A 240,496-nucleotide genomic window follows, 5' to 3' on the forward strand; every position below is an offset into this window, starting at 1 on the left:
GAAATTTAGGTTTTGGGGATTTTTAGTATGTTGTGGATGGAAGCAAGAGGGCACAGGGTGTCGTCTTGGGTTTCTTCTTCATGCTTCTTCTTCCTTCTTCGAGTGTTTGGGTGGCATTTTGTAATTGGGCAGAAAAGTCTGCATTGCGGGCTCTGTGGGATCAGTTATTGGGTTAAAAGGGAAAATAATCTAGGTGCCAGTTCTTAATTGGATAGTTTAGTCTTAAAAGACCGTGTAACAAGAGATTGTTAGCCATTTTGTGCCTTGCTAATGAAGAGCTGCCCAACTCACAGTAGTGAGACTGTTTTACTGATCAGAAATAATAAACCTGAGTCCGAACCTGAACTACCGTCTCAAGTGCCTTCAATCCAGACCCAGAGAAACTGACAACTGGTACTGCCACAGTACTGCAGAGGGGTGATGACATACAGGGGCAAAAGTTGAAGGCCAGCATCCCAGCAAGGCTGCTGTGCCACCTAAAATATGTGTTGCCTCTGCAAACAGAAGTGTAGGCAGCTAATCATCATCCAGATTTCATGTGCCTGCCTTGAAGAGGCAATTTCATCTCCTGCAGCCTCTCCTGACATACAAACTGATGCACCTCAGTAGCAAACCATGTCCATTGCATGGGCTAAAGAGTGGGGATGAGATGGAAAACTGGTCTTGACTTCTCCACTCCAGGCACTTCTCTAGGATAATGTAGACACAGTCTGCCATCTTTTCCTCTCCCTGACAAAGTCCTCACCTAAAACTCACTTTCTCTTGAACTTTGGGATGAAGTAGAAATTGATCTTTATCCAGCCTTTTCTGCCCACCCAGATTTGATTTATAAAGACAGAAGGTTTGTTTCCACATTAATTTTCAATGTTACAACAGATTAATATCTAAAGGATGCCATTTATTAAAATAAACAAATTAATTCAGTTTTGTATTTTTTGGGTTTTCATATGTAGTAACAGAACTGTCTATGACTATGAAAGAAGAATTAAGCTATCTTTTTTCTGATTAAAATATCTCAAACATCAAAGTGATATAGTACATTCTTAAAAGCTATTAGATCTTTTCCAAACTGCTTTTTTTTTTCTTAATTTGTACATCCTGATGGCTCTGTCCTCCTCTGATAAGTTACAAAATATGCAAGACAGATTGTTAAAAAGCAATAAAGGAAAAATTATGCAAATAGAGATTACAGAATCACAGAACCAAAGAGAAATTGAGGTTGGAAGGCACCTCTGGAGATCTAATCCAAAATATGAACTCAAGTTGGATCAACTAGCAGGTCTTCCAGGATCATGTCCGTCTTGGTTTTGAGTATATTTCAAGAATAAAGATGTCACAACATCTCTGGGTTGCCTCTCCCAGTGTTTGACAACCATGCAGTAAAGAATTTTTATTTTGCTTACACTTAAACAGAATTTCCTGCATTTAAATTTGTGCTCCTGTCCTGGCATCGAGCATGACAAAGAAAAGTCTGTCTCTCTCTTCCTTGCTCCTCCCCAACAGGAATTGAAACACGTCGTTAAGATCCTCACTGAGCCTTCTCTTCTCCAGGATGAGCTGTCCCAGCTTTCTCATCCTCCTCCTGCGGGTCAGGTTCTTCTGGCCCTGAGGGATCTTCATGGAAATCTTCCTTAGTGACGCCTCAGCATGAACGTCTGTCCTCTGCTGGGGAGCCCTGATATGGATCCAGCACTCCAGATGTGCCTCTCCAGGGCTGAGCAGAGATGAACGATCACTTCTCATGACCTTGTGGAAACACTCTTCCTGCCTCAGCCTAGGAAGATTTGCTGGTTTTTACTGCAAAGGCACATTGCTGTCTATGAACCTATTAGCTCTCCACAAGGACTCTCACGTCCTTCAGAGCTGACTTCCAGCTGATGGGTCCCCAGTGTGTACTGGTACATGGCAGGACTCCTCCACACAGGGGAAGGGATTGGCTTTTGCCTTTACTGAACCGCGTGAAGTCCTTGTTGGCCCATCTCTCCAGCCTGTTAAAGTCCCCCTGAATGGCAACACAACCAACTGGTGCATCCTCCTCACTGTTTTGTGTCTTCTGCAAACTGTCCCATTGTTCAGGTCATTGTTGAAGACACTAGACAGTGCTGGATCCACTACCAACCCCTGAATTATTTCACTAATGACTGGCCTCCAAGCTGGCCTGTTTGCCTCTCAACCTCTAAGCAGCTCAGTTTTCAGTCCACCTTACTGTTCATTTATCTAGCTCATATTTCATCAGATTTTCTATGGGACCTTTTGGAAGACAGCATCAAAAGACTTTCTTAAGTTGAGATACACAGCATCCACTGCTCACCCTTCATCCACCAAGGCCATCGAGTCACTCAAGAAGGCTATCAAGTCAAAAACATGCTGACTGCTCCCAGTCATCTATTTGTCCTCTATATATGTTTGGAAATGGCTTACAGGATTGTTTGATCTGTCACCTTTCCAAGTTCCAAGGTGAAGCTGACTGATCTGAGGTTCCCCAGATCCTCTTTCTTGACCTTCCAATCACAGAAAGTGACATTTTCTTTTTTTCAGTCTCAGCAGTGTCCTCTTATTTGACACAGCAAAGTTTCTTAGCACATAAAATATTTGAGGAGTTGAAAAGATTTGTGGGGCTTTTCTGCCTCTAATGTCTGTAATTCTTTATAATTATTTCCATGGCTATTTGCTAAATTCTGAATTAAAATAAAAGAAAAGAAAATCAGAACAAACAGCTGTGCCTGGACAAATATTGTTCAGATAATTGCCCACCATGAAGAACTAAAAGGAGAATTGCTTTTGTGCTGTGCTAAACATTTTTACTCTGTTGTTACTGGGATCTGTTTAACAAGCAAATATAAAAACCCCTCAAGTTAGCTTTGCAACATAATTTTTTGACAGAACACAATGATGAATAAAATAATTTCTTGTCCCTCAGAGCTAGTATGTAATCAATGACAAATGAAACACAGGGGCAGGAGCTGAAGGTGAACACTGAAAATCCCAAGTGCAGTTCAATTGTCTGCAATGCAGGGAAGTTTTTTAAGGTCATTATCAGCCTGATAGCAGCAGAGAACATTCCCTTGTAACTTTTATCAGTGAACAACCGAGCAACAAACACTTCAGCCTTAGAAATCCTAACAGGAGATAATCTAACTCAGAGAGAGATCTTTCAAAGGTAATCTTCTTTTATGTTATCTTCCTACTTGAAATACAAGATAAAATGGATCACACAGGACTGGCTGCAATGATACAGAGGATGATGTATTTTAAAACAGGGACTTTCAAACTGTTGCAGAAATCCGTATTATTCAGCATTTTCAGTGTTTAGTGTTTTACAACAAGTATGTGCCCTTAGGATAGTTCTAAAATACTGTGCATTATTCATTGTTTGTCCAGGATAAAAACACTTGGTTTTTCTACTCTGAACAAAGGTTGTTCACTGTAATATCAACAAAGGCAATCTCAGGTCAGCACATGAATAATGGAACAGAAAGTAAAGTTAGACACCTTCCTATCTGCATAAATCTATAAAAAGTACTTCAGTATGATAGATGGTGGTGATGGTGGACTGAATGTAGAACTGTCTCTGCATTCAAACACATAGATGCCTTACATTATTTATCAAAAGAGAGACTCTTAATTCTAAAAAGAAAGCTGCACCAAAACATGACTTGGGCTGCTCTCTCTTATTATTCTACTCATTAGAAATCTATAATATGAACAAATTCTGAAAGGTCAGACAAGATGATTTCTTCAATGGTATGAGTAGTATCTCAGTGTTACTTGTTCTGCAGCCTAAAAATATACCAAAACCAAGGGCCAAAATATCCATCACATGTAAGATAAAATAAAATGCTGCAATGCTGAGTGTGCACACTAGTTGAAAATTAATTTTTTATTCAATGTCTTTGTTTATAATTAGAATAATTATAATTAATAAAAACAAATGTGAAAGTAGTACAAGTATTTCCCACAAGACACCCCTCCTTCCTTGAAAAAACGAGGAACCCTCAAAAATGTTCTGGGAATTTTCTCAGCACCTTAACCCAGAGTTTTAGGGATGGCAACCAGCCCTACACTTCCTGAAGCACAGTGTAATTGTAATGCTTGTAATGGCACTATTTTATAACCTTACTGCAAGTCAAGACAGAAAACTAAAAAGTTCAATGTGAAAAAGGAAGATGCTCTACTCTTTCAAGGTTAAACATTCTTTCAATGCTCCCTGCTATTTGCTGTCTTCTCTCCATCTGTGTTTTATTCCTGTATAATTTTTCAGCTCTGTTCCATGTGAACTGATAATAACATTGTGTAACTGAATGAAATGATGCCTTTCAGAAGCTGACATTTTAGTTATTTTTGCTTTGTTTCTTCTACCACACAGAGAAAGGGGCAAGGGAATAACAATGGAGGAATTGGAGAGTAAATAATCTCGTTTGTAAAGGTTCACCAAGCAGCACAGCACAAAGGAATTAACAAAATGTTCATGGCAGCTCTTTAGCTCTTTAATCACTTCTCTAACATGTGGGAGACTTTCACTGCAAGGGAAAAGGTATCTCAAGAGAGGAGTTCACTTTTACTAGAGATATTTTTGCCCTTATTGATAGCACTATTAAAGGTAACAGCTGTCCTTGGATTTTATTTCCACTTAACAATTAATGTCTCTTATACACTCCCAGGGCCCACACCTCTGTTACAAGAGCCTCCACACTGACTGCCTGGAGCAAATCTACCATATACTCCTTCAGAGACCCTTTGGCACTTAAAAAATGCCCCCAGGGTTTGTGGCATCAATTACAAGTCTCTGCTGACCTTGGTCCTAACTCGTATTTCCCCCGTCATGTCCTGTGATGCCCTCATAAAATTCCAGGTAACGAGCTGCTCCTGCTGCAGTCTCTCAGCACCCACAAGGACCCTGGTGGTCCCTGTGTGACAATACCCATGAAACTGAGAAAAGGAAGAGAGAAGATCTGGGTGCTTCAAACAGCTCCAGGCACTGGACAAAGCACCATCTGTCATTCTGCAGTGACAGATGCATAGAACAACCAAGGAATCGTGCCACCAAAATTGACACCAGTCACAATTTCAGGATCCGGCATTTCCCCATGCTTTGGGAGCATGGCCAAGGGTTATCCAAGCCCTACTAGGCAGGGAATTTATTTGCTAAGGAAGTGGCATAAGCAATAAAACAAGACTTCAGACACAGCCTGTAAAGCTTTAATGTTTTTACATCAATCAGCAGCAGTTGGCTGAACAAGAAGGAGAGTTCACACTGTACCTATTCAAAGGGAAGCAGAGCTGTGACCGCAGCGTGACATCCCTGTGGACCTCCAGGGTTCAAGGTAGCTTTGCTACGTCTGATCCCCCCCCACATGACTCTGCTGCCCAGAAAAGATCCAGCTACCCAGGAACTTCTTGCTGTCTTGCTTTTCAACACAAACAGTACTAAACTTAAATCACTGGAGGCATTTGAACTAAGCAAAAAACAAGAGATGTGAGGAAACTAAACTTTAATTTTTAAAAATGGCATATATAGATGAAACTATACACAATTTGAATGCAAAAGAGCTAATGAATGCTGCACTTATCAGTATTTATTGTGATGGGGAAAAGCATTAATGCCATAAATCTTAAAAATCACCCACATGTAGCCACTCAGAATCCAACTCTTTTTTCACTCTGACAGCCACTGAGAGGATTACATCAGAGTAAAGTGCTCTTTGCCACATCAGACAAATGTTCTCTGACACTTTTGTTACAAAACACTTATTAAAAGGGAAAGAGTCCCTCAGCTTCACTTTTCAATGCTAGGTGATCCTTGATGAGATAGTTTCCCAGATGTATAGGATGAAGTAGGAGCTGTGAGACTATGAAATCCAAAAGGGACACAGACCCAAAAATGTGGCTTGTGATGGCAAAAGTGTTTTAACGGAAACATTTCTCACATTTCTGCTACCATTTCCCCTGTATGAATCAGTTCTGCACCTTGGATGAGAAAGCAGACAAATAAAGAAACATCCTCCTATTGCTGACTAGTGTAAAAGTGGCCCTCAGCTCTCTAAAATCAGCTCCACTGAGCATGAGAGAAATGCTGTCCCAGAACAGAAATATCCAAAAAGGTCATACACTGAATGAGTGTTTCATACCTACAAAGAAGTCCGAAGTCTGTAGTCTTCTTTGAGGGGTGTAAAACTCCTCTGCTCTGATTTACTGGGATCTTTTAGTACCACTTGTTTAAATCAGTTTTGGGCACACAGACAAGACGGTAAACGACATGGTGCTAACAAATAGCTTAAAAAGCATGAAGAATATAAGGGATACATTTAATATGAAAATACTAAAACATAATTTCATCCTTCCTACACATTACTATTCATCTGTAGATCTGAAAGCCATTACTAATGACTTTTTTAACACAAAACTTTTTTTAAAATTCAAGCATTCATTTCTTATATCACAATTAAAATGAGTATTCAAACAATCTTGGAAAAAGGATCTGTTTGAAAGCAAATATGTATTATAGTATATATACTTTTATCAGTGTTCATAATTATATTTTCAAATGAAAGCACAGCTACCAGAACCTTCCAAGAGGCAATTTTTATCCATGCACGCTTATGAGCTTTTAGGTTTGTATTTTCTGTCAATAGCCCTAAAAACTATGACACCTGTAACAAAGACTGCATTGCATAAGAAAACAGAGTCTCTGATAATAGCCAGTTTTAATTTAGGATGTGACACACTAAGCACTTACATGAAATGAGCACAAGCAATAGAGAGCAGGAGACTATTATAGCTCTGTGAATGTATGGTAATTCAGGTATAGAACTAATGACATCAGAAGGACAGCCTAGAAATTTCTGCTGCACATCTGGGTCTGAAGAAGAAGTGGGAATTTCTGACAATTTCTAAAAAAACATATGCAGTCCCGCCCATCATTATGTGTTCATGAAAGTTAAAACAGTGCTTGTTGATTTTTGCTGCTTCACCCTTGCAGTTACAATCACCAGTTCACATTTAGTAAAGGTGAGATTCACTATTTTCTGTTTGATACTGAAAGGTGCTATGTAAGGAGGTAAATCCTTTATACCAGAGGGATGTAGAGGAACAGGAAGCAGGAGGACACAGCAGGTTGTAGAACTGATTTTCACCCAGCTGAATGAGAAACAAAAGCTACAACAGCTGCTTAAGCAGATTGTATTAGACCTTCACCACCCTTCCAGCCCAGAGGACTCCCAAGCACAAAGCAAAACCTGGTGATCTGGTGCTCTGTGCTACAGCTCACCATGAGCGAGGTGTGAGAAGAAGGCTGAAAAGACCAAGGCTGTGTAAGCACACATGCCCTTGATAAATGCAACCAATACATTTCAAAGCCACCAGAGACTAAGGCTGAAGCCTGTCCACTTCATGCTGCCTTTCCAACTTCCACCTGTTTGTCCATCTGATTTACTGGGATAAGTGTTTTGCCCTCAGGTGAATCGCCTCTCCTGCTTGTTGCTTCACTATTTAGCCTATGGGTAAAACAGGTTCATAATTCATAATAAATTTGAAAAAAAAAGTAAGCCAATGGACAGCTGTCTAAGCCACCTGAATTCTAAGCACAGACATGAAAGCAAGGTCTAATTATATCCTATTTCCTTTCTAGAGTTTCTGGAAATGTGATGATGTTTCAAGCAGCAAAGGGAACTAGTTTTACATAAGCAGCACACACATACATACTTTTCAATCACTCTTCCTCAAGCAGCTTCATAATGTCACCTCAGTCCTGTATTTTCTATTTGGATCTTTAATTCATTAAGAAGGTTTCACCTCCCATTTTGGAGAAGCTTTGTTTCCACTGATGTAACAGCTACGAAAAACAAGCACTATATGCTGTGAAATCTAAGAAAAGCCTCTTACTGGTTGTTTGATATTATACAATAATATCCATCCAGACCACACGCCACTGAGACAGCAGAAAATTTGATTTGGGATATAATAACAGTCAGAGAGAGTATTTGTTTCTAGAATTTCAAAGAGCCCATGTGTTAACACATGGCAGGCTTATTATCACTCTTGACAGTCTCCAGGTGAGCATGAGAAGTCTTGCTTCTAAAATTAGGGTCTCCAGAATCTCAACAAGTGAAAACACAGTGTATTTGTGGGCCATTATTTTGGTCATGCTGCTACACACAAATCCAGCCAAGCAGACTGAAGTTCAATTCCCGTGTGCCTTATTCAAGGCACAGCCATGTCATTCACCAGTGCAGATCAGGGAAGCAGCATGCAGATGAAGTGCATATTTAGGGAGCAACATCTCCTTCTGTGTGCTTTGTCAAATGTTCTAGCATGGGGGAAATAATTTCTGTGATTGGTCTAGTATTGCAACTCCTGTTGAGCAACTACAAATGCTTCATTAAGGTTTATTTCCCAATCACCTGTGACCCTATTCAAAATTGCTCTAAATTAAGTCATGCTATTAGAAAAGTCACTTGTGCAAAGTGTTACAAATCATCATCTTTTTGCATCCCTCTTTACACTGGTGAAAATGACAGAGAGGCAAGCAGCCACTGAAAACTGCACTGAATGCTTGAGTCCTTTAGTGGGGACAAGCAATTACAGTCTTATTTATTCAGACTTTGGCAACCAGTTTCTACCTTTTGGTTCTCCTGCCAGAAGAATCAATACAATTAGATTCAAGTGCACAGCAAACAGTTTGAGGAAGACATCTGAACAGCGCGTAAGCATCTGAAGGATGGTGAACATGAGCACATCAAGATGGTGCCTCACTCCATGAAGAGATGAAAGCTGTTTTCAAGATGCATTTCTTCCATTATTCCCCAAGGATGAATCTGCATCTGGCATGTTTTGAACTGGTGTTTTGCAGTCATCTAACTTAACTCCCCTCAACACTTCTGACAGATGCCAAAGCAGCTCCACCATCACCTCCCATTCAGTCCACCCATCTCAGCCCAACCAACAGAAAGTGGCAGAGGTCAGTTCACACATCTCACAAGTCAGAAGCCGCCAGAGTCCGGCCTGAAATCTCATTGCTGGAATAAGACGCTCTTGGACAAGAGACTCTGCTAAGAAATGCAAACTTTTAAAAGGTAAGATCCATTCCAGACACTGGAAACAACTGAGACTATTTAAGAATGTAATTTCTATGCATTCCCATGATCCTGGCCTTCAGTGAATGGAAACAGGATTTTCTTGGATCAAAATTAAAATAAATGGATGAGCTCTGATTAGTACAAAATGATGTAGTTGTGGATATTCACAATTTACTTAAAAATAATTTTCAATATCAGGAGAAAAAGGAAGTGTCATCTCTTAGCACTAACAACTTCCTCTTTTATCTCTGCTAATGTAGCATGTGGTATCTTAGGAAAAGGAATTTGAAAAATCACATGTTTAACAGAACTTGTCACAACTGAGAAAATAGTTGATCTTTGAGGGTTACCAAAGTGTAAGTAAAGGTAAGGCAGGAGCTGAAGAACACTCATTCTAGGTACATTTTGAAAAGGCAGGCAAGAGTCAAGCAGAAAGGTGCATAATGCCCTGTCTCGCCATCATACCAAATCATTTGAACATGTTAATTAGAAATTTTCTGAAAGTTTCCCTTGTCCTTCACTGTTGATAGGCCATTAATTGAAGAAATGAGGAGAAGTGGAAAAGCTGGGTAAATAAAGCTGTGTTAGCTGCTCTGAGACTTGCCTTCTCTTCCAAAATACAATGCGACAATATTCTGCTCTTGAGTGTGTCAAAATGCCCAAACTAGGAAAACTATTTTTTATTAATATAATCAAACAATAAATTTCCATTTTCAACTCAAATGATTTTTCCAGACATTCATTTCAAGCATGTTTCCTTGTTTCCTTGGAAACTGAGAAATGAAGAAACCAAATTAATCCAAACTGTTCTTTCGTATCATTCTCTGTCAGTGAGAGAAAATTCCTTCTCATTAAAAGTTGTGCTATAAAATTTCTGTTATGTATAGCTTCCAAATATTTGTTAAGACATCCAAATAGGCATCTTTAAGGCCAAATGATGCACAGGTCAAATTTTTAAAAATCCAGCTTCCTACTCTGAAATATACTGAGAGAGCTTCCACACAAATCACATGATCTTTACCAGTATGCAGGCCAGTTCATTAAATGACAGACCAGGTCTCAGCCCTGAAGCCAGCATGAATGCACACCTTGTGAGTAATCACTTCAGGCTGGAAATTCAGCTTTCAGCATCCTTGTAGGAACAGAGGTATTCTAATTTGCTTGCAAGGGACTTAAGTACTGTTATTATGAAGAACTGCCACTGTTATTAGACCAATCATAGAAAATAAGGCCAAAAGAGTTCAGATACACTCCATTTCCTTCCTCTTCCACGCAGTGCCTTTTCTTGCACAAATTCTAGCTCAATATTTCCTTCACATCAGCCTGTCTCCTCTATAATGTCCTTCAATTTTCCACTTCATACCCTGGTTCCCACTGTCAGCAACCCAATACTTTTTCCCAGTACACCCCTCATAATATCTTCACCACCATCTTCCTTCCTGGTTTTCATGGGGGTGGGGGGTACTCAAGTGACACAAAATTAATGCTGGCCCTTTCCATTCACTGTCAAACACATCACAACTTGACTACTTCCTATTTTTGTGTGCTTCTACTATTTGTCAAATACAGGACACAGAGATGGAGGATACCATGGGTTCTGCTTTTTAATAAAGTCAAGTATTTCAAAGGGTAACAGAAAAATACAGCATTATGCTGTCATAGCTCCCTCCTTCTACACCCAAAAGGACAGATGGGATAGAATTGTCTTCTATAGGATGTCACTGGTTCTCAAACTGTTTTTTACAAACATGAGAAAATCAGATTTTCTCTAACCCACGGCTTTAAGAGATATCCTAATTAAATGTAATTACGAAATCTAGCTGACCTGAAGACAAAGGGGCTCATCCAGTCATTCTAAATCACAATTATCACTCTGATCCTCTTTTTCCCTTGAATGTTAGAAATTTTGTCCCAGCATTCACAATCACCATCAATCCCATAGTGGCTCTGTTGTATTGTTAGTGTACTCTAGGGAATCAGCCAAGATTTAATTTATTGCACTCTAGGAGATGAATATTGTGTAACCTTTAAATTAGGTTACTATATAACCTTTAAATTCTTGTTTCCCAGTGGCTTTTGAAAGTTGTGTGCAGAGATTTAACTGGGCTTCTCATGAAACTTTATACCCCTATGAAGTTCCAAGATGTTTTCTGAGAGCTTAGTCTCAATCTATAAAATGGCACAGCCTGAAAAGACATTATAGGTGCTCAAGGTAATTACAGTGGTTTTGCTGTATCTCCTCAGATTGCCCTTCCTTTTCTAATGAATTGTTAGGAAAGTCAAAAATCCAAAATGAAGATTCTGATTTTTCTTATATTATAATCCTCCAGACAGAGGTCTGGGTAGATGAGATGCCTCCAGACAAAGACAAACAAGTGACATCATGTGCAGAGTAAAGGAATACAATGAGGAACATGGTAAAGCTGGTTAATTGGGAAAAGGGAATGGAAAACGTGAACCCACGGTAAGGGGGTTAGTACTGGTTCTCAGGTATAAGTATTTATATGCAGTTTTCCTACAGAACACCAAAGATGAGATTTTAGGAAAGGCTGAAGCAGTGAGGTGTAGAAAACACTGTCTGTTGCCTCCTCACTCTGAACGCTCTGACATCAACCCAGAACATTTAAGAGGCTGCTCTGAAGAATGCCGAGAGCACTAAAAGGCAGGCAGAGGTCTATTACCCCCCTCTCCCCTAATGGCTCTGTGCTGCCTGGCAGTAATGCACAGCACAGATGGTGTATGGATGATATAGAGACAACACCTAATCTTTCACCAGCCTGCGACACCCTGCTAGATACATCTTTGTTGCATAAAAAATTACCATTTGTAATCACTGAGATTCACAGTAATTTAGCTTCCACAGAGGTGTCTAACTGTAATATAAATATGCTTTACTATAGACAACAAACTAACATGAGTCATATGTGGTCCAGTTTTCACCTGGACTCAACCCTAAGTAATGTGAGGCTTATATGACTATTTCATTATTCTGTCCTTTTGTCTGTCACTGCATGCCCCTCACAGATTGTGAAGCCTTTGCCAGTTTGACAAGTAAAGTGGAGATTTGGATACAAATCTCAAAGACACTACATTTTCTGAAATTTCATGAGAATTCAAGGAGTAGAAGAGATACCCCAATTAGTCTCTTGACTAATGTCACCACTAATTTCACAGTTTTACTTGAGTGTCTTATGAATTTAGAGAGTAATGACACACCTCTTGACTGGTGGCTCAGCACATGGATGTCAGCCGGGCATACAGGCAGGAGGAAAAGAATTACAGGTGACTTTGCCAAGAGGGAGAGATCCAGAGGACTCAGGAAATAAACGGGGAGAATGAACATCCCTCCCTAGGCAACCAGGCCTCATCAGCTATGCTACTTAAGCAACAGTGTGTTTCTTGTAGGAAAAAGACACCAAATTGCTTTTACAAGCCCATCTGCCTAAAGCTGAGCAGAACTTTATATATATCTTAGTATTAACAGCTGACAAACTTTTTATTTCCCACGCAAACACATTCACCTTTATAAAAACCTTCTCACACATGTCTGTGTTCCTACCTCTGTTCCTCGGTATTAATACAAATTGTCTAAAGCAACATGAATGGGTTTAAGTCTTTCCTGGCTGACTCTTTTCACACATAGTTATCTTTTAAGTTAGCCGAGACCGCAGACTTTAAACCCCATCCTCCCCCAGTCCCTCGGCGAGCAGATAATGGAGCGCTGTTCTCCTCGGGATGCCTCTCAGCAGCGGCACCGCGCTCCTGCTTCTCCCGATCAGAGCGCAGAGCGCTCGCTGCAGCTTCTCTGTTATTTTAGACTTCACTCAACCCATTCCGCCTTATTTCAGACCCGCACCCCACCCAGGACTTCAGATTAAGACCTCCTTGCTGTCAGGCACTACCAGCACTGCTGTTCCCCTGGAAGTCCCCATTTTACACCCTCTTTTCTATTTCGCACATCGAGCATCTCTCCTCACTAGCGGGGTTATCCGACCCAGCACACTTGCTGCGGAGAGCGGCGCTGGGATCGTGTGACACAGAGGGAACGCGCCCGGCCTGCAACCGCTCCCAGCGCTGCCAGCCGGGTTCCATAGCCCCACCGCCGGGCTCCTGCCACCTCCTGCCGAGAGTGCGGCGTGATCCCGGCCGGCTCTCCCAGGAAAGCTGCCTAGCTTTCCTGCCGCGACGCCCAGGTCGCTCCGTGCCTCGCCGAAGGGCAGAAGGCTGCCGCGCCTGCCATGCCCGCCCGCTCCCGGCACGGCACAGCCCGGCACGGCACGGCACGGCCCACCGCCCCCCTCGCCTCTCGGGGCGTCCCGGCGGGGAGGAGCCCGGGGAGCTCCGGGCGGGGCGGCGCGATCTCGCCGCTGGCTGGGACTGCCCGGAGCCGCCTCCGCTGTCCCCATCTTCCCCCGCTCCCCCGCGGCGGCGGCGGCGGCAGGACCAGGTGAGGGCGGGGCGGTGCCCGGCTCCGCTGGGGGAGGGCCCAGGCGGTGGCGGCGACTCCCGGTGGCGAAGGAGGGGCCGGGCGGGGGGAGCTCGGGCGTAGGGAGGCCGGGCTCAACTTGACAGGAGGGAGGGAGCGAGGGCAGGAGGCGCTGCTGGCTGCGCTCGCCGGGCGCGGGTGAGTGAGCGGGCGGCGGCGCGGGGAGGGCAGCGGGCGGTGGAGCGCGGCGCGGCGCGGCGGGCGCGTCCCGGCGGATGGCGGGCGGCCGGAGCGGGGAGGCGGCGCTCGGCCGCGCCCGGCGGACGGGGAGAGAGGCGGGGACACCGGGCAGTCTCCGGCTCCGCTCCGGGGGCTAGCGGCGGCGGCGGCGGCTCTTCCCTCGCGGCGGCCCGGAGGAAAGTTTCGGCGATGCCGGTGAGGTGGGGGCTCTTCCTTCCCCTTCGCCGCCCGCGCCTCTCCTGCTCCTCGGAGCCCGGTTGCCAGCCGGCGGATGCCCGCCTTGATGCCGCCGTCGCTTAGCGCCCGATCGCAGACAAAGCCGCCTCCCCACCTGCAGCTCCGGCTCCCTCCCCGCCCGAGGCGGCCCCGGGGACCGCGGGCCGGGCAGGCTGCCCTGCCGGGGACGGGCGTGGGGAGCGACACTGGCCCGCTGAGCGCCAGCAAACTTATTTTTAGATGTGCTTCCCATCACAATGCGTCTTAAAAATAGCATGGTTCTTATTTAAGGAGTGGGAAATAAACTGGTTCTGGAGGCCTCGTGGTGGGATTGTTTTTTTTTCTTAAGCCTTTTCTTCTTTAGAGAAAAAAAAAAATGTTTCAGTGGTATGGACAACTGTGGGCCGGTTAATATCCACAGGTGCACCTAGGATGCTTTTGCTACGTCTTCATTAAGGTGACGCCTGAAGCATGTGAACAAAGGTACTCATGGCGTTGTCCTCTGCAGTGTGTCTTCGGTGTGAGACGCGAGGTCTGATGTACGTGCACACCTGATTCACGCAATACTTCCTGTAGGGTCACTCGAGCTTTTTTTTAACTGTCGTTTCCTTCGTTTTCTGTCCCGTCACTCTTCTCCAAACGCCTGCAGCTTGTGGGTGATGCAGGCTGATGGAGTGATAACAGCCTGCACGGATCAGGGCTGTTTATTACTTTGTAAATGAATTCCCTGCTTTTGTTTTAGCTACTGTATCTCAGCAGACTCTGGTGATGGAACTACCATCACCCAAATAAATGGGTCTTATTGCACCACATATGTAATATTACATCATTTCTGTCATGACCTCATCATGATTGCTCGCAAAATGTTTCTGATTTTTATTTTGAAGCCACTGCAAATAATTGGGAGACTTGTGTAAAATTAAGGATATATGAAAATGGAAAAGTACACCTCCAATAGGGAAAGGAACTTTAGGAAAAAAACCCCACTGATTTGTAGAGTATTTTAAATTGCAAAGGACCTCTGGATGTCACCTAGTTCTGTCTCCGCACTCAAAGCAAGACCAGCTGGATAAGGTTTCTCAGACTTTGTCCATGTGAGTTTTGAGTATTTCCAGGAATGGAGGTTATGCAGTCTCTGCGATTATGGTGGTGCCAGTGTTTGACCATCTTTGTGGTGATTTTCTTTTTCTTAATCTATTGGCAATTTCTTGTGTTGCAATTTGTTTTTCTTCTTATTCTGCCACTGTGCACCCCACATCCACCCATGTACATCTCATGTACATCTATAGTTTTAGACACTAGAAGAAGCCATGCTAGTGTTTCGAACCAAAGAACTGATTATTTAGTGACATCATTTTAAGTATAATAGCTAGATTTTATCCTTATACATTGGAAAATTATTAATCCCAAACATTTGCTTAACACTTCTTATTTATTTGAATGTGGTTAATAGCCGATTAACATATTAATTTGAAATGCATAAACTCGTGGTGAAGACTATTTGTTGGTGCTTTTCTTAAATAAATGTCTCAAGTTATGTACCCATCTCTGTCCCCTGGCCTTGTGTTCCATAACCTGAAATTGAGATTGCATGCTCCCAGCTTTTGCTAGAGTACTTTCACCATCAATAGTGTCATATTTAATCTCTTAGAATGACAGAGAGTCTACTCATTTTAATAGAAGCAAAGCTTTCTGGCTTTAGTCTTGAAATAGATTTTCCTTGGGAAGGGATGTGCCACGAACAATACAGTACAACCTGTTATTACTGAGAAGTTGCCTTTGTACTATATAGGCGTTTAATGCTCTGGAGTTGGTTGATATTTATGATGCTGTTGATGTGGTAAATTATGTGGGCACCTTTTTTTTTTTTTTTTTGATCCAGCAGGAAAATTAAAAAAAGCTTCTGTGCTGTGCAGAATAAAAATCTGCATGTTCTCCACCATGGCATAAGGCTGTCAAAATTACTTGTTTCTTAATTTGCGTAAATTCTTGGATGTTGCTAATAATACCTCAAAAGCAGGGGAATATATTTGTAATGTGATTTATATCATGTCACTTCTGGACATATCTGGGTAGAATTTCAAAACATTAGTATGGTGCTGTTAATAGCAAATGCTTCTGAGTAACTCATGCTTTCCATTAGAGCCATATCAAATAATTTATTAGAAGCTGTTTGAATGACTGGCTGCACTGGATTTGTTGATATTTAGAATCATTTGATAAATAATTTAACTTACGTTTCCAGATAGCAGCTGCCTTTTCATAATGATGGGAACACCTGACGGGTCCATTCATTGACTTGTATTAATTGTAGTGAGCTTCCACTCAGGAAGAAATCAAATCTATGGGTCAGTTTTTTTGTGGTGTTATTTTATATTATTTAGTCATGTAATGACGATGTGAGATTTAGATGCTCCTGACATTTATAAATCTCTTCTGCAAGCTTACTAAACTCTAGATTATGTATTCAAGATTTTAAATTTTACCATTTAAAATTTATTTTAGGTCTTTAATATGCTATTTTCTATTTCAAATGTGGACTGCATGGTCTGTTTATGCTTTCCCCAGTCTGTATTAATCTCCTCCTAGCATGTAATTATGGTAAAATAAATTAATAAATGACATATTACATTTCCACAAAATCAAACCTTTTCAGGGGTATAAAGGCTGTATTTTATTTGACAGTATTTGAGGGTGATTTGCATAGTTGGAAAAACAGCTTATCTTGGACTATTAAGTTCAAAGTCTTGGAAGAGGTGATCATCAGGATAGCAGTGATTCATGTAATAAATTTCAGTTTGAATTTGGTCAACAACATAGAACTGGGAATGCTCTTGTTAGACTCACAAATGGTTTGCTTATTCTAGTGCATACAGAAAGGCTGTCAGTGGCTTCAACTTTATTGTTATAGGACAGAATTTCATAATGCAGCTTGTGCACTTTGAGTTTTATGGCCTGCAGGACTGTATGTTGGAATGGCTGTGCTAAATTAAACCTGGGTCTGTGACAATGACTAATAAAACATGCTTCAGAGGGAATTGAGAGAACAAATGGGAGGTAATTTGCATCCCCTGCTCAAGGTGAATATGATGCTTTGTAGTTTGGAATTGGCTTAAATTCTGAATAATGTTTAATAGCCTCTTCAGATGTTATTATGCATAATTATGATAATTTTGGACATACTTGTTGCTGATATAAGTAACCAGTCTAGATTTATGGCTAATTTGGGGGGCAAGTATTTTATGCTGGTGTTCTATTTGCTTGCTTTTGCCAGACTGTTTGTAGACACAGGCCAAATTAATTTAATGTTTTCCACCAGATTGAGTGATTGGGGATAATGTGACATTTGGGAAAAAGAGGCTCTTCTGCCTACAAAGTTTATGGTTTGAACTGTAGTGGTGGCAACACTCATCTGGATGTGAAGCCTGCCCAGTTGCAGATTGCTTTTCTGTTTGTGTTAGAGCAAGGTCTGGAACAGAAGCTGTTTCTCAGTTTGTAGGAAGGTCTGCGGCGTGTATCTTTCAACTTCTCTTGTGGAACTGACGTAGAGACCGTGCCTGTACTTGCTAATTAGGTCTTTTATTCTGGACTTGGAAAACCTGGGAAGTTTGTGTTCCAACAGCTGTCCTAGTGAGTTTCCAGGTATTTAAAATATAAACAGCATCTACATAAAAGCTTGAAACTACACTGATACATGCTAACTTGAGTCTCCTCATCTCTGGGCTTGACTTAAAACTCGGGATAAAAAAGCATTGTTATAGTACAGTCTGTTCTTCCTGAATATTCCTCAATTGCAGGATCATATCATCTTGGATGAGGGATGCTTATCATCTCTCATTTATTCAAAGCAATTGCTTCTGAGTACTGAAGCAGTTGCTTCTGATTCTTGGTGTTTATGGTTTCTGGTAAGAATAGGTTATGTGCTGTATGAGTGTATATTTATGAACTTGCCATTGTGTAGTGGAATGGCACCAGTCAGTATTACTCAGTGAATACCTGTGAGTCTAAGTATAAATTTCATTTTGTTACTGATTAGGAATTTTTTATGACTTTTTTAAACTTTATAGATTTCTTATGAAGCTCCATGGAGGGTTTTGAAATGGTGAAATTCTGCAGTTCATACCACAAGCTCCTGACAGGCTCCATACTATGAGGACTTACATGTTAGAACTTTGATTGAAATTGCAGAAAATGCTGTTAGTGACCAATAACTTTAAGTTATTGGTCACTAATATTTGTACTCATGTATGATCTGAACCCATTTTTCACAAAATGCTTTGTGTTTGCAACACAACCACACATTCTGTTCTCATCAGAGCTGGCATCACTGCTGCAAGCACGAGACTGCTATAGATGGCAGTGTCAGGCTGGGGAAACGGTGGGAGAATTTCTGGTGACTACAGGCACAGGAGGTGAGAACTAAATTTAAAGCCTGGATTTCTGTCCCTGGTAATTAAAGTTCATTTCCCAAGGTAGCACTGATAAAAATCATAGCTTTCATTGACTTTTTGTTGTATTATCCATGTCAACCAAGAAGTGATCTTAAATGCTTTAGGCAAATATCTAAAAGGAGGGTTAAAAATGTAGTAGGTGTTTACTGACATACCTAAGACTTATTTCTTGGAAATTTGTACTTCAGAAAAAAAGATTCTTATAAACCTCTTAACATATTTTTAAATGAGCTGGAACACGACGTGATATTACAAATACCATTACTAAGGTCTATTAAATGTTAGCCCATGCTTCATGCTTCACTTAATTAAAGTGCTTTGAAAGGAGTTTAAATACAAGTGTCAGTCGTCATCATAAATGAGTGATTGTTAGGATGTGGATTTATTTTATTCTTTTGCATCATAATATGTGGTTTGTCTTGGAGCAGCAATTGCAGCCTTCATACCAGGCCATGACAGAGCATACAAATTTGGCACGGGATTCCAAACTGGAGCACCTTGCTGGAGTAAGATTGGAACTTCTCAGGCCACTCCACTTGTAAGGGAGTGGAAGACATTCAGAAGTGCTATAGGAGATTGCTGTCTTCCAAGTTAAATAATAGGTGTATTCTTGTTTAGACAGAAATTAGTTTTCAAAGAAAAGTTCTTTGGACAACAGATCCCCGAAAAAGAGTCTTTGTCTCACCTTGTGGAAGGTTTTATTTGGAAACAGAAAACCTCTATTAATTCACTGCAGGATAATTCACTGTGATCATTTTATGTGTACCTGACAAGCTGCATAAAAACAATGCAGTGACACTTAGGTTTGGTTTTCTTAACTTGATGAAATCATCTGCTACATCCTTAATATTTTGTTTCAGATGTCTTTACTAAAAATCTGATTCCATGCAAAAGCACAAATATTTTGAGTAGATGATATTGTTCTTCAGAAGAAGTACTCCATACTTGTGTATTTGGCATAAGGGAAATGCAAACTGGTGTTTCAGAGAGCAAGCTAAATTTCTACTATGGTAGAAACAGACTTACTTGTCAAGACTGACAAGTTTAGTGTTGCTGGGCAAGAGCATGACTTTAACCTCTGTGTGTGTGATGAAATACCCCAAATGATGCTGCAGTTAGTGTTGGCATTGAGGGTGAAATGACAGACAAAAGTAACATAATTGTTTAATTGTACTATGGCTGCCTGGGCTATTCTTAAGGCAGTAATAAAAGCAATTTTAACAGACTTCACAGAATTCATCAGTCTCACTTTTTTTTTTTCTTTTCCCCCACAGCATGATGAGATTTGAAGTGAGTTAGAAGGAAAGCTGTTTGCTTAGCATTTGTTCAGAAATTATTTAATGGTTGATCTGTAGATGTACTGTCAACTTGGTTATTACCGAGTGAACATTTTCAGTATCTGTAAATTCTTCATCTGTTATACCTTAAAAAGTGATATTAATTGCTTGTTAGGGATATTTGTAGCAATAGATGTTCTGAGAGAGGGATAGTTTTGGCTATTACTAGTTTCATTAGACAACCATTATTAGCAGATTGAAAAAAACATAATTCATCTTTCATTTTATATTTGCCTATTTCTTCTGTCTCCTGATTAAACATGATCACCATTAGGAGCAAGTTTGTCCTCCTGTGAAGTCTGGAGTTAGTAAATCTCATTTGTATGTTATGGTTCCTCTGATGGTTATGATCAGTGTTTTTATTATGTTGAAGGCATGGTAAGGTTTCTGTCCATGTGGACTCTGCTAATGCGTAATATGATGTGAATCCATACTCCAGCCTTCATCTCATTCGGGAAATCTATTTGAGCTGCTTGTCAAAGGCTGGTTCTTCACTTGGCCATCTGTTTCTGTAAAGCATGTAGCAATTTAACCACCTTAGAGGTTGCTATCCTGTCAAAAATCAGTAATATTTGTCAAATGGTTCAAAACTCTTGGGAGGGGAAGAGAGAGATGTTCGCAGACCTCGTGATCACATAAGCTTCTTAGCTTTAGCAAAGCAGACCTGAAATCTGTATTTTAATTATTCTGCAGCACTTGGGATTCTGATGCTCTCCTTAAAGAGATATATCCCCAAAAAGAAAACTATTTTTGTAGGAAAAGTGTAAAACAGGTGCTGAAAAGAGATAATATTTCTTATAATGCTTAGTGTCAATAGGACACCTCTAAAAATACTGACTTCTTTTTAATAACTGTCAGACCCCCATTTTTTCCCACTGTAAATTCCAAGATTTCATGGGTATTATGTAAGCAGTAATAGCTACAATTCAGTCAAGCAAGACATTTTGATGAATGTTTATTTTACTTAAAATCCTTTACTTGATACCCTTCAACTTAATATCCTGAATGTCTGTAAGAGTTTTACAAGGAGTGCAGAGTCACATGTAGGATTGAGTCACCTGTAAAAAAGAGTAGACTTAACATATACTGTAAATACAAGGCTCCTGCTAGAAGTACTTGTGGAGTAACATATTCCAACACAATGTTTATGTCAGTTTTTTGGGTGTTTTTAATGTGTTATTTCAGTTCTGGTCTGTTGCAATGTCATTTAGCAATCCTGTTCTGGAAGTCATATTGCAGAAGTCATCTTGAAATTAATCCATACCATGCTAATAGGAAGTTGTCCCATAACAAATTAAAATCAATATCTTGCTTCTTTAACTGCAGAAAGAAGAATAGAAAACTGTTTTCAGTCAATAATGATCAATCACAGTTAAACCCTGCAGGACTCTGAAGTGTGCTGTTGGTATTGACATGCTGTACATTCTCAGGAGTTGTCTTACTGTAAAAACAGGAGGTGAGAAGTAAAATCCAGAAGAGGGAGATTGCAAAAATAAATGTCATTTTTAATTTAAGGAAACTTGATAGATTAATAGGAAGGCATTGGAAGGGTGAGATTGGATGGAAATGGAATGAATGAAGAGCATAATAAAGAATCAAGGGGAAGAAATTACCATTTATGGGAAAAAAAAGAGGACCAGTAAAGCCTTTTGAAAATCATTGGTGTCCCAGTAAAAGTAGAGCATATACCTGTGAATATACTAATTAAAATACATTCTTCAAAAGTATCTGCAATATTCTTAGACTCATGTCAAGCTGAATTTTTGAATGTCTTCTTAGATTTCATTGCATGATTTAGCTGTGAAAATTAGTTAGCTGTGACTAATTTGCTAGCTGTAAATCATCTAGGCCTGAATCTTCACTTCTCAAAGTTTGTCTCATAAAACAAAAAAGTAAAATACTTTGTAAGTCTGGATAAGCAGTGTCAGAACCACATGAGAATTCTGTATTCCCTGTTTAGGAGCAATACTGAAGGCTTACACAACGAGGCCTTTCTGTCACCAAATAAGCTTAATAATTCTGCAATGGTATTTCTTCCCCAGTCTAAGCACGGCAAGTAAAACAACTATGGCCATTTACAGTTGTCTCATTAGGCAGGTGCAAGAACAAAATAAAATGAGTATTTTATTTTGCTCTTGCGGTTCCCAAAATGCTTACTAATGTCATCTTGGAAGGTAAAAATACACAATTTGTTTCCATGCTTTGTACACACAGTGTGTCTTGTTGGAAAACACTGCTGCCGTGCTATCATAAAAGAATGAGAGAACAGCTGCCTGTATACTTAGCCCTGAGTGCTGTCTTGGGTCAGACTGAATGTTTCTGAAAGGGGGACAGAAGGTCACTTACCAACAAGGAAGCTGTGATCCAACTGGAGCAGCTTCTGAGGTGTAACAAGGAGGAGGAAGGAGGGAGCAATCAGAAGGTGCAGTGCTGCTGGGCTTTGGGAGAGGGGGAGGAATGGGTCTGCCCCCAGCAGAAGTCAGACCTCAGCAGCTGTGTCTGTACCGCTGCGTCCGTGGGTCTGGACCTGGACACGCTGCTCAGCTGAGCTCAGCCTGGAGCAGTTTGTTGTACAGGGCATGAATGCAGATCCAAGGACAAGCTGAGTGGTGAACACTTTAAAGAGTTGGTTTGGTGCTCAGGATGGCTTCTTGTACTGCCTTTTGTTCTGGCAGAAGATTTTTAGGGTGCTAAAGCTGCATATAGGTTTATGGAAGTACCAATTTCTTAGTGATGTTGTTTAGAACAAGTTGTTCTAAATTATTTATGAGTCCTTGGAGGAAACTATGTGGATATTCTTCGCCCGAGGTAGTGGCTGAAGGTTGTCGAGCAGGAAATAAGGTCCAGAGGAAGGCATATTTCCCACAGGAGCATAGTAATGGGCTAGATTTGGTTCTGAGCTTTTTTTAATAGTGTCAACTGGAAACAAATCAGTTTGAGTTCTTGTTGTGCCCAGTTGTATTGCTTAATGTTCCTATTTTTTAATTTTAATTAAATACAACTTCGGAGCCCAAAACCTATGGTCTGGGGGGTTCTTTTCTTACTTTCTCTGTTTCAGGGTGGATGGGGAAGATGTTTTCATCTGAATTCTGCACTGGGTTTCAGCTGCAAATGCTAATTCAATTTACACAAATAAGAGGCCAAAAGGAACAGTCAAGAACATATTCTTACCTCTGACAGATTGCACAGTGTGCAAAATTCTTTGTAAATACAGGTATTTAATATGATGACCCGGTTAACTTTTGCCGGCTTTCCACTGAATTTTTTTAGTGAATTTACAACTTAAATTTAAAAGCATATTTAAAGAGTGAGAGTGGGATTTTTAATACATTTATTATAAAAAATGGAAAAGACTAAAATTTCCTTAGTTCATACATTCAAGTTGTCAGTAGAGAGGAACAGTGTGGAAAGTGAATGTTGCTGTGGCTGACTATTTTTCATTGTCTTTAGAGTGATTTCCATGCTATCCTTTTCCTATCGCTACTTTCTTTCTTCTGCCTTGTAAGTATTGCTGTGGAGTCTTTCTTCTGTTAATAATTCTGGTCTAGTAGTTCACATGCTAATGCCTAGCTTTGAGGTATGTAGTAACAGGATCTACAGTCCCACTATTCACAAATGAGTCTCCATTCTTAAAACAATCTGATCATGTTCCCCATCCCTTGGGAGGATCCACAGTGCTGCCTCTGGGACTCTAGAACAGTTTGTGACTGATCAAAGTCTGATGGTCCTCAGGCCAGTGAATCCACCTGAGAAGGAGCCCTGCTCAAATGTTGTTTGAGGCATTCTGTAATGTTATTACTCTTCTCCACATTTCTGCCAGTATTGAAAAGTGAGAGAAAGGAGGAAATGGCCAAATGGTTGTCTGTTGTTTTCATAGATTTGCATAAATCACATAGGTGGTTTGTTGTTTCTTTTCCCCTTTGGGAGATGTTGAAGAATAGCTGTATCCTTAATATGCCATGTAAGCCGTATTTGGGTATTGCTGTGGCAGGTAGTTCTTTGTATACAGTTTATGTTATTATTACAGTAGTAGTTAGAGTAGGTTAAAACTGTAAATTAGTATTTTGCTCTCTCAATGAAACCTGTCTTTGAAAGAGAGTGCAAAAGGCAAAAGTTAAACTGCTACCTATTGATTGAGTACTGTGATACTGTGCTGGGTGAAAAGGTAATATTGATATCCTTGAGGATGGCAGGTTACTTTGCTTAGCAGAAATTTCAGAAGATTCTGAATAAGTTTGTCAATGTTTTTTATGTGAAATTCAGTGTTGACATGGATTAGATTCTACTTTGTTGACAAAGGGAATAAAATAAAATACATATACACCATTGGGACATCAGAGTAAATATCCCTCTGTGTTGATGGATTGATAGATAAGCCAGGCCCTTCAATTATTTTTTCCTGACCCAACCAGTTATGAACAAAGACATGGAGATCTCTGTTTATGTGAAGCCATTTGCAGTCAAGAAAGAGAGTAGAAGCTGGAGATTGTCAGCAATAATAAACAAGCTTTGGAAAAATTCCCTATAAAGCAAGATTGAGAAGACTGGCACTTTTAAACTTTTCCTATTAGAACTATATGCAGAATACTAGCCTTGATGAGGAAAGGGAATTGTGTGTTCTCTCTATCCTTTTTGATGAAAGGCTAAAATCTGTGTAATAAATTTAAAAAAATGTCAAGTATGCAAGAACTTCTTTTTAGAGGCTGTGTCATTAGTTTATGTAATTAACTGACAAAAATATCTGAGCAGTGTGAGAAGATTCTGTTATGTCTATGACAAAAGATTACATGCTTAAATGCACTATATGCATTTAAGTATTCTTGAAGTCCTTTCTTATGTAAATCTTTGCACTCCAAAATACAAGCAAACTAGTTGGAGCAACTAAAGAGACACTTTCCCAATCCAGAACTGGCCGCTGACGAATTTCTTGCACCTTCTGTCAAACCATCTGCCGCAGGCTAATGAACAGACAGCATGCTGGATTAGATGTAGCACTTGTATGAGCTATTTTGATAGCTCCTGTGTTCCTTTCAGTGGGAACTCAGTGATTAAGGAAGCTTAGAGTTAAATTTTAGAGGGCAGGGGTGGGCAAAGTGTTCTTTCTTTGAGCTTCCGCACTGCAGGATTCTGTTGACAGAGAGGAGTGACAAACCCACATCTCTGTTTTTGAAGCATGTTTCAATGTTTTCTTATAAGCATTCATTTAGAAAAAGAACATCTCACTAACCTATGTCACATGGCCATGGGAAGTAATGACTGAATTGAGAGGAGTGCAGAGTTGTGCCCGTTTTGGGCTGGGGAATCTTCATAATTCCAGGCACCAAACATCACGCTGTAGTACAAAGCTGGAGCTGGAGCTACAGCCTAGCTGGTACAAATACCAGCTTCATTTCAGACCTCTGTCTCTGAGGAATAACCACCATGACCTCAGAGTTTCTTCCTGCTGTGTCTCTGGGCAAGATACCACCTGTGTGAGCTGACACTGGCAGGCAGTGCAACAATCACAATTTTGCAGCTAGAACACAAAGAATAAATTTATTTCTATTACCTCATTAACTGGGGGATGCCCCAGCAATACCCAGGCAGAGGCACACAGGTGGAGAGGCAGGCACTGTTAAGTTTTGGTCCAGTGCTAAAGAATCACTGGCCTGCAGTTCACCCAGGTTTATCAAGGGCTATTCCAGCTGCAAGGTCATTTGGGTGATTTACAGTCTTCCTCACCAGTCTTTGGCTTTTTAACACATTCCTCCCAGCCCACACAAGTATTTCTTCCAGTAGCAGACACAAATCTTGTGTTTGAAGCTCTCTCCACGTAGACTAGCAGAATAAGTATTCCTTTGTTTAATTAATTCCAGTATATGTGCTTTTGAAGTATTCTTAGATATGCTTCATAGATGCATTTGTGAGGGATCCGGTTTTACTTTAAGTCAATCATTCTTGCATTTGTCAGGATTAAAAGAAAGTTCATGATGCTGTTTGGTCACTCTTTAGTGATTCCTACAATTACTGTTGAAATGGGAGCTGCTCATAACATCAAAGATCCAGTACCAACAACAGTAGGTGGAAGTGACTGGCATTACCATCAAAGCTGTCAGCGCTGCTGGTGGGTTTCCAGTCTCTAGACCTGCTCATGATCAAAGCAGAAGCACGTCACTGAACACAGGTGGGCTGCTCTGAGGACAAAGGAGCAGTGAACCAAAGGATGCTCTTCCTGCAGTATGCTAGCTGCAGGAAGAACATCCTTTTTGCCTGCCGAACCCCTCTTACAAGCAGCTGGACTGAATCTGTGTTGACCTGTCAAGAGTTCTTGCTGGAGGCTTTTGCCATACTACATTTGCTCTCTATACAATAATATTTGGCTCATCATTATGGCATTTTGCGTGTAGATCGACAGTGCAATTTTTTTCTTTTGTTTGATTGGGGGTTTTTTTATAATATGCTGAAGAATGAGTGTGCCCAGGTGTTCCTCAGCAGCACAGGAGCTTCTTTGCTAAGGAGAAATTCTGATGGCTTAAAATTTTTGCTAAATCAGCTATAACCTAATGATGCCACTGCAAGAAAGTCCACAAAGTGAAAAACCATTATGGTCATATTGGAAGAGTCTGTGCATTGTGCCTGTGTGCACTGTGCTAATAACCAATCATTGGAACTAATTGATTTTTTTGCCCAATCTGATATACAGCCCGTTATCTTTGATGTATTTCATGAACTCTCCTCATGCAGTAAGTTGTATGTAGATAGTGCACAAACCAAAAATAAAAATGCTGTGGGTATGACTGGTGGACCAACCCATTTCAGTCCATGCTTTCTGTCCTAGCATAACTTGAGTGACTTCATGCTTTCAGTGTGCCCACTTTCAATAAACTGACCAGCTTAGCTTACGTAACTGTCAGAGGGCAAGAGTCATTGCAGTTCACTTGTCATTCCTCATCTCCCCCAGCTGTGCATAAATCCATGGAAGTTAAAAGGAGATTTGGGGACTTTCTGTAGTTAATGTTAACGGGTTGTGATCTCCATTTCATACCTCTGACATCTCTGTGTACTTATTTTTATTCTTTTATATGTAGGGATGACAAACTCAGAAGCTGAAGTTGCCAATCGTAGGCATTCTGGTGACCAACTATGATATTGTGTAATGCAATTCTGTAGTGAATCTCCTTAAATTTTACACAAGATAGAGCTAAATGAGCTAAGAGAGATCTGTTAGAATTCTTTTACTTTTTCTCTCTCTCTATCTGTTTATTTGCCAGCTTAAACGCTTTAAAATCATCATTGTTGTTTCTTGAACCATAATCAAATTTCTTCGGTATTTGGGGGGTGGGGAACAGATTCCAGGGTCTGTCTCTTAGTTTTGTTTGTCCCAAAAGGTACAAGGCCATGAAAGGGTGACTAATTTCACCCAGTGAGTTCTGCATCCTCCCCCAGCTGACACCTGCAGCATCTCAAGCAGCACTGGACGCTTGTGTGTGTGTGATACTAAATCAAGGCCTTAATGCCATATAAGAGACATAAATATGTTATAGTAACTCAGAGTTAAAATATCCTAATAATTGCTGACATGTGTCCTTTGAACTGTCTTGAGGAAAAGTTCTAAGGTCAGAAATTTTATGGCACTTGATGCTCTTAAGGAGGCAAGGAGCATAATTTAATTAACTTTTAAGATGTGGACTGCTGTACTGTATCTCTTTTAAATTTGTCTGTATCCTCACTGCTGCTGAAAGGATCAATCCCACTCAACATCACTGAGTGCATTAGGCTTTAATAGCAATTTGGGCTGGGTCCAGTTATCATGACAAGTAATCTTTTCAAATAAAAATCATCTTAAAATTTGGAGTGTAGTCATATCTGTCTTTGAATAGATAGTGTTGCTATTTTTAATTAAGTTGGAACTATTTTATTTTTATTTAATTTCCACTTAAAACTATCAGTCATAACCAGAATGTACTGCATCCATTAACTGTCTGGCCTTTTATTTTCTAAAAGATCTGAAAACTCAATTAAGTTTTAATTAGTGTGTATAGTGCAGATTGTGGTGGGTGTGTTGTTAATCTTTTTTTTTTAAGATTGAAAATAAATCCACTCCAGCTTGCCTTATATAACCTCACACTTTTGAATATGAGCTGTGGAATATTGCTCTACAATTAAAATTTAAAAATCTCCATACTAAGTCTCCATCCTTGGGCTACATATGATTCAGAAAGTCCTGTGGGTTTTGCTGCTGGTTAGATGGAAAACTTTTCACCATAGTCTTGTTTAATATTCATCATATAAATTTTACTATTTAAACAAAGTGATTATTGAGACTTAGTTGGTGGTCAGAGTGAAGGATAACAAACATAGCATTTTTTTACATAACAATGTTAAAATAAGCAAGTTTGTTCAAGGCAAGATTTTCAAATAGCAGTTTAGTTTATTTGCTGTTTCTTGAAATAAACATTTTCTTCTCTAAAGAAGTATTTTCCATATTTTTTTAATAAACACTTAAGTTTCATCCTAAGCTTAACAATAAGGTCTCATTTGAGGATACCGATAGCTTTCAGTACTTCTAGTAAAAATTCTTCAGTATTGTCAGTTCCTGTAGTTAGAATTTTATTTAAAAATCCAGCTTATTTGCATGAATTGTAACTTTACCATTATAATTCAACTAGGAAGTATAAGTTGTGTAGGTAGGGTGTACATTTCTCCTTTTGGATCGAAGTTAGAACGGTTAAACAATTTCAAGTTCAAGTGTGTATAAGCTGAGCTGAACTGTAAGTGTAATCCTAGGGCCCGTCTGTTGCTGGTGGAGCAGCTTCTGCTCTCTGAAAGATGTGCAATGTAGTGGTTTATATTCACATATGGAGCATTATGGTTAGCTGCCTTGGGAATGTGTGCATCACTGGCTGGCTCAAAATATGGAGGTGTGGTGACCTTGTCACTGATGCACAGGAAAAAGTATTTTAAAAATCCTAACTACATGCATTTTTCAGTGGTATTTTGAGTCTTCCCCGCACAACCAACTCCCCCAGTTTATACACTTGTCATGATGTTCTGTGGAATATCTCTTTAGCCAGTTTGAGTCAGCTGTCCCAGTCGTGCTCTGTCCTGGCTTTTTGTGCACCTGCTCACTGGCAAAGTATGGGAAACTGAAAAGTCCTTGACTTAGGGTGAGCACTACGTAGCAACAACAAAAACATCACAGCATTGTCAACATTATTCTCATACTGAATTCAAAATACACTGTACCAGCTACTAAGAAGATAATTAACTCCATCTCAGCTGAAACCAGAGGGAGGCTGCTGACACTCAAAGGTTACTCAGAGTGTAGTCCCACGCTTCCCAAACAAGAAGAGTGGAGCAGTCTTGACATTATCCAGCGCCAGCCAGTGAACAGCCCCCTTTGCCAGACAGTCTGGTGGTCGTGAAGCAACTTCCTTTTAACTGTGGTGAAGATAAGGAATGTGTAAGGGAAATATCACACAATTCATATTTTTAACCAAGAACAATGTTAAGGACTTTCTGGGAAGGGACATGAACTCTCTGTGTATATCACAGTTTCTGTGCTGTTAATACTGTAGTTAGATTTTTGCATATTAGAGACACATCACGATTTTTATACATTATAAAAGCCTTAGAAATTGCTGCCAGAATGATAATGAGATGCTCAAAAGCATAACTTTAATCAGTACTCCCTAGAGACCCCAGTAGAGGTATCACAAGTTGAACACCTTTGTGAAAAAGCAAGAGTTGGGAAACAAGAAATGTTGTCTGTTCTGCTTTCCAAGGTGAGGGGGAGAAACCTTGCAGCACTAAAGCATTAAGGATGTCTCTTCTGGATTAATGAGCTACATAAACAATTTTAACAGTCTGCAGGGGAAAGGAAGCATGATTGTGTGATGGAACAGCCAAAAGAGGCTGAGAATTAACAGTATCAAGAGTGTTGGAGAAATACAGAGGAAATGGGTGAAGAAAAAGCTAATTAGACAAAAAGAAGAGAGGAATTAGAAGAAAATCACTGAAAGGGATAAAATAGTTCGGCCCAAATGAGCTAGAAAAAGATGCATTTTTATGTATATACATATGTTTAATAATGCTGGAAAACATATAGAAAACATTGAAATTGTATCATACCAAGAAGACTATAACATATGACATATTTAAATTAAGGTACTTGCTGAAAACAAGTGAAATAGTTTAAAAAATGAAGAGTGAATTTAAAATCTATGGGTTTTGGAAGGTCAACCATTTCCCAGTTTGTGAAAAGACCACAGAAGAGGTATTGCATCCAGACATTAAAATCCATTCTGAATTTTGCTAGTGGTATTTCAAAGCTACATATTTATATTTAGCAGTAAGAGAGGAATTGGCTGGTTCTTAGCTACCATCTCTATATTGGAACAAATGAAAGTTTATTGATATCTTGGAAGCTGTGTAGGGTTCGTGATGTAATAAGAGAGACACGTCTATGTTCATGGTGTAATAAGTAGAATATTGAGTAATCCGGCAGCTCAGTCTAATATTAGTTTACAGATTCACTGATTAAGGCTGGGAAGGGAAGAACAATGTTGCCATGGTGATGTCTATATGATAAAGCACAAGCAGAACTAGCTAGTGAATAATTGATACATGTCTAAGATTAGAAACGATCATTTGCAGCTTGTGCTTTGATGTTCATGCATGCTTTTTACTTTAAAAAAGCTCAGAGAAACACATTAGCACAGACTGTGACAGATTTTTGCATGAACTTCTAGGTAAAGCACCAATGACTTATGTGTGGAAGAGCACACGAATATAAAGTTACTGCTGTGCTAAGATTGAAAATTCAGGCGTAAGCCAAAAAGTTCCAAAATGGAAAGCTGTTAGTGTGGGATATATTTGGCCAGCCTGCAAGTATTACTATATTTCTTTAACACAGAAGACAAATAAATAAGAATGTTTATCATAAAATTCAGGGAGATAAGTTGTAACCTTCTGCCTATGTCCTTATCTCCTTCTGGGTTTAGTCATATAATTTTTTAATCTTTAGTTCAGAAGTAATTAAGTAAGATATCCCAGACCATCTTGAATTAAGGAACAGTAGTTTTAAGTCCTGATAAAGCTTAAAAACAAACCTTTTCAAAACAGATAAAAATCTGACTGCTGTTGCAAAGGTATCTGAGTAAAGTAATGGAAAGCATTTTTGTGGGATAAACCTCTAGATCTGCTTGAGCAAAGAACTGCAGGCACCATGCCTTTATAAACAGTTTTGCTTAATGAATGTGTGATTAAGTTTTATAATTGTATGATGGAAAACAACAAACATACACAATAGTTCTAAATACAGTCTATCTGCCCTGTAGCAAACATTACTTCTCATAAATTCCTTTTTTTGAACTCTCAGTAGCAAGAGCAATTTTTCCTTATTATACAGACCCTTGAAATAAATAAAATACTTGAAGTTGGCTTGTTTAGAACAATCCTGAGGCTGAGGGTTTTGTTTTCTCTGCTTGCAAGCTGAATGCAATTACTTAGGGGAAAAAAGAATGACCAGTATGGATTAATCCCTGTATAAATACTGCATGATTCATTTTTATTATTTTGTTCACTTTTTTGATGCCTCAAGTTTGCAGGGCATTTTATAGTACTCATTAAAGGAAACATCTGCATGTTCACTAGTGTAAGTTATAAGTTGGGTTATTCTATGGCTAAGTTATAAGCAGGTTGTGGCCACATACAAAAATGAGTCCAGTAGTTACTGTGAAATAGTGATGGCAATTGTCAGAGGATAGAATTGAGCGATTCTCTAAAGAATTATGGCAAATGTCAGTATAAGGTTCAATTTTAGTTCATTTTCTGCCTAGAATAAGTAAGGAGTAGCATACAGCACATAGCAAAACGTTTGGATTTGTACCACATGATGAGGCACTTGACTTCTGTCATTAACTTATGAAGCTGCACAGGCTTCCTGTGCTTTTTTCTGTTGAAAAATAGACAAATTGGCACTAGTGATTACAAAGGAATAAAGACATAAAAGCTAAAAGAAAAGGGAGAGGGTTTGAATTTCCTAAACATAGTATGGATAGAGGATCATTGAGGTACTTGATAGATATAAAAGTGATAAGCATTTTTTTTGTCAGCTGGTTTGTAGTATGCCTAAATATTCTTATTTTCCTCAGACAAATGTATTTAAAGATTGGGCTTTCAGACTAGAGTTTTGTTGCCTGTCCCAGAACTGAATCAAGTACACTGATGTTTTATGTATTGAATATTTTATACAGACCAGCCATGGTCTGTGTAGAAGAAACTATTCCAAACTTGTCTGCTTTTTGTACTTGTGTGCATACTTGCCTGCACAATGTTTTAAAAATGGGTTTATATAGAAAAGGAAAGAGGCTTTGTATCTGAAGCAGCAATCCCTGTAGATGTAATAATAATACTTTGTGTGGTCCTCTTCAAAAATATTTTGGTGCAGAATGGTTGTGTTTCCCTCTGCATTCTTCAGTCAATGTTATATTTGATATTTGAAGACATCCTTATTAATTGCAAAAAAAAAGATAGGATTTTCAAGTATGTTGAAGGTCTCAGATAAACATGTCATTGGGGAATATGAACTTGATAAATACACCTTTGAGAACAGACTGGTGAAGGTTACTTTTTGCAAGAAGTGAGTTCTAGCTCAGCAATTAAAATGGAAGTGAAAATTATACAGATCAAAAGCTAATAACTGTAATTATCCTCAAAAATGAAAAGCACTTATCTTTTAGCATGGCCCCATCATTAATGGGAGACTCTTCAGTGAATGGCAGCTGTTGTCTGGTCCTTGCCTTCGTGTTCATCCCTTTGAAATGGAAGTCTGAGGGCTGCAAAGGTTCCCCTCTGGGTATTGCAGTCAGCAGTTCCTCATGTGCTGCACCGAGCCGGGATCACGGTGTTGGCAGCAGAGGTGCACCTTGTGTGCCAGTCCCACACTGCCCTGTGAGGCACTGCTGAATGCAGCTGATGTGGGCTGGGTTTTGAGATCTACTGGTCAGTTGAAACTACATTTCAAAAATTACATTTCAAAATTTCACAATGAAGGAAAGCTGTGTAATTCCATCAATGCCACAGACACAGTTATTTTCCTTAATTAGCTCTTCAGAAGTTTCAAAGTAACATCTTGAAAAAAGTGGCAGCATTGAAGTCTGTCTGGTTTTGTGTGCACACCTCCAACAAGGCAAAGGGGGTATCTTCTTTTTAATAGATGAGCAAAGGGTTAGGTCTGTATTTCTGCTACCTGGTACTTGCTGTTTTTCTATTAGATATTTCCATAAAATTTTTTCCTATACCTTATTTCCCATATAGGTTGCTAGGCATCAATAAATGAATTCTGTATATGTTACTGTCTGTGCATACAGGGGAACATTATCACAGAAGTTGCATGCATTTGTTAATATTTATTTCCATTATTTCTTTATAAGTGGTGGTTTTGCTTGGTTTGGGTTATTTTTCAGAAAAGCAGATAGTACTGAGTATTGCAAACCACAGATATTCTCAAGTTTCTCTCTCAAAACGTGGAACTGTATCATGTAGTTTTCCCACCTTTTTATGATAGAGTGGTAGACATTTATCAAAGACTTCACTGTCAGAGACAAACAGGTCTGGATCTTCTGAGCATGGTGGAGAGAAGCAACACAGTAAGGACTCACTATTAATTATTTTGAGGAAAGATTGTTTAGTCAAGATACATGTTCATCTCGTTCTGTTGGTGTAAATTTCAAATAAGGTATCGTCTGCTTTATTCTGAAGCATGATTAATAGTGCAAAATATTACAACAAAAAAAGCAATACTGATTGCAAATATAAAGGCATCCTTACAGATACTTTCTGAATTGTTTAATTTTTTCTGAATGAAGTAATTTAAAAAAATTACAACTGAATGTCTCTTTTAAATTTATCTAATTTTTTTTGAAATCTTTATGATCTGATTCTTAATTTAATTTTTGAGATTGCCATAGGCATGACATCTAGAAAGTGCTCACTAAAAGTATTATTTAGAGCACTCATATTATCAAGTCTAGGCCCCTGGAGTTTGGTTTTGTATTTCTTTTTTTGTCTTGTTTTTGGCTTTAAGTATTTTTATAAGTAAGTGGGCTGTAAACTGATTGGTATTACAACTAAAAGTGACTTACATGCTATTTTGGTTAGTCTTGCTTCTTAATTATTCACTCTGAAGGAGTGTACTTTAAGTGTAAAGACATAACAGATGTATACATCAATTCTAAGTCAAGGGGAGGCCTTGTTTGGTTGTTATTTATATTTATTATTCAATTTCTGCTCTTCTCTGTCAAAAATGCTAGAGTTACTTGAGATGGAAAAAGAAAAAAGTAATGCTGTACTAAAGAATTTGCCTATTAGTTAGACAAAGGAAATTTAAACTAAAGAGATGGCTAATTTTATGACATGAAGTGAAAGTACTGGCTGAAGTGGGTGTTTTGTTTCTTTTCTTAAACTACTTAAGCTGCTGACAAAATATTTGCAGATCATGAAAGGGTCTCTGTTAAATAGGTTTATGTTCTACACTTTTTGGTACCCATCTTCCAAGTTGTTCTTCATGCTTGTGCTTCCAAGTAAAGCTGAAAAAGTTCAGGTCTTAATCTTGTTCAGGATGTTGTACAGACTGTGAAAGAGTTTCATCCAGAGTTTATTTACTGAAAGTTGCATGACCCATTGTCTGGGTCACTTAAGTTTTTTCCATATCTGATTAATCAAAACAGCGCGGGGAGGAAGTTCAGAAAAAGGAAAGTAATTTAATGAAATGCCATTTTAGACATTGAATTTAATTAAAACTAGCAAAACAAAAGTAGTGGTTCCTATATGGATACTATTGCTGCCAGACACATCAAAGAAGACTAGTAAAATAAAGATCAGATTTTTTCTCCAATTAAATATCTGAATTTTTTAATAAGGGGATTAGTTTTCATTTTTTTTATTCAACTGGACCTTCACTCTTGCTGTAGTCACCAAAGCAGCACCTCATGACCATTAGAGATGCTTGCAGTTGGAGGCGTCTCTAATGTCACATGCAGAAAATTCCTTCCCTTTTGAGCAGTTAAGTGCTTTCTTTTTATTGCTCTGAGTCCCAAAGAGGCCATGGGTTATGTGACCACTTTCACCAGGAGGAAATGAGGCCTGATGCTGGAAAATCAGATTCTGTCATCCTGCATTCTTCTCTGTCCCACTAGCTCTCTTGTGTTGGCTGTGCTTAAGTTCTCCCAATGAAAGTTAATGTGAAATAGAAGGAGTGTTGGGTTGGTTTTGGTTTTGGTTTTGGTGGGGGTTTTTTGTGGTTTGTTTAATCCTCTACCATAGACATTAGGACCCTGTTGGAATACTATCTGATTTGTCTGAACTCTTTGACAAATGCAAGTTATTCAAGACTGACAGGCTTGTATCTAGAAGTGTATCTAGAACTGTTTGGTTTTGAAATGTTCTCTTATGAAATAGTCATGAGAGTTTAAAACTAGAATGGGATGGCATTTATTGATGCTAACTCTCAAAGTATTCATCAGTGTGGAGCTCTCCAGAGAGCTGGCTTGGAGCTGTCAGTGACCACAGTGAGGGACAATAATCCAGGTACTGCCACCCTGCTGGCAGTCAAGGTTGATCCTAGCCTTCCCTTAGCAATTTTTCATAGTTGAGGTGTTTATTTTTATTACTCTATCTTCTTTTCTATCAGTGAATTAGGTAAATGTTTTTAGGACCACAGAATGCTTTAGAGCAAACTGCCTTTGCTAATAGCAGTCAGGTCATACAGGTATACAGTCTATTAGTAAGGTTTCTCACTAATTAGGTCAATGTTAAAGAAGCACATTATCTTATGTATAATTGGTAAGAAACAGTCTGCCAAGTTGAGCTCTAGAGACTGGGTAATAACACATCAGAGAGTTGTGCCTTCCTGCTGGTGTGTTTATCAATCTGTTTCACAGCATGAATGATGCATCTCAGCTCTTCATTGAGTGTATTTACTAAATGAGTAGTTCTTCCTAAATAAGCATTTACTTACTGAGTGAAGCAACATGGTTACCTGAGAAGGCTCCTTTGTAAGAGACAGTGTGTTGGGGTGAGAGCTGGAGCATAAATGAAGAGCAGTACCAGTTGTCTGTGGGAGCATGAAGGGAAAGCACAACTGCTGGAGCTGCATGTGCAGTGTGAGCAGGACCAGCAGAAATGCTCACGCTGCCTTTCGGAGCTTTTTGCACCAATTCAGAGCTGCAGGCTGCCTGGGCCTGCCAGGCCAAACCAAACACTCAGAAGAGCAGCTGTTTGGGTGGATGTGGGCAAGTGATAGAGCTCTGCTCCTTCCAGCCTCCAGACCAAAGGCTTTGCCTTGTGTAGCTGAAGCAAGCACAGATGTTCCTGGTGTGGCATTGCACTCCATGGGCTGGCCAAGTGCATCCCTGCTGCTCAGAAGATGTGCTTCTGCCCTCTGTATCAAATACTTTAAAAAATGAAAAATACAGCTTCTATATGAATAAAAGTGGTCAACATCGCCAGCTAAGCTTATTGTCTCTGTGGTACATAATCAATTCCTGGCCAAATAGAGAAAGACTGAATTTGTGGAGGGTGGGAAAATCATTAACTGGAACAATTTTTTTATGAACACAAAAGTGATACTAGTTTGTGTACCCAAATAGTTTTGGGTAGTTTTGTGGGGGTTTTAATTTGGGGCTTTCTTCATACACTACTGTTTCAACTACTGGTTTCATTGATTCTTTCACAGAATGTTTATTTATAAATCTTCAAAATAATGTATTATATCCTGTAATTATGCCTATTGTTAACCAGCACAAGCTTAGTAAATTAAATTAATAGTTAATTTTATTCCTAAAATTGTCAACAGTATTTTTAATGTTTGCCTTCACTTTTAAGAAAATTTAACATCTTGACACAAAGATACTGGTACTGAAACTTTCTCTGTAAGTATTCAACATATTCAGCTATTTAACCAGGAACATTTTTTTAAATTTTATTGTAAGTGAAGCACTTTATTGTAAGTGAAGATTTTTTTCAGCATTCAGTGGAAAGAGAAGATTAGTACAAGAATAGCGAAGTATTTACACGATCTTTTGCAGGGATTAACGTGTTCTCTGCATGAATTATTTCACTTAAGAATCATTATCATATTATGATCTCAGAAGTAATTACCACTCTGAGTGAGAAATCGTTTGGCTGCTTTTGATTTCTTCTTCTATGTTGTTTGTTGCCTTCTTAGAAAGTTACATTTCTCATGAAGAAAAGTGATATTTCCCCTTGCACTTCCCATTCCTTTCTCTCTTTTTCTTTTTTCTCTTCCACGTTTAGTTGCAAAATGTGACTGGTGCAGTTGCTGTTTTGGACCCCACCCTTGGGGTTGCTAAGCTGAGGAACGTGGTTGCATAAGTAACCTGTTCCTGAACAGGCTACTGCAGCCCTAGTCAGCTACCTAATGACAGCCAAATCCTAAAGGAAGTAACTCCTACCATTTACTGTTTGGATCCAGACCTTTTAAACATGGAAAAAATGAAGCATTCAATTTGTTTTAAAATAACAGAACAGATAAAGAGAAAGGAATCTACCAGCAGAAACTAGTATAAAGCAAGAATATAAATTCCTGAAAATAACTGTGAGAATAGTAACTCCTGAAAATGGAAAATGCAAGTGCTCTGTTGTGGTTTTTCTTTCAGTTTTGAGGTTTGGGGATGTGGATTCAGTTTGGGTCCACTTCTGGCTTCTTGGACTGGTTAGTCAGTGACCTCAAATGAACCGCATGGATTTTGTGAGGTAGTTTCAAGTTTGTTCTGTGCAATAAATATTTGGCTCTAATAATCCAGATCTTGACATTCCAAATCAAACTGATTTCTCCATCCCAGTTAAGTGGTATAATATAAATTACCCAAATTAGAAGCATGTGTGCAAATATTTGAAATAGGGTAGTAATGCTTTCTGACAAATAGTACCACAGATTTGTTTGGTAAAACTTTTGTATGCATTTCTGCATGTTCTGGAGATTGTTATCAAGCACTGTTTATTAACACCATCTTAAAATCAATAAACATTGAAATATTAGGAGATAATAATGTGAAGCTGCACATGGGAAAGAAAAGAAGCAGAGAAGAGAGCCTGGAAGGGTGGTGAGACAGTGGGTATGAATTTCAGGTGAGCAGACAGGATGCTGTGAAAACAAAACTAAGGAGATACAGAACTGTAGAGAGGTTAAAGGTGTGAACTTAAGAGGCAGTGAAAGGAGCAGGTTTGCAATAGCTGATGTCATTTTTGAGAATAAATTTTCCCTGTCATTAAGATCAGTGAAGAAAAGCTCTTTTGTTGTTTGTTTGGGTTCTGGCCAGTGTTGGCTTAGCCGTAGGGAGATAAGGTAGGCAGTTACTCAACCGCTCGGCTGCTGGAAGCAGACAGACTGCTCCATGAGATCTGCTTGTGTCCTGCCTGCCCTTTGCTTGTGGCTCTTCTTCAGAGGTGGTTCAAGGACTGTGGGATGGCCGGGCAGCAGGTCTTTGCCTCTTGCTGCACAGCCAGGCATAGGCTGCTTTCCCCTGTTGTCACACACTGAGGGGCCAGAAAGCACCAGGCAGCCCCAGTCACCACCCTGGGTGGTTTTTCTCAGACACCCATACCGCCCCAGCTCCATGGGAGCACACCGCTTCTTCATCTCAGCCCTCCTGCTTCCTCCTTCCTCTTCCTCTCTGCTCCCCACCACAAGTTCACATCTGCCTCTGCAAAGCTTTGAGCCGGCTTTGCGAAGCAGCTGCCAGGCTCGCTGGGCTAAGGGCCTTTGCTTCTGGAAATTACACCATCTGGCTGTGCACAGTGCATGGAGCTTATATTTAGATCACCTTGTATCTGGCATCTGGACTTTATTCTGTGTGCTTGATGAGAACCTGATTGGAGCACTTTCTTTTGTGGATGATATTCTGCATAATATAAGCGCTGCTCGTTCTCAGTAGCCATGGTGAATAATGTTACATAAAAAGAGATGTTCTTCTGTTGTTTCTGTTGGTGAGAACTGCATGCAAGGTGCCATTTATTCTTGGTGTTTGTCAGAAATATCAGACACACACAGGGCTTGCAAAGAACATTTTGCCCTTGAAGTTAGATCAGTTATAAATATCTGCAAAGATGGGCTAATGCATGACAGATCCAGCAATACTGAGTAATCTGATATTAAACTATGTTGTGGTATATAGCTGAAGAATTTATGCATAGAACTTGGTTGCATAGTAGGTTTCTCTTTGCTTTTCATGTATCTTTTTCTGTGAAGGAATCTTTGTCATAGCTTCAGGATCCAACAACTGACTTTTATAGTAAGAGTGCAAAAGGTACTATGCTGCCTGAGGGCCAACAGAGGGTGCTGGAGTGATGCAGCTCTCGCCTTCACTCATTTTTGTTGCTTCTGGAGAACAAGGCACATTTTGACAAACTTCTTATTTGGCATGTCTTACTGTATAGCTATGAAGTTAGTGCATTTTTTGTACATTTAGTATCATAATTTTGATACTCCTAAAGATTATTACATGTTATGAAGGTTATTTCAGGAATACACATTTAGCACATTAATATTTACAAGAGCAATGTGTACCTACTTAGGGCGTTTCAAAATTTTCTTTACTAGTAACAAAGACACAAATAAAAATTCTCGTTTTTCAGAAGAAAAAGTTGAGCACAGTGGAACTATCAATTATTTCTGTGACTTATGCACATATATTATTGTATACAATATATACTATATATTATATACTAATATAATATATACTATAATGCATATTATATAATGAGGCTGATGTAGCAAAACACAGATCTATGAAGGTCATGGTTTGATGCAAACAATACCTGGGTAGAAATAGCATACTTACAATGGAATTGTTCAAGGGGGAATGAATAAAAAATTAGCATATGACAAATCATTGTGCAATACTTCACAGTTAAATGAATTATTTCCATACTGTACTTTAGTTCAGGTTCCTCATTTTTATCCTTGTTCTGGTTTTCCTCAGTTTGTAGAGGAGACTGTGCCCTCTGTATACTGACTGAAAAGGTGGTGTGTCTGCAAAGGGTTGTAATGTTTAGCTTGAGACTGCTTGTTTCAAGTTGTCCCTGTTCTTTGAAGTAATGTCCATGAAAGTCAGTAATTACACTGTATTACACAGTGTCTGGTATGGAAAGCTCTTCCTCCTTCTCCTCCTGACCATTCTCCTCCCCCAGAGCACAGGATAATGGCTTCAGGTTACCAGAGACTGAAAAGTGCATTTTGTCACAGGGATATACAAAAGTAGGTGATTGCTTTTAACCTGCAGTCTCTCCTTACTTCACAGATGTGATGTATGATGCCTAAATCTGCTCTCTTGTACTGACAATGACAACCTAAAGTATTCCATGCCACTGGGATTTCCTTTTATGATTTTAAAACTTGAGAACCCATTTTTGTCCAAAATTCTTGTATGTCTCTGACAGCATCTCACAGGAGATGAAAATAGGGTGGTTTCAGTAACCTGTCAGACCTACTGTCTGTCATTTCTTACATTACAACACCAAAAAGCATCTGGAAAATGGAGCCTTATCTTTAATATGCATCTGGAGTATAACTTAGAAAAAAATACTCAAAACTGCAGAAATTTTGAAGGAGCAGATCTGTGACTGCCCTGTCTCTCTCTGACTTTACTCAGATGCCACAGCTAGATACTCTTAACATTCAGGAAACCTGACAAACATGACAGAAGAGAATTATTCAGACTTACAGTAGTGCTACTTTAAGTGTGGACAGAGGTATTGTATTTTTATAGACATCATCTGCAAAGGGCTATCCAGAAGGATAAAGGCACCACACAGAGAAATCAGGATGTATAACTCCTTTAATAATTCATGCTGAAGTGCCAAGGGTGGTTCCTGTTGTCAGGGGAAGGGTGGGGAAAGGAGACAGGTTGTAAAACACCCCCTTATGAGATAGGTGACTACTCATTATCATTTGTTAATATCAGCTCAGTAGATCTTTTAATTACATGCTCTGTCAAACATTTCATGGAGCTGAACAAGTCAAGGGGGAGAGTCCTGTTTGCTGCCATGGATCTGGAGTATTCAGGTGGAGATACACTGTTCAACAGGCTGCTCTGACAGCACTGTGGCTGGCCAGACAAGTGTGTCTCTGTCCTTGGAGGTATTCAGTGCTTTGGCTGGACGAGGCCCTGTGTAACTGCACTTCATGTTCAAGTTAGCAAACGAGGTGATGTACATAGCATCATCGTTTCTTGAGCTCGCAGAGAATATTCAAACTGCCTTCACAGTAACAAGACTCTACTTGGACTTGGTAATTCAGCATGATGGGCCTCTGGGCATACCCGTCATGGGACAGCGCTCTCCCTCCAAAGTGTGGGATCTGCATCTGCTGCCAGTGCTTTTGCAGGTAGTAGTCTTCAGAGCCTTTTGGCAGCCAAATGCCTGTATTTGCACCAAACAGGAGTATAATGTTTCCTGTTGTAATAGGGACCTTGCAGCTGTACCCAAATAGATACCAAAGTACATTTCTACTTCCCACACTTTTTTTCCCCCATAGGCACCATTTTGTTTACTTCTGCATAAGGAATTACAGCATAACTCAATTTTTGCTGTTGCTTATAGCTTCTGACCAAAAATCTACAAAAAAAAAGTCAAGTGTCAAGTCTAGTTTATAGTTCATATTGTCAGTGTAAAGACAAGTTGTAATTTAAAAAATTTACAACATTTGTATATAAATTTTTCTCGCTTGTTTTATGTCTTTATCCAAGAACATAAATCCTGTTAAGAAAGCATGCAGTAGTTCTTTTAATGGCATCTGTTATGAAATGTTTGGTAGATAAATACAAATCTTAACATCACATTTTATGACATGGATTTGTTTTAAACCTTTTGTTTAATCTGGGAGCAGTAATATTTCACACTGTCCAGGTGACTGAGGGTTGGCTGTTATTTTCCCTAGGTTGTTGTGATGGCTCACAAAGCAAAACAGTGATCTCCAGGAAGCAAGCAAGATACATCCAGACTGCTTGCAGTTAACCCATCTCTGCCTGAACCAGAAAACTATTTATGAAAATTACATAGCAGAATTAAAGCATTAAGAAAGATCACTGCTGGAAACTGTTGCTTCAGGGAAAGGTAAGACTTTGCATTAATTATGTAGTCATAATGGATTTACATGAGATTTTTCTGGTAAGACTGATAATAAATTCTAGGTATTAATGCATTTCTTTATTGAATAAATTTGGCAACTATTCTAAAATTTTTAATAAATAGTTAAAAGTCTTTTGCATAGGTGTGAAGAATGTAAAACATGCAGATTGGTATTTGGAAGCTCATGTATATGTGGTTCTCAAAAAAAAAAGATTGTGAGCATAAATTTAAATATTTGGCAATGACAAGTTTTGGATTCTTATGGCCTGACTTTAAAAATGAATTTAAAGTAATATTAAGACTACCACGTGTGACATGAGACTGTGCATACTTTACTACAGATATTTGTAGAATCTTTGTCTTAATGTTGTTGAAAACTGGCAAGCCATCACCAGGAGCTGAAGAAACTTATGGCTTTTAACGAGTCTGATGCAGTGCAAGTGTTTAGTTAAAGCCTTCCTGGGGCTGAAATTCCTTATAGCAAAGAGTTGGCTATATTTGGTTTTGGAAATGCTGATACGTTGCTGGAAAAGAGATGAACAAGCATTTTGCACATGTACTAATTAAAGGATATAAAATAGCTGCAATTGCTGCCATGCATTTATATATCAAGGAGCCAGGGGAAAAATACACAGCAACATGAGTACATCAGTGTCCTCTTGAACAAAACAAAGCCTTTCTTTTCCTACTAGAAAGAAGGTTGTATTGGTTTTAAGCTACTGTTAGGCTGTATTTAGTCCTTCTGTCATAAATCTTGGAGACAATTAATTTTGCTGTGTAATCGGCTATCAGCCACATCAGATGACCTTGTTAGCAGAATTTCTCCTGGCGTGCTGGCTTCTACAGTGCTCCCAATTCTACTCCAGTGGGGGGTGAAATATTTTCTTTTGCTCTTAAAGAGCAGTACTGTAAAGACCCTTGACAGGGTCACAGCCTTTTCAATGGAATAGTTACGTTATTTTCTTTGTTGATTGCTTAAATACAGATATTTCTGTTTCAGCTTTCCTAGATTTTTGGATTATGGTTTTCAGCGCATTGGGACAATTATTATACAGCCATTTATTATTTGGTTCTTATTTTATTTTGATGTAGTGTGGTTTTTATCCAAGACAGTGCAAATCAAAGCAAGTAAAAGGATGCATTTATGCTGTAGAGCACTGAGATCTGTAAATGTGTGATATGTGTTCTGGGCCTTTATGATCACTGTGAAGATGGTTATTTTCATTGCCTAGAGATAAACTGTTCTGTACACCAGTGATGTGTATCTTACAGCTGACATGAAAAGAGCTCCCTTTGGCCCAGGCTGTAAGTTTGCTTTGGCTAGAGGTGGGGCTTGGGACACATCTTCACAGCAGCATGTCCAGTTTCAACCTGGTGCATTGTTGGAACAATAGGAAATTCCCATGACAATCTCAGAAGGGTGTAAGGGAGATGTATACCTCTTGTAGAGCAGTGCAGCCCCAGGAGTCCAGGGCACGATCCCCAGTGCTCCAGGCAGGAGATTGAGCACGTATCATTGCACCACGTGAGCCAGGAGGGAGTGACTGCCTGGTGACTCCAGTCTGGAAAAGTACAGCTGTTGGAATAACAGCCTGGTGAGCTGGGAAATGCAGGAGCTGTTTCCTAGACTACCTTGCGACTGTAATTCTAAAACCTCCAGGTTGAAGCAAGCTCAGAAAATACTAGATCTGGCCACTTCAGGATTGGCTTACCTGTTTTACTGTGCCTTCAGAGAACTGGTTATACTTATGTTTCTCCTTCATGAAGCAGTTTGAGAAGATATCCCCTCTCAGCAGTTAAGCTAATGGCTTCTGAGTGGAAATGGTATCTCATGGCAGCAGGCTTCCCACTCCAATGAATACAAATTTGGCATGTTAGCAGGTGTCTTGTAAGTGTCCTTGAACTCAGAGAAGGAACTATGTGAATATGCTAACGTATTTGTGGGCTTTTATTTTCTAAAGGGAGATGAGGCCAAATGGCATATAGAGCTATTGTGAAATTTAGAAAAACTCCCAGGGAACTGAGGAGCTGATCTAGTTCCATTTAAGTAGAGCAGTGTTGTTTTTTAATCACACTGGTTGCATGTCAGAAAAATTAGCAGTACTGAAGTCTGATGAATATGTGACCTATTATCTTCCCACAGATCTCTCAGGTTTTGGAGGGTGACAGTGCTGGCCTCAACAAGAGAGTGCTAGAGAGAAGGGAGATAATATCTGTTGCTACTCATAAATACAACTGCCTCTTTTTCCCTTATTTATTTTAATACTTCACTGTAAATTTATGCTATTTGTTTTATTTGATCTGATGATATTTTAATAGTATATCTGTCGAGCTGTAGATTGAACTTAATTAGTTCTGTGCCTTTGTCTTTTAGAAGTAACAAATGAAAACTGTGTATTTAGACCCAGAAAGGCATGTGACAAGCTATCTGGCAGTAATCTAGGAATGCAATTAATTGTGTTTAATTATGCACTTTGTTTGCTAGGCTAGAGTTTTTAAATTTTGCAAGGTAGAGACTTCACAGGACATAAAAGTTCAACCATTTTATTTTTTTTTTTTTACTACTTTGGCTTCATTTGTCAGAGTTTTAAAAACTCCTTAATTTCTTCACTCAATTATTTGTGAAGCCTGTGTTACCTAGGAAGGTCCTGATTTTTACTTAAGTTCTGAAAGCAAGCATCACTTTACTGAGTGAAAGAAAAGTGCAGATCCCAGCAGCTGTAGGTTCAGGAAGTTGTTCTCCATTTTGATTTCCCTTCTTGGAAGGCCTGGCTCTGTGGAAGATCCAATTCTCTAACTGCCTAAATAATGTACATATATACATGGGTTACAGTACTTCACAAACTGGAGAATGAGATATTTAAACAGGTCTGAATAATACAAGAAAATAAATTACAGCTAAGTGCCTAAGAATTGAGATGGAACACAAACATAGCAGTAGTTAAAAAAAAAAAAAAAAAAAAACAAGAGAAAAAGCCCCAGAGAATGAAGAACTAAAAATAGACTTGTTTTGTTATTTTTAGGCATTCCTGCTGGTTGCATAGAAATCACTGAACTTAAAAGGTCATGCTACCAATGCTCAGTACCTCTCAAGCATTCATTTTAATCTAGTGCAGAGATCCAAATGAAGACTGACGCTTGGAATTTGAGGGAGGCAATATAATTTTTTCCTAATTAGATATGTCAGTGTTCTAGCTTGAAATCTGTTCTGGGAAACGTATCAGCATCATGCATCATGTTGAAGCCAACAGTATTGATGATGACCTGAATCAGGTGACATTTTACAGCTGATAAGCATTATTAATATTGCCTAAGAGTGGATTTTGATTTTCCTTTCATGTTACATAACTGTAATAGTTCAGGAAAGGAGTTTATCAATATTAATTCCAGAAGAATACTTAAGAATCTCTATAGCTATAAAATGTGTGAGTGCTTAAGTAATTTCGGTTTTGCTTTAGCTTTCTGGTTTCTTAAAAATGGGGGTAGGTGGGGAATGAATAAAAGAAAATATTTTTCTTTAAGAGTGTGTCTAGCATCAAAGACAACACAAATAGGCAGCAATTCTTATTGCAACAGCAAATACTGAAAAAAAAAAAATCCTCACTAGATGAACTACAAAATCACAGACAGTATGCTGTTATTTCCAAAGTAAATATTTTACCAAATAGGTTTTTGATACAAGGAACAAGATGTGCAAGGAACAGGATGTGATACATATCCAGTACAACATTTTAAACACATTTTAAACATCCTGGCTTTTCCTTTGGTTCTATTTAAATAAAGCTTAAATGGTTCCACTCAATGTTGTTTTGCTTTGAATAAAACAGACATTTTACCCATGTAGGTGGCTTATTTGGGGGCTTTTTTAAGAGTAAGCAATTTTTTCTCATACATATAGCAGAATAAGAAAAAGGGTTTTATCCTCCATTTCCCCCTACAGAGAGATGAGCTAAAAAGTCCAAAGGTACAGATATACTCCTTCTTCTTTCAGTGCTGATGTGCTATTTTGGAATATGTGCTGACCTACTTTCTGTGCTTCCAGAAAGCAAGCTGAAAAATTTTCGCTTAGGCTGCAGACTTGGATTTATTTTTCAGTGTATTTTTGTACATACTTTCACACAGATATGCACACACACACATTGATAATGTGGGGGTTGATGTACAATAGCAAATCAAGATTGCCAATTTTGGTACAATTTCAAACTGCTAGCAGCAGAAATCTGCTGCTAGACACCTTCCTTAAAAGGATTTGACAGGAGAATATTTTCAACCTAGTGATGCCATTATTTAGAATTACATCATAAGACAGAAAGTTTTCAGTTCCCAACTTCAAATAAATTTGATACCTAAACAGAATAGTCCAAAATTGCAGTGAAAAATGCTGTAAGAATCTCACATTCTATTTTTTACTGTTTCTTCAACATTTTCTTGACATTGGAAGATAAAATCCCTTTGAATTGTTTACTTTCACTCCATTCATCTTTTTATACAGCACTCTGACCAACAAAGAAAGTTCTGCTCATTGGTTTGCCATTCCCAATTAAAATAATGATACATAAAGCTTTGGAATTGTATGAACAAATTAAGAGAAAGTAAGTCATGAGAGATGAAGCCCTGCTCCATCCTCTGCTTAGGGCTGAAAAAATTTATCTGTCTTGGCAACTCTGTGCTCACTCCTGAGCTTTCCCCACCAGAGTAGCTCTGCTGGTGGAAGAAAATTCTTTTTTAGTGTATTGTAATTCACTCGCAATTTCTGTAGTGCAGAAGGTCTTGGTGTGGCACTCCTCTCACCTAACCTGTGTGAGAATTCAAAGGGTAAGCATCTGTAAGTCTCAGTAAAGGGCTGCAGTTAAGGAGGAAAGACAATTTCCCCTCTCCTCAGGTAGAGGAGATGAATTCTGCCTTGCAGAGGTGCATCCCTGTGTCTCAGTCAGATGGGGTTTAGACTTTGGCAACTTCATCTCTGAATATGTGCAGCTAGGTGGGGGACATGCAGTCTCCTTTCTCTGTACACACCACAGTATCCTGATGTTCTGCAGGGAAAGGCAAGACAGTGTAAATGAGGCCTCAGAATATCATGAGTGGTAGGTCTGAATCTTCCTGTGACTGACAGGCATCTTACTTCTCTGGAAAGTAATATGGCCTCCTAAAGCTAGCTGTGGATATGTTGTATGTTTCTAAGACATTTGAATTGCTACTTCTCTTCTTTAAATTTATCTTGTATACCTTAAAGACTATATGCAGTAGTTTAAAAAAAAAAAAATCTTTCAAATCTTCTCTTATGGTTGATAATTGAGATGATTTTTGGCTCGGTGGGAGAGTGAAGAATTCTACAGTTTCATAGCTTTTTCATACTGCTGTTTCCAAGCATTTGGATGATTGTAAAATTTTCACTTGGTAAATATCCTCAGCAGCTCTACTATTTTTCAGGGGGTCTAAAATTGGTGAGATATTAGTTAATAATTAAGTTAGATCAGTATTACAGGCTGATAGTCATATGTGAATTGCCTAGTTTAGTGCTCATGGTAGAACAAAACATATTCTTAATGCTGTTACATGGAAGGTAACTGGGCAGTATTTGTATTTGTAATAGGTTTTTGTAAAAAACCTATTACAAATACAAATACAAAAAAATTTGTAATTTTGTATTTGTAATAGGTTACAAATACAAAACTGTTCAGGGTTGTAACTTGAAGGAAAGCCAAGGGGCAATTTAAGAAGCTTCTTCAGCTTAGCTGCTAGTGTGATGCTACAACAGGATGGTACCAAAATACTGCATCTAGTGCCTTAATATTCTGACCTAACAAAGAGGTATAAATAAGGGAGAGAGTTGAAAAAGGAGGCCTGTGGGATTTTTGGAGGTTTGGAGAAGAAAAAAAAACAAAGGAAAAACTTTTATGTTGTGAGGCTTCAAGAGGTCAGTTGTGTAAATTTTTAGAACAGAATTTTGCACAATGAGTTAATCATCATCTACAAATTCTTGTGTTTTAAAAACCTATCTCAAAGCAGGGAATTTCTAAGCCTAATAAATGAAGGCACCTGAATGTTGAACTAGCTTCATACAAGCCAAATTTTTCTCAAAAGAGGAAATATCAACATTGAAATAGATGAGTTGTAGCATCTTCTGCCATAGAAGGAGGGATAATGCTATGATTGTGGGACAGGCACTCCCAAAAGCTAACTTTACCTTTGCCACTTTTCAGTATATTTAGTGGTGAAGCAAAGTTTATTCCCAGCCCTAAATCAATGGCTCTATCCATGGACTGTAAAACAGGTATGGAAGAATAGGCTCTCAGGCTGAAATTAGGCTTAGTGATCTAGCTCATATGAGTCCCCAGAACCTTCCAAAAGCCCATCCTTAGCTAGCAGGAAAAGCTCTGCAGCCTTCTGTATGCAGTTGGTCAGACCCTTGTTTACACTGATCTCTTGGGTTTTGTGGGCCTGTGCTGTATTCTTCCCCACGAAAGATGTGTCCTGCTTCTTAGACTAGACAAACATTTCTGGAAACCTCATTTCTGCTGAACTGTGATCTGAGCTTCACCCACTTCTCCATGTGCTTCCAATCTGTGTAGGACCCAAGGGAATCTCAGGTTATTTAGGTCCCTTTGGACCCCTTATTATTTTTCACCCTCCCCAAAATTATTTGTTACATTTGCACACTATGTTAAAAGAGCTTTTCCCCTAATACTTGCTGTTTGGAGTCAAGACTTGGAAAGATAGCCCCCAAATAATTCTCTCCACCTAAGAAAGATAGAAATTGTATGACCAGCAGTGCAAAGTGCCATGTCTGACCCTTGCTCTGGTACTTTTTCACTTCCATACCTGTGATATGTTCTCAATGCAGAATCACTTAGCTAAATTCATAGTGCTAACATGACAGTGGTGTCTGAACTATAGAAAGGTAAGGGTAGTGATTCCTAACACAAACTGATTGAAGGATTTACTTTACTGATACATGTCTCCCTGAAAAGAATTAATTTCTACAGTATCAGGACTTTTTATTGGATGTTTGCATAATTGCAGAAGGCTTCAATAATGTGTTTGCCTATTCTAGAAACTGGTGACAACTTCCCAGAGATAAGCCAAACTGTGGTGTTCTGTGCTATCATAGACATTAGTTCTTCAATTTCCTCTTGAAACTAATCCAAAATGTCAGGAAATTTTGTTTATTCAAACTATACGTTTGAGTATCTTTGAATCTGGATTAATTTCAGGGTTTTCCTCCTGAGTCTGAAAGCCCTTAATTAATTAGCCAACAGTCCAGCTGAAAAATGTATTGCTCCTTGATATTTGGCCACCCATCTTTATTTCAGGGCTATAAAGCCTGGAGCTGAACTTGGAAGAAGCGTGAAGATGGTGGTGTTTCATGCACCTCCCTGGACTGTGGAATGAATTGCTGTAAAAGTTCAGTGGGAGTCTCACTAAGTTTTGGGAGTGTTTCAGGGTTCATCTCTCTTGGCAAGCTTTTTTGTCTCTAACTAAGCTCTTAATTAACTTTAGGTGAAATAAATTCACTGTGTCTGGAACCCTGCATAAAGATAACGGTAGAAGACATTAAGGAGTGAAGACTGTTTCCTTTTCTTGACAGACCTGATACTTGTGTGGATTAAATGTTCACAGTCAGTGGGCAAACTGAGTTTTGAGTTGTCTCAAAATTTGTGCTTGCTGCAGGGAGTGTCTGACCTGAACTAGGTTATTGCACGTTTCATTTTACACTAATTCTGTGTTTTTCTCTGTTGTTTTCATTCATGTTACTACTCAAAATAGGGTTGTGCTGTCTTAGTTTGAAATTTACCAGTTGCACAGCTGACATTCAGAAAAGTAACTCTCCTTTTCTGTTGTGTTGTTGCAAGTGTCTGATTTCCATGGTGTGCAATAGTTTGTGTGTATGTATATCTGTGTATTTGGTGTTTATCTGGCAAGCCCTGGGCCACCTTGAGCAGCACAACCCCTAAGGGAGCCTCTGCTCAGCACGTGATCTCTCTTTCATTTTGACTGTATTTAGGGGGCTTGCAAAGGGGACACAACTCCCCTCTTCTGCTAATACTGTTTTGAATGCAGTCACTGTTATTCTTGCAAATTAATTGTCAAATTAGTCTAAATTGTATTTATCTCAGGCCTGTACAGAGTCACAAATAATCCCATCCAAATTTTAAAATGTTTTTCTGTTTGTATTAATTGAAACTGTGTCCACTGGGTCTTAATATGAATGTTAATGGAGAAATTGAATAATCAACATACATATGTAAGGCTTTACTAGACGTGTTAAATATCTATATATTTATATTTAGAATGCACAGGCACACTGTCTTAAATCTATTTTAAGTATATTTATATAGCCTGTATTGTCATACAGGCTATATAAATTGAGTAATATTTATGGCAGGGTAATAGACTATAATATTTTCCAGTCCTGTCTAGGAATAATATTTCAGTCATTATTTGGAAGCCATTTTATCATGCAGCTGATTCTTCAAGAAGTCAGAGGAAAATAACCAGTAAAATTGGGAGGTTTCATGTCATTGTTAAAGATGGTGATGCTCTTTAACTAGTTAGGTTCTCAAACATCTGTAGTAAACAGGGATGGATGAAAGAGTACCTGAAAATATCTCTGACTTCAAGTAAATCTGTACAGCATTTCTTATGCTTCTTTTCATGTTCTGTGGATTTTTCTCTCTTTTTCAGTCTTTAAGCACTTGAAATTTTTCCCTCACCATGAGGCTTGCTTTAGGGGTCAGGCCCTGCTTGTGCTTGCCAAGCAGGGCTGGCTGTTGCTCTGTGTCAGTTACTTGCCCTTGGCCACTGCTTCCTGTGGTTTGCAGACCCTGAGTTTCACATCCTTTCCATTTTCCAGTCCTTCTCACATGCCTGTTGTCATTTTTTGTCTCTAAGTATGGTGGGTCTCTAAGTATGTGTGTGGAGGGGATTGTAAAATTTACATGTGCTATTCAGGTTGTTCCTTTCTTTCCTTTTTCTCTTTCTTTCTGTGACATTGTAGGAGAAGCTCCAGTTTGCTTCTAAATCCACATTTATGAACTGGTGTAGAGAAACTTTTCCTCAGCCATTCTCGTTTTGCCCAGGCAATGATTTGCTTACTACAGCTGGGAGAAGGAAAAGGGGAGAATAGAGGCAGGGAGAGAGAGGGAGTAAGCACAAAAAATTCTTATATTGACATATCCTACTCTATTGCAGTGTTAGGTGCAGTAAGAGGTCTATTAATACCATTTAAATGCAAAATAAGTATTTATAAGAAAAGTACTGAAGTTTAATATTGTACAATTGAAAAAGGACAAATGTTCAGCTGTGGGATTTTTTGTTTCTGTAACTGAAGGTTTTAAAGATCATTTACACATCCTGCTTTATGATGCTGTAGCAATGTCACAGAGATTTTTGTATACTGCTGACTCCTGTAGCAAAAGTTGAAACTCAGTTTGGAGTTGTGCATCAGTCAGACATTTAGAGTTGCTTGGGATGTGTTCTGGTGTTTCTAGAGCTCTGGCCTTAGGTGGAGTGCCTTCATTTTCATATTGACTGCTCTTGCACTTGAGATAGTAATCCTCTCTAAAAAGTACTTTCAAGTTCCATACATGGTGGGGTTTTTCCTCTATATCTGTGTAACACTTTTTTTTTTTTACAGAAGCTGAAATGCTGTTATAATCTCACACATATGTGCTAACAAAATTTATTTCATGTAGAAAACTGAACACTCAGAAGTGGTTTTAAATAGAAAATTGTCTCGGAAATCTGTAACCTTCATATGCATAGTTTGCTCATAGCATTCACTTGCAAGATAGAAGGCAAGAGGAAAACCATCTGCCATGTTTATTCAGGACTAATACTACCTCACACTGAGTAAAATTCCCTCAGAACCTCAGGTCTTTCTCTTGCCACTCTACCCAGAGCATAGGCTTAATGTCCCAGGTTGCAAGGGAATAATATCAAGCATGATTTTGTGATTGCAATGTTACCGTTGTGCAGATTCTGGCAAGTTCCACCCTCAGCCTTTGATCTTTGGAAGATGTCCAGCCACTGCCACTTGGGCAAAGCTTGGGCTTACAGCTCTGAAGCCATCTGCAAGGAGCTCTGTCAGCTAGCTGGGTGCTTGTGCTGTGCCTCTTCACTCTCCCCTGCCAGAAAATGCCTCTTTCCTGGCTTTGGAGAAGGATCGACTTTCGAGTCCTCCTGAGAATAAGGCTGCAACAGCCATTGTGTACTGGGAACATCAGTGTGAAGTGAAATTGTTACAAATGGACATTTGCCTATGAATTGTTCTGCCTATGAAATGCTGTGATTTAAATCAGGTTTCTGTTTTGTGCACATTATAGATCCAACAGTAAAAGACTAATGGTATCTTAAATCAGATTGCAGCTTTAACTATATATTTTGTGTGTTGTTAGCAGGCAAGAATATGACTTAAAATTAAAGGTGCTTATCATCTTTCAGCTGAAGGACAATGCATTTGAAATACTCAGCCAAATCTCTTATCAAGATTCATCTACTCAAACCAACATTCCAGCACAGAAAGCAACTCTGTAAAAGCTCTGTTCTTTTATTCATGTTTTATCTGTTAGTATTTGATAATTTGAAGAATCATCTGTGCTGAAAGCCTACTTCTCTTTTCTGTGACTGTAATTCAATGTTAAGTGATCTACCACAAGTTAAAACCATAAATGTAGTGTGTGATATGATGAACATCTAATACTCTTATTTAGCTTCTTGAAGGTGAGGTGTAGCCTGGCAACTGAGTCCTATTAGCACAATTCTGTGAGCCACTGTTTGCTACAGGGTAGAAATTCATGTGAACCTAAAGTGATCTCTTTGCTTTCTTTAAGACTGTGGCCACGATGAGCATTAATTTGCTGACCTTTTCCTCTTCTACTCACTTCTGAAAAATGATGCTTGACTGAAGAGAGAATTTTTGGATGCTAAGTCTGTAGCTAGTCCAGACTCTGCTTCTAACAGCATTAAACCAGAAGAAATAGGTTAATTCAAGCAGGGAACTTGTCAGATGTTCACATCCTATGGATTAAGACAGCCAGGATATTCCAGAAAATTAAACAGATACTTTTTTGAGCAACAGTTGGAGAATTTGAACAGCTGTATATTTTCCTTATTTTTGATACCCTGTTTTCTCTTCCTTTGTTGTTTAGCTTTCCTATTTGAAATGCAAAGCAAAAGAAGTTTGAGACTTCATGGCATAGATAACTTTTGAGGTCTGTGACTGTTCATATATGAACAGGGTGTGACAGCTGGGTAATAAGTGCTTATGGGGAATAAAAGAACAGGATTGGTTTGCTAAATTGGTGTGTGCTTTTTAACAGTCTCCTTAGCAAGCAGGTACCCAGGAATATTCAACTTGATTTGAAACAACTTCATTTCTTTAAATGTCTGACACCTGTAAAATGCACTCAAATTAATTACATAGCCTAGCATTGCCTTTATAACCTTATTTTTACAAATATTTTAAGGTGTAACACTTAAAATTTTTCTAACCTGGCTCAGTCGCTAAAAGAAACAATTCATAAATCCCTGTCCTGGGTGCTTACTCTTGTCTTTTTGTCCTTTGTGGCAGCATGACTACAAATAAATAAACAAATAAACAAGAGGCAGCCTAGGTTTGTGCCATAGTTTGCTGTGCAACATCACAAAATGGGTGCTAATGCAACAAGGGGAAAAGCTCCATGGGCCACAGGCAGGAAGGATGAGGTTTGGCTGATTAAACTAAGCTGGTTTAAAATGTTAGTAAAGCTCAGACCTTCCCTTCACGCCTTTGCAGTTCCTCCAACATATATGGCTTAGAGGCCTCGTCCTCCCTTGAGGAACCATTGTGTTCTGGTGTGTGTGGAGTGGTGGGAAGGACCACGGATCCATGTACACTGATACAGAAGTTACATTACCAAACCAGGCAGGAACTCATTGCAGAGCTGGTTTTCCTTTTCCATAATACAGATTTTCCTAGTCAGCCTGCATGAGGTGACACACTGAGAACACTTTTTAGAAAAACCTTTTCTTGCTTCTGCTGTTGATAAGCCAAATATTTCCTCAGCTGAAAAAGGGAATGGGAGCTCTAATGCAGTCATAATAACAACTGGCTTACTGCACATGAAATATAAGAGGATTTGCTGCTGTATTATTTTTAAAAAGCTAATGATAATTTCCCCAGTGAGAATTTTTAAAATTATTTTTTGCACCAGGCTAATTTTGTAGCTTCCAATCTGCATTACTGCAGTGCAGGGTACCATCCAAACTGAAATCAAATATCAGTACCTTCAGCACGCACTTACCAATCTTCAGTCAAAATAATTAGTAATAGAAACTGCAGACACTACAACTGGGTAATTTCCTGAAAGCAAGGGGTAAGATGTTCTGATTTAGCCTTTGACTGTAAAGGATAAACCAAATGGTTATTATACTCACATTTTAAAACCATAAGAAAGTACTGAAATACACCAAACCTACCAGAGAAATCTGAGGCTTTATAAACCTTTGCCAGCCTGAAAATGTAGCCAAATTATGATTCCTGGTATTTGTTTTTCATAACTTGAGCACTTTCATGGTTCAGTTCTGAATGTAACACAGTGATTACTTTCCTGTAGTAATCCCTTCTGAAGGATCTTGTGTATTATTTATCCTTTGGCAGGATATGTAATAGAGTTAAGCTACTAAAGAGACATTTAGGCATCTCATTCTCAACAACTTTCAGACACCACTAGAATTCTCAGTTTCTGTTTTACCACTGCGTATTCCTTTGCTTTGCCTGCTCAGGATTTTCAGTTTTTGGAACAAGTGTTTGCCTTTTTTGATTTTCAGTTCTGAATGCATTTTCAAGAATGTGTTCTAGAGTAGATCCTATCGAAGGCAATTTGAAAGCCACTCTGGATTAAACTTTTCATAGATTCTGGTGTACTCTGACTGGATCAGGGGTTTGTACCCTTGACAGTTTTTCCCCATCTGAAAGAGTATGGCCACTATACAAATTTGAGTGTCCCAGCAGCAATTTCTTCTGTTGGAAATGTTCCACTTGACATGAATATTCATTGGGCTGGAGAAGGTAAGATTGTATGGTGCAGCAATTGTATCACTCAGTGAGAATATGGGACACTCACTTTCAAGTCACTCTTCTAATGAATATTTAATTATTTATATGTGTTAGAGTTTTTTAAGAAGGAAAAGTTCAGAGCTGTTTTCATATCTTGTAGCCTAGAGCTTAGATCACTTGCTGAAGATGTTGAAATTTTATTTAAAGCTTACTTCAAATTTCCATTTATAGCTCCTCAAAAGTTAATTCCTGCCTTTTTTGTTTCTCAGTCTTCACACCTGTTTCATGTATATTTATTTGCTCACATTTAAGCATTTTCTGTTGTTTTGAAAAGCATTTGATGAATTTACTTTGGTTAAGTTGGGCTCTCAGGAATGGACTAAATGTTTTTATGCTGGTTCAGCCAAAGCTGAAAAAAGAAATTGAGTTGTAAGAGAAGGTGAAGCAAGGAAAACTTCTTGGACCTATTTTTTAATTAACTGGGAAAAACAGGATGAGATACACAGGTCTGAAGGACATAAATTAAGTATTTTGGTCTTTAATGATGAAAACCAGTGTGTAGATAAATTTTTTAATGTAACTGAGCAATTCAGACACACAATTCCCTTTGGTTATAACCTAATTCTCACTATCTAACTTCTTTTGGATTCCTGTGGAATTTTCAAAAGCTTATTTCCACATGTAAAAAGAGCTCTGGTGATCTCTAGAATACTCAGCAAGATCAGAAATAGTCCATTGGCTATCTACATTTAATGTTCATTTGGTTCAAATGATCAGTTTGTTCTGAATGCAGGGTATGATTTCTGAGTCCAATGTATTTAAGATTGGATCCTTCCATTCATAATTTCAGCTTTCAGCCCAATGCAATGTAATTCCCAGAGGAACAAGAGAGAATCTAGCAGATTATTTGCATCCTCAATAAAATATTTTTAAAAGTTACACACTATATATATGTATGTAAAATTTCCACTCTTCCCTTCCAAAAGCATGCAGATGAACCATTTACTTTTTTCATCCATAAAATTACAGAAGGTTGTCATGAACTTCACCTAAAAGTGGGTTTGGAACAGCCAACCTTGAGATCACTACACCAATCTTACAGTGTACCCTATCTTTAGGAAAGTAATTAAAGCATTTGTGGTTTCATTGTTTTTAAAAAATTGAAGAAATCAAGTTCTATCTTCAGGTGTTAAAATCACTTTTTCTTAGGTACCCACAGCTGAAACATTATTTACTCTCCCTTTGAATTACCACTCTGCTTATTAATTTCACCATATTAAGTACTGTTTTTTAACAGCAAAAGGCATGTTAAAATGCATCAGAAATTTGTTTGTTTTAATTTACTAATTCATTTTGCCTCATTTATGGTAAGAAAATTAGCAGGTTCATAGAAAATGTTTTAATTTGTCTTCTTTCTGAACATTTGAGGGAAGAAGATCACATCCTTGGGGGACTCAAAAGATTTCATTGGATTAACTGGAACAAAACAAGAAAAGTACCTGGAGTTTGATTTAAATGGAGAATTTACAGACCATCTCTGTGATACATGTATTCTATAATGTCTTATTTTAACTAGTCAGCAGTTGCATAGAGAGAGAAATTAGTCACACTATCACATCTTTGATTTCTTCAGTAGGAAATAGCATTATTGCTCATTGAGGAAAGAAGCCCCAAACTGACAGTGGTGGCCATAAAACCCTTTGTGATTTGGACTGTTTATCAGCCTTCAAAATGGAAGTTTGTGACATGACAGGACTAAAAGCCCAAACATACTGTTCGGGTAGTGCCTTTCACCTGACAGGTCCCTAGGCTGGCATCTAGTTTGACGGTTTGTTTGGGTGTTGTTTTGTCATTGTTTGGTTTGTGTGTGTTATTTTTGTTTGTTTGTGGGTTGAGGTTTTGTGTATGGGTTTGTTTGTTTGTTTGTTTTTCTCTCACACTGTTTTCTTTTCGTAAGGTTAAGCAGCACCTGTTTAACTTGCCAAGTTAATGAACTATTAATGAACTGACCTGAGAAATGCTGTGGGTATAATACAAACCATACTAGCCCTAGACATTGCCTCATATTAAATTGTATTTTCCACTTTGCAGAGATTGTTCTGCTGAGCTCAGGTTTGCTGAACTTCCTAATTACCTCAAAAGTTTCAAACGAATTATTTCAGCCTGCCTCCTCCCTGCGCTGTTTCACTGCTGCAAGGAGGGGCGATGCAGTAACACTACACCTGTCCCAGCACACGCCTCTCAACCTGCTCAACTTCCCCAACGGGTGAGTTGAGCATGAGAACATCCGAGATTGCTGGCTCTGTAACCACGGGTCCCGACACTTGTGGGTGTGCGGGCTGCCTTCGCGCTGGGGCGGCTTTGACGCTCCATCATGGCACTGGATGACAGCAGCTTGTGCTCCAGGACTAAGAGTAAACTTAATCCCCATCAGACTCGTTATAAATCAACAAGACGGAGGAGCCTGCCGCCAGACATCCTGCTAGAAAATGATTTTAAAGGAAAGTTTCAAAAAAATATTAGGAATATAGACCCTATACACCCGAGGCGCACTAAGAAAAGACCTTCTATATTTTCAGGTAGGAAATGCTATTTCAATAGTATGTTAGTGCAGTGTCTTTTCACCTTTTTGGTAACTGAAGGATTCAGCACTGGATTACAGTCAGAAGTTACTCTGCTTTAAAACCTAAGACAGTTTTCATGGATAGACTTAATCAAGTGCCATTTATGTTAAATTATGTCAGCCATTAGCGTTTAAATGATGGAACCAAAAAGACAGCCTTCATGGTTTTGATTTCATGTTGCTTGCTTGAGGGGTTTTTTTTTAATACTTAGCATTTAAAGAAAGCCAGTCGTTTCTCCAGAGCTTTAAACTGCATTTTGCTTAACCCCACTTACAAGTAATACAGACAACAGCTGCAGTGTAAGAATCTCTCTTGCTGCTCTAATGCTGTATGTCATTGCTTTTCCAGAGGAGAGTGGTTTGGAGAGTTCTTCAGTCTAGCAGATTTTTGTGTATGTGTAGCCAGAAATTAACATCACTAAATAATCAAATGCATGCTTTAAATTCCTGGTTTGAACTGGAGCCTGTAATGTCAGGAGTTAATAATTTAGTTTAACTCCCTAGTTGTTAAGAAGTAGGAACAAGGTGTGAGTGGATTTCAGTCAAGCTAATGGCAAGCTGGAATATTTTGTTGTGTTGTGCTTTTAAATAATTTTAAATGTGCCTAAAAATAGGCAACAGATTATTATGAGGACAAAGGATTTGTTGGAAAACAATCAGGTCATCTTTACAAGGAGCACTTAAAAGGTTCTAGGGGGAAAATCAATACCAGCTTATCCCTGATGAAACTAAAACTGTGTTTCCGTGAGGCGATCAAAGGAAATTAAATCCTTTATAGAAATAATACTTCTTTAAGTATCTCCCTTTCCAGATGGAAATCAGGGTTTTCACATTTCTGGGGGAATTAGTACAATCATACAGATCTTTGAAAAGTTGTGAAGCATATAAAATTATTTAAATAATTATATTATATTCCTTATGACAGCTAAGCTTACACAGGTACCTTTTCAACAGCTGAAACACCAGTGAAGGAGTGGGAGTACAATGTTAAAAGACAACACAGGGCAGCATTATTTGTGTGGGATTTAGATCCTCTGTTGAACCTTAGCTAAGGCAGTTTAAGTATTTCAACACCTCAGGAAATAAAGCTTTTTTTTCCTCCTTCCTATTCTACTTCTCAACTTAAAAAAATGCAAAAAAGCCTTAGCAGATCTCAAGTCAGATGACTCAGACATGCCCGAGGCTCCTGGGCTTCCCAGGAACTGGCTCTTCCTAAAGTGATGTGGTCTGTTGGTGACTCTCAAAACACATTATTTTGGATAGGATAGACCCTCTGTATCTTTCCTGACTTTGCATCTTATCTTTATCTCAGTTGCCACTTTTTATGTTTTAGTTACCTTTTCTGCTTCTTAATTACTCTGTGTTTGTGGGTTTTTTTCTCCTTCCGTTTTTTTCTGGTACATCGACATTTTTGTTAGGAAAAAAACATACTATATATGTTTTTTGCCTTGTGTTTGGTCTCCAAAACTCACACTCTGTTGTGCTTACCCAGATTTCACCTTTATTCTGTGATTTATTTTTTTTAAAATGCAGTTCTTTCTCTCAGCTCTTTTTCCACCCTCCCAAATGACCACATTAGCAGTAGTACTCCATTCTTTGTGCTGTGTCAGGCATGAGCACTTCAGTGCTGTTTGTGTGTCTGGAGCACTGCCATTATGCTTATGAAATCCACTGCAGATGTGTTACTGTACACTCAAGGGCACTTAACTCAAAGGTAATGCAAATTGATTCCTATAAGCAACTGAGGGAGCATGATGGAAAGATGGGTGTAGCCTTTCATTTGGTAGGTCAGCAGTACACATGGGAGAAGCTTCACTTGATTTGCTTTTGGGAACAGGTTAACAAAGTACACTTGAAGTCCTCTAGACCGTTGTATTTCACTCTGTAAATGTAGGTTAGAGTGGGAAAACAGCTGTATCATAGAATCAGGGAATGGTCTGGGTTGGGAGTGGCTTCTAAAATCCATGTAGTACAGCCACCCTACTGTGAGCAAGGAGATGCTCCACCATTATCAGGTTGCTCAAGGCCCTGTCCAACCTTGAATAGATAGATAGATTAAATGTAAATATAAATAAAGAGACAGGCTTGCTCTGCAGTCTTTTGGATGAATGAAGAATTTGAAGAATGTGGTAATTCCTACTTCCTTGTTTCAGCCTAATCACCTATTAAAATAAGTATTTTAAATCTATATCATATTGACTCTTCCACACCCTTCTAATCCCTGTATCTCTGCTAAGTAGCACTGTTAGCTGATCTTGCATTTAGGACATTGTTGCAATTGAGGCTGAAGTCATGGACTTGTTGTTTTCTTCTCTTTTATTCTGTCTTGCAGAGCTTTACTCATTCCATAGTGAATAGTCAGCTGCAAGGAAATACATCAGTCCATCCATTGGGACTCTTGTTGCAGTCTTGGTGCAAGCCCAGGGAGGGTTCTTTCATGCAATAGGCTTCTTTTACAATTTTTTCTTAACTATGATAGCTAGAAGCTGTCTCTTTAAACATGAAAGCTGAAACCTGAGAAAAGTGAGTTGTCTGTCTGTCCTGCCATCATGAAGTTAGTCATTCATGTATGACTAGGCAGGATTATCCAACCAATAGTATCACAACAACCAACAGCATCATTGTGTTGTTGTGTTCATCCCCATATGGCAAGGGAGAGACAGAAACCGTGTGCTGAGAAACCATGGCATTGCCCAAGGGATACACTGCACAGAGATACCTTTTTCTTCTTTTACAAAGCGCCTAATTTCTTCTTGTTCTTTAAATCTGAAATGTTTAGAGCTGCCATATACTTCAGGACTTGGTTAATATCAACTGCTATTTATATGTAAATTTTGAGTTTTACTATTACATGGTTATGCTTTAAAAAAAAAATTTAAAAAAAAGACATAGGCACAGAGAAGCATAGTCAGCATTGTAGGGCCATTTATTGCCAACAGAGAGGTTCATCACCCTAATTAGTGGACTTTGTACATATCTGCTGATATGCTCTCAGTTCAGCATACTTTCATGGCCATGACTAAATCTCATTCTGGCAGGACCATGCAAAAATGAACAGTCTTTTCTTAACTTGGAGATAAACCCCTCACTTGTTAAAGAGAGAGGAAAGAATTGTATAAAGACAGAGTGGGCAATGAAGGGATCGTAAGAGACCAGGTCTTGGCACAGCTACCTAGAAAAAGTAGATTGAACTAACTCAAGCAACATAAAATTAAAATGGATTAGCTAAACATCATTAAATGTGTATGCTGATTTATGTTTAAAAGCACAATAGCATAAAGAAAATTAGTCTGCATTTTTATTTTCATCCACAGAAGTGAAGGGTGAGTTTTCACTCCTATTTCTTTTTGACAGAAGGTTGCTGACGTTGTTTGAGTTTTCTCTTCTGCATAGAAAAGACATGAGATTTTGGCTGGGAATGTTAATTTTCTATAGAAAACAGAATAAGACAGAAATCACAAAGGTCAAAGTGCTAAAAAAAGTATAATGGTCAAGTTCTGCTTGGAAGCCAGGTGTATTGTGAGCTAGGGATATTTTTTTACCTAGGTACCATTAAAAATCTACTTATAGTACAGCTGTTGGGGTTTTTTTCCTTCTCCTTCATCCCTTGGTCATGTAGGTAGTCCGTATTATTGTTGAGTGATGTGTGCTCACTGATGTGTCAGTTTTGAAGAACGGAAGGTGAGAAAAATACCTGGGACTTTCTGCCTCCCCAGGACCAGGCATGCCTTCATTTCATGGTAGTTTGCCTGTACCTCAGGTGTTGTCTTCTCAGCCAAAATTAGATCTGTGTATTCTGTGGGACAACACATGATCACTGCTTTGGTACAAGCAGTGTGGTGTTGCTGTGAGTTCGTGTAATGAAGGTCACTGGTTAACAGTACTTTACAGAGCCACTCAAAGAAAGTATGTAGCTTGCTAGTCTGTGATTTTACAACTGAATAGCTAGTATTTTTTAACAAATTCACTGCCTTTTTTTTTTTTTCCAGTGAAAATATTGTCGCAGTTAGAAGTCTTGAGGTACTCTCTCAAAGCATTTCTGGAGTTCAAACCAGCATACAGTCTAGCAAAGTCACTTTCTAAAATAAGTAAGTTGATTTGACGCCATATTTGCATGTAAATTATAATAATAAAAAATAATGAAAGAAAGAAAGGGTTTTATACATAGGACAAATTCTTAAAAGTTGTTCAACAGTGACATGAATAAATTATTTCATTTCCCATGAGTCGTGCATCTAAGACAGCCGGTATGTATGACTTACTTTTTACTTTTGACTGGCTGTGTTAATTGGGAAAGACTTGCCAAAATCTAATTACTTTTAATAAGGATGCTTAAAGTCATGGGTACAGTATGTGTCTTGATTCAAATGAGTAATAATGATCTGTGTTCAGTATTTTAATTTGGTGAAGATTTGAATATCCTGCCTCCTCTGTGAATAAATTGTACTGCACGGCAATAATGTATGCTTGTGATCTGCATATGATAATTGCTGTTCACTTCTGGTGCCCCTATTGACATTTGGGAGATTGGCCTGTGTTGGTGCTGCATTTTACAAGTATCATCCAGCAGAAGGAAGGGAAGGCGAGTCTGACTTGTCCCAAAGTTTTTTTCCTTCCTGCCTGACTTGAAAACATTGGATTGGTTTTCCACTAATACTGTTACCAAGACCTTCTGCTGACTGAAAATGCAGTAGGAGGGAGGAGTAGTAATTTCTGTTATTTGCTGTTCATATTGTAAGCTGGCATTAGTTCTGCCTTACTGGTTTTTATTGAGCCTTATGCTCAGATATGCCATTGGTGCATTACTGGTTGTGGGTCCACCCACTGATGTGGGTGAGGGGCCACTACTTCATTACCAGAAATTATATTACTGATAATATCTTGCTTTGGTCTGGTCTTTTGCATTTTTGTCTCATACATATTGTTATATATATTACTAAATGTGCTCTTCAGCATTTTAGTTTGTGCATATTTCAATTAAAGTGACATTTTCTTTAGGAAGGATGGGTTGATGATTCAGAGAAAAGCTCTGGATTTCTCATGAAGTCTGATGTAACAGATGTATGTTGTCAGACTTGTTTTCTTCTTGGGTTCACTGGCATTTTATGGAGTGGGGAGAATGACTTCCAAATGTTCTTGCAAGCAAGTCATGAAAATGCTGCCTCATCTTTAAGTTATGTAGGACATAGCTGAGGTTCTCTATGTCCATTGGAGAGTAACTTGAACATGGAAATGAGAGAGAAGATAGGGAGGAAAGTGAGGTTAAGATAAAGAAGGCTTCTTCTGCTATTATGACTTGGATTTTTTTTTCTTTGTTGTTTGTTTGTTTTAAAAACTGTCTAGTTTTCTCCTAGATTTAAATTGCCACCATCAGTTGTTAGAGATGTTAAGACTTCTTGAAAGCAAAGACTCGAATGTTCAAGTGAATGAATCCCATTGTACTACATAGTAATTTACCTCAAATCTTAAATGTCTAAGGATTTGTAGAGTTCATTTGTGCTGAAAGACCTTGTGAAGCAGTTACAGCACTTGCATCCTGATTTCAGCACAGATTTCTGTGTGTGCTGCCTTAGAAATAGCACGTGAAAAAAGAACATGGTTTAGTAACATGGTTTGCCAGTTTTACCCTTGGGGTCTCTGCTATATCTTTTCTAGTGGGGGGGGGGGCAGTGATGAAAGCGTAGAGGAGAAATCTCAAAACTTGTGCAAAATGTTCTCCTTCTGGAAAATATAACAGTTTTGGGTATTTTGTATGTTTCCATGGTTTTCAAGAAGCATTGAACTGATATTCAACACTGGTTGTATCTCCAAAGAAATGTATCAATATAAAATATATCGTATTTTCAAACAGAAGGCAGAATCCTAAGAAATGCTAGCAAAATAGGAAACAGACAAAAATATTTTAAAATATTTGAGAATAAGTCAGTCACTCTTTATATCAAATGGTAGTGGCCTTAGCTACATTTCATGTGCAGTGAATCTATGAGTGTTTGTTGACATTATTTCCAAGTAAATCTTTCTTTGGCCATCAAGAGGCAATAGAACTGTTTATTCTCTTTATCTGATTTAAGATGTACTGTGAACGGTGCAAGCACCATAAGAATATGCCCATCTCTGGCCCACAGAGATAGATACATTTTTGTGCTAATTGGTTGGAGAGATTGACAATAATTTTTTTCACAGAGTTGTGAAACACATATTTTAATACATGGAAGGCAGACATTATTTTTAAAGTCTTACAGTAGTGCATCTGCAGTAATGAAAAACTTATCAACCAAGTAAAATGTTTTAAAATAATCAGGCTTAAAGGTTGTCATAATGGCTTTGATTTAGCCTTCTGGCTGATATTCTGTTCCCCTCCTGAAGAGCTATGTTCATATAAGCAAGTGTAGATAATGACACTGAAGCATGTTCTCCTGGTAATCTGATGGATCTGTGGACTGCATACAAATCACTCAAAATATACTTCTTCTAGTGCTTGTTTAATTTTAGATACTTCTGTGCGCTTGTTGGTGCATTTGGCAGGTGACTAACTTTCAGCTAACTTTACACATTTACTTGGTGCACACTGTACCCAAGTTAAATCACCTGATAATCTTGGAATCTCTGAAATAAAAAATTGCATTGTTTTCTTGATTTTAATTTTTTTTTTTTTTGCTGTCTTACTGTACCTGAAGTTGAACTACAACAACAAAAAGTTTAAGATTTTCTGAAAGTACTTGCGACATTTCCAGAAGTAATTTTAAAAAATCAGTATTTTATTAAGCTGGGTGCTAGACTGTTGTGCCTGAAGATTGGTGTAGAAAGGAGAATTTATCTTAATTACAAGAGACTACTTAATGAAAAATCTTAGAACACAACTAAAGTGAGTTGGAAGTTTTCTTTTTTTACTGCTTCTCATGAGAAAAAGATGCCCTTAAGGATGAAATCCCTATGGTACTTCTGGTACTTCAGTTCTTATACTTGGATTTTTGTAAAGAACGTAGCTCTCATATTTATTTTCTTTATTGTTATCAAATAAGAGTGGTTATTTTGGAATGTGGTTTTTTATGAATTTTGGGAGTTGGATCTCAAATTAGGAACCTGACATGGATAGCTCAGGACAGTCTTTATTATATTTGGGGTTTTTGGGAAATTGAAATTGCAGAGTTTTTCACTATATGATATCAATTTAAATCCCTTTGCTCTGGATATACAAATGTGTAGCTGCTAGACAAAACTAAAATGCAGTATTATATTTAGATACGATTTTAAAGACCCAAAAAATGTCTGTTCATGCTTTTTAATCATATTTTAAGCTGTACTTAAAATATATTATAATAAGAAATCTTTTCCATCTATTACTGGAAGATCTTTCTGTTTTCAAGGAAAAAAAGGTCTGTAGTTCTGCAATGTATATTGTGTGTGAGACAATCCTGTGGCTCCTCTTACAAGGACCTGTTGTGTAGTGGGCTTTTTATTTATTTAGTTGGTTTAGAACTGCCTGAGGGTATTGATGTGACTTTCTGTGGGGTTTTGCTCTGGGTCTTTGGAGTTACTGTTTCATGTTGGCTATAATGGGAAAATGCTTTATTTGCAGAATGTGTTAGAGATTATCTCTATGGTTATCTGTATGCTCAATTTATTGTGAATTATCTGCGAGCAGAGTAAACCTTTTGTGGGGTAATTTATGCTGCAAACAATATAAGGCTGGCACAATAATTTTTAAGCCTAATCTTAAGTCTGTGTTTTGGTAAGGAGAGGGACAGTTCACAAGTGGCATCTTTCTCACTGTAATCTCATTTATCCTGTATTTCCTACTAAATTTAGGATCTTTGAAGTAGGCAGTCTCTTGCTGGCCTGTCCTCTCCTGCTCTTCTGATGCAAGTCAGAGAAATCTCTCTCTAGCAAAGTTGCTCCATTTCTTCTGCATTTTGCCTGGGTAACTCTCCTAGCAATTCTCAGACCCAGTTCAGAAGTTGGCAAGAGCTGAGGAATCGAGAGAGAACTGGATTTCCCCCCAGAACTTAGGTAATGTTTTGCTGTACACTTGTAGGCTGCTCCATGGCACCTGGCCTCGTGGCAAGAGAGCAGCCCCAGGGGCTCAGCTGGGCATGGCATTCATGGGCCTGCAGAGCTGAACCACCAGTCTGTCCAGCAAGACATAACTTTAATTACCACAGAGGCCATTAAAACTCAGCACCAGTTTGTTCAGTGAGTCACAATAAAGTGCTGCTGATCACACTTGTTTAGCTTTATCATGGACAGTTACTGACTCCTCTATGGAGAATCATTCAAGTATTAAATTTCCACTAGCTGCTGAGGCTCTGTTCCCTAGCAAAAACTCTCATCTCCAGCAGAGGTTTTACTATTACACAAAGATGCCAGGGTGAAAGAAGGATGACAAGAAAAGCAGAATACCAGAGACTAAATTAAGCTCACAAGATGGAATTTCAGGGTCTGAAATGTAATTTTCTGCCCAGTGAATTGAGGATAAACAAAACATATGTGTACAAGTCCAATTTTAAATCTGTTCTGGAGCTAGAAAATCAGCAGTTCTCCCTTTAGAAGCTAGTAATAATGTAATTTAAGTGTAGATTTGTCATACTAAATGTCGTTGGACTCTTAAGTAAGAGCAGTATCACAGTTTGTTCTTTATCTGGTTTCAGGGTTAAGAATGCTTCTGCATAACCTGTTGTTATACATTTATTCCTCCCACTTGAAAGCCCATCCTAAAGTAGGTCTCAGTGACTGTGTAAACTTCACCCATCAGCAAGGACAGTGATGGTGATGGAGGTGGAAAAGGCCCAGGTAGGCAATGCTGCCTTTGCCTCAGTCTTTACCTTCAGGAGATCTTCGGGAATCCCAGGGCCCAGAGATCAGTGGGAAGGCCTGGACTCAGGCTTTACCCTTGGAACAGGGATAATGAGTTAGGGAACATTTGAAACAAGCTGGACATCCATGGGACAGGGTGTCCTGACAGGATGCAGCCCCAGTGCTGAGGAAGCCAGCTGGCATCATGGTCCGGCCAGTCCTGATAGTTTTTGAAAGCTCATGACTACTGGGAGAGGTTCCTGATGACTGAAAGAGACCAAATGTGACTCCTTTCTCCAGGAAGAGCAAGAAAGAGGATCTGGGAGCTGCTGGCCAGTAATCCTCACCATAATCCCTGGGAAAGTGATGGGGCAAATAATCCTATAATCCATTTCCAAACCTAAACTGGCAGCAGTCAGCATGTTTGTATGAAGGGGAAATGATGCTTTACAAGCTCAGTAGCCTTCTAAAACAATAGATAGCCAGCTTGGTGGATGATGGAAGATCAAAGGACACTGTTTGTTTCAACTTTAGAAGGGCTTTTGGCAGTATCTCCTTGAACATCATCATATCATATCACCACAATGATGAAGCACAAGCTCGGTGGGTGAACAGTGAGGTGAGGGGAAGGCTGAGCTGCCAGGCTGACTGGGTAGGGATGGGCAGCAGGAAGGCTCACAGGAGGTCAGTCACTAGCAGTGTAGCCCAGGGGCTGATACTGGAGCCAGTACTGTTCAACAGGAATCTCATGAAGCTCAATGAAAGGAGAAGTCAAGTTAATACAATTTTAACACAGTTTTGTTCAATATTTCCTCTACTACTTCTACCAGTACTTGGTTTCACTCTGTATTACTGAAAGTTCTCTTACTCTGCTTTCCAAGATTATTATACTTTGTCAGGCATTTCCTCATTATTCTGTTCATTGACAACCTTCCTCACTAAATATTTCCAGAAAACAGAATCTACTTTTCTTTTGTTGTTCCTTTATGTAGAAGATAAATGGAAAAACTGTCAAGCAATCCTATAGGCCTACTTCATGGTGTGTAGCCTAAAAGTGAGGCCCATTGGTGCAGGATTTTCGCTTTCTTTTCTTAGCTCCATTGCTTTCCACTCCTGATACTTGCAGAAGGAAAAGTGGAAGTAACTTCCATGAGCATTAGCATTGCTCCTTTCTCACAGCAGAGGTCTAGAAGGAACAGATGCAGTAACTTTAACAGAGTTATTGTCCTATAAAGACTGCTTATCACTGTTCATTCTGTTTTTTTAAATCTTCAGGCTCATTTTCTGACCATGCTTCTTGCAATTAGAGCTAAAATTTATCTGTTCCTGTCACAGCCAAAGTTTAATAAAGCCTCAGCCAGAAAAGTGGCTTGGAAGAATGTTCTTACTATAAAAAGCAGTACCTCTTGTAGGTAAAAGTGCCTCTTATAGGTGTTTGTAAATGCATATGAGCAGTTGGGAAAGCTATTTAACCACATAATACCTATGAAAAGCATGTCTCTGGGTTCTTTAAATAGGTTGGGGTTTGTTTGGGTGGGTTTTTTTTTTTTTTAGAAGTATTGTTTTTATTTGCTTCTTTTCCCCAGCTGTACACCCATCAGCCTCATTGCACTGACCTATGGGGATGCTCATAACCTCATTTGAACTGAAGGTAATTGAGGCAAAACTGTAGCCCCAAGACACACCTGCTACTCAAACCAAACTTCTGCTCCTTACTAGTGCCAGCACAAGGAAACCTGATGAAAATTAAGGGGGAAAGCGAGGGAATGGAAGGATTTCACAGCTCTTTCAGCAGTAGCACAATCTCAGGTTAGCTTAACCAAACAAGAAAACACACTCTGGGTGAAATCTGTCCTATTATCAGATGGGGGGGAAATATCCTTCTGTTCTTGGAGAAGTTTCCATTTTAGAAAGGTTCTGCCTGTGCTGATGCTAGGTTTTTAGTTCACTGAATTAGTCAGTAGCGGGCGATGACCTCCCTTGATCTGTGGAGGAGTTCAGGCGAGGTTGGTGCGCTGCAGCCCGGTGGGAGTGGGCAGGATACGGTGTCACTGAGCCCCAGGACCGACTGAGCACGGGCTCAGGTTCCACACCCAGCACTGCCTCCAGCTACACTGAAAGATTCCAAAGCAGGTGAATCCCAGTTGTTGTTTTTTTATGATCACCGTTGCCTTTTGAATTAGGCTGCTGTAAAAGTTAACTGGATTTTTTTCCAGATCTAAGTGCCATATTCAAATGAAAGAATTCTCTCAGTGAATTGTTTTCAGTTATATATTCTGTATTTTAGATCTCACTTCACAGCTGAGAAGCCAAACCAGAGATGAAAAAGAAAGAACTATTTTCCTCTTCTGATCTGGCAAAAAAAAAAAAGTAAAGAAAAGGGAGAGAATAAGATAGGCTAATTTTAATAAGTTTTTTAAAAATTAGTTTAAATTTTCAAAGCCTTTAATGATGCAGTGAACAAACAAGTACATGGGAGTTTGATACTTATCCAGATTAGACACTTCATAATATACAAAGCAACTGTTAGATGTTTCAGAAGCTAAATGCCTTTGAAAATCTAGGCTGTGGTGACTCAAAATCATTAATCATTTTAAGTGTATTTAAAGCAACTATAATTACAACTGCCTTTTCTAGGAAACTGTTGGATTTTAAATGTGGCATCTTTCTGGTGGTTTCTTCCTTGTGTACCGAGCCTAAAGTTCTTTCTTTTTCTTTTAGTTAATAAAAAGCAGATTTAATATTTTGTTTTGTACATTTTATTGCTAAATTCCAGTTTCCATTCAAATGTAGCATGCAAGAAACCTTGAGTAACATAACCCTCTTAAACAGTAAAAAGGTAATTTACCTTTTTCCAACATAAGCAGGAAGGTGAATTAGACCTCATGTCCCTGGGAGACCCAAGACATTTTTTGGCTTAGCAGGAAGGGATGGACTCTGAAGGATATAAAAGACCCAGTTACAAAGGCTGCACTTATATTTAACTTGGCCTCTCTGAGGACACTTGTGCTTCTGTAGAACAGCAGCAAGTTGGAGAATGCTGGAGCTCTTCAATTGCCTGGGCCCAGACTGAAGCGTTGCTATCACAAAACCTTCACCACAGCAAGGGGAGAGCCCTTGAACAAGTGCTCCTCAGTTAAAAAGTGCTATGTTCAGGGGGGGAAAAAAAGCAGGAAAGAAAGATTGTGCCTCTCAAGTTGACATCTCTCCTGGCACAGATTACTCCAAAAGGTGAAACAATACAGACTTACAGATAATGTTCTAATAAAAAAAAAGAAAAAAAAGTCTTGCTTCCCAGTACGTCAAAAAATATTACAGAAAAAATTTTGCAAGTCAGAACAAGCATTCTTATGTAAGATCAGTGAGGTTTTTTTTTAATCCAAATGGTTGTCTCCTATCTAGCCAGCATCTAAACAACACCGTTGTGCAAGTTAATAGTATTACATAGTAAATTCCAGACGCCGTGTCTCACCAGTGCTTGCCTAGGAGGGTTATGTGAAAAGTGAATTCAAAACTACATAAAACAAGACATATTCCCTTCAACAACTGTTTAGGATTGAGATGGTTTAATGACATCAATTCTTGAAAGAATGGAGAAAATAATTTTGAATAATAATGGGAGAGCCCTAAGACAGACATTGTAACTGAAAGGTTTGTGTAATGAGAAACTGAAATTTCACTGGAAAATCATATGGCCTGATTTTTCCTGACAGTACCTCGCAGCACTCTAGTTATTTATGTAAAGTTGTGTAAAGTAGCCAGTGGCTTGAGTCATGTAGATTTTTGCTGACAGCTATTTATGTTTACTTTGGATATTCAGAAATATTTTCATAGGGATGAAGGGCATGGTGACAGCCTAGCTATTAAAGGTATCAAGTGAGCTAAGAAGTGTATGTGCATGTCCTGTTTATAACCGACAGTCAGGGAAATAACAATTTTATTTTTTGGTCTATCACCTGGCATGTCTTCTGGGGTAATCCTGATTTTTGAAGTGTTAGTTCTTCCCATCTTGAAACAAAATTTTTAAAATTTGTTGATGTTATCTAGCTTAGTCATTAGGTCCCTGGTCTAACTAGAGGTAGCACTGATCTGAGCTCCCTGAGCTTTCTATTAGCACCTCTGAGTAAAATGAGGAAAAACCTCTTTACAGTGTAATGAGCCAGGCTCCAGCTATTCCAGGCACTTCACTCACAGTAGGGGCCTGAGTCCTGGAGGATGTACAGTCTTGTTTGTGGTGGTACATGTCAGGGAAGTACATGACCAGGAAGGAAAATTGATGGCAGTGATACTTCATCATTTGATAGGTAACCTGTGACCAGCTAAATCTGAAGGTGCTCAGTTTCCCTTTTGCAGCCACATAATTCTAATGCAGCTGTTGCAAGAGGTAGGATTTTTTGGAATCATTCAGAGTGGACACTGTGTGCATAAGGCCCACCTGAGGAGACTGGAGGTGTTTGTGTTACAGGGGCACGTGTGCCAGCTCAGACCCGAAGCCTGGCTGCTCTGACCCTCTCTCTGACAACGGGCAGAGCCTGATACCCGATAGGAAGGTGTGAGAGGCAGCAAATGTAGTACAATCTGATCCCATGTCCATCTCATCTTGATCTATAGTAGATGGAAGCTGGTTGAAATCCTTCCAACATTTTTGTTCTCATTTTTTGAGATAAATAAAAAAAGTTGACTTATCTTCTAAGGTTGATGTTTCTAGTGGAGCAAAGGGACACAAGCAGAAGGATACCTCTCTGCAGAATAATGTAAACATTGAGGTATGAGTATCAAATGGGTCAGCCAGAAAGGAAGAAGTGTTAATAATTGAAGACAGAATGAGAGAATGGAAAGGAAAGTTTAAAAAAAGAACAAGTAAGCAAGTAGCCTTACACCTTCTTATTTAGAGTCAGGGAAAACTTTAGGATCTGCTCTGGCAGAATTAAGAGAAAGAAAATATATCTGAAGAAAATCTATGAAATGTATTTGAGATTCAAGAAAACACTTGTGTTAAAAATCACACACAGGAAGTGCATTGAGATAAGATCTGTCTGAGAGATGGATTAGTATTTGAGATCAAATTGGAGCTACTGCATTGAAAATTCACCTTCTAATTAGATAATCAATGAAAACATTATACACATGCAACATGTTACAGGGAGGCGTCTTGTGGAAAATGAATATTTTGAACATGTTATTCTACAAGGGAGACAAAACTAAGGTGTGTGATATAGTTTGTTTGGGTCAGGGGTGCCTTAGTTTTGGCATGAGGTCACCATTCCAAGTGGGTACACACTCCCTCCTTGTGTGTCTTGCTGTGCTTTCTGTCACATCTTGGGCACCTCTCTGAAAAGGTGGGAGCTTTTCCTTTCCCAAGGCAGGTTCCATTCCTGGGGTGGAAAGGAAAAGGGGAGTTTTCCCCAGGTCCATGGTCCTGGCAGAACAGGGGGAAAGCTGTGCCTGAAATCCCAGGGTGTGTCTGAGAAGAAGAATGAGGAGAAACAAAGCTGAGAACTCTTATGATCTCAGCTGCAGTAATGTGCAGTAATTGTGAGCCATCCCTAGAGACCCTGTAGGAACAAACAGGTTGCCTAGAAAAATGCCATGTAATGGAAAGTGTCCCTGCCAATGGCAGGGGTTTGGAATAGTCAATCTTGAAAGGTCCCATCCAACCTAAACCATTCCATGACTCTGTGAATATCTAGCAATGGGCATGGTCCAGCCCTTCCCCTTCCTGGCTTCCACCCTTCTGCCCTCCCACAGAGTTTCCTGGAGGGTAGGAGATGTACAGCTGTGTGACAGAAGGGAAGTGGAACAGCGAGTTTATGACTTATTATGGCCCTAAATTCTGCATTATTTGAAGATTCGGTCTATGCGTTGTGTAATGAGGAAATATGTGTAATAACTTGAGAAAAACAGGGACAGCCACAAAGTCTGGATTCCCTCTGTCCTAGACCTGGTACCAATCTCCTACGAGTAAATTAGCAAATACAAATTATACTATGAGTGTGTGGGTGGGGTTCAGTTACTTCATCTCATCTCTGAAACGGAATGAGAGTTACCTTCAGTGGTGGCTTGGAAACTTCCTGCTGTAAGGAAGTTCTGACACCTCGTGCTAGGATGTTTGAAGACTATGATACCTGGTCTCTAAAATACAGGTAAGGGTTTGTTACAAAATTTGTAACAAACATCCCTTGTTTAGGGATGGTTCCTGGAAACTTCAGGTGAAAAGCAGGAAGCAGATACTGCTTAATACTCTTTTTGCCTGCTGATGCCTGTGGTCCGTGCTTGTGGGACACAGGCTGCATTTTAACATGCACAGCAGTATTTCTTGCATCACTGTTGCCTGAGTCTGTGCCCCAGTGGTAGTGGTGCAGATTTCCTAATGGCTTTCAGGATGGTATCTTTACAGCATACGTATGGTAAGTCTGGGCAAACAAAACTTGCTCCTGGCTGGCCGATGCTTCCAGACACACTGTTCATCTAGGGAGAAATTCAGAGGTGAATGACACAGTCCTAAGAGGACGTGTCAGTTTGACAGCTCCAAAGAAAATTCAAGGGAAGAATAATAGTACTTTGAATCTTGAAGGCATAATTCCAACATTAACCAGTTAATCCTCTGCAAAATGCCTCGCTATCATCTGTTATTTATAGATTAGGCACAAACTCCTTACAACCTATTTAATTACTCTAATGAATTCACTAAACAAGCTGAGGATGAGAGCTGGGTGATGTGTGAATCTATAATGTATCTATGAAAATATGTTATTTTATTCTATTAAATACCATTCAATCGGTTTCTATTTAAATATTGTATATAACTGTACCCAAGTTGCCCGATGCCCTTGCTTCGGAAATGCAAACATGTGCTTCATTTCAATGCTGCTGTCTTCCATTTTGACGCTGTTTAAGATGTAAACAAGCACACCTCGTGCATTATTTACCGTTCTCTTGTTTCTGCCTGTTTTGCTTCCCATCACTAGGTGGCAATAGCTGAACAGTCACTTACAAACAGGAGACAAAACAAAATGGTGCAGCAAAACTAATGAGACATAAACTAAGAAGGATTTCTATTACTTTATTTAGAGATTATCATATTAAATGAGATTTCCTTGATGAAATCTTATTTTGTGGAGTGCTTTCTGTCACTCTGTACTTTTAATTTGGATCATAGCAAGATGTTTGTTTTACCTTGTTAATACATGGGACATCATAGTACATGAAATTTGGTTGGTTTAGATACTATAATTTTGATCTTAGATTCAGAGAGGACATTAGTAAAGCTGTGGATCTAATGTATGTGTTATGTCATATCTGCCAGTCTCTGTGAATAGTTCCCATACCTTAGGTATCTATAATTGTGCTAGACACCTATATTTAGGCACTGGAATACCACTGAGCTATGAGCAGCATCCATCTGAAAGCTGGCCCAGTCTTTCAAGAGCAGGGCAGAAAGAGGTTCCCAGAGGAGGGAATGTGAAATCATGAATGCAATGCAGCCTATCCCAGGACATGACGATATCCTTCTTGTTTTCTTCTGTTAGGTGTGTTCTGCACTGGAATCAAATGACTCTGGGAATCACTCTTTGTAGGGTTGCTTTATTTTGTCCAAGAGGACTAGACTGTATCAAAACCATGAAGAGACTAATAAGCAGCCCTTACTTATTCCTGAAGTGAAGAACTCCAGACAGCCTAACTTTTATACAGACTGTACCTGTGTGAATCCAATCTGATTCCATGGAAATCAGAGACACAGACCTAATTCAATATATGGTATTATTTGGCTAGAAGGCTCAAAATAAGGAGGAAAAGCTATATGAAGCCATAGAAAATTATAATCATAATCATAATAAAGCACGTTAAAGCCTTCAGTAGCTCAGCAGAGCTACTTTAAGGCTTTGAGACGTGTCCACACCTCTGCTTGCAAGACAAAATTTGAATCTATATTTGCTTTGTTGCTGTTGTCATCCTTTAGAGGCTTTCGGCTACTCTTCACATTTAGCCTCAGGTTCTGAAGAGTTAAGATTGCAAAATCCACATAGGCTCCTTCATACCAAGCTAAAATGAGCCCTAGAAGATTGTGCAAGACTGTGCTATATTCAAATCTCCATGTGCTTTTTTAAGGATTCCTGCAAGCATTGCTGAAAACAGAGGACTAAACTGCCTGAATGACTGTAATAAACAGTAGTCACTAAAACTGTAAACAAAATTGGTACCTATGCTACTAAATATTAAGAATCTAAAAATCCAGTTTACAAAAGTAGTTACCCTAAGTATCATGTGTATACAGTGAGGAGAAACAGGCTGCTTTGAGCAAATAATTGTGTTCTTTACTGGAACTCTCTGGAACTATTGTGTCATGCTGAAAGCACTCACCTCCCAGTGTAGGCATCTGAGCTGGATGCCTCAAGATAGATATTGTGAATACCTCCAGCAGTATGTGGTTTTGTTATTCTTGTTCCTTTACTGAGTGAAAGCTTTGGAAGTCTATTTTTCAGATGTTTAGCAGTGACAATAGCTGTTCATGCAGCATTCTGCTCACAAGGACACTTCTGACCGTGTTGATGAGCAGTGTCTCCCAGCTTCTTTTTCCCCAAAGCTGGGGCATGGAAGTTCTAGACTTTGTTCAGACTGAGAAGGGTATTAGCCAGGTAACCAAGGTTCCTGGATATTTGTTTCCTCTGTCTCAGAAAACAGTGGGAGAACAGAAGGTGCTCAGTGTGTCACAAATGTGGAGTGGGTGTTACGTTAAGTTTAACAAATGTTTAGTTTAAACAATGTTTGTGGTAATCAGCAGGTAGTTCATCATGGCAGGCACATGAAAAGCCTTACATTTTGAATCTCTGGTTTCATATGGTGGAAAAAAAGCAACTGTTATTGTCAATTGCCATGTAGTAATGTCATAAAGAAGGAGCCCACTGTACCTGTAAATTTGTAAGTCTGTAACAGCCCTCATCAGACAACTTACTTTCATGGACAGATTTCATATGCTCATGCCTGCCTGTATTTCACAGCCTGGAATATGTAATTAAATTGTAAATCTTTTAAAGTCAACAAAAATGGAAGTGGAAGCTATGCAACTGCAAAATTTCTTAGTCTTGTGAGCCTACCAAAAATAAGTTCAGAACACTAAATTAGAGTGCTGATGTTTCTGCCATTTCAGTGTGTTATTCCTGTTTTAGGAGTGTTTTCAAAATATGAGTAAAATCATTATATATGGAAGATGTCTTACTTGCAAATTTACACTGGCAAATATTTAAACTTATTTTAGTATTTAAATTTAAAAAAAATATTTTATGTCTAATGATAGAAATTAGTAAGATTTTAATTGTTTATACTTTTAATTTTAAAGAAGCTTAAAAGTTAAATTCTGAGTCATTTATGTTATGGGTGATACTTTTGGAAGCAGAACCAATAATGGAGGAGTATCAAACCTGAAGTAAATCTTAACAACTACTATTCTTTATGAACTCATTCATATGATGCCAAAAATACAGACTCTAAGGGTGGTGGCATTTTTCCTTAATACGCTTTGTCTCAATATATCCATTAAGCTTTTCAGTATTTTAGTACAGCATCATACTGTCAGTGGAAACACACAATAGGTGGACATGTTTTTCAGAAAGACTACTAAATGGTGAGAGCAGTGAGATTCTGCAATTATGTGGTGATGCAATGCTTAAAAAAGATCTACTATACATGAAATTGGATCATTTTGACTTCATATCACTTGGAAGAAAGTCAGTAAAAAAGGTGCTGGGGATCTGCCACTCCTAGACAGCTGAAAGTAGCTGTAACCTTTTTAATATGTTACTCAAGGAAATGCAACTAGGCATTAGGTGATACTTTAACATGCCAGATGCAAACTTTTCCTTTGGTAGTTGAATCCTTTGGTAGGTCTCCTTGGATGCAGTAGCCCATCTATTTCTTCACCAAATGATCACAGAGTCAAGAAAAGATTGTTAGATTGGTTAGACCTGATAACTGGTGCAGATCAAGGGGCAGGAACGTTATTGGATCCCGTTCATACAAGTTGACTCAAAATTAGCAAGGGTAGATCTGCAGATCGGAAAATACAAACTTGAGAAATAAAAAGAAGCTGGATAGTGACAGTTAAGAAAAGTGCCCATGTGGGATATCTGAAATTTCTTTTACTTAAAAGCACCAAAACCTACCAACCAACAAAACCCTGAACTTCTCATTCTGCTTGTGAGGGACACATGGGACCCTCGGGAGCATCCCATGGAGCTAACAGGACACCCGTGGCAGCTGGAATTCTCCTGACAGCAGCAGCACAGAAGATGAGCTGGGTAAGACTAGGTGAAGGAATAAAAAGCAAATGGTTAAACATCCTTACTCCTTTACAACTTCAAAACAAGGACATTGATTTTAAAGAGTCCAGTATCCAGTGAGGATGAGAGATGGAGTAAGAACAAGATTTGACCACTAACTACGTGAATGCTTTTGCCTTTAGTTTTCGTTTTCTCTTGTAGAAGAACAGAGGTAGGAGGAGTAATACAAACAGAACAATAAATCATTTGTGAGTTGTTAAAAAACCACTCAAAGATCTTCAAATTCGCATTACAAAACCCAGTTAACTTCCCATTTATTCACTCAATGAAGAGAGGCATATGACGTTGCAGCTTGGGTAATAACATTTTTGTTGAGCATATCAAAACAGAGATTCTGCCCTGTAAATATAAACCACAGATTTGTTGGGGGAAAAACTATCTGCACCAACAGAGAGGCTGCTTGATACTCAAGACTGAAAAAAAATTGGTGAGAGATTTTATTTAAAGGTGTGGATTTAATTTAAAATTGGATAAAATCTAATATGGATTTAGGAAATACAGCTACTTGCAAATTAACCTCCTGTTTTTATTTTCAGCAAGAGAGTTGCAATGAAATTAATTTATCTGTCATCTCTAGAAAAGCATGTGATGTAGAACCACAGGGGAAATTATTACTTAAATCCTTGAACATAGGAATTAATGCAGTATTTGTGAGGGTGAATAAGAACTTCCAAAACTACTTGGCATTGTGTCTGATGAAAAATCAATTAGTGGGCTGGTGGAAAGTCATCAGTCCTAGATTTTGGAACTTCCCTTATTTGGTGTTAAATTTAACTTTAATTGTAAAAGGCTGGATTGTGCTGGCTAAAGCAGGATGGCACAAAGAGGAGGCTTTGGGGGTCAGTGATGGGGTAGGGAAGGAGGTACCAATGGGACAGCAGGGTCTCAATATAAACTGGGGCTGCAGAGTGACAGCAGTGGGATGATAATTAACAGCACAGAGAGAAAGAGCTGATCAGCTTTCATTGATGTGGCTGGTGAGGTCAAACCTGAGATACTCTGAACACTTCGGGTTGTTCATGTCCATGAAAGGGTGTAAACAGGTTTCGAGTGAAGCTCATTTAGGAACTGAAAGAACGTTTACAAAGTGAGTTTAAACAACAGCCTGTCATTAGTGAGGACGCAAAACCTTATCTCTAGATGCAAAACCTTATCTCTAGATGAGGTATGTTTGCAGGAGACATTTAGCATATTTTCAGTGAGAACCACAAGAGCTTGGTCTCAGTGACCCTTGTGTTCCTCAGTTTCCAATCCAAACATCAAATATTCCACATACTGAAACTAAAAGTAATGTGCGAATATAATCGCTGACAAAGTTTTTAGAAGAATCAGCAGCAGACAAGTTCTATTTTGCCTCAGATACTATAATTATGAAATGCTGCAGGAAATTTATTTCACTAAGTGAGAGAAAAAAAGTACTGTTATTCCCAGGAAATAATATCTGGAAGGATGATACCAAGAATATGTGAAACAAAAAGTATTTTGGAAACTGATTCTTATTTTTCTTCATTACCATTAAAATATGCATACTGATTAAGTGTGATTATATGAAATAAAACCTTAGGAATATGTAAATTGTACCTAGCAATTAAGTATTTTGTAGAAAATACAGAGAGATTAAAAAGCAGTGAATTGCTTCTGCCTCATTTTTCTTATGTGAATTCAGTTCCTTTTTAGAAACCATTATTCAAGATAAAAATGATATCAAACCGAGTTTTCTGTGGCTCTTTCAGAGGTGAATACAAAGCAGTGAGCTCTGTGGCTTATTTGGCGTTACGAATTCAGCTTGCTGTCTCTCGTCTTTGTAAGGGCGGGGGGGGGGGGAGGCGGAAAAAGTGTCAAGAAAAAAATAACAACACGTTTTTCTGTAGCAGTGAAAGAAAAGCGGGAGCAGCCGGTCTGCACGCCGTGGGTTTAGTGCTCTGGAAGTGCTTCTCTTGTGCAACTGGGCTGAGGGAGAGCCTTTTTTCCTTCCCACCGACACTGCAATCAGATACAGGGGCGCAGCTCTGCTTTGCTGCAGCATGATGCAGTTGTGTATAGTTCAGCGGGCTCTTCGTGGAAGCAGGCGGAAGGAGAGCAGCTGACCAGAGCAGGCAGAGGATGTTCATCAGAGGGTGCTTTCTTTCTCCCTAAAGCTAAGCAGTACGTGTGAGATTCCTGCAGCTGCAGAAGAGACGCTTTCACCGGGGCTTCAAGTTGACACTCGGTTCGCCAGAGGAGGTGCTCACGCTGGGGCTGACAGCTCCTGATGGGAAAACAGCTTCAGACAGGCGGGCTTCTCGTTGCCAAGAGCACGGCTCCGACACCCTTCGGGAAGGTGCTCTGACTGTGCCTGTGGAACAAGTGCTGTGCTGCTGCCTGTGCCTGCGCCGACCAGAAGAAATTTGCCCAGTCGCAAAATGGAATAAATGAAACTACTGAGTACTGAAGGGGCGAGGGAATAAAATACTCTTCAGCTAGAATTAAGAACAAGCCCCGAAGGAAGAGCAAAGGACAAAAATCTCATGGTGTGTTGTTGTTGTTGTTGTTGAGCTTTTTTTTATTTTTTTTTTAATGAGCTTACCTACCATGAACGGAAGAAGTGGATCTGCGGAGACTTCATTTCCTCCTCTGACCCCTCGTTTACATCACTGACTGGTGACAGTCACATCTACATACATAGTACCTGCCACTTCAGCTGCTCAGAATTATAGAAGCCTCTTTGTATGCAGCAGACATGGCTAGCCAGCAGGATTCAGGCTTCTTTGAAATCAGTATCAAATATTTACTGAAATCCTGGAGCAATAGTGAGTAGCAGAAGAGTAATCTTTTCATATTACGCATTGCTTGGTAAATAGCTAGGGCAACCTAAAGGATAGAATCGTACCTTTCTATATGTTTGTGTTGTGTAAACCAAGTAATTCTTGCTTTTTTTTCAGCTCTAAAAATCAAAATGTCAGGGATTTAAATAGGTTTCATTAACTGCAAGGGCTGTAATGAGGTTATGCTAGATTTTGCTTGATTGAATTCTGAAGTTAGGCTGCTTTCTGGGTCTAACAGTACATTGCAGGGAGTGCATTCCAAACAACATTTCCTGCCTACATGTTTGTTTGATTTGTTCAGACTTTATCTAAACATTTTTTTAAATGATGTTTAATCACAAGGGTGTGGCATTGCTCAGAAGTTGGTTTTTATTAATTGTGCACCGAGGACAAAATATAATTATTCTACTTCAGGTCTGAAAGTCATTTTGATGCAATGGGAAGCAAAACATCAATTGCTTATAGCTGCACTTCCCACCCTCTATGCCTAATTTCAGAATCTTATGCAATATTTCTAGCCAGAAAGAATCCGTCTGTTTATCTGAGCCAGGCTGGGTTTTGCAGAATGTAAACAAATAGCATTTTAGTCTGCCTTAGTCTTTTCAGTACTGCTGTTCCTGATTTCCATTGCTTTTTTCATCAATTACTGTATAGATGTTTTAGCAATATTATGTAATGAAGATGTCTGAATAAAATTTAGTGCTTGCAAATATATTTAGATTAGGTAAGGTGATGAGATAACACTGGCAGAAATTTGCTTTTTAAGTTAAAGTACATGAACAGCATGTATCTCCTCTATAGAAGCTTTTATTAACAGGGGGCTAAATCTCCATATTTAACTGTTTTTAAAAGATAGAACACGATGTCTCTGGAAAAATCCAGCTTGGCTACATGTGAAATAAGGTTCTGATCATCCTGCTATCTATAATTTAATAATGTCTGCATAAAAGTCTAGCATTTAAAAATTCTATGGTATAAAAGAATTGGAAGATCTGCTCAATACAAGGAGAGAACCTTATACCTGCAAAGAAGTAAACAAAACACTATGTTAGATGTGTGACATGCAAGTCTTGTATTCATTAAATGATATCCATAGAAACTGTATTTTTCCAGGTCATTTGTAACCTCAGTAACACTGTAGTGCTTGTTTGAATCTGTTTTTCTACCACAAGTGTGAAGCCACCAGGGAATAATAGTATTACCTAAACAGCATTGCTTATCTCTCCTCCTACAAAAATATGTAGTGCATATTCATTCAAACGAGTGATCCCACAAGGACTAGGAGAGAATTTTATGATTCAGTTACCTTCTTGGACTAACATTAATCTAATACTGAGAACATAAGTGTGTATTGTGACAGCACATATTTTATAACAAGCTAGGTACAGCTTATGACAGAAGAAAAACAAGTCAGTTTATGGTGCAGAAATCAAATCAGTTCTGGCATTAATTTTGTAATAGCCTGCTGTAACTTGAAGTAAAACCAGCACTTAGGAATATAAACCCAACTACATTATAGAATTAAATATAAAGTGTTGTTTTTTTCTTTTTCCTTTATCTTGAAGTACACCGAAAGTATTTCAATATAGGAAAGGTATTTCTAGTCTGAAATTAGAAGTCCTTAAGTTCTAGTTTAGGGAAATGGAAACAGTATATGAGTAATTGATATTTCTGACATTCTTTTAGTGAATAAACACCCCTTCTACTGTAGCTGAAGAAACAGTAAGAGGAAATAGAGTAAATGAACCCAGGTTGCCTTAAACTTGTTGTCAATTGGAGGGTTTTTTGCCTTTGTACTGGAAGGGTATGTTCTTAAATCTGGTATGTTCATAAATCTGAACGTATCCTTTCTAGCTGAAAAACAAACTATTTGATAAGAAGACAGTAGGGAGTTAAAAAAACCTAGGGCTTTCTTCAGCCCTGCTATGTGATGGGTGGAGCAGAGGAAAACACTTCCCTTGCCTGAGAAACTGCTGGGAAGCCTGCACATGCATGCATGGAGCATGTTTGTCTGAGAATGGGTGCTGTGTCTGCACACCCAAGAGCAGAAGTAAGCCATGAATTATGATGTGGCATTTACACAGCAGCAAGAGGTCCAACATACAGTTTTAAAAGAAAAATAACTTTGGTTCCTACAGTGTATATTTTACTGCAGTGTTAACAGTGTAGAGGTGCTGTCCATGTATGTTTCTGCAAACTGGCACTTCAGAACATCACTTTAAACAGCATTTATCCTTCCCAGGCCTTTTAGTCCCACCAAAACCAGGTCTTGCCATTGATTTGTGTTTTGGCTTACTCAGAACATTAGCATTTTCTAGGAGATTGCCATCCATGTCTGTTGCCCATACCATGAAATATACTCAGTTATTCTACTTGGAATGACGTTTTCCCCTGATTTTGCTGTCTAAGGAGTTTAACAAACTAGCCTTCTTGCCATGCCAGGCAGGATTTCAGTTCAGTGTCACACAGCACTGGCTGAGGTGTTCACCAGGCACGCTGCTCGCATTTGCATGTTCACCGTCCAGCTGAGGAGGCAGGTAATTTATGGGCCATGGGGAGAGTTCACTTTAACTGTTGCAGTCAGGATGATGCAGTGTGATACACTCCCTGGGGTGTTCTCAGAGAACCTGCACCCTTCTTCCTGGGGGATAAAAAAGCCACGTCACAGTCTGGCCTTTGAACCATCCTATCAAACTGAGAGATCTCAAAATACTCCTTTGTGCAGTTCCCAAGACAGACATTTGCTCTGCATGTGTCCATAAGGTAATGTGCACATCGTGCTGTCTGGAAAATATTCCTGTATTGTGTTGGAGAGGGAATCAGAATGGGGATTCTCTGGTCGGAAGATAAGAATAGTCTAAGGGGCCTTTTTACCCATCTCACGTGTTCTTATATTTTCTTAAATATTTGAGTGTTTTTCATCAGTGCTGCAGTAGTCAACAATGGCATGAATCATTTGCATTACTTCTTTTTGGAAGTACTGCTAAAATAGCTATGCCTGCACAAGATGAGTGGTGCTTCCTTGGCCCACTGAGGTCAGTAAGCTGACAAGAATAAAACAGGGCTTGCCAAAACTAGAACAGTCAAGAGTTTTCTCTCAGATTTATTGTGGAAATATTGCAAAATGCATTTTTATAAATAAACATTTGTAATTTATTCAAGGCATAATACATGAATACAAATGTTAATAATTTGAAGCCTGATCTTTCCTTAGATTTTTTAACTTTTTTGAATGAATAAGATAGATTTTTTCTGAATTTAATTTCCAAATGTCTGTTTCAAATTCATAGTTAAAAAAAAATTCTGAACAGAAATTTTGAAATCTAGCTACAAGAACCTAAAGTACCATCATTATAAACTGCAGAAAAGTCTGTAATAAATTCTGCCTTTTGCTGTTCCTACATCTGATCAGCAATTAAGTTTTTTGGAGGAAAGGATTCTGTAGAAGAATCTAAATGGCACAGGTAGATGGCTCACTCGTGCTCTCACAGATCAGCTGCTGTGGGCTTGTAGAAGCTGCATTTCTTTGTCTCACAGTTGCTAGAGCTAGGTTTTAAGGTTTCTTTCTGTGTAAAGAAATGAAATAGCATATTCTGCATAGGGAATATTATCTTTGGCACTTCTCATAGAACAGAGTTATCTGCAGGGCCTGATTTTGAGGATTGCAATGCTTGTTTATCTGCCTTTGAATAGAAAGGGGGTTTTCTGCAGACGTGTGTTTAAGGACTTTTCTAGTATCAGGACTTCAGCTCTCTCTTCCATGCCAGAATCTTTGCCTTCTTTCACAGTAGCCAACATCCACATCAAAATCCTCATGTCCTCATCCTCTTCCCCTTTGTGCTGTCCATAGCCTGCTGCTCAGCCCTCCTGCTGCCCTGTGTGCTCTTTCTCTGTGCCCCTGTGTGCCCAGTCCCTGTGGCAGCTGTCAGAAGCTACTTCTCCTTTACAAGTGGTGGCAACATCAGGGACAGCCCAGGCCTGGGACTACCCAGACACCCACATCAGCTCACATCCCACAGCTCTCCCTGTAGGATCTCTGGCTCCTCCACAGCTTGCTAGTCACTGAACACAGGGCTGGCATCAAAACAAGTTCTGGGGTCAAAAGAGCATCAGGCAGCAGAGACTTGCCGGTGGCCAATGTGAAGCCTGGGGGTTGCCAGCTTCCATGTGGTCAGCCATGTTCTGTCCTTCTCTTGAGGATGTATTTCTACCATGTCAGGAAAAGAAATTAGTGAAGAACATTTCATTAAATGAATATAATACACAAGGCAATAAAACTCAGCCTTTTTACAGAGAATGTTCATGAAGTCGCTGAGTGTTCATGTCAATGAGCAAGAGAAAAGGGAAGACCACAGACACTTTCTTAGCTGAAAGTCTCTGTTATGTCCAAGTCTGTGATACATTTGTTTGACCTTCCAGTAGGATTTTATTGTGCATAAATGTGATAACAGCTGTTCTGTAGGGTTCCCTTTTCTTCAGTCAAACACAGCCTGTTTAAGGCTGAATAGTCTGAGCACACTATGCTATCAGAATTAGAGATTTATATCAAGATACCAATCAAGGGAAGAGGCTCCTTCCTGTTTCCTACTTAGGCAAACACATTCATTGAATAAGGAGAACCTAGCCTTCCTTCCCCCCTCTCTTGCTCTGGCATCCGTACTCTTGCAGGCACAAATAACCTGATTCCAGAAGCTGATGTGCTGCAGGCTCACCCTGCATGGAGAGGAGCAGTTCTTGCCTGAAGCAGCTGGGGAAGGGACAGGGCCAGTGGCTGTGGTGAGCAGACCAAGAAACTGGGACCCTTGTGTCCTACTGGCTCCTGAGGTCTCACCCTGACACAGCCACTGCCTCTGGGCAGCCCTGGGCACAAAGGCTTAGCACCTGCTGTGTCTTGGCATCTGAGTCTGCCTGGGACAAGGGATGCCACTAATTCAAGCTGTTGTGCTACCTGAAGGGGATTGATTGCTCTGTCCATTGAGCCTGAAGGGAGGGTGCAGAGTGGATTCTTCAGCTCTAAGTAGTCTGTGACTGTCAGCAGTAAAGTGTCTAGCTTGATAATGGTGACTGTTATCTCCCAGGAACTTTCTTTGTATTTGGTCTGATCCAAAGGGAAGGGTAGTAAACCACAATGTTTAGGCTATTTGTGTTCTGGGGGTACCCATTTTAGAACTTGCATTTTGACATGGTTGTTCTCAGAAGTAAGGGAAAGTGGAAGTTTTATTACTTTGGAAACATGAGAGCTCTTTAAAAAATGATTTTTTATTTTGTTTATTTTGATGTTTGCTACTCTGTTGAGGACATTCCAGAAGCGTTTCTACCATACTTGGAGGGAAAAAAAGGATGAGAAAATCATAAACGCCTTATTGCAAGATTCAGTCGATTTGTAGAATGAGTTTCCTTGTCATTAAAAAGTTTGAATTACTGCAGTAAAAATCTACAAATGCTACAAATGTTTTGACTGCAATATAGTACATAAGTTTTTCTGGTAAAATCAAAATATAAGATGATCTGGAAACTAGGCTTTGTTAGTTACTGGTAGATATTCCATGAAGGTTCTAATTATTTTACTTGTGGTGAAAACAAAGCTATTCTGTTATACTGTATGTATTCACTAAGAGTGATTAATTTGTGATTTTGATGTTATCAAAATACCAGCAGCTTGTTTTTTTCTAGTATTGCTAATTATTCAAAAGGATCAGGGAAAGAACTAACAATTCTTATGTCTCCTCTATTCGTATAACATACCTTTGAATCAGCTGTTGTAGCTTTTATTTTTATATGTCTGTATAAATATTAAAACTATAATTATGAAAAAGGGAATATATATAGGTATAAGGAAAGCGATAAACAGGATACCTTAGGAGTATAAAATGTACAATAGTGTTTAAAACTTAATACTGGAGAATATAAGTTATTATATTAATATGTTATATTAAATTGCTACTTAACAATCCTTTTCTGTTTTCTCCACTTTTGATACACTCATTGCATTAATTGTTTAACTTTTTTCTGTGTGTTGACTTGGGGGCAGGAGGAAGCAGGCTGTACACCTACGGAATTACAGTGGCATGTGCTTGTCCAACTTTATTTTCTGTTTTCATTCCTAAGTTTCTAAACAGTCAGAAACTACAGACCCTTGCTGTGAGTTGGTAGCCCTAGAGACTGAATTCCTGAGGGTGTTGAAACCATGAATGGCACATATGGCATTGCAGTAGCTGTGACTGGGAGGAACAGTCTCATCCCAGCGTCTTACTCCTGTCACCATGCTCCTACCCCTTCTCTGCCACCCAAATTACCCACAGAGTTAATATCCTGAAAGCTAAACTTTCTAAAATGGTGTAGATGCTGGTATCAGCATGAGAAAGGGGATGAGGGTACACTACTAGGAGTAGGAGGCAGTTTTGGCTGATTCCTGCTATTAGGCTGGTGGAACTGTATGGTAAGTCATATTTACTTTAATGGTGACTCCTGTACCTATGCCTGCTTTTAAATAATAGTTCCTTCTCCAGGAAGGAGACAAGTCTAGCTTTTGCATCCCTCTTTTCAGAGCATCAGCAGTGAAGTTGTTGCCATTGTTTCCATGACAAATTTGGAGTGCAGAATAATTTCACAGAGATAAGTAGCTGAGTTATTTGTAAGTTGGTAATTTTTCAGTCACTGCAGTTACCTAAACTAGATGAGAATCAATTGTCCACGGAAAGAAAATCGCTTCTCCTCAAATTTTCTTTCTTCTGAATCCTTTGTCTATTGCACTAGCTAAAAGGAATACTAAAGATAATGTTCAAACTTGGCAATAGTTCTATCAGCGAGATATTTTAAGTTCTTGAATGGTTTATATTTTTAAGAATGCAAATAGAAAGATATTCAATAGTATGACAAAGCAGGAGAAAACATCTACTGACTGGCTCGTCATCCTGCTGACAGCTGGAAACTAGGGGTGCCAGTGGAGGGGGATTATGACCCGTAGTTCAGTTAGGTGGCAGTGAACAGGGGTGGAAAGCAAAGGATGTAGGGCAAAGAGAAGAAGAGAAATGTATTAAAATGTAGAACAGGATGGAGAGACAGCGTCTTGTATATTGTGTGCATACCTTAAATGTATGAATATAAATACATGCATTCTGGAAAACACTAAGGAAGAAGTCAAGTGCTACATGCAGTCACAAGTTACAGTGTCACAGCAGCAGCAAGCTGGGTGTTTACAGCTCACACTGTTGGAATGCTGTGATGGATGGATGCTTAGAAGTTTTTGAAGGAGGACCTGCACGGAAATAGGGAGTGGAAGTTGCTGCCTTTGTGAAGGAGCTCCTTACAGATCTGGAGCTCTTCTATGGGATGGATGTCTGACAGTGTGCTGGAGAGTTTGTGGGTCAGGGTTAGAACAGATGAAGTGTTACAGGGTGGTGGTGGAAGTGTGTTACAGGGCATTGATCAGGGTGAGGAAGTGTAGAAACAACTTTGAACAGCTTGAGGAAGTTCATGAATTGTTGATGTTGGTTCACATGAGAGACTTGAACTTCCTGATGTCTGCTGCAAATGTGAAATAGTAGGTTGCAAGCAGTCAAGATTTCTTGAAAGTGTTGGAAGTAACTTCTTGAATTGCAATAGACCACATGGGTGAAGTGCAACTGGGTCTGTTACCCATTAACATGGAATAGCTGACTGGAACTCCAAATCCTGAGAAGAGTGGGGAGAGAGTGTGCAGACTTTGGACTTAAGGAGAGTAGATTTCAGTTTTGAGATTTCAGAAACTATTAGTGGGGATCTCATGAAGGACAGCTCTAAAAGGCAAAGAAACTTAGGAAAGCTGACAGGTCTTTGAGGTCAGCATCTTCCAAGAACAAGAATGGATTTCCCATGCTTGAAGAAGCAAGCAGGAGTATGAGGTGAATGGCTTGGCTTATCAGGGACCTCTTGGCTGAGCTCCACTGTGAAAAGGTGATATATCTGAGGCAGAAGTGTGATTTGGCTGCAAAGAAGGAGGAATTTATAGACATTGCCTGGGCATGCAGGGACTGTGCTTGCAAATTCAAAACGTAACTGGAGGTGGGCTTTGCAAGGAATATCAAAGTCAAGAAGGAGAGTTGCTCTTGCTTCTTTAGTGGTAAAAGGCTGAACAAGGGAAATGTGGACCCATGGCTGAATGAGGCAGGGAATTTAGTGATAGCGGTTCAAAGTACTGAGCAACACTTCTGCCTCTTTCTTCAGCAAGACGGTCTCCCTGGTCTCTGTCTGCCAGGTTCTGGAGTTCCCCTTGACATGGCGCATCTCAAAGGTCAGAGTTCAGAAACTCAGACTCTCTTCTTTGCAGGAACTACAGAGAAGCCTGGCAATTCCTTACATATTTATGGTCTTCTATAGATTGCCAATTATAGTCACATTCAAAACCGAGGGATGGCAGAGTTTTTTTCTTTTCACAGCAGACGGCAGAGCTTGCTAAAACAAGCCACTGAATGAAACACATCTGAGAAACACTGACTTCCTAGTTTGCTCTCAGCCAAGTAGCAGTAGTTTCACTTAGTTGCTGAATCCATTCGCTTCCTTATCTGTGTGAAAGAGAGATCACAAATATAGAGGCACTCCCCAAAATATTGATGTTTGTGCATAATGTAAGATCACTGATACAACTGGTGTTAGAGGTGCTCAAGAGATTCTTCTTTGTCATGTCTCAGAAGAGAGATTTTGGGGCTTTTTTCAGGACACTAGTTTCAAGAGAAATCTGAGTGCTGTTTTGTAAATACTGTGGGATCACTATAGTGACAGTATCATGTTTCTCTAGGGGAATACGTTGCTGATAAAGAGCTTAATTAGGTGATTGGAGCCTTAGGAGAGAAGTTTCACATATTTAAAAAAAAAAAAGTAGGCCCTTTTGAGAGACATGCTATACAGTCTTTATCCTGGATACTTTCTGTTCTTTCAGAAATTTGCAGTCATCACATGTAGTGCTAATGCATAGTTGAGAGATTGCTGTGGTTTCTCACTAGTCAGGGGGTGAGAAATCACAGTTTGTGTATGGCCAAAATGTGAAGACATTAGATCGATTAGTATCAGACAAGAGATGATCAACAGAATGCATCAGATTTTCATTTTATTTATAATCATGAAGTTGCAGATGGTTTTAGTTTTATTTTGAAAAGCTTGACTTTGGGACACTAATTTATATTCCCTTGAATTCTTAACTAGTACATGGCTCAGCACAGAACTCTGACAGAGATACTGGTTTGAAGGAATTCTCCCGTAATTGGATGGTCATTATGCTAACATTTTTTTCCTAATCTCAGGCTATCTCCTCTCTCTCTATAACTTTGAAGAGTCTCAACTTGTATGTGGAGTAAATTAAAATTCAAAGGATGTCCATTTCTAAATTGGTTTGTTTTGATGCTGTTTTCCTTGAACAAGTTTTGTTGAATACAATATACAGAATTATCTTTTTTGCTGTATTTCTGATTATTATTTATGAATGCCTTTAAGTGTGTGGAATAATTTTGTTTTTTAGTCTGAACGTTACCTGGATAGAGTTCTTGTTGAAGTTCTACCTTGAGCAGTTTGCAGAATGGGTTTCTGCATATACTCACAGCAATGCATCGTTGTATGTTTTCATAATGAGGTTTATTCTTTGCACATTGCTGAGATACCAAGTGCTGAAAATAGTCATTCCCTTATAACTGGAATTGTTTTAGATAGCTTTCCTCTGCAAGCAAAACTTATTCAGTCTGCCTGCCTGCCTTTTTTTGGACAGGTTAACCAAATTCAGAGCAATTCAGAGCAGGGTATAATTCTTAAAAATACTTGAGTTGCTATGAATTTGCAAATTGAGGCTGTTTGACAGTGAAGAGGGGATCTCAGATGTTGAAAAATGGCTGCATGAGCCTCCTGCCTTCTTAGATGCAGGGAAATCCTTTCTCTGACAGCCTTCATAAATACCCCAGCTGTGAAACCAGCTTCAGTCACACCTCTGAGAGGATTGCACACAAAACTCCTTGTTGCCTATTTTAAACTACATTCACCAGATGCAAATTGACACTCATTAATTCAGGGAAAGTGCAGAGAAACCACTGCAAATAACTTGGCTGCAGTGGTCTCCATTATAATAATATTCATACAGTGCTTCTCATCTGGAAGCTTGACAGATTTAAATTCTTCCAGCATTATTACCTGAATATGAAGGATTGCTTTATTGCCATTCCTGGGCAAATCAAAACAGAGCAATTAACTGAGAAACACATGTCCTGTGTTAGATCTGGAAATGAAGCCCTGTCTTCTATTTCTGTACTGGAAGGACCTTTTTTCCTTCACATTCTTGGTAGCCAAGTCACACGTAAATTGTTACTCAGGCAGTTAATATATAGAATGAGATTTTTAATTGACAGTACGTAGTAATTTTCATATGGAAATGTCATTAGATTGTTTTAAAATTCCACAGCATGCATATTTGTTGCTACTGATGTCTTAAATGAGGAGAAAATTGCTTAGCTGTATTTCTTTTTCTATGAAGGCAGATGTTAGAAACAAATTACTTCACCCCACCCTTTATCTGTGTGCCATCTGAACCAAAGCTAGGTGGTTATTTTGATTTTTGTTCTGTTGTTCATAGGCAGGAAAATGGGACAGAACAGTGTATGTATTCTTTACTGGGATGAATGTTTGAGCAAGAGAATTTCTGATTCTCTGGGAACCAGAAGTTGAAATGTATCACTTTTTGAAATACAGAAGTCATCAAGGTTTGTAGTAAATCAAGCAAAGTCTCAGTGTGTCCTTGGTGAATCTTTAACAAATTTGTAATGGAAGATGAAAATATTTTCAAAGGGATTGTGAAGTTAAAAATTTTGATTGTCTTTACTCATTTGTCAGTCATGTATTCAAGCAGTAAGGGATAGGACAGGTAGAAGTGAGTGTTACAGGGACCTGCATACCTCCATAGCAACTGAAATGACTGAAAAAATTTGAATTACTGTTTTAATGAACTTTTAAAAGTTGTTAACATAAAGAGGCTGGAATATTATTTTAAAAAATTAAAATCAATGATTGTGTGTATATTGCTCAGCATACTTTTTTTATTGTAAATCCCCTCTTTTCCTGAGCTCTGCAGTTTGGGCTGAAGCACTTCTAAACTTGATGTCCCTGAAGGTGAATTTTAGAATTTTCTGCTGAAATGGTTCTGCCTTCTCTAATAATGAGAAAATGCAAAATAAACCTTGCTGTTGGTACATGTTAAAAATTATCTTGTTGGGAATGGGTGGGGACAGAGACCTTACAGCCAACTGCCTCTGTACAGTGACTGCAGAAAGAAAGTGAGGGCACAGGAGGGTGAATCTGCAATAAAAGGCCAGCAAAGAGCCTGTGGGAATGAAAGGAGAAGAGGCAGGGGAATCATGGGGAGGGAATCAGAAGTAGAGGAACTGATACTTCCTAGATGGTGGGAGTGGAAATTGAGAGTGCCTGGTATGAGATGGGGCCAAGGGGATGCTGGAGAAGGGTGGGTGAAGGGATAGGGATGGGAGGAGGAATGGGATGGGGTTAAGAGGGCTGGACAGGTGAGATGAGCCATGTTGAGATGGGAACAGTGCATGGGAGTCCAGAACTGGAATAGGGAGCCTGAAGCTGAGGAAGATACAGCCATGAGGAGACACCAGATTGTAGAGATGGAGTAAGAAGAGAGCAGTTGGGGAGATGGGGGAGGTGAGAGACAGAGAAATCCCCTCCCAGGAGCAGAATGCAGTGCAGGAGACCTGGTTTCCATCCTACATCCTTGCTTTGTAGGACATCCTTCCAGCACAGGGTATGCCTCAGTGCTTGGGTGGACATAAAGTGTTAAATGTTATCAGGTGAGGAGAACAGCAAGTGCCTTGTGCATGCTGTTAAGGTAACTGGGTCAACAGTTGGTTCATTTGGCATCAGATTAATCATACATCCTCTCAATTACCTCACTTCTGAAAGCCTGGGTCCAATGAGGTAATGCAGCACAGTGGAAAGCACACAGATGTACAAAGAAATGTCCTCTCAGCTTATTATTCTATTTATTATTACTCATAATACAGTAGCAGGTAACTTCCTAATGGACTTCTCCAATACAGCAGGTAATGTCTAACCTAATAATAAAAACTAGTCTGTAGTAGCATCTGTAGGGGAGGGATCAGACAGATCTGGGCACTTTGGACAGTTCTCAGCTGCATGAAGAAACAAACCATGTGTTTGGGCATTAGGGGCTATTTGAGTGTCACTCAGCATACATTCAAGCATAATAGTTTTATAAGCAATGTGTTAAAAACTGGCATGAGGCACTGTAGATATTAAAAGTATCCTTGTGGATGGTTTGTTGTCACATTAGATTGAGCTAAGCAGTTGTGTACTGCAGGGATGGACTCTCGGCTTTACTTTATCTCATCAGGGATCTGAAAGAAGATAAATAGCATGTTGTGACATTTAGGTATATGTATACACATTGATGTATATAAGTGTTAGTAATGAGAAAGAGAAAAAAAATTATCAAGTGAAATAAGGGATTTTTTTAGAGTAAAAGTCTGGAAACTTCTTTACCACGTGAATCTGCAAATGCCTTTTAAGATAAACTTTGCTTTTAAAACATGAAAAAACAAGACTGGCTACATGCTTAAACTGCAGTATAAGGGCCAGCACTTCCCTGGAAGGGGAGAAACAGGATTTCTCACTGCAGCTACAGTGACAGAAGGTCCATGTACATGCATAGCTGCTCCTGGGCTAATTCCCAGCTCTGTTTTGCCCGAAGTGGGAATTCCAGGTGACTTACTGCTACAGTGGAGCTCTGAGAATGGCATTTAAAAGTAAGGGTTTTTCATTTATTTGAGGACAAGCAGTAGTCCTTTAAGGAGTAACATAGAAGCATCACACTGCTGGCAAGTTAGATATTTATTTAAATTTATCATATGCTTTGATATTAATAGATACTTAGAAGGACTATCTGCCTAATATTAATACCATTGTTTCTAGATCACTATAAAGTCTGTTACTAATTTCAGCAGTAATTTCCTAGTTGCATAAAGGAATCTATCCCTGCAAGGTAATGGGCAAGTTTTTCAAACTTGTTACCACTGACTTTAATCAAGCATTTGTCTCAATTAAGTACAAAGAGGTGTATAATTTTCAGAACCTCTTGCACAGCTAGTACACTTACTTAACAAATTTCAACCTAATTGGTAAACTTCCCTAAAGCCTGACTGAGATATCCTGCATTTTAAAAATTCTGTTTGTATTATGACAATATCCTTGGGGTAAGACTTTTTGTTAAAAAAAATTCATTTTTATAATATTAAATCCAGAAAAGACATTTTAAGTTGGTATTGTTTGCATTTATTAGGTTGGATATGTTTGCCTGCTTTATAATGAGCAGAGTTCTAAACATGTGGCTAGAAGGTTCAAATCTCTACATTACTGTTATATGTGTGTGTGTGTGTGTAAATAACAAATCGTGTCTTTCTCATTAATACAGAAGATGATCTTCAGTCATTAAACTTCCTAAATGCAATTGACCAGTGAACATTAGATGTCATTAAACAGAAGTGATCAGTGTGATCAATGGCAATCTTTTTCAACTTCTATTTTCTGTTTTGAATCATGCAATCATATGCATTTTGGATTCAAATGATAGCTATGATTTTCTGTAAACTGCAGAAGAACTGACATGGTGTCCTGAAAATCTAATAAGTGTCTGCATTCATAATTTAAGTAAGATATACTGGATAGCATTTTCAGAAAGCTGAATATTGTCCTAAGGGTTTTCATGGAAAACTAGAGAGTACCTAATGTTTTACATCAGTGAAATTGGAACTAGATTGATTTTAATAAAACAAAACAAAACAAAATCACCCCAAACTTAATTTTAAAATTACTGTATTAGTTATTCCAGATGAAGTTTTTATATAGGTCAAAGATTGTATTTCAAAACCTTGAAGTTTAATTAAGCATTTAACCCCTAACTATCACATTCTGGGTTAATTTTTTAGCCATTAAGCTGTTACATGAAAAGCAATTACAGCCAAACTGAAAAGGAGAAGAGCTGCTTCTCTGTTCTACTTTGAACATTCAAAGTGGCCCAACAATGTGAGGTCGTTGTGGGGATGTATCTAAGGCAGTGTTGGCTGTTGGGGATCCTGTTCTGAGATGATGCTTTACCAAGTGAATTTACCAGCAAATTTTACCCAGATTTATTCAAGTGATTTATGATTTGGGTAATTTTTTATGGTTTCTGTTTCTCAGGCTGATTTTAAGCATTCAACTTCCTAATTGGTAAGCCCTTAGCAAAAGTGTCCTGGAAGTGCCACATCCCCACAAAGGTAATGAATGGCTGACAACATGGGGAAAATTCCTTTGTCTATACAGAAAGAAGTGTCAATGCTGGGGTTTAAATTCATAATATGTTACCAGCCTTCTGTACCATTTCAGGTGCCTGAGTTCATGCTTTGTATAGTTTGGTACATGCTTCCTTACTGACAAAGGCATTCATTATCATTGGGTTGCCATGGAGTACTGATCACATGGATCTGGGAATAATAACCCATTATGCTAATATAGCTTGTCATTGTTTTTGATGCAAAGCGATGTCCCTTGACAACATCTGATGCTTGTAACTAATGGAATTTATGGTTAGATCACAGGTCATGGAAGTGTTGGCAAAATTGCCTACACTCTTCACTTTGAGCTCTCTGATTGCATACCTATTAGAAAAACTATTTGGGTATCTTTAGGTCAGTATTCTTCTGGTTTTAATGTCTTTCTGCAGTGACAATCAGAGGTTTCTAACAGATCAGTTTTGGCCTGTTTGCTTAGTGCTAGAAATGTTTTTCTTTTGAGCTCTCCTGCCCCTTTAGGAGCCACAACTTTGATACTCTGATTGTACCATTTCTATTTGTACCTGGATGTACAAAGAGAAATCAAGTACTGATAGGAATGCAGACTTCTGCTTCTTGGCATTATCATGATTAGAGAAAGAAGAATCCCTCTTAGAACATCTGCATCCTAGCTTTACCAATGAGAGATTGTTCTCAGAACTATTTTTCTACTAATATATTCAACAAGTCATAAATTATACAACCAGAAAAAACATTGTGTCATCCAATCTGTGCTGCACATAGAACAGGCTTTATGGCTTCTCTGAATTAATTTCTCTTTGAGACAAAGCATCTTAAAAAAAAAAAAATCTTAATTTAAAATTCCCAGTAATGGAATAATCAGCACCAGACTTAATAGCATTCTGACAGTTAATTTTCTTTCCTTTGTATTTTACTTTTTTCATGCATTTGTCTACTCGAAAATTCTAGACATTGGATGTTTCTGAACAAAAATCTGTCTCTTAGCAAATTTCTATTCCTGATATTCATGCTTAATGGGCATGGAAATCATCTCACCCAACTTTCAGGCATCCTTAGCCAGGCCTATTTTACATCTTACGCGATCAAGTGTGGTTTTCCTGATAGCCAGTGAGGAGGTACAGGGGTGCAGCTAAGATGAGCTGCTTTAGACATGGTTATTGTAATGAATCACACTCTGAATGTGCTGAGTGCCTGTGCTGTCTAAAAAAGGCATTTGTGGGTAAGAGGTTCCATGGAATACCTTTTGCAAGTAGGTGCCATTGTAGGAGCAGTAAGTGCAAATTTCTGCCATTAGATATGATGGTATAACTTTTTCATGGTCAAATTAAACTAAACTTCAAGGCAACTTTTGCAGTTATGAGTTATTTTTCACCTTTCCCAAATTTTCTCTGGCTCACCAGTGTCTTTTCTCAAGCTGCAGACACCAGAACAGGACTGAGCATCCAGCAGTGGCTGCAGAGCCACTGACAATGAAGCAGTAGGGCTTTCCTGCTTTTGCTTTTTTTCATACTGCTTGAAAAGGCTCTCCATAGCTCTTCAGGTCACAAGAATAGCAGCCTGTTTCCAACACATTAGTCATCCTGGTCTCAGGCCTTTTTTCATCATCAGTGTTTCCCAGGAAGAGAAAGCTGCCTTCTGTCTGTGTGGCCTGGTTTCTGGCCATGCAATCTTCCATAGGTTAGAATTAGTATCTCATGTGTTATCTGCTTGTATTAAAGTTTCAAATGCTATTCAAACAGTGTAGAAGAGCCTTTTTTTTGCTATTTTTTCTGTCACCCTTAATTGGTGTTTTGCCCTTAAACTTTGTACAAAAGTTTTTCTTTCATGTCATTCCCAGTAATGATAAATAGTACACAGCCAAGAACCACTAGAAGTGCATTCATTACAGTATGATTCTTCCTGAATTCATAGATGTTACCTGTCTTTTAATCTATATTGGTTGTGAATGTCGATTTTACAGTTTGGTAAAATACCAATCCAATTGCCAAGCAAAAATGTAAGACTACACTTTCAGCCCTGCTAACCAAATTTATAATCTCATAAAAAGATGTGGCTAATTTAATAAAATTTACTTTCCATGAACCTATGATTATGGCATTGTATGATCATACTTTCCTTCTTTATTAACCAAATGCAGCCACTCCAGCACGAGTATCAGGCCAGCTCTGCTGTGGTTGCCTGGATTGCCCTTGCTGGCACTTGAGAAAATCTGATACAACTTTAGTTTTGTCCCAGCCCTCAGGAATACTGAATTTCCCTTTGAATATACTATAAAAAGCATATTTTTATTATTTTCAGAATTGATTGGGCTCTTTGGTTTTTCTAATGAATTGCTCTGTTTTTGTAGGGTTTAAACTGTTTATTTGAAAAATCCAGTGTGAACCCTAGGATTCTTTCTTTATTTTCATAATTAAATTACACAGAGTTCATCTCTATAGGTGCCTGTTCCTCTCCAAATTTAGTAACATATTTCTGGCATTCCAAAACATTTAGACATTTCAATGCATGGAAGGAGTTTTCTGTCATGGCCCACTGACCAGCATGAGAGCAATGTCCTGTCCATGTTGTATTAGGTATTTGCAACTGACTGGTCATGCAGAAGGTCCCTTGGACAGCAGCTAAATTCCATGCACTCCATTTACCTGTTCAAGTGAAAGTTTCTCAGTGGGCAGCTGGACTCAAGGCAAATTTTCAGAAACCTTCACTGAGCTCATGTGGATGGTAAAATTCATTATCTTGTATCTCAGTCACCACAAAAAGTATTTATATCTAGGAGCCACAGTCTACCAAAGCAGCAAACATTTGCATTTGCATTTAGGTTAGTGGCTGAGAAGCAATTGAACCCACTTTCAAAGAATTGTCAATGTAATGTAATAAAGGGGGTAGTAGATACAATAGCATCATAATGGTCTGTGGCTAATAAAATGTGGCTAGTGTCTGTAGGCAAAGAGGCCAGATAGCATTGACTATGGAAGACAGGCCATGTTATGGGTGTGCTGCTGCTGTCAGTATTAAGTAATGACATTAGTGATTCATTCAGACATAGTGTAGGGGGTTGATAATGAATATTAATCCAGATTTTGGCTGCAAAATTTTTTATTTCATTTTCTTTTGTGTAGATGTTACTTTGTGTGCTCCACTGTAGAGGGGAACATGAATTGATGTCTCTCTCTTTATTCAGAGAAATCCCTCCTGTGGTGTCATCACAGAAAGCTTCACAAAATTTTGTGAAAGTCTTCTTGGTTTGTGATAGTTTCACTTGCCAGTCCACAGATCCAGCTTGTGGCTTGGTTTACTGCTGATGTTGTGCCATTTTCCACCCACATGAGCGAGGGCAAGAATTTGAGCCAGCAGCAGCTAAAATGCACCACAGTGCAGTTTAATCCATGCAAGGTGCTCTTGAAGAGTCTACAGATTTAAGAGTGAGAGTCATCACTAATAAGTTTGGGTATCTTTGTTGTCAGCTCTCTTTCCATAATCACTGAATGAGTAATAGGCACCTCTAGAAAGTGATTTATTCTGTCGTAAGATAAGAATCTAAGGAGGATTTGATGGGTCACCTAGAAATGTCAGTCTCAATTTCCCCAGAGCCTGGATAGCTAGATTAAGTTTGATATTTGGTTGGTAGGTGGCTAAATTTATAACTTCCCCTAAAAGGCACCCATATAGTAGATCAAGTGCACCAGAAAATGCAAGAAAGCAAGTACAGTTCTGAAGATTTTCCTTTGTAGTACCACACTTTGAAACATAACTAGACATGACATCTATAACATGGCATGAAATAAACAAAGCTGTACGAAACCAACTCTTAGTTGGTTGAGCAGTGTTATGTCAGGAGAACTAGAAGCTGTTTCTTTTTATGCTTTGGTAATAAAGTACTGCTTGTTTGTGCAAGTGCATCACAGCACACTCAGGTTTTCATACACATGTGTACATTGCACAGAAGACACATCATCCACAAGCAATATGCTGTTTCCATTCCAGTGAAAGGAGTTTTTAACAGCATGATCCAACATGTCAATAGTTTGGAAGAGCAAGTGTGAACAGACAGCAAAAATTCAGGGACGGTTCCAGTTCTGACATCTGAGGTAGCTGTTGAAATTGGAATAGGACTGAGATGCAAGCATTTAATGTCTCTTCTCTGGTAAAAAATAAACTGTTTAAATATATGTTCAAAATTCCATCTTATCCAGACTTACAGTCGTATTGCAGAACCTTTAAGTAGAAAAGAAAAAGTATATTGTCCCAAAGAGACAGTGTATAGATGTCATGGTTTAAACCCAGCTGGCAACTAAGCACCACAAGGCCCCTTGCTCTCTCCTGTGTGCAGGCAGGTGTCCAGCCATCCCCAGGAAAGCTGGCTCTCCATTGCAGCTTACAGTAGCTGGGAAAGACAGACCCTGTAACTCTGAATGACCCCTCTTCCTCCTTCTTCCTCCAGCTTTATATCCTGAGCATGGCACCAGGTGGTCTGGGATATCCCGTTGGTCAGCTGGGGTCAGCTGTCCCCACCGTGTCCCCTGCCACGTGCACCCCCAGCCCGCTCACTGGTGGGGTGAGGAGCAGTGAAGTCCTTTGGCTCTGTGTAAGCCCTGCTCAGCAGTAACTGAAAAATCCCTGGGTTGTCAACGCTGTTTCCAGCACAAATCCATAACACAGCCCCACACCAGCTACCGTGGAGAAAATTAACTCTACCCCATCCAAAATCAGCACATTAGGGAAGGAAGATGTAGGTCACATCCTCCCTGCCTGCTAGTCAGTCGCTCTTCTGGAAGTAACAATTCCTTCTCTTTTGGACTCTTTTAGCCTTGTACTTCCTCGGCCCTTTTCCAAACTCCCTAAAAATAATTCTTCTGCTAACACCCATCAACCACAAAATTACAGGAATATGTTCATCTCCCTGTCTCTGAAAAGGAAAGCAAATGCAATAAAATGTCTGTCTAAAAATCTTATAGGAAGCTATTTTCTGATCCAACAAAGTAGAGCTTAGCCTTTTTGCCTAGTACCTGAAAAAAGTGTAAAAGAAGAGTATGAATGTCTTTATTCAAAATCAAATTATTTTTAAGCTCTATTTGAGCCCAAAGAAATCCTGGTATAGTTTCAGAAATAAACCTTGTTTCTGTTTTAATTTTTTTTAGGGAAAAAACCCAACAATTACTCATCTGAAAATGTCTTTTCACCCTTTTTTGGAGTTTTTCCTTTTGGAATAACTGGGAAGGTAAAAAAAAACCCTTGTGAAGTTATGTAGGAAAGATACTAAGATTTTGAAATCTTTTGGAAGTATACTGTTAATCTCAAGTCAGCCTTCAAAGAGGCGGCATGTCATTACCACATAAAACACAGAAACTGGGAAGTATTTTGGTTTGATTTGGATTGCATCAGAGGCAACAAAGATATTTCCTTTAGTGAGAAGTCACTCCTAAATAAAACACTCAAATGTGAAAACTGTAGATTTTCCACAAGATTTTCCATGTCATTTAGCACTTTCAGTCTTTAATCTCATAATAAACCAAGTAATTTCTAGAACTGGTGCAGATAATATCTTTATGTTATGTGCATATATTCCCACATATCTTCAGCACAGTGGTATATATAAACAAGAAAATAATGATTTAGAGAAAAAGGAGCAGAATAATAGGTAAGTGAGCAAAGAGAATGAGAGGGAAGGAGAATTGCTTTCCTGCCTCACTCACATGTCTTGCAAGGATCTGAGAGAAGAACCTAGGGAACACTGTTATGCTGCTCAACCCCTGACCTGACAGTTAGGAGAAAGAGAGAGGGAAAGTCTCTATCTTACAGGATGCTTAGCCAAGTCAGTGAAAAGGCCTTTAGAAAGTCAATGGACACATATGACAGGATTTCCTGTTTGTTTATTTGTTTTGGCAGTCATCATTCTCGAATCCTCTGCATATGCAAGGGGAGAAAATGTGTTCCTCTCACTGCTTTCCTCTATAGGCTCTCCCATCAGTTACCCCTCTCTTGCAGAGAATTGCAGTACTCCTCTGAGGATTACAAAGACATTTCTGCCATCAGCTGGGATGTGAGGGCCAGAAGATTGCTAGTTTGACTAATAAAGCCAAACAAACAGTTTTATTCTTTCCAGGGTTCTAGGTTAAACAAGAACCTTTGGCTTCAAAGTTAACAGGCATTTTACCACATCAATCTCAAATAAGACCTGTCTATATGTTGCAGTCATGTAAGGGCTGTTCTAATGTTTCCCTGAGTTAGAGCAAAGATATTTGTATTAAACTGATTATTTCCTGGTGGGGTCCATCACAGAAAATGGCTATTTCATAAGCATCTCTGAGTGGAATGAACATATGAACTCTTTGTAGATGTGCAGAGAAGAGCATTCCCCACAAGTGCTGTTTTAGCATCCATAAGGCCTACTGAGTGACCATGTATTTATTTCCAGATTTTGTTTCTATCCTGCAGAGGATTGGATCTGATTGTTAAAAAAATACCATATCTGGGACATGTTCTTAGGCTCTGTTCCATAAATCATTGTGCACCCTTGGGTTAAGGGGAGGCCTGAATGAGTTTGTAACAAGAAATTAATCTTATGTCCCCAAATCTTCAGTCTCACTGAGAATACCACATGGTCTGTTTTAGGCTTGTTTTTTTATAAGATACTGAAAATAAGTTCAAGAATGGAAAGTATGGGCACACAGACACACACACACAAAATGTTCAAGCCTCCTTTTCCTTGGGTTAAGTAGTTGGGTTGACCAAAGCTTACGCTTTATTGGCAATTCTGCCACTTTTTAGTGAATGTACTAGTTAATTTGTCTCCTGTTTTCTCTCCTTGCTGTTCCTTGAGTTCACATGAAATTTGTATTCTCCTATTATGGTAAAAGGAATAGGAAGTCTGGACAAGAATTGCCAAACCAAGTCTACAGGATTTGGAACTGTCTTTTGTAGCTCCACAAGTACTGTGAAAAGAGTGGAATAAGTATATCTAAACCTGGCAACAACATTTTTTCATCAAGTACTCAGACAGAAATAATTTAAAATATTGGTCTTGAGTAAATTGGTAACCAAGTCCTGGAGTGCCTTTATCAAGGAAGATATGTTCTTCCTTTCTCTTCCCCTTGCCAATTTACACAACTTAATCTCCCAAGGCATGTCTCTTCAAAGAAATTAAGGAATCTGAAATGTATAAATTAGCCTTTTCTCCCTTATAGTTTCAGAATAATCAAGTATTTGAAGTTACCCATTTTGAAGAGCTGAGGTCATCTCAACACTTTTTTGGCTATCCTCCCAAATCTGTTCCCTTGAGACTTGTTTCCTAAATGAACTGCTTTGCTCCAGAATCTTGAACTTCTGTTGTATTTTCCCCACTGACCCTACTGTCTCTTCTCTATTTTATCTTCTAGACTAGATAGAATTTCCTCTGGCATCAGGATTTCCAGACTTTTGTTTTGCATGTAATTGTTTAGGTTTTATCTTTGTTGCATTGCAGACCATCTATCTAATTGGTCAACCAAAGAAGCTCTTCCTGAAGAATCCTGTATTTGGATTAAATAGGCTTTTGAAAGTCAGGATGAGTTGGGATGGTTTTATGTCATGTTCTTGTGTCAGGACAGCTGCACAAAATGACTGATTGTCTTCTCCAGTAGTTGCCTGAAGAGTTTTAGACAATTCTTAGAGTCTGGAGTTTTAGAATACATGTTTACTGAGATTTCACAGGATCACAGAATGAACTAGGTTGGAAAAGACCTTTAAGATGATCTAATCCAACCTATGACCTAACACCTCCTCATCAACTAAACCATGGCACTAAATGCCATATCCAGTCCTTTTCTAAACACGTCTGGGGATGGTGACTCCAGCACCTCCCTGGGCTAACAATTCCATTGCCCAGTCACTCTTTCAGTGAAGAACTTCTTTATAACATCCAACCTATATTTCCCTTGGCACAGCTCCAGACTGTGTCCTCTTGTTCTGTCAGTTGTCTGGGAGAATAGACACAACCCCCACCTGACTACAGCCACCCTTCAGGTAGCTGTAGAGCGATAAGGCCACCTCTGAGTCTCCTATTTTCCAGGTAAACACCCCCAGCTCCCTCAGTTGTTCCAGGCCCCTCACCAGTCTTGTTGTCCTCCTCTGGACGTGTTCAAGAATCTCAACACCCTTCCTAAACTGAGGGGCCCATGAACACATGCAAATTAATTCTGAAAATAATGCTTACATTAAAATAGTGCTGTTCGTGCTATTAGTACATCTTACTAATACGCTGGAATAACATTTTCCTTGGGAATCTTACAATTTATTCCACTAAGTTAAAAATAGATCTGCTAGACCTTTAGTTTGTTTCTTTCAGCAAAAGTTTCCTTTTTTTATTCTCTGTCTATCAAGCTTGAATTAATTGGGAATGTTCTCCTTCAAAAGCTGAAAAAGCAACCTTTTGTGGCACATTGACCATATCATTTTAAATTAAATTCTTCGTGTTTTATTTAATAATGTGTTTTCTTTTTAATATTATGATAGCCATTCTAAAACAAAGCAAATTTTCTCAAGAGTTACTGCAGCAGATTTACAGTTATTCTTAAGGATATGTGATTTCTCACTGATTCTTGGCATGGGAAAGGAAGAGATACTGGGTTGGCTTTATCAGAAGGAATTTAGACTGTATGTACTTTTGGCCAAAAGACTTTAGTTATGAAACAAAACCCGTCCTGTGTTGTCACTGTGCTTTGCATTTCTATACTAATTGCTTTCAGCTTGGATTGTATGATAATACATGTGTTTGATATGTGTGGTTTGTTTTTCTCGAGCTCCATTATCCTGTCTCATGTTCTTGGAGTGCCTGAAGTAGTTTCACTAATCTGTCAGCATAGTATGTACTTGTGGATAAATATAGATGTGCAGCCACTCTGTGAGTGGTCATCATCATATGCTGAAGCTAAAAATTACCCCTTTGGTTATGGAAAGGCTGAGCTGATCTGCAGGCCTGCTCTAGCTCAGACACTGCAGGTCTCCAGCATTTGTCTACTGAGAAACAATACCAAGAAACTGAAGGAAATGTCTTCCTCACAAGCAGTGAGGAAGTGTGAAACAGGATTATGAAACAACTAATTTATTTTTCTATTTTAGTTAGAAAAGGATTCTAACTTTTCTAACTGAAGGAGTGGAACATTTCAGGTATTCACAGGCCCATGGATATTACAGTAGCATGTTGGAGAAAATCCAGCGTGATCGGCTTTATAAAGGGGCTCGGTAGGTATGAAAATACTGCAAGTTGATGTTTGCATTTGTCTTATTAGTTTGTTCATTGCTGCTAAAGTGTAAATTTGACACAGTTTACTAAAAAAAATGCAACCTCTGCTTTTCTGCTTAAAGATACTGAAAATTCAGTAACTGTGTGGCTGAAGTTATATCCAGTGTAGCACAGATTCTTGGCTTGTGCATTATGATTGTTCAGTTGTTTTGATTCCTCTTACAGCTCTAAGAAAAATAGTGCAGATCATAGCAGGGACTCTCTTATGATAATTTAATTTGGTACTTATCCCCAGTGTCAGCTTTTGACCGTTGCACTAAAACTACTGTGCTTTTTTACAGCTGTGTTTCCGATCAGGGAAATGATCAATACATGGAAAAATCTAGCAGTGATTTTATGTCAGGAGGCCTTTCTGTGGCAATAGTATATGGCTGTGATGACAACCATATGTGATATTTCACTAATATTTCCATATTTATTCCCTGTCTTTAATTTTTAAAAATACATAAAATTGAGAAAATTTTATATATATAGGTATAGCATGTGCGAAATGAAAATACTCTGTAGCATAAGAGTATAATTTGAAATACAGCTTATTGCACATTTAGTAGAAAAATAAGGGGCCATGTTGGAAAGAAAAGATGCTTCAGACAGAATTACACCTCCAAATGGTATAGACATTTTATAGTTGATCTAGCATGGCTAAGCTTTGTTACAGGTTTTCATAGGATAGGAGCTTTAAATATGTATACAACTTTCTAAACTTGATCTGTACATTCTCTGCTCTTGCAGAGTCCTTGGGCATCAGGGTTACCATGGTCTCCTCCATGTGCATCACCATTCATTCTCCTGGGGAATGAGCTACTTTCCTCTAAGTCAAGGGTTTAGTTTATTACAGTACTTGTGTGGTGACCAATACTCTGCAATATACAGACATTCAAACTAAATGCTTCTGTGGTTTGTTCTGGTGCTTCTCTTAGTATAAAATTTATTAATTTGAAATTAGGCAATAAAAGCTAAATTTGTTAAGGAAATCAGTACCTCAAATTGAGTATAACTCCTTCCTTCCACCCACCTCCTTCCATGTATCTTCAGCATGCACCCACACAAACTATACATGGTGATTTCTCTTGTTAAAATTATGCATTTTATTTAATGGGGCAGTGTTTCACTGGGGTAGATGGTGAAAGTGAGCCCATCCTTTTTACTGCTACTTCTAAGGCTCATATTATAATGCGTCAACATAAAGGAACCAACCAGTAATGCAGCTGCTTCTTAAATTTTGAGTCCTTGATTTCCACTTTTATGTCTCAAAGGCAACTTTTTTAAAGAGAGTTTTATAGGGCTCTAGATCTAGGCATAAAAGCTATATTCTGTTAAAGCTCATACATTATCGGTATAGATATCAGTGATAGTCTTGTCACCGGGCCAGATTTTTTCAGTGCAAATATCAAGCATATACAAATGCTGCAGGTAATGAAGCTGAAAAGATGCCTTAGAAAGCCAAACCTCTATATAATAGTTCATGACCACTCATGATCAACTCCAGACCCTCAGAGTCTTGGCAATGTTAGTTTTCACACTAAAGATGCTTAAATGGAGTTAACAGCTACAAAATGGTCTTTTAAAGACTTGAACTAAATCAATGTCATATGTCAGTCATTTCTCTAAACTGCTGTAATTGCTGTAGTAATGATAGATGTTAACCCCCAGGATGTGCTTTTTCTGTATTTGGGGAAAGGTTGTGAAGTTCTTTATTTCTGAGAAGAACTAGAATGAAAATTCTTGGTGCACTGGCAAATCTCACAAATAATTGCATTCCTCTGTTGCAGTGTGCAAATAAGTGATTTTTCAGTTAGATGTCTGGGAAAAAAAATTAAATCCGCCTGTGTCACACACCTAACTGAATCATTGTTAAAAGGCTTCCTACTAACAATGACTATGTGGATTTAAATTCCAGTCTCAGAATCCTGGCTGAATGCTGCGATGACGGAAGATTAGGGTGCCAGCTCGCAGGTAGCATGGCTAAGGTTTGGCCGGGATGTGCAGCGTGCCTGCTCTCGCACACTGCCTGCCTGCCTGCCTTGAATCCCCCCGATGTTCTGAGCTTAGCAGCCAGGTTTGAAGCAGAATTGCCGAGGAACAGAAGGCAAGTTTGTGTTCGATGAGATTCCTCCGAGAGGCAGCCTGGGCCGGCTGCCTGGCCCCAGCCCGCAGTGTTGTGCTTGGCAGGGGCCGCGCTGGCGAGCAGCCCGCCCGGCCGGCCCGGGCACCGCGCTCGGCACCGCGCTGGGGACGGCCCTGCCAAGGACGGGGCTTGTCCCGCACAAAGGACGCAGATCCTTGGGAAAATTGGTTTCGCTGCTCACCAGAGAATTCTCCCGACTGAGCGCTTGGAGATCGAGCTGATTTCATGGGTAGATATGAGCCGGTCAAAACCGCACGTTTGGCAAATATATTCCTAATTGTAAAAATGTTGTCTGACTCCATCCTGAAGCTATTAGTGAAGAAATTTCCATCGCCTAGTGTATTTGATAGTCCATAACAATTTGCATCTGATCCTTTGCGTCCCACTGTCTTCAGGTTTAACTTTTAAGAGTGCCTGGGTGATGACAGAGGAGCAGTAGCACTTACACTCTTCTCTGCTGGCACTTTATTCAGTACTTTGAAGTAGATTATTATTGAGAACAACAGTGTATTTTTAGAACAAGTCTTGTGTAGTATAAATGTAGGAGTTTTATGCACTTTGTTTTTTGCAAAGAGTCATAATGCCAGGAAGATTCTATGATAATGCTTTTGCCCTCAAAAAATCAAGTGAAACTTTGCAGGAAACAAATCTAGCAGGAAACATCTGTCACAGTGGGAGAAGTGCTGCTGCTGTGCTGAAGAGTGATGCTGTACCTCGTCAGTGAGGGATTATTTTCAAACAGAAGTATAGATGTGTTACGCTTGCAGAATAATAGCTACATGAAGAGAAGCATTTCTGTCTTCTATTATAGTCATATAGGAACTTCTAAACTGATTTTTCTAATGGAAAACATGTTCTCTTTTCTCTAGTGGATCCTTTTTTATTTTTCAGTGTGTAATTTTGGGTTCTTATTTAAAAACTCTGAAACCATAAAATTTCTTCCTTTAAATTTTTTTTCATTTTTGTTCAGCAGTGGAGTGTTAAAGTCCATAGGAAAGGTAAAAAAAATGTAATTTATTGTTAAAACAATCATATATCCCTAATAATTACAATTAATTTCAGTACACTTACAATTCTGTACCTCAAAGGAAAAGTGATACTAAAGGTATTAGATGCGAGGCAACCATCATTGTAGTTCATTCTTCTTTCTCTTTTTCTTTCTTTTCAACTTGGATGCAAATGTAACACTCTGGAGTGCAGTGCTATGGGGAAGTGCTGTAATGGTTTTAGTTCACAATATTTCCATGGTTTGGATTGCCTTAAAGAATCTCTGTCCTGCTCGTGAGCATTGTGACACTTTTATTATGTTCAGAGTGGATAATGGCTGGTCTTGCCAGTGTTATTTAATTTGCTACTTTGAAAGTCTCTGGCAAAACTAAGAGAGAGAGGGTGCTACCAGTTGAGCACCAAACATGATTTTATTGCCAACAAGAGCTGAGCTCTGAGGATTTTGGGTTCAAAATTTTATGTGTGAAATGGTAACATTTGCAGTGCTTCCATTTATTTTTCCTTCATTCACAGAAAAACAGCAAGGAGAGCTCAGTCTAGTATACAATATCTTGATACTCGTTATGCGGAATTCAATCACAGGATAATTTAGATTGAAAGGTATCCCTGGTGGATGATTAGTCCTACCCCAGCTTGCTCACCACCTAGGGAAGGTTTCTCAGGACCTTGTCTGGTCAACTTTCAAGTGTCTCCAAAAGTGGAGTTTCTGCTTTATCTCTGGACAACATGTGGAAATTATTTCCATACATGTAATAGAAAATTCTCACATTCAAACTAGTCTCTCTTGCCTCTTGTCCTGTCATTCTCAGCTCAAAGGAAAATCTTGGCATCTTTGCTATACTCCATTAGGTAGCTAAAGAGTGCACTAAGATTCTCTTCTCAAGGTTGAATTGGTCCAGCACTCTCAGCCTTTACTAACCTAGCAAGCCCCTGACCATCTATGTGGTCCTCTCTTGGCCTTGCTTCAGAATAGCAATGTCATTCTTCTATGGGAGAGCACAAATCTGAACAAGATACACCAGGTGTAATCTCAAAAGTGCCAGATGGACCATAGGGTTTGGTACTTTCAGGAAAGCTCATGCATAATTAATACTTTTTGGCCATGGAAAACATTCCGTGTCTGACTCTTCATGTAAGATTCATACTGGTGACATGTATGTTGTTTTTTGAGTCATTCTTGACTGATCTCGGTGTAGATTACTGGAGAATAAGATCCTTTACAACTCACCATAGTCAAAAGACCAGACTCCTGACTTCTGCAAGGCTGAGCCAGTTTGAGCAGAAATAAAGAATAAATTTTTGTTAGTTGAAAGCTGAGTTACAGGTCTGACTTGAATGCAAAAGATAAAAAAATGAGGATGTTTTCAGATAGGTATCAGCAAGTCTTTCCATTAAAAAAAAAAAAACAACCAAAAAGAGAGGACTGAGTATGAACTGCATAATAAACACCACTCAATTTTAATATAAAATATTACATCTTTGATTTCTTCTTCCAGTTAGATAATGTGTATTTTACTTATGGTACCATGGAAGTTGTTATACTGATGTGTTATGTATTTCTTTGATTAGCAGTGTAGTGAGCTGTTGAGGTGCTCTGTGACAGTTAAACCATGTTGAATTACCCAGAAGTAAATGTGTCTTTTCTACATTTCAGCTTCTCCAGTTGGTAACGGATATATCAAGCCACCTGTCCCTCCTGTTTCTGGTACACAGAGAGAAAGAGGACCCCCAGCCATGCTGCCCATCAGCATTGACCCAGACAGCAAACCTGGGGAATATGTCCTGAAGAGCTTGTTTGTTAACTTCACTACCCTGGCCGAACGCAAGATTCGCATCATCATGGCAGAACCTCTTGTGAGTAAAAGGAAACTCCATGTGGATTTATAAATATATATAGATTCTGTGCTTTGGATTTGTTTTGAAAGCAGGCTTGCTTGCTGTGCAGTGAAGAATATTTTGCTTGCAATCTGCGTTGGAGTTTGATAGTGTTTCCCAAACTGTAAGATCTGCTGCTATGGCAATTAGAATGTTGTGGGAGAGGGCAGAGGTATGCAAGATATGCCATAGGGGTGACATGAAAAGGAATTAATATTTAATTTCTGTTTGCAATGTGGGCATACACTAATGGGATTGAGAGGCAGAAGGGGTGTCAGCCAGCATAGATTTCACAGCTGGGAGAGCAGTCACTTGAATCAAAATAGATTAGAAAATGCTGAAATATGATAAAAGCAGTACTTTTGAACATTACAGGTTTTCAGCTAGAACATGAAAACGGCTACCACTTTTAGTTCTGACAGTAGTAGATTTCATAATCTAACAGAGGACTATAGCACCTATTTTCCAAGATATGAAAAAGCGTGCAGCACTTGAGAAAGGGGTTACATTAGAGGGTCTTGCACAGTGAGAGAGCCATTGTTATTTGTATTTTTAGGCAAATTTAACAAGCAAGTATGTCTGTTACAATTTTCTTATGTAACTGAACTAACAGGACTCTGCTCATTTAACTTGAGATTACATTTTATATACATTCTTGCTGTTTTGATTAAGGAAGAATATTTCTGTAACTTATTTTATTTTAGTTCTGATGAGGTAAAAAAACTCCAAGACCTAAAAATAACCAGAAATCTCTACTTCTGTACTAAAAGGGAATCTTAATAAAATCTTAGAATGTTTTTGTTATAAGGTCCAATGTAGAATACTTAGTTCAGCTCCCCATTTGCAGGATATTTGGAAGGGCAGAATTAAATTTTTCTTTATTCCGATGGCATCTGTGTAGCTTTGATTTAAATTCAGATGCATTTGATGCTTGGAAAGTTTTACCAGGCTTTCTTCTGAAACATTAGCTAGATGCAAGATGACAGAGCTATCTTATGTAATTTGGAAATAACACCAAAAAAAGCTTACAGTAAAGAATATTAAGGCAAAAATCCATTTTTTTTCTTCTTTGATGTGTTCCCTCCAAATCACGAGAAGTAGAATAAACTGACAGTCGTAATAGCTGCTGGTATTTTATTTTTAAAAAATAAAATACCAGCAGCTATTTATTACCATCCAGTCTTCATGTAATGCCCAGAGAACATTTTTAAAATTTTAAAACAAAATATGTATAAAATTCCTTGACAAGATCAGGAAAACAGCAACAAGACCAGTACTGAGGACATCATTTCCTTGCAGCACCTTTGTTACTCTTAAACATGAACCTCTGCATTTTCATGTAAGATTTCTGGCATGGATTTATTCCCATTTTGCCTTGTGTTAAGATGATTTTGAGTTGCTGTGTGGTAATATGGTTTTTTTTTTCACTTGGAGAAACTATTATTATCTGAATGTTGATCTTATTCTAGAGGTTATTCAAAGGAATTTTATTTGGTAAATTCAATGTAGAATGTAGAAATATTAAAAGAGACTGGAATGTCACCTTCCTGTCATGATTTTCAGAATGTATTTTTTACAGGGGTCTGACCATGAGACACTAACAATAATTCAATTACATACTCACATCTCATTAGTACTAATAAAACTTACAAACCATGGCATGCTGCTGTTTGAGGTTGGCTGTGACCAATGAGTAAGCAGGATTCTGCAGACATTCAGTCAAAATGATCTTGAAATAATTAGGTTGTAATGAAAGAAGTGACAAGGGAAAATGTCAAAAATTATTCTTGAATAACAACTAAGAATATAAGTCTACCCTTTGGTGAGGTAGCTGCTGGATGTTTAGCAGCTTTGTTCTCCCATTTTAATCTACTGATTAGAATTGTGACCAGGAGGTCCCAGGGGTTTGGGAGACGAAGTTTATAAGTTGATGGTGAAAAGCTACCTTTTGGCCTTTTTTCACAATAGGAAGTCAGATGGTGAACTCTTTGAAGTTTATGTTCTAATTAAACTCAAGTGTACTTCAAAGGAAGTCAAACATGCACTGTGCTCAACACTGAGCTATTTCTAGTTTGATTTCTCCAAGTCATTACAAGATATGACAGTTTAATTTTTATAATGAGTGATGAATACTTAGGATATCTTCTAGAGAAGATAAAATGATCTGTTTATAATATTGTTGCCTTTGCATATCTTTTATCACCAAGTCTAGCTCACATTGAAGCTCTGAAGTTACTATGGTTAAATTAAATATTTTCTGATACCTTTTTTACCTGGATCATTCTTTTGATACACATATTCTGCCTGTTTATACTTTCTGATTATCATTACTGTTGTTTTTTATGAATTTTTCTCTCAGTTTCTTTGGGTTCCATATGCCTATGTGATGTATCAATCTCTTTCTTTTGTTGTGCACACAGAGCTGAAGTGTAAATTGCAGTGCTCTGACAACTATGTTGGAAAACCATGTTTGTGTCACACCATGAGTTGCAGGTGCTAGAAAGGCACTAGAAAACTTTGCTATTCTCTAGGGTGTCAGTGAAGGGCACAGCAAATCCCACCCCTTCCTGCAGCCCCGTGAGGTCTCATCTGGGATAGCAATATTCCAGTGGGAGAGAAAGCAAAGGGCAATGTCACCCACTCATCCTGCTGCCCTTGCTGGCCCCCTAGTATCATTTGACATTTTGGTTACTGGATCTGGCAGTGATCATTTTAAAAAACACACTCCCCTGTTAATCTGTTTTCTAGACATGAATATAATGTCAGCTATCCACTGCTAAGTCTTTAATGAGTTAAAATGGAAAATTTTTGTTTCCAGATTTGACATTTTTTAACTTTGTCTGCAGAATATTTTATTTAGAATTTCAGGTCAATTTTTCCCCTTTTTGGGATCTTTAATATATAAAAAAACAATTCAGTAATTAAAAGTTCGTAATCATGTGGCTAATTTTTAATGATTAATTGCTCTACCCACATTGTCAAGTTATATTATTTCAAATTAAAAGTATTTGACATCAGACTTGATTAAAATGGTATGTCCAGTTTAAAAAAGAAAATTCCCATAAATGAAATGTAAATAATATTTTCCTGATAATCTTTAATAATTTCCTAGTTCTTTTCTGTAGGTAATTGTTCTTTTTTTTAACAAATAGTAAGATTTTATTCCGCAGACCTTTTTCACAGCTGATTTAATTAATATTGAATTTTTATCAATTTTTATTTTAAGTCTTCTCTACATTGCTTCACTTATAAACACAATCTGATATTATAACTGCTGATTTTTTTTCAAGCAGTGGTGTCCTTGAAATGAAGCTAGAAAGAGGAAGCCAGGGAAATATTCTTGCCAGTTCAAATGAAAGAATACGTATCATAGCTCTGTAAGGAGAAAACCCCAAAAAGTTTCCTTTTTTAGGACTGTTGATTATCACTTTGGGTAATAATTCATCCTGTGCATACAGAGCAGGCTAGTCTTTGAGTACGGCTTTCAGCAGTACTTACACACAGCTGCAGACATTGATAAAACATAGGGAGCTACAGGCATTGACAGTTGTTAATGGTTAATTTAGCTGTTGGTAAACTTTCATTATGCTTTTCTCCTGCAAGCATCTTCTTTTACTGAGCTTGTCTAAATTCAGGATCTCTCTGAATACGGAACTCAAGAACAGAATTTACTCATTATAGGATGGGGACTATAAGCATATTCATGTATTCTGCATGTAACTTAGGTAGGCTTCATCTCACCATTAGGAAAAAACCCTGAAAGGAGTGATGTGGTTGATACTAGTGTCTTTATTGCTTCCATTTCCTTAGAAGCTTGAAGACATTCAAATAGAGATCTATTTCAAGACAGGGCTGGTGATAATAACCTAGAAGATGGTTCAGAAGACTTTGAAAAAAGTGAAAGAATAATGCAAATTGCAGAGACTGACCAACCAATATGTATAATGGGATTTGTTTCTGATTAGCTTCAGTCTAGGCTTCACTTTCTCTAGGCAGGAGAAGAATATGCTAAGAAGAGACTTGGGAGAAAGGAAGTAGGGTTTTTTTGTTTTCTGAGTACTGGGCTGTGATAACTAGGAAGATTTATATAGGCTATGATAATACCAAGCAGTTTTATCCCACAGCTGTAATTCAGAATTTTCTGGCTTGCATGGACTAAAGCTCCATGCATCACACCATGTGACAACTCCTTGGTTGTCACCTGTAATGAGACATATTACTGCTACACATATTTTACATTTGAAGTCCTCATTATTGGTTTGGCATGTACAAGGACTTTGGCCCCCTGTTTGTTGACAGGGAATAGATAGTAGTTACTGTAAGGAACAAGTAATTTCCTGGAAAAGAGGAAAGGCAAGCTGCCTTGCTCTGTTCTAGCTATTCACTCAGGATATGTATGCCCAGACAAATTGACAATTGCACAATTTTATTTGAATACCTTTATGCAGATATATATTGAAAATTTTGTTATCTTTTCTCATACAAAACCTATCTAGGGTCTTTCCTCTATAAATGCTACAAGCATGATGCCTTCCCATTTTCATCTGTCCCTATCCACCTCTGTGTCACTGAGGGATTATGCCACTGATCATTAATCTAATTCTTTTATTCCACAAGTGTTTGTGCTAGTCAAAACATTGTAAAGCATGTGGCAGTCAATCCCAGCTCTAAGAACCTCATAATTTATAATACCATACCTCAGTATCTAATGTCTCACAATTCTTTATTTCTACTGTATTATTTATTTAGCATTTAAATTATAGAAATAAATATTATTATAGTACCTTCTTTAGACCTAGTTGCAACAAAAAATGTGTAGGTCATTAAGGATAATTATTCTTAATTATTCTTTCAAGAATTGTCTCTGAAGTACTTAAGATGCTTCCTTATGAAATTCTGCCTCACTTTATTATACTGTGCTGAGGACTGTTCTCTCACCTCCTCATAGGAAAGTGAAAGCATCTGCACAGCATATTACTTTAGGTACTCAATATGTAACCTGAACATGTATGATCTTTTCATTGCACGGAGCCCCACGGATCTGTTACAGTGGATGTGTTATCTGACTGTGCAAATCTCTGTCAGTCAGTCATAGGACAGTCTGGAGGACCGAGAACAGTCATTCCCCTCAGGAGAGGGTCTGTCTCCTAGTCCTCCCAGAAGGTGTCAGCTCAGCAGAGTTTCTTTCCTGCTAGTCATTGACTGGATCCTGGGTCAACTCTTTAGACTTGTAGTTGGTCTCAGGATTTTATTCAACTTCTAGCCATACCTAAGGACTTCTCATTGCCCAGAGAAGCTTTACGTGCCCAATTCCTGGATCAGAATAGAGCAATCTGATCTAGACCAGAATAGAGCAATCTGACCTAGTATCCCTGCCCATGCCAGGAGGGTTGGAGTTTGATGATCTTTAAGGTCCTTCCAACCCAAACCACTCCATGATTCTATGAATCTGAGTTTAATTTCTGTGTGGACTGTCTCTTCAGTTCTGTTTCCTTTTACTCAGACTTTCCAGCAGCTAACTGCTCAGTTTCAAGAAATCAATTAAGCCGAACAATGGTTCAGTCATCACTCTTCCCTCCTTCACTAATCAGTTTTCCTTGGGAGTTCACTGGCTTTCCAAATATAGTCCAGTCCACTGGTGATAAAAGAAGCCCAAGCTGGGCCAGATCAGCGTGCTCTTTTCTCTAGCGGAAGGAAAGGCAGCTAAGCCTGGGAAATCTCTTCATGAAATAAGCAGGCTCTACTCAGGAACTCAAAGGATGTGAAAGCAGAAAATCATGGGAAAGATTGGCCTTTTGTACGAAAGATGGAGAGCAATTAAATACAACAAAGACAAGTCCAATGGCATAAAGGTCCTTCACTTCCCTTTCCTCTTACCACCTCAGATACAATATCTCCCTCCAGTTATCTCAGTCTGTATCTCAGGCTGAGACCTGTAGCAGAGCTAGGGTGAGTAATCTTGAACCTCAGCACAATTATCTTCCAGAAAGACCTGGGAAGGTTTGCATTATTGAAGCAGTGATCATAGATCAGCTATCTTCTGTGTAGTTCAGGGAGATATACTGCAGTATTGAAACACAGAAGTTGAGGGAAAAGAGTATGAAGGATGCAGCTGGGGAAAAAAGAGCTAGAGGAAGAGACAAATGTAGGATTTCAGAAATAATCGTGGGGAGTGCAGGAGAACAGAGAGAGCATCCAGTATGGTCTGATTCCAACATGCACACGAGACTGAGGGGCAAACTTTATGCCATTTAGCAAGTCAAGAAGGAAACAGACATGTTTTTGCATAGACATTGGCATTGTCATTTGCACTTGGATACAGGTCCATAGAACACTCACGTTTCAGAGTCAGATGGTGTCAATGGGCACTTTCTCAGTGCTCTCAGGGTTTCCATGGCTGGATGTGTGTGCAGAATGCTGCTTGGGACATGAGCAGAGCTCATTCCAGTGGCAGGACTCTGCAGGATGCTCGCTGTCCCTCGGCCTCATTACTGCATGGATACAGTGTTGGAGGATGCATTACTGCATTGGAGGATAGGCAGTGGCGCATACGATGGTTCAAATCACTACAAGAATTTAACATTACAAGACAGACTCAATCCAAGGTCACTGAGGCTGTCACACTGCATCACTTGTTGGCCAATGCTTGCAAATACAGCAGAGAACCTACCACATGCCCTTAATCACATTTTTGTGTCATTTAAGGATATTGGCTATTACCACTCTCAGAAAATGGAAGTCCTACTGCAGTCATTTCAGGCCAATCTTATCACTGAAGTCTGCCATCATGAAGGATGGAAGGCAATCAAATGTACACTTCGGTGGCATTGTTGGCGGTTCAGTAAAGGGCTGTCTTCCCATAGCTCCACAACAGCTTCATCCTTTGCATGCTTTCAGAGTCACATTTGAAGTCAATGAGGTATTGCTTAATATATGTGCTCTTTTCTGGGCCTGAATCTGGCATGGCACAGTTTACACATCAGACAGCTTGAATTATGCCATATTTGACCCTGCATATCTGGTGACATGACAAATATGAGAAAACTTTGAATACTTCACGTAACTACCTCCCCAAATTGGAGATTCACCCAATAAGGTCTTGTTTCACTAGCTGAGCATGCAGCACGTGTGGAATCTACAGCTTTTAGGGCCAACATGCTTGTAGCAAAAGAACAGTGAAGGCTTACATTAGCCCTGCAAGGGCATCTGGCATCCTCCTTGGCATCCTCCTCTGTCAAATCCATACCAGTAACCAGTAGGGAAAGGCTTCAGATCAAATCATCTTGGGACACCTCTCATATGGTACAGTTACAGCCTTTGAAATAAACACATAGCCAAGAAAGGTTCAAGTAACAGAATTTCAGAGAAAACTACTGGCAGTAGTTCTCGAGTTCACTTTAGAAATACACTTTCCTCATGTCTCTTTCTGTTCTGTGAAAACAGGTGCACAGTTGGTGACAATAAGTATCTACCTGATGTTAAAGCAGGAGTGGAAATCAGACAGCAGACCATGGCCAGGGTCATTTGCTGCCCTTTATTACCCCTGCCTGTCTGGGTCTTGAGAGAATGTGGTTCCTGTTTGCAGAGATCCCTGCTGTGCTTGGAGCAGCCCTGCAATTACAAACCTAAATTTATTCAAATCAACTGATAAGGGCTTCCTATAGGCTTTATTAAATTAGGTCACATTATTCTGAGTGGGTGACCAGTGGTCAGGGCCCTAAGGGCACTGATAAGCTTTAATGGCCTCCTCTGAGTCTCTCCCACACCTGCCCACAGGCCAGGACCCATTCCCAGGTTTTGGAGCCATTAGTCCCTGTCACAACAGCCACAACAGTCTCCTGCTCCCACAGCCCTGCCCCCTCCCTCTCAGGGGCCAGGTCACATAGCTGAAAACTCTTAATAAACCTTATACAGCTGAAACAATATCTTGAGTAGCAGTTTCATGGAAAGGTCTTAACATAGACTTGGAAATTTCGATCTCCATCATCATTATAGTTCTTATTGTTACTTGGAAATCACTTATCAAACATTTTCTTAGAGCATCATGCTTATTCCAGTCCAACAGGCTCATAAAGATCTTGGACTCTCATACTGCATCCTATGACACCACTCTTGACTGAGGCCTTATGCATTCCCTACCCTAGTAAATTAGGCTCCAATCAACAAAATTTTATCTTCCTATATTGGAATTTTTTAGGTTAGAATCACACAAGGCTGTGATGGAATTATGGTGTCAACATGAAGTGCCCACACTTTGTCTCCAGATGGTCTTTTTAAGTTTATCATACTTACACATCGTAAAATCTTCCTCTTTCTGTACGCTGTAGTATTGCAATAACTAAAATCAGAGAAAACCAAGGGACAGTGTTATAATGCTAACCAGTAGGATCCTGATACGCAGAGGATTCTGATGTGTTCATTAAGTTACAATTTTGAAAAAGCTTTCCTATTAAAACAAGCTCTGCAAACAAAGCCACGAAAATTTCCTTTCTCACTTGTGCTAGAGTGTACCTCAAATCTCAGTAAAGTTATCATTAGTATAGGTTTCACAAAAGTATGTATTTGAAATATTTAAGGTTTCACAAAAGCATGTCTTTAAAATATTTCTTTCAGAGCTGGTCCACTAGTAGTTATCAGGTTTTTTGCGGCTTAAAATATTGTAGTAAAAGAAATGTTTCACTTCCTGCGTACGATAAAGCATCTTACTTTGCAATGAAAAATAGAAATGCTGGGAGTAGTGGGTTTGTTGTTTGGATTTGTTGGGGTTTTTTTTTTTTTTGTTTGGGTTGCTCTTTTTTAGGGCTGTTTTATTTTGTTTTGTTTGTTTGCGGTTCTTTTGGCTTGGTTTGGTTTGGTTTCAGTTCATTTTCCAGGGGGGTTTTTTGCTGTTACCTGTATATTTGTAACAGCATTTCACTTGTGTTTAAAGTTTGCAACTGTTTATTGTCCACACTGAGTTCAGGGAATATCTGGGAATTTTTGTACTGTTCAGAGTTCTTGAGTTGCTTGCTAAAGACTAGTGAAAGAAAATCAGTTTTGTTTGGTGGGAGTTGGTTTTTATTTTTTTTACGTTCTGTGTTATCTTGGGAAAGTAGCCGTGCTAATTTTCATACTTTGCATCAAATAGCAATCTCTAGTTCAGTGGGTTTGCTTCTTTCTTCAGGATGCTTGAAATTTACTTCTGTAGAGTACCACTTCAGAAAATCAATATGGTTTTTTTTGGCCTGTATGGCCATTTTTTTCTGACCTATCAGTTACTTCAGACTAAACATTCACATGACCAAAATTTATGTGTCCACGTTTTAGTTTTCTTGGTAGACACTCTAGGTAAAAGATGCCTTTTGCAGAGAATGTGGTAATCAGACAAAAATTAGCCTTCAATACCTGATGTGCTGACATAGTCTGTCATTGAATCAGAACAGTGCATGACCATGCCAAAGAGTCAAAGCCAGGGAGTGAGAACCTGTATTTGAAGCTGAACTGATGTTTTCCTGAATTTTTATATTCAGCAGTACAGGCACATCCTTTTCCTCGTGAACAAAACAGAAGAGCTGTTACAAAGCAATTACATGAATAAAGAATAGACTCAGTAATACTGAGCTTGTCTTTTAAAGATGCACCTTTCATTATTTTAATGCATTAACTGTAATGACAAATAGGTTTTTGACTTGAGCTTGTTAAATAATGGTGTGTTTTTGAGATGTAGCATATTTTTACATATATTTCATGGCCACTTAAAATATGCTTATTTCCACTTCCATATGAAGTATCATGCACAATTAGTATTGCTTTTTTACTCAATTTTCAACAGTTAAATGAAGTCCATCACAGTTTTTTGTTAACATTTTGTGTATCTGTAATTTTGTCTTATGCTGTTGTGATGTTTCCTTGAAGCTGTACTATTGTATCTTCTTTATTATGTTTGCCTTTAGAATTTCCAGTTGCTGTATGCTTAGAATTTCAAAGGTTAATGAGGGAAATCTCCTTTATTTTACTCTCTCTGTACCGTGGTCTCTGACTAAGTTTCTTAAAAGTGTCTAGCAGCTAATTGATGCTAAGAGAAGTCAAAGATTCTGTTGTCATCCACTGAACAGGCAGTTTATATGTTTATGCATGAGGACCTGCTGACTTGCAAAGAATGGTTAATGAAAACAGGACACTAATTTGCCTGTTTCATTGAACTTGCAGGTGGGAGACAGTTGGGAGGCTATCAGAGTAAACAGATTATCCTTTTCAGTCGAAAAGCTTGGCTCTCTTAATTGCTTAGGTATAAATTAACTAAACTCTTTGAGGTGGTGGTGGGAATTTAAAAAGGTATATAAGTGAAAAAAACACTTCCTGAGAAGTTCAGAACTATTTTGTGTCCAAGGGCTTTCTGTGTGTGACCACAGACTGTTCCATATCCAATTTTGAAAGGGCCAAGCAGAAGTAAATACTCCCAAGTTCAGCTTCATGGAGCTGCTCAGTGCAGGATCAGCACAGATCCATTCTGGGAAGGAGAAGGCCGGAGCACGCAACTTTTTCCTGTATTTACGAAATAATCAAGGCAAAAAAAAAAAATTGGCATGTTTGAGAGCAGACCTTTTCCTACAAACACCAATTCTCTTTCCTGCTGGAAGGTGTATAAGACAGAGATGTTCATCTGAGGGAGAGGGGGCCGATGGGGTGATTCATCATAAGAAGACAGAATCACTTTTGGGGATTTTTGGGCTCTTAAGATTGTGCTGACATGTATCTTACATATATTGTAGCTGTAGTAGTTGAATGTGTTCTATGTCTACTCCATTTTATGTGAAAAGGTCTGTTCTTCTTTCTGTTTGGTGTGTCTTCCACCCCAGCAGAGCTCTCAGTAGAGTATGTCTGGCTGCTTTTTAGTGTGCAATGCAAAAATTAAAATTTGTGTAAAAATATCCTTTCACCATGCTATTAGGAGGGAAAAAAGAGGGGTTTTATCTCAATCAGTAACACAGTAGCCTGTCACAGTTCAGTAGGAAAAACAGGCCTAATGGTTGCTGAGATTAGAAATAGCTTTAAGGGGCATTATATGTCATTATAACATGGTGACATAGTGAAGCTTAATAGGCACTACAACATCCTTTTGTTTTTATGTTTCCCTGAACACTCAGTTCTGTGACAGGTGGCTATTCCTGTGTAAATTTACCCAATTATATTTGTGTAGCAGCCCTAAAAAAGCCTTAATGTATTAACCATTAAAGTCACTGACAGTCTTTGGAGAAATGTTTTTGTGTGCCTGTGTGAACATAAGGTTTGAATGATATGTTGTTTTTTAGGCAATTTATAAATATTATATTTAGTTGATGCATGCAAATATGATAAAATATACATTTTCCATTGCATAGTTAAGATATTCTGTTTTATTATATTCTATTTATGTTTTCCCAAAAGCAATGAGAGAGAGGAAGGAAGTTAAGTTTTAGTTGAGCATTTTGTTTTGTAGGCACTGGTGACACAAAACATTTAGATGTTTTTATTAAGAAACAATGGTTTCAAATATTAAATTCCTTTATGATTTAGCTCTAGCATATTTATATCATGGGAGTTATCAGCATGAACAAATACAGAGTACAGAATTGAAGGCAGCACTTCAAACAAGAAATAAGGATGTTTAGTTTAGTGATTAAAAGTTGAAATGTTACTATTGAGAATCTATTCTTCTAAAATTTTCTAATGTTTTTTGACAGTTCAATAAGCTATGGGCCCTTTGATATTAATCAAAACTAATTTCTTTCTTTATTCATATATTCATATATTGTTGTTGTAGGCTTTGGCTCCAAATTCAGCCAAACTGTTCATCTAAGATTTGGAAGACATTTTTGTAGAATGTAGTACATCGACAGAGACTCAAATAAGTGAACTTATATTTTAAAAAGGCCTCTTTGCCATTCCTGAGTTGGGTGAGCAAGAAAATAAATTGAAGTAAAATTGTACCATGAGGCTAGAAAACAGTTTTAGGATTTTTTGAAAACTAATTAAGTGTATCTCCAGGTTAAATAGACTACTATGGAATCTATTGCCTAGAGACAGTTTCACATTATTACTCATTTTAACCTTTCTTTGCAAGTCCTGAATCTGTGGTTTGCAGTCAAGACACCTACCAAGAGTATAAATGTATTTTATGTAGTATCTGCCATGGCAACACTGCTGAAAATACTGCATGAAATGAAATTGTGAGATTTGTAAGGATATTGGAACTAAGCAAATAGAATAGGCAAGTTGTTTACAGTAGATGAAAATAAATTATCTATTGCATAAAGAAAAATTGCTGTTTTCAAAGGGCGCTTGAGGTACCTGCATATAAGTGATTGGCCTTTGAATTTACTCAGTAATGTCCCCCTGACACGGTCAGTTGTTACTCTTATCATGAATGTATTCATGCTTTTATATTTTAGGAGGGCTTAAACAACAAAACCCCAAGCACATTTCTCTCTGGCCCTTCATCTTTATTCAGTTCTTTATCGATTCAGCACTCAGCATTAGTAATAAGTAGTAATAACTTCTGTGCTGAATTGTCTCAAACCTCCAAACCCCTCATACAATTTTATATGGCTGTTGCCAGTCACTACAGGGATACAATGAGTGGCTCTGGTGTGGGCACCCCGCTCCCAGGAGTGGGAGGATATGTGCAAAGACTTTTGTCTCCATGGGGTCAGGTTGGGTCCTGCAGTGGCTGCAGGCAGCACCAGTGGCAGAACTGTCCTAGGAAGGAGTCAAGGGAGAAGCAGCAGCAGCAGCAGCAGCCCCAACGGGGGCGTGATGAAGAGGCAGAGACGGCTGCAGCAGCAGCTGCTGCCTGGCAAGAGTGTGAGCAGCAGGAGCAGCAGTAGGTGCAGGATGGGATGAAGGGAGGGAAAAGGCCTCAACAGAAGCCCTAAACCAGAGATACTGAGAAGTTATGGCAGCAGAAGCCTTCCTGGATTTTGGCAGTTCTCCATCCCAGCTGCCTTCTGCTGGGACCAAGGCTGCTGCATGGCCTGTGACTGGTTCCTTTAGGTCAGTGCACTGTGGCTGGGGAAGCCCTGGTGTAGCACCTGTAGGAGGGCACACGATGGCTTGTGTTGCTTTGTCAAATGGAGGCGTCTTCTTTAACTCAGGGCTGCATCCCCTGGGAATGTCATCATCAGAAGCTGAAGTATCTGGGAGGTGTATGTGCTTCCCCAGATAGGTTACAGGTGATGAGGACATTTTCAGGATTGCAATTCCTGTCTCAGGTTCCCGGAGCATGGTTTGTCTTGTTTAATTGTGCCTCCCTTAGAGACAGCACGTTATGAGGAATCCCACACCTCATTTCTGCCTGAAACTACTCTCTGAAAGCCAAGTACTGTAGTGTTGGTCATGGAAACACAAAGCTTCTGAATGCTGAAGCCCTTTTTGTTGAAACAGATGTTTATCTATGGTAACACAAGTCTTCTGAACAGGATCAGAAATGTCTTGATTAAAAAGACAAAAAAAGGGGGTATTGATTTTTTTTTCCTAAACAGCAGTAAATTCTTAGTATGTTGATTTGTCCATCACCCATGAAAACAAGAATCCATTTCCTTTCAAATAAGTTGAACACTACTTTTGAAAGTTAATCTGCTGTCCTTTTCAGTGAAAAGCAATAGACAAAAGAAGCATTGTCCTCCTGTGAGACAAAACTAGGCAGGGTAGAACCGACTTACTGATTGAGGAGGAGGAGGACTGTGGGTGGGGTGATTTTTCTCAGGGTAACAAAGTTTTTTTATGCAGATGTTCATCACTAATAATCTGTCATAAAGTTGTAATTAGTATCTGTTGTGCCTGTAATGTAACCTGGAGGATTTGCTTTAGATATTGGAGAAAACAATGAAAAATACTGATGGCTGTTCTGGGTAAATCAGTGACTCAGTAGAAAACATTTTGTTGATTTTTGTATTTGCTAGGTAGTCAGGGGATACTGCAGTCACCCCACAGTTGGCCTCCTTGCCAGCTGGCATTACAAGTGGATCAGCATAATTAATTTCAAAACCAGTCAGCAGATTATACCAGGCAACATTTGCTTCTGAAAGAAACATGAAATAATAGAAATCTTTGGTCCAGCTCAAGTCTCTCCATTTCCTTATCTCATCAGCTTTACAGATTTCTTTATTTTATATCTGTTATCCCCTGGCAGGGATGGTATTTTGCCTGCTACATTAACAGATGCTGATGAGTGTAATAGTTTGTTGAAAGCTGAACACAAAATCTCATTCTGAGCTGGTGGGAGAGTCCCAGTCTTGCAGCTGTAGAAGAAAGAGTCATGATTTATAGAAGAATAAGGCACTGGCACATTGCAGACACCAGAAACAGTAGTGTAATTCACAGCAGAATTGTGATGGTGACAAGTGATGTGTTTTTCAGAATGTCATCTGCTCTCATGTGTTGTTTATTTTCATTGTGGTGTAGGAGATTCATGCTTTGTGTGATGTTGCATGCATCTAGAATATTGGCCTGTGCACTTCTCCATGTCTCAGTAGTTCAGCCTGCTTGACAAAGAAGCCATGCAGGTGAATGTGTGTTCACGCATGGTTTCTCTGAGTTGGACAGTTCTCCTTGGCTTTCCCACTTACTCTGAGAATATGACCTGAAAATTTGCTTCATTCTGAAAATACCTTTTTAAATTCTTTTTGTGATAATTTTCCCCACAATTGTCTTCCTTAAAAACAAACTCTATGGTCTTTGATTCTTCTAAGACCACCTTTCTTTCAGTATGCCCTGCGTGATGCTTTATATCTATGGTCATGTTTGTATTGCCTGGTAGTTTTATAACGAGAAGGGACATCATGTAACAGAATCACAAGGTTGGAAGAGATCTTCAAGATCATCAAGTCCAACCCATGCCCTAACACCTCAACTGAGCCATGGCACCAAGTGCCACATCCAGTCTTTTTTTAAACGCATCCAGGGATGGTGACTCCACCACCTCCCCAGGCAGACCATTCCAGTACTTTATCATCTTTCCATAAAAAACTTTTTCCTAATACACAACCTATATTTCCCTTGGCACAGCTTGTGACTCTGTCCTCTGCTTCTGTTGCTGCCTGCTGAAAGAGACCAACCCCCACCTGACTACAACCACTTTTCAGGAAGTTGTGAAGAGGGATAAGGTCACCTCTGAGTCTCCTTTTCTCCTAAATAGAGCCCCTTGGTTATGTATTTGAGGAAACACTAGGTGCTTTTTAGGATGTTGTAAGAATTTATCGTTGGTGTGAGCACAAACTCAGATGTAATGAATAGCCAACCCTTCTCTTTCATGAAAAGACACTCAAATCACTCAAGACAGTCTGTCAGTATTGGCTGAGGCATGTGCAGAAGCCTCCTTTGCATAAGCAGTAATTGTCCTGGTATCTCCAGGATCAGATCGGGAGGCACATAATGTGAGTAAAAGATCTAACAGAAAAAATAATAGTAGAATATGATAGTATTGAGCTTAAGTAATGCATATTTAATATATTTTCTTTCAGGAGAAGCCGCTGACCAAATCTCTGCAACGAGGAGAAGACCCCCAGTTTGATCAAGTAAGACACTTGAAATTACATTATTTCCATTCCTCAGGCTAAAAGAAGAGTGCATTGGAAGGCATTCTAGAGTCCTTTTACTGTTGTTTCATACTGCAAAAGTAAAATTTCTTGATGTTCTTTGGGTAGATAAATGATAAACGCTTGCCTAACCATTCTTGGATATAAATTGGAAGAATTTTTCCTCTGTTTCCAAGCTCAATATTTTTCTGCCATAGAACTTGTTCCTTTTATAGTGTATTAGGCACATGCATTGTTTCTGGTCTGTTTCCCCTGGTGGGGATCTTGAAGCAGAATTTGTATCTTTTCAAATCATGTGGTTTTTGAAACAGGTGTGTGACTCCCAATCTCTCTTTTATAAGGTTCCTTTTATAGTTAATATGAGGGCTTATAGAATGATGGTTGTTGCCATCAGTCTCATCAGTCTAGTTTGCCTCTGTAGCTGTGACTCAGCATGACTTACGTATGTGTTGCCCTTCAAATAGGCTGAGCCAACTTGCTGTGTTGAAAATTAAGTATAAGTTCAATTGTCAGGATTAATTTTATATACATATAATTTTCCTTCCTGTGGGAAGAATGTTACACTCAAATGGGAAAGTAAAACAAATTAAGCCATCCAGATGCAAACCTTGTGATACTGTTCCTGCAGTGCATTAAACAAACTCATAATGGGTGGCCATGATTTGATTAAATATTTATGGTTTAGGAAATTTTGGCCCTTTAAAAGAAAGAATTGGAAGACTGATACTTCTTCTAGTAATTGGTAAATAGACAGAAAATTGAGTAATTAAGTCAAGATCATTTAATGAGAACAGCAAAAGCTTCCCAGAGTGAAACAACTGTGCATTTTCTGCTGTAGCAATTTACTCTGAATGCAGGGAGGAAAAAAAAAAAAAACAGATGCAGATCAAACAACAAGGTGAATTTTATTATATATGACATTTATATATCTTTCTATCCACATATCTGAAGTCCTATGTGCAGAGTTGGTAGAAAAGTACAGTGGTGAGATTGACTTAGATGTCTTGTCAGAAAACCTGCTTTCAGGTGCTTGAAATTTTTAAAACAAACTATTTAAGCTGAAATTTTCAGAATTTGTCAGACTCAGGCCAGGTTGCTGGCAATGTTTCCCTTTTCAGCTTTCGCATTGTTTTCTACTTAAATAGCATTTTCATTTTGAGATGTTCTGGTGCTCATGTGATTGATGCAGGCCTGTGACCAGCAGATGGGACCTGAACCTGGCTTGCAAGCCCATTTTCAAGAACATGCTTCATACTTACTAAAATGATTTTAGTTCAGCTAAATGCATACGATCACAGAATGGTTTTAATTGTATTCAGGGAGTTTGCATTCAAAATCTTGTAATGCACAGTACAAATTTGGTAGAACTGAGCTAGAGTAGAGACAGGAGGACAGAGCAAAAAGTCTTTTTTCACCTGGTATGTTTCACTCACTAGATTATGTGAGTACATTGCATTATAAGGTGGTTTTCAAATGATAATGTGTCAGTATTGTAAAGTTGTCATGAAAGTATGGATAATAAAATGAAGGTGTGGTCTGCCTGGGAAGCTCTGAAGATCTTGGTATGATGTGGTACCACAATCCAAGTAAGAAGGCATGTGCTTTTTAGTGAAACCACTCAAGTTTTATTTTTGAAGTTAACTCAAGTATTTAAAGCATTTATGGGATGAGGGAAGACCAGGTTGGTAATCCCTTTCTTCCCTTTTCCAGTTGGGGTGCAGAAAGCCTTGGTGTTTATTTCTGAAACCCAGTCATCTAGCAAAAACAAAAAATGCCAGCCATGACATTCCTGATATTTTTACTACAAAATGAAGAGGGAAAAGAGGGACAATCCCTATGAACAAACTTCTTCAAGGAGTGTCCAATAGTTTTTACTTTCATTTGTGGGGCATTTAAGTGACAGACAATCAAATCTAATTTTATTTCTTTTGACATGATCAAAATTATCTCTATTCAATTTAAGTGAAATTGATAAGTAGTGCTGAAGTGAGTGGGTCACTAGTTACTTTAAAATGTCTGAGCTCAGTCTTCTAAGGGTAAATTAAAAAAACAACAAAAATAAGGCATGTCTTGATTTAAAACTTGCTTTTTTGCAAGCCGGATTCAGAGGTGGGAAAAAAAAGCCCAAAAAGTAACTTAACAATGAGCAGAATGGCACTTTGGCTATCCAAAGTAAGCAGCATCAAGTTTAACACCGAAGCCCCCAAACCATTTGAGATGGCTATGAAAGCACTGCTTTCTACCCCTGAATAGTTCTGTCTCTGTCTCCCTGAGAACCAGCATTTTTTTCCTGCCCATTCTTAGACCCCATTTTAGGAACACTGGTTGTGATGGATCCAATGTCTGGAAACCTGTCTGGGCCAGGGCTGTGTCTCTCCACATAGGTGTAGTCAGTGTCTCCTGTCTGGCTGCCAATTGCACCACCCTCCTCAAAAAAATAATAGGATCTTGAGCAATGTATGAAGTGATGATACTTATCCCAACTTGCCGAGTGCCTCGCCATTGGCCAACAAACTGCATTCCTTATGCTGACTGTGTTTTCCTTTCTAGGTGTGCATGTGTATAAAGAAAATATATACAGATTTTGTAGGGCTTTTTTCATATGGTTTTAAATATTTTCATGGTATATTTAAAATCATGCTTTGAAAGTCCTTGATCAGACAGCTCTAGCTGCCTATTGGCAAAGAGCATTTACAGCTCCAGCATTAGCATGCTCTGTGCCCCAGTTACAGAGATGTTATTAAACATTGTACTAGTGAACTATGACTTAAACTTCCTATTACAGGAAACCATAAAGTTGCAGTACATGAAAAGATCAAAAGCTAGCAAAAACCCATAATTCTCTAAGAGGGTGATCCTCACCTAAGGAAACATTTTTATTACTCTTTTCTCAGCCTCTACTAATGTATCGTTTGTTCTTACTACGGTGTATAAATGTTCCATGAACTGACAACACTGGAGGCAGAAGAAGGGCACTGTGTAATCTTGGACTGAGCTACAGACTGCTTCCCATATAAAAACACATAATGAATGTCATGTTTTGGCCATGAAAGTGAAAATTTAACAGGAAGGCTTAGTTTTCATATGAAGCTATCTGTCAGAGGAGCCTGTTGAAGAAGTTTCAGGATAAAACTGCACAAAAGCTTATTCTTGTTACGGTTTTACTGCTCTCTTCTTTGAAGTGCACTACGTTGGAGACTACAGATTGGAAAGCAAACACATATAATCTTTGATATACTTTTAGGAGAGGAAACCAAAAAAAAAAAAAGTCAGCCATGGTAAAGAAAGGAAACTAAAATAAGTAATAACAATAATAAAAAAGTGGAAAATACAATAAATAAATAAGGCACTAAGCAGCATACTGTGATAAAGTGTCCTTTTTCATAACAGCCTAAACATGCTTAATGATGTGCTGATAATGATTCTAAACCAATATTATTTTTAGATGTAGTTAGTGAATACTGATATTGTTATTGCAGCAGCACTGCAGTTGGCCGCTTTTGTGTTTTCCCTTTCCCTGAGTTTTACACATTGTCCTTCATCACCAGAAAAAAGCACAGGGTAGAGAAAGTATAAGAAATGGTAGTCATGGGATCATAAAATAACCTTTGGCTCCTGGTCAGAGATTTGGGTTCAAGCAGTGTGCAGAGAAGTACATCTGAAGGCAAAATTGAAGGTAACACCTTCAGAACTGAACTTGCTGTCCACTAAAAGTAAATGGGTTTTCAAGTAAACTATTATGCTGGCAATAAAATAGCTGTAAACTTTGGTAGTGTATAAGCATGCTAGCTGAAATCACCCATCCATAAAATTATGATACTAAAAAGTCCTTCTTTCTTTTTTTTGCCTCACAATGCCAAGGCCATTAATGAAAATGTGTGAGTTCAGCTTGAATAGTTTTCAGTTTTTAACCATTTCAAGGTTAAAACTTCATAGTGTGGTTCAAAAAAAAAGCTGAGAACAAAGATATGAATGAAGGAAGATCTCCACAATCACAAATGCACTCAGCAGCATTGATAGAAAGTGTAAAACCTTACTTATGCTTGTCCATTATTTAGAATCTGCACAACAATTTGAAGATAAAATATGCAGACACTCTGCAAAAAATAGTCACAAGAAATAAACTGAGACTATGCAAAAATGAAGTACTGCAATTCTACTTTATTAATATGGCAATAAAATGCCCATTCAACATATATATTGATATATGTGGTATAGAAAAAGAATGTCAAAAAATTAATGATACTGTTGGAAATTGGGAGCAGTTTTGAATATATTTGGTGTTAAAGCACATATAAATTCATTAGTGAAATAAAAAAAGTAATCATATCAATTTGCTGTTAGTGGAAACCTTTCGTGTATTTGAATTTTGCTAATATATCAAGACTTTTATGAAAGTATATAAATCATAGTGAGCTGTCTGAGAAGAATTTCATTAAATTTACTCTTGCATTTTAATCCAAAATAAATATGAATCATTTACATAAAGTATATTTAATACTCTGTGAACACAGGTTTCAAACAGCTCCCTACTTGTGCAGCTTTCTTATCCTTAAGCTATACAGTAGGTAGTTCATTTATGATGGAAGAATATGATCATTTGTCCAACAAGGACATATTTGTACATCTGTGCACTCCCTTTCAGGAGCAGCACAGAGCTAGAATTCATCTCACTCCTGGATTTACTTCCAGTAAATGAAAGGGTTGAGCAACCGGCATGCTGGCTAGACTTCCCTCCCTTCCTGTTCCCTGAGAGCCAGGTCTTTTCCCAGTCCACCCTTCCTTCCTGTCTTAAAAGTGCAATGACAGAAAGATTAAAAAAAAAAAAAAAAAAAAAAAGAGAAGATAAAAACAAAAAGCTATATTGACCTTTTATCCCAAATGAAGACAGACACTGTAAATTCAGCAGAGAAAGTATGGCATGAGAAGATTTAACAGGAATCACTTTGACTTTTTCTGGTGAAATTGTTTAGGTGGCATTTGGAGATCAGCTGTGATAAGTATGTCAGCGAACATGCAGGAAGGTCTGATTGAAACAACTTTTCATTTATCGTTAGCTACTGCGATTTCTGAAAAGATATTTAGGCCTATTTGGGGACAGACTTTTTAGTAGGGCCGTGGACATAGGACAAAGGCTAAGGGTTTTAAGCTAAAAGAGGGTAATTTTTTACTAACTAGAAGGAGGATATTTTTTATTGTGAGGCTGGAGCAGGTTGTCCAGAGAAGCTGTAGATGCCCCATGCCTGGAAGTGTTCAAAGCCAGGCTGGTTAAGGCTTTGATCAGCCTGGTCTAGTGGAAGGTGTCCCAGCCAATGTTAGGGAGGTTGGAACTAGATGACCTTTGAGGTCCCTTCCAACCCAAACCATTCTGTGATTCTATGATTTTATGGTTCTTTTCTAGTCTTCCCCAGGAAACTAATTTTCATTGTATTTCATCATTAACAAACAGTGTTGTGCTAACTTCATAAAAAGTTTTGTAAGAACAGTAGAGAAGTGATTCAGTAGTGTGTAGTTTGTCCCAACACGAGGTGACTGATTTTTTCTGAGTATTTATTTGAAGGCTTAACACTAGAAGGCTTTGGTATAATTGAGCTAGAAGTCCTATAGTAATTCTTTATGAAGGGCCTCCTGTCACTGCTGCAAGCAGCTGGTTCGTAATGTCTTCCACAGCAACTTGTTTCATATTTCGGGTAATAAAATCTATTGCAGACTAGATTGAAAGTTTTCCAAAAATATTACTTTCATGGAAACTTTTAATTTAGCAGGGGCAGTTTTTATATCTTTCTAATGCAGCATGTTTAATTTTAGGCCATAATACCTGAATAATAATAATAATACTTAATCCTCAAAGTGTCTCACTGACTTTAATCCACAAAGTCACTGTGAATTAGTTAAATCCTGAGGCTGAAAAACTACAAAAGAGATTCAGAGTTACTCGTCTAGACTAAGTGTCATCCACAAAAGTTCTCAATTAAGGCTATAGTAATGTTTGGGAATGCTTGCTCTGCCAGTTTTGCTCTGGTCTCAGTCAGAGCAAAGTTTGGTGTTACATGAGGTATTCAACTCTATTGGTTTTCCACAAGCATTGAAACACGCTGGTTTAAGTTTAAGCAGGTGGATAAACCTGACAGTTAATTACATAACCAGTGTGTTTAGCATGTAGTGCTTAGTTCAGCTCTTCACTCGTGGATACTCAGCACTTTGCAGGATCAAGCCCTGCATGATCTTGAGGTAGTCAAAAATCTCCAGATCACTAATTTCTTCCCTATTTTAAATAGTTGGGGTTTTTTTAATTTTCTTAGGATGTGCACAAATGCTGTAGCTGTGAACATTCAGTTGCAATACATGTATTATCCTCTTGTATAATAATGGGGTTTTTTTTCACCCTACTTGTTGATCTTTTCATGTTTTGTAGCTTTATAGTTTCCTGTAATAGAATGTTTAAGTCACATTTCATTACAACATGCTCAGTAACATTTCTGTAATTGGTGACACAGTTAATATTGAGTGAGCAGTAATCTTCTTATCCAGTATGCCACTAGAGCTGTTTAATTGGCAACCTTTAAGGAATAATTCTAAACTATGTTTTGTTTATTTGTGCCCACAAAGACACAAGAAACTCTAAACATTTTCCTATATATAAAAGAGAAGTTTTCAGGTTTTTTCCTGCATTTTCAGGTGTGGGAGCCTATGAGTAAGATACATCCATCTGCATGGTCAGTTGATTAAAATTATTGCAGAACTTGTGGTGTTTCTCAATATATTTGGAGGTTCAAGGGGGGCATCCAGCCATCATATATAACCCCTGGAGACAGTACCTCTAATTCATTACTTTTTCTTTTGTTGCAATCAGTTTGAACTCAAATCAACATTGTATAACAAATCAAAATAACCTGCTTGAAGAACTAGATGGTTTTCTGGTATGTTGAAAGATGTTCAACACAATTTTAATGCATTTTAATATCATCAATATAAAGACTCTATCAACGTACACTCTGGTGATGCATTTCTGTTTATGTTTTACAGATAGATTCATTTATGTTAGAAAAGACTTTTGATATCATCAACTTCAACCACAAACCCAACACTCCCAGGTCTAAACACTAAACTATGTTCCTACATGCCATGTCCGCACATCTTTTAAAGACAGGAAATGCAGAATATAAGTCACTGCTTATACCATAGTTCTCAAAAAATGGATGAAAACAAGAAAGAACCATTGAATTAGTACTCTTTTTAAGGAGGAGAGAAAACCTGAACAGCTTTTCATTTGTTGACTCATTGTGTTTTCCCAATAGGTTATAAGCTCAATGAGCTCACTTTCAGAATATTGCCTACCCTCTATCCTGCGCACTTTGTTTGATTGGTATAAGAGGCAGAATGGCATAGAAGATGAATCTCATGAGTACAGACCAAGAACAAGCACTAAATCCAAAAGGTATGGTTTTGAATATGTGTAATTGATAAATTCTAAGGTAAAGTGTGTTACATTTCACCCATCAGTTTTGTGAGGAAGCAGTTGCTTGAAAGCTCTATCATTTTTCTGCTTGTTTCTGCAACTCTCTCCCAGCTTCTTGATGGATGGAATAATTGCGTCTTTCATGTTATGATCCTCATAGTTCAAACATAAAAGTGCTGTTGTAATTGCCTTACAGATGTTTTGGATGCTTTCATATTTAAATACCAGTTTGTATAAACTGTATTTACTCGAGTGATGGTGCAATAATTCTGTGCCACTTGGAAGAATTTTTCTTATATAGCCTTCTGCTTACACATAAAAAAAATACACATATACCTACCCTCAATCTGAAAACCTGAGAATCAGTCAGGGAGTTTTAGCAGCATACCTCTTATAAGTAACAAGGACACAAAAATAATTATGTCAGTAGTTCTTCAGTGATAGGGCAGCAAACTGGTCTTGGTTATATTGAGGTCTGGCAGTATGGTTCAGGTATATTCTTCAAACTTTGAGTTTTTCTAAATACTTCAGTACTACATTTACACACTTCAATGAAACAGCAGGAAAATTAACATTGCTGTTCAGAAATTCTAAGGAATTCTTCACATTGGGATTATATTATAACCCAGCAACTACAAAAGGCAGTAGTTGCTGGAACAGGGGGGTGGGGGCTAGGTTGAGATACCAAGGTAGAAATGAACCTGAATTTGACTCTTTATGTCAGTAGAAGTGGGCAGTATGAAGACACAGTTCATTAATTAGATGTCTGCTTTTGGGTGAGATGAATCCTTGCCTTAAATTGCTTCTTTCTCCCAACTTGTTCCACGACTACCTGCTCATAAATAGCTGTCTTCAGGAACTCCACCCAAAATTTCGTTGGAAGTCAGTTTAGCAGTGAAACAAGACCACACTGTCAATGAGTGGTGTTACAGAAGGAATGTATAACGAGTCCTTTCTCCACTTAATGTAAAACCAAAGGAAACCAAAATGCAAATAACTTGCTTCAACACTGATCAAGTTGCACTCTCAAATGCCTGTTTTATTAAAAACCCATAAGTACAATTGAAATCACTAAAACTCTCAATGTTTGTAAGAATTGTGCCAAATTTAACAAAAATCTCACTGGAATCATGTTAAATGCTTCAAATGGACTGCAGAACTGTTTCTTTAATGTTTAGTTTTGCAAAAAAGTACTGTGTATTTCATGTTATCTTTTCAGTACACTTTTAAACTTTAATCAGTTGATTCAAATGGGTATTTTTTTGGTATTTCTATTGGAAGCTATTCACCTCAGACTTTTATTCCTCTGTGTTGTTCTGTACAAGAAATGTGTTTGAAAAGTTTGACAAGTGTTGCCAAAGTTAAAAAATTAACACTGGGACTTTTTAAGAGATAATACAATTTGGTTGTGAATTCTCCACTGATACTTTTAAGGCATTTGTCAAAATTCATGACAAGTCTAACTATGAATTTGGTAGCACAAAGTTACGTTTGCTTCCAAAGTGTAATTAAGAATGGTCTACATGGTGTCATCAGCAATAAATTTAAATTAAAACGATTTGTTAGAATACAGAATCCACAAGCTTCCTTGTTTTTTTTTTTTTTTTTTATTGTTGTGGATCTTTAACTGGAAGAAAATGAAGGAGGAAATGGATAGGTGATTTATAAGCATTTGAAAGAATATCACAGTCACAAATTAGATTTGGTCTGCTTATCTCAGATTTTAAGAGCATAACATTACTTTCTGAAATGCTGGACTGCAGTTTAAAAGGTAGAACACAATTCCCTGTTATGTGTATTTATGTAATTGAAGAAGGCATATAATATGAATTATGACACTTCTCCAAAATATTGTGTTTCTTGGTTTGATTTTGCAGTGATGAACAGCAGAGGGACTATTTAATGGAGAGAAGAGATCTGGCTATTGATTTTATTTTTTCTTTAGTATTAATAGAAGTTTTGAAACAGGTAGGAGTTCTCAATTGTCCATTAACTAATAAATGATGGAAATTAGCAATGCTACCGAATTTTGGGATTCTTCTTTCTGTTCGCATCTTTAAGATTATAATAAAATCATGAAATACATCCTGCATGCTTCTTCATTGCTGTCTTTCTTGCACCTGTATGATACTTAGCATTCTGTGCTCATACTGACCTTACTTTGCCAAATTTTTGGAGCTAAATCTTCCAAACTAAATAAACATAGAATGGCTGGCCCATTTTAGCTACTTTGTTAGCTACATGCTGTTTTAACTGATATATTTCTGAATGGATGATATCCCTCAGTAATACTAGCACATGTGTACTTGTTATATTTTATTTTATGTTTCCAGATTCCACTTCATCCTGTAATAGACAGTTTGGTAAATGATGTTATTAACTTGGCTTTCAAGCACTTTAAGTACAAAGAAGGGTAAGGCTTTTTTCATGCAAAAATTCTATTAAAATGATACTTTCTAATTTTTGTAATAGTTGTGGTTTAAACAGTATGTTTTCTCAGCTGAGAATTCTTTCTTGTGTCTTGCTAGGTACCTTGGTCCTAACACTGGGAATATGCACATTGTTGCAGATTTGTATGCAGAAGTAATAGGTGTTCTAGCTCAAGCAAAGTAAGAAAAATTCAATATATTGTTTCCTTCATAAATATGACAAAGTCTGCTTGCTTAGCATGTGAACATTCTGATTGTCTCACTTTCTTTAAGTATTCTGTAGGAATAAGTCATTTCAGTTCATTGGCCTTCTATTTATCCAGATGTTCTAGAACATTGGTCTCTAGGGAATCGCAGGCTTTCTGCATCTAGTCCAGTGATACTGAATAAATTCAACTCAACTACAGTAGCATTATTTTTCCTATCTCAGCAATGACGTCTGTAGAAAGCCCAAAGGGCTGAAGAGAGCTATTTTAACTAGCTTTTTTGTAGATGCTATTTTTTCTTTAGCTGGGCAAACCTATAAATGTCTATCCTCCTGCATGGCAACAATGTTAAGGCTGTCTGCAGCTATTTCAGCTCAGAACTTAATGCATCTGCTTCTGAACCCTTCGTCCTTCTTAGAACAGATGACATTAAACATTTTGTGGGTCAGATCTTAAATTTTGAATTTGGAAACAATCAAACTCAGGATCTCATGTACCTCATATAGCATCTCATTGTACACTTAAAGCACAAACTAAGCAGAGGATGACTTTTACTGCCCTGATGTAATGCTGTCTGTCTCCTAGCACTTAGGTGCTGCTGAGGGCGAGTCTCAGCTCTACAAAACCAGTCAGTTTGGCTGATGTGGCTAAAACAGTTTGAGATTCTGGAAATCGTATAAATTTAGCTAAGGTCTTACCTGTGCCTCTAAATTGGTCAAATGCAAGAGGAGAAGTTGCAAAGCTGGATCCGAAGCTTCGTGTTGATTGTCAAAGTTTTGAAGGGCCTTGCTAAGATGTTGCTATCACTGAAGGGCTTCTTCCCGCTAACCTGTTTCTTTCAGTTCACTTGTGTTGTCTATCAGAGGGGATAACAAGAGGTTGCTATGTGCTACACCCACCATGACAATTACAATCTTTCCATTTTGTCTCAAAAAGGACAGGAGGTCCTGTTGGATGCTCTTTCTAGGTGTCATTTTTATGGACAATGTGTCTCCAAAGACACCTTCAATAGATTCGTGGGGAGAACAAAAATTATCACAGAGCCCGCTACCCCAAGTTATTGTAGTTATTAATGCTTAAGTGTTACTGTAATGGCTATTAGGGAAAAAAACCTGAAGGGACAAACTGCTGTATGACTATTTTCAGGGTTATAGTATAAATATTTCCTTTTGAAAATATTACACGTACTTGCAAGATAGCTATCTTCCATCATGGATTTTTGAAAAACATATGAAGGGGTTATTTAAATGACATTGTTTGTTCTTATGTAAAAGGGATGCATGGTAATAAAATAATTTGAAACATGTGGTTATCTAGAAGGACTAAGATCAGGCTGTATGCTTCCTTTTCTCAGTTTATTAGAAGTGAAAGAAAGCTAAACAAAAAAAAAAAATCTATTCAAATACTGAGCAAAATGGTACTTTTATACAACCTAAGTTTTATCTTCTTTAGGTTTTTCCCAATCCATATACCTTACAATACATTTCAAATGAAATGTATGTATTTTTTGAAACTAACCAATCTGAATTCGTAGATTTCCTGCTGTAAAGAAGAAATTTATGGCAGAGCTAAAAGAGTTGCGGCATAAAGAGCAGAGCCCGTATGTAGTTCAAAGCATTATCAGTCTTATAATGGGAATGAAATTCTTTCGCATTAAGATGTATCCTGTGGAGGACTTTGAGGCTTCTCTTCAGTTTATGCAGGTAAAATTCTTAAGTACACAGCTGTGGTTTCCCAGACCTTTCTGAATGGGCTAGCCTTTGTTTTCCATGTAATATTCTAGGAGATTTTCCATATGTCATTCCCACATAAACCTACAGGCAGCTACTTTCTGCTTGTTCTGAGCCCCATACCAGCTTTTCATTAGTCATTTTCATGCACCTCTAGTCCCTAGAGCTCACCCTCCAGCTAGAAGAGGTTTTGTTCTGTAGACCCCAGCCCTTCCACCCCACTATCCCACAGCTGTCCCTTGCCGTGTCTGTGCCTAGCTGTGTCTCCCTAGCTGCTCACTACCTCCAAAGTGGATCTTCCAATACTCACACAGTTGCCAGAAAAGAGAGGAACTTCTTACGGAGGAAACCACTGAGGAACAGACAGAGAATTGATGCAAAAGCTGGACTGAATTTCTTTTGGACATGTTGTCTCCTTCTACCACACCTTCCCCCTGCTTGCTGTAGAGTGCATTCTGTACTCTCCAGGTTTAAAAGTCACTAGTACAGAACATAGTTTGACTGCAATTAATGCTTTAAATTAATAGACTACATAATTTTGTAAAAGGCATGAAATTCATGCCTTTACAAAATTATGTAATCTATTAACAAAATTCAATTATGTAATCTATTTACAAAATTCATGTTTCAGAGTTCTTGCTGGTAATGTTCAATTGGTTTTGTTCCCACCAGCAGGTTTCTTTAGCTTAATCTTTCTATTTCCCTGTTTTTTCTTGGGATCACCCACATGGTTACATGCTTTGCACCCACTCATCCAATAAAATAAATATTTTATATGAACCTCCATGTAAAGTTTAGTGTATTGGTGCTGTAAATGGAGGGAAAAAATCAGTGTTAGATGCCCACAAGTAAGAATTTGACATTGGAATACAAATATTTAGGCATACAGGCACACTGAGCTTTTTCTTTCAAGTCCTGAACAGGATGCACATTCTGTTTCAGCTTTGCAATATATTCTAAACCATATTTAATTGTATACTTAAGGCATATTTAACAACACAGGAACAGGTAATTTTTTTCCTACTTTACTCTTAATTATGCAAACACATTCTAGTATCTGTCAACTTAGTTTAAGTTATCAAGAGCTGGCAAAATACCAAAGTAATGTATGTTGAGTGCACTTGACTTGATGAGTGAATGGGGTTGTGCCTCAGCTTTATCCAGTGTTCACTACTATTAAAATTTGTGGTAAAAATCCTGTACAGTAAAACTGAAATTTCGATCTCTACCTTCCCCCGCTACATGAATTCTTCTGTTTACTACTCTGCATCATAAGATGAACTTGTGCGTGTGGGAAAACCTCGATTGCTCAGTTTGGTGAAGTACATTTCAACTCTTTGGGCAGTTTGTCTGTTTGAGTATCTCCATGCAGTGTTTCACCTAAAACCTCTGTCACACAGTGCTGCTGGAGTAGAGAGAGGTGCTTTCAAACGGTCAGCTAATTTCAGGAGTGAGCTCCAGAAGAGCCTGTCTTCCCCCAAGGAGTGCAGAAGCACCTCAGGAAACCTGGCTGGACTGACTGAAGCCATGTGTTGTCTAATCCTGTTAGCCCACGGGAAAAAAATATGCATGATCTGAGGTTTAAACTGCTCTGCATGACTGTGAAGGAAAAATGGTCAGTGGGGACCTTCCTTGTGCAGTCAGGGGCTGTTTGGGCCTTGAACCCAGAGAAAAACTAACTGGGGCAATAGGATTTGTCATCCTCAGAGAAGCTGTACACACAAGTGGGTGGATGCTTATCTCCCCTCCCTCACTTCCTGAGCAACACAGCTGTCTGGAGAGTAGTTCGCTGCATGTTTAGGACGCAGTCTGTTTTTATTTTTTTCTTAATCCCCAGATGCAGGCTGGAAATTGTCCTCACATAGCACAATTCCATATTGACCCTCAATATGCAACGAATCCTAGCAATGAAATTCATCCAAAAATATTTACAATAACATTGTTCATTGCCCTGTGTGTCTTAACCAGAGAATTACATTTCTTTTCTGGCTATTGTGTGAAGCACTCCATGTTGACTATTAGTTTTGCTCCTGAAGATACACAGAGGGCATGAGGTCAGCCCCTGAGTCCAACTCAATTTCCAGTCCAAAACACCACCAGGCACAGCTGGAGTCAGTGGAGACTTTCTGGATTAGAGTAACAGCTCCTTGATCTTGACTTATGTCCTGCTTTCTGCTTGCTGCAAAATGCAGATTTAGAAGTTAAGAGGCAAATGTTTTCAGTGGGATTTGCAGGATAAAAATAGTCACTGACATGTGATTCACATTCAGCAAACATTCAGAGGTCTTTATTCCAACTGATATGCAATTTATGTTTCTTGTATTTTTTTTTTTTTTAATTTAGGAATGTGCACATTATTTCCTTGAAGTTAAAGACAAAGATATCAAGCATGCACTGGCAGGACTGTTTGTTGAAATTCTTGTCCCCGTAGCTGCTGTAAGTTTATTTTTGATGTTGTTTGCATAATACTTTAAAATTAGATAAAACAGCTTTTGAAATATTTTTTTTTTACTGACATCAAATTTTATTTCAGGCTGTTAAAAATGAAGTGAATGTCCCCTGTCTGAGGAACTTTGTTGAAAGCCTGTATGACACAACGCTTGAACTTTCATCACGAAAGAAGCACTCATTGGTTAGTAACTCTAAGAAGCAGAGGTTAAAATTTATTGTTACAAATAGTTCTGAGCAAGACCCTTGGGAAATTGCAAAATGTTTTATTTGGATTTGGCTATAACCAATACATTTCTGTTTGCAGGGAAGATTATTGTGTTTCCAGAAAATAACTGTACTTATTTTACTGATAATATAATCTGAATTAGTCTGAATCAAATATGTTGTCAGCTTCTGGTTCTGTTTATTAAATGGTTAGGTTTTCTCATAGTTGTTATGTGTAAACATTAGGAGAAGAGGAGAAAGAATAGAGTTCACTTCTTGTCAAGCGAGAACAAATGAGGCATGTGGGAACAACGCTTTCATGGGGCTTAAATAATACACTGTAGGAAGGAAAAAATTTATAACACATGCCCTTTTAAATCCATAACTTGGCTACTGTGTAGCTCCCTATTTCATTTTTTTTCATGTGAGATGAACTGTGGCACTGCAGTGTATTTTTGGAATCGTGAGTTGATCTGCATTAAATGAGGATCTGAGTCAGTTTGATGCTGGCTGCCTTAAGCAGTCTGTCTCTCCAACTGGGTCAGCGCCTGTCAGCAGTGTGGCATCAGCTAATCCATTTTGAAGTCTTGTTCCTTTTAAGTAAAAAAAGTTTGTCATTTGTCCTCCCTGATTCTAGGGGAAAGTCAAAAAGGCTTCCCTGTTTCCAGTACTTTCGGCAAACGGCGGTCGCTGGCACTAGCGAAACTGCTGGGAGGACTGCAGGAGTGTGCTGGAGCTCTCTGCCTCTTACAGCATTCCCAGGGGACAGTCAGAGCATCCCCTGGGGTGCACTCCTGATCCAGTTTGAATTAGTGGGAGGCTTGAGATGGATTTCTGATTTCACTCTGCTGGCGTTCGTGTGGCTCTGTTCCACTCTACTGAGTTAATAAAACATTGCTGGAACTGCACAGGGTAGAGCTTTTTTTGAACAGTTTTTACATTAAATAGAACTTCCCAAACTGTGACCATACTTGCCAAAATCAATACTACATTCTTGAGAAAGGATTGCACAGCTGGGCCTTTGCATTTGATTGCTTGTCTACACATACCACACTGGAGGCTACATAGTTAAAAGTGACAAAATTGAATAGATTCTTGTGAGGGTGTGATTAGAAATACAAACATTGCGAGGAGGAGGAGGAGGGGAAAGGCAAACAGTTGACAGAAATAGCTGCAGTGCATATTTCCAGACTTCCAGGAAGAAAGCACACTCCTTAAAGTCCAAACTGGACCAAGATCAGTGTTTGGTGAATCCATGCACTCACTGTTGAGACAGGATGGGGGAAGTCATCCTGCTTCATTTTCTATCTAAAACTACCTCGTATGAGCTAGTCATTAAGGCTCTCTTGGTAGTGCATGGAGAGAATTAGGAAATTCCAGGAGATGGTTTCTCTTCCCTCCTAAGGATCTTCCTTAGGATGGGCTGTAATGCCCTTGGAATGTTACTAAACTCTGTGATCCAATCAAGTACTCAACTGAATAGTAATAAAGTCTTCTGTGAGAAGACTTCTCCTGTCCCATATGTATTTTGGAGATGAAGATTATAAAACTTAAAATTAATGTACATTTGCCATTTGCTCAAGAAATTCACCTAGATATGGACGGTTTTGTTACATGTTACTGGAACAGAAACTGAGATTTAGAATGTGTTTATAATTTGAGCTGTAAGTGAAGTTAGAATTTAGACATAATTTTTTAAATAATTAATCCTAAAGTGAACGTTACCTTATTTTTTAATAACAGCTTTTATGTCCTGACTGGATTTATTAACATTACAACTGAAACCTTAGTCTTCTTGAAATAGCAGAGTCAGTTTCCAAATCATTAGGTGCATTTTAGCTTATTTTTTAGTGTATCATTTACAAGTGTTAAAGTAAGTGTTGACAAAGAGACTGGGTTCCGGTATATCAACTTCTGTGTTCTGCTTTGCTTCGGTTTTTTTTTTTTTCACTTCACAAGCTGTAACTCCCAGCAGATCCAGGCATTCCCTGTATTTTAACACAATCCTTTGACATGTCTCGTGGTAAATATTGTGACTGCAGATTTTGAGGAGTAATAGTCATCTGATTCACAAGTGCCAACAATCTCTGTGGGTCCTGTTGTTATAATAATAAAGTTTAGTTATTTCCATGCCTTTATTTCTCAGTAAACTGGCAGAACTTAGCCCTGAGAGTCTGTAAAATTGTGCCCTATCTTACACTGCTGTGAGCGCACGTGGTTGGTTTTAGTTCATCCTTGAAAGGTATCAGCTTTAGAGAAGGCTCCTTTTAGACAGTACTGCTTGCTAATGTGTTTGTGTTGGCTAACTTGTATTGCACAAAACGGAGGGGTTAGAACTTCAAGTTTACAGTAGCTCCATTAAGTTAGTTTTGTGTTGTGTAGACATGCAAATAACCCTTTATCGACATCCCTTTCCTTTTTAGGCTTTGTACCCCTTGGTGACGTGCCTGCTTTGTGTCAGTCAGAAGCAGTTCTTTTTAAACAGATGGCATATTTTCCTCAACAACTGCCTTTCCAATCTCAAGGTTAGTATCTCTTGGTCTTAATATTGTATTCAGAGTTCAGTATGCACTGTTGATCTGTTGCATAGCCTTTTTAGGTAAATGTGCTGAGTTATTGCTATTATCTGATTCCATACATTACTTTATTCCTGACACTACAAGTTCTTTAGCTGTGCAGGTTTTTTCAATAGCAAAAAAGTATTCTTGGGCCTAGTTTGAGTTTCTACTGTTCCTCTGACTCAAGCCAAGACTGAGTCAAACACCTGCAAAAAAACCCAGAAAAAATTGCTGATGGAAGTTAATAGGTTGAGTGACATACCAAAAATGAGCTAGTAGTAACTTGCTTTTTTCACCCAAGCATTGGAAACAAAGAACCTGTTATTGCTTTTTCAAAATGAAACTACTTGTAAAACACTGATTCCATTGCTTGTTTCACTTGTGTTAACTGTTTGCATTACAAAAACCCTAAACAGTTTCAAGCTTTTTCCTCCATGTAGCCCTTCTTATTCCCTTACCAGATGTTAGATCTTTGAGGTTTAAGGTTAGTTGTCCACTGCAATCTGCTGTGGTTCCCAGGCTGCATGTGGTGTTCAATGCACACGGGCTAGTTATCATTGCTGCTCCTCCACGTGCCTTTTACTTTTGCAATAACTCCTGTCCTGTGCCATGCTAAATCTGCAGCCCTGTGAAAGGATGGTCCTGTGCCCACCTGAAAAGGACAATATAAGAAACACAGTACAGTGATTAGAGCAAATGAAGGGCCTCCCTACTGTGTCTTGATGAACCAGTGGTTAGGAGGCTTCTGCTAACAGCAGACTTTAAACTTCATACAGACTTCACATTTCAGCCACTTTCTCAGCTCAGTGGCAAATATCTGTTCTCCAAAAGCTGAGTTCTCAAGCTTATCAAAAAGTTATATATTACATCCTTTTTTGCTGTTGCTTTCTGGTCATGCTTTCTCTCTGTCTTAGTGAAACAATTTGTCTTGACTCTCTTCATATGGATCCTGCTGTTAGAATAGCTCTTCAGAATGTTGTCTGCCTAAAAATTTCTTTCTGCCAGTCCTTGAATACCTAACCTGCAGTGAGGATTCATTAGAATTTTACTTGCAAAGAGATTCAGAAAATAACATTGTTGTTATTGAAACTAATTTTGTGGGGTTTTATGCAATTGTGCAAGCTTCACAAAAGGCAAAGACAGATGGGAATACATATTTTTCTGAAAATTGAGGAGATCCTGACAAATTATTTGAAACCATCAGAGAAAATATAAGAAAAGTTGGTCCTATCTTACTGATTGAAAATAAAATTGGAATTAATCCTGCAACCTGTAATTCATTGATATATGCTTCAATTTATAGGGCTCTCAGATTAATGTGGTGGAACTACTTTGGGGAGAAAGTAAGGTAGCTGAATATATGGCTAAAGTAAGAGAGTGGTTGGCCACTCTATCCCAGTACAGAGAAAGAGATGCCCCAACCATTGAAACAATCTTTTCACCAGACAGGCTGACACCTCAGAACCCAAGCCAAACTCACACAGCTGGAGGAAAAGCTGGAAATCCATCTGTTAGAGGGAGAGTTGTGCACACCAACACCATGAGCTTGGACAGATCTCCCTCATGAACGTGCCCTAAATGTCCCTGGATGTATCTTGGGCTTTTTATCACCTTCCTCTTAATCCTCTCTCTGCCATGCAGCTTACTGATCTGACAAAAAACTGGTCTACTATTTTTTGAAAACTCCAATGATACTGGTCTCAGCCCTTTTCTCCTCCCTCTTTCTCAATGGCCCTCTCAGCTAAATACCTCATCACGGGGCTGTTTGGACATTTGTTGACAGATAGCTTCCTCCTCTGCTATACAGTCTCTCAGCCACAGCCTGCTGTTTTCTTGAAAGCTTTGGAATAAGAGTAAATTTTGATAAACGTACTTCATCACCTATTGAAGAAATAAAATTCTTGGGTCTGAATTGTACAAGGACTGACGTGATTGTAACGGATTAAAAATGGAGTGGAAGTAAACAGGTTAATAAACAAATTAAAGGTTAATAAACAAATTGATTGTAACTGATTTTATTATTTTAAAGTCCTGCAGAGAATAATATGCCAAGTAAACTTTGGCATTCCTTTTTCTACTTATTCCAAACATGTGTTACAACCATTGTATGCTGCTATAATAAACAAAAAATTTTATTCAGTTTTCTGTCCATATAAAATTTTATTGCATAAAATGTATTGTCAAGGAGTTGAATGGAAATTGGGGCCCAAAACCAGTGTTTCTGTTCCTAAGCTTGTGGCAGATGCCACATTTAAAATTGAAGTTGTCTCCCATATCACTGGCAAATTGTCTTCCCATCATTTTGGAGGACCCAGACCCATACACATTCAGGAATTTCTGATGGCATCAGTTGCAGTTTCTTTGATCAAACCTCAGTCTTTGATCTGTGGCTCAACATTTGCCTGCCAAAAATATCTCAGATTTTTGCTGTGGAGATTTGCCCTGTGGGCCAGGCAAACCTTATCTCAGGTCAAAGTGTACAGGACTCCTGCAAAGTTTAACCCAGAAGATGGCTCAACATGTGGGAGACCATCTGATTGGACTGCACTTACTTGTTTCTTACAACTGCCACAGAAACAGAATACTGCATATGACTGAAGAGACTCAAAGACAATCCTGTACTAGTTTCTAAAAATAAACAGCAATCCAGACAGATAAACCAATTCAGTCCAGCTGATAGCAGATGCCATGTTAATTAGGCCTCCCTAAGCATCCACTGATTTTTGTCCTTCCACTCTTGAGTATGTGTGGCACATTCTTTTATCTGTTCTTTGTACCAAGCCTCCACCATAGGGCAACAGCTTTTGAATTTTCTAATCTACTGAATAGGAGCTTTTCTTTTCATAGTCAAATTGTGGGGTTTTCAAACAGAGATTTTAAATTGTAACATGTATCTAATGTAACTAACTTGATACTTGGGTTTTTCAACAACTTTAGTAATAACAGAAGCAGGTTGGATGCATGAGCATCCTACAGCTACAGGGATGGAGCTCTGAGCAGTTGTGAGGCTCTATTTTTTTGTAGTTTCATTATCAAAATGCTGAACATTGGCATCCATTAAGTGTAAAACTTCCTTGCTAATTTGTACCTGAAGTTTTTCTTATGTGAAAAACTTATGTATTTCTTATATATTTCTCTAGAATAAGGACCCAAAAATGGCTCGAGTTGCACTGGAATCTCTGTACAGACTACTGTGGGTTTACATGATCAGAATTAAATGTGAAAGCAACACAGCTACTCAAAGGTAAAGGGCTTTATTTGTAATGAAAATCCATTGTAGAGTGGATGTTGCAAGTGAAGAGGTTTTATATTCTCCTGAATTCCTTCAAACTGTACCTATTTCTGTTGTGAAATAAGCAACTCAACTGTACACAACAAAATATTACCTCTTGTGGCACTGTCAGTTATTCTGTCACCTATGAAAATTGCTGTATAAAGTGTTTCTGCTTTTAGAAAAATTAGAAGTAACTCCTTGTTCAGTGTAAATTAAAAATACTTTTGTAGTGGCCATTGACTGGTTAATTTACTTTTAATGTAGTAATGAAATAAAATAACTACACTCAATTTGTAGCAAAGGATCAGAACAAGATACCCCATTACATTTTCAATTCAAAGGAAGTTTTTTCTGCTCTTACTAGATGGGGTGTCATGCTAAATGAAGCTCTGCAAGGTCCAAAAATGTCTAATGTTCATTTTTCTTTTACAGTCGACTTATTACTATTGTCACAACCCTTTTCCCAAAAGGGTCCCGTGGTGTTGTGCCAAGAGATATGCCTCTAAACATCTTTGTGAAGATAATACAGTTCATTGCACAGGTATGGGAGAGCCATGAGTATATCTTTGCATATAATGAACAGTTTATTTTCCCAGTAGCGAATTAACAAATAAGTAAACTTCTAATGACTGAATTTTTTACCACCCTGTTGACATTATTTTTTCATCCAGGGAATGATGAAATTATTATACACTGAGCTGGGGCAAACTTCTTTGGAACAACAGGTTTTGATTAACCTCATTCCATTGAAAATAGATTAAAATGTGTTCACTTCACTCACAAGTAATTTTTGTCAGTTTTTTTTCATTTCCAGCAAGTCAAAAAATGCATTTGCTGACACATTCTGACTGTCAGTGAAGTTCAAAATAATAGGCCATGTTTCATCCTGAGTCTGAATCATCCCTGGTGTATAGGACAATAAGTTGCACTGCTTTCAAAGCAGTAAGTCAGATGTCAACCAAGTTCAGTATGGAGTTGACACATGTAGTTTTCATAATTTCAAATGGGAACTGCTAAAGTAGACTAACCTGCAGTACTGGAAGTTTCATCTCTTTTATGACTTAAATTCAGAAAATTTTCCCATTGAGCAAAGCACTTAAGCACGTACTTAAAATCTCTGAATAGGAATGAAGCAAACAGATGCTTGAAATCTTCCCTTAACTGTGCCATCTGTGAACAAGCTCATTTTATGTAAAATACTGTGTTAGTGCCATAATTACTTCAGTTTAAATGAAATAATTAAAAGCTTTATTTCCAAAATGGATCATTTTCTATTTAAATGCTCTACATTTTGGATTTTGTTAACATAGAGCATTGTTAAAAGCGTAAATCTGATAATATGTTCTACATACTTCTGAAAATCTGTTTTTCCATATATTTAAATAAACCCTGAATAAACTGGTTTTCAGCATTCTATAGCCTTAATGAAAATAACTAACAGAAGTGAGCAGCTTACTGATTTGCAGTGTTTTTGTTATTTTAGGAACGTTTAGATTTTGCAATGAAAGAAATTATCTTTGACTTCCTTTGTGTTGGAAAACCAGCAAAAGCTTTCAGTCTCAACCCTGAGGTATGTACATCTGTGCTTTTTTACTTCTTTTTGTTTTTTCTTTTTTTTGTTTGTTTTTTTTTTTTTAAAGTTAGTATGTATTGCATTGTGCTGCATTTACTTCCTGGTTACATTCTAAGCACGCTTTCACCTTTGTCCTGTTTTCAACCAAAATCTTGAATCTGATTGATTGGTAAAATACATCTGTGAATTTCTAACTGTAAAATGTCACATTGTTTATGCCTTTCTGATGTTTTCTCAGTGAAGAATATCAAATGTGAACTAATGCAAATGTATAAAACAAAAAAAAATATATAAATAAAACTATTGGTTGCAGTATGTCCGTATCAGCAGTATGTCTGCTGTTGTGACATGCAACGCCTTAAACTTTATTTTAATAAAACAATAATTTTTCTGTAACAATGTCAATGTTTTTCAAAACAGTTTTACTGAGTACATAATGCAAGAAAGCTTGAAAAAGAAAACACTCTAAAACAATTTTACCACTCTGACCAGCAAAACTGCACTGGTGTTGGTGTCATGAGTCAGCTTCCTAGTGCTTTACCTAGAGAAAAAAACCAGAAATTTGAAAAACTTTTCAAAAAAATCAAAATATAAATAAGTACTAAGAGAATAAAAAATTCTCTTAAGAATATACAATTCATTAAAATTTTGAAAATATTTTCCTTTGAAAATTAAGAAAAAATACAAAATAATTTGTGATCCTCTCATAAAACATGTCTGTATTAATCTTGCAGATTTAAACTGTTGTATCTATTCACTAAGATGTTAAAATAGAGGGATTGCCTTGCACAAATTATATTTGCTAGAAAGATGTGGAAAAGTAGATTAAACTTTCTACTGTGAAAAGCAGGAAAAATGAAAGGCAAACTTTACTTTGAACACAGCTTTCATCTTTCTGTAGCAGAGTAAAAAAGAATGAAACAGAATTTTTGAGCGGGCAGTCCTCACCATGCTCTGGGTCAGCCACCTGCAGCATTGACTGAGGAGGGTCCTACAAAGGACATTCTGTGTTAGCCCAGCTGAGAGGGGGTGGACATAGTCCTTAGCTTCTTGTTGAATCAACATCTGAAGTTTTACTGTTTCTCAACAGCATTGTAATTCTGAAAATAAAGTCATTATAGTGACCCTTTTTTATGCGTGCGGACTTTAGCATTCTGAAAAAAAATTCCCCATAATCTGTGTAAATGCATCTCTGGGAGACTGTCAGTAGGGCAGCCTCTTAGTTTTTGGAACACATTCCAGAGAAACTGAAAACATTCTAGTCTTTCAATCACTGCAATGCAAAGCTTGCAAGTTTTCCTCTGGTGCATTCCCAGAAGGCATTCAGATCACTTAGATTCAGCTTCCTGATATTTTCAGATTGTAGTTTTGGCATTGAGCATCATTCCAGACTTTTCTCTCAGTATGATTAACCCTGGGGCCTTTCAAGACAGTTATTGATCTTTTTTTTTTTCATAGCAGATGTAGGTCATTTATGTTTAACTGAAAGTCCATTTAAGATGCATTGCTACACTACAGATCATATCCAGGTGTTTTATCCTGAAGATAAAAAGATAATGTGCTAATGCAAATACTTAAAATTCTGAGAGGGGAGAGCGCTGCTCACAGTGGAGAGGAGAATTCACTGTTTATTTCATGGGCAGTTTTTGTGAAATATATCAGACTACTTAATGCAGTGAAGATACAGAAAAAAATGCCAGCAAGTGCATTCTCAACATTTCAAAGCGTATGAAGAATATGAGTAGAATATGATTATTTGATTATGGAACTCATCCATCTTCTAAACTTCACAGAGAATGAATATTGGCCTGAGAGCTTTCTTGGTAATTGCTGATAGCTTGCAGCAAAAAGATGGTGAACCACCAATGCCAGTGACTGGAGCTGTCCTTCCCTCGGGAAACACTCTCCGAGTGAAGAAAACGTATTTGAGCAAAACTCTTACAGAAGAGGAAGCTAAAATGATAGGTCAGTAAGAGAATGGACAGTACAGAAACTTGTGTGAGAATGGATGTGAACATGTTTTCAGCACTTGAGCAGAATATTTATTATTGTAAAGTATTTGATTTATTTTTGTATTGTAAGTATTTAATTTATTGTGTGTTCTAATGAAATGTGTGGTTCAGTTTGACAAATGCCACTTTTCATAGGTTATTCTGAAAAGTCCTCAGTTGTGGTTCACAAGAGCCATCAGCCCTGTATTCTGAGAGGGGTTAAAGACCCAGGTAGTCTTTAATCTTTCAGTGCTGATAGCTGTGTTTATTCATGGATATTCATCCTATTAGAAATAGTGCCTGTGCTCAAAGATGTACCAGCTTTGAAAACCATCGAAGATGCCATTGATAGCCTTGTTTTATTGTAATATCTTTAACTTTCAAAAACTCTTAAATGTAAAATAACGTTGTACTGAAGCACGTAAGTTAGCAGCACTGCATTCTTGGGCTTCAATGTAGAGCAAGAATCCTGTGCTGTAGAAGAGCCCCTCTATCATGCCCTGAAGGTGCCTGGTTTTGTTGGCAAAAAAAAAAATAAATTTAGTTGCTCCCCTTCACACTTCATTAAGCCCTAAAGTTGTGTGAATGAAATGAAGTCTGCACCAGTGGCAAAGACCTGTGCTGTACTTTGCTAGATCATTGTAGTAATATCAAGAAAATAAGAAGAGTAGGACCCACTGCTGTTGAAGTATTTAAAGTATTTGAAGTATTTGGAGATAGTATTTGATAACAAATGTTTGCACTATTAAATTCTTGGACTAGCCATTTCATTGTGATTTTATGACCCAGTATTCCAGTTTCCATGTATAATACATAAGTGTTCCTTTTGGAACAGGCAACATATTCTGGTTTTGGATCAGGATATCGTTAGTAGTGGAATATGCTATCTTACGAGGAAAGCATTTTTCTTACTTCATGCACCACAGCATGAGTAAGCAGCTTTCTTTTTCGGAATATATATACACATATGTATATATAAATATCCCCAATTATACAAAACCACATATTTTTGCAGGTATGTCATTATATTATTCTCAAGTAAGGAAAGCTGTGGACAACATCCTCAGACACCTTGACAAGGAAGTGGGTCGGTGCATGATGCTTACCAACATACAGATGCTTAACAAAGAACCTGAAGACATGATTACGTGAGTGCTAAAGAACACTCATTCCCATGTAACATGCAGATGTAATTTTGGAACTTTTTCTCTATTTCTGTCTATCATGAGTCATCAGAGAAACAGCAAGAAACAGGAACATTTGGCTTAATTAGTATATACTATGAAAAAATGTTTATGACAAGTTGATTGTGCATCTTTGAATGTGTTTGAGTGTTTGGAACTGAAGATGTTCTTTATGTAGGTAAAATCACGTGTGAATCCTGGGGTTGTTTAGATGGTAGAAGTAGAATGCTAAAGTAGAAAACCTGGCAGCCTGTGGTCCGAACACTGTCTCAGGGTATATTTGCATCACTAAACTTCAAAATGAATGCAATGAATTCTGTAAATCCCTATTAATAATAATATTCAGAAATTCCCTTTGCTTTTCTTGCCTGTAATCAAAACCAAATCTTAATTAAAAACCCAAGTAATCTTTTGATAAGGCTTGGATTTAAGCAGTATCCCACTGGAACAGAATCAAACCAATGTGCTTCAACCTGTGTTGAACAGCATCATTTTTCACTTTCAACCAGAATTATTAGTGAGGGAAGTTTCATGGAGAGAGTTCTGGTGAGGTACACATCAAGTAGAGGTTAGAGACACAAACATCATCTTATACATGCAGAGCACAGATTGTAGAGATCTCAGCTGTAAGGAGACCTTGCATATCTTTCCTGTTAGAGCAGTAGGCATGGTCGTTATTCTAGAAAAGAAACAACCCCTGGAAAAAAAGTTAGAGATGTAATGAAAAGGACACTGCTCTCTTTGAGATTAATTTTTTTATTTACTGCCTAAAAAAAGTCTACTTGCTAGGAGCACTGTGAGTGATAGACTGACTACCTGGTACAACTGATACAATCTTCATGTTTTTGTTCCTTTGGCCTTATTTGTTGCAGTGCCTCTAGGTGAGACTGTAAGCTGTGTCACCAGCATTGTCTTACTTTATTTATATTCATAGCTATTATTACTATCCAATAAAATTTCGTATTTTTCTGGTAGTCCTACCCTGTGTCCTGTTCAGTTCTCACCCCCAGTTTTCATAACCATTTTGGGTATTCAGGCTTTTGTGGTAGAAAAAGCAAGTTTTCAAACTCACATTTTATCCCCAAGAGATAATTGCGCAGTGAAACCTTGGGCACTAAGATAAGAAGTGTACTTAGTCTTTGCTATAAATATCTTTTGGATGGTTTTTCAGCGTCACCAAAATTTTGTTTATTTTTAGAGTCGTTAAACAAATAGACTCAAAAGAGTTTTAAATTTCAGGATGTCTTAAGATTTGGTAGTAATTTTTATCATAAACATGAAGATTGGAATATTTAGACATGTAAGTTACTGCCTTTTGTGTTGTATTTTCTATCCAGATGAGCTCTAATTTAATATATGCATTTGAAAGGCAAACCACATTATAACACATTTTAACTTGTTCTTTCAAGGGAAAAAATATCTGGGATGCTTAATTATCAGTTGATCTAAAATCATGTGAACTCACAAAAAACATCAATAGCTGTTACTATCAGGATTGAAAATGATCCTTTCAAAAAGTGCATTGTGGATACGTGGGAAAACCAACACTGTTTTTATGTAATTGCTTCCCTTTTGTTTACAGAACTCTATGCTTCACTGGAGTTACATATTTATTTTGAATTCTTATGGGCTTTTACTGTATTTATGTGCATTTTGAAATTATTGCTTTGGTCAGAGTTATGTAAAGTTTATGTGTAAACTGTATAAAATGAATACCACAGTGGTAATTTTATTAACAAATAAAGTACGAATCTGAGGGAAGTAGCTAGGCAGTGAGCAGACATTACATTGCAGATTCTGGAATTTTCTTTGGCAGTGCTTGCTTCTAGACAATATTTAATTACTGATCCTTTAAGCATTTATTGTTGAAGTAATCATTGCCAGCATGGAGAACCTTATTTAAAACCTGAGTAAGAAGCATCCTTTGCATCTTGCACTGGGATATGAATTTCAATACTGGCTATAATTACTTTCCAACATTTAGTTAGAATAGGGCATGCATTTTTCTAAAATACAAACCTGTCCTTGCAAGTACTTCAAAGGCTCCCCTTGCCTCCCTCGCGAGCTGTGCCTGGTAGCTCAGATGGTGAGTTGGGAACTTGAGCTGAGGTTTGGATCTTCTCCTGCTCCTCTTCTGAGCAGCTGATAAGCCACAGAACACCCACAGATTTTATATTTATAAATAATTACTCATTTGGCTTCAGAAGAGTTTCCTCTCTAACTATTATTTTACAAGTCTCCATTTGAAATGCACAAACTTTGCCCTTGCTGGGGTCTGAGCATAAAGAAACTCTGTAAAGTTCTTTAACCATTTCAAGTCATCAAGGAAGACTTGGTTTGCCTGCACATAAAATTCCCAATGGCACTTTAATGTTTACAACTGTAAAAATATAGGATTTTGTACTAGTTATTAATCCAGTTACTAGTATTTGCTTTAGTGATAATAGTGGAAAGGGATTTGTTCATAATTCTCAGTGAGTTGTTGTATTTTACTCCTTTTCCAGTCAGTTGCAGACAGCTTTCAAGTTCTATGTTAGAATACAGACATAGTGAGACAGAGGTAATTAATCATGAATATAGTTTCTCCTAACTGTACCATTAAGACAGTTAATTAGAAATATGTCAACATTTTATTCATGTAATATATATCCAAGCTGATAAGGAGGGTGTTAACAGACAGTATGGTATTCACTACAAAACTGTCTTTAATCTTAGAATTAAATAAGTCTGATAACTGTTTATGCCTTTTGTGTATGCACTGAACTGTTCTCAGTGTTACTCACTGAAATAATGAGTACAGAAAAATCTTCTTTCAGACTGCATTGCATCCAGGCTTTCTCTATGACTGAACTCAAAAGTAAGATACCCAAATGCAATGTCCTCTGTTGCGTGGAGAGACACAGTAATTGTCGTAACCAGGGCAATGGACCAGGGTGCAGGAAAACTGAGTTTATTTTTTGTTTTGTTACTCCATTTCAGTGTGGTGTTACATAGCTTACAATGTCTCTGTTTCCCCCCCTCATTCTTTTCTAGTTCTAGTGGAAGCATATTAAAAGAGGAACAGTCTTTCTCTGCATGTTTATAATATAGTCTCTAAATAGGACTTTACTTTTTTGATCCTTCCAAAGCATATTCCAGGCTAATAATTAATAATATTGTGGGAAAGACTGCACAGTTTGAAATGCTGTTATGCTTTGGTAATTTCCTCTACACTCCATTGTCAGATAATAGATGATTGAGATAAAAATGAGCAAATAAAAAAAAAAGTCCACCCTTTGGGGTCTATCTGAAGGACTTATGTAATCTGCAGGCTTACCAAAAATGTTGAAAACATGTCAGAAATCAACTGCATCTGTTTTGAAAATAATCAACAGCTGAAACTTGAGCTACTTTTAGAAGATTCATGGACTTCCAGCCTAGTGTTTGGTTCATGCTGAACTTTGTGCTTAATGATTTTCGCAGGCTGTTAGGGAACAGTTGTACCATTCCACAGATTAGAACAGCCTTAGGGCTGCTAAATCATGTTCTAGCTGATAAGAGTTGCCAAAATGCTGTTATCTCTGGCAGTGATCAACAGAAACTCTCTGACCATACCTACCTCTAAATTATGCACCTTTTTCAGTATTAAACTGTCCCATGATGTTTTTCCATAGGCTTGTCCTCTGTTGGGGACAGATCTCTGTATCTTCCGTCATTTGCACTTATTACCCTCTGCTATTTTCTTTATACAACTGGTGAAATATAGCTGCCCTATTCTCTCTATGATGGAGAACATCCCGACTCTTTCCTGATTGCCTCATCCAAAGCTTGCCTCATATAAATGCTGATCTTGATGGAGGAATCCTCCTACATTTTACCTCCATTTTTTATGTATATGCCGGTTCCTCTCAGAGAGAAGCAAATGAATCATTAATAACTGATTTTCCAAGTAATGTATAGATATGATGCATGAAAAATGTCAAAATCAAAACCATTTATTCAATGGAAAAATGTATTCATGTTTCTTTCTTACTTCATTATAGTGCCTAGCTGACCATCCTGATGTTCTTAGTAGGCATCTGGCACTTTAGAGGTGCATCATTTAGCGCAATTCCCTCTTAAGCTTAGTCAAAATTCTGGTTTAATTTTTTAGTGGTGAAAGAAAACCAAAAATCGACCTGTTCAGAACATGTGTTGCTGCTATTCCTCGATTACTTCCTGATGGAATGTCAAAACTTGAGTTGATCGACTTGCTGGCAAGGTAAGCTGTACAAACATTGAATGACTGCTCCAGGGGAACAGTGTGAAAAGCTGAGCCACAGAATACGTAACTGTTTCTTTCTATACATGCTTTAAAAAAGTAAATTGCTCTTAATGAATTAGACAGAGATGTCCTAGCATCTTTTTACACTTTTTGTGGTTTTATTATAGTTCATAATTTTATTGAGAAGTTGGTATGCCCTCCAGAACTCATTCCCATCAGTATGTAGGCTACGTGATATTCAGTGTTATTCGAGAGAGTCACAACACATTTCTGTTTTCTAACCACCACAGCAATCTGATTAACAGGAGAAAACATCTTTTCTGTGTAGTGGAAAAACAAGGAGATACCTGCTTAGTTTTGATTTATTATTTCCACGTCTCTTAGGTAAAACAGAACGTGCTAGATGTGGTATATTACAAAAACCTTTTTACATTGTTATTATTAGCCATAAAATAAAAAAAATCAGTTTAAAAAGTTTTATATCGCTCCATTTAATTTGTCTGAGTAGACTTCACTCAGCAAGGTAGTCTGTGACATGACTGCTACACCACTAAGGTTTCAGGACATCAAATCAGTGACTTGTGGCGAATAATTATGGTAAAAGGTGCCGGTCAATACAGAGGAGTCTGTTATATTTCAGTTCAAGTATCCAAGACCAAGGTTCCAGCTTGTGTTCTTTATGTAAGTGGATTATGCTATTAAATTGACCCAAGAAGGCTTTGCAGTGTATTGCTCTCAGGTAACTGTGGCAAAGCCACCCTGTTCTTGCTTTTCAGACATCACAGATGTGAGAATGGCAGATGTGGGAGCCAGAAGGCAAGATACAAAATCAGTTTTTTCTGCTCTCTGAGCAACTAACTCCCAGCGATGTGCTAAAACAATTGATTCTGGTAGTAGTGGAGGGTGCAGACAGCCAAACAAGCCAGATTATCAGCCAGCAGTAGGTGTGCTGTAGTGCATGGCCAGCTTGATTTCTTTGTGTGCACGTTGTCTGCTATAAATCATTTGTAGGTTGTTTCAAATCATTGCATTATTAAATTATACAGATACCTTATTAAACAGTTGCATCAATTCTGCTTAAGGGAAATTTAAAAGGACATGTTTTCCTTTAATCCAATATTTTAACTGGAGTTCTATCCTTATTAATGGCCTTAACTGAGCTGGTATAAAGCTGTTCAGGTGTCTATTCAGGTCACAGCTCTTCAGTCACAGGATTGTCCAGGTCAGACCTGTCACTACTCTTAAAAAAATTTGGACACCAGTTTGAATTTCTTTATAAATTAATGCTACCCTCCTTAAGTCTCACAACTGTCAATATAACCACTGGTCTATCTTTATTCAGTCATCAGACTTCATTCAGAAAAGGTCAGCTGTGATTCTAAATATTTCTTGGGTAATTGTCCTGATGGGACAATGCAAGCCATTGGTTTGCTGAGTTATCTGACTCTGACTTTGAAAAGAAGTGAGACCTCAAGAGGAGCTGAGGGAAGCTTCTCTAGGGCTACTTCAGAAGCAATTACATGCTTTCTCCAAGAAGGCAAACTTTGGAAATCTGTTCTCCTCTCCTACGTATACTCCAGCTACAGCATCTTTTAGACATTGGCAGTGTTTTAAGTCATATTCCTAAGTATGAGCAAGGGAATCACAAATTAGGTAAACTAGGTAGGTACATAATAGGTTAGAAAGCAATTAACAAACAGTTTATGGTTCAGAAGATGTACAGAGTGATGTTGAAACAGCTTGGTAGGGTCTCAGTATTGCAAAGCAGGATCACAAACAGAACAGATACAAAGAAGTGATGTTCCTATGAAAAGACAAAACTTATTCACATGTATAGGTCTAGAAGGTTTTCAAAAATTTCTTCTGGTCTAATCAATATCAAGGATGCCTGGTTTGGAGAACAGCATGCAAGCTGGGACACTGTAGTTGAAGAAGAGACTGACCAGAGAACAAGGGGAAGGAAAAGTGATAAGTGAATTGAAAAAATTAGGTCCATTTAACCTAGGACAGCATGAACTGAAAACTGTCTTCAAAAATATACCTTCAGGGAAGAAAGTAATAAACTGTTTAAAGAATTAATACCTGGCCAAGACTTCATGTAAATCACCAGAATGCCCCAGCACCAGAGCTGTTTCTACATTCTGTATACTTTCCCATGTTTATTTGAGACCAGACTGACTACTTCTCCCAGTTTTGAAAGTGTAGGCCCAGAACACACAAGATTGTAATGCAGAGTTCTCCATCTGCAGTTCTGGAGAACTCTGCTTTACAATCTTGTGCTTTTTGGGTCAGAAGCTACACTCAATATAGCGATAAGAAGCTAAGAGATTTCAGTTTCCCCCTGTTTTTTAAAAGAGCCCTTGAAGCTGTTCTGCCAGGGATTTCTGGGAGCCTGTGCTGTTGAGATGGAAAGCTGTGAAATATTTTCTTTTCACAAGAGATAAAGTTACGTCTTTGAGTTAATTGGTTCTTGTATTCACAGTTTGGTTTCAGTTTTTCATGCTTACAGCAGATCTGTCTTGGTGTGCAGAAGGAGCCCGTAAGTCAGCAGCTAGACTTTTTTTTTCAGGACAGCTGCATTCAAATTATAAACCATGAAGCAGATGTCAAGTATATACTGTACCTTTTGCCCTTTCTCTGCCCACTGCAACCATTCATTACAAATTCCTGAGCAGGTCTTAAATTTAACTGACTCAAGTGCAAACAAACTTGTACTTGCTTCCTGCACTGCCTGTCATACAGTGGTCATACATAGAAGCATTCTTAAGCTCAATTTGAATTTTGTTTTGTTAGATAGTGCCACTGGGCAGTAACTTGGGCTTAGGAGATGTCTTTTGTATTCTCTTCTCTGTTATTGCTTTGTGTCATTGTGCATGTCATTTCATGGGTGACTTAATTGTGGTCTCGAAAGGTTTTTGCTTGTTTATCTGGTTTTGGCATTCCGAAAGGGAGACAAAAATGATTGTTTCTTATCCTAACAAAATACTGCGTTTCTAAATAAATATAGAAAGTCACATGCTTATTAAAGCATAACAGTTATTTTTGGAGTCATACTCACCAGGGGTGAATTTTCATGGCAGTTGTTTTCTTTTCGCCTAAATAAAATGTCCCCTGCCTCCAAATTAGGCAGCTATAATGAGCCAGATTTTTTATGAACCACATCTCATCATACGCTTCCAACTGAATGGACTTGGTTCCACTCCATTTGCTGTTTGGGGTTTTTTCTCCTAGCTTTCTGTCCATTTCATTATAATGAGTACTCCTTTTCAACTGTGTAGATTAAATGTAGATAAAATACTTTGAAAATGAGTTCTAACACACTACAGAAAATTACAGTCTCATGTGTAATTAAAACAAAATACATCACAAAGGCAATGAACCAAAAATTGCAGAACACACTAATCTGAATTTACTTTATTCTGCCAACTTCTAACACAGAAGTGGTTTGATGATTTCTGTGTCAAAAGAAAGTATAAAAGTTTTTATGTTGAGAAGGACCTCAGCATGATGCAAATAAAGAAGAAAATAAAATTTAAAAATGGGATCTGAAATGTCACTATCTTTCAGGACTTTGAGGGTGTTCAACGTGTTTCTAAAAGTATAGAAAATCCTGAGGCTGTTTTCTGCATTTCCTCATCTTGTTATTTAAAACATAAAGCAGTTTTTAATTCAAATGCCTAATTTTAATTCTTTTGAAGATTTGCTTTCATTATTTGTGATTTGCATCTTGGCTAAAGATTTGTTTTAACTGTTAGCTGACCTGTTGTGACTCTTTTATTTTTATATTTAATTTTAAAAAATAAATACCAATGCCAAATTATGTACTTTAGAGATACCCTGTTTTAGGAGGGGAGCATACTTCTTTGTGATCCATGAATATCTTCTGCTGTAGCAAGAATTACAATATAGAGAACAGGCCAAGGATGTTAATTGTGCTCAGCAGTAATGAAACCATGATAGCATCATCCACCATTGTCAGTGGGAATTTTCCATCACTTTCATGTAGTGATAAACATTCCTCATATCTTTTATTATCTGACATTTACTTTTACTTGCAGGCTGTCCATCCATATGGATGATGAACTTCGACACATTGCACAGAATTCTCTCCAGGGCCTACTTGTTGACTTTGTTGACTGGCGGGAGGATGTCCTCTTTGGCTTCACTAATTTTCTGCTACGTGAAGTGAATGATATGCATCATACCCTTCTTGATACTTCACTGAAGTTGCTGCTACAATTGCTTACGCAATGGAAACTTGTCATACACACTCCAGGAAAAGCTTCTGAGCAGGCCAAAACCAGATCTGCAGAGGTACGAAATCAAGAGATCTGTGTCCTAACATTTTTACTAATTGAAGGCAGAAATTTTGTTCCTTGATACCGCTGTGGTTTGTGTGGTTGGTATTTACTCACCTGAGAAGAATTCACTATGCAAAATTTTTTTTAGGTAATTAGTTCACGTGTCTTTTGAGGACAGCCATGTCCTTGTGTAATACAGCAGATGTTGTTGTTGAGCAACATAAGAGAATGCATGTCAAACTAAAATATGCACATCAACAAAAGCATGTAAAGGGAAATATGTGTATGTAGATGTGGCAGAAGGACATTTTCCCAGGGCTGAAACAGATTGATAATGCTAGTGGGAATGCTGTGAAGAGTGAAGTGGATCTTCTTTTCCCTTGGTTGATTCAGAAACATCAAAGAACCTGATTGTTACCGTAGCCTGCTGTCTCCATGTGTTGCAAACATTTCTGGGAACTGAACAGCTTTTCTCCTGCTTCTTCCGTCTGCACTGTGCCACAGATATTTTCATTATGAGAAATTATTTTTAGGCTTCTTATCTCCTAAACTAATCCCACTGAGTATGTTTTCCTTTGGGCAAACAAAAATGTGTGTTTTATATCACAGAGGACCATCAATTAACAGGTAATAACAGGAGTACATACAAATGTAGAAAAGAGAGTTCTCACATACTTTTCATTAAATATTGTTATGCTTTACTGGTGGGGTTGGGTTCTAGAGGCCACCTACCTAAGGTGTTGGCTGCTACAGGACCAAAGAAAGACCTGAGGACATGCTATCTGGAGTGGAAAAAGTGTGGTGTTCACCATCTGACTCACTCATTCATTCATTCATTTTCTAGTGGAGGGTGGAAAAAAGTGGGTAGATTAATTGAAAATTAGAGGAAAGAATTTGTTCAAAAGACTCTGCTCATACATTGCTTTTGTGGAGCAAAAAAGCAACAAAATTTGATTGTTTGAGAGAATGTGTCAAGTTTCCCAGTCTGGCATCTACATGGCCTCTGCATTTTGATTCTTTATATGTCCTAGTTAATAGAATATTTCTTGGAGACCTGGTTTTCAAACACCACCTCTCCTTTTTCCCCCCTTGCACTGTTCAACAGTTGATACCAAACGGATCCAGCCACAGGATGCAGTCTGAAAGGAGCCCCTATTCCAACGTGCTGCACGCAGTCGAAGGATTCGCGCTGGTTCTGCTCTGTAGTTTCCAGGTTGCGACGCGGAAGCTGGCTGTCCTCATCCTCCGAGAAATCCGTTCCTTATTCCTGGCCCTTGGCCAGGCGGAGGTAGGATTTTTCTCTTCTGGAACTTTGAGTTAAAACTTCCCGAAGATAAAGCTCAAAACTGCTATTACAGTTGCTTTTAACGTAATTGCTGCAGTGTAGCAGGTATGCACTTAGTTTAAAAAAAAGCATTTGATCTCAGCTTACTACTTCTATTTGCCTTAACACTGCAAACCTTTCTATGGACTCAACAATGTAACATGAATGGCAAATGCCCTGTATAAGAATGTGAAGGGAAATGTACAGCAACTTCTATTTTCTCTTGGAATTATGTGAATGTAAAATACAGTGTAAAACCTTTTCTACTGCATGGGTCATTTTTGTATTGTCAAGATAATAAATTTACATTGGAAATGAAACCCATTCCTGTAGCATACCATTGTGGGTGAAAAGCCCACAGCATAAGACACCTTTAAGATCATTCACATACATTTTCCTTCTATAGTAAAGACCTCTAAGTCTTTTTTATGGGTGCAGAAATATGGAGAGTCATGTTGTGTACTGGCGGTCACAGCTCAGTGAGCCATCTAAATGCCTAAGAACACAAATATGTGTTTTCATGGCAAAGGAATGCTTCAATAAACAGTAAGCTAATTTTTCAGTCTTTTGATACTAGCTATCCAAAGTCATTTGGGATTTTCTGATATGTGCTTTTGTTCGCTAAGCAGTGAGCTATAGCCACAAATTAACTTCATTTCAAACCACAGCTTGGACCGAGTTCTGAGATTAACTTGAAAAAGACAAAATGTACCCATCGTTAACAATGAATATTTTTAGCTGCTTCAGAATCATGTCATAATTTTCAGATGTTTCTGTTGCCTATCCCAGAAACATAAGAAGGGAAATAATTTGGTCAGGAGAGCAGTAAACTTGTATTCTCTGTGTTATTCAGGATGATGACAGACCTATGATTGATGTCATGGATCAGTTGAGTTCTTCTATTCTTGAAAGTTTTATTCATGTTGCTGTTTCAGACTCAGTAAGTACTACTTTACTGTCACTGCTTGTGTTTGCATAACAAATATTAGACATGAAATACTAAAAACAATTCTGCTAAAAATCCAAGAAATCATAGAGCTTTACAACTCCAGCCATCTACCCAAGAGCTCCAAGGCTCCCCAATGCCCCAGACAATCTGTTCCATGAAGGTAATTGTACTATGGATGGGGAAGATACTGCATACAGAAAAAAGAACAGTTGAGAAAGTCTTATCACTAGCACCACCTAATGCTGGAGGCACTCACTGCTATCATCTGTTTGAGAAGGGAATCAGCTTTAGCTGCCTTGTGTCCTCAGAAAGTGGCCCTGCCTGCACACCTGAGCATAAGCTCCAGAGTAATTCACAGCAGGGGTGAATCTCTCCTTTCGCTCTCTCAGGGGTCTGATGTGGCTGACATGCATCAGAGGAAGCAGAGATTGAGCATTTTAAATAAAAAAGTGTCGTGTCAGTAGAAGAACTGATACATAAGAGAACTGATTTTGCATGCTGTCCTAGGGATTAGTGAAAGGCTCATTCCAGAGGGCAGGAACAATGAGTATGGGGCACTTTTCAGCCTGATTGAGTTTAAAGCAACAAAGGGTCCTGTTCACAATGAGTGCCCTTTCCAGGGCTGTGGATTTGAGACACATGTTGTGTGCTTAAAAAAGTAACCCCAGCCAGTAGTCAAGCCTCACACAACTGCTCACTCACTTCCCCCCAGTGGGATCTGGGAGAGAATCAGAAGGGTCAAAGCTGGAGAACTCATGGGTTGAGATACAGACAGTTTAACTGGGAAAGCAAAAGCCATGCACACAAGCAAAGCAAAACAAGCAATTAATTCACCAGTTCCCATGGGCAGGCAGGTGTTCAGCCATCTCCAGGAGGGCAGGGCCCCATCACATACAGCAGTGACTTGGGAAGCCAATGTCTTCACTCCAAACGTCCCTCTTCCTTCTTCTTCCCCCCCTTTTACTGAGCATGTTGTCATACAGTCTGGAATCTCCCTTTGGTCAGGTGGGGTCACCCGTCCTGGTTGTGTCTCATCCCAGCCTCCCAAGCGCCCCCAGCATCCTCACCAGCGTGGCAGTACAAGAAGCAGAAAAGGCCTTGGCTCTGTGCTTCCCTGCTCAGCAATAACAAAAACATCTCTGTATTGTCAGCCCTGTGTTCAGCACAAATCAAAACACAGCCCCATACCAGTCACTGTGAAGAAAATAAACTCTACCCCAGCCAAAAGCAGCACAGAAGGGGACATTAAACTGGTGGGGAGGTTGGGCCCCTGTGCATCTGGAAACAGAAACTGAGCAAGAAAGAGACATTCTGACTTCATAATACAGGAATTAGGAAATTTGTCTGAAATAGCAGCACCTGGGTTTGGGTGTTGCAGTTTTTAGAGGCCAAGGTTTGAATCTTGTGCTTTCATTCTGTTCATTAATAATAAAGCAAAGCAAATGTGTTGCCTCTGTGCCTGGTTTCTGACTAGCACAGCAAGGAGTTTTAATTTATCTCTTCTCTCCATAGACAACAATCCCGTTAACACACAGCGTGGATTTGCAGTGGCTGGTGGAGTGGAATGCTGTCCTAGTGAATAGCCATTATGATGTGAAAAGTCCTTCCCATGTCTGGATTTTTGCACAGTCTGTTAAAGACCCATGGGTTCTCTGCCTTTTCAGTTTTCTTAGGCAGGAGAATCTCCCAAAGCACTGTCCTACTGCACTCAGTTATGCTTGGCCATATGCCTTCACGAGGCTCCAGCTGATCATGCCTCTTGTGGATCCAAAGTAAGTGGCAATCTGCATTTCACTTTCTTTTGGACAGGCTGTGTGATTTTAATGTAAACTTTTCTTTGGTCTCCTGTTTGAGTATCAGTGCATACATCCTGCAAGGTGTCACACAGAAATTGGTGCCGCACCAATTTTGAGTTTCATAATTGCAACTTGTAAGGTGGAAAACTCCCATTTTCTACCTTTGTTGATTTTTCCTGTGTGTCATGTCATGTTGAATTGCAGCTGGTAGATACACAGCATGATTTATTAACTCTTAAAATATTTTAAAATACTGTAATTAAGACTTTAGTACTTATAATCAATACTGGAAGATCGTTTTAAAAATTACAATTGCTTTTTAAATTCTAGTATTCCTGTTAATGCAAAGAAGACAAGCACAGCAAGCAGTGGAGACAACTATGTTACTTTGTGGAGAAACTATCTTATTCTGTGTTTTGGAGTAGCAAAGCCCAGTATTATGAGCCCAGGACACCTGCGTGCTTCAACCCCAGAGATCATGGCTACCACCCCTGATGGAACCATGAACTACGATAACAAGGTGATGCAACCTCTTACAAGTAAACTATTCCTTTAGGAGAATTGTGAGCTGCATCTGTGTGCAAAACCCTATCCTGATGAAAGTATTTCAGTTAGGGAATGTTTTGACATGAGCAGACTGCATAACAGACATGCTTAACAACTAAAACATCTGTATGATATGATGTGTTGATAAATATTTGGCAAGAGCTATGATGTTTTCAATATATTGGGGGTTTTTTTTTGCGTTCTGGGTGATGTGCATTCAAAATATAGAAGGTCTGAACATGTGTTTTGAAGTCAACTTTAGTTTGCCATCCCCTTTCTTTCTTTGTAGAGCACTGCACTGAATTTAAAACATTAGGAAATAAAGCAGATTTCTGAATGCAAATTGTATTCCTGTTGGATATATGCCTGTCAGAAGCAATAATATATTAAATACACTTCCAAGTAGTAGCAACCTGAGAGGAGCAGTAGCTCCACAAATGCAATTACTGGAATATTTTAATGAAGCAACAAATAAAGTAAATTGCAATAATCTGTACTAAAGCAAAGAGATTTCCCAGATGTATTTACTTGTTAGGTATTATTGAGATGATTGTTAGGTAGCAGACATCCAGTTAGACTGGTGGATTGATATCCATAATAGTAAAATCATTCCAGCATGTTTTTAAAATATGTATTGATTCTCAGACAATGTTTGTTTGTAAAAAAAAAAGAATTGTGTTTGATTAATACTGATATCCTGACAAATTCAACAATATTTTAATATATTTTAGGCTATTGGAACTCCATCTGTTGGAGTCTTACTAAAGCAGCTAGTTCCTTTGATGAGACTTGAAAGCATAGAAATAACAGAATCCCTTGTATTAGGATTTGGAAGAACAAATTCCCTTGTTTTCAGGTACTTCTCCACTTATCATATTCTCAGTTATTTGCCTATAATACAAGTTTTTTATTTTTGCTGTAACTTCAATATATATTTAAAATTTTATTTGCACTTTAGAGCTTCATTTTTATATGTTGAATAAAATATTTATGCTTTTCAAAGGACATTAGATTTTGTTTATAAGTATTTATGGTTTTTTGTTTTAGGGAATTAGTAGAAGAACTCCACCCACTAATGAAAGAAGCCCTAGAAAGAAGACCAGAGGTTAGTTGCAAAAATTAAATGTACTAATTTTTTTAAAATGAAAAATTATTTTTAAAATAGTAATTCTGTCTGTTTGAAATACAAATATATTCTTTTGTACTAACTAGAAAATTAATTCTGTTTGCAAGAAGAATTTTATTAATTGCATAATTTGAAATAATTCCATTAAAAACCTAGTTAAATTTAATTTCTATCAGTGATCTGAAAGGTACAATATAGAATTCTATTCTCAGGAAAAATTTCCCATCCAATATGGAACCTCCTGATACAGAAATTGCATATATTGGAAATTCACTTTAAGTATCTGAAAACAAAGAGCTTTAACACAGCTGGGCTACAAGCACATTTTGTAGCAGTGTTTAGATGTGCTTTTATTTTCAGGGCAGGCAGGGTCGCCTATTTCAACTTCATAGAATCACAGAATGGCTGGAAAAGACTGAAGTGGTCCAACCTTCCTGCTCAGGCAGGGTCATGCTGGATCACATGGCACAGGATTAATTCCAAATACCTTCAGTTAACTGACAAATTCCATCAGAGTTTTCATTACAGTACTTTTTAGTTACAAGAGAAAGTAGTGCTGGAAGGGTTCCCAACAGATCTTCCAACCCACACAAGAGAGAATTCTGTGTTCTTAAAAACCTCTGGTGGTAAAATCTGTAGCCTCAGGAAGCAGTTTCCTCACAGGATGTGTCTGTGCAGCTAAACAGGAAAACCGTAGGGAGAGCTTCAGTACTGGACTCAAGTTCTGCTCAGTTTTCCCTCCTCGACTCAGTTTTGGACCATTCCATTTGGCTCCAGGATAGAAATCTGAGATGGCTCATGGACAATTCTTAATAATTCTGTGTCTGGTAGACATCCACAATCATTTCCTTCTGTGTTGCTTCACACCTCAATGCTGTTGTGTGGCTTCCATCCCTATGAAGTCACTGATTTGAAGGTCATTTGTTTTGGTACTGGGCAGAAGGGGAGAAATACATCTTAGTGCAGCCACTTGCCTCTGCATTTTGGCTGTGCACCATTTAAGACAACTTAGACTTGAAAATCCTTTTCTGGAGACGTATATATCCAGTGTACCCTCAGGAAAGGAATTGCAAGAATTCAGAAGTTTATTGTATGCAACAAGAGCGAATTTAGCACATGGAATTTTCTGCAGAGGAATACAAGAACAAGAGACTGGGATGTTAATTCCTGTATTTTTCCTGGTATGAATAAATGGGACACCTTCCTGCAAAGCAGTGCCACCTGGAAACCCAGGCGTGACTGTATGGGCTGTGTGGCTGTAGGGATCATGGCAAGCCTCCATGTCAGCAGGCAGATATCCAGCACACCAGAAACAATGTCCTTGAACATATGCTGTGACTAGGAAGAGAATTCCCAGCATGGCCAAGAGCTGCAGGGATGAACCAAAATGGACATTACACAAGATCCGCCCTGTGGGTGCTGGCACGGAGCTTGCCAGATCACCTCTGACACTGCTGCAGGAGGCAGCTGTGTCTGGTAAATACTCTGTTAAAACTGCTTTTTTCTCTGCATGTGCTTCCTGCAGCCTTAAAGGTGTAACAGGAGAAAAACAGGGCTCAAGTCAAATGGCATAATAACTGGAATAAAACCTTTGGCCGGGATGCTGCAATTCTGCCAGTTCTGGGTCAGAATACCAGACAAAGCATCATTTTGTTCTCCCACACATCTACTGCTGGCCATGGGCAGAGCCTGAGTTCTAAGAGTATAGATAAGCCTTTGATTTTAGTATTGCTCGGTTTTGAAGAGCAAAATCTGCATTTTCTCTGAGCTTTTCTTGTTTCTTTGAGCGCAGCACAGCTTTTTTACCTTCTCATGTTTTTCTGGCTTAGGGTTGATGCAGAATACCAACAAGTTAATTTAGCCTTTCAGCAAAGAACAAGCCTTGTTGCATTCACGTCTTTCCAGGAAAGGTAGAAGACAGAAAGGACAGCTTTCTAGAAGACAGAGAGATACAATGAGCCATTTAACAACCATGCAGTCCTGTTCTGTGGGAGGGATTCATTACTGTGGGAAAAACCCCTGCAGTCAACACACCCAGTACTGGACTGGAGTGGTGTCTGCTAGGAGCTCACTTGAATGTGAGTGATGGTGTCCTGCAGCATTGCCAAGTTCAGGAATAGCTAATCACTAAGGTACCTTCCTTAGGTCTGGATATACGTTCTGCACTCTAGGTGCCTCCAGCGCCCAAACTAGATGACATTAAACTAACATGAATATCCCTGTTACCTGAAGATAACATGGGTTTTTTCTACAGGAATCTTGAATATTAGTTATTTTTATCCAGTATTTCATTATTTCAATTCCACATTTTTCAATAAGTACTAAGGCAGTTGTTAATATTTTTTCCAAGAATACTTACAAAGACAAAAAATTGATCCTATTCAGCTCCTTGCTGATGTAAAAGCACAATGATATAGTGCAATATCCAAAAGTACTTGGGATCCTTCGTGAAGAAAATTCTTGAACTGGAATTCTTAAATCTCACTGTGATACTGGCATTTCTGAGGCTGCTGGTTTTTAATGTGTACACCTATGCATTTAAACATGGTTGTTATTTTAAATTCCAAGAACAAGAAACGTCGAGAACGACGAGATCTGCTAAGACTGCAGCTACTGCGAATTTTTGAACTCCTTGCTGATGCTGGTGTAATAAGTGACAGGTAGGACTATCACTCTTCATAAATACTGCTTTTTTTTATGTGAAACAATTTTCAGTCTTTGCCACACTGAGATTATGTCAGTATGTTCTTTGAAGAATTGTGTGGTCTATCAGATATGGAGAGATTTGCATGCATTTCTGCAGAAAACTGTAGCATAACTACTCTGTTATTCTATATTAATGTGCAACTTTCCTTCATGCTAGTACAAATGGAGCCTTAGAAAGAGATACACTAGCCCTTGGAGCCTTGTTCTTAGAGTATGTTGATCTGACTCGCATGCTTTTGGAGGCTGAAAATGACAAAGAAGTTGAGATCCTTAAGGATATGAGAGCACATTTCAGTGCAATGATTGCCAACTTGATTCAGTGTGTTCCAGGTATGAAGCTAAATCATGCATTTAATATAAGTATTGGAAAAGTAATTTTTTGTTTCTTTTTTTCTTTGTCTGTGCTTCTCTTTGTCTGTGCTTTTGAATTTTCATATAATGAATGTAAAGTGTAATGCAGAAAAAGAAAATGTTCAGAAGTCTACTAAGATTGAAATAAAAATGCCAATAAAGCTTGATGAAGCTTGTAATAGTCATGTCTAAGAATCACCTCTTTAAAAGCCTAGCAAAGAAATTGTCTGTGACCTCCAGGGGCTCCAGTTTTCTTCTTATTATTTTCTCCCATCTGACTTGATTGCCAGACTCTTCATAAACTCAGACAGACCTTAAAAAACACAAGTACGTGCAGACAATGTGCAATCTTAAATGCAGTGGCAAACTTGCCCAAGGTGTTGAGACAGTTTCCCATGTTACCTGAGTCCAATTGTATCACAAAGATTTTTCCAGTTGATTTTATGCTTTTTGTATATTGCAATATCACTTCAGAAATATAATATAATTACATTAGCAAAAAGCAAAAAAAAAAAGCCTCTGCTTTAAAGGCCTTAATGTAATCACTGGAAGATGAGGTATGAGGCTTTTTTTTTCATTTACTTAGGTAATTCAGCTGTTCAGAATGTATACCACGTATTTGTCATAAACAAAGAGCCACCAAGTTTCTGTTATTTATTGTCCCTACCTATTACTGTATTAGAGTGAGACACATGTATTGTTTAGGCTCAAATTTAAAGAATTGGATAAACCAAGTAAATATTTGCCATGAAAGGAATGCAGGAAGCAGTGAAAAATGCTGATTTTATAATTAGATCCTCAAATGCTTTTTTCCTATAGTCAGATGTACATGTTTGTATAACTCAAAACTGAAGGTTCTTAGAAATAAGATGCACCTTACTCACTTGGTTGGATTTTTTAAAGGGGCTTAGATACTATGGAGGAAGTGTATGCTGCACATATAAAATCCCTTCTCCTTTTGTAGAAATTTGAAAATCGTCATCATTGTGGCTCATGAAGGTGTATTTAATATTAAAAAATCACAACTATTTCTATTTCTGTTCACTTAGTTCACCACAGGAGATTTCTCTTCCCCCAGCAGAGCTTGAGGCATCACCTGTTCATCTTATTCAGTCAGTGGGCAGGACCTTTCAGTATTATGTTCACACCACTGGACCGTTACAGTGACAGAAATCACCAGATTACAAGATACCAGTATTGTGCATTAAAGGTACTGAAGTTTCACTGTGCAAACCAGTAACAGCAGTTTTTTCAGTGAAAATACGAGTTGTTGTGGGGTCTATTTCATTTTACTTTAAAGAAATTTGAATTGGCATATTTGATGCAAGCTTGTATGCTCATATGTGAATGTACAGTGGTATCATAGAATATAGCACGGAAATTAAATTCTTTCTCTTTGTTGACACTTTTCAAGGCTAATTATTTTAAAAACCAGAGTGCATTTTGACATTTTACTTAGCTGTTCATTGATGGGTTACCAGATTCAGCAAGGAGATCTTAGGCCCTGAAGTTAGGTGTAGTTCAGATGCAGTACCTCGGGACACTGAATCTGTACCAATGTACAGCTCAGGAGTGCCTCCCACGCTTGCCTGGAGACATGCTCAGCAATAATGTACTTCTGTGGCAAAACTGGTTGCAACTCCCCTGCATGAGTAAGCTGGGAAAGTAAAAGCTTATGTACTTATATAAGCTGCACCACTTGCTGTAAGACAGTTTTAATTTTTGCAGTAGCAAAAATTAAAAAATACTATTTAAACATCTGAGTGTATTTTAGTTGTTTTTGCAGCTTGATTTGTGAATACTGGGTAAAATGACAAAACAGAACTTGAAGATAGTACTACCCCCAAAATGCTTCGAGCATGATCTGGAATCCAGTAAAATCTGTAACAAAATAATTGTTGAATTCTACCAGTCAGTCAGCTGTTACCATTTTCACCATAGTTCCCTCCAAACAGAAAGCAAGTGGCAGTCCTGCCACTTGAAAACTGTTAGCCTGGCCTGAAATGATTCTGAAAGGTTTGTTGTGCTGCTTTTGGTGTGAGTGAAGTTCCATGTGTTCCCAGGCCATGTCGGCTGTGCTCTGCTGTGGACCTGTGTTTGATAATGTTGGCCTTTCCCCCGATGGATATCTTTACAAATGGCTCGATAACATTCTGGCTTGCCAAGACTTACGCGTAAGTACTGACCAAAATGCCACACTGATGGGCAGTCACTCACTGTACTGAGTGAGTAAAGAGTTTGTAAAGTGTTTTCTTTCTTCTTAAAGAACATGTAATGGATTATTCTTGCCATTTTCCATTTCTGTGAAGATGGACTTCAACTTTGTACCTACATAGTCATGGTTCTGTGTTTGTAGCTGATTGGACTGCCTCTTTGATTGAGGAGGAGTAGATTGGTGATTTATATCAAGTGGAGAGAATGAGACAACTCTCACTTTCCCTTTTGGTATCTTGCACTTTGTCCTGCTTTGTCCCCTCAAATTCTCATACCAGCACACATAACTCTGCTAAGGAAAGGTAAATAGCAGAACGTAAATAAATGCATGTGATGCAGCTAGAGGATAGAGGCTGTGGGAATGGTAATTGATTAGGGGAAAAAAAAAAAGGTTGAACAATTTAAAGATAGAATGAATAGCTGCAGAAAAAATCCTTCAGAAATTACATGGGATTTTGGAATGTTGGTAGGGACAGAGCTATAAAGATATATGCAAGTGATATGCAGCTTCTACAAGCAGTCACCTACACTTGGTGACAGAATATTAATAGGCCTTGGTGTTTGGTGTGCCAGCACTGCCCTGTGTACTGAAGGAAGTCCAAGCCTTAGTTGTGATGTGTTGTAGCAGTGGTGCTACCAGGATTAAGGGATTCACAGTCTGTAGGGAGAGTTGTTAGTTTGCTTGATGTAGCTGGATTAAACATACAAGTTTTCAGTCTTGTAAAGGGTATTTTTCTTTGTCTGCCTTGCTTCTGTGTTAGTCAAAAGGATAAATGTGAAAGTTTGTCGCTCTGTGAAATTCACGTGAAGTAGGAAATAGTTAACAAGTAAGATCATTGATAGAAAAGGAAGTTACCCAAGAACACTTACCAAGTATCTTAGATTTTCCAAAACTTCTGCTTTTTTTTTGCTGTTGTGCCCAATTTTGAAAAATTCATTTCATTTATGTAGTCTTTGTACATAGCACTTTTTCAAGTGATGAGTTTTGAAACCTGAATCACATTCTAACTCTGCTATCCCTAAAATAAATTAATTACAAATGTTCTGATTGCTTCTTACATATTCGAATTTTCCATTTTTGCCCTGTTTTCCCAGTGTCACTCTGAGAATTTTAGAGAATGAACATATCTGACCCCGCCAATCCTGTTTTGACATTTGCTCAGGTTCACCAGCTTGGCTGTGAAGTTGTGGTCCTGTTGCTAGAGCTGAATCCTGATCAAATCAATCTCTTCAACTGGGCAATAGATCGATGTTACACAGGATCATACCAGCTTGCCTCTGGGTGTTTCAAAGCCATTGCAACTGTGTGTGGAAGCAGGTATAAATTAATTTATTGATCTATGCTTTCAAATGTAAAGAAAACTGGAGGTTCTGCTCACTGTATTGTTAGGAGCTGTTGGTCACACACATACATTCTCAAACAGGTTTTGGGACTGTATAGCTTGATTTTCATGAATCTGAAAACAAAGTGATCTGCTTGGTGGAAGATGTTCTTACTATAGGTATGTTTGAAATCTGGGGAGTTTTGATGCTGTTTCGCTCAGAAAGATACAAACAAAGCTACAACAGTTTTATTTGGAGGTAGGTCATAAATCTGGTTTCAAGAGATTTAGCATGGGTTTTAATTTAATTTATAAAAGGAAAAATGTTTTCCATGTCAATGGCTTGAAAGTCATTATTTTGACTTGTCATTATCTTGAAAGTCATGTTCTTTTTCTAAACTGGCTTTCATTTGATTTGTTTAGTTCCTTTCCTGTCAACTGCTATCATCATCACTGCTAATGCTGAGCAAGCACAAGCTACATGAAGAAATAAGTACAAATATTGCTTTTGTGTCAGGCTTTCATAAAACCCTATCCCTTTTTTTATTTTCAAAGTCAAAATTTTTAGAGAAATTAGATAATGCAGTAAGTTGCATTTTATTAAATTAAATGTGAAAATTTACTCTTCAAAAAAAATTTGGCAAGATGTCTGATCAGCATAGAGAAATACTCAATAGAGAAATAATTGGAATTTGGAAAATCAAAATAAGTCACAAATTTCATTGTTTTCCTGCAAAACTGTTTTGTTCTCGCAGGAACAACTAGACTAGAGACTGCATTACATGGAGGTTTTTAGAAATATGAATGGAATTTGGTGTTGGCAAATTCAGTAATGTTAACAGGGTTTTTGTTTTAATCAAAACAGAAACTGCTGTTTCAGCCAGTCTTTTTTCCTCAAATTGTGTTACCCGTGCCACTGTGATCTAAAAATTATTCTTTTCCATTCTTACAGTAAAAAGTGAGAGTATGATCTTTATGATTTATTTTGAATGGAAAGTCCTCTTTCTAGCAAGCTGGGAATTTTTATTAATATTTGAAAGCTTTTAATAGTTTTTCCTTTATCATTTATCAAAATGTATCAGGAGACCACTGCCTAAACTGCCTGTAAAATGAGCAGCAATTGATGATGTCCATCCAACTTTTTACAAAGAAGCCACTTCCCTTCATTTCTTTTCTTTTTGTATTTGTTTTTTAAGCAGTGGAAGGGCAAAGAGCCAGTTACAGAGCTTGGCTTGCAGCTAGTATATGGAATTACCAAGAATGTCCCATGCCACACATGTATCTGCCATATTAAAAAGTCCAAATAGGCTTCCTGCAGCCATCCAGGAGCACTGTAGCTGACATCTAGGGTGGCAAATTGATGGTTCACAATTCAATCAGTGCATTTACATATCATCAGGAGAAAACAGAAGCCTATTTAGTGCAAATCCAAATATTGTGACATGGGATTTACTCCTCTAACAATATTCTCATTAAGTTAACACTTTGGTATGTTTTACCTTAAAATTGACATTGACTTTATAGATAGCAGACTTTTTGAAGGAGTTCTTAATGTTTACTTTTTGAAAGCAATTTTCATAGAATTGCCTAATACCTCAGAATGTTCATGTCAGAGATAAGTGTCCTTCGTCCAAAGGGACTATTTTAATTGCATCTTGGCTTAAGAAATTCTTTATCCCTGGAAATTTTCATGCTCCCCATTTTCTTTCATGGGCGTCAGCCTGTCCTGTAAACAGTTTATGCTATAAATTAAAATGAATTGACAGTCATAGACACAGGTATTCCATTTCTCATTGTGGGTAACTCAGTGCATTCCTAAGCATTGGTCCAAAGTAATTATAAATAATCCTTTCTTTCTTCCCATTCACCAGATGGTCCTTTGATCAAGCAGTGTGTATTCATAAGAGCTCCCTTTCCCATATTCTGATGGTAGAAAAGAAAAAAGAAAGATGACATTCTCTTTAGACCATATTACAGAGTAAATCAGAGTGAATATAATCTGCATTCCTCACCAGCATTCACAAAAATGTTCTGTTTATTCTTCTAGGAACTATCCTTTTGATATCGTGACGCTTTTAAATTTGGTGCTCTTCAAGGCATCTGACACCAACAGAGAGATTTATGAAATTTCCATGCAACTTATGCAGGCACGTATCAGCTACTTATTTTTTCCTCCTATCCTTGGAGACTTTTTTGGTGAACCTCTTATAAAGTACTGTTATTTGCACATTAGTTTTGTTTTGAAAATAAACAATCAGTTTTGTCTTGGCTATAAAAACTTACAAGAATATTTATGTGAAAATGAATGTTATCGAGTCTTTTATATTTGGAGCACATACTCTGAAACATATAGAGCTTTCTCTGATAGCTAAACTTCAAATGTTGATATTTCCTGATTTAATAAATTTTTATTGTCTCATTCCCTTTTTTTTTTCTTTTGTCTTTTATAGATCCTTGAATCAAAGCTTTTTGTTTATTCAAAAAAGGTAGCTGAGCAAAGACCAGGCAGTATCTTGTATGGGACACATGGTCCATTGCCACCTCTTTACAGTGTCTCACTTGCCCTTCTTTCATATGAACTAGCAAGGATGTATCCTGAACTTACCCTTCCACTTTTTTCAGGTACCTGTATTTATTTGACTTATTATCTCCTTTACTTTTTTTTTACAAATTCTAGACTGCTACCATTTTGAACCACAGTTCTGTTTATAAATGTAGCTTGACCTGGTTTTATTCTGGTTCAGGTCAAATCAGATTTAGGAATCCATATATTTCCTAGAGGTACTCCCACAAAGTACAGAAACCTTCTTCGGGGACTCTGTGCCACTTATGTGACCTTGGGGTAACTTTGAAATTACAAGTGCCCTGAATGAGGTAAAATGACATTGGCAAACTCTACTGTGATGGGTTCTCTTGTGATTCTTCTTATGCATGGATTTACATAGATCACACTTGTGAAGATTTATTTCTTCATTTTATATAACATGACTTTAACTTTGGGCAGATTGATTGCCTGTGTCCAGTTCTATCAATGATTCCAATTATTCTGAGTGATCTCTACCTTTTGTTATTTGCCACATCTGCATGTCTCAGCACTTTTTTAAATTTTACCAGAAATACATATTTTCAAGATTATTGAGAAAAATGTTAAAGAATAAGACCTGCAGGAGCACCAGTCAGAATCTGGCCACTGTGAGGCTATTCCTGGGAACAATGATGTCTTGAGACATATCTATCTGGTTTAATCAATCTTATGTGTTGCTCTAGTTTTTAAATAGCAGAATGCAAATATTTGTAATCATGGGAATTTTTACTGGCTCTTAAAATCCCTTCCTGTTGTTTTTACTCAGTCTGTAGGGGCTGGAGGGGAGGTAAAGAAACAATATATCACCCTTACATTTCCAGTACCCAGGATACCATGAGTTATAAATAACTGGTGTAGGGAAATTCTGATGGCTCATTTGTCATTGAGCAAATGCTGTTCATTATCTCTGTTATTGTCTGCTCATGTTGCTGTGATGAGTGTGTCTATTTAAAAATCTCAGATATACCAGATATTACAGTCCAAGTGAGACATCCTTTCTGTACATCTAGAATCATAAGGAGGAGAGAACAGTGTGTGTCTTCACAATTTTTAAAAAGCAGGGAGTAAGTAAAAAAAGGAAATGTTTGCTGTACTGATTTTACAGAAGAGTTCTGGTACAGAGAGATAATGTGGTTCACTTTGGCAGGAAGCTGTATTTCTTATCCCAGATTTTCCAAACCCCTTTGCCTTACAGTGCCAGGTTTTTTGGGTTTTTTTTTGTAAACTATATAAAGTGCTGTATACAAGCATTCCTGAACTGACAGCCAGCTATGTATTTCATATACATTCCCACAGGAAGTAGGATCTCAATATATGCAAGATTTTTTTTGTAAACTCAGTATACTAAGTGCCTTAGTATTTAAAGTATAGCTTAGAAGCCTGGAGGCCAGTGAGGCATTTGTAATCTGCAGAACACTTTTGTGTATTCTCCAGAAGCTCTTGGAATTCTAGAGTAACCACCAGTAACTGAATGATCCTTTTTCCTCTTTACTGACATCCACCTTACTTAATATATAACATGGCACAGTAACAAGGGGGGACTTTCTGTTTCTAAGGCCACACTGAGTTAGTTATTTTAGACAGAAGACATGACCAATTGCTTGCTCTTACTGAAGTAATTCCATGTTCCTCCTCAGGAAATTCAAGAACATGTTTTTTATGCTTGTAGTGTGCAAAGTAAAAACCATCAGGTAGTTCAACAAATGTCAGAAATGTGATTTAAACAGTGTATTTAGGGTTTAGATCATAAATTATTATGCTGTCCTTTTCAACTCTTACTGTTTTAGAGGTAAGCCAGCGATTTCCAACAACACATCCAAATGGAAGACAGATCATGCTTACCTATCTGCTACCATGGCTTCATAATATTGAACTGGTGGACAACAGACTGCTCCTCCCTGGCTCAAGCCCTACCACTCCAGAAGATGAACTGAAGGACAAGGAGGGGGAAATAGCAGTCACAAGTGGACTAAAAGGCAATGGCTGGGGCTCACCTGAGGCCACCTCCCTGGTTCTTAATAATCTCATGTATATGACAGCCAAGGTACTGTAAAACTTCTGTTTCTTCCCTCCGGTACCAGAAATTTTACACTGGAACAGTCTGTACCAATCAAATAAAACCCGCTTGATTTTAGGATTACTTCTTAAATTTACAGTCCTCAAGACTTTTATGTTCTCTTATGATTTAAGTCCTTCTGTGGATCAGAATGTAAATAGTTTTAAATGGAGTTAATGCTCTGAAATCTGTCAGGTAGCTGTTTAAAATACTGTTTTGTAACTTTTCACAGCATTTCACTGGGGTTTTTTTGCGTGAGAAAATGTTCTAAAAGAACATGCTTTAGTTTGGAAGTCTGCATATTTCAAGGAATGTATGCCTATGATTCTTTGCAGTATGGAGATGAAATTCCTGGACCAGAGATGGAAAATGTCTGGAATGCTTTGGCCAACAATGAAAAATGGAGTAACAATCTTAGGATAACTCTGCAGTTCCTCATTAGCTTATGTGGTGTTAGCAGTGATACCATCCTTTTACCCTATGTAAGTCTTTGCACTTCATTTTATTTACTGCTGATTACACAGGTTGTAGTGAAGGATACAACTATTACTTGCAGAAAATTAATTTCTGTATCAAAACCAAGAAATACCAACATACTCCCCAACACACTGTACAAAATTAAATGGCAGGAATAGAAATGACAAGAAACTGAAATTAAAAAAGGAAGTAATTCAGATCTCAGCCTGCAGCAGCAGAGCACACCCCATTGCAAGTGCGAGGTGGGTTTCTCTCCAGCCAAGAGAAACCTTGTCTGTGCATGGGAACAGTAACAGAGAATGGCCATAAATTGCCAGAAAATGTACATCCTTTTCTTTAGCAGACCAGAGCTTTCCGTGGGGCATCTCAAGAGACAGAAGATAGTTAACCTTTATACGCTTACCATATCAGCTTCTGCCTCTGCATGACTAACATAAATTATCTAACAGTTGCTGCAATGTGCAACTCAAACTGGGCTGGATATTGTTATTATTCAAGTTAAAATAAAATCAGGGCTGTCTGAGAAAAACAGGCTACTTCCATTCCCATGTTCCTTATTGCTCAGTTGCTGAGTGAAACAGAATCTAAATTTAGTGAATTTTCCAGCCCAATTACAATATGGGGTTTTTTTATTAGTTAGCCTCTTTCCATTGATTTCCCTGAAATAAATCTGAAATTTATCTAAAAAGCCTCATAAACACACTTCATTCACAGTTGCTGAAATAATAGTTTGCCCAAGGTGTTTATAATGACTGCTATAAGAAGCCCATAAAAATCCTCAAAATGTTATTGTTGTACCATAGGCATCCCATTTGTTTCCTTTCATTTGTAGGGTTTACTGTTCTATATTCTCAAATCAATGTCTATATATGCCTAGCTGGTCATAAGTAGAAAAATTTGAAAATGAAATTGGTGTAAAAAAATCTCAAGGTTTATATGAGAGGAAAACTAAGGGGTTGATCTGAAATAAGATCTTTCCCTCAATTGTTTCAGAGGCTTTCCATTGTGTTGACCATGCTTTCAGCAGGAGGGTAGATGAAGGACTTCCCAGCTTCTTTCCAACCTGCCTCATCCTATGACAGACTTGGGTTTAAGGTCGTCTCCATCTATGGCAGAGAACAAGTGGAAATCAGCTGTTAGAGATAAGACAGAAAATGGGGGCTGTTTTACCCTCATTTCTGACTGCTTAGAAAAGGGGTAGGGGCAGTTTTCTGAGAGGAAGGAGTAGTCCTGTGCTGACTCCAAATGCAGCCTGACTGGAAAAGCCTGATAACCCTGGCACCTCTTGCCCAGAAGCCCCTCACATACCTTATCCCCCATCCAGATACTTGCCAAGCCAAAGCTTTCCTTTTTCCATAACTGTTGCCATGCCACAGCTCTGAGCAGCCTTTCCTCACCTTCTCCACCCAGTGCACTTCTTTCTTCAAATTCTTTTTTTTGCCTCAAAGCCTTGGCTTTCACAGTCCTGTCCTCCTCCAGGTCAGTACTGTCCTCTTACTTTACAAAGAGAGCAATCTGTTCTGACATCTCCAGCTTCATCTGCTCAGCATCTCCTATTTCGCCTGTGGCACTTTTCTGGTCTCCCACCCAGGCTTCTCGTGGCTGGTGGCAGCAGCAGCTGACAAGGTTCCCCTGTGTTTTACCACCCAGTTAGTCTGTCTTTTGTAATGTTGAGTTAAAAGTCTGATTCTCAGATTTTGCAAAATCTGAACAAGTTTTTAGCTTCTGTAGGAAGCCTGACTGTGCTTATGAGTCACTCCTTTGCTGATAGCTTTGTCTGGAGTAGGAAAATACACTGGTCTTATCACATGCATCTGCTCAGTGTTTTGCTAATGCCCTGGAGTTCAGAGATAAGAAATCCTACCTAACTCTGCTAACTACACAAGACTGCTGATACCATAAACATGTGTCTTCCATTATCATATAGATAACAGATACACGTTAGCAAATAAAGATCATTTGGACAGTTTATCAGCAGTGTCACCTGGGCTTAAAAGAGCACAGAGCTGCAAGATTGCCAGTTTGCCCATCTCCTTTAGGAGCCCCCTGTGCCCCGAGGCAGTCACCAGCTGCTTTGTGCCTTTGGCCATCTGTTCTCCCTGTGTGGGTCCAAGCCAAAAGCATGCCTGACTCACATTTTTAAAATTTTTTTTATCATCTAAATTAATTGCTTTGTCTCTTATGTTTCCTTTAAGCATTTTTTTTCCCAGTGCCCCCGTACAAATTGCTGAGCTGTCCATTCTTTCACATTATGTAGTGAAAGATTTCTTAGAATATTTACAGTTCAGAAACCTCTTCAGCAAAAGCTCATGTTGGGAATGTGACCCCTGCAGTGGTGAGAGAAGCTGAAAGTGGCACTGTGAGCCCAACCAGAAATGAGCCTTGGGAGGGAGATGGATTTGTCTCTGGAAAGTCCCTGGGACATTTTTAGCACAGTAGAGTAAAAGAGACTTTGCATATGTGCTTTTTTCTCTAAGGGAAAAAAAAAAAAAAAAGGAAGGAGAAGCAGTAAGGAAGTTATTTAGTGGAAGTATTTAAGAGTATAAGAACAGCAATACTTGGTAAGGCCAATAGCCTGTTCACTGTTCAGTCTAATATATTAGCTCCCCCATAAGAACCTGTTTAGGGACATCTTTAAAAACAAGAAGGCAAGCACAGAGAGATATTCCCCATATGGTCTCCCAGTTCCAGCAGTTTATGAATCCAGTAGTTTTTGAGCTGGAGAGGGTCTCTGCTTTTAGTAGTGATCAGGGGTTTTTTCCTTAAGAATACAGCTGAATTTGGTCTCAGTATGTCAACAGTCCTCATTGCTGCAGTGCAGGTTTGAGATCTTGTTCAAAGATTTATAGAAATTTCCAGAGTTTCTATAAATTATACTCTCAGATTTTTTTCAAATCAGGATACATAAAGTCTGCATACGTAATTGCTCTGCCTTTCTTCCATTAACTATTACTTTGGTTACACATATGAGTAGCAGCTCAAAGCCTGGCTTACTCTTTGTGGCCACAGCTACAGTTTAGTAGATGTGTATGTTATGTAGTTATGTACATAAACAATTCATTGTGAATGGTAAGCAAAAACTTTGAAGTCATTAAATCATAGAGTCAGTCTGCTGGGGAAATGATCTTGATGTCAAAGTGAGAAGTTTTATTTCTGTATGAGCTGTATGTGGTTGTGGTGTCTGTGCAGGAACAACACTTGCATTCGAGATAATTTCAGTACTGCAGTGTAACACTCATTGACTCCTTTGGAAATTCACTTTAGTCAGAGTTTACAACTGTTACTTTCTCCCACAGATAAAGAAGGTTGCAATATATCTGTGTCGCAATAACACTATTCAGACAATGGAAGAACTTCTTTTTGAGCTGCAGCAAACCGACCCAGTGAACCCCATAGTCCAACATTGTGATAATCCTCCATTTTACCGTTTTGCTGCCAGTAACAAAGCCTCAGCTGCAGCTTCTGGTATGTCCTGAATGTGTTTTCTTTATGCTCCCCTGTTCTTTTGAGTCTTCATCTCTTTGCAAAAAACAAACTCTTACTTTTGCATCCATTCAAACGTGTACATAAAGTACAAGTTTCAGGGCCTTGTTGCATGTCTAAATTACAGTTCTTTTTCATACCTAGTGATATATATGCTTTGTTAACATGTGCTTAATTATCTTAACTATGTTAATAGCATATTAATAGTGTTTGATGCTGTTCAGAATTCTGCCACTCTTCTGAAAACTCCCACTCTCTAGTGGCTGTTTTACTCAGAACAAGAAATCGTCATCGATGCAGTGAGCGCAGCAGATACATCAAGCAGAGTTTCCTGCAAACTGAGAGCCTCGAGGGTGTGGCAGTTCTGTTTTGAAAGGCCTAATGCCATTTTCCAAGCTGCAGTAGGCAAATATACTTAAGAACCAACCCCACATTTAACATTGTACATGATTTGCCAAATCCTTGAAAAACAATAGACTATGTCTCTTCAGCATGACCTTAGTTTAAGAAGACCATCATTCTGTTCATCTGCTTCTCAGAGCATGTGAACTTTACACCATCCAGCCATGGAAGCAAGTCCCGGTCTGTAGAAGTAAGAGTGTTCATTCGTTCATGTGTGCAAGTACTTGCAGGATGGTCACTTTGTCTGTAGCTGCTAAAAGCCCCTGTGAGTGATGGGCTTTTATTGCTTTGCAGATGCTGTCTGCTGCATCTAACAGGTCTTCTTACTCACACCTCATTTACAGGAACCACCCTGTCTGCTGCATCTAACAGGTCTTCTTATTCACATCTCATTTACAGGAACCACCTCCAGCAGTAACACTGTTGTAGCTGGCCAAGATAGTTTTCCTGACGCAGAGGAGAACAGAGTAGTGAAAGAGACTGATGAAAGGTTTGTGGCTTGGGTTTTTTCCCTCCAAAATGTAAGTGTTTTCCTAGGCTGAGGGTGAGATGTTGAAAAAAATTCTGCATTGTTCTGTGAGGAGCTCTGGTGCTCAGATTGATCCTAAGTGGCATTATTGCAGTATGCATAATTTTTTTTTTTTTTAAGCTGTTCTCATGATTCTAGTTCCTGATTCTTGTTTAATGGTAAAGGAAGAACTGTTAAATCTACATTCAATGAATTGTCCTAAGGAGGTCATGGTTTTGTAGGAATTATCCACAAAGGTGAAAGAAAAATTAGGAATGTGCATCAAATAATGACCACTAAAATCTTTACAAAAAATCAGATTTGATCACACCATTTGATTTCATGGACAGTGAGTAAAATTTAGTTTGCAGGTTTATATCAGTGATTGCAAGGACATCTAGACATCTTTGTCTAGATGAAATGTTTTCTAGAGGACAGCTATGGAAAATAACTTGCTTATAAATGATATCTTCAGTTTAGACTTCTGCTTCTTATGGTACATACTGACAAATGACAAATGAGTAAATGCAAAGCCTAAGGGCCATCAGATCCTCGAGCACAGACATACAGATTGCTTCTCTCACAGAAACACTCTTAGTTTTGCAAGAGAACTTTGGACAATTTATAATAGCATTTGTCAGTTAGTGTATTAGTGTTACATTAGTCACTGAGAGTCACCAGTATCACTTCACTAGTCCCGTGCTCCTTCCCGAAGGTTCAGGGCTTAGAGGTGCCAAGATAATTATGTGAGCAAACTTTTCTGTACTTTAAAACTTTTGAATTATTTGCTCTCTCCCATTACAAACTAGAGTACATTTTGTCAGGTTAGTTAGATGTGTCTGCTAATTTAAATGTAAGGAGAAAATGGCACTCAATGCTGAGTTTCAAATTGATAGTAAAACAGATTTGACTCTAAGTGATGTTTTTCAACATATGCACTAGAAATGTACTTAAAAGGATTATAAAACCATTTTTTCCTCTGAATTTTTTATCATTCTCTACATGAATGTATATGACTGCCTAGCTTTAAGATAAATTTTTATTCAGTTGATTTACAGCCAAGTTGAGCAAATGTCTCTTAAAGTAGTTCAAGTCAGATTTTCTTGTCTTATAGAAGTTTTAAATGTGACTCCAAAAAAAGATTTTTAGAATTCGGATCTGCCAGAGACTTTATGATAAGAATGAAAGGAAAATTACAAAGTTCTGATATTGGTATCCAGGATCCTGCAGAAAGACACCTCAGAAGATAATGAAAACAAATTTGCCTGAACTCATTGCTGGCATGTATGTTACCAAAGCTGGCTGTTAGTGCATCTGCACTTACAGATGCAGTCTACAGTCTTAGAATGTCCCTTAATACTAACTTCATATGCCAGGACATATGAAATAATGAGGGTCATAGATAGAAAGCCATGTATTGGATGGCTGACAATGCATTTTTGTCAATTGCACAAGGAATTTATTGCAGAGGAGGAACATGCTTTGGAAACAATGTAATATGTTGATGTATTATGAAATACCCTGCACTCACGTGTGTGAACATTAGTAAGAAATTGAATTGAATTTTGTCTAGAAAATCTTCAGTCTTGTCTTGTTTGATCCATGGTTATTTGTAATTAGTTTCCTAGCTCTGCAGGAATGGTGATGTTTTTAGATCATCTCTAGTGTGTGAGCTGTCAGTATGGCTCCTCCCATTCCACTTCAGGCCTGATTACCCTGGGCACACAAGGTGGAGATAGTGAAAGGAGATCACCAGGAAAAGTCAGCTTAGCCTGAATCTGTGGCAGATTTGAGGACAGCTGTGAGCAGTTTGCTGTGCCTCTCATATCCCTTAACTTTTCTGTTAGGTCTGCTCTGGCATTTGCTGGATTCTCCTCTTGATGGGTGATTTGCTGTAGTTTTTCCTGCTTGGTACCTGTGGGGGCTTGGCTTTGGATTTTCCAGCCAGTCATAGAATCACAAAATATTCTGAGCTGGAAGTGACCAACACGGATCATGGAGTCCAACTCTGAAGTGAATGGCCCAAGTGGGGATTGAGCCCACAACCTTGGCATTATTAGCAACATGCTAAAAAAAAAAATCACACATTTGCAGCATGACAGTTTCCCTTTGCTAAATTTTAAAGGCTTGTGACACAGGAGCACCCTGTTAGAACATCTCAGAAACTGGCTGCAAAAATGTTTTGTGGAAAGAATCAGCAATACATTCATTTGATGTCTACTCCTGTGTAAAAGTGAATGCTTAAGGAAATGCCCTTTTTCTTTTTAGGGTAAACATAAAGTCCAGATGTTTCATGTCAGTCTGTGTTTTTAATGAAGATTTCTTTTCTTGTATTTGAAGGTTCAGTAATGTCATCAGAGCACATACCCGACTAGAATCGAGGTACAGTAATAGCTCTGGAGGATCTTATGATGATGACAAAAGTAAGTTACATTCAATTTGATGAAATATCTGGTGTTTTGGTTGGAGAGGAGAACATTGTAATGACCAGTGGAGCCTCTCTGTTTAAGTTCTCTGTAAACAGTAATGTAGCATTGCCATGCAGGGAGTGTCCTTATTTCCCCTCCGTATCTCACATAATTAATTTACTTCATTTAATCTGGGTTCAGTCAAACCCATCTGAAGGCCAGAGAACTCCACAGAAAGCAGCAGCAGAGAATCCTCCAGAGAGTAATACATTGGCCTTTCCTACATGGCAAGGCAAAAGACCTGTAAGAGCTTTAGAGCAAGTACTTTGAGTTGTGCCATTTGGCAGTATATCCCTCCAAATCAAGTGCTCTTATGAGCATGAAAAGAGGCTCAGGAGTTCTCAAATATGAGGTCTTATCTCCTCATTAGCTTTTATGTGCTCTCTGCAACCAGTTTTGGGCTGCACTGTGCAAACATGTGTTAGAGGGGAGATGGGGCTCCTGAGCATGCTTCTTGTTCTTCATGTATTTCTGCTAAGTGGGCTGTAAATGGACACTGGTGCTCAGCAGAGATTCCAAAGAAAACCAGTTAACTATTGTACAATAGTGCAAAACAGAAGAGTTGGATGGTTTGACTTCATTTCTGGAGTGAATTCAGTTTACAGATTTTGGCTAGGCCCTAACCAAATGTAAAAAAGGCAAGATCTTGTCATTGACTTTGATCACTGGCTTATTTCAGCCATCATGTCTTGGTTTGGTATTACAGACATCATTTTGGAACAGTATTTTGACATGAAAAGTAAAGCTTTTATATTTTTTAATCCAAGTAATCTTTGGTGATACTCTTCTGCAAAATATGCAAAGACTGCAAAATACAATACAATAGGATAATTTAATGTACACCACCAACTATTATTCATAATTATGAAGCACAGCATGGACAAAATACTGTGTATGTACAAACTCCAGTGTTTAAATACATAAGAAAGTGTGCAGCATCTTAAACTCAGCAGGGTTTAGTACACCTGTTGTGAATTTTTTAGGGCTTTCTAGTTCTGCAGCTACTTGAAATGCTTCACCAGATGTTAATTGAAACACTGGTGCTAACCTGATCTGCATGAGCAATCTTTCAAGAAAGAACAGCATTTATATTATCAGAACAGCCTTCAGAAATACCTGGTTTTGACAAGAGCTTTGAGTGATAAAAAGTTCAAAAATACTGAAATTTTCTTTGCTCTTTTGGAATGTCTCCTCCAGCCAGTGCCCGAATGTTTTTTTCCTGCCTATACCTGCAAGTTTTGTACTACTGTGAATATTTATGCTAAGTGTGCTTCTCACAGGGGTTCCTGTAGCAAGTGTGTGAATACCTAGAAGGAAAATAAAATGTATTTAGCTACTGACATTTATACAGAATTCTAATAAGAGAAAGTAATTTTTATATCTCTTGTCATTCTACAAGAAACATAATGCAACTTCCAGCTTACTCCCTCAGACAGGCAGCCCAGGCTGCAAAGGATTTGGTGGTATGGCTTCTCCCCTCTCTCCACTCTACTTTAATATTCATGTATTGCTGAGGATATAAATACAGAACACCATTCTGCAGCAAGCAAACTTTTTTGTTCAGGCAAGGATTGTATGTTTGCCTTCAAGGTGCTTCTTTTATTTTTTTTTTCTTGGTCTGCACATAAACCTGTGAAAACAGGAGTGAGGATCTAGGTCTCATTGTGACCTTCATGAAGCACTTTTCTGTGAAACACTTAAATTGGTAGAAATAAGTAGTTCCTGTGCAGTGCTTTTTCTGTGAAAAGCATTTGACAAACAGTATCTGGTTAATTCTGGTTAAGAATATGTGAAAATGCCATACTTTGCTACATTATCAAGTCATTTTATTCTTCTTTATCTGTAACTGATCAATCATCCTCCAGAGAATCTAAGTAGAGGTCTAAATCATAAAGCTATGAAGTGTTTCTTAAAAGACCAACACTTAAAAATGGGAGTTAAAAAGCTGGCATTTTTTAAATAATTGGAGAAGCAGCTACTGCATTGAAAGTCTCCTGAAGATCTGGAAATCTGAAGATGTTTTTCTAAAACTAAGTGATGCACATTAGAAAAATCCAGCTCTGATACTTTTGCAGGCATCAAACCAGTTTTGTTTCCTGTGGGAAAGCTGACAAGCATCAGATACATGCTAAAAAAAAAGAAAAGAAAAGGAAAATGCTGAGTTTCAAGCTTACCTAAAATACAAAAGTGTAACAAAACAAAACCAAAACAAAATAAAAAAGCAAACAAACAGATGAAAACACAAAAAGAAGGAGAAGAACAAAAAAAACCACTCATTAAAGGGCAATGTTTGAATGTATGTCAAAAACAGACCAAGAAAGGATACTTTCCATGGCAGTGTGTCACAGACTGCCAGACCTAAGAAATAAAAACTGAACGGTGAGAAAATCGAGAGGAATGAGAGGGAACAAAATACAGGAGAGATGAATGAAACTGTGTAGCTGAGACAAGACAGGAAGTGGTGGAAATAACTTACTTGACCCACATCATTGCAGATAAGCAGGTGGGAGACAAAACCCTAAAACTCATTAACAAAGAGAAGCTGTCACACTAAAGCAAAATTAAATACATCTTTGAGAAATCCAAGCTATAATTCATCCCTGTTGAAAGAAAATTACCCTGAAGATGTTTTTTGCATTCCTTTTGCCTCCTTGCTAATTCAGGACGTTTAACTTCTGCCTCTGTAGCGTCACTCAGCAGGGCACTGGTGAGGAGTTGCAAGAATGTGTCCCTGGTACTCTGCTCCTTGCAGCAGATGGCTTCTGACAGCAGCTTTGTTGGCTGAACTTTTCCCTCATTTTTGAAGAGAAAGTCTGTTGCTTGGTGCTTTGTGATCTGAATCCAGCACTACTAAGTGACAGCAGGGATTCAGCTGCCTCTCCTACCGTTCAGTGCTGTCTGCCTGGAATCTCTTTAATTTCCAGCAGCATGAAAGAGGGATTAAAAATGCATCTCTTGTTATTGAACACAGGAATTTGCAAACCTCATGGCATCTTATCACATTGTTCCAAACAGCTGAACTCATATGTTAGCATAAAATCTCTTATAGTATTTTGCAAAAATAGGTAATCAGGCTTGAGTTTTTATGTGCTTTTTTTGAATGGTTTTCCATGCAGATGATCCTGTTTCTCCATACACAAGCTGGTTATTGAATATTGTTGAAACCAAACAGCCACATCCCCTGCCCATGCCTTACAATGGAGGATGTTGGGCACCACTCGTGGACTATCTCCCTGAAACCATCACACCCCGGGGACCCCTTCATAGGTGAGCAGTTTCTCATTCTGACATTTCACACAGTCAGATGCTTCCTCTTAATAGTTGACCAACACCAATCCAACTGTCCCACCATTCAGAACACCTGAAAATCATACAGTCAATTTATGGTGATTTCCAGTGCAAAAATCCACATGCAGTGAAAGCTCACAATTCTACCAGATTTCTACCAGAAAGCCTCTTTACAATGTAGGACATCACTGATAAGAATAAGACTTATGAAACAACTGAAACAGAAAAGGAAAATTTCTTTTTCCCAGGCCTCTGTGCCTATTATTCATAGCACTTTGATCTTTTATTCTAACTAGGCCATGCATATTCTGAAATTCCTATTTTACATAACTTGTATTGACAATAATAGGAGTTTTTTTTCAGTAATGGTTACTTGTTTGCTTGATACTGTAAGTAAAGTGCTTCAGCATTAATTGTATCAAGAAGAAATGCCCAAAATCTGAAAATTTATGGATTGTGTATTTCTTCAGAAATAAGCATTCTGTTTGTGCTTTCCTGTTTCCAAAGTGTTTGAAACTGATGTTGTGATTTAACTTCAGGTGCAATATTGCTGTTATCTTCATGACTGAGATGGTAGTGGATCACAGTGTGAGAGAAGATTGGGCTCTTCACCTCCCTTTATTGCTACATGCTCTCTTTTTAGGTAAGACCAACAGAACAAGAAAGAAAGTATAAATGTATTCCCTCCTTTTACTTTAGTTTTGCTGGAGCAATGGTACCGTGTTTCTTACATGTTTTATGATTTCCTCTCTCCACCCTAAAAGAAAAACCCCAAGGCAGTTGCAGTCTGTAAATTAGTCTCAAAACTTTGAAGTTTTTTAATATTTTGGCCAATTTCACCCAAATTTGAGAGATGTGTAGAAATCCGAACATGAATAACTTCCTAAAGTATCTCTATTAAAACGTGTGGCATGGCTCCTGCAAGAAAAGGAGGTGAAACTCATGCCTTTGTCCAGCTTGGTTAGTGATGGCAGTCTGCACATACCTTGAACCAGGACTACACACACCTGTGCTTTCTCTTGCCTTTGAAAAATAGTCTGTAAGAGAGCCAGGATAGCTGTGCTGCAGAGGGAGTGGATGAAGGACACAGACCACTGGAAAGCAAAGCTTCATTAATTTCAGTGCTGATGGAATACTTTATCATCAGTGTGTTCCCTTATGTACCTGGGCACTGAGGCACTGCTTTTTCCCCACTGTTCTGTCTGTCCCTGACTGTAGCACAGTTCATCTGAGGCTGTCACCTTCCTTGTCCTGCCATTCAACGTTACCAAAAGTGAGTGGCCTAATTTTTTAGCACACAAGGGTATTCAGCATTATAAAGCCATTCCCTGACTTCGGTGATTGATAAATAGTAGTCTTCACAAATAAATGCAGGCAGTTGTGAAATAATTTATTCTAGCTGAGATCACAGTTCACTTCTCATTCAGTCACCATAGTTACCATTAAGTATTCCCAGTCAGTCTGGGAAGAGTCTGCTGATCAGCAGGCAAAAAGAGATTAAATTGAGATGTTACAGCACAGTGGTAAAATGAAGTATATGTTGAAGAAGATACTTGTTCTCCTTTACTGCTACTCTGTTACCAACTGTTCTGCTAAAAATTTTTTGGTGAAATAGGGTTTTGTATATCAGCACGTTGATTTCACAAATCAAATAACCATTAACTGATCAAACAATGTCTTTACTATGATTTGTAACAAGTGTGAGAAAACTGGTACGCTTAGAAATTGTCACAAGAATAAATGAAGAACTTAAGAAAGAGTAGTGCAGAGTAATGTGACCTCTGCAGTTAAGATGGCTTTAAGGAGCCATCAGGGAGCCACGCAGATAAACATAAGCAGAAGCAGAGTTATGATACCGGTAATCAATTAGAAAAATATCTTTAGTTGTTTTTGCAGTAAGGTTTCAACATTACAGATTTTTAATAAGGAATAAATAGAAATGTATTAATACCATGTGAGACAATCCCTTGGCTAAAAACTCTCAATTTTGAAATGTGAAATTAAAATTAAATGTAACTGGTAAGTAAATGTAACTGGTTTAGTGATAACTAAAGGGAGATCACAGCTTTCATGCTTCAAGGTCAGTTTCTCCAGGGCTGTTTTACCTCCCGTGGAAAATTTTTGTATTCTGTAGTAGAGCTCTTGTGATGTTGTAAGGAAGTTATGCCACACATTAGCCAAAGGTATGAATGTAATTAAAAATTAAGTATTGCTGTCCTGTTGGAATGTGAGGGCAGATGCATCTGACTGAAAAGCAGACTAGAAACTTGTGTGTTGGCTAAATGGAGAGCTGGTATCTTTTCATTAATTGGAAAGAGTGAGAAAATACTAAAATGAAAGAATTTTGCAATGTCTGTGTGTTTAATAGGCTATTGAATGGTTTGTAGCACTGTTGGAGAAGCAGGCAGGCAGACTGCTGGTTTGAACTTGCTTATCTCTGGTGCATGAAAATCACTGCTGTTTAAAATCTCTTTTGCAACCAGTGTGAAATTAGTTGAACACTAGACTCCTTTCCCATGGAAATGTGTCCATGTCACAGAAGCTTACCCTCCTTGGAACTCTTACAGGTTAAAGAAGGGACCAGCCCTGGCCAAGCACAAAGACTGAACTGTCCTTCTCACTTCCCAGTTGGCACATCTGTGCCAATACTTTTATACAACTTGGGGTTTAATAGGATTTCAGCTACCACTGTTGCCAAGATAGAATTTATTTTCACTTTTTATATCCTTTGAAATGTATCTTGAAACCAGGTAGGATGGGTTCATTATCTCCTGGCAGGTGGAAGTAGATGGAGAAATGTGAATAGGAGCAGAAACCTTAAGAAGCTGAAATAGAGGTGGGCAGGACGGCCACAGTTCTTTTGGAGAGGGCTATTGAGAGATGAGTAAGACCAAGGGTCATGGGACCTTCAAGGAATTGCCCTTAGGAGCCAAAGGCTCAGTGTTCAGACTGTGGCAGTATGAGCAGCTTCATTATTGCAGGCCAAACAAGAGCCAGCATGACTAGAGTATAGTAGAAAATACCTGACGTGAAAAATCTATTGGCTGCTGCCACACAGAGTAATGAAGTAGCTGCTTTTTTGAAGAGGGATATATCCTGAGAAGAGAGGAGTTGAAGAAGAAAAAAGTTAACTTTTTCAGCGCTGAAACTACTCTTAAAGAGAAGAAAGTATGTTTAAATATACTGCAGGGTACTGAAAGAGAATCAAAATGAGATTACTAAAACAGAGCGCAGAAATATCTGTTTCCTTCGTATTTGTAATTTGTGAACTATTCTTGCTGTTTTAAAATCTTACAGATGACAGTAGCATAAACCAAATCAGAGTCTTTCAGTGCTAGATCTTCAGTTTGAGTTCTGCATCCTGAGTTAGGGGCTAATGTCTCATGCTGCTCACTGGTAGTTGAAGTTCTCTTTCAATCACTGCAGTGATATGTCTGTCAGTTCCTCTTACAGTTTGCACTCATTCTAAAACTGATGTCTGTGCCAGAAAGCCAGATACTGTGGTAAGCAATGTAATTACAACCACAATGAAGAATACCTCATCTCTAAAGGTTTTCCAGACCTGTCAAAGTAACTGCAGTGAGACAATGCATAAAGCTGTATTGCCATTCATTCGTTGTACCTCATGTGTGGAACTTCAGTCTGGAAACTAAATATGCACATACATTTAAGTGAGAGCACTGGTAACTATGTCTGGAAATACTACATCTTTTGTTTATTTGCACTCTTGTCATGAGCTGCCTTGGAATTTTTGCTATTTCTGGAATGTGAACTTGTTTATTATTCCTTCATATTCAGAGATTGCTGTAACCTTTTCTTTTTAGGTCTTGACCATTACCGCCCGGAGGTCTTTGAACACAGTAAAAAGTTACTGCTTCACCTTTTGATTGCATTATCTTGCAATAACAACTATCAAGCCATTGCATCTGTGCTTCTTCAGACCAGAGAGATGAATGAGACCAAGACTCTGACAGTACAACCAGCATACTTACCTGAATATCTTTACACAGGTAATGAAGCAAAAGAAGAACACTGCACCGTACTGTCAGGTTTTGATAAATCAAAGTAATAAAGTGGCAAATATGAATAGTTCCCATTAATACTAATTCCATGTGATCTACCCTAGGGATGCATGCAATTTATTATTAGACAACTTTTCATGATATTGAAAAAGTTATCTAATGTAAGGCAAAAATATGTAATGTAGTATTTTAAAATTAATAGGGCTAATAACTTCCTGATTCCCCCCTCAGGGATCCAGAGCTACTTTAAATGAGGACAATCATTCCTCACCCTTAAAGGAATGCATAAATAATTCTGACACAGGAAGAGCAGCTAGAATGTGCAGCTCAGATTTTCCATTATTAAATTAAGTTTCACATGATACACACCCTCCTTTATATCACTGATACATTGCATTTCTGTCCTGAAATCTCTTTCTACATTAGGAGTCATGCTTCAGACCTCTGCTGAGGTCAGTGTTCTATTACTTTTAGCAATTTACCTGTTTTTAAGGAGTTGGTTGGAACCAATTTGTAGAAAGCTGCTAGTTAGATTTACTGCTGTCATATAATATTACTAAAAGCAAGTGTTCTGTTCCATTTTGAAGGAATCACAGAACCAATATAGACTTGTGGGTGTAGGATTAGTTGTCAGTAAGAGGGTGAGGAACTTTACCATACAGTGAAAATGAAAAGTAAACATTCTCATATCAATGCCATTTCCATGGTTATTTAGGAAGTAATAAGTAATTTGGCTTTATAAAAAATATTACATGATAACTTATTACTATTTTTTCTGAAACATGACAAAATTATTTTAAAGTAATGAACGGACGGGATGGGTATTCTAGATTGATGAACTATTTTGGCCAAAGATAATTCATTCTGAATAACTTCTGTGAAAAATTATCTCACAATAATTTCCTGTCTGGAGTTGGGTGGGTTTCTTTCCCAGTGCACATCTATGAATTATTAAATACAGAATAAAATTCTTGCATTAAAATTATATTACTGCTTTTCTGCCAAAATGAAAAACTGTTTTCATTCTCGCATCTAAAAAATGTAATTGGTACCCTGATTCTGGCCCTCTGGAGTTCAAGAAGTTATCATGACTTGGTATTTTGGACTGGTTTTTGAGAAGCTAACATAAAGAGTGAGAGTGTGGGTGAGTAGCTATAGCAGAGAATCCTAACTGAAAATGCTTCAGCTCAGGTTTGTTCCATGTAATGTCAGGCAAGTAAATTAAGAGTCTTCTGATTTGACATGGATTTTGTTCTGCTCCCATTTGTCTCAAAAGGCCATTTTTTTCTGTTGTAGGTACAGCCTAAACATGACTAGAAGTCTAACCTTAAGAAAACAGGTCTTGGTTTCTGATCTTAGCTCTGAAACTGTAGCAAGCTTTTGATCTAGCAGAACTCACAGGTGTTTCATCCTAATGCTGAAAATATTTTGTATGACGAGTCCAGTGGGTACAGTTACTAAAAGTGTTCAAAGAAGCCACATTTGTGTCTTGATTTCCATTACATTTGTAAAATTAGGACAGCATAATCGTTCTAAAAATTCCACACAGCAGTTTTTTTCCGTATCAGACTAGCCCAGCGAAGTGAACTTTGCATGCACTTTGCCAACTTCTAAATTCAATTTTTAAAAGTCCTGCTTCTGAATGTAAAATATTTGTTTTCCAAGTACCGTTGTCCTTGTGCAGTAAAAACTGAAATCTTGACTTGGTCAAGTTTTTATTTTTTTCTGGATTCTACACATTTAGAAGCAAAGTACCATTTTCACTCCCATCAGTATTTGAGGGTTGTGTTCTGCAGGTTTTCCCCCTGTTTCCCAGTGGAAGGTTTCTGCTGCTGACTCTGGAAAGAGCTGCTTGGCAGACACTCTCATCTGCAAAGCTGGCCCAACAGTGCATTCCATCTTTATCTCCTCCCTTTTGGCTGGCAGGTGGCTTTGACTTTCTGCGGGAATACCAGTCCTCTCCAGTGCCAGACTCCGGCTTGAGCTCCAGCTCCACCTCCTCCAGTATCAGCCTGGGAGGCAGCAGTGGAAATCTCCCACAGATTACACAAGAAGTTGAGGACGTGGACACTGCTGCTGAATCAGATGAGAAAGCAAACAAACTAATTGAGTTTCTGACAACCAGGTAATGCAGATAAGCAGAGGACACGTTTGTACTCGAAATGTACACTTTCATGAAGCAACTTAAAGGAAAATGACTGAGCTCTAATAGTAATCACAGACCCCATTCCTCTTTTATTGATACTTACAGTAGGTAGGTACTGAAAAGCACTACAATGTCAGAAAAAAACCAGAAAAAAAGTCTTGCCTGACAGAAATAAAATGTTCAATTGACCGATAGTTTTATGTTCAGAAATGAGCTAATAGAAGAAGCCAGTTTCATTATTATAAAATTGGATATCAAGTGTAAAGTGCATAGTGAAAGGCCATGGTGAAACTAATACTAACTACCAGCTACAGCCAGCAGATTCTAGGCACGATGTTAAATTGAAAACCAGGGATTTGTTTATGCTGCTCACTACACAGCAGAGCTTATATTTTAAAATACAGCGTAGGAATATTTATTTACTTTCATTTAAAATTATGTTTGGTTGCATGTCTCCCAGGTCACGGACCTGTACAGATTATATATTTTAACTGATTACATTTATTTCAGGTAACTCAAAGTAATTTTGCACTTTGTTATGTATTTCTTGAAGGGCATTTGGTCCACTTTGGTGCCATGAAGATATCACTCCCAAAAATCAGAACACCAAGAGTGCTGAACAGCTCACTAATTTTCTGCGCCATGTTGTATCTGTATTTAAAGATTCCAAGTCAGGTAGTAAATATTTTCCTTTCATAACTAAAAAAATATTCCCTCACAGTCACACCTAATGTTTATCCTGTGACTTAGTAGATCTACTTATGCAGAAGCACAGTAAATATGTCTTAACAAGGTTGTATGACATATGAAAGAATTGCTTTAAAACAGTCATGTTAGATTAAACTGTGCCTAAGTGTTGAATACTTCTTCAAAGCTGTTGGTCGAAAGTCTTGTCATTGTTTCTGCCAAATAAAATCTCCTCTGTGTCCTGTTAGTAAAATACATCACAGCTACTAAGTAAATATACTTCGTTAAATTTCTTCTGGCAATAAAAGTTAATTTTTCATTTATTGTGGTTTTTAGAACATAGGGAATGTGCTGATTGCATGTTGAAAACCAGCACAGTCACTAATTAAATAATTTCCAAGATCAAAGCAGAATGCAGCATCAGTATTTATATTAAAGATCTTATCCAAAGCCTTCTGAAGCTAACAGAAAGACTGCTAATTCAATTTGACTTCAGGTTTGGGAGTCTTCAGAAGTTGCTGTTGCTGCCAGCAAAAATAGTGGATGGCTTGAAAGTTTGTCCAAGAATTGTAAAAAAAATATAAGTCAGATTATCAATTTCATACTCCAAATTTTGTTTGTCAGTTAATTCAGTTAATTTTCTTGCATTCTGTGCAAAATAAATGTGAAACTCCCCAAAGCACAGACATTTCTGCACCTCCATTTCTCAGTGTTTGCAGCATACACTAACAAGCATATCCTCCTCACAGAGTAGGTTCAGTCTGTTCATGACCAACAGTAAAGTCTGTAATAAAAAAGGGGGGGAAAAAATTGACATTCTGTTCTTTTGCTTAGGATTTCATTTGGAGCAGCATCTGAGTGAAGTTGCTTTACAAACAGCTCTTTCAAGCTCTTCCAGACATTATGCTGGTCGCTCTTTCCAGATATTCAGGGCCCTAAAGCAGCCCCTTTCTGCACACGCCTTGTCTGACCTCCTGTCAAGATTGGTGGAAGTTATTGGAGAGCATGGAGATGAGATTCAGGTAGGCATGTGTAAATAAAGCTTCTTAGAACTGTTGATTCAATGCATACTTAATGTAAAATTACCATTTTAACAAGGTATTCTGGACTCATGTGATGAAGAGTAGAATGTGGCCTCAGAAAAGGTTACTTCTGAGTTTTCTGAAATCATAAGTATCTCAGCTAAGCCTTCATCAGGCTGTTTACAATCTTATAAAGCTCTCAAGAGAGCAACTAGAAAATTTTAGTAATTGTCGCTCAAAATGAAATATTTGTGATGACCATTTTTTTTCTTTTTCAACTTCATTAATTTGGGTTTAAGGAATCCATCCTCTGTCTGCTGATGTAATCTCACAACATGAAGCAGACACTGTCTCATTCCTCAGAAGTTAGCATTTTTTAGGAGTAAAGAAATCTGCACCATCCATAATAATACAAAGCTTACACTGACTTAATTTGATACAGACCTTTCACAGGACTATGATGTTCACTCTGTTTAGCTAAACAGACTGAAATTTTACAATCAGAGACTATTTATAGCAAGATTCGAGACTTAATAATTCAAGTCTTAATAAAGAGAAATACTGGCTCTCAGTAAGAAATAGACTGACATCACCTCCATATTTTATTTAGGTAATGAAACTGCCACAAGATGACAGTAATACTCTGTCACAACTGCTTGTGTAGAATTTAAATCAGTGACCTGCAAGTCAGAGGTTCAGTGTGTCATTACCAATCCCTTGATGAGATATGTGCCCTTCTTGCATACCTTCATAGATCATTCAGAGGCAGAAAATAAAACATATTTGTAGGGACATTTTAATGTTCAGGGCAGTGGCTTTGATAGGAATGTGGGGGCTTTTTTCAGGAGAAATTATAGGTTTTCAGTAGGTGCCTGTTCCTTTTATGAACTGAAGATTTTTAAATATTACTTTTTGGAATGTCTTTGTTAAAATGCTTAACCTCCTGCATTGGTAGGGGTATGTGATGGAGGCACTACTTACTTTGGAAGCTGCAGTGGATAATCTGTCTGACTGTTTGAAGAACAGTGATCTTTTGACGGTGTTATCACGGTAAGAATCTGTTCTTCTAACTGTATTCTTTTCAATGTTTTATGGCATTAAGTGTGCAGTTCTGCAGTCTAACAGCAAAAAATAATTTTGATGAGACTGACCTCGTTTGTAACCTTCTGATAATCAGACTATGAGCACATTTCAGCCAAATTTTGCCATAGTTGAAATAATGTTGATAGAACCAATAAAGCTTTACAATGTGTGGCAAATTCTACCTTGCTGCCACTTGGCTATAACCTACTTTAACATCCTTAAAAAAAAATATTGTATTTTTGCACCATTATGTCATAAACCTGAAAATGTATCTGGGAAGGAATATGGGTTCTGTAGTACTGGTTTCATACCAGTGTGTCATTCTCAGGTCAAGTATTCCCCAGGAATAAATTATCATGGTTTCTTCTCAATAAAACTAGGGAGGATTTTTGTGTAGACATGGATTTGGCTTGATGTGTTGACCATCTTTATGAAACCCTTGGCCTGAAAGACCTTTGTACGTGGAGGGAAGTCACAGGCTCCCTCTGTAATGTGGCTGTTGACAGAACTGAGGGAGATGAATGTCTATCTGACTCCTAATAGTAGCAACAGAATAGGTAAATATTTTTTTTCAATATCCATAAGTTACCGTGCTTTCCATGCAGCACAACAGTACCAGGGCTGTCATTTCTGTAGCTAGCAGGCAGGGTGCTGTGCCATGCCAGAGCCCAAGGAGTGCCTTGGAACAGAGTAGAGATGGATAAAAACACTTCTACTTCCTAAACTAAGAGCTGTTTATCTTTCTTCAGTGTACATTTCAGCAAAGAGCAAGATGGAATAAAGAGTAGGAAACACTCCAGAAAGGAGTGGGATGCAATATGCTTTACCTTGACACTTGATTCCAGGATAAGATTTTCTTCAAGTACCATAGACAGTAGAGACTCACAGTGTATGAGGTAGGAATGGGATCAGAGTCAGGAATTAGCTGTTGTCCAGAACAAGCTTCCCTTGTGTGTATCAACACAGCAAGTTCCTCTGTGCAGATAATTGATAGGTATTGTCTGGATCATCACGTGGTAGTCCATGAGGAGGCATTAGTCATTGAAATTGAAGCACCTACACTTTCTGTAAACCATCTTGAAGAGATCTTAGGATACAGGCAGGGTAGGATGCAATGACAACAAATTTTCAGAAGGACATGTATTGGCAAGAGCCTGGGCAACCACATGACAGGTTTCTTGAGGATAGTGGGGTATATTTGTGGTTCTGCCTAAGATTTTTCTGCCCACAGTTACCCAGCAAGCAATTGTGCATTTGCCGGCCAGCTGTGCCAAGTTCAGGGCTTGCTCCATTGATGAGGGCATTTTAAAGACCAAAGTTGTTTTCAGTTCTGCCACTGTCCCATTGGGAATTGCCATAAGTCACTTCACAGCTCTGTATTTCTCATCCCCATGTCATTCTTGCCTATGTAGACTGTAGGCTGTCCTGCTCTGGTTTGGTGCAGTGCCACGTGAATCTCATCTCTGTCAGGTCTGTGAGCCTGAGTCTGTCTTCTGGAAAAAAGAAGGCAGGCTGCAATAGATGGTTTGCTGTTCTGTTTCTCCCATTTAAATATTTATTTACAGTCTGGAAAATACTTAGCTCGCATCTAATATGTATCCTTTCAAGCTGTGCATTCACACAATGTAATGGATGTTATAAATCTTGGTTTCAGTTCATCATCACCAGATTTAACATCCAACACCAAACTGACCGCAAACCGGAAGAGCACGGGGCAGCTGAATATGAATCCTGCAGGTGGCAACACAGCCACCGCTGAGCGAAGTAGACACCAGAGGAGCTTCTCTGTACCCAAAAAGTTCGGAGATGTGGACAAGTCCTCGGACCCACCACGCAGTGCCACACTAGACAGAATTCAAGCATGCACCCAGCAAGGCCTGTCCTCTAAAACCAGAAGTTCATCCTCTCTAAAGGACAGTCTCACCGATCCATCCCATATTAACAATCCAACCAACCTACTGGCCACCATCTTCTGGGTTGCTGTGGCTTTGATGGAATCGGACTTTGAGTTTGAGTACCTAATGGCACTGCGGTTGCTGAATAAACTTCTGGCTCATTTGCCGCTAGATAAAGCTGAAAACCGGGAGAAGCTAGAGAAGCTACAAGGGCAGCTGAAATGGGCAGACTTCTCAGGACTTCAGCAGCTACTCCTGAAAGGATTCACATCCCTTACTACCACTGACCTCACGCTCCAGCTCTTTAGTTTGCTGACACCAGTGTCTCGAATATCCATGGTGGATTCCTCTCAAGCTATAGGTAAAACCATTATGGTCTCCTCTCTTTCAATTTCTGTTGCATTGACGTTTGGTCACAGACATCATTCAGCTATCTGAACAAAACCAAAAATAGCAAGTTCTCTTTCTCTTTGAATATAGCATAATGTACTTTTGCTTTGAGCTGGGTGAGCTTTTTTTGGAATTTCATAGAAATAATGACCTGTTTCTAGAAAGTGGATCCATTGCACAAGGTTTTGGAGGAGAGAAATCATATCTTATTTAGCATTTAATTTCTAGGTCTTTAGCATCATATAAAGTTTCTGATTGGTGGCAAAGCAAACATGTAGGGAGATACTGTCAAAACTTCTATTACCTACTTTGGTCAGTTTTTCTGTTTAATTGTTTTCAGACTATGTAAAACTGCTTGATTTTAAATTAGTGTTTAATGTTATTTTTTTAAAAAATATAAATGTCAAAAACTCTTGTAGACTTCAGATAAACTACAATAGCATGATAGTGAGTGAGGAGAGAGGCCTGGGTTATAGGGAAATAAGATAGCATTTTGAAATTCCCCATTATTTAGCTGAGGTTGTGGCCACTTCTTAATTATATTTCTTGAGGAGAGTTTCTGCATTGTTCCAGATTTTTAGTCCTCTCTCTTGATCAGAAACACAGATACTAAGACAAATGTCCAGGCTTGAAAATCAAGTCATAGCAAACCTAGACACAGCATAAAGGAGTGAATGCCATGAACAGCCTGCCCATCTCTAAGCACCTGTGTGGTGCCTGTGCTCCAGGCTTTGGTTGGACAATTCACACACTGAATTGCTGTGACAGTACCATCTGGAGGTATCTTTCCTTTTCCCTGAATACAAAGGAAGAGTAGGGAAACCACGATGCTAATTTCAGCAACTTGTTTAATTGTGTAGAATGAGAGGGAATGAACGGTTAGAAAATCATTTTCATAGAACAAATTCTTTCTTTTCAAAAAGCAGATTGTATCCAAATTCAATTAGTTGACTTCTGAGCTCCCACCTGAACTAGAGCAGCTTTTGTTATAGCTCTCTGTTACAGCTGCTGCAGGTATTTCATCAACCACTTTGAGCTATGAGTTGGTGAAGAAGATCTGAATCCCAATTCAAGACAGCACTTAAGCTAATTACAGCACTTGGAACTTGCTGCATTATTATTGCCTTGAACAGTGTAAAACAGTGGAAGCTGTGCCTGGCAGCTGACCAGAACAGTAGTTTATTAATCAATGCTCACTGAATTTCTTTTTGTGTTTTAGCAAATGCCACTGGTTAAGACTGTCAATAAGCCAGTTAAGTGGAAAAGATAATTTTTATCTCTAACAGAAGTGTGCAGTAGTGTTTGCAGAAATAAAATCATGCTTTACAAGAGTACTGTTGCCTAAATGACATACTGGATTTTCAGATTAAGGCCCCTTTAAGACAAATGTGGTGTGGGCAGTGGTATGACCTACTTGACAGGGTCTGTGTGAGTTTATGGCTAATGCAACATTGAAACTGTGACCTCCCGTGAAAGACCAATTTAAAGATCACTGTGGCTCTTGCTGTCCAGAATATATGTTTTGTTCTGTATTTTCTTGTTCTAGGATTTCCACTGAATGTTTTGTGTCTCCTGCCCCATTTAATTCAGCATTTTGACAGCCCAAACCAGTTTTGTAAAGACATAGCCGAAAGGATTGCTCAGGTATCAAAATCATGTGCTGTTTTGTACATCCTCAAACCCTGTAAATGCAGTTGCCTTGTTCTTGATATGTTTTGATGTTTATATTTAATTAGGTTTGTTTGGAGGAGAAGAATCCCAAGCTATCAAATCTTGCACATGTCATGACCCTTTATAAAACACACAGCTATACAAGGGACTGTGCTACCTGGGTAAATGTGGTTTGCCGGTACCTTCATGAAGCATTTGCTGATATTACTTTGAGTATGGTTACATATCTGGCTGAGGTAAGTTTTCAAAAACTTTTCACTGTTCTAACTCTTCTGTTGCCCAACAGCCCAAAGAGGTGAAGTGTGCCAGCAAATTACTGGGAGCTCTGCATCTGTTATTTATAATTTAAAAATAAAAGCAGAATTTGGCAGGAAGAAACACAATTACTTCAAAAAAACAATATTTAACACTAAAACAAAAGCTGATACATGTTAAAGCAGATTCCTTCATCAGCCAGTTGGATTTTCTACTGTGAAAGTGAGAGGAAACTGGACATTTATTTAGATCCCATTGAAGAAAATCAGAAGACTAACTTCACCATGGGTTTTCCAGCAAAATAAGATACCAGATACCACCTGCTATGTAAGGATCTGGTTCTTGATAAGAATTTGTATGCTTTCCTCTCATACTGAATGGTATCATCTTGCTGGGGCTCCAAGGATCAGTTCTGCTCTTTAGCACAAAGCTGCTGGATATTGCCCCCCCCCCCCCCCCCCCCCCCACGTTGTCAGATCACTTTCAGGACAACATTTTATTACAGGGTTCTCAGATTTATCCCTTCCCTGCTGAGTTGCCTTCAGTCTCCCCTCTCATCCAGGGAGAAGACAGTGCTGCATTCTCAGAATCTCAGAATAATTTTTAGGCTGGAAAAGACCTTTGAGATCATCAAGTCCAACCCCAAATCTAACACTGCCAAGTCCATCACGAAACCATTTCCCTCATTGCCACATTTACACGTCTTTTAAATATCTCCAGGGATGGTGAGTCCACCCTTTTCCTGGGCAGCCCGTTCCAATGCTGGGAAACTGTTTTCATGAAGGAATTTTTCTGAACAATCAATCTAAACCTTCCCTGGCCTGACTTAAGACCATTTCCTCTTATACTATCAATTGGTACTCTGGAGAAGAGGTTGACACCCACTTCTCTACATAAATTAACTGGCATCTGCCAAAGGATCTATTAAAAACCCTCAGGCATCTCTGATACTGGCGAGTCACAAATCTGCAAGAGCCTGAAAAGGCAGGTGCTGCTCCCATGCTCACTTAAGGCTCCAGAACAAGCTAGGTCCTGCTATGTCAAGCTGCTTCCTCACCTTGCTTGCATGTGGGGGCTCTAAGTAATCAATCACATGTGATCTTTAGTGATGGTGAAAGCCCTTGAAGGTTCCTGTAGGAACCTTAAACAGGACCTTGAAGTTTTCCAGTCTCTTTTCAAGTCCAAATACTCTGGAGAGCTATTAGCTCTTCAAATAAAGAGCTCTTCATGACATTGAACCCTCCAGAGTCAAGTGTCCTCTTCACAGGGGAGCCTTGTATTCCTAATAAAAAAATGCTATTCAAACTATATTTGTAATAAAGAAATGCTGTAAAAGTGGAAGTGTTCAAATACTTTCTCCTTTGCTTTCCCAGCCTTAGGAAAGCAGCTGCCCTTCTGTTTTCCCTTCAGTGCTCTCTGTACAGACACTAGTGCTGCACAACCTCCACAAAGGCCATTGCTCCTAATCCTGCTCCCCTTGGAATGGGTTGAGACATGCATGTGGAGACTCTTTTCTGCACGGCTTCCCCTTGCTGTAGATTGGCACCACCTACTGTAGCAACAGCAAGCCAGGCAGGCTTTTTACTGTAATTAAGACACATTCCTCGCATAGCACCAGCAGCAGCAGGATGACAGAGTTGTAAGCACTGACTTCCTTCCTCTGTAGTTACATTGAGTGCAGCTCTGTTGAGTCATGTCTGGAGAATATTTATATGGGCATAGAGTAGCTGCCAGTCTGGTGGTGTAGCAAAAGACAAGAAACCATCTTATTCAGCCTGCTGTGGCCTTGGTGGTTTTTTTTTCCCCAGCTTTCAGAATGTTTGCTCTTTTCTTCTTAGTTAATCCCCAGGCCAGGATAAACAGTGTGCCCCTGTCTCCTATAAACCAGCTGTGGGATGTACTGTCAATTGGTAAAGCCAAGTAGGTTAGCAGCCCCACTGGGCAACCTGCACTTGAAAGTTAAAGCCATACACAGAGCTTTAGCATTCCTGGTTCAGTCCCAAAGGCCTGGGACAGAGGGAAATTGTGAAACAGGCAGTGCTTAAGAATAACAAAGGAAATTGTAGTGCAGCAGTGACCCTGTCAAACACAGGTGTAGCTTCAGAAGGAGACACTGTACCAGAAATTAAGACTATGAAAACAAATGCTCTCAGCACAAAGTAGAAGTTTCAATTATTGCCACTCAGATAAAATTTTGTATTTAACCTATTCAATGGCAAGTCACTGCTTGTCATCAAGGAGTATGATTCCAGTACAAAATAAAATATTTGAGCTCTGTTATTATCCAAATCTCACAGTGACAAGTAGTGCTCCTTACTTAGTTTTACATATTCTCCCTTCATGAAAAATTATAATTTCTTCTAGAAAACTACTGGGAGGTCTCAATCTACAGATGAGGAAAAATCACTATTCAGCAATGCAATAGAACTCTCAACCTCCACAACCCAAATCAGATCAGCATACAAACATATTACTGAAAGCTTACTTTGGTTTTATGCTAGATTTTTTTCAGATTAGTTTTTGAATTTTAAACTTTAATCATGGCAGCACACTTATTCCAGGAGCATATATGAATTGGCGTGTTAGACTGGTGACTCATTAAGTCCAGGATCATGTTCAGACTTAAGAAGCTAATGCTATTAATAGAGAAGAAAGGACAAGAACCCATAGTGCAGAGTAATATGCTTATGGTAGATTTTTCCTCCTCCTCCTTGTTAGATGGTGATAAAAACATAAGTGTTTATAACCTGTTCAAAACCAAAGAATCAGTAGAAACTAAACCATCTGTATTGCAAGGGGAAGCAAGCATGCCCTAGATAAGTCATTAATCCTAGTAATGGCTTGTCTCTCAGACATGGCTTTTGAAATACCCTCTTTATTTCCTCTAAACATTTGTTTGACTGCATGGCATTGCCTCAGAGCTGGGTATCTCTTCACAGCCCCTGCCAGATTGGCAGGGACAAAGGGAACTGTCTCCTGTGGTAGCACCCCAGCAGCCCAGGCAGCCCTTGAAGGAGAAGGCTCTCTTCTCCACTTCGTTCTGGGGTAGCTCTTGCTTCAGGAAGAGGGCAAATGTTGCTAATGCAGTGTGGACTCCTGAGCCCAGATAAGACCCCAATAGTTACCACACAGAACAAGAGAGGAATCCACAATTCTTCAAACCAGGTCATATGTACAAGAGTCCAAAACACAATAATTCTGAGAGCAGTTGTATTTCTTTCTACAAATACAGTGGAAACTCTTTGTCCTGGAATTCTCTTATCCAAATGATGTGTTACCACTACTCCATCTCGCTGCTATTTTTTTGTTACTTCAGAATTCACATTGCTCTAAAGGCATATTAAGGTTGCTACTCTTTTTTAAAACAGAAATACTCTTTCTTATTGCAAATTCATTATGTATTTAAGGACACTCTTGGACTGACGACCGCCACATTTATTCATCTGAGCAAGTGAGAACTGACACAGTCCACAAATAGGTCAGGTTTAAGGGCCAAGAGCTGTTTCCGCCAACAAACTCTTTTGACAACAAATTTGTACCAACTGTAGTGGAAATTACAAACTTTCAGAGTTAAGGTTCCTGTAACAGCTTTCTAAACACCGTTTGAGACAAAATTCCCTTTCCTATCCCAAAAGGGATTGTCTGATGCAGTAGCCTCTGTCAGAGAACAAAAAAAAATTCTTTCTGTCATCCAGATACTTTCTTCTAATCCTGCACTGAAATGGCTGATGTGCTGCATGCATCACATAAACTATTTGCAAACAAGGAATCAAACTTTCCATTGCAAGATCCTAATAGAAGGCAAAAAAACCCTTGGTAACCCTGTTTTGAAAAAGAATCGCTAAGCACATTTTCAGTAAAGGTATTTGAGGGGTTGACAGTGTCTAAGAGCTGAAACAGGTTGCCAGACCTTTAATTTAAAAATTCTTCCTGTCTGTTTGTAGAGGAATAGATAAGTATAATGAGTTTCCTTTATTGTGCTGTTAATGGAATTTGCTCGCTTTGTTTTATGAATCACTAATTGCTACCCACTTTTGCTGATGAAAGAAATCAGAAGATATTTAGTGGGATAAAATAGGTTCCATTTGCACTGGCATGAAACATTCTCATTCAATAAAAATAGGAACCTTATCCTTCTATATCCTCAGAAGGTTATATAACAACTACTAAAGTCCACTTAGATAAAAATTGAAATTTCTCATCGATGGAAGGCAGGAGGCAGCTTGGAGTTTTTATAAGCTTTTTTTTTTTTCTAGAATCCAATAACTCAAATATCCAGTGTTAGAACTTTTTTGTCAGCCTGAATTGGGAGGATGGTGTCTAGTATTGAGGCTCTGATAACATCCAGTGAAAATGTTTGATTGGCTCTGAAATTTGTGGGGTGGGACAGTGCCTGTCACCAGTGAAAGAACATGCTGCCTGCCAGGAAATTCTCCACTGAGATATTTCACACATATACAAACAATTCATGACTATCTGTAAATTACTCTGTAATTACTGTCACACATATGTACGAGCATTTCCAAGGTTCATTGTGGTATTGCAGGATCTACACTCAGGTGTCTGAAAATTCCAGGATTTAGATCAAGCCCTTATTTGTATTAGTCTCTACGGACTCCACCTCCTTCTCAACAAAAAATGTTTCTTTGGCACTCACAGCCAGTGAGAACTTGCAGTGAAATATATTTGATAAATATTTATTGATGTCTGAATAGTAGTAGTTTTGTTTCTTCAGCAAGTTTCCTTCTTTCTCACTGACTTCCAGCAAATGTAGGCATAAAAAGATCCTCCCGTGTTTTTATTGGATGTGCTTACCCAATTACAGTATAAATTTTACCTACCAGTTTACTCAACTGCTGAATGTGTTTTCTGAATAAGTTTGGGCAGGCATATATAAAATAGAACAGGCTGGCATTTGTCTCCTAACTTTAGCTCTTTCTTGCTTCATGCCTGTATCATCATCAGTTGTGAAATTATTGTAAAATGGCATTGCAAAATCAGTGAGTGAAGAGAGATGAAGAGTACAATTGCTGTTTGTGAAACTAGTAGCTTTTTACTTAAGAAGAAATGTCTCAAAATTTTGTTATATTCACTTTTCTTTTAAAAGCTACTAGAAAAGGGCCTTCCAAGTATGCAACAGTCCCTCTTACAGATGATCTACAGTCTTCTTAGTTATATGGACCTGTCAGCTATTCCCGTGAAGCAGTTTAACATGGAAGTGCTAAAAACCATTGAGAAATACGTACAGGTAAATACCATATTGTTTCTATATTATTACAGGAACTTAGTAGCATTTACTCTCCTAAGCTGATTTTCTGTGTAAGAATTTAAGACTAGATTAGCAGGGAGGGCTGCAAATGTCTGGTATGGTACAAAGTTTGTAAACATCCTGATGTCTCATAGCCTGTGCATCCCCAGAGAAGATGCCTGGCTGTGTTTTCACTGTGGAGGAAGGTTGGGCTTCAGCCTTGGAGTACTTTGGAGCAACCTTAATACCACTCAGAGCCTGAGTGACCATTCCTTAATTACCAGCACAAGGGAGATGTGGCATAAGCACTTCTCTTCAGAGACCTCTGTACCTAATTCTTGACAGGTGAAAAATACATGGGGGTACTAGGAATTCACAGAGGTAAAAACCTGTGTCAAGTCACCTTTTTTATTAATGGAGATTCTGCTATGGCCCTTATATTTATTCATGCTGATTAAGACATTCTGGTAGGAGATTTTAAATCCTCTGCCAAGTTGGCTTTACCCACAGGTCTCCCAGCTTGTGGGCCAGTTCCCTAACAGTGACACCGTAGGCAAGTCTTGGTCTCTGATGTTGAAATTATTCTGCAATTACACAGACACCTTGTCACTGGCCAAGAGAGACAAAGAATATGGATATTCCAATTTTACTTTTTAATTATGTAGTAAAAAATATGACTGCAAAATAATCTTGAATGTGTGTGAATCTCACTTTCTGTTTGCTGAGTAAATATCTTATTTCTAGAGCATTCACTGGAGAGAAGCCTTGAATATCCTGAAATTGGTAGTTTCTCGTTCTGCCAGTTTAGTTCTACCTTCCTATCAACATAGTGATCTTTCAAAAATGGAAATACATCGAGTGTGGAACAGTGCCTCCAAGGAGCTACCAGGGAAGACTTTGGAGTTTCATTTTGATATTTCAGAGGTATTTTTTGTAGTTTTGTTTCTTAACACCTTAATTCTGTCTTCTCACTGGACTCTCTTACAGCAGTCTTTATCCTGCAAACCCTTGTAATTTCATAGAACTAAATGGTCCTAGTGACTTTAATGGGCAACTCACTTTATTGTTAAGAAGCTGCAGAACTGTTTGCAGGATTATAGATTATTTCATGCAGATAATAGTGAGCTATTGAGGTTAAAAGGAAATGCAAGCATAAAAAGGCATATGGTACTATTTGCTTTCCTGTCAGTATAGTTCTGGAAAATGCTGAGCGTCCTATTGTCAATCCAAGAAAGCATTTCAATACCTGTTGGAAAAGAGCCAAAGTGTTCAGCACTCTTAGGGAAAAAAAAATATGCAAGAATTGCAGGTTTGAAATTAACTTCATAAGCTTTCTTTGGTTTTTGCTGGTTCTTATGTCAGGAAGTTGTGTGGCAGTTGCTACGCAGACATTGACAGTGGAAAACAAGAAACCTACTAAGTGATGCAAAATTTGCTGTACTCCTTGTTTTATCCCTGTCTGTGATCTTCAAAATAATATTTTCTTCCAACTGAAGCAAGATAGCTCTTCTAAGTTCATCCTGAAGCAGGGTGCTACTGAATAATTCCTCTCTGTTTAAGACTCCAATTATTGGGAGACGGTATGATGAGCTGCAGAGCTCTGCTGGGCGAGATGGCAAACCCAGGGCAATGGCTGTCACCCGAAGCACTTCTTCAACCTCATCAGGATCTAACTCCAATGTCCTCGTTCCTGTGAGCTGGAAGAGACCCCAGTACTCTCAGGTAGGTAGCCCACTATTCATTAGCAAGTTGCAGTCAGAGCAGCTGAATTAACACATGCTTGGGTCCTTAACTACTTGTGCCCTCTGTGCCCTGTGCAGCCTGGGGGCAGTGGCAGCACAACATCTGACTCTGTGTGCTGTCTTTCTTGGACTCAAAAATGGACTTTTCTATCCCAAAGCTTGCAGGAAATGCATCTCTTTCAGACCTCTTAAGTCTAGGTCAGATTTAAGTAAACAGGACACAGGAGTTCAGATTTTAGCAAGGGCAGATAGCTTGTGCAACTTTTTAAGTTGTTTTCTTGGGAAATTCAATAAAAAGAACAATTTTCTTAGAAGTGATATTTGATTACCTTAATGATTTTGTTTATCTGCCAGTTAAAGTAAAGCCATGCAGAGTAAACTTTTTTGCTCCTTTCTGTTTTTTGAAATAGCAGGTTATACAGCAGTGACTCAGGCCCAGTTCTGAAAAAAGAAAAAAAAAAAAATTGTGCATGTGCTTAATTTTAGGCTTCTGAACTGTCTTTTTGAAGTGATGCATATGAGCCAATGTTTTCTTAATATACTCAATGGAATTTATAGACTAATTTAAATATAATAAACAGCAAAATCATTAACAGCTGTTTTTATGTTTCCTTGATGCATAGTTGCTCTGAAAGCAATCCTTTGAGCATTTAATGACTAATTGGTTGGTTCCTCCTAATTAAAAATTGCTGATATATGTTTCTAGCCACAGGGAGAATGGGTGGTTTAAGAAAAATGCTCACTTGAGAAACATCTTGTTTTCTAGAAAAGGACGAAGGAAAAGCTGGTGCATGTCCTTTCCCTGTGTGGTCAGGAAGTTGGGCTGAGCAAAAACCCTTCAGTAAGTAGCCTTGTGTTGACCAGTTTTCTGTTTCATTGTGTCCTAAGCTTTGACAGTGAAGAGCTGTGTTTCTCAGAGTTGCTGACCAGATTTGCATAGGTTTGAAGCCACTGCTGTCACTATCCTTTGTTCTGGCCCAGGCTGTGTTTCTCAGCATATGGATCACGGAGTGGATGGCCCTTTCACTTGGAGAAGATTCTCTTCAGGAGCTATGTGTGGTTTTCCTGTGAGAATCTCTGATGCTGTAGTTTTTACTTATGCCATCTCAGTGGGTAGAGAGTAACAACCTCTGTATTAACAATCCAGAGGCTTTATAAAGTAAAAAACTATACTACAGAAATAAAATGGGAGGGGAAAGGGTGTGTAAAGGGTGTGTGTGTCTGATTTTTCCATTAGACACTAGTTCTGATCTTACTCTGTAAAAATTAGTGTTATCTGGTGCCAGGAAAAGGTGATTGATCACCCAGGGTGGGAAGCTCTTAAAATATTTATTAAATATTTTCTACAGAAAAAATTTGAATGTTTTTGAACATGCTATATGTCACTTGAATAATGGAGAACAGGTCCTTTGTTTCTGCAAGACAGGAACTCTTTAATTTGTGCACCTAAATTGCAGATACAAGTATACTCAGTAGGAAAGAAAAAACTAAAGCTCGTTGTATTTTCTAATCTTGACGTATTTTTTAACAACTTGTTAACTGGAGGGGGTTTTTTTTAATGAACTTATTGTATCATCCCCTTGACAGTATTTTCTCTGCTAAGTTCTCTGAATTTTGTTCCTATATATGTCTACAAACATCCAGGCAACATCAATCTGCAGCCTTTAGGAGGTAGCTGTAATATTCTTGGATGTGTTCCCACAGTATGAAGTTGTTTCTTTGTACAAGTTTAATCTGAAGGCACCTGTCCAACATAAATAATAAAGAGTGTTCTAAAAATACTCAGTGAAGGAATTAGGTGTGTACTGGAAATGCAGTCTACTGAATAACCAATTACAGCTTTTAGGAAGAAACAACCAGAGGGAACAGTTTGTAACAAAAGAAATCCTTTGAATTGTAGGTGATTTTTTCTTCCTGTGGTGATTTGGATCTGATTGAGCACCAGACGAGCTTGGTCTCTTCAGAAGACGGAACAAGGGAGCAGGAGAACATGGATGATTCAAACAGTGAACAGCAATTCAGAGTCTTTAGGGACTTTGATTTCCTAGATGTTGAGCTGGAAGATGGGGAGGTACAGTATATTTTCTCTGAAACAGCTTTTTTATTAAAACACTTTTATACTCCTTCTGCTAAGCACTTCTCTTCTTGTAACATAAAACTTTAACTGTGTAGCTATAAACGTACTTTTAAGTTCAGATTATTTATGATCTTCACTTAGTGTTTATTTCAGTAGCGTAACAGTAAAAAGACTACCACACCCTTCCTTTCTGAATCTGCTTTAGGAAACACTGCAAAACTGGTAGAGGAAAATAAAGCCTCTATTCTAGTACCTTTTTGGTGAACTTACTTTTAAGTGAACTTGTTTTAAATACAATTTGTCTAGATTTAAATTGTTAAGAAAACAGATATATTTGCTGGTTAAAAACGTATAAAATGAAATTGTTCCAAATCTGTTGGTTCCTAAGGAACCCTCTGAAACATTAATTCAGGCCTTCAGGCTGCTGTTATTCCTGCAACTGCCGATGAAATCACTTAGAGATGTACCTTCCACTCTGCTGAGGTGTCTGTGATTTCATCATTTCATGCAGGAGCTAAACAAAATCCTGAGCACCCAGATCAAGTCTTGACAGGTGAAGGCTGTCAGCTCACCTTGAGCTGGAACTGCTGAAGGGAAAAACTGATAAATTTTTGGGGGCTACACCCTTTAACCTTGCTAAATATCAAACTTGGGGTATTTCTTTCTATTTGATCAGGAAAGACCAAAAATTAATATCTGTTGCTAAACAAGTCTAACAATTTTGTTGCTATTTCAAAGTTCAGAAATTATTAGTTTTTTTTGAAGGACTTAAGACTCGGATGTCTTAATTGTGGACTTGTTTTTAACATGAATTCTCTCAATCATCACTCTTAGCCCTGAGAAGAACATGTGTACAGGAAGAAATATTCATTTTTCTACCTATTTGTATTACAGTAGGAAAATAATTTAAAGGTAAACAGAACACTCAGATGTGAACTCATGTCCATGGGATTTTTTTTTTTCCAATGAGGAGGAAGGATGAAGGAATGGGGAAAAAAAATGTCCCAAAGTCCTTATAATTCCAAGGTAGGAATTTCTGTATCAGAATCAGTAGTCTTGGCTCACAGATGCCCATGACTTTGCTAAGGAGAGAAAAAAAAAACCACACACACACAAAAAAAAAAAACCCAACCAAATAAAAAAAAAAGGAAAACCAAAACAAAGCTGAAAGGGTAGTTGGCAGCAATGGTTGAAGATACATTAGACAAATATTGAAGGAGCTTCAAGGTTCCAAACAAGGATGAATGATAAAACAATAATGCTATGTTGTCTGGCAGAAATACACTGGCTGCAGTAATTTCTGTGTCTAAAAAGCTTTCGAGATATTACAAGGATGTAGGACTGCAAGTTTGACTGAAGATCACTTGATAATTTTTTTCCACTGAAATTAAGGAATTTCTTCTTTCTCTTCACCAGTTAAAATTATATAGAGAGTATAAATAATTACTTTTAAAATAAATTTCCTTTCATGGCCTGTGACTTTGCAAAAGATTTTTTTTTTACACATGTGGCCAGCTTCAAGACTGAGGCCTAAATTAATTGATATCTTTATAGCCTTAAGTTGGTCATGAAACAGATACCAAGCTTCTCTAGTTTTATGTGAAGCAAAATTAGAAATGTTGAGTTTCACTTAGTGGTTTTTTAATTGCCATGGATTACATTCCAAAGTTTAGTTCAGATTTGGCTTACTACTGTTTTAAAAATAAACTTAGACCTAGTGTAAAAGGCTGCTTCTCTAATGACTGAGTTGAAACTGTAACATTTACATCATATCTGAATGTGGTATATTCATAAAAATGAAAAAACAGTGTTAGATTTTAACAGGCTAGTGTTGCTTGGATCATCCCTGGACCACAAGGTATACTTGTTTGAAATTTCCTAAAGATGTGAACGCAAGAAATAGTTCTTTTCAGACTTAAAAAGTAGAGTTGAAGTTTCTGTGATAATATTTGTTAAAATTGTAGGCAAATGTTTGTCTGTGATGTCTTTGATGCAGTGATTTTTCATAGATTCTTTCTATTTGTTTTTCTATCTGTTATATCTGCTACCCAGGAACTTCAGGTAAGAATGCTACTTGAACTCAGATGTGCCAGCATATGTTTTGCCTTCTTGCAAATTTATATTGTAGAATAACATCATAGTTTTGCTGTTGCCTCCCCCTTCAGTGTGTGTGTAGGTGAGTGTGTGTGTGCTTGCATTTCTGACAGGTGCTTCATTTTTTGCCTTGTATTAGAAATACTTTGGAGGTCATTTTCAAACATTCTGCTTCATTTTAAGTTTGGTTTTGACATGTTCAACAGTCTTCACAAATTTTCAAAGATCTTAATTCTAGTATCAGTGTTTTTCAAACTGAGCCCTTTCTCCTCGTGATATCTTTGTGCATGATTAATGTGTAGAAACTTGATTATCTATAGAGCTTGGGCCATTTGTTATTAGGAGCTAATTATATCTAATTTCTACCTTTTCTGTTGTGACACATTGTGTCCTGTTAGCATCTTCTAAAGCTGGTTTCTGAGACCTCTTAAGACAGTTTGCATTATTGCTATCCGACTCAATTTAATTGAATAAATAAATTATTTTTTCTGCAGCCTAGCTTAATGCAGCTGTATGGTCCTACCAGCTTTGCTGGATCATTTACTCTGTGAGGAAAACTGAAAAGACACATCAGTCATTGCCAGTGTGGGACCAATTTTAAGTTTGTCAATGCATAGAGAGAACTGAAATGATAGAGGATTTAATGAGTTGTACAAATAATACAGAAATCAGCAACCACAGAATTTTGCATATCTGTTTCTGATAGTTTGTATATCAGTTATTATGCAAACACAACCCCCAAAAATCTTTGTCTCCAAATGCCTGTGCTAGAAGAGATACATCCATGTGGAAATAGTGCCTTGCTATGTAGTTCCACAAGGCTTCTGCCTATGCCCTACAAGATTTGAGTGTTTCCATTAACTTTGCCTACTTTGTCAACACAGTAAGGATGAAAACTTGTGTGAAAGAGGTTTTGCACGATTCTTACTGCCTCTGTGGAGGAACTTTACTGCTCTCCCCCACATAGGACTACTTTCCCTTCTGCCTCTCCTTTCCCATGGGCTGATGTAAAGTTTGAAGTAGCTGCAAGGGCACATCTGCTCCTTTACCAGAGGGGGGTGACTGTAGGAAGTTCTGTGTGGTACCTGCTCCCTGCTGGCCAGACACACTTAGAATGTGACTGTTTTCCTCTGACTTGTTTACCACTGGTGACTTTTCAGATGGGAGGTGGCTTTGCTCTTGCTGTAGAGAAAAATGAACAGCCTCTCAAATACATCTTTGCTCTTTCTTGTTAACTGTGGAGGAAAGATTGCGAAATCAACTACAAAAACAACTCCATCTTCATAGACATGTGCTGACCTCTTGTTTAAATTCAGGATGGTTCTGGGTGCCCCTGTAGCAAACTTACACTAATCCAAATGCTATGGGTATTTGAGTTAAAGTGTTTCATCTCTTTCACCCTTTTCCCTCACTTTTAATTCACTACCCCTTCTAACTGCATGACCTGGAAGTGTCCCTTTTATTTTTCTTCTTTTTGCTGGCTTCCTTCTTTAAGGCATTGCAGAATAAAACTGCAACAGGAAATATTCCCATAGACATGGGCTGCTATATTTACTGATGGCTTTACTAGGCATCAAGAGGATAAGGGTGGGATGGCAGTCATCTTTGCTTGCTTGCTTATTTATGTCATTTTGTCATTTGTTAGTTCAGTAATAGATGTGTTTGTGGAGGATGTCTAATTGCTGCATGTGTCCTCCAGCCTTTGAGGGGGAGGATGGACAACCAAAGAATTTGTTAAAATAAATAACTTGGAACTGAACAGTCATTTTTATGATTTAAAGAGGCCTGACTTCTTAATTCAGATGTGTTCTGTTCTCAGGGTTCTTCCAATAATGTGTCAGGCTTCATAATGATTTTATCTTAATTTTCTCTTCATTGTAGTGCATTCCTTAGTTTTAAATGTTCTTGTGAATTGCAAGGGTTGTCTTTTTCCTTAAAAATATTTGTTTCTATTTTCACCATATTTGTTCATGAAACGGTGAGCTTAAAGTCATGAAACTGAACTTTCCCTCCTGTTCAAATTCCACAGTCCATTGCATTAAATGGTAATGATGCAAAATAAGATCAATTTGTGCAAGAGTGTTAAAGTTAAGGTAACAATCAACAGATTGGAATTTAATTCATTGCACATTATGCAGTTTGGTCCCCATTCAGTAAATGTCTGAGTAGTCCCAAAAGGGCATCACTCAAGAGTTTAAAATCACAACTCTGCTTAAGGGGCCTTACTGAACTGAGACCTTTTTCTCAATGACTGCACTGATCATAATTTTGATCCATATAAACCCAGGAAATAATCATAATCAGTTATTTGATAATGATATTATTTTTTGGCAGAACTATATAATTTTTTTCTAATTAATATTTAAGTATCACTGTCAGCTTGAATTTCCACCAATTGACTTGCTTGTTTAAGAGCATTGCAACTTACAGAGTCTTGTTTAAAACAGGCAGCCCTGAACCTTAAAAGGAAACATTTTTCTCTATAAATTTCCTTCCCGTGTTGATGCAGAATTGAGGGCTTTCACCTAGGTAAAGTACCCAAAACTGCATCTGAATACTTCTGGGGAAGCCTTTCTTGCTGTGTAAGGCCTCTGGAGGTCCATGGCAGGAGCAGTTGAGGATCTGGTCCTGCATTTGTCAGAGAGGAGCCTGGCTAGACTTAGGAAGGGAGCAAGAGATTATTGCAATCAGGGAAAAGGCATACAGTCCACTGGAAAATATACAGTAAATAAATACAGTAAATAAATGGAAAAGGGGTGGAAAACTAATTGTCATTTTTATACATGAAATAAATCAAGTGATCTTTTTATCAGTTCAGCAGCCTAACCATTAAGCAAATGGTTACATGATTTGCTTAATGCACTCAGCTTTATGTAACTGTGTGTGGGATCAGAACTGGAAGTCTGATAAATATAAAATGTTTGGTCCATTTGACTGTGTCCTTTTTAAAATGTGAGATCACAGGCAATGCTTATCAGGCTGCTCCCAAAATATAGTTTCAAATAATTCAAGTAGATTCAAAAATAAGCAATATGGGCCTAGAATAAAAGTTTAAAAGCTGTGCTGCTTAAGGAGTTACATTTTATGTGTAAAGCAAGGGTTTGTTCAAATCTACTCACCATTACGGTTATATAAATAAAGCTTAGAATCTAAAATCTTTAACATAAGTTTGGCAATTGAACCATTAAAATTGCTTTCAAACTTTTCCTTTGCATATCACTGCTCTACTGGCATCGAGAAGTGTGTATATGTGGACTTACCAAAACAAATTCCTAAATTAGCAAATGCATGAAAAATACCTAATACTGAAAGGACTGAATGTTCATTTAACTGCCATTTCCATGCTTCTGCTCTTATCTCCAGGTGAACAAGCAAGATAATGCTTATTTCCAGATTTTACTATATTTTTATATTAAAATATTTCTGGAGCTAACTTTAGCATATGATTATTTTTACATCAAGCAAGCTGACCCTGTGTCTGATTTCAGGGTGAGAGCATGGACAACTTCAACTGGGGAGTGCGCAGACGGTCCCTGGACAGCCTGGACAAGTGTGACATGCAGCTGATGGAAGAGAACCAGCTCTCAGGGAGCACACCCAGCCTGAACAAAATGAACCATGAGGACTCAGATGAGTCATCAGAGGAGGAGGACCTGACCACCAGCCAAATCTTGGAGAACTCAGACCTAGTAAGTTGCGAACTTGAAACTCAGGAAAAGATAGGGTGGTGGGTTTAAATAAGCTGGGCTTTTAGTTTCCTCTGCCCAGGTGCAATCTAATGAGCTGAAAGTGGTGGGTACATTTCCCTTATTTGCACAGGTAAACAGGAATTTTAATGCAGAGTTTGAAACATAGGAATCATCAGATCTTATTCTTTGCCTTTTTTTACTATGGGAAAATTTTTGACAATTGACCAATAGTAAATATTTCTGATGTATTTAATGCTTAAAGAAATAGAACAAGACTCCAGGTTGGTAAATGGTTTCAGATTTTCATTGTTCACTTCTGTGATGCTTTTAATAAAAATTTTATGACAGAAATATTGAAAGGGTTGTATCTATGTACAAACCAAGAGAGCAACTGTCACTGCACTGTAAGACACTCTCTGCTTTGCATGTTCATGAAAACAGCGTGTGGTAGGGTAGCTGTATACTCAGTTCTTTTGTGGTTTTGTTGTCGTTTAAACAGATTATAAATCTTTCGCCATCTGAGGATGCAAATCATATTGACTCACTTTCTACATCATGTGACACAACCTCAGCAGACCCTCATCATTTTAACATGGGAACATCCAGCTTTGATGTGTCTTTGCCTAGTATGAATAATCTCCAGGTGTCTGAAGGACCCAAGGTGAATACATTTTTTCTTTCTTTTCCAGCTGAACTGTATTTTATGTAACATTGTTACAATTTCCTTTGCTTACACTTCATAAAGAGTTTGAGCTGTGAAATCAAGTACATTCTGGCTTCCTCTGTCTAGTGGCATAGTACAATACTTTCATGCACTACTTCACTTGCTACCATTTCCTTTCTACTTAAACTTTCTTCATGAAGAGATTTTATATATTGGTTCTTAAGTATGTTGCACTACATGTGCACCAAAATAGTACAAGCTTGTCAGAAGACAAGTTCATGAACTGGCTACCAGTTACAACTCCAAGGCAATATTCTTTTGTTCTTCATGCTGAATTAAAGAACGATATGCCAGCTCATGTGGTGGGTGTATTCATGTATTCTCTGGAATATTTTTGTATGTGGGGACCTATTGTACAGTTGTGTGCCCTGGATTCAGTGCTTGCCTTTTGGCAGACACGCAGAAATTTTAAATCCATGACCACAATATTAAACCATCCTGGGGGTGGAGAAGCAGGATTTGCAAGGATACAACAAGCATATTCAGCAGATTGTATTTCAGAGAACTGTATCAGAAGAAGAAGACAAAGCAAGGTTGGTAAATCATTATCAGTGTGGGGATGGTTTCTTTAATTTTCTATTCAACGGTACTTGCTCTTGGGAGATGAGATGAGCCTACTCCTTTCAGTGTCTCTCCAGAAATACAATCTGGTTTTGTGGGGGGGTGTGTGAATTAGTGGCTTGATGATACTGTTGGCTTCTGTCAGTAAAGCCTCTCTGCCATGTCTAAGTTGAGTGACTTCTGCAGAAAGATCAGTGTATGAGACTGGGGCAGAGGAAGAATATATCTCCTGTAATCATTGGCTTTCCTTCTTGCACTTGCCCCCTCCAAATGCAGCCACACAAAAAATGGATACTGCTAGCACTGCATGTTTCAGAAGGAATGGAAACTTCTATAAAAGAGGTCATAGAAAAGGAGGTTAGAACTGTGCTGAATATCGAACAAATTGTTTGTGTCAGAAACCGCTGCAGTAGGGAGAAAGGATGGGAGGAGGGAAGTGTTTGTAAGGATAGGAAAGGAGGAGAACCTCTCCAGACAGTGGCTGTGGAGAAGGTAAACTCATTATCATTTGTCAAAACAACTGTTGGTAGACAAGTAACCACATAACAACCATAAACAGCAGAAGTTGGCAGAATTTCAGTTCAGGAAGCAGCAGTCAGGACAGACACATTTGCAGGTGGGAGCTGCAGCTGATCTCATGCATCCAGCTGCAGCAGCTGTTGGTGTGTACTGAAAGAGAGAACTGAAAATCACAGCTTAGGAGTTCAGTGTATGTCTGTGGGTTTGGAATCTTTACTTTCAAAATGTCTTTAATGTCCCACATGCCAATATTAATCAAAAATTAAAAGCTTTGGAATAAGTAGTGAAGAATGTAAAATCAGAGCAATTTATTGTGGAATTGACAGGCAAATTCAGCTAGTCCTGGTAGAGATTTGATATTGGTGTAAAATATGCCCAGGTTACAGCTGTCACAAAGATGATTGAATTGGTCAGCACAGAATGCCCTATTGGTGGGGTTTTTGCCTCAAAGGTATTTTCTCCTAGTGTGCATACTTCTGTATTTTTACTCAAAATAATTTGGAGTCAATGTAAAGAAGTTATCCAGTTTTTAGTCAGAAAACTTGAAACTTACACCTAAATAATTTTTACTTAATTTCATAACACAAAATCTGAGCTCTTTACTGTTTCTCTTTTCCTCTGAATTCTTCTTTTCAGAGAGCTGATGAGGTGTCATCAGTGCAAAGGAATTTCTTTTTTACTTCTTCAGCGATATACAAAATATTTAGTTGTTGTATCATAAGCAAAACCAAAAATATCTCAACCTTTAAATAGATACAGCAATTGAGAAAAAAAAGACTGATTATGTAGCATCTTCCGAGATGTTTCAATGCCAAAATCCACATATTATTGTTAATAGCACTTAATTAATTAAACTTTTTTTCTATTAAAGATAGTGGGATAATTCTGTGAGGGTTACAAAAATTCACATGATGCTATATTATGTATTTTTCCAGTTACCTAAACTCACATATTTCTGGAAGTGTACTACAATCCTCCATTTATATCCAAAGTTCACTTTTCTATTTTGCTTTTGGGGCACAATTTTAGACTCCAGTGAATGGGAGGTATTTGCTTCCTCTTCCTTCCTCCCTTGCTCTATCCCATCAAAATGTGTTTTCCTCCTACAGACTCTGTCATTGCAGTGAAGAAAATGCAGTGGTTCTTTCAAGCTAATATTTAATATATGAAACTGGTTACTACTAATTACTTCTTGAATAAGTATGAAATATTTACACTTTTTACCAGGTGCTTTGGTTCCTACTCTGACAATTCAGCCATATAGCTTGCATTTCTCTTTTCATGATGGTTCAGGCTCTGATTCTTTTCATTCACCCCCAACTCAGGAGTATTCCTACCTCTTTTGCTTAGAAAACAAAACAAACTAAAAGATTATTCTACTTAATTTCTGATCCTGTCCCCTCTGCTACAAGTCTTGTTTAATTTTTCCAAATACAAATCCCCATAATTAATCTGTTGGATCCAAGCAGACTTGATAAACTGCAGAGGGCCACTTTTCTCATTTAATTCCATTTGCCACAGATTTCCCTCCCTGTTCATTCCCAACACGTGTATGTGCATGCACATGGGCATATGTACACAAAGGTTTGAGCAACCCACTGCAGTCATCCCTACAGGAAGTGCTTTGGATGCTGTGGATGAGGCAGACAAAAGCCAAAAGATTAAAGCTGAAACAAAACTTGTTCAGACTAAAAATGCAAGAGAAGTTGGAACGTTTCAAAAAGAAACCATGACCTTTAGGTGCTGATAGATGAAAAAGGAAGAAAACTTAGCATAATCCTTTAAATGGCCTGTTAGAATGCTTGGATTCCTCTTGAATGTAAATGACGTGCTAAAATTAATTCCCAGTTCTAAACATGCAGAGAGTCTTCCAGACAGTAATTGTTTCCAATATATTCTGAGAGGCTTTAGTACAGTCTTGGACACTATAAAGTGTTAAGAGACAAAGGACAGACTGACAGTAACAACAACCCTATTGTTTTTTCTGAAAAATTACTTCCTTGCTATGTTGCCACATACATCGGAATCTGACATTCTTTGCTAGACAAGTTGAAAAAATGCCTTAAAACTAATATTTATCCAAGACAGAAAGTTGAGCAAATACAGTATTTTTGAAGAAGTGTAAGTTGATTCATGTCATTTATAACCTGTGGCTTTATATCTGTGCAGTTTAACATGTTGTCAGCTGGGCTTTTTTGTTAAATGCTTTCTATTTATTAGAGGAATTAACTTACTAATTTGCTGTTTTCTAACACATCATCCTTCACTCCCCTAGGCTGAAGCTGTACCTGAAGAGCAAGATATAGCAGTCCATGAGGATGAGCTTTCAGGGTCTACAAATGAACTCCCTGGAGCATTTGAATGCAGTGATAGCCTTAGTCTGGATATGACAGAAACTGAAGAGAAAGCTGACAGGCTGGAACAATTTGCTCTTGCTAGGTACTTTGATGCACTATTATTCACACAAGTTCTTTTACAATGTACAGTAAAATTATTTCAGGGTGGTAGTATGGATGGATGTTTTAGCCACAGGAGTTATAAAATTCTCATGAGTTTGGAGCAATTAGAAGACAATGCCCTAATTACCTGTATATTGACCCACAACTGAAAAAAAAAGCAAAAATAACCCAAGCTTTTCATTCTAGGAAAAATGAGATACAATATTAACGCACATCTATGCAGCTAGGAATTATGTATATAATATGCTTAATAAAATAAAAAGGAGGATTTTAAAAGATTTGCAGATATTACTTAGGTACCTGTTCAACAGATCAGATGTGTATTCCTCCTTCTGCTTTCTCATGAAAGAAAGTCTCAGTATTGTTAAAAATCCCAGCTATATGCTCGTAATGCTGCTTGTGAGTGTGGCTGGACCCCAGTATATGTTATAAAAAGGCTTTAAGATATTTTTACATGCCATGTGGAGCTCTTTCAGATTTTGGATGACTGAGTTAGACTGCAGTTAGCCTGGGGAGGGGGAGAGAGAGAGAGAGCTTTATTCTCCTGTGAAGTTTCAGCCTTCTTCTGTGAAATGATGGTACAAGAAAACAATTCTTCCTCTGGGATGGAGGAAGATGGATGATAACGGCCTGAAGATAGGGAATCTGATTTGGAGGCTTTTCTCATTGTAGCCAACATCTTGTCAACCTTCAAAAGTAATTTGAAAATTCATGAATATTTTTAGAAAGGTGCTGTAATTGGTCCTGTGATTTTATCTCTCTGGTATAGCATATTTTCTCTGCCACCTTCTTGGTATTCTCCTTTCACCACCTTTTTCTGTTTCCTCCTTCAGTTTTGGAGATGTTGATCGAAATGCCTCCCCTCCTCCCTCACCCTTTTTTTCCGCCATCCTCGCTGCATTTCAGCCAGCAGCATGCGATGATGCAGAAGAAGCCTGGCGCAGTCATATCAACCAGCTCATGTGTGACTCTGATGGCTCCTGTGCAGTTTATACATTTCATGTGTTCTCTTCCCTGTTTAAGGTGAGAAAATAAGTTTAAGAAGCAAAATCATAATTTTTGTGTGTGGCAATTAGTGTCTCTTGACAGCAGCCCCAGTAATGAACTACTAGATATATAACCCTTGTCATTTTGCATACTGCAGAATTACTGCTGTACTACATTTTCATTTTCAGCATTGTCTTCTGTGACCAGTTTTGTCATGAAAATACTATGTATCTCATACTTGCAGGTTTGGAGGTCGTGTTGCAAAATTCAGATCCACTTTATAGAGTGTTTTCTTCCGTACTTTACAAACAGACTGCAGGAACAGTAACTGCAAGAGACAAGGAAATAACCTGTTTAATATTAAACTGTAGTTAATCTGTTCTTTTTATCTCAAACTCTTGAAATCTGAGCATGTCCATGTAAATACCAGCATAATTCAATGGCTTGTACTTACTCATCTGAATAGAAATACCCAGCTGCCATCATGTAACATAAATTCCAGAGACTGAAATCTAGAAATGTGTTTCTCCTTTCTAAAACTGTGTGCTTGCAAAGATAAGAATCTTGCAAAAAGATAAGAAAAGAGAGAGTCAAAGGTACAAGTTGTTCTAAGAAATGATTGCCTGGTGTTACCTGTAATTAGTTTTAAAGCCTTTTTTAATTGTTTCTCCTGCAGCTGCAGGATGTTTAGCATGCTCCAGCAGAAACAGCTCCAGTGAAAGCAGTAGCCAGGTAACTTTCTGCAGAGTTGAAGTCCCTGTGATCTCAGACTACACAATGTTTTATTATCAAGGGGTACCCTGCTAATAAATACACAGTTTCAAGATCTTTTCATACATCTAAGACTAACCTGATATGAAAGAAGCAATTTATAGTAAGAATCTCTTCAACATGTTTCCTCTGTGCTCCACTGGAGTTGAATGTCTTATCTACCTCCACATTGTCCTCCTTTAAACATTATGCCACTCTAAATATGGATGTCTTATAGGCATTTTTTTAAACACTGATAAACATTTGGAAGAAAAAAAAAAAAAAAAAACACAAAACCCAATGCTGACTTGAGTGTTAACCCTGTGTTTATTCATGGTGCCAGCTTTTCTGTCTTAACCTCAGTCCTAGAGGTTAACAGCCCTGTCTGAGTGTTTAGAGACTTACTTGTCCTTGATCCTCCTCTTTGAAGAGGTGAAAAGGAACAGGTGCCACGATTCTGAAGATTAAATACATAATGCAGTGTAATGAAAGACCTAAACATTACTTGTAAAATACCTGTTTGACTCCAAATCCCAGTAATGCACATGCTTCATTTGCTGTTGTGCATGCCCTACATTCAGAAGATACCCTACTCATTTTCTTCAGTTGATACTGAAGGAGAAAGAAAAAGGTGTTAATAATATCAACAAGTCACAATTTTTAGCTGGAGTCACTGCCATATTTTTAGTGTATAAAAATAACTTTGTTCTTCTTTTCAGTGTTAAAACATAGGAGTATTATTTCCCCTTATCTTTTTTGTAAGATCCCAGCTTGTCTGGAATTGTATTTTGTTTGCACTATTAAACTTCAGTACTCATCTGCCAACTTTGACTTTTGACCCTCATTAACAGGAAATTTCAAAAACAAGTCCTGTATGTGCTAAGCTTGCAATGCAAAGTACTGCCAAAATACTTGACTGTGAAACAAAATCCTTGTTTGGAGGAGCTTGTCAACTAAATACTTGCTGAAGTGAAAGAAATGCATTTTCCAGGGCACCTACATTTCAGTCCTGTGTCAAGTTAAAGGTATCTTGGATGTTTGCCCACAACACACTAAACTTGTTTAAAATTCCTGACATTATTGAAGTACTTTTCCTGTAAACGAGTCAGAAGTCAGAGATCTCTGGATTATCTTTACTGCTGCCTCTTTGTATTCCCTCAAATTAAATGTCTTTCAGCAGACCAGACAGCTGCAAGACAAGCAGATTTCAGATCTAGCAAGTACCTTCCACAATCAAGCCCTTTTGTTATGTAAAGTCCTCTTCCCAGGAGAGGAAATCTGAGGTTAAGAAAACTTTCTGAGAGTATTTTTTAATATTTACATGGACACAAAGAACAGTGACTATATGCAATATACATTTATTCACAATATGCTGACAGCTGATATTACTGTGCACAGTAATCCCATTTCATTTAATATATGCTGCATTCAGGCCTTGCTTGATAGATTTCAGCCCCTGTAGTCTGCACCCAGAAGGACACAGCTGAGATGAGAATTTATTATAGAACTGTTAGTCCATGTAATCACAAAATAAATATATTTAGTGTGAAGTATTATACATAGCAAAGTACAATCTCTCACTGTTTCACTCTTAATAATTTAAAACACTCTTCAAGACCATTATCATCTTAGCTATAGATTGATTGTTGCTTTTATGAATAGCTGAAAAGGAAAGGAGTAGAAGAAGAACATCTGTTACTTTTTCTATAATCTGTCTCCTTCACTGTCTCAGATTTACAAACTCAGTTGTTGTTCCCCAGGAGGGCATTGCAGCAACTAAACAGGTTACCCAAAGCCTTGAGGAAGCTCTGACCTTGGAAATTTTAAGACTCAGCTAATTAAAAGCAAGTCTGACACGATCTGGGGTCAGCAATAGTTCCACTTGGAGTTTAAGGTTGTATCAGATGCTCTCCAGGGGTCCTTTTCAACCAATGTGTCTTGGATTCTCTTTCATAATCTGTTGTTTTAAATTTTCTTCCACTTCTTTGTTCTCAGCTAGGTCTTTTCTGTTGTTTAAGATCAAATGTAGATCTCTTTGCTTTGCCAGGAGAGTTATTAGCAGCAGTTTCATGAAGACTTGGCTGAATCTATCTTTCCAGAAGACATCACAGTAGTAAATCTCCAGTTTTCACCAAGCCCTATGATTCAGATGATTCTCCTAGTTGCTTATAAAAATAGTAATTTATCTGGTTTGGTGGTAATTAGTGATTACCCTTGCCTCTAACAGACTGAGTGCAGCAGAGAATCTGTACCATGCTCTGAGTGAGGTGCTGCAGCACGTTGTTTCTGTGTTGGAGCAAGATGGTGGAAACAGTAGGGCCAGTATCAGTCTGCCTGGTCCTAACTGTTCTCAGATGGGCAGTTGAGATGCTTTCGAGAGAGATTCCCAAATGAGTAGTTATGAAATTGATTGGTACAGGAACTCCATCCATTTTATAAATCATTGGTAGTGTATAGCCTACAGTGTGTGGGCCGATTTAGCATTTAAAGAGAATCATTCCATCCAACAACTTCCATTATCAATAAAGTCTGAATTCAACTCACCTGATTTTAGGTGCTTAACTCCCATGCACCAGCACAGAAACAGTAACAGGCAATACTGTGTTTGTCATCCAGACTGGGATTTGGGAAGCGCTTCTCTCTAGTGAGGCATACTTATGGTACAGGTCCTAACCTACATTCCTACCAAAGAGAAACGCCTTTGGTAACTTGGAATAAATCATATAAAAATGTTGCACACATTTATTTTTAAAAATATTCCTCTGTTGCTCCTAACTGCTGAGCACTAGGCCTTAGTGAGATATATTTGGGCAGTGAAAATGGATGGGTATTTGTCAAAATCATTGTTTCAGCCAGTGCAAGTTTAATATATTCTTTTTATTCATTATTCACTTTATATATTAATAACTGAAAAGTACTAGAATGTTTCTGGAAGACTAGACTGGTTTAGGACTCAAAACATTAAAAAAATCTGCTGAGAAGAATAATTCCCGGATGCAGTGCAATATTTCTGGAATCTTCCCAAGCAGCAGTAAAGTTTTAGTAAGAAGGTTCTTCCCACAAGGGAAAACAAAAGGTTTTTTCTGATTTTTCCATGCTGCTGTTTGGCCTTAGTATGTCCATTATATTATGTGATTAGCCACTTGACAGGAATATTAGCAAAACAATGCCCGGAATGGGCAGAAAAAGTAATGTGCTGATCAGATCTGTTAACCCTGTAGAGACCAGAAAAAAAAGCTACCTGTGGCTAAAAGGCTTATAAAGATTGATTTGTCTTTACAGGAAAGAATGTCTTTCAGTAGTAGGTTATGATGAACTCTGTAATTAGTTTCACAGCTGCCCAGCTGTACACTGTCTCCAGCACAATAACTCTTATTCAGTATCCTAGAGCAGACATTCAGCTCTTCCCAGGGAGATGGTCTCTTTTGCACTTTGTTATTCAAAGAGAAACAACCATGCCATTTGTTTAGAAAGGAAAGGAGCTCATACTTGAGTAAATAATGTAATAAACTGTATTTTGCTTTACAGAATATTCAGAAAAGATTCTGCTTTCTAACCTGTGATGCAGCTAGTTACTTGGGAGACAACTTGAGAGGAATAGGCTCCAAGTTTGTGAGATCTTCTCAGATGTTAACATCATGTTCAGAATGTCCCACCCTCTTTGTAGATGCAGAAACAGTGAGTATATTCCTTTCAAAAGGCACATACTTCATTGCTGTGTGTTATTTTACTGGCTCTTTCACTTTTGAGCAACTCCTGAACAGATACGCCAAAAAGAAATTCTCCTCCTATCTTACATGTTTTATCTCTTCTTGGGAACCGTATTTCCATTCATTTTCTGTATTATTTTATTAAGTAAGTAGTGACAGATGGGCAGTATAAAATCATAGACTCATGGAATAGATATGATGTGTTGAACCTGTGTGCCAAACCCCAACATAAAACAGATGCCTGCTGGACCCAATTGGCTCCACAAATTTAAAAAAAGCAGCTATTTTTTTACATAGTTCAGCATGAAAGGTGGTAATATGTGCAATGATTTCGTTTGAGTCAATTGTGATACGAGGATGATGATGGCTGAAGAAGAGCCAGCTGTGCCCAGGTGGCCAAGAAGGCCAGTAGCATCCTGGCCTGTGTCAGCAATAGTGTGGCCAGCAGGAGCAGGGCAGTGATTGTGCCCCTGTACTCAGCACTGGTGAGGGCACACCTCAAATTCTGTGTTCAGTTCTGGGCCCCTCACTACAAGGAGGGCATTGAGGGGCTGGAGCATGTCCAGAGAAGGGAAATGGAGCTGGGGAAGGGTCTGGAGCACGAGTCTTCTGAGGAGCAGCTGAGGGAGCTGGGGGTGTTTAGCCTGGAGAAAATGAAAGCTCAGGGGAGACCTTATTGCTCCCTACAACTATCTGAAAGGAGGGTGTAGCCAGGGTGGTGGGCAGCCTTTTCTCCCTGACAGCCAGCGACCAGGTAAGAGGGAACAGCATCAGGTTGTGCCAGAGGAGGTTCAGATTAGATATTAGGAAAAGTTTCTTCACTGAAACAGTGTTAAGTTTTGGAACAGGATGCCCAGGGAAGCAGTAGAGTCACTGTCCCTGGAAGCATTTGAAAGTGCCACATCACCAAGATGATGTGGCACTTTGTGATACGGTATAGTGGGCATGATGGTATTTGTCAAAGGTTGGACTTGATCTTGGAAATCTTTTTCAACTTCAATTATTCTATAATTCTATAAAAAAATATATTAGGGAATTAATGAGATTGCCCTTCCCATTGTCTTCATTCTGGCTCATGTTTATCCAGCAACATGAGGACAGCGTGACATCCCACAGTGAAGTCTAGAGGTAGAAACTGGCCAAGTGTAGTCTTGAGCCCACTGCTGTGACCATGGAAGAGCTGTGCCTTACATCATCAGAGAGCTGTGGAGAGAAACTGATTAAGCTTTATGTACTGTTCCATTTTAGAGAGGTCCTCTGCTAAGTCATTAAACACAGAACATAGTTTCAATTCCACGTTATTATAGGTGCAACTTTTGCTGTTTCACTTTTCAGTATAATATCCTAGTTATGTAGATTTTTGCATAAATGTTAATATTTTTCAGTATTAGTATATGTAAATCTAGGTATTCTTTTGCAATATCTTTCCTATACTGTCTAGCAGTATTTCCATTCTTTTATAGTGACATTTACAGACCCTTTGATTTCATTTCTCCAGCTGCTCTCTTGTGGCCTTCTTGAAAAGCTGAAGTTCAGTGTTCTAGAGCTGCAGGAGTACCTGGACACATACAACAACAGGAAAGAGGCCACACTCTCGGTATGCTCAATTATGCTCTTGGTCTTGTCTGTATATTTAGGCTATGTCAGGAAACTGCACATCCACTCACATCTGTTTAAACTAACATTCAGTAGAAAAACAGGTTTCAGATACTGGATTTATTGAATGTTTCTTCCTGGATATATGAACCAGAACTAAAAAGTAGTTATTTTATCCTTTAATATTAGAAACAATAGTATCTTTAATATCCCTGGTCTCTCTCCTATTTATTCATTAATAATTTTCTTAATTCATGCCAGTGAAATGCTAATAGAAATCAAGACTACACTTTTTAAATTACAGTCATCATCTATGGTAATAAAAAGATGCAATTGGAAATTTTTATTTAAAAGATGTGCTATGAAACTAAAATACTGCTTCTCTTTCTTCGAATCAAAGCATAGATCTTACTAATATTTTCTTTAATTTCTTTCTGAAAACAGTGGCTTGCAAACTGCAAAGCAACATTTGCTGGGGGCTCACGAGATGGAGTTATAACTTGCCAGCCAGGGGACTCCGAAGAGAAGGTAATGACTGGCCAGTATTATTTCTCTCCTATAAAGTGACAAATGTGTGACGTGCCTTGTTCTTGAACCCACAAGAGCCTGCTCCACTTCCTCCTTGATTGTCTGCTGGGCTTGGGCATGACCCAGTTTTCACACTTTAGGCTTGAAGCTATTGTTGTTGCCTCAGTCCTGGCCACAGGAAATGGGAAGTATTCACAGGAGGTACTTCTGCTGTCCTACTCTAGACAAAGAAGCAGAGCTGACCCTAACCATGTGCTCTCCCTTTTAGAAAGCCATTGCAGCAGCAGTTTTCCACAGTGTCTCTGAAAATCATTCCTGCTGTACTCTCCTTCCATGTTACTCCCATTTTATCTTCAGCTGTTACATTCTCCTTCTGCCCAGCAGCAAAAATTGCCTGGTTGAAATACGCTTAGGTCAGTAGTTACAAAACAATGACTGTAAATTGGCCAGCAAAATTATTTATGCTGTAGATAAGTATTTAGAGCTAAGGCAAAATATCTCTTTATCAATTTTTAACAAAAATTTCATATACACATGTACATGTATATTTATTTGTTGTTTATGTTTCTTTATTCCAGTTAAGGAATGGTATTTTCAGATATCAATACCATCAGCAGTTAATACTGTTATTTGATATATTAAGTATAGGAAACAGATGATATCTTGGTGATGTATAATGAGTTAAGGAATGTTATTTTGTTGGGCTGTTTCCTTTTGGAAGAAAGACGGTGGAGGGATGGGAAAAATAGGGGGCTGGACAGAATTAGCCAAAATTGGGAAGCTAGCAAACAGCATGTAGAAAAAAAGTGATGTTTCCTCTTCCCATGTATTTTGACTTATAAAAGATAATTGTTACATATTCAGAACACAGACTTGCCTGTTGTAACCATTTTTTCAAATACCTTGTTTTAATCTTAAGTTGGTTTCAGTTTGTCTGTCTTCTCCTCCAAGTCACTTTATTTTCTTCTGTCTTTATCTTAATCTCTCTTTCCTATCTCTATGTGTCTTCTTGTCTTTGAACTCCCTTGATCTTTGTTTTTATACGTCATTTTCCAAGAATCCCAAATCCATGCCACCCTTGCATTTGGGCTTCCTTGACCTTATTAGCAAATCTGATTTTCTAATAAATCCTCTGGCTGCAATCACAGGCAGTGGGAAAATTGTTCAATCTTCCCCCACTTAGCACTGGCACCCGCAAAAGTTAGGCACTTTCCAGTGCATTTAAAGGAGATACTGTCTCTTCTGTAATTGTGATGGTGTGCAAGGAAGTTACAAATGAGCTATTCTGAAGTCTAAAAAAAGTAGCACATATCTCTGCCTCTCCTGTGAGAAGGAGGTGGAGTATATGGCACTACTAGGATGTGTGTGGGCATTCGGTTCCCTGGGATGTACAAACACCCTGAACAGTGACTTCAGACTGTGGTGTTACATACCTTGCTGTAGACAGCCTAATTTATCCTCTTCATCTCTCTTTTGGAAATGCATAGAATGGGATGGAGAATGACACATCTTGCTGATCAACTGCATTGTTTCTTTTTTGAAAAAGTAAAAAAATTATGCTAATGAGAAGGAATAACCTGAACTCATATATGCTGGCCTAAACACATCTAAAAGTCAGTAGATGTCATGTTAGACCTGTGTAGATTTTTCTAACTAGGTGTTCTCTGTTTCTGAATTAAATGTGTGTTTTGTGAAGCCAGGGTTGGTATTTACACTCCTTATCAGACAGACTGAAAAGAAGGTTTCTTACTCCTTTTGGAGTCCCTGGTTTCTCCCCAACATTATTCATTCAGGCCAAAATGCATTATTCCTTGGAAGCTGACAGGATGAACAGGCATATTTCTTTTCTTCCCCTACTCATTCACCTCAATTGAAGCAGCTTTTCCCAAAGGAACAATCTGTTTATTCAATGAAAGTGCAATGGGAGGAAGAGGCCAGGAAAACTGAGGAAATGCAATTAGGAAGGGACAAGGAAAAATTACTGCTAGATTGGCAAGTATTTGTTTTCTTATCTTTCCTCTCCACTTCTCCCTCAACATGAAAGGCTAAAGAATCTAATAATTGTAGGGGGGAAAATGTCTGTCTTACAGTGATAGTCACAAGGGAACCTGCCTAAACTCTCAGCCTTGTTGAGGTTTAGTCTAGGGCCTGAAATCCAAATGAAAACTTCTGTCTGAAAAAAAAAAATTGTTTAGCCAAGCACAAAACCAGGCTACTCCTGAAAAAGGTTCAGAATTAGGAGAAAGAAGAAAAAGCAACAGCTTGCTCTACAGAAGGCAGAGATCTTAGATTCTTAGAATTCCTCACCTGGTAAAAAGCTTGAGGGGAAAACAGACCCTTTTACAGATGAGACAGATGTGAGACCAAATTCAGCCTTGTCACAAATGGTTGTGTCACAAACGCCTCCTGATGCTGGTAACTAATTTGGCACAGTTTCTCTAATCAGATCTTATTTCAAAATACTTGCACATGATTTGTTGACTATTGTTACTTTTACTGCAAATGGGCAAAGACAAAACTTGCTTATTCTGACATTAAAGAGGCTTGAAATAGAAGCTGTCTAGGTCAGTTGCTAGAGCTAGCAACTTTTCTGAAATTGGGTAAAAGCTTCTTGTCCCAGAATGTCTTTCCCCTGCCTTAGCATTGCAACAAATTACATGATTTGGACCTGTGTGATTGTAAGCTTTGATGCTACTTTGAGCAATAGAGTCTCAATGACATGGGAGGCAAGTTATAGACAAAAGATAACTGCACATGCCATTGTGTCCTTCTTTGATGCTGCATTTACTGGCTGTTTAAAGAATTGGGCAAATGAACATTTAGTATTTTCAGCTGCCAAAACCACTGATTGTGTAGTGTCTATCAACTAATCTAAAACACTTTCCTTACTCTAAGAATTAAGCCAGAAATTGAAAAGTGTGAAGGCTGTGATCATTCCACCTGGGTCCTTGCTGCTTCAGAAAAAAAAGAAATATCACTTCAGCCAGTAATTAATCTCTTTTCAACTTCCAAGGAATCTTTCATTTTACAGTGAAAGAGGGAGGAAGTTACACTCACGATATTGGAGAGCAATATGGAGCTGAGCATCAGTAGCTCAGGGAAATTTTGTATCCAGTGTATTTTCTTCCAGTGAAGAAGGAAGTTTTTCATGTAATGTGAAACCCCTTCCTCACCCCCTTTTTTTTTTTTTTTTGGCTTGCCCTGGTTTTGGAAGCAGTACAGAGGAGACAGTGTTTTCTGGCAAAAAAGACCATGGAATTCACTTATTTGCTGCTTCCGCCTCCCTCTTCCCCTCTTCTTTAAAGTAAATTCCATGGCAAATTATATATGGATTCCAGTATTTTTGAAAGTCTAAGTGAAGCTTGGTGGCATGCTAAACTTCAGAGTAGCTTAAGAGAGACAACAAGATTTGAAAAAACACAAGCCAGCACACCTGTGAGTGTACTGGAACACAGTGATCTGTCTGCTCTTGTCTTCTTCTTATCTTGAATTTAGCTTTATAAAGCTTCATTTATGTGAACTGCATGGAAGCCAAGCTATAAAGGGTTTTTTTTGAAGAGTACTAAATAGAAGAAGCAACTATTCAAGCAATGTTAAAGGAAAAAAAAATTAAGCATCACAAGACCTTAAAGCTTAGATTGTCATGGTTTTATAGAAAAGCAATGCAGGGTTTGGGGCAACACTTTTCATATATATATATCTTAATAGTAAGGCCAGTGTAAAGAAAACAGACTGAAATGCTCTGTTAGACTCATCAAAGTTAATATTATTTCACATTTCTGTATTTCTGCCTTTGTATTGGTGGGAAGGTAAATAATTTTAATAAGAATTCCATATGCTTATTAACACTGTGTGCATATGCACTGACATCAGGCTGTAACTGGGCAGATGTGGTTGTGGTTGTTACTAACAGCATTTACATGATGACTCTCTCCATGTAAAATGTAATGAGATTGTAATATTTATAAAATAAGAAAAGCTGCATTAAGTGAACACAGAGTGCAAATGTTAGTTCTTAGCAAAGAGGAACACTTCTGTTTCAAAGAGAGCATTTAGTCCCATAATCTTTGAAATGCTAATGCAAGTCAATTAGAATTTTTATTATTATTGGAACAGGACTTGCACTGACATTTTAATAGCTTCAGAATTATAAACCAGTGAATCATTAGTGGTGAGAGGAAGGAATACAAGGCTCGACTTGTGGCATTGCCATGTAGTTAAACAAAATTGGCATTTTCCACACTTTTTTTTTCTTTGTGATAGTCATAACTTGAAAGTTATATGCAAAACATTTCCATTGTAATGTGCCAAGTAATAAGCCCAGCAGCCATAAAACTTATCCTGCCAATTTTGTTAGATCTATTTGTAAAAAAAATAGAAGTATTTTTAAACAAGAAAATATTTAGAAATAGCAAAGTTCAGTTTTATTCATCACTTGAAAATAATTCCTAATTTTTTTGGTACTTTGCAATATGAGCTTTTCTTAATAAGAAAAAGACAAATTTAAATAAAAGTATTGTTTCAAGAGTTTTCTAACACTATTTCACTGTAAGTTCTTGAGCTGCTGGGTAGAATAAATCTAAGCTAATAAATCTGAAGATCTAACTGAGGATATTTAGACTGGAATTTATCATTAGAATTAAAGCTTGGTTTTATTAAGAATGCTGTGCATGTTGAATGTGATATTCCAACCAATTATCAGGTTGAGGCAAGCATTGCTAATACTGCTGATAAGTTATGCTGTTACAGATGGGCTGTGCTTCCTATTGCATGCATTACACTGACACTATACTTTCTTTCCTTTCCTTTTCTCCTGTGCCATGCTTGCTGTGTAGCAAATGGAATCTCTTGCAGTAAGTTGAAGTTCTTTGATATTTTTTGTCCATCTGTGGATGGACTAACACACCCCAATTCTACTGTTTTACTTCTAAGCATGTTTTCTTTTTTGTTATAATTTTCCTATACAATACGTGCTTCTAAATGTGGTGACTAAAATAATTTACTAACATGTGTTTTGTGAAATCAAAAAATACTGTGCCAAAATTTTGACACTTTCATATGCTGTTTCAAATGGTCATTTACATGCATTTTTACAAATCAAGTTTTTTGAATGGATGTAATATGCTGGGTCAGGAAACATTTTTTGTTATTTTAAAATTAATCATTTTCCATTTTTCCTAGTGAAAACTACAATTTATAGTTGGAAGTTATATTTCAAATGGGTTTTGTGCATGTGTTGATGAACAATTTCACCACTATTGGTTTCTAATACTTATTCAGGAAGGACAAAAATTGAGTTTCTTGATACAGTAACTAAATACTAAGTGAGTCAAACTACAACCATTACTTTGACCTTAGTTTGTTTTCATTCAGGTTAACAGCCACAAGGGTGAAACTGAATTATTGTTTATCAAGGATTGAAAAAAAAATCCAGTGTTTCAAGCTGTCATGAGATGGGGTTTTGAATGATGTGAGGCTTGTTTTCAATTATTAACTCCCTGACAGCTGCAACTATATTTGTATGTAACTGCTATGTAGTGATGCTAGGTCTCCAAAATTTGAATAAAGTGAATTTGATCCCAGCTAGGGAGCCTCAGGCTGTGTCCCTACTTGGGAGCTGAACAGGACCAAGGAAGAAGCGAGTGTCCCTGGGCTGGCACTTGCTCAGGTGAGCGATCAGCACCTTCCCTGGGCAGGCCACCAGCCAGCCCCTGACATGCCTGAGCAAGGCTTGAGAGAAGACAGAAGCCAAAGGCATCTCCAGGAGGCTGTATCTAAACAATCAGTCTTTATTTTGGGAAGAGAATCGCAGATTTGGCAGTGCGCTGTGCCCTTGGTTACAGAGGATGGCCCCTGGGCAGGCTTATTTCACTAGGAGTATTCCTCATGCCCTCCCTCTTTGTTCTGATAGGCTTTGTCCCTGTCCACAAGTCAGTTCTGCCCTAGCACATCTGCTCCCCACCACATATCTGCAGGGCCTTCTTTCTGCATTTGTGGGTCTTGGCTGTCATATCCAGTCTGGTGAGATCATAGAATGGTTTGAGTTGGAAAGCACCTTAAAGATCATATAGTTTCAACCCCATAGGCAGGGACAGCTTTCACTAGACCAGGCTGCTGAAAACCTCATCCAGCCTGGTCTTGAACACTACAGGGGTAGAGCATCCACAACTTCTCTAGACAACCTGTTCCAGTGCCTCCCTACCCTCCACATAAAGAAATTCTTCCTAACATCTAATCTAAATCTCACCTCTTTTTGCTTAAAGCTTGCCCCTTGTCCTACCATGATCTGCCTTTGTAAAAAGTTGCTCTCCATGTTTTTTATGTGCCCCTCTAAGTACTGGAAGGTTATTATAAGCCCTTCCTGGAGCCTTCTCTTCTCCAGGCTAAAGCCTCTCATCCTGTCTTCACAGGAGAGGTGCTCCTGATGCTGCCCAGGATGTGGTTTGCCTTCTGGGCTGTGAGCACACACTGCTAGGTCACATTCATCCAGGAGAACTCCACAGAGCTGCTCTCAATGAGTTCCTGTTCCAGTCTGTGCTCATGTCTGGGATTGCCTCAGCAAGCCCTTTGCACTTGGAGCTGTTGAACCTGATTTAGGTTCTCATGGTCCTGGATGGCATCCCATCCTTCTATGTCATCTGCAAACTTGCTGAAGGCCTTCTCCTTGCTGAAATTCCTCCTTTCCATTTGGGACAGGAGCACTTCAGTTCTGCCCTCCAGTAATAGACATTAAACATAATGACATAGATACAGATCCACAATGGCACAGAGCTCAGACCAGGCAAATTGACAGTGCTGAGCTCTGCTGCTCTGGTGGTGCTGAGGTGTAAGCAGCGCCATGTGCCTGGCCTTCAGCAGGACAAACTCTGCTAGGCTGACACCTTCTGGCTTGGCACTATCCTCCTGCTCCCACTTTCCTCCACAAACCCTCTTTGGAAGGAGGCTAGCTCTGCCTCATTTTGGCAGTGCCCTTGGCTGTTTGTTCTGATGGGTAGTTGGTGTCGACCTCACCCTGATGAAAAAAGATGAAATTTGCTTTTGACCTTAGCTCCTTTTGACCAGCCCCTGTGAGGCTGGTACAGAAATCTGGGGAAGTGGAACACTAAACTGTGGTTCTGATTTTGGCTAATTATTAAAAAATGTGGCACTTAAATGTTGAACCATAAGTAAATAAAACACTTCAGTCAAATTAACATTTATAATGTACTTAAAGTACTTTCTATTAGTGTTTGTGCTGACATTTGCACAGTCCCAAATTCAGTAAAGAGCTGCAGCATGTGCTAGTAACTAAGCATGTATGAAGTGCTTTAAAGAAGAAAACACGAATAGCTTCTTCTTTTCTGCCAATTTTGGCATGAAACTCTGCTGTAGTTCCTCCAAACAGATGGAAATATCACCGAGCCCACCCTTGGTCACGGTGTCTGTTACCGTAGGCAAATCAAATACGGTTGGAAGTCTGTAAGGCTTTCCTGCCAAAGGGTCACTACAAGGTCAGCACTTGCACTTGCAGGATTTTCACTTTTTATATAATTAGCTGAATATTAAATGTTCTTCCCTTCTTCACCGTGATTCAGCTGTGGAACTAGGAGATTGCCCTCCTGTTAGACACAAGAATAGCAGGAACTATAAGCATATTAACTTGACCTCTGTGGCAGCTGTGCCCATCACCCATTATTTCAATCTGTCTGAATCTTTTATGTCATGCTGCACTTTACGCTGGAAGAAACAAGTGAATATTAATAGAGGAGTATCTACTTACTCTGGGAGAATACTTCATAAAAGCCAAATACCCTCTTACAAATTAAACTCCATCCATCTGTTGTATAGTTTCTTTAAGATGGTGGAAAATCCATGAGAAGCGTTTTAACTTCCAGGGCTGGCATTTCCTCCTTCTCACTCCTAGATGAATTTATCACCTCTGTGTCTCTCTCCTCAGAGGAGCAGGCAGGAGCTTTGACCATCTTGGACTACTATTTCATGGCTTCTGTCTTAGATTTCCATCCCTTAGAAGAGGTCTTTGACCTTATCTGAAATTCCGGAGTTTCATGTTCTATGTGGGGAAGTCACTTCCCCTGTACTCTGTTTCTGCTTTCCAGCTGCAAACTGGAGACAGTGAAGCTAACCAAAACAGAATATTTTGAGGCTGATGCTGACATGTGCTACATGAGACCTAGCTGTCCTAATTTTATTTTCAATGTCAATATGACTTAGCTGCAGAAGAAAACTCATTACTTATTTTCTGAAATAGTATATGATCATACTTAAGTAAAATAATGTTTTTTAGAACAAACTATCTCAATGTGTTTTGTTAGTTATCAAAAATTATCTAAACTCACGAATATTTATTAATTATTTCTTCTCCTACAAATCTTTCCTTAGCAATTGGAACTCTGTCAGAGATTATATAAACTGCACTTCCAGCTGCTGTTGCTTTTTCAATCCTACTGTAAACTTATTGGACAAGTGCACGAAGTGAGTTCCATGCCAGAGGTATGTAACTACAGAGTCCTATACTGAAAATTCCACTTTATTTTCATGTTCTTATTTTTCCTTTCTCTGGACTTAACAACAAGGATTCCACTATCTCACACTGATTATGAATCTGCAGGCATACATAATCAACTAAATATCTTAATGTCCTGTATTTTTAATTCTGTAATGTTTAGAAACCTTTTTCTCTAAATATTTTGATAAGGCACACTCTCACTTTTGACCCAAACATCTTTTTGGTTTTAGATATATCTATGAATCTTACTTTAAAAAAATTTCACACAAACAGTACTGTTAGTAAAGTTTATTTTCAGCAGTTGCTTAAAATATGTAATACTTTGAAATATCTTTGAGGTGATCACTTTAAGCTGAATGATTATCATTTAATTTAGCATTCCATGTGTATTTTTCTCCTGGTAAGGAGTAATATGTATATATTTTAAACTATTGAGTAGAAGAACTTGTACTCTGCTCTGTAAAATAAAATTTGAAGCGATTACATGTATCTTATGACATATTCTAGTAGTTTATATATGGCCTATAAACAGAAATTGTTTTATCAGATGTGCTGTCAGAATAAAAAGAGTTTGAATATATATTGTATCTTAAGGATACAATAAATTGTATGTTGTGAAGGCTGGCTTACATTGTGACTGGGCTGTTCACTTTTAAGACAAGACAGGACAATAGGCATCTACTACTACTACTAGAGCAGTATAAGTTTTAAGAGTATTTTTGCTGAGTCCACAAGCTATTACTTGAAGGAAATTCCATTGTCAGTTCATGTGACAGTGGTTATTTTTAGCATGTAGGAGCATGAAAAAGTAGATCCTTGGAAATTATTAACTAAGTATTTATGAATCTTGTGCCATATTAACTTTTCAGCCTGAGAAAGGGTTATATATTTCTTGTCCATCTGTTAATCATGTCAGATGCTGCATGTGTTTTGTAAATAAATATCAACATCTTGCTAGGAGAAGTACATGCTTTCTTCAGTTCTTCTACTATGATGTGAAAAAAGTAGCAAGGGTGAAAAATAAAAGCTTGTTTAGTTATGCTCCTGCATTTTAGCAAGCCAAAACTACAGCATAATGTTAAAGGATGCACAAAGGTAAAAAAAACCCTGTAATTTGGTTTTTCTCTATATTGTACAGAGATCAAGAAATGTCCTTGTATTAAATTGGGGTCTTTTCCATAATGTGTACATCCAATGTAGTAGTAAGGACAAACTTGAAGTACCTACTCCATGTGGGGCTTTTGGAGAATGAAAATACCCATCTCTCATTTGTCTCCTTGGAACAGCTGTTAAATATGTCAAGAGAACTGAGTGAGCTGAAGAAAAATCTGAAGGATGCTACTGCTGCACTCGCAGCTGAGCCTCTGACAACAGAATCTGAGCCCACATTCAACTCTACTGAAGCAGCTATTCAGTCCATGCTGGAGTGTTTGAAAAACAATGAACTTGTTAAAGCCGTCAGACAAATAAGAGAATGCAGGCAAGTTTTGCTACATGGTTCATATTAGACTTTCATGTTATTAGAAAAGTATGCATTTATTATCTTCCTAATGAAACACAATGCACAGGATCAGCATAATTAATTAATTGTTTCAACAAGGAACATCGGGGCATTGATACTGGCTTTTGGAGAAGTGTGCCACAAGTAACTATCAAACATATGCTTGCAATAATTAAGATGTTTAATTACATTCTGTAGATCAAAAGTCCCATGAGACTCTTAAGAATCTTTATTGAGTTAATTCCTTACAGGTGCATGTCATTGGCGTGAGCTAACATTCAACCCAGTTTCACTTACACCTATTTGAATGAGTTTTCTTAACCATTTTTTTAGATAATGGAAATTGCATTTTTATGTGTATTCAGTGCCTGATACCAGAATATGAGTAACAAATGAGTGGTGTAAAACAGTGAGCTGCTTTAGGCTTAGCGCGTGCAAGATCATTCTTCATTTAGAGATCTGTCACATAGCTCCTCTCTCTGCTAATAAACCCGTAATGAAATGCCTGTTTTTTTCCTGTCTCCTTGCAGGATTTTGTGGCCCAACGACATCTTTGGAAGCAGCTCTGATGATGAAGTCCAGACACTACTGAATATTTACTTCCGCCACCAAACCCTGGGTCAGACGGGCACCTATGCACTGGTGGGCTCCAACCAGAGCCTGACTGAAATCTGCACCAAATTGATGGAACTGAACATAGAGATCCGCGACATGATCCGCAGAGCTCAGAGCTACCGGGTCATCAATACTTTTCTTCCAGACTCCAGCGTTTCCGGCACAAGTCTCTGACAGGACCCTTGGGCCCCCTTTCAAGCTGGGAGTGCTGCCCTGTGGGAGTGAGGTGGCTCAATGTCTTCTCAGCCTTACAAAGGTTTGGTCAAACTGTACTCACTCTTGTTACATTTAGGATTTCCTCTAAAAAGCGATGGGCTGAACTTCAAACACATAGCAATACTGTAAGGACAGAGGTAGCATAGAGCACCTGGGACAACATCCTTTGTTCTGTGTTGCACAAAAACCAGTTAGCATTTCACTGAGCAACTGCAACTCACTACTGAAGAAGTGACTTCCATTGCATACCAAAGCCTACTACACTGAACAATACTTCCTTTATAGCAAATTAATTTTTGGTTGGCAAAAGTGCAATGTTTCCTTCACAAAATAGTATTTTTTGTTAAAAAAACAAACCTTGTACATTTTTTCCTTTTTTTTTTCTTATTTAGTTGAGTGAAAGATGGGCAGAATGAAGCTGGCCACGGAATCTCACAAACTTGTTGGTCAAAAGCTGAGAGCCTGTGTATATGAAACAAACTGTAAACAGACTATAATTTAATGTACACTGTAATTTGAATATGATTACAGTATCTTAAAACAATGAGCTGCTATGAAGTACATTTCCTAATGTTACTAGGCTACTGTCTCTGAAGGTACTGGATCATATTGTAGAGGTCTGTTCTTAGGCCCCCCCAAGGATCATGAAAGGTCTTGATAGATTTTTTTTTTTTTTTAATTAAGGACCTTGGCTGCTTTTTACTAGAGGTTTGCTTTTATGAATATATTTATACTATTAAAGGATGGTTGATCTAATTTAACTTGCTGTTTTGTAGGAGAAAGTCCCATCACAGAGTCAAATCTTTTGAACTGTTAAGCATGCATATTTTTATTTAATATAAATTTTGAGTATAAAAAGTAAAAATATTAACGTGAAATGCAAGTTCTCATGTTAAGTTTCTTCAAAGAGAGGTCTTATTTTATTTGTAATGTATATAGAAAAGTCATGACAATATGGGTTTTTTTCTTACATTTAACTGCTGTCCAGTGTTAAATGTATGCATGTAAATCTGTTGCACATCTGAGACACTTTTATTCTGACAACTATGTAACTTATTCACACTGTAAATACACTTAACTGTTTTTGTGAAGTAACTTTGAAATTTGGATCAGTACATCCATTTAACTAAAGTATAAAAATCATATATAGTCACAACACAGTACGTGCTTGTTGTGAAAATTGTGTTCTTGTCTGAATCTGTACTGTTGCACATGGTACCCATGACCAGCAGCCCCCCAAAAAATATCTGTCTCCTGGTTTATGCTGAAACCATTCATAGAAAAGAGTGAGAAATGTAACTACAGCCTGACCAAAAATCCTCACAACTCAGCATGGAAGACTACAACAGCAAAAATAGTTTCACTGGTCTTCCACTATGAAAGCCTCTGAACTTCCTTCTACCCTAAAGAGTGTTTTTTACCCTGTCACAGGTACTGCCAGAAAGTTTTTCCCCTCCTCATCTCAAACACGGGCAGCTTACACCCCTTTTCCTGCCTGTTTTACAGCCATAGTCTGGTTCTGGCAGATAGTCTTTGATTAGCAAGCAGCTGTGGTTTTTATATATACATTTGACAGAGGTAGGGGGAAGACACATTTGCATTTACACCAGACTTAACCCTTCAGATTATTTGCATCTTCCACCCTTGTTCAGTTTGAGTGGCTGAAGGAAAAACACACTATTGTAGCCTGAATCTTAGCATTCCCTGAAGACTTCAAAACAAAGTCTACTATCTTCAGGAAATCAAATGGGTTGCTTCCTTTCATATATACTTTCCTCTTTCAACAAAGGAGGCTGAAACTAAGGGGTATCAAACTAGTGCAAACTTTTTTTGAACTTTATTTACAGCATATATTCAGTGAAATTACATACTTTAAGTTATTATACTTTACAATAATACCGAAGTCTTCATCCATTATCCAATGCCAAGTCAAAAGCCTTAAGTCAAAACATTGCAATAGACAAAGTGCAAAGCACAAAACAGAAGAGGGCACATGGATCAGACAACGTATTTGAAGCTGTAAGTGCTATCACAGGACAGCCTTTTGCCTCTGCAGCGGCCACAGAGTTCTTGGCGATGAGGTCTCTTGGGATCAATATGTCTCTTCCTCTGAGGGCAAGAGCAACGAGTCTTGGAACAGATCTTAAGAAACAAAGGCATGTTAGTAGTAATAGATCAGAGAGGATGCACTTCATGTTAGACTAACATTTGGTTTTTCTTAATAACAGCAACACATTGGGACTGATATACATAAGAACTCTAGTAGTAAAAACCCTGTGGCTTTAAGGTGTGAGAGCTTTCTCATCTGGAAACACCATACATGTAGCAAGCCATAATGCTATGTGAAAACTGTTAAGATAAGCCATCCATGAGAGGAGGGAAACCTACACCAAAACACATTTCCCAAATAACATTTCCTGGTATTTTGATGAAGTCACATTTTCTTCCAGATAAAGTCAATATCAAACTCAACAGCACAATAAGTGTATATGATAACATCTGACAGTTTTAATGGAGTACAGTTAACTTACCTGGCACTGGATTGTTTCCACCCGGTAGGGATTGAAGCCTTTCTGGCACTTGCGACAGAGCTGCTTGAAGTACACCTGAAAAAAAAGGCACGTAGTATAGAGACTTATTCGAGGTGTCGTATACAGGTACCTAGGTTTGCGCCAAAACATCTGATTTGTCAAAGATTTTATGTCATTCTTACAAGTCTCAGGAGAAAAGAGATGTTAACTACCTTGTTGCTTCCAGAAATGCACCACACATAAGCACTCTCCCATCTGGTCTTGCAGTCTTTGCAGTGGAAATAGCCATACTTCTGCTCCAAGAACTGCAGAGACAGAGTTCACTGAGCATTCTCCAGCAGCCCAAGAGCACCCAGCACTCCCTCAGTACTACTCCCCGAGGATGGTGAGGCACTGAAAAAGGTTGCCCAGGAAGCCATATGGAAATATTTGAAGCCATATTGAATGGAGCTCCGAGCAACAGAGTCTAGTGGGTGGCATCCCTGCCCATGGAAGGGAGGTTGCAACTGGATGATCTTAAAGGTCCCTTCCAATCTAAACCGCTCTGCCATGCTTTGATCCACACGTGTGGGTTTTCACAGGCTGGAGGCTCTTCTGCTCTAGGTGAGACAGAGACGGCCCGGGGCAGGACAGGGACCACCGTGCTGCTCATGAGGTGATTTCTGGCCTCCCTGCTTGAGGGTTCGCCCCCCGCCCCATCCCGGCGCACCTGGAAGGCAGCTCCCTGCCTGGGAGTCGCGGTCTCCTCCCGCCGCGTCCTCACGGGCTCCTGGCGCGGCGGCAGCGCGGCCTCCGCCGGGCCCTCCTGCTCCTTGCCGCCGTCCGCCGTCGGGGTCTCCTCGGCCGGCGCAGCCTTCTCGGGGAGCGGCGCGGCGTCGGGCGGCGCGAAGAGGCGGCGGTCGGGCGCGGCTGAGTAGAGGGCGAGGCGGCCCGGGGCGCGCAGGGCGGAAGGGCTGAAGGCGCGGGCGGGCGGCAGCGTGCGCGGCCCCAGCGAGCACTGCACGGCCACGTCGGCCCGCAGGCTCACCTGCACCGCCGCCTCCTTCGTGCTGGCCCGCCGCGGCCGCGGCGCCAGCGCGGGGCCCACCTGCGACAGCAGCGCCTGGAGCTGCGCCCGCCGGTAACTGTCCAGGTAGTCGGAGGGCAGCGGCGTGAAGGGCCCCCCGAGGAAGGGGCTGATGCTGCCGCTCTTGCTCTGCTTCCAGCTGGGCTGCTTGGGCGCAGTGTCCCAGCCGCGGCCGAGCGTGGGGCTGCTCCTCAAATTCTGGTACGTGCTGAAGGGAGAACAGACGAAGCTGTCCATGATTATCGCCGCTACAGGGTTAGCCCTACCTGTGTCCCTGCCCTGCTTTTATCCTACCTGGGGAGCTAATGGTTGCTGATTGATGGGTAAAGTGGAGGCAGCTGACGGCAAGGGAAGGCCGGCTTGCCTGCCTTCCTCCTCTGCTCCTCTGCCAGACTCTAATGATGGAGAGATGTCATTCAGTCACAGCTGGGGAAACCACGGCCTTCGTAGCGAGGAGAAGCCTGCTTGCTTACAGTTCCTTCTGCTCATGGTCTTAAAAGAAGGAAAAGGGGCTTTGGGAAACTAACAAAGTCCTGATAGACTGGGTGTCCCCTGGAGAGCTGAGCAAAGAATCCAGGCAATTACATCTCTGAAAAGAAGTCTTTACCCGTTTTAAAAGGTCAGAGCATCCCCATTCTTCCATGACTTGGGGATTGTCTACCTGGAACTTTTTCTATCAACTGAACCACTTTAGGAAAAGATGGAATATACTCCTGTATACAAACTGAAGTAAGGGAAGGCAATGGCTTAATATCTGTATATGAAATAAGTGCTAATAATACAAGCAAGTAATAAAAGCATGTGCATATTAGACTAATAGTCCTTCTTCTATAATTACATCACTTTAGTTCAATTTTAAGGTAATACAGTTAAAATAATGTAATTAAATCATCCAAACTGTGTACGTAACCCTTAAGTCCCTGGAACTGCAGTGATGTGAAATCCTTTCTTTGTATGACACCTTACCATCTTTATAAATGCATTGCTTTATAAAATTCACTGGGCCAGCAAGAGAGAGGCTAGAGAAGACCTGATAGGGATGATGTCTTTAAATGTTCACAGTGTGTCTGACACTTTCAAGGGTCTGAGATAAATGAGTAAGAAACAGCATTTTTAGAGGGCACAAAGAGGTTAAGATTCAGGAAACACATTCATCAAAATTAAACTAAAAATGTCTCAAGGCTTCACGTTGTGCTTGGGTTTTCAAAGCACTGTCAGTATCAAAGCAAAATAGGGTATTGATATAGCCAAGTTAAAACTTAATGATTGCAGTGTTGCTGCAAAAAAAATAAGTTTTTAGGGTGCTTTAGGAATGGGGATGGAAATCAAATTGGAAACTAGATGC

At 38.5% G+C, this 240,496-nt stretch overlaps 2 protein-coding genes across 8 annotated transcripts; one reads left to right on the top strand and one right to left on the bottom strand.

Moving 5' to 3' along the window:
• The first annotated feature begins 13,428 nt into the window (after positions 1 to 13,428).
• On the top strand, positions 13,429 to 236,717 carry FRY (FRY microtubule binding protein). Of its 7 annotated transcripts, XM_059838834.1 has the most exons (63): positions 13,627 to 13,698; positions 41,685 to 41,860; positions 61,527 to 61,625; positions 107,884 to 108,083; positions 123,584 to 123,637; positions 130,957 to 131,096; positions 132,995 to 133,085; positions 133,451 to 133,530; positions 133,646 to 133,726; positions 135,287 to 135,455; positions 137,826 to 137,918; positions 138,016 to 138,114; positions 140,561 to 140,662; positions 143,836 to 143,939; positions 144,402 to 144,510; positions 145,453 to 145,539; positions 147,336 to 147,507; positions 148,549 to 148,681; positions 152,850 to 152,957; positions 157,019 to 157,274; positions 158,367 to 158,549; positions 159,439 to 159,525; positions 161,047 to 161,306; positions 161,661 to 161,850; positions 162,608 to 162,732; positions 162,924 to 162,981; positions 165,571 to 165,662; positions 165,866 to 166,038; positions 167,109 to 167,269; positions 168,123 to 168,233; positions 169,437 to 169,591; positions 171,643 to 171,742; positions 172,046 to 172,217; positions 173,967 to 174,223; positions 174,571 to 174,717; positions 178,009 to 178,177; positions 178,997 to 179,087; positions 181,446 to 181,528; positions 184,690 to 184,840; positions 185,401 to 185,504; positions 188,686 to 188,871; positions 190,810 to 191,008; positions 191,583 to 191,704; positions 192,551 to 192,738; positions 193,694 to 193,788; positions 195,476 to 196,077; positions 197,653 to 197,750; positions 197,843 to 198,013; positions 203,140 to 203,280; positions 204,025 to 204,204; positions 204,841 to 205,002; positions 205,789 to 205,863; positions 206,923 to 207,093; positions 212,682 to 212,882; positions 213,382 to 213,543; positions 216,962 to 217,125; positions 217,979 to 218,168; positions 222,411 to 222,560; positions 224,091 to 224,189; positions 224,633 to 224,716; positions 233,096 to 233,206; positions 234,509 to 234,702; positions 235,254 to 236,717. In XM_059838834.1, exons 4-63 carry the CDS (start codon positions 107,964 to 107,966, stop codon positions 235,510 to 235,512), a joined length of 8,871 nt encoding a protein of 2,956 aa, XP_059694817.1. In that variant the 5' UTR covers positions 13,627 to 13,698; positions 41,685 to 41,860; positions 61,527 to 61,625; positions 107,884 to 107,963; the 3' UTR covers positions 235,513 to 236,717. The 7 variants fall into 7 exon arrangements, with proteins under 7 accessions (XP_059694815.1, XP_059694817.1, XP_059694814.1 ...); XM_059838832.1 differs by lacking the exons at positions 13,627 to 13,698; positions 61,527 to 61,625 and adding an exon at positions 13,429 to 13,521; XM_059838831.1 differs by lacking the exon at positions 61,527 to 61,625.
• Positions 236,718 to 237,357: 640 nt separating this feature from the next.
• Positions 237,358 to 239,388, bottom strand: ZAR1L (zygote arrest 1 like). Its single transcript, XM_059838836.1, has 4 exons — positions 238,795 to 239,388; positions 238,298 to 238,390; positions 238,086 to 238,160; positions 237,358 to 237,696 (listed from the first exon to the last, which is right to left on the bottom strand). The coding sequence occupies exons 1-4, from the start codon at positions 239,386 to 239,388 to the stop codon at positions 237,553 to 237,555; spliced, it is 906 nt and encodes a 301-aa protein (XP_059694819.1). The 3' UTR covers positions 237,358 to 237,552.
• Between the last annotated feature and the right edge of the window lie 1,108 nt (positions 239,389 to 240,496).

This window comes from Haemorhous mexicanus, chromosome 2, assembly GCF_027477595.1.
Source record: "Haemorhous mexicanus isolate bHaeMex1 chromosome 2, bHaeMex1.pri, whole genome shotgun sequence".
Lineage (NCBI taxonomy): Eukaryota > Metazoa > Chordata > Aves > Passeriformes > Fringillidae > Haemorhous > Haemorhous mexicanus.

Coding starts and splice junctions, on each gene's coding strand:
- FRY (XM_059838835.1), top strand. CDS start 57,289: ATGGCACTGGATGACAGCAGCTTGTGCTCCAGGACTAAGAGTAAACTT. Junction 157,275..158,366: donor CCAAAACCAGATCTGCAGAG/GTACGAAATCAA, acceptor ACTGTTCAACAG/TTGATACCAAACGGATCCAG. Junction 198,014..203,139: donor TGGTTACATATCTGGCTGAG/GTAAGTTTTCAA, acceptor TTCTTTTAAAAG/CTACTAGAAAAGGGCCTTCC.
- ZAR1L (XM_059838836.1), bottom strand. CDS start 239,388: ATGGACAGCTTCGTCTGTTCTCCCTTCAGCACGTACCAGAATTTGAGG. Junction 238,161..238,297: donor GCATTTCTGGAAGCAACAAG/GTAGTTAACATC, acceptor CTTTTTTTTCAG/GTGTACTTCAAGCAGCTCTG. Junction 237,697..238,085: donor TGGAAACAATCCAGTGCCAG/GTAAGTTAACTG, acceptor TTGTTTCTTAAG/ATCTGTTCCAAGACTCGTTG.